Source organism: Sarcophilus harrisii, chromosome 4 (assembly GCF_902635505.1).
Source record: "Sarcophilus harrisii chromosome 4, mSarHar1.11, whole genome shotgun sequence".
Taxonomy (NCBI): Eukaryota; Metazoa; Chordata; class Mammalia; order Dasyuromorphia; family Dasyuridae; genus Sarcophilus; species Sarcophilus harrisii.
In genome coordinates, this window is record NC_045429.1 from 161,469,698 (window position 1) to 161,752,550 (window position 282,853).

At 34.5% G+C, this 282,853-nt stretch overlaps 1 protein-coding gene, 1 long non-coding RNA gene and 1 pseudogene across 4 annotated transcripts; 1 reads left to right on the forward strand and 2 right to left on the reverse strand.

The window, feature by feature from the left end:
• The first annotated feature begins 9,213 nt into the window (after positions 1 to 9,213).
• On the forward strand, positions 9,214 to 165,389 carry SGK1 (serum/glucocorticoid regulated kinase 1). Of its 3 annotated transcripts, XM_031964235.1 has the most exons (14): positions 9,214 to 9,765; positions 61,904 to 62,110; positions 116,177 to 116,252; positions 159,778 to 159,853; positions 160,265 to 160,340; positions 160,730 to 160,834; positions 160,931 to 161,014; positions 161,124 to 161,255; positions 161,530 to 161,642; positions 161,943 to 162,066; positions 162,468 to 162,563; positions 162,989 to 163,144; positions 163,278 to 163,367; positions 164,156 to 165,389. In XM_031964235.1, exons 1-14 carry the CDS (start codon positions 9,697 to 9,699, stop codon positions 164,321 to 164,323), a joined length of 1,572 nt encoding a protein of 523 aa, XP_031820095.1. In that variant the 5' UTR covers positions 9,214 to 9,696; the 3' UTR covers positions 164,324 to 165,389. The 3 variants fall into 3 exon arrangements, with proteins under 3 accessions (XP_031820095.1, XP_003769516.1, XP_003769513.1); XM_003769468.4 differs by lacking the exons at positions 9,214 to 9,765; positions 61,904 to 62,110; positions 116,177 to 116,252 and adding an exon at positions 157,947 to 158,160; XM_003769465.4 differs by lacking the exons at positions 9,214 to 9,765; positions 61,904 to 62,110; positions 116,177 to 116,252 and adding an exon at positions 159,343 to 159,652.
• LOC105750483 lies at positions 128,196 to 129,664 on the reverse strand (annotated as a pseudogene).
• Positions 157,753 to 159,129, reverse strand: LOC116423140. Its single transcript, XR_004233609.1, has 2 exons — positions 159,043 to 159,129; positions 157,753 to 157,989 (listed from the first exon to the last, which is right to left on the reverse strand). It is a non-coding gene; the product is annotated as an uncharacterized LOC116423140 (long non-coding RNA).
• Positions 165,390 to 282,853: the final 117,464 nt, after the last annotated feature.

The window sequence follows — 282,853 nt, forward strand, 5'->3', positions numbered from 1 at the left end:
GAATTCAAATCCAACTCACTAGTTATATGACCTTAGAAAAGTCATTTAACCTATCTGACCCTATTTCCTAAAGTATAAAATGTATATAAAAACAGTATCTCCCTCACAAGGTTGTTGTGAGGTTCAAGTAAAATAATATTTGCAAAATGCTTAGCACAGTACTTGATACATAGAAGGTTTTATATAAATGCTTATTCATCCATACATATATTGAAACATAAATATGAACACATGTACTATTTGTACAGGAGTGGTAATTGAAGCCAAGGTAATTGGTAATATCATTATGAGTTAGAATGTAGATAAAAGTAGTAAAAAGGGGCCAATGAAAGAAGCTTAAGAGATACCCATACAAATAAAGTAGTAGAAGAAGAAAAGGGACCAATGAAAGAAGCTTAAGAGAAACCCATACAAATAAAGTAGAAGAAGAAAGCAAAGAAAATATTAATAAAAGTTTAAGTAGAAAAATAGGAGAGAATGAATCATAAAAAAGAAAAGATTATCAGTGAAGGGGGGGGGGTGATCAATCTTCAGATACCGAAAAAGGGTAAAAGAAAATGGGGAATGAGAAAAGCTTGCTGGATTTACATATGTTGAGGGAAAATCAGATCATGGAATAAACTGTTCAGTTTGGCCATTTTTTTCTTCCAGTATCAATCACCTTAGTCTAATCAATGACACTCGATATGTATTGAGTAAGAAGATGATTATAGAAATACATAAATATGTTCCCTCCCAGTCCATTTGTTCTTGGATATGGACACATTCGGGGATGAGACAAGCTGGAAAAAACCTTCAGTCCCATCTATCAATTAGAAGATATTGAATCTGATCTGAAGGGTCAAGGTCAAAAAGAAGGGTAGAAAGGATTATATCTTCTGAAAAGCTGGTAAAACCCATTATTTTCCTGAGATTTGATTTCATTTCTCAAAAGCATTCACAGTACAATCCCTATTCATCATCTACCCAATGTACAAGATTCTTCATTCTATAGACTCTCAAGTGCCCGCTGACATTCAAAGAACACTGCAGGATTCCATCCTATTCATTCACACTGCAGCCAAGTGTGAGAGTATGTATAACGGTCCTCTATCAACAGGATTTACACAGCTGCTGACAAAGTCCTGCTGGCTTGTGAAAGCATCGCATGAGGAGAGAGGGGTAACTAAGAAAGGAACATAAGTAGAAAAATCAAAGGAATGTAATTTATCTTGTTTTTTTAATACATATGTATGCAAACACATATATATGTTCTTGTGTGTATATATGTGTTTTTACTCACTTAACAAGACCTCTACCAAAGGGATATAAATAGATAGATAGATAAATCTAACCTGATTATGAAATGAAATTATGTCTAAAACATTATCACTGATCTTCAAATGATAGTCATTAATAAGTCAATTTCAATTCCTAGTGTTAATTCTAAAACATTACTTTCATAAGAAAGACAGAATTTTTTATACAACCTATTCAATTCAATAAATATTTATTAAGCACACACTATAAGGCAGGTACTATAGTAAGTGCTGAGAGACAAAGACAAAAATAAAAAGTGTTCCTATTCTTAAGGAGCTTAGAGTCCACCTATGTTCTGGCATAGGGAAGATGCTATATTAATAGTTTCTTTTTGACTGTAGATACATAGAAGATACTTTAGATGAGATGTGTAGTACAAACGTGTATTAATCTATACATGACTATACTTATGTATGAGGGTAGAAAGTTGGGTAGAAATGTGGAGCAAACACAAACAAAAATGTTCTATCAATTGCTTGGATTTTTCTTAGATTACAAAACTGAATTCAATAACTTCCTCTAAACAATTTTCAGCTAGCAGAGATAGCTTTGTTGCTCTGGCCAGAATCACATCCACAGAAGAATGGAATGCCTTACTTGTGGCACAAATACAATTATTAAGTAGAGTTTGTTCAGAAGAATGCAAAAATTCATTTTTATTTATTTATATCTGACTGAACAATGATTTTTCTCAGCACTCACATTCCACATATGAAATCATTGTATAAATAAATTTTTGACACCAGTATGTAAAAGGTGGGCAGGAAGAAGATAAACAGAAAAGAGAAAATGTGAATATATATAAATGGGACTAAAAGAGAAATGGAAGAAACATGAATAGATTCTCAAAGTATATTTTGAAAAAAAATGAGTGTATGTATGTAAAGCATACTAGACATATGCCCTAAAGAGATCAAAAACAGAAGGAAAAGACCCATATGTACAAAATATTTAGAGCATCATTTTTTGTTGTAACAAAAAACAAGAAGCAAAATAGTTACTCATAAACTGAGAAATAGATCCATATATATATATATATGTATACATACATACATATATACATATATATAAAATGGAATATTATTGTGCTCTAAGAAATAATAAAAAATAGATCCAGAAAAACCCAAAAAAACTCATATGAACCAATACACTATGAAATAAACAAAATCTAGAGAAAAACACAGAGAAAAAATCCAAAGAAAAACACTTTCAAAGACTACAAAATTGTTATCAGTTCAGAAACTAATCATAACTTCAAAAGAATGATGATAAAGCATGTAGTCTACCTCTTAGCTAATATGCATTTCAATCATAGCTAACTAATATATTTAAATAAGAAATAAATGATATGATTTATTTTATTTTAGTTATCTGTATAGGAGAAGATTTTTATTCTGGGAGGGGTAAGTAGATGATAGAGGAAGGGAGGAAGGGAGGGAGGAAGAAGTATCAATAAAGCATTAAAGCAAATCCCCAAAAGGAAAAATTCACAAATTAACAAATGAGGGGGAAATTTTACTCTTATTGTTAAATGTTAAGATGATAGGAAGAAAAAAAATGAAAGCAAGGAGAGAAGACAGAACATTAGAATGTTAAAAATATAATCAGTTTTGAAGTCTGGTGGTGATTTTCTCTCTGCAACAAGTATTTTCTTTAAGAAATTATGAGCATCCATTCCCTCTATTGTAGATCTTTCTGTTCTTATGCAATTTTTTCTTGTCTTCTTGATGAGAAGAAGCACACTATTTTAAATTTCATAGACTGCATTTTAGTTCTATTACATTTCCTTTGAAATATTGATTAATAAAATAAAGGAAAACCAAAGAAGGCTGAAAATGGAGTCAGAGAGGAGCTGTATTTGAATCCTACATCTGTTACTAACTAATTCTGCAGCCTTTAGTCTCTTTGGAACCTCTGCTAAACCAAAGGGTAATAATAGATTACTTTTATAGTCACTTCTAGTTCTTAATTTATAATTGTATTTTGTAAAGCTATGGATTGTTTAAAATCCTTTAAAAACAAGATGTGGTTTTTTTCACAGAAAAAAATATAATCTGTGATTGGCTTTTTGACAGAGTTGTAGTGGAACTGGACTGAAATGAAATGAACTGGACTGAAAATGAAAAGTTTGGGATTCAATTCCCAGTTCCCACACATGAGTTGATAAACTTTGGATAAATCAATTCAACCCCCCAAATTTGTTTCTTGTCTATAAAATGGGTACGATAATATCTATCATGTAAGGTTATTATGAGGATTAAATGAATTGATTAATGATTGAAAATAAACAAAATAAAATTGAGGGCTTATTATGGGCCAAGATACTATGATATATCCTGGAATATACATGTGAAAATTGGGACAATTTCCTGCCCTTGAGAAACTTATATTGTAATATAAGGAAAAGTGATGACCAATCAGGGATGTTCTAGATTGAGAAGTCACAGAAGTGATAAATGGAGGCATAGGGAAATGGATTAGATTCCTTTCCAAGAATGGTACCGTTGATTTGATTAGTATAAATAAAAAATAAGATCCGGAAAGTGGGGGAGGGAGGTGGAAAGGAGGGTTAATGAAGAGTATGGTACAAACTTGGAACAGTATGAAAATAACCAGACTATAACCTAGATATGATGAACTTCCACTAATTGGGAGAACATGGTTCCAGCAGGAGCCAGAATACCTAGTTCAGGGGTGAGCCAGTGGCAGTAGCATGCCAGGAAAATCATCTTTATGAACTAGTGATCTATATAATATATCTTTTGAACTTTAAGTGGCTCTAAAAATTTAGGCTATTACTGTTGTTTTGAATCCCTCATTTAAGTATATCAATAGTACAGTAACCAGAGATGTCAACATGAGATGGAGGCCCAGGGACTAAAGTAGAAAGTACATGTCCTAGCAGGTGGTTTAATTGTATTTTTTCCTTGAGGATCATTTTTCACTAAATGGTTATTCTATTGTTTATTGTCTATTGATTTCTTCTGTTTACTCATGAAATTGTTGTTGAGATAAATCTATTCATGTCACTCAATAAAGACACTTTTAACCTATTTATGGCAGTTTATTCTCAAAATCATTATAGATATTATTATATCTGTGTAGAATTCTAAAACCTTATATTTATAGAGGTTCCTGTGCCTTACACAGCACTTTCATGTTGTTGGGTTTTTTTTTTTTTCATTCAAGTCAAAGTCTATAGGTTGAATAAGCAGCACAGTGGATAAAGTGTAGGATTTCAGACAGGAAGATATAAATTCAAGTTCTTTTTCTGATTTGGAGCAATTCTCTTAGGAAAGGATTCTTAACATGAGGTCTGTGAACATTTATAATAAATGTATTATATTTATTGTACAGGGCTTGGACAGAGTATTAATGTAATTTTAAACTATCAAACTTAAACTTCATTAGGACTTTTGCATTTTGTTGTGCATTTAAGAGAATTATTCTGCAAAGCAGCCCATAAGTTTCACCAAACTGCCAAGAGTCCATAAAACAAAAAAATTTATATGTGTTTTAGTGTATCCCCTGACTTAGAGTATCTTAATATTAATGTTTACATTGAACCTTATCGACTACAAAATACTTTACACCTATTAATCTCATTTGATCCTCACAACAAACTCTATGACAGTGGTTCTCAAAGTATGGTCTAGAGAATCCTGGGCATCTCTGAAACCCTTTTAGAGGGTCTACAAATTCAAAAATAATTTTTATTTCCAATATGGTAAATGTCTATAAATATAACCCAGATAAACAAAAATGCTTTGGAGAGATCCTCAATAATTTTTAATAGGATAAAGATACTGAAAACAAAAGTTTGAGAACCACTGCATGAGATAAGTAATACTGGTATTATTGGCACCATTTTACATTTGAGACTCAAAACTAGGTCTCAGACAGTTTAAATACCTAAGGCCACAAAAATAATAGTAGAAGAAGAAACCTGAAATTCTGGCTCTTGAATTCTAATATAAGTTTCCCTCCTTAAAGTTTAAATGCACCCACAATTTCATATGCAGAATTCATTTGAACTTTATGTATGTGTGGGAATATATGCTTGTGTATGTGTTGATACACATATATATACAGACATATGCATATATATATACACACATACAGAGAATACTTCAAAAATTAAAAATTTTAGGGCAATTTTGAGTTTTAAAAGCCTAAAATTACATTGAGATTTTTGAGATACCTTATACAGAATATTAATGTAATTTTAAACTATTAAGCTTAAAACTATGGAACTCCCTGTATAAAATGTTATGTAATTATGTTATAATTACTAATTAAAATGTTCTCTTCTTTCTTTCTTCCTTCCTTTGTAGGGGGAAAATATATATTCAGAATATAGCATATACCATTGATTGATATGATGGTTAATTACGTTGAACACTTTTGTTCTAGCTTTCTTTCTTTGTCAGCTTTTTTTCCCCCCTTTTATATGGGATAACTCTCTGGGTAGTAGAGGCAAGGGGGCAGATATTTAGAAATAAAGAGATGTTTTAAAACGATATCAAAACATTTTCAAATATGTATGTGTACCTTCCTACAGATATATTTAATCTTTTTTTTTTAATTTACATCTCATCTGCCTTACACTCAGGTTCACATCCAAATCCATATTTGAAAAGGAGAGTATTTACATTTTTTTAAAGGACAAAAAGAAGAAGAAAAAAGTGGTACTTCAAACTGAAAACACAGCATTCAAGAGATCTCATCACACATTGGGGTTTTCCCTTAGAATGAGGTGAAACACCAAGGTTACAGTTTCATAGAAATTACTCTGTAATCTTAAAGGGGAACCAGAATGATTGTTGACCTTCAGAGTGGAGGGTCAGGCTCATTCATCCTCAATAGGGCTCTCAAGCTGGAGGGGAAATATTATGGGAGTTTCATTTCAGCTGGCTGGGACTCCCAGTGGAATGTGATGCTTTCTGAAATGGCAAGGTTCTGCAGTTACTGATGGCAGCCTGAGGAAAGGGTGTATCTCTTTCAGCAGTCTGCCAGAGGCAATAGGCCCAGCTCCTTAGTGCCAGTCATCATTACATGAATGCACCCAGGGACAAGCATCCAGGCTGCAGGTTTGTGAAAACAGAAGTATGAGTAGAAGCAATGATGTCACCTTTTTTCTAACTGATACAGTACAAACAATTGACCCATCTTTTCAATTAGTCCACCTTGTCTACAAGCTAGAGCTTTTAAAGCAGTAATATTACATATTCCAGGAAAATCATATGCCATGTGAGCCTGCTTCAAAAGGAGATCTGGGCTGGATGGTGCAGAGAGAATGAAATGACTGAATAAGAATCAGGAGATATAAATTCTAATCTCGTTTCTATTGATAGCTAGCCAGATTTCTTCAAGCAAATAACATAACCTCCTTGGGCCTTGGGTTTGTTTTTTTGTTTTTGTTTTTGTTTTTAGCTGTAAACAAGATAGTTACATTGGATCAGAGGTTCTTAGCCTGCAGTCCATGGACTTTTAAAAATAAATTTGATTACTATATTTCAACATAATTGGTTTTCTTTGTCATAAATGGCTTCCTTCAAGTCTCAGCTAAAATCCCATCTTCTGTAAGAAGTCTGTCTGGATCCTCCTTAATGTTAGTGCCTACCCCATGATTATTTCCCATTTATCCTGTATTTATCTTGTTTGTATATGATTGTTTACATGTTATCTTCCCCCATTAGACTGTGAACCCTTAAGAGCAGGGACTGTTTCTGCCTTATATCCCCAATTATTAGCAAAGTATCTGACACATAGTAGATACTTAATAGATTTTTATTGACTTGATTTATTTTTATACATTTTAAAAACATTATTCTGTAAGGAATTCAGAGGTTTCATTATATAGCCAAGAGATTCATAAAGGAGGAAGGAAATAAGCATTTATGAAATGTTTACATGCTAAGTTTTGGGGTTTTTTTTGTTTACAAATATTATCCCATATTACAAAAAAAGAATAAGAAGCTCTATACCACATAATCCCTACGATCACTTCCTTTTCTAAACCTTCTAAAAACTTGTCCCTTTCCATTTCTTACTTTATGGAGAACCTCTTGACTTAAAAGTCATTTCAATGCAAAACATAGATTTTACAAAGAACCTAATTTCCCCCAATTAACAATGTAATAAATGACTCTCTTATCTGATTAACTCCACAAAGTCACTAGAACATCCATTAGTGCATGGAGGGTTTGATTTATAAAATGTGCTGCCTTCAATTCAACTCAACAAACTCCACTGAGAGCAAGTAACAGTTCCTCCAGAAAATTCAAACTACTGAATGAAAAGCATGGTCCAGTGAAATGAATATTGTCTAGAACTATAGAACCTGGGTGCAAATGCTGCCTTGGTTTATTTGCTACTTGTAAAACTTTGAGCAAGTAACTTAATTATTTATTTTATATTCCTACTCTAGGATGAAATGTATTATGGTATAATGGATCAAGAGTTGTTTTTGAAGCCAGGAAGAGCTGAATTCAAATTCTACCTCTGACACATACAGGCACTCTAACTTGGGAAAGTTAATTAACCTCCCAATTCCATAGATAGCCTTCTGAAATAATAAATTGCAGACTAAGTATCAACTTGAGGTATTGGCCTCCTATATCAGAGAAATACAGATCCAATTCCTAATCCCTACTTTACAATGTCCCAAAATAGGGTTATGTATCCTATGGGCAAGCTCTGCATTTTGGATGAATTTATGCAAGTTTGCACATTTTCTGCCTTTTGACCATGAGGTAATGAGGTAGTACAAAGTTGTCAGGTGATTTGCTGAAAGTCACCCACTGTGGCAGAGCTTCGACCTGATGCTAAATAACTGTGACTTAGTCTTTCAAACTATGGTACATACAATTCTCATTTTGGAACCATAAAATGTTTGTTTTTTTATTCCAAAGAAAATATTCTAGGGTATTGTCAAAATCTAGTAGGAAAAATGGACAGATTAAATTATGTGACTGTATATTTCTATTTCAACCATTTGATGTATAAAGAATAATGTAGGTAAGGAAGTTTTATTTCTATTTTTACTTAACTAGAACCATTTAATTATTTTTAATGTCCTTTCCCATCAGTCCAAAGAAGAGTGATAATTCCTTTTTAAGATTTGAGGCCTTTGAATAAACAATAAGATTTATATACAAGGCATTTTTGTCTCCTTTAGTGAAAACACAAACCTATCTTATGTTCTTATTATGACAAGACAAGAGGAAGGAAGATAAAAAGGATATTTTGTCACCTTATGGAGAAAAATTGGCAATTGGAATTACATGAGATTAAACATCTTTCTTAACCTGATGAAATCTCTTGGGTAGTTTTATTGCCTTTCTCTCTCCATTTGGACACCTTCATGAAATAAATGAAATTATATTTTCATTCAAAAGGCGTTTACTCAGGAAAATAGAAGATTTAGAAGATCATGAAATGAAAGTCTCTTGCATTTCATAAGTGAGAGCAATTTTTTTTTTTTTTTTTGGTATTTGACTCAAATGGTCCAAACAACAAAAAAGAGGGGAGGGAAATGGAGTGGGGAAACTATTTTTGTATTCATCCCAAAGGAAGCACGCTGCTTTTTGGTTAATTCAGTGTCTGTAGCTTTAGCTAACCTTGCTCAGTTATTCATGAACTCTTATTTCTTTCTACTTCTCTCTCTCATGTGTCTTCTCTGTCTCTCGTTCTTTGTCTCTTTCTTCTCATTCTCCTCTTTCTTCTCTCTTTTCTTTCAATCTCCTATCTTATTCTCCCTTCCCTTCTTCTCTTCCTTTCCCTTCCTCCCCCCTTCCCCCTCCCTATATCCTCCCTCCGCCCTCTCTCCTTCCTGTTCTCTTTCTTGCTCCCTCTCTCAGCTGCTTAACTACATCTCCCACTGGAACTCGGCACAATCAAAAACAGCTCTCCTCTCCAACAGCGGCAAGGCACATCACCTGAAGAGCAACTAACTGAAAAGCCAGACGCTAGAGAGGAAGGGTTTGCAGCCAGGTAAAGCAGGAGGGAGCTAGTCTCTCCCGTGCTCCTATTTGGATTAAGGGGGGAAAAACAGCCTGGCATCCTTCGGCGCCAGCTCCTATTACCCTGAGAATTGCTGCATATGGTCTGTGGGCTGCCACAAGGGTCGTGTGGCACTTGTGCTTATGAATTCGAGGAATGATTAAAAGAAAAAGCATCTACCCTATGGTAAACGAAAGCTGGAAAAGGTCTCTGCAGTAGCTGGTGCAGCAGAATGAATGAGTGAAGGAAGAACTCACTGCCTGAAATCTGATTGTGCTTCTTCCACCCCACTCTCCTCGTTTAACTGTCTCCAGAAGGGATACTGAGGAAAACAGATGCACTAAGCAAGTGCCGCACACTGGACCTATAACTGTGTACTCTCCATTGTGGAAAATGGTAAACAAAGACATGAATGGATTCCCAGTCAAGAAATGCTCAGCCTTTCAATTTTTTAAGAAGAGGGTAAGGATTGATCTTGCTCGTATTCCCCCCCCCCTTTTGTTTCTTTCTTTTCTTGAAATGCGTTTTTTTATGCCGAACTGAAAAAGGAATATTGCTCTGGTAACAAATCTTCTCCCATAAAGTGTTGTGTGAACGACTAGTGAATGAGCAGAGAAATAAGATCAGATAGTACCTGCCTAGGATGCAGTTTCGGGGTGGAAAAGGAGAAGAGAGGATCGGGGATGAGATGATACGTGTTGGGGGTGGGGGAGGTGAAGAGAGGGAGATGGGCAGTAATTACCAGAAGCAGGGTTGACTATGAAATGATAAATTCTCCATCAAAACCACAGTATCTGTACCTATGAAAAATATAATTGGACCAACTACTATTATACCTTTGGCTTTAGTTAGGGACTCTTGAAGTACCTCATTCTTTCCCCTTAGACAGTCTGACTATCTGTGTCTCTTTCTTTCTGTCTCTCAGTTTCTCTGTAGGTATCTCTGTCTCTCTCTTTCTCTCTCTCTCCTCTCTCCCTCCCTCTCTTTCCCCTTTTTCTCCCCTCTCCATGTTTGAAGGATTCAACTTTCTTACGCCTTTCATTCACTTAGTCTAGAGTACTGCATTATCAGCCTCATTCATCAGGAGAGATATCTCTTGGGTCCCCAAATCATTCATCCTGCAGTGGGGCTGTATCTCTTGCCACAGCACCAATTCATGGGAGAAGATATAATTCAGAACTGAGGCAGTAAAGGGCAAGCATGACCTCAATCAGAAATATTGGAGGCCATTCTTCAAGAGCTCTCTTTGAATTCCCCTCTGTTCTGGTTGGGCTAATTTAGTACCATTGACATTGGGTTTTTATTTTTTTGAAAGAAAGCAGCAGGGATCTGGATTTGACTAATAGCTTAGTGCTTATTATACATTAATGCATTTTTTTTTTAAACTGCATGCCAGAATGTCCAAAACATTTCACTGTGCTACATGGGTTGGGAATGGGCAGAAAAAGGGAAATAACCAGCTTCCTTTCTGTTTGACGATAAAATCATGCCATTGTACAGGCAGCATAGGTGGTCTGCATAAACCTGCATATTAATGTCCAAGTAGGAGGTAAGCAGAGTGGGTTTGTTAAGTGGTCCAGTGACATCAGAAACTCCTTAATGAAGAGGCTTTCTTAAGGAATGACAGCCTGCCCCCACCTCCCTTCCATCCTGTTTAATACCCTGGGGCAGCCCCATCAAAATTATTTTGTTCATTCATTCTTTCTGTCCTCCATTCATGTGCTCTCGGTGAGATGCCAGGAACAGAAATGCAGTCACTCACTTCATTTAACCCGCCAGCACAACACAATGAAAGGCAAGTCGGCTGAATTATGAGCAGGGACGAACAAACTCCCTGCACCAGAGAAGTAAGCTGGAAAAATACAAGCAGCTTGTCAGGCAAAGATGAGAGGGTTGAAGAGCTTTTTTTTTTTTTTTTTTTTTTTTTTTTTTGCCAGACTGATTTATTTCTCATTACTGAAGTCTCATAGTTCCAAAAGGTCCTAGGGGCAAAAATAAATGCATAGAAAAATATGATTTCCCTGTTAGGAGATGCTTTTGCAAAAGCAGAGGCAATAAATGCCAGGTGATACTTGTTACCAGGACTGTGACTGATCCAGGGGAAAATCTAGTCACTACAACTAAATGGATCTTTATTGTGTCTCTTTGCATACCTCTTTCCACTAAAACAAAAAAATAAAAATCTCTCTTTGAAAGATGATGGTGGGCATATGTCAGCAGTCAATGAACAATATGCTAATGAAACCATCCTAGTACTTCCTTCAATGATTCTTTTATCCCATCAAGTTTTATTTTATTGGAATTTTTTTGGGGGGGAGGGGTAATTGTTATATTTTTGCTTTAATACTTTTTAAAAAGCAAGTATCCTTATTCAACCATGCCATTGCAAAATGGTTTGGGCTTTTGAAAAAGTTGCCTTTCATGTATATTGCAAAGGAAATGTGCTCATTGAAATACTAATTAACCATCTGCTGCCCTTCTGCTAAAAACCACAATCTACCAATTGTACCCATTTGGTGCTGTAGCAATCCTTGATTTTTTTTAAACAAGAGCAAGGAAACATACCTACCTCTTATTTGCGATGGATAAAGGATGTGAATGGAAACTAAACAAATTACACCAAGATGACTAGCTATGTGTTGCATCTGCCTACTGATATGTACTTATCAGATTGCTTCAAGTATATTCAGGGTACTAAACACTTTCCCATCCTATTTCCATCCTTCATCTGTTCACCCAAAGATTGCTATATCTAGGTAGTTACAGTTTTCAATTAAGAAGTTGAGTTCCTTGATTTTTCAGTAACATCATGCCCTAAGTCCTATATTTTCAAATTGATTTCAATATATGATCAAAGATAGCTGTAAAATAGGGAAAAAAATCTTGGAGATCATTTAGTCCAAGGCTTCTTTATACCATGGACCCCAACGCATATACCATGAAGTCTATGTATATCACTTCTTAAAATATTGTTTTCAAATAAACAGATTACAAAGAAAACCAATTCTGCTAAAATAATTATCAAAATACTTTTTTAAAAAAGTAAGTTCATGGGTACCCAGTTAGGAATCTCTGTATTCTATTTTTCATTTAACAAATGAAGAATGGAAGCCCCAAGATATTAGATTTCTTACCTAAGGTTATCCAGTTCACAAAGTATCATCAGAATCGGAATTAAAGTTCTTCAACACCAAATTTCCCATTCTATCCTATTAGTGTATTGCCCTGCCTTGTGGCTTTGGGTTTTACTAGAATAATCCTTTTATTTTTGAATTCTATGGTTGAGATTCCAGCCATAACTGCATATTTCATTTTTTAATCTAGTTGGACAATATTATAAAATGAATCTTTGTTTGGTGCCCACAGAAAATTCTGAATACATCCTGAATGAAAACCTAAAGGATTTTACTAGACTTGATAAAAAAAAAATTAACTTTTGACCAATGTATGGATGTTATTGTTTTAACTGTTCAAATCACTGAAAGAACTGGGCAAAGTAGAACAGTGGCTTAAAGAAGCTTCTTTCCCCAAAAAAAGTTGTAGTTCACCTCCAATTACTTTACCTCTGTAGTCTAAAACCTTTCTTAGCAAATAAAACACTTGATAGTAATTCTAGAAAAATGGTTATCTTATTAGACTTGCGAGTACCATCTCGTTGGAAAATAGGTGATATGGCATAATATGGTTAAAAAAAAAGTGTTATCCCTAGAGATCATCGAAGATATCTGGATTTAAATTTTGCTTCTGACCTCTGAAACTTACTAGCTGAATGACCTGGGACAAGTTCCTTAATGTCTTTAACTTCAGTTTCTTTCTCTGGGGATAATTTCACTTGAATTAATGACAACAGCAACAACCACAATAAAAATAGCTTATAGAAAAGTCAAAGAACCAAGTTTTGAATTTTGGTTTTCTAATACAAGAAGTTAGATGGTCCAGTGGTTAGACTTCTGAGTCTGTCATTAGAAAGACTTGAGTTCAAAAATGGCCTCAGTTTTTACATGTGTGATTCTAGGCAAGTCACTTAACCTTTTTATCTCAGTGTTCTCATTTGTCAAATGAGTTGGAAAAGAAAATAACAAACCACTCCAGTATCTTTGCCAAGAAAACTCCAAATGGGTTGCAAAGAGTATGACATGATTGAATAATTGATCTACACCATTACCAGCATATGTGATCCCTTATTCTCAGGGATAAGCTTTCTCATTTGTAAAATCACACTAGACAGGTGATCTCTAAGGACTCTTCTAAGTATGACTATGATGGAATTAGAGTCTTAAAAGAAAAACAAAATATGTCTTGGCCAAAAGAACCATGAATTTTCAGAAGAGAATAAGAGATACAAATAAAATAAGTAATAAAGAAAGGATTTTAAGATTATGCAAAGTGATCTAAAACATGATCTTATTTGACCCTCACAGCAACCATGAGAGGTAGGTGCTACTATTATTCCCATTTTACAGATTGTGAACCTGAGGCAGACAAAGATCTAAGTGCTTTGTCCAGAGTCATACAAATAAGTAAGTGTTGAACATCAAATTTGAATTCAGGTCTCTAAGATTAGCATTGTGAGTAAAGCATTATAGAAACCTAAACTATTACCAATACTGCCACCTAATTAAGATTTGAAATTGTTGTTCTTTCAGCTTCTAAATGAAAGTATCATTAGATTTATTTACTTTCCCTTTCCCCTGCAGAGTTCTTTAGGAGTAAAAATTAAGGTATATGGATATAGGGTTTTTGGAGTTGTAAGATTTAGGTTCAAAAGTCAACTTTTCTTCTTAAGGAAATATCATCTTGAGAATAGGGACGTTTTATTTTTATATTTGTATTTCCAATATCTAGCACATAACAAGTGTTTAATAAGTGGATGCTTAATTAATCACTGATGCTGTGACAACCAATAGGGTCTCTATAAGGGGTCAAATTCCTATTCAAAGGGAATGCTATCTCTAGAGTTCTAAAGCCTTTAGGAACTCTGGAGAGAAAATTTATAATGATCCTATCAGAGATATTCCATTTTTCATGTGGTGAAGAAAAACAATAGAGAATACCCCAAAAGAGGCAAAAGACCAAATAAAGATGCCAAAATATTCATAAGTACTTTCATGGTAGTAAAAAAGCTACCCAGGTGCCTATTGTCCAAAGAATGGCTAAGCAAATTGAAGTACAGAAATATAATGGAATATCACTGAGCCATAAGAAATATGGAAAGATTTACCTGAACTGATACAGAGCAAAATAAACAGAACAAAGAGAAATATATGCATATATATTAGCATATATATATATATATATATATATACCCATTCACTTATACATATACATACAATGACCACTATAAGGTAAACAAACACATCAGAATTTAGACTAATTACAAGGACCAATCTTATCTGCCAAGGACTGCTAATGACTCATACTTTTCACTCTCGGTAGAATTGTAATGGATTCTAGGTGTGGAGTATTCATTGTTAATTTTTTTTCCCTTTGCTATGAAAGGAGAATCTATTGAGGGAAGATTGTTATTAGGAAAAAAAAAAGACAAACATTATAAAACAAAACAAAAATCAAAAAATGGAAGGAGAGAGAGAGAGAGAGAGAGAGAGAGAGAGAGAGAGAGAGAGAGAGAGAGAGAGAGAGAGAGAGAAAGAGAAAGAGAGAGATCGATCCTGAATGAATATGGGGAAGATCTACTTTGGTCATCAAACAAACCAGGTTGTCTATCATTAATTCTCTTCCCTGGACCTTCCCCTTTCACAATCTCTGCTCTTCTAGGTAGCAGAGAATTCTACTGATCATTAATATGGTCCCCTCTAAAGAAGAAGTTTGGTTTGTCCCAGAAGGATTTTAACATTATTAAAGGGACTAATGAGCTACATATCCACTGAATTTATTATCCATTCTGGTTGTATGTAAATTTGGCATTGATGAAAAATAATTCATTGTGGAATTGAAATATAAGATCTCATGATCTTTCAGATGTTAACAAGAAATCAATTTCAATCTCACAGTTTATTTCACTGACAGAATTTGTAATCTTAGGTCTTCTATTGTACTTCTCTTAATGGGACAACTAGGATATGTCAGTGATTGACTTGACCATTTTCTTTTCAGTCAGCATCTCTCACTGCCTGTGCTGGTTTATGCCATCTGTGTTGTTTACCCTCCCACCCAGAATCCTAAAAATACTTCTTTCCATTTCTTCTTGCTCATTGTTTTCATGTGAGCTCAGAAAAAAGCAAATAAAAAAGAAACATTTGGGGCTCTAAGATCGTTTTCAGTTTTGTCACTGATTAAGAGTTAGACCAGGGGGTCACTCCAGGGAAGGAGATGACTTGATTTATAGTGTTGAGGGATAGAGAGGGGAGGGCAAAATGAAGGGGGCTAGTTTCTCAAACAACTTCCAAATGTGAGGTTTTGAAACATTGGCAGGTAATCTCTTTTATGCTTCTAAGTGTAGGAGACCATGCTTAGGAACGGTTATAAGTGAAAATCAGAGTTGTAATCGGGCTTTTTTTCTAAAAGCCTTCCTGTAAAGAACAGGTGCTAATATATTGCTATTACATGAACATTAGTGAATACTAACATGCCAGACCAGCCAAGATTTTTGTGATGTAGTGAAAAATGAATTTGGAGTCAAGAAAGATCCAAGTTCAATTCCATCTCAGATACTTAATAAAGAAGTTACAACTTCTATATGCTCAATTTCCTCATTGTAAATTAGAGATAAAAATAATACTTGTCTCCCAGAATCAATGTGAGTATCCATTGAGATAATATTTGTAAAGTGCTTAACAGTGCATAATAGGCATTTAATAAATACTTCCTTCCTCCCCTTTTTCTTTGTCTCCTTTTCCTTCCTCCCTTCTTTCTTTCCTCATCTTTCCTTTTTCCTTCCTTCTCTCCTTCTTCCTTTCCTTCCATTTTCCTTTCTTCCTTTTTCCTATCCTTCCTTATTTTTATTTCCTCTTTTCTTCTTTCCTCCTTCCCTCCCTCCCTTTCTTTCTTCCTCCCTTGTCTCCCCTCCCCTTCCTCCCATCTCTCCCCCTTCCTTCTCCCCTTCTTTATTTCTTTTCATCCTTCTTTCCTCATTTATGATCCTAAGACTAAAGGATCTCTTAGATCTCTTCCCACTTTTAAGACTATGATCCAATTAAGACTGTAGATAAAATAGTCTTATTTTTATAGATGGATGAGTCAGCCCAGAATAGTACTTTCCAAGTGTAAAATGATGATGATGATGATGATGATGATGATGACAACGATGATGATGACAATAATACTGATAACATTTACATAAGGCTTTACAAATATCATCTTTTTTCACAGCTATTCTGGTAGGGATGAGGGAAGGGAGAGCTACTGTTAAACTGAGGCAGACAGAAATTAAGTGACTTTCTAGGGTCATACAGCTAGTATATATCTGAAGTTGAATTTGAATCAAATTTTTCAGACTCCAGACCTAACACTCTATCCATGGTATCTCCTTGCTGTCTCTGAATTAAAATGTAATAATTTTTAAAAAAACAGATTCCTTTGTATGTTTTATATTTAATTACTTAATATACATGTTGCTTTGTCCAAAAGGAATTAAACTCTATGAGGGCAAATAAAATTTCCATTTTGTTTTTGTATCCCTAGTGCCTAGTTCTGTACCTGGCATGTAATAGGCATTTTATGAGTGCTTGTTTTATTGAATTAAAGCTAAAGACTCTTTTATTGACAGAAATTATATTCTATGTGTGTTCAAGTTGTTTTTTTAAATGACTTGTAATAGATACAAATCACTTGCCTTCATATACATAGTTCCCACCCGATAGTATTTTTCCTATATAAAAAAAGAAGTTAAATAGCAAATGATGATAGCCAAGAAGTTAACAGATAACAATTGACTGACCTAGTTGAGCTGTACTGACATATCGGGAATCTGCCATTTCACTGGAATGTTGTTTTGTTGTCTCTAAAAAGAATTTTAGTTTTTCATTTATCAGCATGATATTCTTGTTCCCTTACACTATCCTTGGAAGGAATTTTTTTCACTCCTCTATAACTTAAAAAATATAGCTGCCCTGACACATGTACATGATTTCTAAATCAGACTGATTTTCCTGAGGAAACATGCTTTGTCTCTCTAGCTATCTATTGTGTAAATTATTGACTTAGACTTAGTCCAACTTTTGGTCTTTACCTCTTAGTCTTTGTCCTCCTCTTCTGAAATTCTCCTCCTGTAGTTTCCCCCAAGGGCAGGTTCCCAGGAAAGAGGTCAGCCTTTTTCATAAGGTATCACAGTAGTTGAAAAGAAATTAAGACCAAAAAAGCAATTCACCTCACATTGTCAATGAGGAATGAATTGATAAATGGATGAATAAACGGTTACTCAAAATATCCTAAAATATCCTAATGGTGAGGTTGGTTGGGGGCTAATGTGGATGCTTTCTTCCTGCTTCTTATTTAGTATTTGGAGTTATAGGATTGTATTCACAGTTTGTTTTCTCTAGCACCTTTGCTGGCAAACATCTCAAAATGTTTTAGAGCTATTTGCAAGAAAGGAACTGAAAATTGAGGGTGTGGATGAAGACTATAGGAAATCTTGTCCCATCATTAGCACAAGCTGCCAAAATTTGACTCTAATTACTTTCCAAAGCCTGCTGTGACATTTTTCTGTGAAGAACCTGCCTGTCTTGTGATTTAGCCTTGCTCTCACCTTGACCTCCTTTCCTTCCTGATACAACGCTCTCATACAACAGTTCTCTTGCTTAAAGAAATGAAACATCATGTGATTTTTTTTCTTCTGCATTGCTTTCCTTGGAGTAGGGGGCTGTGGGGGGCAGAACAGAGAGAGAAAGAGCCTGACTTGGAAAAGCTTTGGGGATCTTTTCTCCCTGAGCACAATGAACTCACTGTTTTCTCATCTCAACAACTTCAGGAACACCTACTGCCCACCCAGCCTTCCATCTTCTCCTCAGTCAGAGTTCAGTTAGCCTGTTCTCTTGATGCCAAACCTTGTCAGCTCAAAGCGGAACAGAAGTCAAGTGGAGAGTTTCAGTGCTTCCAGAAATAGAAGGGATGGAGAGATTCAGAACCTCACAAAGACACGTTTTAAGCATGAGCTTCCCAAAGGGCCAAAATTAAAATGTGTCAGACAAAATAGAAAATCCAAGTTAATAGCCTAAGTACTAAAAATAAGCAGGAAATCTGGCTTTCAATGTTTACTAGAAATATTTTCTTGCCCTCTGTGATTTCTCTGAGAATTGACTTAATTTCTTTTAGATCCTAGACTTCTTGGCTAATGTTCATTTAGACAAATACATTACATTACAAATGACTGATAGGGAGCAAAATTATTATAAGCAAGACATCATATAGGAAATACAGAGCACAGCTTGACAGCTTAAAATACAGTATGAGAATGTAACAAAGATACAATTAGTCAAACCTCTCATTTCATAGAACTTCTCTGAAGGGGAGATCTTACCTGGTAATGAGAATTTATAATTGTATATCGTTTCCTCCTTGATGATAAGGACAAGCTCTTATGATTCAAAGCATTCTTTAATGTGTCTTCCAAAACTATAGAGAAAGGAAAATCCCTTTTTTACATCCATTTCCAATTCTCCACTTATATCAATTTCAAGAGAGGACCCAATGATCTGAAGATACCAGTCTTTACGTTTCCTGGCACTTCCCTTGACTTTAGGTCCTTCACCTGTGGGATGAGGGATTTGGACTAGATGACCTTTAAAACTCCTTGATGTTTCCTAGATGAAGTGACAAAGCAGATTTCAGACTTGCTTTGGAAGTTGAAGAGCAGCTGCAGCAGCATCGTCATACTGGGGAAAGAGCAGAGGTTCTGGAAGTTGGAGAATGGTACATAATACCTATGAACTCTGGTCACTCAATTTTATACAACTTCTAGCATGGCGATATATATAATTCTTTGCTAGACTGAACATATGATGTGCAGGTAAATTTATTTCTCTTTGTCCAGAGGGACCACACAAAAAAAGAGAATGGGATACAGTTATCAAATTATTCTTCCCTATTTCTATGTAACATTTTATTTCTTAGTTCTGTCCAGTTTACATGTCTATGAAGTCTTAAGTTCCAAAGAAGTAAAAGGAGATAGTGGTTTGGGGAGTCCTATGTAAAGTTTCAGGAAAGTCTCAGGGAGGGCAGTTAAGCTGAAACATTGCTTGTGTGAGATCTTTCAGTATGACAGATTGAACCCGTTTTTTTGGTCCAGCTTGGTGCTTGGTAACAAACATTTGTAGTCTGAAACCCAAATCTTGACCTTTGCTTTTTATCCTTTTAAACCTTACTGTAAACTGATTTTTTTTTTACTCTGCTTCTTCTAGTCCTCAAATATGCCTCATGACTTCCTGCCTATGCATTATACAATTTTCCTTCCTCAGTTTACCTATAATGCCTTTTTCTACCCTTGGCTCCATCTATACTTAACTCAGTTACTACCTTTTTCATGAAATCTTGTGTGATTTCTAATTCTCTACTCCTTCCCAATGGAAGTGAAGTTCAGAACCTAGTAACTAAGGCCTCCATTGCAAGCAAGATACCTGAAGTAAGCAACATAAAAGGGCAAATGTCCTGAAATTATCTCTAATTCATAGTGTGGAGTTCACTTCTTAAAGAAGGAATTAAATGCAGTTGAGTGGAAAGAAGAATTAGTTACTATATGCATAGATGTGCACTTTGGGTATTTTTCCATTTTAATATTCTTTGCCACTAGGCTCAGTTTTTCTAAAGTTCTTTTATATTACTATATATTCATTATAATATATATAATTATATTAAATTTTTGTATCCTTCAAACTTCAGGGCTCTGGAACAAAGCTCAATAAGCTTTTAAAAGCACACTAAGGCTCTCCTTTTCTGTCTTATAGGAATGTTTTTAAAATTATTTTTTTTCTTAGTGTCTTTGTCTAAAGGCCTTGGTCTAATCTAAATAAGATAATTTTATCAGCTTTTAACTAACAATTCTGAAACAATTTCCTGAGTACTCTTTTGAAATCATTCTTATCAAAGCCTAACTATTCTCTAAAGGAAAAAGCCTACTCAAATTAGGAAAGACGTCTCTCTAAAACTGATGAGAGATCAAGTCTAAAAAGAATATCTGTTTAATTCAATTAATGAAAACATCTCTGAAGTTTGCTTTTGACCAAGCTGGAAGAGGGTTATTTAGAAGAAGGAGATAATTTTAGGAAAATGACTCTTTAAAGCACCTCATGCTTCAAAATTTATAATCCTTTTTGATGAATGAAGCTGTTATCTAAAATTTGAACTCCTATTTATTCTTGTTTAAGGAATTTTAGTCTTTATATTAAACTTTATAAATTATTACTAGACATGGCTTATGGCTGAGAAATTTTCAAAGGGAAACCAAAGCTCTATCTCTTTGTATTTTTCTAAGTAGAGATACTTAGAATTATTTAATGAAATAAATTTGTCCCTCTAAGATTTGAACCTGAAATATGGACTCCAGAATTTTTCTTCAATGTAAGCTATCATTGCTTTGTATCATTTCATGTAAGTCTTTTCAGGTTTATAAAAAATACTTGTTGAATGGATAATGATAGGTAATGTAATCATTTAGATTTTTAAAATATTTTACAAGTATTATCATGAGAACTCTGTAAGATATGCGTTATGGACATTATCATTATTCATAGACGTTATCACCATTTTACAAATGAGGAAACTGAGGGTCAGAGGTATTGAGTTACCCAATATCACATAATGACAAAGTCAGGTTTTTAACCTAGTTCTTTTGACTAGAGAATCCAAGATCTTTTCCCTATGCCACAGTTTCAAGAAGAAAAGGAATGTCTATTGGTTTATGCTATCCAGAGACATTTCAAAGGCCTGCATTTCTAATAGTTTAGTGTCAGAGCTTACTTTAGACATGAGGCAGCATTCTTGTTGCCTGTGAAAGCATAATATTGAAGCAGCAGGAGTGAGTATTTTGACTTGTGCATAAGACCAGCCCTGACTTGGGCTTTGTGAAAAGCAGGCAATAATTTGGTTTCTTTTGCCTGACCCAAGGTACCAGATGATATAAGAGATTGCCACCAACTTTAAATGGCCTACAATGGGAGAATTCAAGCTTCAAAAGAAAAAAGAAAATAACTGATAATCTTGTTTGTCTCCCCCACCCCCATGATCTCAGGGAAACTAGATGATGTGTCTTTCTACTGTGAAAATCTCCTATTCATGCATAGTTTTTGCCTAGGTCTACTCTAGAGAGTACATTGTGAACTGTGGAGTTTTGATTGCTATACAATCTGAAAATTGTATCTTTCTCTAGGGGACTATTGACCAAAATGTATTCTCCCCAAAAGGCTGGGAAAGTCATCTTTTTTTCTTCTGTTTTGAAGCATTGACTATTATTTGGAAGCATGCTGGTGAAGGGGAAGATTAGTGAGCTCATTTGGATCTTTCTGCTTCAGATATGCTGGATGCAGACTAAAGTATCTTTTCCTAATCATTTATTTTTGTTTTTGTTAAATAATAAGACTTCTATGAGGTATGAAAATAGCCTCAAAGTGTAAATACTGATTGTAGAATAATTGCTATTGCCAATGAGTTGGCTTTAAGCTACTATTGAAAAACAAAGAGAATTAGGACCCTAAAATGCTGTGTTCATAAAGTTTATCTCATATTTAGTCACTTTGAGAGCTATGTGGCATTCTAAGCAAATAATGGATGTGGAGAAAGAAAACAAAGAAATCCCATATTATTTTAATTCAATATTAATAATAGCTAGCATTTATGTCATGTTTTACATATATTATCTCATTTTATCTTTACAACAACCCTCTGGAGTAAGTATTATAATTATTCCCATTTTACTGATGAGGAAACAGTTTAAGTTTCTTTCTCATCATAAAACCTAGCTAGTAAAAGTCTGAAGCTGGATTTGAACTCAGATCTTTTGGATACAAATCCAACATCTTAATCTCTAGGCTAAACAAATTCATCCCAGATTTGGCACTGAAAGCACATTGACACTGTGATTTAAGATAACTAAAGGCAATCACCCTGTTGCAATTTGTGAAACATTATTGTTAACATTTTTTAAAAGATACAAATACTTCAAAAGAAGAAATTGGTGGTACAATAGTTAGAGCACTAAGCCTGGACCCTATAAGTCCTGGGTTCAAATATGGCCTCAGACACTGTCTAGGTGTAAGATCCTGAGCAAGTCACTTAACCCATCTGATTCAGTTCCCTCAAATGCAATGGAGAATAATAATATCCTCTCCCTTGCATGGCTATTGTAAGGATCAAATGAAATAATATTTCTAAAAGTGCTTACTACAGTGCCTGACACTTAGTAGGCACTACATAAATGCTTATTCCCTTCTCCCTTTTCCCCTAGAAGCTTTTAATTACAACATTTTTTTCATTATTGTTACAGATCCCAACCCCTCCACATATTAGTTTAGGTTAATGGGTTACTGTGGATCTGTTTTTAAAAATCATCTCTTAATAGCCAATTTATCTGCATATTTATCTGAGCTGATCTTCAAACGACAGGTCAAAACTCACTATTGATCCGCAGGAGAATCCTTTCCAGCTTGGGATGACCAAGTTAGCTTTGTAAATAGTTTTCAGAAAGCCAAAGTCACCTCCATACCATAATGAGGCATCAGAGGAAGAATTAAGTGGAAGGCTGATAAAAGGCCTTCCTAAATTACTGTCATAGTCTACAGGCTACATGGAGACAGTCTGTGAATCACCCATATCTTTTCAGTCAGCTTGGCTATGATTAAGAAATACTAAAGCTTACAATGCTATCTATAGACAATCTCACTCCAAAATGACTGGTAGAATTATGCCTTCCCTAGGAATCTGGCGAGTTCTACAGGTCTAATTCATGATAATAACTGATAGAATCTCTGATGTGCCTCAAGTGTAGACAATGAGAAAAGGCACTGGTAAAATGTCTTCAATTGTCATGGAAGAAAGGAAGATTCTATACATTTTTATTCCCTATACATATATCACTGAAATGAAGATTAGAAATTAGCAGACCTGGATTCTAACCTTGCTTCTGCCACTAAGTCTGTGTGATGGTGAATAATTCACATACCCTCCTTTATGGTCATTTCCAAAGCAGTAAAATGATGAGGTTGGACAAGACAATGTATAAGATCCTCTTAAGGAGTAATATTCCATGACAGAGTCCTATTTATTTTGGAGATAAGGTAATGTTTATGGAAAGAAAATAAAAGGGAAATAATGCAAAAATAGCCATAAAAGGCTACTATTCCTATTTAGTTGTATATTAAGACTTATTTATTATATAGAATTTCCTTTTGCTGTTATATCACCATTATTTACATAGTATCATAGAAAGACCACTATAAATTGATTCAAGAGACCAGAATTTGAATTCTAATTCTCCCACTTATTTCCTATGTATTCATGGGTAAGTCATTTAACTCTCCTGAATCTTCAATTTCCTCTTCTGAAAAATGGAGATAACATTTAACTCAAAGGGTTTGGGGGATGAAAGTGTTGAATAAATAAACTATTTTGCAAGTTGTTTTCCTTTTCCTTTCTGCCTCCATCTCTCCCCAAGATTCAATGGGGTCTCATCTAACACTTTGTCTCACTTTCTTTCTTTTACTAAGAATTAGGAAACTCTGGGTCTGAAATGTTATATAAAACCAAAACAACTTTGGACAATAACACCTCAACTTTGGTAAAATGATAAATGGTAAAGAAGAGAGATGGTTGCTAGTAGAGTATTTGTAGCCAATCATCACCAAGAGCTTTAATTTTCTTTAAAAAACAAACAAACAAACAAAATTCCCTCTCAGAGGGTTCAGGTCAGCTCTGTGTCCCTAACCCTTCAAGACTTTCTTATGAAAGCCAAGAGGTCAAAGTAAAGAACTCATAATGAGCCTTCCTTTCCATTCCCCATTAGCAAATACATGAGGAAGGGAAAATGTACTGTATATTTTTTCCTTCATCAAGATTCTCTGAGGATCCACTATGTTAAAGACCTATTCTGGAGCCAATGGACCATTGGCCTGTTTCTTGAGAATGGAGAGCTGCTACATTTCCCAGAGTCTATCTGTTGTGGCAACTTTTAGGAGGGACTCTATCTATCATCTCTATTCACTACTTAACCTAAGGAGATTTTTGAGGTCTGTCATGATCCTTTGGGAATGGATACGAATATGGAACAAGTAGAGGCTGAGGAAAGGGTCCCAGAGTCCCATGCAATTACTACAATGTGTGTTCCCAATCCCCCATCTCTGATAGAAATTCATCTTAGCCCTGAAAGGAAGAGCCCTATAAGTAAAAACTAGGGGAGGCGGAAGGAAAGTCATTATATTGAGTTTCTAAAAACTACTTGACCTAAGAATGAAACATTACCCATCTACAACTAGGACATTGCATTCATTAGCTATGAAGATCCAACTATCAGTTTTCCCAAGTAAATCTATATCAGATTGCATGTGAGTAAACCAAATAGAAGGATCTATATCATAGCCCTTATATTTTGTACAGCATCTAATAAGATAGTGATGCCTAATCAATTTATAATAATTCAAAACAAAACATCTTAAAGTCAAAGGATATGGGAAAAAATATTCCTGATTCAGGTCCAGTACCCTATTCTCTATAATACCCTGCAGTCCTTGACAGGTGAGCAAACTCCAAAGAAATTCATATGTTTATTCAATTAGATGCTCAATATTAAGATGGAGCTTCAGAAATGCTATTTCTTAAAATTTTTATACTTTAGTAACTTTTGAAATTGCATGTAATTTGCAATAAAATGTATTTTTTATCTCAGAATATCACTTTCTTACCCAAAGTTTTAAAAAAAAATCCTATATTGGATAGAGAAAGCCTTGAAAGAATCCTGATTCTGGTCTAATTTTATTTCATCTGTTATCACCCCAAACATGTGATTCCTATTTTCATTATTTGTTGAATATCTGCTAAGTTTGGGCATTGGAGATTTAAGAAAGCAAAAAACATTGACTACTCTATGAGAGGTTTACTATCCTGTTAAGTCAAGGGACTTAAAGAAATTTGTGATTTCATCAATATGAGGATTCCCTCTATTAGAGATAAAAATTCATCAAAGTCTCCATCCTGGGAGACTTTTGCCCATATTCTGGCCTTTTAGCTGTCATTCCTTGCTTTTGCCATATAACCAATCTACCCTCCCTTTCTGCCACACATTTCCCTGATAAAATCCTATACGGACATTTTTCTTCAAATTTCTTCATTGGTTATTTGTTGGAACATGCTTATATCTACCATGGGCCTCTTCATTGCCTTTTAGTAAAATGTTGGTATTTATGGAAGGAGCTGGCATTTCTAAATCATGTTACCATTCATATATCCTCATCTAATTCTCATTCCCTATTTAAATGTAAGCTTCTTGAGGGCAGGGACTAGCTTGTATGCTAATATTTTTATCCCCAAAACTTAGGACAGCATCTGTCACATAACAACACTTCATAAATGCTTTTGATTCATTTGTCCATGATTTAAACAATAGACATTTTGATCTCATTGGTTTTTCTTATGAAATGGTAAGACCCAGTTAGAATAAATAATAATCTTATAGTATTGACCCACAAGAAAATATAGAATAAATGTTAAATCCATAAATAAGTAAAAATAGTCAGTAAGAGCCAAAAACAAGAATATAAAATTAGCTATTGCTTGCCATCATAAATCATGTATAAGCAAGCAACCTGCTAGCTTAATACAGTGAAAAGAGTGTTAGATTTGCTGTCTGCCACTTTTGAGTCCGTATCTCAGTTCTAGCCTTTACTACTTGCTTGACTTGTGTCAAATTAAGCCCAGTTTCCTTATCTATAAAACGAGGGGGTGAAACCACATAACCTCTGAGGTTCTTTGCATGGCTGAATCCTATGATCTTTTGTTTTCCCACTTACTTCCATCAGCAACAAATTTGGTTACTATTTTAAAAAAAAAAAGCTTACTATTCTCATATTGTGGTCATTATTTTTAGAAGACAGAGCTTCAATCAAAAGCCAGCTATCAAATTGTTAGTAACTCAACGTTGGAAACTATGCAAATCACATTGAAGCTAGGTATATGTCTTCTTGACCAAAATTAAGCATGCTTTTCCATGTCTTATGCTGCCTTCCTGAATTTATCCATAATTTTCATCTGGATCCCATCAACTGAATATTTTCCACCAATGTTCAAATTATTGAGCCAGGATTCAAAATCCCAGTCCAGGAATGCGTCATAAAACTTTTGTTGCCTATAGGAGCAAAGATGATTTAACTTGTGCACTTCCAAGCTTGCTGCTTTGCTACTTTATTCTGTTTTAAGATTTCATTGCTAAAAGGGTTTTTTACATCTAGGAAATTATGTTAAATCAAATGATTGGGTTTTTTCTCTCTGTTTAAGGCAGGGGAGGGACACAGATGAATTCAATTATTGGCTTAATTCAACTTCTTGTTGAATATGTGAATGAATAGAGCATTTATTACATTTTTAATATTTACCAAAAAACCTATGCAACATGTGAGGGATACAACTAGAAAAGCAAGACAATCCCTGCTTTTGAGAAGTTCACATTCTAATTGGGAAACAATATATATGGAAGGTCTCAAATGTAAGTCAGATGGAAAAGTTCCATCCTACTCCAGAGTGCTACAGAAAAACAAATGGTAGTATTTCTTCTTTAGCATTGATAAATTCATAGAAGTTTCTGATGTTGAACCTTTGCACAGTATCAAGAACTTGGGTGGTGAGAATTTTCTCTTCTGGATCTTCAATAGATGTGGCTGTACCTGAAGGAAATTACCAGGCTGTGTAAGAGTTGTTTCCCAGGATGATGGCTGCAGGTACTGGGCTGACAGCATTGCTATTCTCAAGGCTCTTGGACTCAGAGTTCTGGGTTGTGTCCATTAGGAGAAGTTTATGATCAAGGTGATGGTGACGGTTCAATTTGCCTAACACACATTGCCTTCTGTCTATCCCTTGGGAACTTTGCTATTACAGGTAGGGCTTGCCTGACCTGCCCTGTCCATGGTAGTTGGTAGAGATGACTGGCCCCCTACTCTATGGAAAGCAGTTTTCCAGATGCTGATAATTAATAGGGCTAAGCTGGAAGCAGGATAAGTGTCTGGGGATAATTCCATTCCTAGAGCTCCTATGTTAGCAATTGATCTGCAGTTGTTGCCAATGTTAATATAAAGGTAAACCTCTTTCTTATTATGCTCCCTTAGCAGTATGCTATAGGAATTAGGCTAAAAGCTAAACTGGTAGTTTGGAGTCTTGGCTCTTGAAAACAGCTACTAGGCTATCTGCATCAATCTAAGAGAAGGTGGTGATCCAAAAAGGTGATATAAACTTGACTTATCTGACATATAAGGCCTTCTTTCACTCCCTCAAAGTACCTTGCTATGAAATAAAGGAGATGTTACCCAAAATGTTAGCTTCTAGAAGTAAATATAACCTAAATGTGGCTTGGAATATTATAGAGTACATATTTATATTTTGTGATTAGCCCTTAAGACTTTTATTTCATTAAAATTCCTTAATGGTGTGCTCTTCCTTTTGAAGATGTCTTTATAAAAAAATAGATTATCCACTGTTTCTTTATAATATTCTTTTATCCAATTAAACTTCCACTTAGATTTTTGTTGCATATAAAGTTTTTAAACGTAATTATAGTCAATATATGAGTAGTATGTCTAGTTGTCCATTCATCATTTGTCTTAATTTTATATTACTAACATTTTCTCATTTTTATAATATTATATTATATTGAAACACTGCAATTACTTCAATCTTTCCCTTTCTATTGAATGTATAACTTATTTCCATTTTTTCTTCCATTAAAAATACTGCAGGTATGAATTTTTATGCATATTTTTCTTTTTAATTTTATCCTAAAGAGATATTATGATTTATATTACTGTCTTGCACATTGTCAGATTCCTGTCCTGAAAGACTATATCAATTTACAATTCCACAAACAATGTAGCAGTGTATCCTGCTTTCTCTCAGCCCTGTAAATAGAGAATTTTTTAGCTTTTAATGATTTTTTTTTGCCAAGTTGATGAGAATGACTAGGAAGTAATTTAAAACTTTTTAATGTGCACTTAGTATAGTAAGTGATATTCAAGCGATTTAGTTAACAATATATATTTCTTCTTGTATAAATTGGTCATATTCATCAGCTATTTGTATACTGGAGACAGTATTCAGATATATACTTGGACAATGATTTCTCTAGATAGTGTTGAAGTCAAAAACTACAAAAATCTTAAGCTATATTAATAGAGAATTGTGTAAATTAAGAAAAATAATATTAATGTCATATTCTGCTCAAATCAGGTTCCATCTGAAGTATTGTCAATTCTAAATAACTGGTTTTAGGACAAGTTAGAAGGCATTAAGACAAAGATAATTAGGGCATTACGAAAGGAAGGAAGCAAGGAAGGAAATACGCATTTGTTTAGTGCCTAACATGTTCTATACTTTATTAATATTATTTCATGAGATCCTGACAACTCTGGGAGATAAGTCCTATTATTATTATTACCATTTTACAGTTGAGGAAACTAAGACACAGAATCTTATACTATGAGGATCAATTGAAGAAACTAGGATAAAAAGAGGAAAAATCCCCGTGAAAAGAAGGTTCCTCAGAGATATCACAGCCATCTATAAATATCTGAAGGATCCTTATATATAAGAGAGATTATATTGTTTCTCTTCATCCCAGAGAGTAGATCTAGGAACTATGGATAGAAGTTGCTGAAAGGAAAATTTAGGCTTGAAATAAGGGAGAATTCTCTAACAATTAGAATTCTATAGTAGTAAATCGATTGCTTCAATAAGTAGTGAATCCCCTGCTGATTGCAGAACTTCAAGCTGGAGAATAGCCTGCCAGGACTGCTAAAGAGTAGACTACTAATTCACATGTGGGCTATAAGTTCTCTTCCAACTTCGAGATTCTGTAGCAATGATATACATTTGCATCAGTTCCTTATAGATTCTGGATATCAGGCATTTACCTGATGTTTTCTAAAAACACTTTTTAATAAAACATGTTATTTCAAATATTATTATCATGTATGCTTTAATGATTAAGAAAATTAAGCATCGATAGGTCAAATAACTTCTTTATGTAGTCCAGAGGTTTTCTGCATATTTTTCTTTCCTGGATCCCCGAGGTTGTCTGTTAATCTCTCTTTCTTCCATTTTATAACATTGTTTTTAAATGAATAAAATCAGATGACAGAATTACAAAAGAAATCAATTTTATTTAATTGAAGTTATCAAAGAATTTTAAAAAAAAACAAGTTCGATGCTTCTCAGTTAAGAATATTTGCATTTTGATTGTGGAAAGCAAAAGAGTTGATAGAAACCCTTCCTTTGGATCAGTGAACTATACTGACTTTCTCATGTCTTTTCCTTCCTTTCCATGTTTGAGCAGCATCCATTTCTGCTTGTCAAGGAAGTTCATAAACCTTGTGTACCTTAATAGACGATTCCGTCAATTAATATGACCAAAAAAAAAGTAATCATGCTCCTGTGTCTGTGTATTCAGCCCCAACAATGCATAACAGTAGGATTGTAGTGGGAAAAGTCATTATATGGAAAAAGAAGTAAGGAGTTGGGAAGGGGGAGGATAGGATGTGGCAGCTGCTAGACCTTTCAAAACATTTATAGCAAAGGTACTGCCTTCTTAATTTTTTTTAGAAGCTTATTTGAAATAAAGAATCCTTCTTTAGGAAGATATTGCATCCTTATGAGAATAGCTGGTAATAATATGTTTCAGTTCCTCTCTCCCAAGGAGAAATCCCAGTAAGAGTAAAAGGAAAAAATGCTGATCACTATAAACCTTTGTCAGAAGCTAATGACTCTAAACCCTTATATGAAATTGCAATCAACAGACTTCCATAAAATTAATTGAGACTCTCAAGATTTTTAATAACTTTGAATGTTTAAATCATTTATTAGCTTATCTTTCAAGGATTTGACCACATGAAGATATTTTGCAAATTGTAAAGTTGTATGTATATCAAATATAACTTATCATTATTACATATATTGTTCTCATTATTATTAAGATTCAGCTCTGCCTTAGTATATGAGGTTTCTTAATTTGTGTGTGTGTGTGTGTGTGTGTGTGTGTCATCGACTCCCTTTGGCAATCTGTTGAATCCTATGTATCCCTTAAAAAAATAACCCTTTTAAATGTAGAAAATAAAATACTTAGGAATATAAAGAAGACCATTTATGTTGAAATGAAGATGTAATTATTCCCAGCTAAAATCATAGACCCCATGAAACCTTTTAAGTTAGGGGGTCTATGGACTCCTAGTTAAGAACTCCTGCCTCTATTAGAAATATTCTTAGGTTCCTTTAGCCAAAAAAACTTAATTATCCTATCAACTTGGTTGGAAAGTTCTCTGAATTTAACCATGTCCTGACAGAAAGATGGTGAACTCAAAGTATAGAATGAAATGTATATTTTCAAATATGGTCAACTTAAGAATTGATTTTACTTAATTATGCATGTTTATTGTAAGAGGTTTGAATTTCTTTTTCTTTTCCCCAATTTGGGGAATGTGAAGGGAGTTAGGTGAAGGAAGAAAAGAAGGTAAGAAGGTAGAAGGTGAGGAAAGAAGGGAAAGAGGTAAGGAAGGAAAGTATAGGGGGAGGAAGGGAAAGAAAAAAGAGGAAGAAAGGGAGATCAGAATCACTAGATATAAAAGCATGTGGTGAGGAGTAAGTATAAGAATAATAGAAGGGTAGAAAGGAATTAGGTTATGAAAAGCTTTGAATGCCAAAGACTTTTGTATTTGGTCCTGAAAGTTATAGGAAACCACTGTAATTTATTGAGAAGGGGGGAGAGGATGTTATGGTCAGATCTACATTTTAGGAAAATCACTTTGGTGACAAACTGTATGTTTTAGAGTTCTGTAATTTCATATACAATCTTTTTTCTATTTTATATACATATATATATCAAATAGCTGTTTTATTTTATTAAGTTCACAATAAAAATAATTTTTTAAAAAAGTCTCTAATTGGGCTGATCCTCAAATGATAGACATGCACTCATTGTTAGTCCATGAGAGAAACTTTTCCAACTTGTTTTAGAATTTGCCCAAGTTTGGACTCTTCAATAAGAGTGCTCAGGAATCCAGGGTCACCTCCACACTATGATGAGGCATCAAAAGAGGGATTAAGTAAAAGCCTGATAAAGATAAATGACTATCAGCCATTCTATTGAGTCGGGGCATTTAGTCTATTACTCATCCATATTTTTTTCAGTCAGTTTTGCTATGATTAGCAAATGCTAAAGGTGAACAGAATAACAGGTGAGAAAATGCTACAGATAGTGCCACTGGAAATAGATTCAATTAAAGAAAGGCTCTGATAAGGGAGTTGGTGAAGAGTAAATGGTAAGTGATAGGGAAACAAAGAAAGAAAAGAACATCAATAGACAACTTTAAAATATCCAGAAGAGAAGAGTAGAAGTTACTTTTTTTTAAAAAAGGGATACAGACAAGCTGAACATTTTTGTTATTATCATATTATATTCAAAATGTACTTTAAGTCTATATTTAATAGAAGTTCACAGTTTATATATAATTCTCCTTTTATGTTTTTCTTTGTATAAAATGTAAAATAGGATGAGTGGAATTGTACCACTCATAAGAATTTAAGGTGTAAACTTGAGAGCTCCTGATGGTATTTGAAAGACTATCTAACCTATAACTTTATTATTTATTGAGAGAAGAGACCAATTTTCTTGTTTTCCTCACTATCACCCCAATTCTAATTCTACTGGATTGTTCTATAGTGGATAGGACATTGGACTAGAAATTATGGGAGACTGGCATTCTATTTCTGCTTCTACTATCAATTTTCTGTGCAACCTTGTACCAATCATTTGTGATTTATTTGGTCTCAGTTTCCTCAACTATAAAACTGACAACTCATAGAATGTGATATTATTTTTAAGCAAACTCACACAGGTCAACACATTTGACTTGTTGAATGAATAGTATCATCTAAACTTTTTTTTTTCTGGTTTGAAGGATACTATTCTGTTGATCTGATCATATTTCCTTCCACTTTCAGATAACTCAGTTGCCTTCACATCAGACAAGTTTCCTAATATGCCATGGCCATTCTCACCTTTATGACTTGGTTCATGTTATCATCACCCTTGTTGGAATGTACTTCCTCTTACCCTCTATTTAGCTAAAATTTACTCATCATTCCTGGTCCAGCTCAATTCCCACTTCCTCTGTAAAGTCTTCTCTACCTCTTTTGGCTCGTGATGGTCCCATCTCAAATTCTCTGGCCCTTACCTTCATTGGTTTGGGTACATTGACTTTGGGCAGCAAGAAAACCTTGTTTTTAGTCTTGGTTCTACTGTATATTAACAATGTGACTTCTGGGTTGGTTTTTCTCTCAATAACAGTTTCCTTATCTATAATATTAGGAGCTTTGGAATCCTAAACAAGTCTCAGTGAGTGAATCCTAATCATAAAATCATGAAGACCTAAATTCAAATCCTCTTTCATAAATTTACTGTGGCTGTGTGACCCAGGAAAACTTCTACTGGGCTTTTTCCCTATCTGAAAAAGTGAGAGGATTGGACTTGATGACTTCTAAGTTTCCTTACAAAGCTAAATTCCATAATCCTATATTTTACTTAACCATTCAGTGTGCTGAACAACTAAGACTATAAATTGTCATCCAAGAAAGAAATGGTATAGAAAGAGTTCCCCATCCCTCAGAATTTTCAAGTAAAGAGAGGATGATCACATGTAATTTACAATGCAAATGAAATTTTGTTTCAAATATGGCTTGAATTAGTTTCTAAAATCTGTTCTATCTTTGAAATTCTGATATTCTGTTAGGAGTCTGCCATTTACTTCCATTATAAAAAATAAAAATTATACTTACATATTTTGACACAAAATACAAACTTCCATTATATTCCCAGTTAATCTTCTTAACATACAATCACATCCCCTTCCCAAATAATTGTTATGTGCTATATATATAGAATAGATTATGGATATATGATATATAAAATTATTGATGATATAATGCAACCTTATAGTTTGATAATTTTCCATTTGTTAAAAGAAAGAATGAGAAATGTTTTATAAGTTAATATGAATATTGTCCAGTATTTTTATCTGAATTCCCATCTTTTAAAATTCTTCAGTTTGTTTCTTCTTTCTTGTTGTTACAAAGGAATGCTTTAATATGTTAATATAGTTTAGTCTTTTCTTATTGGTCTGACATTTACTTCCTTTGACTCTTCATGCCCTCAAGCAAAAATCAGCAAGAAATGTATTAGATATATGACATGAAATTTCCTATCTTGTGGACAAGAATGCCAAGACATGATAGCAAGTGTCAAAAACAGAATCGGTAAAGGAGAGCAAGACAGTCTTTTGAGAAAGAGAGTATAAAAATAGTTCAATTCTAGGCACACACTTGTTATATTATAGGACAATGTAGTATAAAACAGCAAGCAGTTCATAAAGTTCTTTGATATTCTTCTCAGCATTGTCACATACAGCTGGCAAGAATGTGGAAAGGGCCATATGGAGTTGTACTGTGTTACTTAGTTCAGATGTCTCAGAAGGCTTCAGCAGAAAAACAACTACCCATCTCCTATTTCCTGAATAGTCAATGTTATTTGTACTGAATAGTCATAGCTCACAAGAAAACGAATAATTCAGAAGCTTCTGTACAATCTCTTTTGGTTGGTATAAAAGTACATTTTTTTCCTGTATCTCATCTACATGTTTTTTTCCTGAAAGCAAAATGACTATCCTTCCCTGGAATCAGATGGAAGTGGCAAACAGTAAAAATTCTCTCTCCAGGAGAGAGACTGGACTCTCAGCTCATTATCTTGGACTTGTCATTTGTCTTTCCATTCTCACATTTCAGTCTGACAAATCAGTTCCCGCCTATGTGTCATTAAGGAGTTATGAGGCAGTTGGTGGGAATGAAGATGACTAGGTTTGTACTAATCAGATAATTACATCTGATTTATGTTTTCAGATTTCACCACTAATAGTTTTTTAATGTCCATGTTTCCTTGAGTTTCAGTTCCATATAGCTTCTTCTTAACTCTCAAATACAATAATTCATTCAAAGTTTATTTGTAATCTTGTTCTAGAAGAGCTGTTTTCCATTGTTTTAGTACCTTGTTGAAATCATAATAAAAATAATGCCTATAAATTACCTATGTTTAACACAGAATATATTTATTCTCTTCATACTGAGCTGGGATCCCATAAAGACAAAGTTTTGAACTGGTTGAAATGCAAAAATTTCAATCAAATTAATTAGTTGTTTTGACCACATTAAAATGACAAGTTCACGTCATATGAGAATCAAGCTAACTTTAGCTGATGTTTTTTCCCCTCTATTTTTGTATCAGGAGGATGTTTTACCAGCAAGATCATAGAATTTAAATATAAAATGAACCTATAATCATCTTGTCCCACCATCTAATTTTACACAGAAGAAACTGAGCTCCACAATACACAGATACTACCAACTTTTCTGCCCTTTCTTTTTCTTTCCAGAGCCAAGTTTCTATCACTTGGGACTGTTTAACTAACCAAAGTGAGGTTTCATGGCTAAATAAAAAAACATAAACACTATATGCCAAACACGATGTGAAGACAGTCCTGCCCTAAAGGAGTTTACTTTCTAATAAGGAGAATAATACATCTAAAGAAATAATAATCAAGGAAGAATATTTTGGTTTGGAAAGTTATAAGAATGAAATGTGGAAATATTGGGGGTCTATACCACCAGAATGATGTCTGACAAGGAGATGACTTAGTAGTAAAGTACTGGATTACTGAGACAAACACCAATTAGGACCATGGGGACCCAGTGTGGGAGTTCCAGGGATAAAAGGGTTCTGATTCATGGTTTAATATCTTAGCAGCATGAAACTGAAGGCAGAGCTGAGGAGTAAAGGGAAACTTGGGTAAACCAGAGTAGAGTAAGTCTAGTATGTATCATTAGTGGATGATACCTACTAGCCAGAACGACTAAATTATGACTTTTATTTTTCTCAAACAAAGGTGATTTTTTTTTCATATCATAATAAATTTCACAAAGTTATTGAAATGTTGTTATGTCAGGTCAAACTATGAGCATCTTACAAGATATGAATTTTAGAGTAATAATTGCCTGTATTTTGATATGTCAGAGAATAAAGAATGGCTTCTCTTATCTTCCTTCTCTGCATCTTACACAGGTCAACAAACGTATGGCACTTATTTAAGAATACAGCTCAGAGCTAGAAACAACTGAGTTCTCATTATGTGTCTGACATGACTCAAAAAATGTCTAGTTGGGACCTTGGACTAATTATTTAACTTCATTGCCCTCGAGCCTTTTCTCATCTATCTAAAGAAAGCCCTCCCTGAGCTACTGTGAAAATGAAGTTATTTTGCTGCATTCCTAGAAAATGATAATATTTTGAGTGAGCACTAAATTGAAGCACTTGACCCAGTGACCAGCTTAAGTGATTAAAAGTAAGTTATTTCCATTATCAAAAGCTGAATAACTTTTGAAAACAAATTTTCATTTTTTTAATCATTTCATTCACATCCTCCTAATATTCCTTTTCTGGATCAACTTAGTTTAATGTATTTCTTATGTTCCATATAACCTTCTATATTTTTTATATTAGTTTAGATAGACCTATGATGCTCCACTTAGTCTTCTATTTCATTCATTTTCACTATGGAAAACAATAAAATTGTTCCTTTTGTCATGATGGAAGCAGTGTGGTAGGCTGGATGTGGAATCAAGGAATCAGAGCCCAGTTCTGCTATTTTTTATATAAGGAATCTTGGGCAAGTTCTTCACTTCTCTACAAGTTGGTTCCCTCATCTGCTAAACAAGGTAGAAGATTTGACCTAGCAATACCACAACTATACATATAACTCTTTTTCTCCAAAAAGAAAGAAAGAAAGAAAAGAGGATAGATCATTAAAGCATTTGTTTTAAAATATACAGAACAATAGATGTTCAGATGGAGATACAAATAACTAGGATAGCTTTGAAAGTAACATGAATTTGTTATCCTTTTTTAAAGTGTATTTTACATAATAGTTTTGAACTTTGAGGTACATTTTTTTTTATTCTATCGTAAGGAAATAACCATGTTTGCTATTTTTTCAAGTACAACATGACAAAAATTAATTTTAAATGAAAAAATAAGTTCCTTGCAACTTTAACAATCTATGATATCTGTTAAATTAAGATCCTTGAGAGCAGGGAATGTTTTTTTACCTTTCTTTTTATCTCCAGCACTTAATACAATACCTTCCACATAATAGGAACTTAATAAAAAATTGTTAACTGGCATTTCTATGAAGTAGTTATAGAATTATTTTACTTTGAGATTGGTTAGTGCAAACTTTGTTATACAAATCCTTTGTCATGCTATGAGGCTTAAAGAAAAAGTATATTGAATCTTATCCAACATACCACTTAACTTTCCAACTAAAAGACAGTCACAAAAGATAGCTGATATTTATACCTCATTTTAAAATTTGCTGTGTACTTTACATATATTGTCTCATTTAAATCTCATAACAACCCTATGAAGCTGTCACTCCAGGTATTAACAAATGAAGAAACTGAAGCTCAGAGAGAAAGATTTTAAGTGACTATACAATAGTCATATACAAAGTGACAATACAATAGTTAACTAATGAATATTAAAAGCAGAATTTGAATTTGGGTCTTCTTGACTCAAAGTCTATTAATCCAGTTTTACCTTACCAAAAAAAATGAAAAAACTGTTCAATTGTATTTGTATACCATTTACTTTCCTAGTAAAGTTATAACAGGAAACTTTGATATAAATAAGTCCCAGGCCTAAGTGTGGAAAGATAAGAGTAGAAAAATAATCTATCTATTGATCTATTAATCTCTATTGCTATCTATAGCTCTATATATCTACATGAATATATCTGTATGTATATTCATATCTGTATCTATTAATACATATATAAATATATATGTATCTATATAGAGATATATCTGTTTCTATAATAGATATATAGACATATGAATATGGATCTAGCTAAATATAGATCTATCTATAGATGCAGAAATAGATGAATATGCAGAAAGATGAGTTCTAAAGAAATGTCACAGTGGTCTGATTTATTCAAGTTCCTAAATTTCCAAAGCAAGGCTTTTTATTACACTGTCTTAGAAAGAACTTTTTTTAAAAATTTGGGGGAGCAGGGAGTGAGGGGGGCAGGAAATGTCAGACAAAAGTTTTTGGATTGGGGGGATTTTTTTGTGTGTGTGGTCAGCTGTTGTGTCATGGAAAAACCATCTGAGGTTAAAGTTTAATATAAACTGAAGTTTAAAAGGATCTTTATAGTTACTATGTGTATGATTTTACATCTGTTGTTATAGCTTTGTTTATGACAATTTTTATGAATGGTAGTTTATGAATGACAGCATGAAATGTAGTTTATTTCTTGTTTCTCTTTGTACACATCACTTTGTCTTTCTTGGCAATCAAACCTCTTCAAGGAAAACAGTAATAGCTCTTGGAACCAGTTACTCAGACACCCAGCAACCCCGATAGATAGAGGAAGAAAAGCTTTTAATTTTCCTCCAATATGACATCTGTTAGTTGATGGATGCTTTAGCTTTGTCAGAAGAGAAGCAGTTCCTGGTAGACCACCGTATTTATAAAGTCCTTCAGCTCAGGGATTCTCAGCACCTTTACTCTCCTGGTGGATTCGAATGCCTTAGATGAGGAACAGACTACTTTCCTACAACAAAATGTCTAGGAACCCCTTGGTTACATGCCAGTGTGAAAACTGAATCTCAAGATTTTATGGTTTACATATGGAAATGATTTCTGGCTTTGGTGAGCTATAATGATTTCCTGCTCTGCTCTAGACAATCTGAAAAAAGGCAGAATGTAGAAGAGCAAGCCCTATGAGGATCTAGATTCAAAACCTAGCTCAGCTACATATGTGACTTTGGACAAGCCATTTCTCTACTCTGGGCCTGTTTCTTCACCATAAAATGAAGAGATTAAAGTAAATGACTTTGGCAATCTGCCTTCAGCTCTAAATTCTGTGATTCTGTGGTTTTCATACCATTACATTAAAAGATACTAGTTTTTCCCTCTCTGGTTTCCTTGTAGACTCAATTCAAGCTTTACCTTCTACATGAGCCATTTACAGAACTGCTTCTAGTTTCTTCTCCCCCAAAACCACTTTGGATTCATTTTGAATATACTCTATACTTACTTATATAGATATGTTGTCTCACTGTTTAAGTGACAGTATATAGAGAAGTGGTCTTGAAGTCTAGAAAATCTGAGTTAAAATCCCACCTCAGGAACTTAGCTGGGTGATACTGGGGAAAGCTGCTTAATTTCTGTTTGCCTAAGTTTCATCAAAAACTGGGGATAAAATCATCTTTTTCCCAGTATCATGATGAAGATCAAATGAGATAGTATGTGTAACAAAGAGCTATAGAACATCAAAAATAAGGCACTGTGCAATAGGATTTTTTCATAATGAAAATAAAATTGATTTTTTAAAAATTAAAAAAAAAAGAGATAGTATGTGTAAAATGCTTTGCAAACCTAACATTATATAAATTTTAATTATTCTTACTAAGGAAAGAGAAGGCTTTCTGATTAACTGATTTCTTTTCTTTCCTCTTTGTTCCTATGTTCTATTTACTAGGAATGACCTTCACTAGTCTTTCACTTATATCTCTTTCATCATATTTCATTTTATCTTTGCTTATACAAATTTAATTATTCAAGGCCTAGTTTAAAGACAACTTCTAAGTCTTCCTTGATCATGCCATATAGAAAATACCTTTCTCTCCTCTGAACTGAGGTAGTTAATTGGCAATAGTATAGAACACTAGGTCTGGAGTCAAGACATAACATCAAATTTAGCCTCAGATACTATAATCTGAGTTTGCCTCGATTTCTTCAATTGTAAAATGGATATTAATAGTACCTACCTTGCAGGGGTTTTTTGTGAAGATCAAATGTAAAGCACATAGTAAGCACTATATAAATGCTTTTATCTTTCCCTTCCCTTCTTTACCAAGTACTGAGTCTTATAGCAATTTATGTAGATTTAAGTTTTAGCAGTATTTTAGGTTCCATGTAGTTGTCTATTGAGGTGCTATGTAGATAGTTGCCTTCACAAAGATTTTGGTAACAAATATATAATAGTGATGTTTATTCTTTTACTTACTGGAGGTTGGAAGAGCTTTATAATCTCTAAAGCTTCTTCCAGATCCAAGAAGATAAATTTCTAGAAATTTCACAGTAGAGCTGAGCATTGACTTGGTTATCAAAAGACTAGGTTCTCACTACAATCCTGCTAATAGCTTTGTTTTAAAGGCTTCAATTTTCTCATGTGTAAAATAGGAACCCTGGACTGGGTAATTTTTTCTAGACTTCATATTCTAAGTTCATGTTGTATCTCTTCTTTTAAACATTAAAAAAAGAAGAGGAGATGTGGATTCTATTGTATCTTTGGTTATGTTAACCCTATACTGGGGTAGACCAAGATGCTGATAATGGACTTTTTTAGCCTAAGAGATGACAGCAGTTGGAGCAATGAGAGAGTTCTTGTAAAAGCATATGGTTTATAATTTGGAATTGATTGTCTAAGAAGAGAGTTCATGGACAATTTTCCTGAGCCTTCAACCTCCTATTTAGAAGCAGGGGATTTTTGTTTCCTGGGCACCATGATTGCAAAATGGAGCTTTGCAATTGGAGATGCAAGACTGAAGGACTGAGGCAAAAAACATAGAAATGAGAATTATCTGTATAGAGTACTTGTCCACACTTCTCCATCCCCCATACACATATACTTTTGCCCTTATATCATTCTATCTGTATGTGTCTCATCTCTTTTTTAAACTCTAAGTTTTCTGAGGACAGGGTTGTTGTTTTTAATAAATCTTAGTATATCTGAAATTAGGCATAATAACTTGCTTTATGTATAGTAGGTTCTTATGAGATATTTTTGAATTAAATTAAACTAAAGTAATCCCATATTCCAAAGAAAAATTTTTTCATGAACAAACTTAAGAACGTAAGTGGTATTTTCTTCACTGATGGCGATTGAAGGCAGGAACTTCAGAACACAATGAAGGATATGGTAAGTGAATGACCAGATTTTTAAAAATGCTGTCAAAGAGTGGGATTTTAACTTCCAGAATGAGGCTTAAGATAATGAAATGACAGATTCTTGGACAACAATGAAGAATATTCAGTGTGAGTGAGGAATAATATATTTGCCTGGAAATTTAAAGATATAATCAAGAGAACTTTATATTGAAAATAGGGAGGTAGGAAGAAAATTGCCTACAAATAACCACTAGTGCAATAGTAGTAGGTATGCCATTGAAAGGATTATATCATTCAGGAGGACCAGTAATTCACAGGAGGTATTACTTAGGAAGGTAAACAAGAATTTAAAAATTTTAAAAAAAAGAATATATTAAAAATATAAAGATGGACAGAGTATTATGAGTGATTAAGTACCCTAGAGATCTTAATGTGTGGAAATGAGTTTGACTTCTCAGATATTACTGAGAACTTGATGGAATATTATTCATGATGAAAATATGGCATTGAAAGGAAATACCTTATTTAAAAATATCAGATTAGATTAAAGACAAAGGACTAGATTTTTCTATCAAGAAAATTTATTCATTCCTCTGAGAAAACCAATGTGCTAGAAAGAAAAAATATAGTGGACAGCATTTGGATGAGGATCCAAGAAGAAACAGAAGCTACATTATAGTGAAAATAACAAAACAAAATAAAATGACAACCAGCTAGAAAGTGGAAATAGAGAATGTGTTTCAAAAGCAGATTAACAAATTGGCACAAGGATAGGATAAAAATTATTATGGTAGACTTCAATATCTGTCATACTGAAGAGATATCAGACTTCTTTTGAGTTGCAGTAAGGCAAATTTAGGTTGAATGTAAAGGAGAATGTACTAGCAATCAGAGCAATCCAAAAGTGAAATTAGTCTTGAGAAGAAATCGTCTTTACTCTCTCTTTACTAAAAACAGTACAGTTGAAAATATTTGCAGAGAATTTTAACCTACAAAAGATAAAAGAAAAAAGAGGAAAGAGATGGGGGTGGAAGAAGTGTTATGCTAGACTTGACTCACCAACCAGATCTTCTTCCTAAAAAGAAACAGATTACACATACACATACACACATATATAATTTTTATTTTGTAACACATACTAATTTTTATTTAGGATATATTTAATTTTATTTAATTTTTTATTATATATAATTTTCACAGTTACGTGTAAAACATTTTTTATATTTGTTTTTAAAACTGAGTTCCAGATTCTCTCTCTTCCTCTTTCCTCTTCCCTGCCTTCCCCCCACCAAGAAGACATGTGAAGTTATGCAAAACATTTCTATGAAAATCATGCTAAAAAAAACAAAACCAAAAACAAACATTGATCTCCCCCCCCCCAAAAAAAAATCCCTAAAGAAAAAAAGGCACAATCAGTTTTTTTCTGTGGCTATGGAGAGCATTTTTTCATCATAAGTCCCTTGGAGTAGTCTTGGATCATTGTATTGCTGAGAATAGCAAAATCATTCACAGCTGATCATTCTACAACATTGCTATTACTTTGTACACAGTACATTTCACTTTGCATGAGCTAATGTTTGACTTTCCAGATTTTTCTGAGAGTATCCTGCTCATAATTTTTTATAGAACAATAATATTCCACCATATTCACATACTACAATTTATTCAACCATTTCCCAATTGATGAGCATCCCCTCAATTTTTTAATTCTTTGCCTTGAGAAAAGAGCTACTATAAATATTTGTGTACATATAGGTCCTTTTCCTTTTTTTCTTCTTCTCTTTTGTGATTTTTGCCTAGTAGTGGTATTGCTACATCACTGAGATATGCATGATTTTATAGCCTTTGGTCATAGATCATATCTTTTGATCATTTATTGATTGAGAAGCAGAAATTATTGAAATGTTAGAGTTTATCATAGGAAAGTAAAATTCAAGCTTTCTCTGATGTGCATTCTAAATTTTGATAGGACAGATTATGAAGAGTTCAGGGATAGGTCATGAAATTCTTCCAATCTGATTTATAAGGGACATAGTTTCAGGAGAAATGAAATTGAACTCAAGAATACACAAACATAGAAGATTCCCATCAGGAAAAAAAAAAAGAAGAAGAAGGGGGTTTATTTTAAAAATTCAAATAAATAACTCTCAACCAACTCAAAATTTAAAAATACATGTATAGAAGATGGATATAATGGCAAATAATGATAGATAGATACAGTAGTGTCACAATCCTGAAAGAATTTCAAGATAGCTAAAATATCAAATGAGGTAAGCCAGCTGAATGCTCAAAGCAAAAAGGGGCTTTTAAGTTATGTTGAGCACAAGAGAAGGTCAAGGACAGATGGAAAGATGGTAACAGATAATAAAGAAAATGCAAAACTACTTGCCTCTTACTACTTTCTTTACCAAAGGGAATGATATTTAAATATTGGAAGTATAGCATAAAAATGTTTGAAAGGAAATTTAACTCAAATGAGGAAATAGTAAGAGAATATTGAACAGCCTTGATTAGTTTAAGGCAGCAGGCCCAAATTAGCTGCATTAGAATAACATTATTTAGTGAACTGCTGTCAGTGATTTTTTGAGAACTAAAAAAAAAGAAATCATGGGAAATAGGAGAAATACATAAGGATTAAAGGCAATGATTTTGTCCCAACTTTCAAAAAGAAGATGTGTTCTTCAAATTATTAACCTATGACTTTAACTTGAACTTGAAAATTTTGTTGGGAGCACTTTATTAAAGAGAGAAAATGTGAGCACTTCAGAAAGGAAGAAGTGTGTATATATGTGTATGATATATGTTTAACTTCTAAGGTGGAGTAAGTTTCTTTAGGTATTGATGAGTTGCTTATCACTGGAAGATTTGAAGAGAAAACTGGATGACCATTAGTTGGAGATATTATAGAATAATTTCTTCTCAGATATATATTGGTATGGATAGTCTTTGAGCCCATTCCAACTTTGCGATTATTTAAAGAAAACATTTCTTTTAAATCATGATTATTCCTGCAAAATGCTAATTTTAGCAAACTTATTTTTCCTTCACAGAAAGAAAAGTGGCAAAGCACTAAGAATATATACAGAAAAATATGAGTAAGAAGGATATTTTTTAAATATATGTATATATTCAGAAAATTAAGATTCTTTTTGGTGGTCTTTAGCTTACTTATCTTCTCATTTGTTAATTTATTTCCAAGCACCTTTATCTACTGAAATTATAGAAATACATAATATTCAACAGAAAATATAAAAACTAAAAATAAGAAATGCATTTACTTGTTCCAAAACACATAGTATCCTTTAAAGTATCTAAGCTTAGTGACTTCAAACACACATAATTTCCATTTAAATAATTAATGAGTAGAGGTAAAGTTGTTTCTTTTCATGGTCCTAGTGGCAAGTGATTATTATTATATTGTAATTATATTTTATATTGGCTCCATAATTCAACTTAAACTGCTGAAAAATTAAAAAAAAATAATTATAGCAAGCAATTTTATGAAGAGCATATCTAGCAAAATGACTCAGAGAGAAATTCTGTGTGTGTGTGTGTGTGTTTGTGTGTGTGTTTATGTAGACATGTGTGTGTGTGTGTATATATATATATATATATATACATATATATATATATATGGGGAAGGGGGAAGAAGACAGACCTGTGATTTCACAGATATGGGAAATTTCTAGGGATCACAGCTCAGCAATTTATCAGTAACTTAACAGTCTTAGGGAGTTGCATATGATATGAGAGGTTAGGTAATTTGCTTATGATCACATAACTGGTCAGTCAGTAAGTGTATATATTAAGTTTCCACTTTGTCCCAAGCATTGTTCTAAGTTCTGGGAATACAAGGAGAGGTAAAAAACAGTCTCTGCTCTCAAAAAGCTCTCAATTTAATAGGAGATACAATATGCAAATAACTATACAAACAAGTTTATACAGAACAATTTGGAAATAAACAAAGGGAAGGCACTAGAATTCAGGGGGATTCAGGAAAGTTTCCTATTAAACGTGACTGGCATGAGAATTTCCTCGAATGGAAGTTTTGAGGCAGGAGCTCATTAACCATAAAAGGGGACTCTAGGGATGAAGGTTTCTCTAGGGTGATAGTTCTCATGGCAACTCTAATGGCTCAAAAAAGTGATGTTTCACTTTATTAGGAGAGTTTACATTCTCAGCAATCCTAAATGATACTGAAAAGTTTAGGCTGTTAAGGGAGCTGGAGAGCATGTTAGGTCTCAACTTAGGATTTAAGTTGTATCAATGAAGACATAGTGTGAAGAGCAAGGTAAATGAAAACCTTGTTTTCAATCTTAAAACACATCAGGACTATTACTTTTTTTATATATCTGTTTTAGGAATTGGCAAATTAGTAGACAGATAGAGAAGAGTGAACAGGGTAATAAAAGGACTGGAAATAATGCCAATAGATAGGGTGTCAGACTTGAAATTGAAGCCCGGGTTTTAATTCCTCCACTGGAAACTGATCAGATAACATGGGTTAAATGAGTTTAATTTCAAGGTTAAAAACCTCAGATAGAAGAATGGTCATACTTTTGACAGAAATAAGGAAGTTTGGAAGAGGGACAGATTTGGGAAGAAAAATGATTTGTACTTTGGATATATTGAGTTTGAGATGAAGCATAATCCTAATAATGAGAATAGAAGATAGTCAATAATAATGGCCAATAAATATTTATTAAGCACTTACTATGTGCCAGGCACTGTGCTAGACACTGAAGATACCAATATATAAATATCAAAAAAAAAAAAAAAAAAAAAGGGGGGGGGGAGAAGGAAGGAAGGAAGGAAGGAAGATAGGAAGATTTTTAAATTCATGGCTCCACCCAGAGAGTGGAAATAAAGTTGAGTACCAAGGCTAAAGCTGATGAGGTCTTGAAGGATGATGTTAACCCAACAATGCAACAATGAGCTTCCTGGGTCGTGGTGGATAAGCCAATCAGAGATGTTCCAAAGTAGTGCATCTAGGTGAGAAATTACATGTCATTGTGTCCTATAATGTATCTGCCATAAAATAAAATAGATCTTTCCTCTGCTTGCTATTCCTTGCTCTACACTCTTACAAAAGGCTTCTCATCTGGTCTTGTTATCTTGTTGCAAGATGTAAGCAGTAAATAATTTTTTCAGTACTTCAAGATCAAATTTGTGACTTCATTGGTGTGGGTACACCACTTACTGATGCAGATTTTAAGCTCCCATGTCTTAGCATTCCTGAATTGCTTTGTCCAAAAAAAGAAAGAAGAAAAATCAATATCTGGTAGCACATCCTCAAGACTTTATCCTCTAAATTTAGCTTAGGTGAGCAATTCTTCAGAAATCTCTTGTCTGGCCATACTTAAAGATCATAGTCTATTGGCATAGCTATCATGAATCAGGGATCGCCCCCACACTACAGTGAGTCATCAGGATAGATCTCAAAAAAAATTTTGACTTAAATAACAAGTTTTGCACAGGTTTATGGAATTAAATAGTCCTTTTTAGGCACTTTCTTTTTCAGATCTTCTAGGTTCTGACCCTTATGGTCTATCTTGCTAGTCAACTCTATTTTTCTATCTTCCAAGTCAAAGCAAAGTTAGTTCCTTTAAAACTATATCCCTTATCCCTTTTGATTTGGGAAAAGCAAAAATAGTTTCTATTTGAGTTATAAGTTCACCCCTCTTTAAATTTTGATTTCAGGCCTTGCAGCTACTTTCCCCTTTCTATTCCTCTGTCTATTGTACACATACTATTCGATTTTTCTAAGATGCTGCTTCAAAACCCTAATCTCTGTACTGGATTCGTTGACCATTTGCTATCTGTCTAAAAGCTGGAACAAGGCAGAAAATGTTTTATGTAGAAAGTAGTGCTTGACCTATACCTTAAAGAAAGGTATTCCTTAGAGAAATATAATAATTTTATGAGTTAGAAGTGGAGGGAGGATACATCCCTTTCAAAGCCATGGGCATCACAAACCCTTATTTAGAGTGATATGAAAATAAAGATTATAAATTTAGAGCTGAAAGGACCTAGTCTAAACTCTATTTTATAGATGATGAAACTGAAGTCAGAGAGGTTAGTTGACCAGTCCAACTTCACATAGATAATAAGTGACAAGAGTTAGGATTCAAACTTTTTTTTTTAACATATTCAGCATTCTTCCCATAGTGTTATTCTCCATCCACAGAAACATTGTATAGAAAAAGGGAACATGTTTCCCATTATCCCACATCCCTTTGGAATGAGAATGAGAAACCAAGAAGATGGGAAATCAAAAACATTAATGGATCCTAAGTATCAATAGAAATAGTACTGGTGAAATGGAATTATAGCCTAAATTCAGGAGGAACAAATAAAAAAAAAATCAATGTGAAATGATTTTCTGGTTAAGCTTTCTAGTATCATTTTAATCCTCCTGATCATATTGTAGAGTCACTCACCCTGTGATTATCTCTAGTGAGCCTTTGGATACTCATTACTTGCTATTGGTCTTTGAGGGACTCCTAAACAAGGCTTCCCTAAGGCATTCAAAAGAAAGTTAGATTAGTGTTCGTGCTTACTTCTAAAAATGATCCTTTGGTCAATCAACAACATTTAGTTAGTGTTCACTTAATAGAACATGCTTGTTTGAATTACCCATAAGTAGTTTCTGTGAGAATACAGCTACTTACCCAAATTTTTTGTTCTTGAAAATTCTTTCTGATTTTCCATCTACTAGGAGAGTGTTCACTTTTTCCTTTGAGTTTTTGTGCTATGTGACTGAATAACATTTAGTGTTGAATTGACAACCTGACCATTACCAAAAGCTGAGTTACAAACCCTGCAGCTATTGACATTTTGGATATATCTCCAATTCCAGAATTCCAGCATGGTGTAGTATATGGGCCACTGAACTTGAAGCCAGAAAGACTTAGATTCAAACCCAGTCTCAGATACAACCTTGTGATCCTGACAAATTATCTCGTGTCTTTGAGCTTTAGTTCCCTCTCTATATAATGAGAAATTTGGAATTGATGACTTCTAAGAATCCTTACAACTCCAGATTACAATTCCATCTGATCCTAGGTATCTATAAAATGTTCAGAGAGGAATGGCACCCCTTGATTTGCTGAGCCCTTTTTAGGGCTGCTCATTTACCTTTAGTGTTCAACTCTCACCTGTGATTCCAATAACCTGTAACACATGCAGCAGATATACTCTTATAAAACCATCTCAACAGATGGGCTAAACCAGGTTCAAGGTAACCAACAGGCTGTAAATCTATCCATGACTTAGAAGGATGCCTACCCCCAAGCATGTGAAGATTTATATTGGCAAAATAGATAGATGGAAACAATTTGTTTCAATGGTCAGGAAGGCAACAGAGGAGCACTTAGAGCTTGATGAGATATTGAAGACACTGAGATTATCAGCTGGATCCTGGTCAAAGCCAGTCACTTGACTTTTGTCTTGCCATTAGATTTAGATGGCTCTGAGAGTAAACTGATGACTTTGTATAGTTTTGTCTCACAAATGCAATTCATGAGCATTTCAAAACAATATCCTATGATGCCATTGATCTTCATAAACAAGGAGCAGTCAATAATAATATGATCTAATTGTCCAGATCCTCCCCATTTGAACCCATTGATGTATTACAATTGAATATTCTGATTTTTGAATCTCAGGATCATACATTTAGAGCTGAAAGGGATTTTAGAAATCACCAAATCCAGTCACCTCATTTTATAGTTCAGAAAGAAATAACTTTCCTAATGTCATATAAATATTGAATTTAAAAAAAAAAAGATTTGAACCCTGACTCCAAAAAATCTCTAAAGAATTAATACTGAACATTATATAGAGAGCAATGGAAAGGTTTATAACAGGTATGAGCAAGCCATAACATATAATCAATCACAACTCAAAGAACAAGAATAAAGAATGTCATAAAGAAAATATGTGATCAAAAGAGAAGATGGCAGAGTAAGAGAAGACAAGTAGAAAACTTGAGTGGTCTAGTAGTATCCTTGCAGTGACAAGCAAAGAAATCCTCCTTTCCATACGGTGAACCACCTGTGGTGAGTTTATGAAAGAACAAGAAAGTTCATGCCCCAGGATGGATAGACATGAATAGGTTATAATTTGTATGATTATATATTATATAGAAATAGCTAAGATCACAGCTCCATTTGAAGAGTATTCTTAGAGCCTAGCAAAGCCAGGAATTTTGTGTGTGTGTGCTTAGAGTTGGTGGCAGAAAGTATAGCCTGATTTGAAGGTACAGCTAAGACACTGTCTTGTGGAATATTTATCAAGGCTGCTGAAGGATAGAGAGGAGACACCAGGATAGGGTGACGGGAGGAACTTTTATAGAGTTCCTTATTTGCAACCAATGATTCTTTCTTGCTGGGGGGTAAGCTCTAATATTTCTTCAGCATGAGGACTTCAAGTCTTCTAGGCATCATCTTAATAGGTCAATTTAGGGCCTAAGTAAAGGTCATCCATCATAGGTTCCACCAGTACAATATATAGTAAGTGCTTAATAAATATTTGTGGTTAGATTTGACTTCAATTTTCCTATAAGAAAATAATTGGGAGTAGATGGAAGTATGGAGAGAGTTTAAAGAATAGAAATTCAAACTGAAGAAACTTATTATTTTCACTTCTTGTTTCCATTACTAGTCTTCTTTTTTTCTAGACTATTTCTGATAGTTGAGCACTTTTTTCCATTTTGACAAGTATATTATCCATAAACTAGAGATCAAGGTAGGGATTATTTTTGAGTGTTTGTGCTCCGCTGACAAATGGAATCCTTTATAAAAAATTCCATTGCAACAGGACCCAACAAATTAGAAACCAGAAACATCAGGGAGTAGTAATGAAATCCCATTCCAAAATGTAATCATCTTCCCTTTCATTTACTGTTTTCAACTGAATTAGCTCACTGTACTCAGTGTGAAGAAAGAACCCTTCATTCAGTCTTTATAATTGTTATCTAAATGGATTTTTTGAAACAATTATTCTTAAGATCATGAAATTATTCCAAGACCCTCCACTATTTGATTTATTTAGTGGGGAAAATGCCAGACTAAGATGATTTATGCTTAGGATACCAAGTAAGAAAGTAAAATACAATCAGAAGGAGAAAAGGGCATTTGATTATATCAGGAGAACTCTCATGAATAAAAATCGGTTCTATCAGTTGCTTATGATAGGAAAATTCTTACAGACAATAGGGTAATGTATTTACATGAACTAAATAATTCATGTCAGCCAAACACTAAAAATTCATGAAATGACCAACTGCAGAAAGAGATAGATAAGAAACACCTTGAAAAGAAGGCCAAACATTATCCATTTCCTCAATCAACAAAACAGGTAGGTTTTATAAATTTTCTCTTTTAAAAAATCTCATCCAATTTTTAAAGGCACACAAAAATTTCTAAAAGTTCAAAGAATCATACTTAATAATGCGTGGATCTAGCATAATCATAAATAGACTGTTATCTTCCTGGGTTCAAATCTGGTTGACATTGACTAGCTATGTGACTCTGCGCAAATCATTTAAACCTGGTTGTCTCAGTTTTCTTATCTGTAAGATGAGCTGGAGAAGAAAATAACAAACAAGTCTAGTATCTTTGCCAAGAAAATTCCAAGGGGGTCAAAAAAAGTTATACATAACTGAAAAACAACAGATTTTTATCCAGTCTTCTTTTCTATTTCATCAGTGTTTCCTGAATACTATTCTAGTTCCAATATTATTGCTAATAATAATTATAGAAATGATAATAAAATAGCAAACATAACATTATTATATGTTGACATAATGAGACTTTAAGGCTCACAAAGTCTTTGGATATAGTCTTTCATTTTATCCAAATAATATTTTACAGTAAATGTAATTATCTCTGTTTTACAGATGAGGAAACTGCATCACAAAAGAACTAACTTTCTAAAGATAATCAAATAGCAAGAATGGGGTAGAATACCCCAAATTATCCTTACTCATAGTTATGATTCTATCCAATATCAGGTTACATTCCTTTTGTTATTAAAAGATATCCAAATCATGTCACCTAGCCAAACAAGTAGAATATAAGTTTTGTTTCCCCAAGAAATATAGTAACTCATATATGACTGAGAATGAACAATAATCTTTCCAATTATCACTATCATCATTGGGCAATGTGACCTCTTCCAGAATCTTATTTATGTCACTATGTCTCAGGAGGATATTCTACTCTTTGTTGTTGTTGTTTACTTCTTTCAGTCATGTCCAGTTCTTGGTAACCCAATTTTTTTTTTTTTTGGCAAAGATAATTGAGTGATTTGCCATTTCCTTCCCCAGCCCATTTTAGTGAAACTGAAATAAACAGTGGTAAGTTACTTTCCCAGGATCACACAGTTAGTAAATGTCTGAAATCAGATTTGAACTTAGGAAAATGAGTCTTCCTAATTTCACATTCCATGTTCTATCCACTAAACCAGCTAGCTACCCTTACTCTTTCTTATTTTTCCTTAAATAAACTAACAAATCCTCCTTGACTTCCTAAATCTTTGTTCCAGAATTGATTTTGAACTTGACCTTTAAAAGGGAACTTCACATCTTGATTCCAGAGAGACAAGGAAGAGGAGCCATACCCATTAGAGTATACCTTCATACATACCCTGGGAATAATTCATTTTTTGCAAGAGACCACATTGCCCAGGGATAAATGTGACAATCAGACATATGGTTTCTAATTCTAGGTCATTTGAGAAGGCACAATGGATAGAATTGTGGAAACCAGTTTCCTGAAACTATTCTGCTCATCATTTCTGATAGAACAGAATACTCTGTCTGGAGTCAGGAAATTTTCTAAGTTCAAAGCTGGTTTCAGACACTTACTAGCTATGTTACCCTGGCCAAATAAGTTAACCTGGTTTGTCTTATTTTCTGTATGTGTAAAATGAGCTGGAGAAGGAAATGGCAAACATCTCCAGTATCTTTCCCAAGAAAACCCCAAAAGGATTCACCAAAAGTTGAACATTACTAAAAAGCAACTGACCTCAGTTTCTTTATTTCTTTGTGAATCATGTTTTTATTTTTAAAAATATGATTTGTCATCCAGTAAGCACTTGAGATCCACAAGTCAATCAAAATGATTATGTTAGAAAATCAACCAAAATATATATTCCTACCATGTTACTAATACACTATTCTAGGCTCATTGGAGAGCAAAAAGAATCCAGAGATACTCTTCCTGCCCTCAAGAAATCTATAGCTTAGTTAGGGAATTCAAGATACAGAGACATTAAAAAACAGAGTTAACAATTAAAAGCAGTATGAAATTATAAGGATTCTTGTGCTTTTCATGATAATTTCATTTAGACAGTATGGGCTGTATAAATTTGAGAGGGGAATAGAAAGGAAACCAAATGGATTTTCACTAAAAGAAGAAGGGGAAAAAATGAGGTGGAATCCCTTGATAAATTTTAGTTACTAGGGTCAAATAAATTGCAACCTGGGTAACTGAAATGTATATGACTAATAAGCATTAGTAGTTAGGGATTTTTGAAACCTCTTCGAGTATGAGAAAATAAAAGAAGATTAGAAAAGAGCAAAAATCTCAAGTTTTTTTTTTAAAGGAACAAAATGGAATCTGCTAACTGGGACAGTGACGGAATTTTGATTACTGGTAAACTTCTATATTATATGACAAAAGGGCGAGTGAGTGAAGATGGAGAAAAGGAAGGCACAAAGTCTCTGTATTCCATAACCAAAAACAGGTCATTCCAGACTACCCTCATGTTTCATTTTTTTTTCCTCCCACAGAGTTGCAGGACTAAAACATCAACAAATTAGTTTGTCTGTTCATACAGTTATCTAGATTTTAGTAGAGCTTTAGACAAAATTTTTCATCTTCTTATAGATGAGGTAGAGAAATATGACTTAAACTTGCATAATTTAATGGATTCTAAACCAAATAGATGACTAGACCTAAAGAAGTGTCATTAATTGTTTTATATCAATGGGGAGAATATTTCTTTAGCACAGTGACCCAAGAATTTGTATTTGATCCTGTCTTGTTTCATTGTATTCATAAGAGAGTACAACTAGATAGCAATCCTTCTAAAAAAGTATTCAGGAGGAGAATTGACAAGAAGTATCCTGTACTATAGTGAGGCAAAAAATAAAGAAAATTGATTTTTAAAAGTCATTGGATTTAGACTAAAGGTTATTACTAACTGGAAAAAACAAGTTCAATTAAATGATGACATAAAATAGACAGAGTACAAGAGATTGAGAAGTGAGGGACAGGAGAAGAAGTGAAGACAAGGACTATAAACAGCTTTTTTCCCCTAAAAGTTTGGCCAACAAAAGAAGTAGAGATTTAGAACAACTTGGAGGAATAATAAAATTAAGTGAAAATAGTTTTAAAGAGTGGGGAAGAGCTAGACACTTTCTAGACATCAGGGAAGGGGGCAGTAGATAGGATGAAATTAAAAATTAGGGGAGGAAAGTGTTCATTAGTATAAGGTTTGGGTGGGAGATGAATGATCCTAAATGAAATTTGTTGGAAGATGGATCCAAGGATACAAAGAGAATGAAGCCTTGAGAATTCCAGTGAAACTGGCAATTCTAATCAAAACAATAAACATTTATTTCAGTATCTATTATGCTATCATGTGTCAGACATTATACTAAGAACTGGAATTGCAAGAAAGCAAAATCAAACAATCTCTATTTTCAAGTAGTTCAGTCAACTAGGAGTGATGATGTTCAAACAAATAAGTGCAAACTAAGATGTATACATATTAAATAGGCCTAATCTTAAAAGGAAGGTATGGTGAGGTGAATGACCATCTATTGGTCCAAGTCTAGAATCTAGCCGAAGAAGAAGAAGAAGAAGAAGAAGAAGAAGAAGAAGAAGAAGAAGAAGAAGAAGAAGAAGAAGAAGAAGAAGAAGAAGAAGAAGAAGAAGAAGAAGAAGAAGAAGAAGAAGAAGAAGAGATTTGGATTAAAGAAATTATATCAAGGGGACTTTGGACGGTTAGCAAAAGAGAAGAGGAAGTTCACGGCAAATGGACTTTTTTCTCAGGAAAGTATAAAGCAAAATTCTGAGAGAATAAGAGAAAAATATTGTGAAAAGCTTGAGAAAGGAGAAATTTTGGCACTGCTTCTGCTCAGAAAATGATAGAGAGTAACTTATAGAAGAATAAAAGGATTGCCTTACTAAAGTGAGAGTCCACTTGAAATTAATATAAATTTGTAAAGGATTCACTAGGCACAAGTATCTGGCTTCTCATAGCAGTTTTCAGTTGAATGTGATTAGTAATGGAAGAGGAAGAAAGTAAGGGTCATCCAGGATATAGTTGGCAAAATAGAGAATAATTTGACTGAATTGATTAACTATAAGATAACAATTGGAAAAGTTGACTAATAGAGTTATGAGAATCAAAGCAAATGAAATGATTTGTAAATAAAGAGTTTAGTTTTAAAGCTCTGAGTTTGTGTGAATTGTCTCTGTCAGACATATTTTCTTCTATGTTACCAGACTGAATGCTTTGGCTGAATGTTACATTTAATTTGGTCAACCAGTTTAACTTTGTTGCTTACTGACCTAGCCAATTGTCTGGGCATCATATAGCCATAGAATTCTCTGAAACAAAGTTGCAGATTGGATAGGATGCTAAGAGTCATAAATACTAACAGACTAGATAAATGAGCTACATGCACAGAAGGTGTGACTTGTATAGCAACGTACAGGATGAGTTAATGAATGAGTAAATAGAGAACATTGCACTGAGCTAGTTGATAGTGTTATTAGTTAAACCAAAGCTTCTTAAACTGTGACTCACAATCCCATATGGGATCATGTAACTGAATGTGGGGGATCATAAAATTATGATTTATTATCAGTAAATGTTCGATTTGTATACCTATTTTATATTTCTGTATACCTGAGGTCACATAAAAATTTCTCAGGTGAAAAAAGGTCACAAGTGGAAAAAAATTTAAAAGCTTTGAAATAAACCACTTTAAATTGGAAGTAATACCTATTTCCTCCTTTGAAATAGGCCAAGTCACAAGTAGAAAAATCCTGGAAGTTGAGAAATTTCATTAATCAAATCTGGCAATATTCCATTCTAATGGATTATTGGGATTAGACATCATACTTTTGTGTATATTTTTGATAAGGAAATAAACAAAAACTAGAACAAACCAGACAACAAAGAACTCAGCTTATTTTGAAGTTCAAGATTTTATACACACACACACACGTGCACACACACACATATATAGTATGTATATGTACCTATATAATATGTTTGCATATGTATGTATTTATGTTTCTAGGGAAAGAGAACAACATGTTTTCTAGTGGAGAGCTAGAAGTGTATAGTGACAATATAAAGTAATAGATAGAATGTTAAGCTTGGAATTCTACTGTCAACCCAAGATTAGGTGGATTCAAATCAGTTTGAAGAGTAAAATGCTGGTTGTCATTGGATGTTTTATGTCAGTGGACTTTGTTGTGCAGTAATGATTAGAGTGCTGTACTTGGAATCAGGAACACCTGACTTGGAAGATGGCTTCAGGCTTTCACTAATTTGGTGATCTAGGGAAGTCAATTACCTGGTCAGCTGTATTTTCTTCATCTGTAAAATGGGGATAATAACAGCACTTATTTTGAGAGCTGTTGAGAGGATCAAGAGAAATCTATCTAGAGTACTTTGCAGATCTTAAAGCACTATCATGATTATTATGATGATACTTCATCTTTAGGTTATGATTCTTTGAATGATGGTATACTTATCAAAATGGGTGAAATAAAGCTTTCAGGTAGATGAAAGGGATTAGGAAAAGACTCAAAAGGCTAAAAAAAAAAGGACCCAAATTAAATGAGATTTATTTTAAAAGTGGAGAGGCAGTATGAGAACTAGCTTTGAAGCCAAGAAGCCATGGGTTCAAGAATTGTCTATAATAAACATGAGGGCAATTAGGTGGCATAGTGGGTGGAGTATTGGGCCTGGCATCAGGAAGATGAGTCTTCCTGAGTTCAAATCTGTCCTCAGACAGATTGTGTGATCCTAGGTAAGTCATTTACACCTGTTTACTTCAGTTTTGCTAAAATGGGCTGGAGAAGGAAATGGCAAACTACTCCAGTGTCTTTGCCAAGAAAACCCTAAATGGAGTCACAAAAAGTCAAATGTAATTTAAAATGACTGAACAACAACAAGAACAAACAGCAGTTATGTAACCCTGAGCAAGCCACAACTTACCAATGCTCTAGATAAAAAAATTCAAAGGGAGTGCTGGCCTAGTAAATGGAGTTTCCTTACCTGGAATTCCCCTACAGTGCCAAGCTAATGAAATCACAGTTCCCTAATACTACAGTAAACACAGACACAAACTAATCTAAAAGCAAGATGCATTGTTTTGGAAGGTCAAGAGTTTTCTATTTTAAAGGTCCTCAAGTGAAGGCAGACTGATTACTTGATGAAAATGTTATAAAGTAGAATTTTGTATAGGTTTTTTTGTTGGAGTAGATGAAGATATGTCCTACTTCTGACACTTATTAGCTGTTATGACCCTAGTCCAATCACTTACTTTATATGTGTCTCAGTCACCTTCCAAGAAATTATTTACCAGTTGCATTCCCCTATCAAGAGAACCCCAGGCTGTAATGGGCCAGAACTCTATACTTGAAACAAGAATTCTCACAAGGTGTTAACTCAGTGGAATTGATAATACAATGGTTATCTAGTTTAGCATAGTGATTAATAGTTCTCTAGTTCAGTACATGTACTTAGCATTTAATATAGTTCTACAAGATTCACACCTATGGTGATGTGATTATAATAGAATATATAAGAACCAACAAGGACTGGATGAGAGACAGTCACTTCATCTCACACCACCGTAGTGGTTGGCTTATCTTCCTACATTTCCTCCACTGAGACCAAGGCCTGTCTGAAGGGCATCCAGAAAGCTAGCACAAACATTATACCAGACTGTGAAAATCATGTTAAAATAAGATTCAAACTTGTACCCTGAACCCTATAAAGGTATAGTTGAACTAACATTACTCATCATCCTGGCTAATTTTTAGGGCTAATTTATCATACTATTTTTGAGAGAATAGATTTATTTAAACCTCAAAATAGGAAGGAACCCTTTGGAATGTGCCATATAAAGATCAGCTATAATAAGTATTTATAGGAGGCAGTCATTCAAGCAGAGTTTGAATAAGCTCTGATTGGGATAACGTAGAGTGTTTTCCTACATGAGGTAAAAGATTAAGCTAGAAGGCATCTGAGCTTCCTTCCAACTCTGAGACTATAATTGTATGTCTCATCTCCTATGTTTGGATCAAATAAGCTTACAAAGTACCTTGCAAATCTTAAAGCACTATATAACAGCTGCTATCATTATTGTTGTTGTTGCTATGTTTTTGTACATACCAGCATCAATCAAGAGCACAAACACCATCTTATTTATTCTCTAGGAGTAGGAAAAAGGCCAGAGTTGGCACATGCAAACACAATTTCAAAAGGAATCAGCAAGGCAGCTGATCCCATATTCCAGTTAGAACCTTGCAATATCAGGTGGTCTTCACACAGGTATCTCTAGCTAAGTACTTTTGTATTTCAACCAAACATGGCCAATTGACATTCTAAGACTCAGAGGAAGTTTGTATTTTCATCCCCTCTGCAGTTTTAAAGGATACTTTCTACAAACCAAAGGCCAGAGATTTGACATTGATTCACTATCTAACAGGATTGATGAACAGCACATTATAAAGCACATCATTAATCAGAAATAGGGGAGGATGTTGAGTCAAAGTTATTGCCTCATTGAGTAAAAAGGATAAAATTAATGTTAATGTGAGGATTTGGGTCAAAAGAGAGAGTATTTCAAGATGACCAAGCTCAAATAAAAGGAATGGGTAATATGACCATTGCAAAGTTAATTACTACTTAACATGAGTCTTCTTTGGAGAACAAAGTTATTTTGAAATTGTGAAAATTCTCCTTGAAACAATTTTGTTAGATAGGAAGGGAGAAGCCATTGTTGTCTTCATTTTGCAGAAGACATAAAGTGGATTAACTCATCCTATTCAAGGTTAAATAGGGAGCTAGTGATGGATCTAGGTAGGAACACTTTTCTCTTTGTAAGTTAAACAGTTCTGCACTACTTGGAATATATGAAGACTACCTCTATTTCTCAGCACACAAACTTACTTGTAAAATTATTGGCAAAATGTGTGATGTTTCCACAAATTTAACTGGAAAATAATAAACTGTGATACATAAGAAGTATGAGCATAGCACCTACATAAGTATTTCATAAGGAGCCTACAAGTGATTTTTTTTCTCCCTTGACATTTCCCATTGGTGTAGGAATGATGAAGATGTTACTCGAATTTCAAGTCCAAGTTTGAAAGGCTGTTAGTTGTAAAATGTCAGGGAGGAAAAATCAGCTTTTTTGTTCCTAGTTTGAGAATATATTCCCTCAGAGTTATTATTCACTCTGTGTAATGCCATCTTGGTCAGAAAGAATGAAGAGCCCAAATGCAAGTATTTATTTAGAGTCTTCACTTACTCTAAGACAATATTTTATATATGAAGAGACAATAATTCAATAATTATAATGCTGGACTCAGAGAAGAATAGCCCCAACTCTGTTTGCTATTGGTGTTATACAGGTCAACATCACCAATTTGGGTCTTAGTCTGAAAAATGAGAGATTGAATTAAGTGATCACTGAGTATTCAATAAGAAAATTCTGTGAAAATACCTATTGCTTATATGATAGAAATCTTTATCTTAAGAAGACCTATTCTGTAATTCGTTGACTCCACCTGAGTCAGTTTTCCATTCCTTCCCCAATCCCTACCCCTGTAAAGAAATTGCATTAGATTATTTAGTATTTTTTAATGACATAAAAATCTAATGAGAGCCTGATTTTCTATGTGATTTTTGCTCTTACTACATCTAGTCTTGACCAGATACTAAGTAGAGAGAATGATATAAAAAGTAGAGTGGTGAAAGAAATCATGGAATTTTTGTGTCCCTTGGCAGGAAGTTAAGGTAGGGGGATATAACTTTTTCCCCCAATTTTTACCTAAATCATTTTGCCTGTTCATACCAATCATAACTCCTAAGAAAGGTCAAATTCAGCAATCTGATCATTTTATCATAAGATAAAGTTGCAAAATAAAGCAGCAAATTTAGTCAGTATAAAAATAATAATAATAAGTTTTACTTGTCAACATAGCAAAATTTGAAATCAGGTCAGACTACAAATTCACTTGAATACAAATCTATTTAAAATCTGTTCTTAACAAGCTTAGAATCAAGCCTTCTTGGCAAAATATATGTATTGAAAGTCAGCCAGAGTAAAAAGATTAATTTCATAATATAAGGCTAGAAACTAAATAGAAACAATTACCAAACTTAAAGCCAAAACCCCACTGAATAAGAATAATGAAAAACAGATTTTCTGCCTGTAATGTAATTTAAGAATTTTTTTTTTCAAGTTTGATCAAAAACATTTGCTGCTAACATCAGGAAAACTGATTGCCCACAATTCCAGCTTTTTGAGCACTTAATTCAGAATGCCACTGACAAAGCACAGAAATACTAAGTATGCATAGATTTGCCTATGAGCAAATATCAATATTTAAGGCAAATACTTTAGAGTAACAGTGATTTCATGACTTAGCTAACAAGTCCTAGAGAGTTTTCTAAAAGTAAAGTGACTTGCCCAGGATCATACAGCTTGGGTCAGATGAGGCTATTAAAAGAAAATAGATTTAAAGAGGGAAGGAAACTTGGAGGGGTCATTTAGTTCAGTTTTGGCTCCTAGCCAAGTACATGCTGATGAATGTTTAACAACTGGCAAGGATGAGGGATGCTATGAAAGGAATGTATGCAGGACACCCTCTTAAGCTTAATATGCATTATTAACATTTTGTTCATCACTTTCCTAAGTTTATACAACCCACAAAACAATAAATCAAGTCCCGATTTGTAGGATTTGCCCATTTTTAAGGTGTAAATGTTCATACTGAAAATTTAATGATTGCCTCCCAGCAATCAGTTCAAGCTGGTTCAAGTTCAAGTTCAAATTCAAACACATCCTTCTATCTACCTGTCCAAGCTAACTCTAACAGAAAAAATTAGGATGCTTTCAATTTCTCTCTGAAAAAAAGAGATTATAATAAGAAGCAAAAGTCATGAAGAGCCATGACACCCAATAAAGAAATATGAACTTCTTACTTTCTTCAAAAATCTTGAAAAAAATTGTTGATTATCATTTATATAACTACTTCCAAGTCTAATTCTTATAACAAGGAATAAAATTAGATAAGAGGGGAAAAAAAACAGTTCAGCAAAATAAAAGGTAAACCAAATCTGATAGGATCAGCAGTGTTTCATACTAGTAGCCATCCGTCCCCCATTACCCCCTTATATTATTTTATTGAAATGAATTTATCTTATTTCTTATGTATATATGAATGGTAAACTCATCATTTTTTACTTATACTGAAAGTGCTGAATGGGGATAATAAAAGACATTTCTTTTCATAGTGAATTTGGCAAATGGAAAAATTTAGTGAAAGCTAGGGATACAAAAACTGAAAAAGGTTGGGGAAGCCCTTTATCATGCCATGTGATCTCTTATATAAATGGGTAAATGATTGCAGGTAAGTCAGTTTCCTTATCTTACCACTTTCCTCTTTGGGTTATTTTAAAGAATGTGCCACAAACATTTAAATTTGTAAAGAGAAACTGTATGTCTCAGTAAATAAATCATAGAACATAGCCATGAAAACATGGGTTTGAATTGTGCCTCAAATGCTAGCAGAGTAACCCTTTCAAATCACTAAATCTCTCTGATTCTCAGTTTGTCAATCTATAAAATAAGATAATACTACTTGTATCATAAGATTTGTGGGATAAATCAGATGCAGAGCTTCTTAAATATATTCCCCTCTAAATAGGGTCATCTTTTTTTTTTTTTTTTTTTTTTTTTTTTGCCCAGAAAATTTTTATGTGACCCCAGGCATATTAGTATATAAAATAGATATACAAATTAAACATTTGCTGATTATAAATTATCATTTCAAGACCCCCCCACATTCAGTTATGAAACTCTATATGAGATTATGAACTAGAGTTTAAAAAGCTAGGAATAATGTATGTAAAATTATTTGTAAACCTTTTAACTTTATAGCAATGTAAGCTATTAAAGCACTATATAAAAGTGACTTATGGTCTATGTTATGTGCCAGGCACTGGGCTAAATATTTTACAATTATTATTTCATTTGACTCTCATGACAACCTCTTTTTACAGATGAGGAACCTGCAAAAGAAGATAAGTGACTTGCCTGGAGTCATACAACTAGTTTGAAGCTGGATTTCTGACTCCAGTGTTCTGTCCACTTAGTGTAAATTATTTTTTGACTTTACAAAATTACTACAGGAAATGTCAAAATCTACTTTGACTATTAATTTTGAAACACTTCTTTTAAAAAATAATATTCTATTTTCCCCACTCTGATATAAAGATAATTTTAGCATTCATTTTTTTAAAAAATTTGGACTTCCAAATTTTTTTCCTTCCTCTGTTCCTTCCCCTATTTCCTCCTCTCTTCTCCCTAAGACAGTAAGGAAATTGATATCAGTTATATAGATGCAATCATGTAAAACATTTTTCCATATTGATCATGTTGTAAAAGAAGAAATTTACCAAAAGAAAAACAACCACAAAAACAAAAGTGAAAAATCACATTCTTTAATCTGTATTCAAAATCCATCAGTCCTAACATTTCTGAGGCTGCTTAGAAAGATCCTGCGAACAACTGTGTCTTTGTACTACTAATTGTCCTCAGACCTTACATTATCTCTAAATGTAGGAAAAGGAAATGGTGATGCACTAACATGAAGAAATGTATTTGAGAGCACTTCTTAGCCCAAAGATGTTTCTATAAAAGTAACATTTGTTCCATGAAAAATGTTCTTTCCAACATTTTACTGATAACACTGGCTTAAAAAGTGGGGTCAATGTTTTCCTATCATATCCTGCACACAGCTTAGCCTAATGGAGTGTTAGTTTGGAGTAAAAAACGGAGTTCAGATTATACCTTTAATTCTCACATGCTGGGCAGCACTAAGCAAGTCGCTTAACTTGCCTTCTGAAAACTAGTAGTAATTGAGAGACTAGTTCTTTATTTACAGATCCTGGAAAAAATCACAGATCCTTCATTTATTTTCCTGAAGCCAATCTGATTTTCTTAAGTCATTCTACAATAGTCTTAAAAAGCCTATAAACTGACTTTTCTTTTCATTTATATCATTCATTGATCCACTATCGTCTCAGGATTCTTCAAGGTAGGCCAAATATATTAACACTTTGTTGTATATTTTGTAGGTACGAAGATGGATTAAAAGCCCAATGGTCAGTGTGGAAAAGAGCGCCAACCTGAAGTACACAGGACCCTCGGTGATGCACAGACATCAGGGGGAAACTGAATTTGAGCCTTCACTGTGTCAGACATGCTTGGGTGATCATACTTTCCGAAGAGAGATTCTCTCTCAAGAGGAGTCTTGTTCCTGGGAAAGCCACCCAAGTAGTGAAGTAAGTTACCAATGTCTCCAAGATCATGTCTTTTGAAGGGCTCCTAGGGCATTATTTTATCTATTCGAAGTCATTTTCACAATAATGGTTTATTTCATATGTTTACACATTTGTAGTTCCTAGGGATGGAAGGGACAGGAGGAAAGAAGCCAGACTGTATTTGTTAGCCTTATGTTCTCTCTACTAGTTCACATTTTCACATTGATTTGATCCAAAATACAAGCACTCAACAAAATTTTCTCTATAAGGCCACCCTTTTTCCTTTGTCTTTCACTCATTTCCCTAGCATAATTTTATTTTGAAAACAATTTTTGTCATTCTAGTAATATTAGTCAGTCAAGTGCACATGCACCATTTAAAATCCTTGTAGCTTAGAATTTGAGAGAGTTGGACAAACTTTATCTGCCCAAACTGACACATTTATGGTCTCTAGAGGAGAATGGATTTACTTCATTACAATTGTGTATGATTTCTAAGAAAGTTGTTTTTCAAGATAATGGATACAGGAAACACAGATAGTTATATTAAAAACAGATTCCAAGATCTCACAAGAATTTTTTTTCTTTGAGCTCAATTTAACCCATATTTTTTCCTGAAGTACCTAGGAGAAATATGACTTTCCTAAATTTTCTAAAAATTATTTAAAACTGTTATAGTAAATGATATTTATGTATGATAATAATTTATTTTTAAAACAAATAAAATATTAAGATAAAAGGTATGGTAAAGTTTACTTAATTTCAAATGTTCTTCAGAAAAATTCCAAGTTGATACCCCACAGGGACACAAATTTTGATGCTTGCTAATATGACAATATGTTTTTTTTTTCGAAAAGAAAAAATAAAAATAAAAAACCTAATTGTAATTGTAACTAAGGGAAGGGAGAAGAGGAAGATGAGGAAAAATTTATTTATGTTGTCCATAACCATTGATGTCTTTTATTAATATATATGTCAGCAGTATCATTAATTCATTAACGTTTTCTAGAATCACTGAATTACAGAACTAAAAGGATTATCAGAGGTCATGTAGTCAAATCTCCAGACATATCATGAATCCCATTTTACATCACTGATAAATGGCCTTCCTGCTTTTACTTTAAAACTTTTAATTATCTGGGACTCACTATCCCATAAGATAATATATTTTTATTTTTGGTAGGGGACAGAGGGATAAGGTAGTTTCAATTGTTAGAAAATTATTCCTAGATTGAGCCAAAATTTGAGTCTTTAACTTTTATTCATTGGTACTAATTCTACTGGGTAGAAATATTGGGATATGGAGTATGAAAATATAAGCAAAACAAGTTTGGTTCCTCTGCTACATTTATTTGAAAATAAGCACTATGACTGATGCTGAGTGAAGTAAGCAAAACCAAGAGAACATTGTATATAGTAACAGCAAGACTGTGCGATGATCACCTATGATGGACTTCTCAGCAATACATTGAACCAAGACAAAAGATAGACTTATGGAGACTTATTGTGGTTTGAAGCATGCTATTTTTTATAATGCTTTTTATTATCAAAACATATGCATGGATAATTTGACGACATTGACCCTTTCCTAGCCTTATGTTTCAAATTTTCTCTTCCTTCCCCCCATCCCCTCCCCTAGATGCAAGCAATTCAATATATGTTAAACATGTTAAAATATATGTTAAATCCAATATGTATAAACATATTTATACAATTCTCTTGCTGCACAAGAGAAATCAGATCAAAAAAAAAGTAAATGAGTTGAAAATAAAATACAAGTGAACAACATCAAAAAGAGTGAAAATGTTATGCTGTGATCCACATTCAGTTTCCCCTCTTTCTGGATGCAGATGGCTCTCTCCATCACAAGATCATTGGAACTGGCATCAATCATCTCATTGTTGGAAAGAGTCACTTTCATCAGAATTGATTGTCATATAATATTAATGTTGCCATGTATAAGGATCTCCTGGTTCTGCTCATTTCACTTAGAATCAAATCATGTAAGTCTCTCCAGGTCTCTCTGAAATCATCCTCCTTTTCTTACTTTTCTTACAGAACAACGGTATCCCATAACATATAACTTATTCAGCCATTCACTAACTGATGGGCATCCATTCAGTTTCCAGTTTCTTGCTACTACAAAAAGGGCTGCCACAAACATTTTTGCACATGTGGGTCCCTTTTTCTCTTTTAAGATCTCTTTGGGATATAGGCCCAATAGAAACCAAACACTGCTGAGTCAAAGAGTATGCACAGTTTGATAACTTTTTGAGCATAGTTCCAAATTATGAAGCATACTATTTTAACCTTTTTTTTTAGTTGTTTGCTTTCTCTTTCTCATGGTTTTTCTCTTTTGTTTTGATTTGTTTTTCTCAACATGACTAATATGGAAATATTTTTTCAATGATTGTGTGTATAAACAATATCATATTGCTTGCTGTTTTGAGGAGGGGGGAAAGAGAAAAATTTGGAACTTAAAATCTTACAAAGATTAATGCTGAAACTATCTTTACATATAAGTAGAAAAATAAAATACTATTGAGAGAATAATAGAAAAAAAAAGAAAGCAATAAGCATCATGTTCTCCACTAATTCTTTTCTCCTTCAGCTTGAACATTTCCAATCCCTTTAATTAATTGTTCTTTGGCATATTCTTAGGTTTTCACAACACCTGGTAACCCTCTTCCAAAAGTATTCAGGCTTGTCAATATTCTTCCTATAATGAGAAACCAATATTTCAAATGTAGTCTAACTAGGAGAGAATACAGTGGCACCCCCTTTCCTTGCAGTTACTATCAAATGATCAATGCTATCTATGATCACATGGACTTTTTGAGCCACTGCTATATATTGCTGAACCATAGTGAGTTTATTGTCTGCTAACCTATTATACTTAACTGCTCAAAATCTATTTTCCCCAATTTTCTTAGCATTTTTATTTAAAGTTTTGAGTTCCAAATTTTATCCCTCCTTTCTTTCCTTTCCCCCTCCTTGAGATAGTAGTTATACATGTGCAATTATGTAAAACATTTCCATATTAGTCATTTTGTATAAGAAGACTTGAATAAAAAAAAAGAAAATGAAAAATAACATCCTTTCAGTATATACTCAAACAATATCAATTCTTGCTCTAGAGGAAGATAGTATGCTTCATTATAAATCCTCTGGAATTGTCTTGGCTGTTCGTAGCAATACAATGATCTAAGTCATTCATAGTTCTTCATTAAATAATATTGCTGTATCTGTGTACAACATTCTCCTGATTCTGCTCACTTAACTTTATATCAGTTCATGTAAATCTTTCCACATTTTTCTAAAATCATCCTGCTTGTCATCTTTTATTCCTTTATAATCATATTCCACAGTTTGTTTACCCATTCCCCAATTGATGAGCATCCCTTTGATTTCCAATTCTTAGCTACCACAAAAAGAGCTGCTATGAATTTTTTTGTACAAATAGCTCCTTCCTCCTCCCTTTTTTATGCTTTTGTGATAAGACCTAGCAGTGGTATTGCTAGATCAATTATTTCCACATCCTCTCTAACATTTTCCCTTTTCATCATATTAGCCAATCTGATAGATATGAGGTAGCACCTCAGAGTTGTTTTAATTGGTATTTCTTTAAGCAATAGTGATTTAGAGCATTCATTTTTTCCCCATCCAATCTTTCTTATTTTGTATTTTGTAATAGTTCCCCCCCAAAAAATCCAAGTATATGACTTTATATTTCTTTTCATTAAATTTCATCTTATTAGCTTTATCTCGCTCTTCCTTCCAAACTGTTCATTTATTTTTTGGATCAGTTTTCTCTCTTAGCTTCATGTCCTCCAAAAATCTGATAAGCAATACATTCTATGCCTTCATCTAAATCGTTGATAATTATGTTCAACCAAAATAAAGTAGAAAATTAAACTTTGGAGCTCTTCCTTAGACTAGTTAATGATTCTACAAGCATTTATTGGGGAAACAACTATGTGTTAAAACACTGTGTTGGGTATTTGGAACATAAAGACAAAAAAGAGATGGTCTCTGCCCTAACAAAGTTTATATTCTAATAAGTGCCACAAAAAAGTAATTAGAAAACACAAGCAAAGTCAATACAAAGATAAGCTTGTATAGGCAGGGTCACTAGAGTTGACTCTTAAAGAAATCTACACATTCTGAAAGGTAGGAATGGGGTTGGAGAACAACCTGTACAAAGGTATGGAGCAGAGAAGTGAACTATTGTGTAAAAGGAAGAACAAGGAGGCTGTTTTTGTGTATTCTAGAATATAGAATGCATGAAGAATAGTAATGTACATAATTCTACAGAGTTGTTAAGGCATTTTTCAGTCATGTCTCTTTGTGAATCTATTTGGAGTTTATTGGCAAAGATACTGGAGTGGTTTGCCATTTCCTTCCCCATTTCAGTTTCTAGATGAAGAAACTAAGACAAATGAGGTTAATTAAGTGCCTTGCCCAGTGTACCACCTCTAGGAAGCATCCAAAGGCATATTACAGCTCAGGAAGATAAGTCTTCCTGACTGCAGGCCCCAGCACACCAACACCTAGTTGCCCCATAGCACAACATAAACAATGTTAAATTTCTAAATAAATATGCCGTCCATAAGGATCTATTTCTATTTGAGTTTCACACCCCTGTCCATCCAATGCTTCTTACTTCCTCAAAGAGTATGTAGTGTATTAGTCAGGTAAGATGTCAGTATTTTTTATATATATTTTAACATATAAACATATATTTTAACATATTTAACATGTATTGGATTACCTGCCATCTAAGGGAAAGAAAAATTTGGAACAGAAAGCTTTGCAAGGATCAGTGTTGAAAAAGTACCCATGAGTATGTTTTGTAAATAAAAAGCTTTAATTAAAAAAAATAAAGTCCCTAATCCACATTAAAAAAGATGTCAATATTTTCAATACACATTCATCCTATGTTTTTAAAATGAGAATAATATTTGCCAGCCTCTAGTTCTAAGGAAGTTGTCTCATTCAGCACATTTACTTAGAGATACAACTTTGCCAATTGTAGTTTTAGATTTTTAAATATATGTGTATATATATATATATATATATACACACATACATATATATTTCATATATACTAGATAACTTGAACTTATTGAAGAGACTTTGAAAGTCTGGGAAAGGCCTCCTGTAAAAGAAGAGTCAAATTTAAATTTAAATGATTGTGGTGTACATGGAGAGAAGTGGACAAATGAAAGATATATTATGGGAGTGGAAATGGAAATACTTGGCAACTGATTGTATGAATGATGAGGGAGAAATAAAGAGCCAAAAATAATTCCTAGATAATAAACTGGGTGACTAGAAGAATGATGGCACCCATGACAGGAACAGAAAAGTTAAGAAGATCAGTGGGCTTAGGGGGTGAAATGGTATTTTTGGAAATGGTGTTTGCAATTCCTGAGACATCTGGACAAAAATGTCCATTAGGCAACTACAGATGTGTAAATGGATCTCAGATGACAGAAGAAGGCTAGATATGTAGATTTAGGAGTCATCTGCAAGAAGAAGACAGTTAAATTCATGAATTTTGATGAAATTTCAGAGTGTTGAGAGAAAATAAGAGAGCTCAGGGAATACTACAACATACCCAGAGGTATGCTGGAGCCAGCTTGTTAGCATCTCTCAAGCTGATTGTTAAAATTTCTATTGAGCACTTATACCTCAGAAAATAGCAGATGCTACAAATCAGGGCTTGATTTATTGTTTTGTTGATTATCTAGATTTATGAAAATGATTGAGAAAATGTTAATAATGTATATAAAAGTGTATCACATATATATGCAGATGTAGATATACATAGCCAGAAGAGAGGAGTGGAAAAAGATATTTTTTGCCCCTGTTCATCATAAACTCCAAATGGATTTATAAGATGATTCCCCTCTTTTATAATCATGTTCAGTTACCTTCCCTTGCTCCTATCTATTCTAGACATATATTTTTTAAATTGTGAAGTTTGCTGATATGCAATCACATCAGTCTCCTTTCTAAAAAGAATTAATCCCAGACTACTTTGGTAAGCATACAGTTCATGGGCCTTCATCTGGGACTTTTGAAAGTCCTCCTTCTCCCTATGAAGTATGCACATGCTCAGTAGCATATTAAGAGGACAAAGATAGCCTCCCCAAAGATGAATTGACTGGTTTAGATCAAGTCTTGGCACTTCCTAAAGCAGAGACTCTTAATCTGAGGTGTATGAATTTTAAAAGATAGAGAAATAGATAGATAGATGGATGGGTACACATAAATAACTATATTTGAATATAAATGGTTTCTTTTATATTATTATAAATTTTATTTTATATATTTTAAAACATTTACTTAATGCATCTAAAAAATTTTCTGAGAAGTGGTCTATAAATTTCACCAAATGCAAAGCAATCCATTTCATTAAAAAAGGGTTAAGAACTGTTTTAGATTTAACACATAAGATATTAATAAGTATTGAAACTATACCTTAGCCTTTCACTGGTTAAAAATAATTAATTAAATAGGTTGGCAATATGGTTACAGTAAGTTATAGGTTAATTGAGACCTGTTAAATTCCTTCGTTTTTTAAGTTTGAATAAATAAATATGTTAATTTTAGGAAAAAAAATTTTTAAAGGACTCCCATTTTAAAGAATGAGTTTCAGTGACTAGTTTTGCCTCCAAGATGACTTGATTGGCCAGCACCCTTGGAAAGACAAACTCATCAAAATAAGCGCTTCTCTCTGCTGGCCTATAATATAAAACTTGAAGACTATTCTCATTTTTTCTCCCTTTTCCTTATTTGGAGGACTGACCAGAGGTTAGGAGAGAGGACCTTAAACTGGACAGTCAGTGCATGATAAATCTATTACATTTTTTAAATGTTTGCTATTTTCTTGAGGCAAAATCACATAAAAGTGTGGTGTGCTCACCTAGAGTTTGAGCATCTCTAAGAAGAGTGAGTTTTATTAGGTCAATAAATAGCAGAAATAAGTGAGATCCCCAATTAGTGTGAATAACAAATCCTGTGTAGTGGTTGTATTATTTCAATTTGCCTATTTGAAGTTATAATTACATGTTAATTCATTCCAACCCACTGTAACTATGTAATGAATTTTAATGTTTCTACCTGTTTGTAAACATAAAATAATAGCAAAGATAGTTAAAATGTTTTTTTCCTGATTCAAGTTTATTACAAAGTAATTGTCATAGAAAGCAAAATCTTTTTAAATTAAAAAAATTCCTCATAATCATACCTAAAGATGTCTATATTGCTGAAAATGTCTTTATTGTCATTTAAAACATTTTAGCAACAATGAAATTTCTTCTTTTTCTTTAAATCTTCACATGTGCTGACAAGTACAGAGAGCTTTATCCACACCTCTTTGAATTTGCATGCTTACATCCTCACACAATAAACCAAGTATATTTGATGGTATTTGTGGTTGTATTTAAAATCAGTAATGCTTTAAATGTTTTATAGTTATCCTGTAAATATTTTTCAATAGTTGAGCTAAAATGCATAATTTGAAAATGAGTTTTCAAAAATAGATTTAGTCACCCATGTTTTCTTATTTGACAAAGAACTGCAAGTAATCGATGAGCCTCTCAGAGTTGAAAGATTTCAAAACTAACAAAAATTGATTTTAAAATTTCCTTCTGCATTACCTCCCAATAAAAGTTAGACATTATTAAAGACTTTAATTCCCACTGAGCTTTTTTTTTTAATTTCTTAAAAATGTAAGTTCTAGAAGGTGTCATTTTCAAGAAGTATATTTTATTGACATTAAAAATTTGTTGATCAATTTTAACCATCTTCTTTGATTATTTTTCTTGGAAAATCAGGATTATTTGACTATCATGTCCTCATCTGCTCTGGCCACCTCTCTGGTAATTTTAATATTGTGTAATTGAAATTCAATTTTAAAGTTATCAAACCAACCAGTGCTTACAGTAAAAGTTTCTTCCCTATCTACTTCATTTTCCTTTTCTTTCAATGCCTTAAATAAACTATAACCTTTTGTTTAAAAAGCTACTCTGGTTAAAAAAAAAAAAAGAAGAAGAAGAAATACATTTTTTTATTAGTCTTCAATCAATACCACAATACTATAATTGGGTTTGCCATTTAACGCTTATGGTAGTTTGCGATCACAAAAATCTGAGGCAACTTTGCCTTTTCCTTTCATTTTGTATGCACGTTTTATAATATTCCATGCCACAGATTCAGGCATTTCTCATAGAATAAATAAATGCATCATATTTTAGAGTTAGTATAATCATATTCACGCCATTAATCTGCATAAAATTTTTTTGCAGTGTAATAGTAAAACTCTTCTTTTTTTCACTGGCACTATTTCCACCTTCATTTTCTTTCTTTTGTTCATTTTCTTAAGGGTTCTTGAAAATATTTTTAAACAATTTTAGTGCTATGATACACATCAGCATACCATGTCCACAGGCCATTTTAGGCAAGTGATGACAGATGACATAGTGAAGTATTAAAATCCTCTCCTTGTTCATATACTTTATATTAGTTCAATTTTTACTCCCATTAAATGCAACCTAGTGTTATTTCATAATTAGCATGAAATTGAATTTCACATTTTTTTTGAATGCACATTAATCTCAACCTAGCTGTATCCTGGAAAAGCATATAAAACCTACACATGCATGAACAAAGTAACCTTAGAGGTATTTCTTTGTACATGTACTAATAAAAAAGGTCACCTCCAGAAGATGTGCTTCCAAAAGTCCCAAATAAAAGCTTACTAATGTATAAGTTCATCAAGTTGACTTGACAGACCTCTTAAACTTTTACCACTAGCAACCCCTTTTCACCTGAGAAATTTTTACATGATCCATGATTATATAGGTATAAAAAATAGGTACAAAACCTAAAGAATTTATTTTAAAACAATTATTTGGTACAATTTTGCCATTTATTAAAAACAAAAGAAAATTTGCATACTCAATGAGTTGGGTATGCTTGTTTATTTTTACATAAAGAATTAAATCTTGGCTGAATATTTGCAAGATTTAGATCATTCAGAAACCTACAGTTGCCAAATATATTGTGACCCCCCCCCCCACTGTTAGTGACTTCATGTGGGTTCATAACCCATATCTGATGACCTCCCCTCACTTCCTTTATGTATTTCTTTTTTTCTTCATTACAGATAATTGCAGATTTGTTCCTAGAATTTCTTTGAAAGCTTCCCATCTCCCTCAACTTTCTTTAGGAAGATATCAAACTGATTCCCTGTCTCATCTAATGTCTTTTTAACACTATGTTCAGTGATCCCTTCTTTGATAATGATACGTTAATCACTGCCTTCCAAGCTCTTCATCTTCACTAAATAGAAATTTCTCTGTTGGTCAGAATCAGGTCTTCTTATCACTGCCTCTACCTTCTAAAATGTGAATTACTAGTGAGACAAATGGGTCAAATGATCTGCTTTAAGGAGAGACAAACAACAGATGTCAGGATGATTAAAGTTTTCCAACTATGACAATACTCTTCTCTGACAGCTTTTTCAACTGAATTAAGAATGCATCATCTATTTTCTCCACCTGCTCTGGTGGCCTTTATGATTCACACTATATTATTGCCTATGTCACTCTTGATCCTAGGACAAATATTCTCCACCAGGCTTTCCTGCCTCACATTCATAAATATGGTACATCATAAAAGCCACTTCTCTGCCTATTTAAATTATTTAATATGTTTTGTTTGGAAAGACTGAATACTTAATATATTTGGCCTCCAGAATGAAAATAAGATATAATGTACTCAGATATTTACTCTGGTGCATTTAGTGTATGTGTATACTCAAAGATTCGACAATCAAAATCACAAATTGTATACCTGACTTTCCAAATTGGTCTGCTTCTGGGCAGATCAATAACTGCTCTTTGTCTCAATTTTTCTATCTCCCAAAATGGAGATAATTAATGCTAGTCACCCAGCTTTCTGACAAGAAATGATGTATAGTTTCCCAATGTGTCATGATACAATTTTTAGCAAATCCAAAACTCCTTGATCATTCTGGGCTAGGAATAAGAAGCCTTGAATACTAATCCCAGCTTTGTCCACAACTGGCTTTGTGATTTAGGCCAAGTTGTTTTACTTGGCTTCAATTTTCTCATCTGTTAAAAAAAATTAGTTTAAATTAGATAATCTTGATAGTGTCTTTCAGTTCTAACATCATTATCTAAATTCTGTGGTTTAAAACATGAGCATAAGTCCTTCATTTAACCTGCCAATATGAAATATAAATGATGAAATGGATAAATGAATGAATAAAAGGGATTTATTAAACATCTACCATGTGTCAAGTACTGTGCTAAGTTGAGAAAATACAAATACAAAAGCAAAAAAAAGATTCCTTCCTTAAAAAAACTTACATTTCTAATAAGGGAATTCAACAGACATAGGGGAGTGGTGGCCACATTGAGTAACTTTGGTCCAGAAAATTACAAGGATAATAAGAGGATGCAGAGACAAATACACACACACACACACACACACACATACACACACACACCCTAATCAGGAACAATAGCAAAATTGATGATAATTTATGGTTCCAGAATTGGGGGATTGAGAAGGGAAGAAAAGAAGAGAAAGGATGGTTAGGAGTGATTAGAGAGAAAGAAGTGAAGTGAAGCATGTATGGAATTTTCATGAAATACCAGAAGAAATTACCAATCAGAAGATGAAGGTCCCAGGGTAAAATCTCCTCTAAGTATGATCTAATATATGGACTTATGAGTGGTTGAAGAGTTAGTTTTAGGAATAATGGGTGGAGAAAAGGAAAAGATGAGAATATTTTATTTAAAAACAAGATAGTTTCAAACCAGGAATCAAAAAAAGAAAAGAAAAAACCACCACTTTCATACATACATTTTCTCAAAGTAATAGCTAATATGCATGGATGCATACTTCCAGTGATGAGCACCAAAAGTAAAATAACACCATGTGAGAACATTGGTAGTAACTAAATGCTGCTATTAACAAATGTAATTTTCTTTCTAAGAGTGAGGAAAGAAAGATGACAATGATGAAAGCAAGCAGTTTATTATTGAATAGCATATACCAAAGTAACCAATTATCCAGTTTCAGACACTTATTAGCTGTAAAACTCTGGGTAGACCACTTAAGTACTATCTGCTTCAGTTTCCATTTTTGCAAAATAAGAATAATAATAGCACCTACTTCAAGGTAATTGAGAGGATCAAATGAGAATATTTATAAAGTGTTTTGCTAACTTTTATATAAATGCAAGTTGCTATTGTTGTTGTTGTTAACCCTACAAACATCTCCAGGGACTTCGGAGGTTCAAAGGCAATGTGGTTCCTTCACTAATAGAAGATGATAAATGTTCATGATTACCACCATTTCCAATATATGTAAAGCACTTAGCACGTGCCTTGCACAGAGTAGATGCTTAATAAATGCTATTTCCTTTCCCCTAACCTCATTTCTATCACTTTCCAATCATTTTAGTCATAGATTATAGCATTTTAAATTTTAGAGCTGGGTGGGATCTCATAGATTAGTTAGTTCCATCTCCTTTTTTTTTTTTAAACTAATGAGGAAACTGAGGTTATAACTTCCCAAAGTCCCACAGTTATTCAACAGCCAAGCCACTGACTCCCAATGGTGCGATATGGATTTAGAGTCAGGAGACCTGGTCTCTCTACTTATTATCCATGTCCTTCAACTCCACATACAATATTCCTTTCATTGCACCGAGTCAATTATGCATAAGATGGGAAAAGCAGGATGACTGGGTGTAAGATACAAAGCATCTGTGACCCTTTGGAAAGAGCTTCCTGACATCCAGTTATAAGTCAGAAGCTCCAATTTGGCCACGTTGGTCTAAACCCAGACATCCTCATCAAGACTGTTCCCTAGCTCAGGCCACTTCATCATCAAACAGACAGGCAAATGGAGAGAAACATGTGGATTTGGCACCACTCTTGAATGCAACTGCCCCAAGGAGGCAATTACCATGAAAAAAAGATAAATGCTTTAAAATGAACAATTCTTTCATTTGCCTTCATTAGCAAAAAATTAAAATTAAAATTAAAAAAAAATTAAAAGGAAGCATTAAAGACTAAGAGTGCTGTAAACCATCCTGCCTATAAATCACCCATGAATTCCAAAGCCAGGGGAGGAAAAAGTCTCACAACTGATTCTCATTAGGTTTGCACTTTCATATGGGATAGATTTGGCTGAGGGAGGGTTTCTTCAGACATTTTCTGTCTGTCTTTCTATTGAAGACAGCTTGGAAGGTGCTGAGTCAGCAGCCAGAGGCTGGAGCCAGAGGCAATGCATGCTATTTTGAAGACCTACTTAAGTAATAGAGTCCCTTGGATGGAGCCACCCTACATGGAGAAGTTACTAACATGATTTCTGCACACAGATGAATTAACACTGACTTTGATGTGACTGCATAGAAGGTCATTGTCTCCTACCCCAGTACAAAATTAAAAAGTGCTTTTAATATAGCAAGTCCTCCGAGATGAGGATTAACCCACACCCCTTTTAGTGTGTCCTTAGAAGAGCAGTCTCTTTTATTCTATCTAAACTCAGATTGATAGCTTTTATATTTTTCCTCTTCAAAAATAGTTTTGTTTTTGGGTTTTTTTTTTTTTTTTTTTTTTTTTTTTTGGCCACCTGGGAAACTTTGGTAGTAAAATGGTCAGCTGGAGAAAATCTTTTCCATCCTGGCTCCTTCCAACACTGTCTTGAGTTTTTTTCTGATCTTTTCTAGGAAGATACTATAAAAATATACTTTAATCAGCCAGATGACTACAGCGATTTCTGGCTTCTTTCAATTAACATCATAAATATGTGTTTTATGAAGGCTTATGGGGCTAGGTTGGAAAATAAAAGTATACAGTCTCAAATTTCTCTGTTGTCCCACTTACTTGCTTTTCTACAATGATATATTATGGTATCTGGAGTGTCTGGGTCTTTACTCATGTTAATTTCACCCTCTTCCAAATTTTTTCATTAATCAATCCAAGTGAGAGCTCTTGCAAAATAATTCAGAGGATTAATGCACTAACAGGCATATTCATGGTAGAAGGAGTTGAAGGGTGTCAGTGAGTCCAGTGAGTTTTTGTTTTTAATTTTTACAAGGCTCTATTTTTCTTTTCTCTCTAACTAGATGTATCATAATGAAATGAAAAGAACACTGAACATAGGGCCAAAATATTAAGATTCTAGTTCTACACTCATCAGTTGTATGACTTTGGATAATTCATTTTACTCATTGAGCTCTATGTATAAGTCTATAATATGAGAGAGGTAAATCCCTGGCTATTTCAATAAGTTGCTATGAGACAAAAAAATGATTTGTCCATGGTCACATAGCTAATGGATTTCCAAAGCAAAATCTGAATCCAGGTCCCCTCTACTCTAAATTAGGCCCTCTATCCAGTACTCTGCTGCCTTTCTCAAATAAGATAAGATATCGAATGATGATTTGAAAAAGTAAATATATTATGTTTATATATATATGTGTGTGTCATATAATGTATGACATTATATATCAATATATGTTTTAGAAATATTGGGTATACTTTTTAATAATTATCTAATTATCCTCTAGTTGTATTATCAGTCACTGTATATGTGGTAGTGATAGCAGTGTTTGGCAATGAAGACCCTATGGAATAAGAGTACCATATACCATATAAGTGTTTCCAATATTAAAAAAATACCATTTGGAAAATGATTTATTTTAACAAGTGATAAGGATGATTATATAAACAGTCACTTTTCCTTGATGTATCAAATGTCAATGCAGACTATAAATAAGAATATAAATGTATATAATTACATAGATATCATGTCTATTAAGATCTGTATTATCTCTTAATGATTTATTAAATATACTTATTTACTCTAGTTCCTAAATAAACAGTATAGTATGGTAGCATAATACAGTGAAAAGAAAACTGGGTTTATAATTAAGAAGTCCTAACTTTGGATTCCACCTCTAACATTTACTGTATCTTGAACAATTTATTACAAATTTATAAACTGGGATCCCTGACTCAAGGAGCGTATATCAAGTCAGCTAAATTATCTAAGCCTTGGTTTCTTTATCTATATAATGAAGGGGTTGAGATAAATGATCTTTGAGATCCCTCCTCACTCTACATCTGGGGGCCTAAAACAAATGTCATGACTTTGGTTGCATGGTTCATCAGAAAGGCAATATCTATGCCACTTTAATGTTACCTGACTAAGCACCTCCTTATCAATTCTCCTCACCAACAAATGTTACTTCAGGGTTTTTATATGCTAGGTATACGCCCACTACATGAGTAATTTTTGTGTAAGAAGGTAAGAACCTCTGATGTTGCCAAAAACTTCTTTATGTGGCGTGCATGCCAAGGAGATTCCTTTTGTTTTCCCTGAGTTTGTCTATTATCCTAAATTGTTATATGCTGCTCTTGTGGTTTCCAGAATCCAGACACCAGTACCTGGAATTGCTATCTCTTCTTGTGAGCAGATGATGATGATACAAGGAGACTGAGAGGCACTTGCTGTTCTCTGACTTCCCTACTGAGAGACTGTTGCTTTGTCTTTCCTCTTCCCTCTGCCTACAATTTATTTTCCCATCCACAAGCAACACTTATGTCAGTAAAGGCTGCTTTGCAACTCCTTCAGATGTTCACAGCTGTGGAGGCTCTTGGAGAATTGACCTGCCCCTTACAGTGCACTTAGACATGGCCCTTAACAATTCCCTGTTTTTTGTTTTAAACATGATTCCCCCTGCCTCCACAGCATGGTCAGTAAGTTTCTACATGCGAGGGAGTGCAAACAGCACTATAGCAGGTGTTGAATCTTGTGAAATGTCAAGGAGGCAAACTTTCACATACCACAATTTATTCATCCATTCTCCAATTGATGGGCATCTACTCAGTTTCCAGTTTCTGGCCACTACAAAAAGGGCTGCCACAAACATTCTTTCATATACAGGTCCCTTTCCCTTCTTTAAGATTTCTTTGGGATATAAGCCCAGTAGTAACACTGCTGGATCAAAGGGTATGCACAGTTTGATAACTTTCTGAGCGTAGTTCCAAATTGCTCTCCAGAATGGCTGGATGTATTCACAATTCCACCAACAATGTATTAGTGTCCCTGTTTTGAGGCAAACTTTCAAATGGAGAAGAGGACTATAGGCATTTAAGTCTCTCATCAGTCTCCTGGCTCAGCCCTTTGATGTATTGGCCCATTTAATTACGCCAACTACCAGGTCTCTTCTTCCTTTCCTTCCCTGTGGTTATTGATGGAACTCTGGGAGCATCCTATTCATGAAAAACTCTCAAACGCTGCTGGTTCTTCTTGCCCCACATTGGGCACCACTACATTACAAGTCAAACAAGTGTAGTAGAAAAAAGACTAGACTTGGAGTCAAGTAAAGATATGAGCTCTTATCTTGCCTTTAACATTTATTTACCATGTGCTCTGGATCTCAATTTCATCTGCAAGATGGAGTTAATAATGCCAGCTGTACTTTCCCCTCAAGTTTGTGATGAAGAACAAGTGAGATAATAAATAGAAGATATCTTAAAACTTTAAAGAGTTATATAAATGTCAGCTAACATATTAGTGTTTCTTATTCTCAGGGACTCATGGCCAGCAAACATACCCCTTTAGATTCCTTTTCTCATGATTACAGCTATAATCAATAAAGTCAAAAGATCCTTGTAGGTATTCCCAAGAGAAATTTTCTTCCTTTAAAATGAAAGGGAAATCAACTGTTATTAATAACTTTGGTTTATTTAGTTTGATTATAAAATTAGACTCCCTCCTTTAGAAAGAGCTAGCCCTAAAAGCTAAGCCAAACTAAAATAGTCTCTTAAGTCTAGATTACCTATAGATTGAGTCAATAGATAGAGAATACTTTATCATTTAGTATCATATGATTTAGGAGAATAAATTAACCATCATATTATGAAGTTTTTCTTTTTCTTCATTTGTTCATTTCTTTGTTTATTTTTTTGGCGAGGCAATTAGGGATAAGTGACTTGCCCAGGGTCACAGAGCTAGTAAGTGTTAAGTGTCTGAGGTCAAATTTGAACTCAGATCCTCCTGACTTCAAAGCCAATACGCTATTCACTGTACCATCTAGCTGCCTCTATAAGGGTTTTCAAAAGGTTAAATCCCACTTGGAGAAGAAAGGGATTGGTTGACCAAAGGCTAAGCAGAAAGCAAGGTTAACAGAAGCCAAATTCCCCTTTCTGGAAGCTGAAAAAAGGTTAACGAGAGTTTGTTAGACCCCCCCCCCATTTTTTCTTTAGTTAGAGTCTAAGTTGGGCTCTGAACTTTGCTAAAGAAGATGAGGGGTGACTGCTAACCATTGACTAGAAATTCCTCTTTCCCAACATGCTTTCTGGTTACAAAAGGTACCACCTGAAGAAAAAAAAAAGTTTGAGAGAAGCTAATTTTTGCTTCTCCAATTGAATTATGTTCAAAATAAATTTCTATAATTTTTCTAACTCTTCTTTTTTGTTGTAAAAATAATCTCTGTCAATCATTCCTTGTCTCTGACTTCTGAGGTGACCTGATTTAATATGCAACTGCTAATTTTGCAAATTTAATCATAGATGGCTTAATAACTTTGTCCTTGGTTTCTTTTTTATTTCAGATAATCAATTTTAATAAAACCTTAAAGGTCTTAGCCAGACTAGAACCACTATAAGCACATATACATGAGCCAAAATAATTTATATGTGATCATTCACTTGACCAAACGATTCCTTTAAAGTAGCAAATTCTGCTAGAGCATTTAAAACTATTGTTCAGTCCACAAAAAGTCATTTTGTATACAGTATTTCAAGAACATACCCAATAAGGAAAGGAGGCTATGTTATATTAAGCAAGTTCAAGATAGCTAGATTTCAGGGAATCTGCAAATATGGTTGGGAAAAAAAAGGCATCTTATTTTCCCTATCCTCTAAAGGATATTTAGCAGTTCCCTCAATTATAAATGTAGGCAATGAACCATTCCTAATAAGCAGTTCTTATGACTTTGTCATCAATAGAAATTATATGCATTTTCATATTTCATTACAGCTATTAGAGATAACTCAAAATATCACTTATACTCATCACTATTTTTAATTACATTTAAATTACTCTAGTCATAAGATAGATTACATCACAAATTTGTTTTTCTAATATTTTGATACCTGTAGTTCAATGTAATTGATTTCCTTTTCCCTTTATATTTTACTTAATGTACTGGAAAACTTTAATCTGAATAATCCCAACAGCAAAGAGGTCCATAGTTTAAAAAAAAAAAAAAAATTAGAGACCACTGATGGAAAGCAATCAAACTGAACTTGGTTCCATTTTATTATACCTCATTCATTGAGTTAATTCATTATCTTTCCCCCCAAGCTGTCCACTCTTCCTAACTTCCCTAGAACTTGTTGAAAGCACCACAATCTCCTCAGTCTCTCTGACTAAAAACAAAGGTGTCATCTTGTGATTCTGACTCTTTCCCTCCATCTCCAATATTGCCAAGCCTGTTGATTTACCTACCCATATCACTTTTTAATGCTCCCTTTTATTCTCTACCACCCTGAACCAGGCCTTTATCACCTTACTTCTTAGTCTCCTGACTTCAAGTCTTTCCCTGCTCTAGTCTGTTTTCTGACTCAAAGTGATCTTACACAGATTTCTGGCCAAGTCAATAAACTATAATGGCTTCCTTTTACCTCCAGAATAAAATTTTTAAAAAATCTTCTGTTTAGCCCCTTTCTACCTTTCCACTATTTTCATACTTCACTCCTTTCCTTGGCTGTCTCTTATGCCTGAAATATTCTCTGTGCTCATCACTACTCTTAATCTCTCCAGTTTCCTTCAAGCCTCAACTAAAACACCACCTACTACAGGAATCCTTTCCTAGTCCCTCTGAATTCTAGTGCCTTCCCTTTGAGATACTGTCATTAGAGTGTGAGTTCCTTGTTAGCAGGAGCTATTTTTGTCTTTCTTACTATCCCCACAGCTTAACACAGTGCCTGGCACATAGATGCTTAATTCATACTAATTGACTTAAGTTACTCTGTGAATTAAAACTGAGGCATGGTCTACTCACTATGTAGTAAGGAAACTGCTACCCAGATAAAGTTTTTATGGTTAAAACCATAGGCTGGAGAAACAGAAGTATTGGACTAAAAGGAACCAGAAACATTTATTTAATTGATCACATTGTCCCCTCCCATGGGAAAGTCATTTTCCTTCTCTGAAATGTCATTTCTTCATTTAAAATTAACAGATTTTACTAAAACAGGGAGTTCTTGACCTTTTTGTATCATAGATCTCTTCGGCATCCTGGTGAAACATATGACCTCTTCTCAGAATATTATATTAAAATTATTTTATGATGCTAAATTTCTTTTAGGAGTTAATAAAAAATAAACATATATATACATATATATATTTCCCATCCAAGTAAAAGACAACCTTGAATTTTATTCAGTGACCCACAAGAGTCTATGGATTCCCACTTAGAACCTTTTGGACTAGATGCTTTTTAAAGATTCCATTCAACTCTAACATTTTATGTTCTGGGATTTTTTTTTCAGTTGTGACAAATCCTGGGTCTTTTTTATCTTTATGAACCAATAAATGAACTAAATTGTTTCTATTTTTTATCGAAGCAGGCTCAACCTGCCGTGACTATTTTTATTACAAATCTGATCATTTCCAGAATAAGCACTCTATTCCCTAAGTGCAGCTTGGCTCTATCCAATGGAACGAGGCACATTAGACTTCTCTTCTTGACCCTGAGCATGAAACCATTGGTATAGCACCATATTAAAATTTCCTTTGAGACCAAGGAAATTATACCCACATATTTGCTCCTCTAATTAATTTTAGCACATCTCCTGAAACTTCTATCAACTTTAATAGCCAGGACTCTCCTCTGTGAATCCACAATAGCTACTTGCAATTCAGTCTTCTCCATTGTCCTTAATTGGCATTTCCCAGAATTAGCCTTCTAAATTGAATTAAAAATTTGCATTTTAGTTAGATTTCTATTCAAGTAAAGAGGAAAAAACTGAATGCTTCTGACTAAGTTATTTGAAGGACAGAAAAGTCCCTTCCTCCTCAAATAATATTAGAATGTGGATTGTGAATTCCAGTATCTTAGAAAGAAAAAATGTTCCAGTTGGTGATGACACAAAGAAAAATGAAATTGATAACATCCACCATGTTCTTTAGCATCTTGGGAAGAGAATTATAAAAATCAACAACCTAGGAAGATTTCTAAGGCAGCCTGACAGACATATCAGAATACACCTAGTAAAAGGGGCCCAACAACACAACTTAATCTCAAGGTGATGAGAAGCCTACTAGACCCTAGGTCCAAATCTTCCACTTCCTTTCAACTTATTTACACCTGAAATTTTGGACCCTGTAAAAATGCAAATATTCCCTCAGCTACGAAGTAGCCCTTCATAGTGAAAAGAATACCTGGTGTAGCTAGATGGTACAGTGGATAGAGTATTGGCCCTAGAATCAGGGGACCTGAGTTCAAATCCAGTCTCAGACATTTACTAGTTGTATGACCCTCAGCTAGTCATTTAACTCCAATTGCCCCCTCCCTCCCCCCAAAAAAAAAGGTAGGGGAGAGAGAGAAAAAAAAAAGAAAGAGAGGAGGCAGAGAGAGAGAGAGGGAGAAAGGAGAGAGAGAACTCAATATAGGAGTCAGGAAGACTTCCTGAGCCATTCAGTATCTGTGAGATCCTATGTAAATTATTCAACCACTCTGACCTTCTGTTTCCTCATCTGTAAAATTAGGGACTAAGGTCCCATTCCAACTTTAAGTCAGTGATCCTATGATTTCTTTTTTGGTTACTAAAGAAACATGAGCTACTACTTTCCAACTTGTCCATATTCTTTCAATGCTATTCTGCAGAAGTATTTCCCTTAACAAAGAAACTAAAGGACACAACATCGAGAGAATACTGGTAAAGAATCATGATAAATCATCTTGGTGCATCACTTAATTCTCAGGGCTAACCTGAAACAAAATTGCAAAGAAAGGTTTTTTTTCTTACATATAAAATCAAATAAATTTGGTATTTAAAGCTCCTACATTTCTGGATCCTACCTGTTTCTAGCATTCTTAGATATTACTTCTTTTCATGTATTATATGGTCCAACCATATTGTCCTACCTCTGCATGTTAAAATCGATTACTTTCTTCATAACTCTGCTTAAATGTCACCTTCTGGAGGAAGCCCTTTCCAGTTTCCCCAACTGCCAAAACCTTCCCTGCTAAGGTTTTTGTTGTTCAATCTTATTCGGTCATGTCCAACTCTTCATTAACCCATTTGAGGCTTTCTTGGCAGAAATACTGGAGTGTTTTGCCATTTTCTTCTCAAGTTTTATGGATGAGGAAATAGAGGGAAACAAGATTAACTAACTTGCCCAGGATTATACACTTAATAAGTGTCTGAAGGTGGATTTGAACTCATGTCATGACTCAGGACCTGATGTTCCATCTACTTAGCCCCCTAGCTGCCCCTTCCATCTACTCTGTATGTATCTTGTATGAATTAGTGTACATGTTGTCTCTCACTAAATCTATTTGTCAGAGGAGAAGGCAGCTAGGAGAAGAAGCAAACTCCACCCTCATCTTACCTCCCTTCCCTTTCTTCCCAGAGTAGTTTACTACATCTCATTCCTAATTTTTCCCCAAAAAAATAGGCAACCAATAAATAAATAAATAAATAAAAGTTAATTTTTAAAAAGTTACAGAATCTTAGTTTATGACATTTCAGAGACTAAGTCCAATGTTCATTTGATTAAGAATTTTCTCTGAAATGACCAGCATGTATGCAGTCATCTTGATTGGGGTGAAACTGTATTCCCTTTAATCTGTAAAATAATCACTCTGAAATTGTGTCCCTTTTGATTTGGGGTCTTCCAGACTCTAGAGAGTCTAGGAGAAGGCATATTTTCCATACTGGGCCTTTTCTAAGGCAAATCACTTCCCCATTACAGGAAATTTCAAATTCTGGGAAAAAGCCTTCAAAGTGATTTTCATTCAAGTGGGAGATCTTGGTCCAATATTGAGTGGCTTGAAACTCCAAGATAAGTATCTAGGCCTGGGGGCATTGGCTCTCTTTTCAATTGGGAGCTTTAACCACAGACTTCTATAAAGGACAATTCTAAACTCCATTATCTTTGCAGAAGTCCGAAGTAGAATTATGCTTTTAGCAAGGGATCTCTCCCTTTGGCACAGCTGCCTAAAAGGACACCTGCCTGCTCTGAAGACATTCTCTTTTCAGTGCCAATAAACTTCCCTTTTGCCATCTAAACTTTTTGGGTTCATGAATTCTTTCACATTGTGCCTGTACCTCCAACCAAAGAAGAGGATTCCTACAACTCTCTGCACTGCCACTTGAACAGCATCAATCTAATCTTTCGTTGAGGTCTAAAGGGGAAATGAATCTTCTACCTGCAAAAGTAGTCCATTCTATTTCTAGATATCACTAATTTTTTGGAAACTTTTCTTAATATTCCTTACATCTTCTATAAGTTTAATGGCCCTGATTCCTTCCATCAATCCTCATAGCATATGACCTTCACCATTTTGGTCACCTGTCTCTACCACTTGTCAGCTTATAAATGTTCTTACTAAAACGTTCCAATTTGAATATAATGTTCTACATCAGGGATTCTTAACCTTTTAACAGATTGTAGATCCCTTTAGCAATCTGGTCAAAAACCTATGGTCTCCTTCTCAAAATAATATTTTAAAATACTTGAAGGAAATGCTAAATTTCAGCCAGAAATTAGAAAAAATTCAAATGCATTCCCCCCCTCCCTAATCCAAGTTTACAGAATACTTGAAATCTATCATCATCCAAGAATTCCTTGATTAAGAACTGATTTTCTAGATGCACTAAGATAAGTGTTGCACTCTATTATTCTTTTCTTAATAAGATTAAATTAGGATGGAGGTTAATTGGTCTAACCATTCTGGCAAACAATTTAAACTAACATCCTTAGGAAATAACAGGTAGAAATAAAAGTTCCATATATACTAACATTTACAATGATGCTATTTATATTTAAAGAACTAAATACAAAATAGATTCTTATTAATTAAGGAATAGCTAAGCAAACTGCTATATAATGAAATACTATACATTTATTATTACATAATAAATCATTAATATGAGGAATTCAGAGAAATGAGAAAACCTATATATATGAACTGATGAAGAATAAAGTAAGCAGAACCAAAAATAATATATACATTGGCTAGATCACTGTAGATAAAAATAGCAACCAAGTAAAACTAAATATATATTTAATCCTAGGAAAGAGATAAGGAAATACATTCACTTGCTTCTATCACTGGACAGTCAGGGAACCATAAGTGTAGAATGTTGTATATGCTATAAGACACAGTCAATATTTTGATTGATTTTGCTTAACTACTTTTTTTTTTTGTTACAAAAGAAAGTTCACTGGGTGAGGCAGAGAAAAAGGATAAATAAAGGCACCAATAATTAAAAAAAAAAAAATAACAGCATTTTCAGCTATAACATATTGTTAGGCCATATCAAATTTACAGTTCATAAATATTCCATATCCTTTTCATATGAATTGCTCTCCAGTACTGTCTTCACTTATTATATTTGTACATTTGATTTTTAACCTGTTTTTAACTTTACATTTACAGATTTCTCACATTTCATTTTATTTGTGTCTCCTATTGAGATCATTTTAGATCTGTTATGCAACAGGTTAGCAACTCTCTCAGCTTTGTGTTATCTGCAAATTAGGTAAACATGCCATTTATATCTTTATAAAACTACTAATGAAAATGTTAAACAACTCAAGGTCAAACACAGATACCCCTCATTCCAAACCCCACTACATTCCTCTCTTCAAATTTGTTAACAAGTTATAAATGACTAGTCTTTGAGTATGATCATTTAACCAATTCTGAAACAACTGTGTTATCATCTGGTCCACATCCCCATTCTGTGCAAAGAATTTAATTTTCACATACAAGCAACCAAGGCAAACTATATCCTCATCATATCCCTGACCAACCAGTTTTGTAGCCCTTTCAATAAAAGAAATGGGGTTAGTCTAGAATGACTTGTTCTGGATGAAGCCCTGATGAATGTTTATGGTGACTGCTTCCATTTCTTGTTGTTCATAAATCATTTGTTTAATAACACATTCTAGAATTTTGTAAGAACTATAGTCTCTGACCTATAGTTTTGCTGATTCCTATATCTTTTGTTTTTTGAAAATTGGTATATTTTTCCTTCTCCAATCCCACATTATTTGTTCTATCCTCCATTACTTTTCAAAAATGGCTCAACAATAGCATCTGCCTTTTTTTTTTCAGTATTCTAGGATATCTAGTTCATCTAAGCCTACTTTAATGACTTGAACTCATCAAAATACTCTCATTGTCTTCTAATTTATCTTTAGATTTAGCTATATATTCATTTGTAATTCCTATTCTCTATTTTGTTAGTCCAAAAAGCATCATCCTTTCAAAGGAAACAGAAGCAAAATGAAAATTTACTAGTTCTTCTTTCTCTCCATCATGTTACTGTCTTACCTCACCTAAGCAGTAATTCAGTCCTTCCTTTGATCTTTCTCCTTTGGACAATAATTAGTTCTGAAACATATATCATCCCTGGCTAATTCTTCATCCAGGTCAATCATTATAGCATGCAACATTTTGCTGTGAATTCATTGTGTATACATATATTATATTCACTCCTAGAACATGGTTTTCTGAGGAACTTTTCTTCCTCCCCATGTCTTTGTCTTCCTGAGTTTCATACTGCTTTTCATGGATCCAAAACAGACTATTGGGTCTATATATGTATATCTAGCAGGCAGATGTTAAAATAGAGGGATATCTATGTTACTGAGTAGAGAAAGGAAATCAAGCCCACATCGTTTATGCGGCATGGAGCCTGCTCTATGACAATTCCATGAAGTAGAATAGTAAACATATTACTCCAATTTTACATATGACCAAACTGAGAATCAAAATTGTTACATGATTACATTTACTTGGTACATGATTATGGCAAGTCATGTAATAATTTGCCATAATCATGTACCAAGTAAATGTTAGAACATATATTTGAACCCAGTTTTCCTGAATTCAAGTAGCTTATTAACACCTTTGCTGCTAAAAAGACTCATAAATTTATATGTGTTCCTCAATCCTTTTTTTTTTTTAGCTGAAAAAATAACCGGTTTCTTTTCATACATTTCTTCACAGAGCATGATCTGATTGAGCAAAATTGTAATATCTGGTCTCCTTGATAATTTTTTTGTTTATGAATAAATGAACAGACAAAATATTTATTAAACACATTATATTTAAAGGGAAAAGTAAACAGTCCCTCCTTTTAAGTAGCTCACATTCTAATGAAAGAGGCAACAGATTTGGAAAATTTCAAAAGTGACTTAAATGGAAAAGTCTTAAGGTTGTTTGATCATAGCATCAAAACGGAAAACCATATCTCTTTGTTAATGTCATTTCCACTGATAAAATAATGTTAGTTTCTGATGCTGAACCATTTGATGGTGCCAAGGACTTTGGTAGCAAGAACTTTCTTTCTTTTCTGGATCTTCAGTAGTTGTGAATATAGCACCTTTAGGGGCAGTTGCCAGGCAACGTCTCTATGAAGGTTGCCACCCAGAATATTGACTGTGAGCCCTGGACTTGTAGCATTGCTATTTCCAAGACCCTTGGGTTATCTCCATCAGGATCTGAGGGGAGATAGTGGTCAAGATGTTGATGATGGTTTGACTTGCCTTGCACATGCCAGGAAATATGGGTCTCTGCCTCAGTGTACTATATTGCTTAGCTAGGCTGGATTACCTTCTCAATGAGTTTACAATTAGTTGGATATTGGTCAGTATGGCTAGCCTTCTCATATACAGAAGCCTTTTCCACAAATAATTGTTGAGGGGGTCAATTAGGTGGCACAATGGATAGAGCACCAGCCCTAAGGTCAAGAGGACCTGAGTTCAAATATGGCCTCAGACACTTAACACTTCCTAGTTGTGTGATCTGGGCAAGTCACTTGATCTCAACTGCCTCATCAAAATAAATAAATTAATAGTTGCTGAGAGAGCTGCAATGGAAGTACAAAAGTAAGATCAATGGTGCAAGCAGGAGTGACTGCTGCCAGTCCTAGCACTAGTACTTATCTGAATGTTAATGGCAGCTGGTCAACAGTTGTTGCTGGTGTTAATAAAGAAAGTGGTCCTCTTCTGCTATTATCTCTCTTCAATGATAGCTGAGGGGGCTGGATTTGAAGCAGGTCTGGTAAAGTTTTTTTGGAGGGGTGGGAGTGTGCATTGCTATTTCCAAGATTCTTATATTCAGGATCCTAGGATGTCTTCCACAGGGTCTGAGAGAAGATGGGGAGGGGTTGTAGTTTGACTTATTTGGCAGATACTTTTTCCTGTCTCTCCCTTGAATGATGAACTGCTTTAAAGAGAGTATTAATAATTCTACAAAGCAAAGTGATTGACAGCCTGATGTGGTTTGAGAGGTTCTGAAAAGACCTAGAATCTTTCTCACTCCAAATCTTTCCCCCAATCCTGTCAGCAATACTCAAAATTCCATCACCAAAGATTCATTTTGGAGATTAAAAAAACACAAACATTAGATACTCTCGAAATATAGGCATTTTAAGTTGTTATCAGATAGGTATATATCTAGAAATATCTATATGTATGGGTATTAGTGTGAATTAGTTTGTTAGATTTTTTTTTCAGGAAACAGCTTACTAAAAACAAATTTTGATAGAGGAATTGGAGAAATGAAAGTTCTAAATGTCCGGAGGACAGATGGTAGAGGACCTTAGGTTAAGAAGGATATTAAAAAGGAGTTGGTTGGAGGGGGGAGGGGGATTGGTGGATAGATGCTAAAAGATGCCCAGGGAGAGGAAGTATTTTAAAGAGGATGTCCATCAATACAATCTAAAACCAAATCTCTCTCTCTCTCCTCTGTGTGTGTGTCTCTCTGTCTCTGTCTCTCTCTGTCTGTCTGTCTCTCATACACATACACACACACACACACACACACATACACACACACACACACATTTATTTATTTTAATAGGAAGAAGCTATGGACAGATTTTATCTGCTTTTATCATTTAGCCTAGGGATAACCCTGATGATCAGCATTATTTAGGGACTATGAATATCAAAAGTGAACCTGGAAGTTGGAAAACCAAAAAGGCCAAAAGATGATATATTTAAAAAGTAAGAGGTTTGAACATGTTGAACTCTATTGTTACTCATTTTGATCAAAAGTATTAACAGAAATAACAGCATTGTTTGAATCTTACTACTCACACACAATATAATAGATATGATCTCATATTATAGGCATGACTTCCATTTTGTGTTCAAGTTCTTATAATGTAATCAAGTATTTAGATAATAAATAGAATTCTTTAGAGACAATGTCAAAGGCAATAATCCTCCCCTCTCTATTGGCACCAAAGAGATCTAAAGAGGAGCAAAGGTGAGAGACAAACATGGAGTTCTAGGTATAAATAATAATCCTTTATATAAAAAAAGACATTAGCCAGCTGTCATTAGAGACATGAAATTTTTCCAGTAGTGGTACTGAATTTCTACTGTACTATCTACACTATACTCTTTCACTCAATCCTTTTATCAGCAATGAAGCCAATTAAAAAAAAAAAAAAGAAGAAGAAGAACTGGCATGGGTTTCAGCTAAGGTTTAGCCAACTGGCTTATACTGGGAATGAACCCATGACTTGGACTCATAACCAATGTCCTGTTTGATGGAGCTAATCAGCCTCATGCATCACAGTAAGAAAATAAGGGAAAGCTATACAAGAAGTAGCTTTAATAAATGTTTTTTTTAGACAGAATGGCAAAGTTCTGATTTTCTTCCTAATGAAAATCACAGCAGCTGTGAAAAATCAGTTGTGAATCCAAGAGACAAGGAGGTCAGAAGGCTTCATTTCAAGGATTAAATCTGAAGGCTTGATGTGCTTTCATGGTGTCTTGTGATGGATTGGTAATGGCTATTATGGGTGATGATATTTATTCAAACAAGTCCAAAATACTACACATGAAAGGATTTTAAAGCAAAAATGGCAGAGTAAATTTGTAAATGCATAGGCTGAAATTATCTATAATTTTGGTGACTGGCATAAATTGTATAGAATGTGGCTGGCTCTGGTTTTCATTTCCATTGTAAGAACAGCTTGTAAATCAATTCTATGACTCATAGGTCCCAATCATGATGCATCAGTCACCTGCTTTCTAAATCAATCAAATGCATTTCTATCCCAAAACAAATTGCTATGTTATTAACCTCAGCCATTAAAATCATTCTTTAGCACTCAACACATGGCATACTAGTTCCCATACAATGGATAAGGGAACCCATTCCAATTTTTTTTTTCACCTATACCATGCACTTAATACAATACTTTACATTTAGCATTTGAAATAAATGCTTTAACAGATGTCATATATTTTATCATTTTAAGCTGTATATAAATTGGTAATCAAAAACATCACAGCCCCTTTAATTTTGCTCCAAGGCCACATGACTCATAGCAGTATGATGCTCAGACCTTATTTGGGGCCCAGCCTAGCCACATTCTTTTACCTCAGAGCTGTCTTAAGTAGTTGTGGCTCCCCACAATCACAGCATATCTAGTAATAGAGGTGTCTGAAAAGAAAAAGGATTCCCTACTGTTTGGGAGAGACTATTGAGAACGTATTCTTTCATCTATTCTCTAATCCTAGTATTTCCAAAACAAAAATTGTATGCCTCATCTTTGTATCCTAGGAAAGTCTCCTGGGACTTTGTAAAATAGGAAACAAGGTTTCACTGAGCATCTTAAGAAGACTTTTAAGTCTTTCAGACTGTTTAATAAATACAACTGTAGCCTTGAAATAAATACTAGCCCCTGTGCCCAAGGCCTAAAAGAAACAAAGGTAAGTTTACCAAACAAAAATCAAGTAGAAATGCTCAAAGATTAGCTCCCTGATTTGTGTTCAGAATTATGTGCGAAAAGTACTGCTAAAGTCATAGTTTTGAATTGTCTCAGCTCTGTCAGTTACTAGCTGGATAAAATGAACAAAAATATTCAATCTCTCTAACTCTGTATTCCTATTTTTAAAATGGAGATAGAGAGCAGTATAGTAAATGGAATAATAGTAGTAAATAGTGTCCTTAGAATCAGGAAAATCCATGCTGTTACTCACAAATGAAAAATTGACTGCAATAATGTAATCTTGACTGATACAATATATTTTCCTTACTTCTATCTCTTGGAATACTTGATTTTTTTTAATGACAGTGCAATTTTCAATTTTTCTCACCCCACCCCAATCTCTTCAATTACTTATAATCTCTCTTCCAAAATTACCTTGGATTTACTTTGTATATATTTTGTCTGTGCTTATGAAACACTGTTTACTCTGGTTTCCACTGCCTGAAAGGCAAGTTATATTTCAGCCCTTCCTCAGAGTTCTCCAGTAGCTCCAGTTTGGGGGGTTGGGGGAGTTTAGGCTCTGTCAAAGGCTGCAGTCCCAACCAATGATGCTCCCCAATTGTAAGGGTAGGTCTCCTGTACCCAGTTCTATTTGGCACTAACAGTAAGATTAGCTTTATTTACTTCAAAAGATACAAATATGTGAATTTATTCTCTAACATGAGAGACATAATTCCTCTCTCAACCCTCTTGCACCTCCTCAATCTGAGGAAAGGGGAAAAGATTAGCTTTCATGACAAGTTACATAAAGCACCCCATTCCAAGTCTAACCTCCCTTCCCGAACCATCTCAAGTTCCAACTTCCCTGTAGTCCCAGGAGCTTTGCTGACTGACTGTCAGCCTTCACCTTCCCACCTTCAGTTTTGGCTCCAACACTACCCATGGTGTCATTCTGGTCTAAAAGTGAACACCAGAAACTGAGAAGGACAAACTACATTAAGTTTAATGTATAATAATATATATAATATAATATACATAATAATATAATATATTTATATTATTTATACATATAGTATATAATTTATATATAATAAATATCATTTATAAAATTATCATAATATAATAATAATAATTACAATAGTATACCTCTCCAGGTCTATTTCTCCATGCTGGGGTAATATGGGAGGGTCATAGTGGGGAGTTTTCCCCTTCTGGTTCATTTTATGGTACTGGCATTATGGGTGAATTGTGAACTTCACCCTCTGGATAAATCTGGCCAGAGCAAGCCACCAGAAAGTGAGACTATCTCAGTTTTAAAGACAGCCAAGCTTTGCCATACCAGTTCACACAGTAAGAGAGCAAGAATACCCCCATCTTGGGACATGCCCAACACTTTTGGAGTGCCTTATTATTAGGCACATTGTAAAGGCTTCACAATATCAATAAAAGAACATATTATCTTCCCCATTAAAATGAAAGCTCCTTGAGGGCAGCAACTCTCATTTTTTAATTTATTTCCCCAATGTGTAATACAGTACCTGGCTCATAGTAAGTGCTTCATTGGTGCTATTGAATGATTAACCTAATTTTTAACACCTTAGGTGCTGATCTCCATTGGCAGAGAAGGTTGCCTCATAGTGAATTCTCTATACCAATGAAATAAAAAATGTAATCTTTTAAAAAGTGGGGGAGGAGAAACAATCATACTTCTACTACCTTACAGGGATGTTATAATAAAAGAAGCTTCGTAAGTCTGTGAGATGCAGCACTTTATAATAGTTGAAGGACAAAACCTGGGATTAAGAATAACTGTATTCAAGTCCTACCTTTGATATTAGCTATGTGATTATGGGTAACTAAAATAAATGTTCTTGACCTCAGTTTCCTGATCTAAAAAATGTAAGAAGGTTGACTAAATGGCCTTTAAGATTTCTTACAGATCTAAATTTATGATTCTGTGACCTTAAGTGACACAGAACTATCCAATGTTATGAGTTAATATATACAGGAAGCACTTTACAAATATTATAGGACTATATAAATACTAGCTATTATTGTGATGGAGTTCAGTAGTTTCAGTTATATCCAAATCTTTGTGACATCATTTTGGGTTTTCTTGGCAAAAATACTTGAGTGGTTTGCCATTTCCTTCTCCAGATCATTTTACAGAAAAGGAAACTGAGGCAAACAAGGTTAAGCTACCCAGAGTCGCATAGCTATTGTCTAAAGCCAGATTTAAACTCAGCAAAATGTGACTCTATCAAGTCAACCACCTTTGTGATAGAAGATTATTACTATACTTATCATAAATTATCATTTCTATTTTCTTATTTAGTGGAAAAGAAATATTAACAAATAATATAGGTCCAATATACATAATATAAATAATATAATTTTTTTAAAATAAGCTTTGTTGTTTTTCAACCTTTTTTTTGGCAAATAGAATCGCTGGGCTTCTGAAACGATATCTTTAGATAAACCTGAGTCCCAGATTGGAAAACCTATTCTAAAGTTCTTCCAGCTTACTTGCCTTTAGGGGATCCATAGAGCCAAACCCTCCAAAAATGAAGATTTCCTTTTCTTAAGTGCCTCTTATTTGCAAAGTTTTTCTTTCCTTTCCTCCCCCGTTCCCTGAATAAATTAAAGTATCTTTTCATGGTAACCTCCTATGTCTATACAGCAAATATCTCAATAGACAATTTGGACTTTATAATCTTGAAAAATAGTCTCTTCTTTACAATCTGTATGAGAAAATACTTTAAATGTGCTCAGTGTAGTCCAAGGAGACTCTGGGACTTAACTATTAGTGATGACATAGCAAACATTGATGACCACTCCATGATTATTGCTATAGTTTGGAACTTCCTTGGTCTTGTTTTTAATACAGTAAAAAGGACTTTATCATTTTTCTTGGTTTGATGTTATTTCATCTTACTTATTAGGCTAAAATTTACAATCCAATATCTATACCACACCTGTGAAGCATCCATCTAGATAGTTGTTTTTAGTTGATTTGCATAGATAGTATGTAGACTGACAGATTGAGTACTGAAGTACTTATGTCCTAGGTTAAGTATTGAAAATACAAACACAGGCTTAAAAAAAGAAAAAAAAAAAAAAGACTAAGCCTTCCCTCAAGGAACTTACGTTGTCTTCCATTCCAATGAGAGCAGAAAAAGTAAAAAAAAAGATAGTCTGGAAGCATAAACAAGAAAAGAGTGAGAATGGCTGGCTTGGATACTTTCTCAAATGTACATTCCAGGAAGGAATTCACCAATGAGAGCAGTAAACTACAGGGGCAGAGACATTTTCCAAGATGAGAAGACTACTAGGTAGAGATGAAGAAGTAAGTCTAGATGGTCTGGAGAAGAACCCACTGGAAAGAACCTCAGAGATAATTTTGCTCAAGCCTTCATTTTTCATATGAGGTAACTGAGGTAAATAACTTATTGGCCAACAATCACAAAGGAAGTAAGGAGTAGAGTCAATATTTAAATCCATGTCTTCTGACTCCAGATGTAGTAGTTTGTAAACAGAGATTTTGTCTTCCTAAAGAAGATCCAAACATTTCAATGAATTGGCGACTGGTCGTCTAGTTAAACTGATTAGAAAGCACTACTGAACTTCATTTCTTAAAATAGAGACTGTAATTTAAAAAGAGGTCTCCACTAGCATTTTCCCAAAGGCTGAGACTTGGCATATAAATGGCCTCTGGTGTATTTTTGTAATTAGCATTTAATTTGAATATACCTACATAGGGCAGTCTTGGGTAATTTGCAGGTGAAAACTTAATTTCCTGGATTCCCTACAGACCAATGTGTCTAGATTGCTATTTTCTCTAGTCTTTTTCATCATCCCATCATTACTGACTCCCCACTCCATATGCCAAAGAGTATAGAAGAGAAATAGGGAAATAACCCTACAACAGTAAGGAATACCCCAGCCCTTTCCAAGAACATTGAGAACCAAATATTTGATGGCTACTTTGAATATTGAATTATTTGAATATTTTCTTCCATAGCAGTTTGAAAAATAAGGTTATTGACAAAAAAGAAGGATGAGGGAAAACATTAGAATTTCCTATAACCCTCTATTTAAATCTGGACCCAGTCTTGTCATCATGTAACTCAGTTTATTCATGCCAAAATGTGATTTCATGTTTTGAAGGCCAAAAGGATAACTTAAAATATTCTAAAGGTATGTTTCATCTAAGACACTCTCTGAAATCAGTATCTGGAAATTTTAATATGAATTGGAAACATATTCATTGAATTCTTTGGGTGAATCCAAGTATTCTGATTAATGGGAAAATGTCTGCTTTGCACTAATATACATTCTCAACAATTTATAGAATACTAGACCTAAATGTGATTCTTTTGTCCCCAGCTGATGTGTTCTTAATGAGTTTTATTGCATAAGTGACATCACTATAGATATTTGATTAATCTGGATTGTTTCTAAAATGCCATCTAATTCTCCAAACCAGTCTTATGTTGGAGTTTTGAAATAGATCCCCAGAAGCTTCATAATGTTCTTATTTCTTTCTAAGAATATATTTTAAACTTTGGTAAATGGCATCCCATTATTAATAATATAGAAAGAAAAATAAAAAATAAATCAAACCTATATAGGCCTTCTCTATGAATGGTCTAACTCATTTCCCTAATTTGGTTCCATTATTTTGTTTATATTTTATTGTTTATTGTGTATTTTGTTTATTTGTTAGGAGAGAAGTTAGGAGAGAACTGTTATCTTCAGAGAATCTAGTCCTAGGGAAAACCCATTCTAGATATTTCAAAATTATTCATATAAAAAGCAACAATTACATTATTCAGTCTAATACCTTTCAAGACTATTACACTATTATGAGTGTAGTAGTAAGGTAGCTGTCACCTTGTTTCATATTGCTCACTGGTGTCCTCCCAGATCTCAGTCAGAAAGAACTTCCTTGCAATGTGTTTTATAGCTATTCTAGCCTCAGTTTAAAATAAAGAACAGGTAGCTTCTCATGGGCATAATATTGTGAGGAAGAGAGGGAATGAGCTATGGATTTATACTGTTCAGTAAAAATTTAATTTATAATCAAAGTATAATGCTATCAGGGCTGCGAGATGACAGTGGGTAGAGTATAGGGCCCAGATCAAGAAGACTTATTTTCCTAAGTTGATATCTAGCCTCAGACACCAATTGTGTGATGATGGGTAAGTCACTTAATTCTGTTTGCCTCTCTTTCCTCATCTGCAAAATAAACTGGAGAAGAAAATGGCAAACCAGCATCTTTGACAAGAAAAGTCCAAATGGGATCACCAAGAGTTGGATGTGAATAATGAATAAACAATAACAACATCAACAAAAAATACCATCAGATCTCAAAGTGGCTACTGCCTAGAAAACTCCATTAAGATTTTGACCAGTAGTTATTTTATTTCTCATAAATGTTTTGATGCTATAGCCCAGAGCTATAAAGAGCATTTTTTGATATAGAGAAAAAGCTGCACAAACTTTACCTAAGGAAATAAGCACAAAATAGGATCCTAAATCAACTTTTTAAAAAAGAATATTAAAGTTAATGATGGAACAAAGAGAGAACCTGAGATACTGAACCTCATAGACAGGGAACCCAGAAAACCTTGGCTTGAAGACCAAGTAAGCTATATGGTAGAAGAAAAGGGGGGGAAAAATAGAGAATAGGAAGAAATTCATCTCCTAAGTAGCTAAAGGTGGGAGTGGGAGAAAGGAAGGAAGCTTGTCATCTGGTAATTTCTGATTTTAATTACTTATTCTTGTTATCAGACATGCTGAATTCACTTCTTTCTAAAACCTTAGGTTTATAAGTGCTATTAGTATCTTTTAAGTTTTAGTGCCCTGAGATAAATCCTGAATATTCTGCCCTAGTTATTGCCATGCTATGGACCTAGAAACATTTCTTCAGAGACTTGCCTCTATCACATTTAAACTAATCACCAAGTAAATAGCTGTACTTACATATAATTAAAATAACCTATTTATTAATTTAATGAGGTAAGGGATGAAGAAAACAAGTATATTTTGTTGTTTTGGAGTTTTGCAGATAAACATTCACACATTTAGCAGACTTTTTTTTTCATTTACATCATTGTAAACAAAGCTTTAATTCAGGCTGCTGGGGCTACATGCATGTCTTTGTACTTTTGTTCCACCTAAACTTGGATACCTATCATATCCTTACTATGAGTCTGTCCTAAGCTGAGCAGAGTTTGTAGCTAACAATTACAAAGAAAATAGAAGCAGGGCAATAGCCAATAATCAAGAAACCACTTTGAGTCCCTTGTTCCTTAGATTAAGTACTTTAAATACATATTTTAATGCTATGCTTCTCTGTTTCCAATGGATCTATCAAGATTCTTGACTGGGCATAGAAGGACCTGAACTGGAATCCTGCTTAATTCATTCACTACCTCTGGGACTCTGGACAAGCCTCTTTATCCTTCTAGCACTGTTTTCTTCTCTGTAAAATGGGAATAATAACTGTAACTACCTCATAGGATTGCTGTAAGGACTAAAGGAAATAATATGTGTAAAGTATTTTACAAACTTTAAACTATGTGCCAATTATTATTGTTGCTGTTACTATTGTCATCTTTATTTTAAATATCAGTGACTAATATATTCCTACTGAACTATCACAGATCCATTTGGAACTTTAACCATGCTAAAGAACTGAATTGTCCTGGAAATAAACAAACACAATTTTCACTCAAACTAATCAGAGAGAGGGAAGTACCTTGGTCTCTGTTAGCCAGAATGAAACGTAGTTATTATTTTTTTTAAAAAGTTCTAAAAGCAGTCTCTTTAACATATATATATAAATATAGGGCCCATTATAGGGCTATAAAACACAATTGAAATTATTTCAGGGATCATTGTTAAGGATGGAAGAGCTACTATGTTGGACCAGAACCATGTCTAATTTAATATTACATTCTGTTCCTAAGAGCAATTGTAACAGATATGCCATGGTAAAGTATAAATTTCTTCCTTGACAGTTTTCAATGCTAGACTTATTTTGTCTCAGAAGGCAATCAGTGGATAAATATGTAATAATTACCTATTATGTGCCAGGTACTGTAATAAGCACTAGGATTTTTTTTAAAGTCAAAATGTAATTTCTGCTCTCAAGGAATTTACAATCTAATGTGGAGAGAACATTCAAATTATTAACATTCAAATAGGCCATACATAGGAAACATGGAAATAATCAACAGAGGGGAAAGCACTAAAATTAAGGGTAGTTTCCCAGTCTCACATGCTTACTGCTGAAATTGGGATTTTGTCAGGGACTTGAAGGAACTCAGGAAGCAAAGATGAGAAGGGAGAGAATTCCAGGCATGGGAGACAACCAATGAAAATGGAGGAACAGTAAGTTACATTGTCATTGGATCCCAGAGAAAATGGGAGGGGTCGGAGCTTTTAAATATAAGGTGTAAAAGAGCTATAAAGATAGCAGTTTAAAGTTATGAAGGGCTTTGAACATAAAATAGAGGTAATCAGTATAATAGAGCTTATTGAATTGTGGGCCATGGTTATACCTGTGCTTTAAAAAGATCACATTGACAGATGAATAAAGAATGGACTAGACCAGCTAGCAGGCTATTGCAATAGTCTAGAAATCATATGATGAAGGCCCAAAACAGTTTGGTAGTTGTGTCAGAGGAGAGAAGGGGGTATATCCAAGATATATTAGGAAATTAAAATAGTTAATCTTGGCAACAGATTGAATATGTGTGAGAATAAATGAGAAATTGAGGATGACACCCAGTTTTCAATCTTGGACAAATGGGACGGTGGTGATATCCTCCACAATAGAGTAATTTTGAAGAGAGAAGCAGTTAGGGAAAAGATAATGAGTTCCCTTGTGTACATGTTGAGTTTAAGATGTCCACTGGACATCCAATTTGAGATGTTGGAAAGGTAACTGGAGATGTAAGACTGGAGGTCAACAAAAAGGTTAGGGCTGGATTGGTAGATTTGAAAATCATCAATATAAAGATAATAAATAAATGCATAGGAAATGGTAAAATCATCAAGTGAAGCAGTAAGAAAGGAGAAGAGAATGGAGTTCAGGACAGAATCTGGGAGGATACCTAAAATTAGTAGGTATGATCTAAATTAAGATCCAACAATAAAGACTGGGAAAAAGTACTCAAATAGATAAGAGCAGAATCAGGAGAGAGTCTTCATAATCTAGAGAGTATCAAGAAGAAAGTAGTTGACAATGTCAAGGATCGAGACAGATGAGGATTGAGAAAAAGCTATTAGATACAACTAGATTGCACAGTGGATATAGCACTGACCATGAAGTTAGAAGGACCTGAGTTCAAATTTGGCCTCAGTCACTTAATACTTACATGCTGTATGATCCTGGGCAAATCACTTAACCCCAATTGCATCAGCAAAAAAAAAGAAAGAAAGAAAGAATAGAGAGAGGAGAGGGGGAAGAAGAAAAAGAAAAGGAGAGAGAGGAAAGGGGAAGACCAGGAGAGGAGGAGACAGAGGGGGGAAGAAAGAGAGAGTGAGGGAGGGGAGAGAAAGAAAGAGAGGGAGAGAAGGGAGAGAGAGGTAGGGGAAAGAAGAGTGGGGGGGGGAGGGAAAGCTTGAGAGAGGGGGAAAGGGAGCATAGAGCATGATCAGATAAGGTAAAGTTTCTGAACACAGAAATGGTGCATTTGTGCATGATGCTAAGATCAAGAGTATGATCATCTTTGTATGTAGCCATGTATGAGTTTCTTGCTCATGAAATTCAAATAGAAGCTAGACAACTGCTTGTTATGAATGGGGTATATTAGAGGGCCAATGAAATCCCTTTTCATTCTCAAATTCTATGATTCTGTGAATTAGTCCATACCCATATTAGATCATAGAATCTTAGCTCTAGAGCTGGAAGAGACCTCAAAAGTCGTTTAATCCAATGCTTTCATTTTGAAGGACATTGAAGACCAGAGAATTAAATGGTTTGCCCAAGAAAAATATTTTTGGTTAATCCATTTCAATATCCTTAGATACTTTTCATATGTAACTATTTTATCCTGAGTAGCTCATGCCATGCTAACTGTTCATATACCAATATTAAGAATAACAAGTTATCAGGAAGCCTATTCTATTTCCAGTCCCCTCCCCTTCAAGCAAACACATTCAATGCCTTTTTCCTTTGCATGGGAAACTTTCACCAAATTTCCTTTGTGCCAGTTGGCCAACCCCCATAGGCCTCAAAGCCCATGAGATCACTTAGATTCCAGATGCTTTGATACTGTAGATCTCTGCTTAATATAATTGAAACTCTCCCCTTCTCTTACTGTTTTGTAAACAGTCTTTCAGCCAATAAATTGTGCTCCATGGCATCCTTCTTCAAGCTCTCTCTAAGAATTTTCTACTTCATTTTCTGATCTTGCTGATAGACTTAATACAGATTTTAAAACTTTCTAGTCTGCATGAAATGACCATAAAGAGTTAAAATCTTGTTGATAAAATAATGTATTCTAAAAATCCCATTAGACTATTAGCAAATAAGATGCATGATGTTTATCTTGAGTAATGGAATTCCCAGATCCCAGAATTCCTCACTGTCATCTATCATAGCACAGTGAACTTGTTCTGTATCCAATTACATTCTCTCCTATTGTTAGTCAATCCATTGCATTTTGATATCTGAAAAAAAATTATACTAATTTGCTCCAGATTTGAGACAAACTCTTCTTAAAGAAACCTGTATTATTTTTCCAGTTGTGCTAATTAGAAAGCATTGATTATTTCATGCTGGTGAATGAAGAACATCTTTTACTACATGAAAGCTTTTGCCAAATTTTAGCTTACTTTTATTGATACCTTTTATTTTTATTTCACATTCATTTTGGAATATAAACTTTCCTCCTCACCTATACAATGTTATTCTTTGTAACAAAGAATAAATGTTTTAAAGGAGAAGATAATGGAAACTATTCAGCAAAACCAAAAAACATAATAACAGATTTTACAAGTATTTGTGATATTCTACATATGTACCTCATCTTTTGTAGGAAGATTTTACAGGACTCAAAATAAATCTGCTGAATTTGGGGAAAAGCATGAAATTTTCAACTTTAAAAATATACAAATCAGTTTTTTTTACCTTATTCTTCATTTTTCTAAATTCCAATATGGTCTAAATTTCTGACAGATGGTCACAGACTGCCCCAAATCCCCTTTCTTTATATAGCATTAAGTATAATTGATACCACAATAGAGGTTATATGGTCCTATCTGACCCCTGTCATCTGTAGATATTATTTAGTCCAAATATCTTCCAGCTCCAAAATTGTTTGAATTTCTAAGTCTTGATGGTCACTTTGGTGATATGTAAATCCTGTTTGTACGTTTTGAAAGAATTCAGGTGGAACAAGATTTTTTAAAAACCCAACAACTTTTTAACATGTTTTTCAAATGTAGGAAGTGAAAAACTAGTCAAAGGTTTATATCCCCAGATGATACATTATATTTTCCAAGAAATGTCTATAAGATTTTATAACCCTTACCATTTCAAAGAGAAGTTTACTTCCTTATGATCTTTTAGGTGGCTAGATGATACAGTGGATACAATGGCAGGAAAACCTGAGTTCAAATACAGTCTCAGACATTTACCAGCTGTATGATTTGGGGCAAATAACTTAACAATGTTTGCCTCAGTGTCTCATTTATAAAATAAGCTTGAGAAAGAAGTGGCACACCACTCCCATATCTTTACTAAGAATACCCCAAATGGGATAACAGAGTCATACAGCACTGAAAATAAACAAGTAGTCTTTTAATAAAGATTTTTTATGAATGCTAAATTTGAGGTGACCAATTTTCTCATGAAATGATTTGTCTTGTCACTTTTGAATACACAATAAAACTGCCATCATTATCATCATTGTTATCATCATCATTGTCATTATCTTTCCAATGGGAAGGACATCTACTTTTGAGTTATTAATATAGGGAACCATAAATGTGAGGACTTCCTATACCAAAACAACTTTACCTGCAATTTAGAGTCTCTGGGATATGAGTGGTGTTACTCAGATATTAAGTGACATGTTCATGGAATTCTGTGTCAGAGGAAAAACTGAGGAAGAACTGGAACCCAAAGCTTCCTACCTTTAAAGCCAGATCATATTGACCATTGCCTCTCTATAGTAATAATAGGTGACATTTATATAACACTTTAAGGTTTACAAGGGGATTTACAAACATTATTTAACCTGAGCTTCTCAAAAACCTTAAAGAAAGAACTATTATTTTGCCATTTTTTTTTAATATAAAGGAACTTTCATTCATGGATTGTTAATGGCTTGCAATAATTCATCATCACTTAGTGACCATCTTCCTGGTGATGAACCCTCAATATTTAGTTATGCTCATCTTCAGAAAATAAATACAGTGTGTTACTGAAACTATTTTTCAAACCTTTCCACCATGAGAAGATCCATTACTTTCAATGACATTGATTCTGAGAACTAGAACAGGTATTTAGAGATTCTGTATGTACACATAACATAATGATGTCTCTATAGGAGGTGCTTAGTAAATGCTCACTGAATGAATAGATTAATTAATTAATTCCCTTGTATGGAATTAATTGTTCATACTTAAAGGCATGGCTTCTTTTTAAACTCCTTTGTCATTTAAAACATCCTAATGGGATATATTGGATTTCTATTCAATATCTCTAGGTATATACAAATCCAGTATTAAGCATGAAAGGAATCATCTTTAGTTCAATTTTATAATCACAGGACAATTACTACTACAATTATAGTTAATTCATGACCATTCTAGCCCATAGTGTCTCCTACAGTGAAGGAGTTGAATGAAAATAGCCAATTAAAAGCAGAATCCCCTTAGCAACCAGAAGTGAATACCCTTCTAAGCATTTGAAAGGGAAGAATTGGGTTCAACAAATAAATAAAAGCTCCATTTACAACTGGAATAAGCATCTTATAATCTGAAACAAATGACAAAATATTTCGCCTATTTGACTTGCTCTAGAGCTTTTCCTAAGGAAAGGTCACTGTTTAATCACACTTTAAGTCACCTTTCTAAGACTAATGGGTAAAATAGGAAAAAATAGATTATGGTAGCAACTTTAGAAAGTAGATGTATAGAACAATGTGTAACATGCTTTGGAGCTCACTAACATATTAAGGTTTTAAATTCTCTCTCTCTGCAATCCTTCCTAAAAAATCCCTTCCTCCACCACTCATTTTGGAAGCAAACCTGCTAGTACTAAACCTCCATTGCTACACATTAAAATATACATAAATAAAATGGGGAATAATTAAATCATTGGAATATAGCAGTATAGTAGTGTGCAAAGTAACCACTAGTTTGGGAATCAAAAGATCTTGGTTCAAATCTCAACTCTGTTATTCTAACAGACAAATCCCTTAACCTCCCCATATCATTTTGAGTTTCCTCATTTATAAAATAAGAGTTAGAGTAGATAACCCACCAAATTCCCTTCCAGTTCTGTAACTAAGAAACTACTCATTAGTATGTTAGACTTGGAACCAGGAAACCTAGATTCAAATCTTTTACCATTTGCAAAAAAGTTGATATTATCTATAGTATCTTCCTAAACAGATTGTTTTAAAGCTCAAATGATATAAACAACATAAAGCATAGTTGTATTTAATAGGAAGCCATCTTGCCCTTTGAAGCATCCATCTTTCCTGCCTTCTCTGACAAAGTTGCATTGGTCACTGAGTTCTTGTAGATTCTCTGGCTTCAAAAAGTCACTCTAAAAGAAATTCAAAGACTTAGGATTGAAAGAGACTTCCAAAGTTCACTTAGTTCACTTCTGTAGCCTCAGGCAAGAAGACCACACAGAATCTATTTTATTTCTCAAGTCTCTAGAGAAACAGATTCCACAACCTCCCTGAGCAGCAATTTTAATGTTTAACAGTCTTTACTCGCTTTCTTGGTTTTAACCAAATCCCTCAAGCCATTTTCTCTTGGTCCATCCTTATTACATTTGGTCAATAGTCCCTCCCCGCTCCCCAAAAAAGAATGTAATTAAGTCATCACTCATCTTTCTCTTTGTACTCAATAATAATAGTTCATTTTACCTTTCCTCATTGATCTTCTTTTCCAATACTTAAATCATCTTACCATTTTGGGCTTCTTTTTAAAGCATTTCCAAATTCTTAATGTTCTTCTCTGGAGCCCACAGTTTTAGCATACCTCTGCTATTAAGTATTCAATTAGAACTGACTAATAATTGCTCCATATTTTCCTCTTGTAATGCCTTATAGTGACATATTAAAGTGTGTGTGTGTTTCTTTTTTAAACTATGTTGCTATGTTGATGATTTGAATCAGCCTGTTGTCTTGCTCTTAAAAAAAAAATTGCACATTGCATTCTCATCTTATATTTTTGTATACTACCATCCCTCTCCAGCCACACCCCAAAATATACTATAAACATCCTGCCAATTTTCAAATATGGATATGTATATATAGGAGCACTGAGCTGAGATATAAGAACTTTCAAACTGACTTTTTTTTTTTTTTTTTTTTTTTTAAGAAATCATAGCACCAATTAAAATAGCTATAGTTCCTCCCCCTGTTTTCGACAAAAATAATGCTTATATAGGCTCCATTTCCTCTCTATTTAATTCTGGCAGAATTTTCCATTTTTCTTGTTTTTCCAGCAAAATTCTGGCAGAGGGGGATCTGAAAAAAAAGCTGTATAATACCAAGACAAAAAGTGAGCCAATTTAATTTGGCATCTGCTTGATTAGAAATGAATCTGGAGCTGTATGAGTGTTCCTGGCTATTTCTACATGAATGCTATTTAAATCCTAGGTCTTTTTGCAAGTAGAATAAAAAATGATTACAACACATGAAGTCTGCAATTTGTAATTCATTAATTTCTCTGAAGGCCTCTGCTCCAGAAAGGCAATAACCAAGAGTAAACTTATCTAGCATATGTTGTATGCTACATGGTGTCCAGTTACTGTGTCCAGAAGATTTTGAGTCCCACAGAGTGTGTTGTTCTGGCAAGTAGACTTTCATTGCCTTTTAGCAGGAGAAACATCATTTTAAAAATTCACTTAACCACTGGAATTTAGAAAAAACTCATTTTGGTCCTTCAAGAGTGTCCTCCAAAAACAAAGGAAGCAAAGCAGCTATGTGACACAGAGGATTGGAGTGAGGAGAATTTGAATTCAAATATGGCCTCAGACACCTACTATCTACTAGCAATGTGACCCTAGACAAGTCACTTAATCCCAATTGCTAAAAAAAAAGGAAGCTTTGGAGCCCCCTTTCCCCTCTGACTAGATTGTTACTTCATGGTTTTATACTTTTAAAGGGAGCCTCTGTTTAACGATTCTCAAGAATGATTCAAGATCTACTATATTTGAAGACGGAATAGAGCATGTGTTAGTCTTAAATCATTTGTTATTCTGTATTATTTTAAGTCATGGGGCTAGTGATGATTTCAACTCAAATCTTTCTAACTGCAAAGTCTATATATCAACTACACTATTCTGCCCCTCATTTAAATTTAAAAAGGACTACTAATAACTTAGATGATTAGTCAAATCATCCTTGTACTCTTTTGGAAATGAAATTCAAAGGACAACACATAGATATGAAATGCTACAAATTTAAGGACATTTCTGTGATGACCTAGTTTCCTTCATAGGATGGAGAGAGGAACTCAAACTCTATTATCTCAATACTCAATGTTCTATATGAAGAACTAGGAGTGGCACTTAACAATATTAAGTCAGGAAGGATAATTGGGCCTGGACAAAATTTACATAAAAAGAGAAGAGATGGACCAGATATTTGGAAAGACATGCATTTCTGGACATGATTAATATTATTATTATTAATGAAATAATATTAATAATTTGACTGCATATTTATTACAAGGATTTTATTTTTCTCTTTTTTTCAGTAGTAGAGGAATATGTGGAGAGAAAATAAATGTTTAATTAAGTTTTAAATGTTTAATTAATAAAATGCTTATTGTAAAATATAAATATGTGCACACATATATATGCATATATATAAATGTATGTACACATTTGTATAAACATGTACACACATATACGTATATATTGCCTATGCTGGAAATAATACAACTTAAAAAAAAAAACTCTTAGCAATTGATTTTCAAAATAATTCAAAAATAGGAACTTTTCAAAGGAATAGAAAAGATTTTCCCTTACTTGCTTCTTAACTCTCTTAATCCTGTCTTTCAAACTCAACAAGTATCTTTCTTAAAACTTTTACTAATGATCTCTATTTCCCAAATCTGATAGTCTTTTCTTAATCTTCTTCCTTTTGAACGATTCTATAGATTTTGGTATTGTCAGTCACCCTCTCCACTCTTTCTCTCCAGCTTTTCATGGCATTCATTATTCTCTTTGATTTTACTCCTATTACTATTGTTACTCAACCCCCATAAAAAATACACCTCATATTCTCCTTCTGAGCTTCCCTTTATTTGTTGATAACACCACCATTTCTCTGGTTGCTGAAATTTGCATCTTGATGTTATCCCTGATTCCTTATTCTCTCTTACCCTATAAATCCAAATCTTGTCACCTCTAACTCTGCACCATCTTTTGTAGATGTCCCCTTCTTTCTCCTCACACTGCTTCAAGTCCTCATTATCTCTTCTCTGAATTATTGCAATAGCATCCTAATTGGCCATCTACTTCAAGTCTCTTCTCATTCCAATCTGTCTTCTACACAGCTGCTAAAGTGGCTTTCCTGAAGTACATGTCTAGCCATATTACTACTCTATTGAAAAAGTTACAATGATTGCTTTGGAGTAGAATATAAACTCCTTCGTTTGGCTTTTGAAGCTCTTCATATTCTGGTCTTAACCTACCTTTTCATTCTTGCTGCACATTACTTGCCTTTCACACTGTATAGTCCAGCCAAATTGTTCTTTTTCTTCTTCATACATAATGCTTTTACACTGACTATCCCTCAAGCCTGGAATGCACTCTCTCATTTTCTTCCCCTAAATAATTAGAAATTCCTTTTCTCCTCAAAATTTATTTGAAACTTTACCTTCTCCATGAAAATTTTGCCAATCTTCACAGATACCACTGCCCATCCCACTTTTACTGCTATCAATAGATAACATATCCACACCAAAGAGATCACAAATACAATAAAAAATTGAGAAAATATCATTATACTTGCTGATTTATTTGTTTGAAGGAAAGATAGATGGACAGACAGACCGACAGACAGACAGAAAGATGCATTCTCTCTGCTTGGCTTTGCTTCATTTAGGTATCATAACAGAATATGAATCAGATTTTCCACTGATTTGGGAACTAAGGGCTAACTCTTTGATAGTTACATAAATAGCTATGCATGAAACTATTACCCTTCAGCTTTCCTCAGCATGTCACCAATTTTCTGCAAGGTTAAAGCCTGTTGATTATTACCCAATTATACATCAAATTTTATTATAATCTGAACTGGCTCCACCCTTGCACAAATAAATATATGCATCATTTGAGAATAAGACTTTTTTAAGGAAATATTAAGCTCAGGAAGAGTGTTTATAAGGATTCCAAATAAACCTTCTCTCTGGCCTCTTCCTTTGCCTTCTCCATGATTCCCTGTGCCTTCTAGGATAAGCAAATGAATATAAACTTGAAGTTATCCATTTATAAAAGAGAACCTCCAATCATAGTAGTTTTCTTAATTCTAAATGTTTTGGAAGGGATCATCTTAAGATGTCTGCTTTTCTAGGTTCCTCTCAATGTTCAATATTCATTTTGCTTCTCTTTCTCTACCTCTCTCTCAATGAAAATTTTCTTCAAATTGGAAAGAGTGGAACAATCATGAATAATTGAGAAGACAGCAAGAGAGCATCTACCTTCTTTAAATAAAGTCAAATCACTGGGTTGAATTTCTTTCCCTTCAGAGAAAGTATTTGAAGATAATATTACCAAATCATTGTTTTTAATTTTTGATGAAGCATAGAGCACAAGACAGATACCAGAATCTTATCCCAGTTAAAAAAAGCAAAACCAATTCTGAAAACTGAAAAACTGTTGATCTTGATGTCAATCCCCAGAAAAATTTAAAGATGATTTATTAACTAGCCAGCAGTCTGATAGCAATTACTAGAAGATAATAAGAGTTGATTAGTTATGCTAAACTAACTTAATTTTCATTTTTGATAAGATTACTAAATCAAGGGAGTGGATTTCAACAAGATATTTCCCTTAGTCTCTCATTAAATGATATTGTATAAACTGAGAAAACATCTTCACAGTTAAAGGTTCTGCTAAAGGCCTCATTTCCAAAATATATAGAGAATTGACTCTAATTTATAAGAAATCAAGCCATTCTCCAATTTATAAATGGTCAAAGGATATGAACAGACAATTTTCAGATGATGAAATTGAAACTATTTCCACTCATATGAGTGTTCCAAATCACGATTGATCAGAGAAATGCAAATTATGACAACTCTGAGATACACCTGTGAGAGATACACACTTGTCAGACTGGCTAAGATGACAGGAAAAATAATGATGAATATTGGAGGGGATACAGGAAAACTGGGACACTGATGCATTGTTGGTGGAGATGTGAACAAATCCAACCATTCTGGAGAGTAATCTGGAATTATGCCCAAAAAGTTATCAAACTGTGCATACCCTTTGATCCAGCAGTGCTACTGCTGGGCTTATACCCCAAAGAGATACTAAAGAAGGGAAAGGGACCTGTATGTGCCAAAATGTTTGTGGCAGCCCCCTTTGTAGTGGCTAGAAACTGGAAAATGAATGGATGCCTATCAATTGGAGAATAAATTGTGGTATATGCATGCTTCTCTCCAAGAAGCTTAGAAAGACTTACATGAACTGATGCTGAGTGAAATGAATGAGCAGAACCAGGAGATCATTATATACTTCAACAACAATACTATGTGAGTATGTATTCTGATGGAAGTGGATTTCTTAGACAAAGAGAAGATCTAACTCAGTTCCAATTGATCAATGATGGACAGAAGCAGCTACACCCAAAGAAAGAACACTGGGAAATAAATGTAAACTGTTTGCATTTTTGTTTTTCTTCCTGGGTTATTTTTACCTTCTGAATCCAATTCTTCTTGTGCAACAAGAGAACTGTTTGGTTCTGTACACATATATTGTATCTAGGATATACTATGATATATTTAACATATATAGGACTGCTTGCCATCTGAGGGAGGAGGTGGAGGGAGGGAGGGGAAAAGTCTGAAGAGAAGTAAGTGCAAGGGATAATGTTGTAAAAAATTACCCAGGCATGAGTTCTGTCAATAAAAAGTTATAACTATTTTTTTAAAAAATGACATTGTGTACAAGCCAGAAAAATATGGTATTTGTTTGTATATGAAGTTGGTTATTGAATGTTTGGACTCTGCCAAGGACCTAAGAGACAGCTAGATAGGTGCAGTGGATAGAGCATTGGGCCTGGAGTCAGGAAGATTCATCTTTCTGAATTCAGATCTGGCCTCAGATACTTACTAATTGTACAATTCTGGACAAGTCACTTTCCCCTGTTTGCCTCATGTTCTTCATCGATAAAATGATCTAGAGAAGAAAATGGCAAACCACGCCAATATCTCTGCCAAGAAAACCCCACATGGGGTCACGAAGAGTCAGACATGACTGAAAAATGACTCAACAACAAAAATGAAGACATTTCAAATGATGGAGAATTTGACTAGGATTCCTGGACAAGGAATAGGAAAATGGATTCTTTGTTCACATAGAGAGAAGAGATAATATAGCTTTTCCTTATCACTGAGTTGTCTCAGAATTTGTGTGTGTGTGTGTGTGTGTGTGTGTGTGTGTGTGTGTGAAGACTATTGTTAGGAGCTAGAGTGGGGAAATGACCACAACATAAAATCTGGCTTTTCCTCAGAAGAAATCACAAAGCTTGATCTTCCTTGAGGACATTTAAGAAGGATTTCTTGAGTTTTTGTTTTGCTTTGCTTTTTGTAGTGTTGATTGAACAAAAAGAAAATGTATCCATTTACAAAATACTTATTACAACTCCCAAAGTTTTATACAGTTTTAATCTCAAATATTTATTGATGACCTGTGCTGTATTAGAACTATGCTCTGATGGATAAAATGGACATAGAAGATCCATATCTTCCTGTCCACATCTCTGCCCTAAAGAGCCTATAACTTTATTGGAGAGATAAGACCAATACACATAATTTGTATTTGGTTTGGGTCTAAAATTTTATCAGCATGAAGACTTCACATACATTTCCAGCTCCTTCACAGCACATAGTATTAGAAAGTTGTTTGGTACACTAAAATGGTAAATTGCTTGCCAAAAGTCATGAAGTAAGTATATGTCAAAAACAGGACTTGAACTCATATCTTCTCAACTGAAAGACTAGTCCTTCATTTGTACATTCTTTTTGTAATGAAGACAGCATAAACTAAATTGTATAATATAGAATATAAGTGCTATAGTTCAAAGATGAAAGACATTAATGTAGTCCAAGTAATGAGGGAAAACTTCCTAGAGGAGGCAGGATTTGTAAGTATTACATAAATTTGAGAAGGATATTTGGATTCATGTTTGTTTATGAGATTGTTGGCCGGGGGTGGGGTGGGGGGAGGGTTTCCCAGAATTCTTTTTGAGAAGACCAGAGTTTTTATGCTTATTACTTTACAGAAATTATGCATTTAAATGACCGGCAGAGATTAGAACCTATAACTCTTAAAATTCATTGTTCCACATAAAACAGGATGCTTTCATATTTTTCTTTGTGAGCCAACCCTCAGAAATGCAAAGATCTGCTGGAAAACAGAATCACTATAAATGTACAATTTACTTTGCTAAAAAAAAAAAAAAAGAAAGAAAAAAAGAAAAAAAAAGAAAAAAGAAAAAAGAAAGAAAGAAAAGCTATCCAGTCTCAGAATGAAAATTTACTAGCACTGCCAGTCATCATAAAAAATGCTCATGCAAAGAAAATACTTTATTTCTGTCAGGTATCCTTTTTACATGTGTTTCATATCAGACATTAAGGAAGGTCAACTAAAATTAAAGAAAACATTTGCCAGATCTGGAGTCCTCCAGCACATCTGGGATCCTCTGTAAAAATTAAGTCAACATCCTGGACTCTCAGAATGGCCAACTTATTAAATGATTTTGCAGGAACTATTGCTTTTGTAAGCCCTAAGGCAAGCCAAAATCTAGAATAAGCTTTTAGAACTCTGGACCAATTAATAGAGTGTTGTCCCATTGTATGAAGAAAACAGTAAGCATTTAATGTAGATATGACATTAAAAAATTAAAAAATTAGATCATTCCTTTCAACCAGAATTGCTGGCCACTAGAGATAAAGAGATAAAAATGAAACAAACTGTGCCCTTAGAGAACTTACATTCTACTGGAAGAATTACACAGCATGGAGATAGAACCTAAACTAAATTGCAGTGAGATACAGAGTCACATTAACTAAACTTTCTTTTTTTTAACAAGGAAATAAATTTTAAATTAGGCAAATATGTCCATAATCTCATATCCATTTTTTTTAGTTTTCTCTTGATCTATAAGACTTTTTTGTAAATATCTATGGGCAGAAAAGCTAAGTGACACTTCTGCTCTTGTGCTAATTAAAAACACCTGCTATTTTTTTTTAAGTCCTGAATTGGAAATACTTTTCGAACCCAGACCTGGTCTAGCAATAATCACATATGATTTGTTTCTTTCACCTACACCCACATTTTCCCCAAGTTTCATAAGACCCAAATCACTCCCCTTAGACAGATGTTCATCTGAATAGGGTATCTTAGATTAGTTGAAGGAAAACACAATGTGAGGGAGAAGTATATATTATACAAAATTATACAGGGTTACTATGTCTGTTGAGTTGAAGGTGTGCTTATATAGATAAACAAGATTAAAGTGTGGTGGGGTTTTTTGGACTATTTTTCAGGTAGAATTTCACATTGGAATACAATTGGACCTGAAAGTGAATATAATAATAATAACCCATATTGATATAATACTTAAGATTCAGATCATAGATTTTGAGCTGGAAGGAATCTTTGTAAGAGAGACGTCTCCTCACTATCATCTTTTGCTTGAACTATTAGAATATCCTTTAGGATGGTCTCAAGTCAACTCCCACTCTTTATTCTTCTTGACCTTTCTGCCTTCTTTGACAGTCAGTCCTTGTATTCTCTTTTTACGAGGTTCCTGTAACACTGTTCTCTCCTGGTTTTTCTTCTACCTGTCAGATCAGTCTTTCTTAGTCAACTTTGCTGGACTATCATCCAAGTTCTTTCACCTAACTATGGGTGCTCCCCAGGGCTCTGACCTGAACCTTCTTATTTTATCCTTCTATTCTGTTTTGCTTGACCTCATCAACTCCCATGGCTCAGTGGATAGAGTGCCAGACCCAAAGTTAAGAAGACTCCTCTTCTTGGCTTCAAATCTGGTTTCAAACACTTAAGAGCTGTGTGTCCCTGGGCAATTCACTTAACTCTGCCTCAGGTTTTTTATCTGTAAAATGAGTTAGAGAAGGAAATGGCAAACCATGTCAGTATCTTTGCCAAGGAAACCCCAAATGGGGTCATGAAGTTAGACACTGATGAAAATAAGGGAACAAAAATATAGAAGACTCTAAGGTCTATTTATCTAGTTTATCCTCTTTCCTAACTTCTAATCTTGCATTTTCATTTGCTATTAGATATCTTGAACTGGTTTTCCCCAAAAAATGTTTAAATCAGCATGTCTAAAACTGAAGTCATCATCTTTTTCCCAAGACTCTCCCCTCTTTAACTTTATTATTACTAACAAGAGTACGATCATCCTCCCAGTCAAGTCACCCAGGCTTGAAACCTAAATGTCATCCTCAACTCCTCTTTCTCATTCACTCCCCCCCACCCAAAACATATACACACATTCACATCTAATCTGTTAAATCTTGTCAAATTTATTTTCATGTTTCTGGTATAGACCCCCTTCTCTCCTCTCATATAGTTGCCTCCTTGATTCAGGCCCTCATCATCTCATGCTTAGACTTTGTCACTTAAAGCCCTTTACAATCTGACATTACCCTAATTTACCAATCTTCCCATACTTTACTAACCTCTCTATTTTATTATTCAGTGACACAGGCCTCCAGCATAATACGTCATCTCCAGACTGTTCCTTTTCACTATCTTCTGTCCCCTATGCCAGAAATGTCCTTCCTCCTCATCTCTACAGTCTGACTAACTGACTTCTTTAAGTCTCATTTCAAATCTTGCCTTTAGCAAAAGAACTTTCCTGGTTCACTTCATTACTAGTGTCTGCCCTCTGAAATTATCTCCAATTTATCTTACTCCCTCCAGTATATCTTGTTTGTGCAAAGTTATTGGCTTGTTGTCTCTCTTACTAGAATACAAGCTCCCTCGTATCAATGACTGGTTTTGTCTTTCTTTGTATACCCACAGCTTAGCCCAGGAGCTACCAGATAATAAGGGCTTAATAAATACTTGTTGACTTGACTAATTGATCTCCCTATCTACTGTCTGTTTGCTCCAATCTATCCCTTCCATAGCTATCGAAGTTATTTCCCTAAAACACAAGCCTGACCATGTTCCTCTCCTGACTTTAAGACAAAAATTAAATCATGGCATTTGAAACCCTTTACAGTCTGACTCCAATATACATTTCCAAGCTAACAGCATAATCGTTCTTCTTCAGTTGTATCAAACTTGTATTCTTGCTAGTATGGGTGCCTGACCTTGCAGTTTCCACCTTTGTCTCTGCCTCTACACAAACTATCTTTAGTGTCTGAGATATTTTTCCTTCTTACCTTTACCTCTTAGAAGTCCCAGATTCCCACAAATCTCAGCTTAAATCCCATCTGCTTCAAAATATCTTTACTGATTCTTCCAATGGCTTTTTCCAAATCACTGTGTATTTTCCTTCCATTTTATCCTATATTTACATTTCTGTGAACATGTTGCTTCCTTTATAAATATGTAACTTTTTTAGAGACAGAAGCTGTCCTACTTTGAATTTTGTAGCACTAGTGCCTAGCACCGTGCCCAGCATATCTATTAATTGATAGCACTCATATGTATATAGCATTGAAATTTTACAAAGTATATACATGATTTCATTAACTCTTGTGAGGTAAATACATTAATTATCTCTGTTTTTAAAATGAAGCATTAGTAAAGTTACTTGTGACTAATAAGACAGAATTTGAGTCCAGCTCCAGTATTTTACATATTTTCCCTCCCAGTTCCCCACCCCAGAAGATAGTAGCCTGTCTGCCTAATTCATAATGCCTTTATCCTGCAGAATATTAAGAATTTGGAAAAAGTAAACAAATATCTATAGTTCGACTGAATAAGCTTCAAATTTAACATTGAAACTTATCCAATTGTTCTGCTTAGCAATAACAGAAAAATGGAGATTGGATGGGGAAAAAAAAGAAAAAGAAAATAACATAAATAATAAAATTGTAAAAAGAAATATATCAATTAACAGGCATTTTATTTAGCACCTACATGTCTCTTAATTTTACTCCTTATTATTATCATTTCCTCTGGGGCCAAACCTGAGTCTGCCACACTTTATATTTACACCATGTGTTGAAAGCATTATGCAATTGAGAAAGGATAAATAATTAGTTCAAAACCATATCAAAAATTATTGGCAATGCCTAGGATGACAGAACAGTGACCTTTAACACTACTCTAATCTCTAGGCCAAATTTCTGTTATCCTTGTTTAGACTGAGAGCTGAATAAGAATACAGATGGCCAAAAATAGCCAAGCGAACCATGTAGCTTTGGGAACCTTCCCTGAAGAAACAAATGGGATCCACTTTGTTAAGTCTGATTGTTCCCCTACCATGAGGAAGTTTGCAGTGGACTGATGCAGCTAGGAAGAACTACTCTCCCAGAATGGGAGAGGAAGAGGGAAGGATGGCCATGTGAACAATCTTAGCCACTTTTCTACTAAATGAACACTACTAGTGAGCAGGACACATCAGAGGCAGAACAGGCACTGACATAACTATTATACCAATTGCCTAAAGGCCACTAGAATTCTTGCTGTGGTGACATTTGCTCAGAGTATTCCAAAATGGTATAATGCAAAGGTTGTTAAATTTGGAGTTAGATAACCTGGATTCAAATTCAGCTATGTAACTAATAACCTATATTGCTTCTGGATAGTTATATCTCTCTTGGTTTCTTTATTTGTAAAAATGGGGACTAGAGGAATCAGACCAGGATGTCCTCTAATAAGTTTCCATTCACCTCCAAATATATGTTCTTTTGATCTCCTTTTCTAAAAGTCATGGAAGCTAGCAGTGAGTCAATAAGCACTTATTGTGTTCCAGAAAGTATACTAAGCATTAGGGATACAAAGACAAAAAAAAATCTTTGATCTTAAAGAGCTCACTGCTAATGGGAGACAATGGAAATAACTGCACAAATAAAATGTATAAAGGATAAATTGTAAATAATAAACAGAGGGAGGATACTTAAGTATTAAGGGAGATCAGGAAAATAGTCTTGTAGAAGGTTGAATTGGGAACGAAAATTGAAGGAAGTCAGGAAGCAGAGATGAAGAGGGAGAGAATTCCAGGCCTGGGAGATGATTATATTGAAAATGCTTGATGTCAGGAGAGGAAGCCTCTTGTTCAAGGAACAAAGAAGCCAATGTCACTGGCCCACAGAGTATGTGACAGTGATGTGCAGGAAGACTAAAAAGGTAGGAGGCCAATTGTGACAAGCTTTGAATGCTAAACAGGAAATTTTATTTTTGATCCAAGAGGCATGAGAGTTTATTAATATTAATGATGGCAGGGCAGGAAGCAACATGGTCAAATCTCCACTTTAGGAAGATTTGTTTGACAATTAAATAGAGGATGGTTTGGAGTAGGAAGAAACTTGTTAAAATACTGAAAGGGTGCCAGGGTGATATCAGTGGGAGAGGAGAAAAAGACATTATATATGAGAGATATTAGGGGAATAAAGTAGACAGACCTTGGCAATAGATTGGAAATGAAAGGTGAGAAAAATGAGTCAAAGATTCCACCTAGATTTTTAGTCTTAGGGACTAGTTAGAATAGTGCTGTCCTAGAAAATAATAAAAAAAAAAAATTCAGAAATGAGAAGAGTTTGAGAGGAAAAATAATTATTTTAGTTTTAGCATGTTGAGTTTTAAGATATCTTTTGGATATCCAGTTTCAGATGTCTAATAGGCAGTAGGAGATTAGGAGAGAAGGGAAGGCTGGATAAGAAGATCTGAGGATCTACAGCATATAGATGATAACTACATCCATCTGATTTAATGAGATTTCTAAGTGAAATCATCTACAAAGGGAAAACAAGGGAGAAAAGGACCAAGGGCAGAACTCTTGAGGAGAACCACCTTTAGCATAATTTGAATAATTGCAAAGAAAACTAAGGAGTGATCAGATAGATAGGTTTAGAACCAGTTTTGAGGGGCAGCTAGATGGAGCAGCCGATAGGGCACCAGCTCTGAATTCAGGAAGACCTGCGTTCAAATATGATCTCAGACACTTAACACTTTCTAGCTGTGTGATCCTGGGCAAGTCACTTAACCCCAATTGCCTAAAGCGAAAAGAAAAGAAAAGAAAAGAGCCAGTATAGAGTAGCAAGCCTTATAGAAACTTAAAGAGGAGAGGGAATCAAGAAGAAAATGGTTAGTCTCCTATTTTGCACACCTACTTTTCCTCCAGGAATGGGAAGAAGTACACCAGCTGATACTTTTGGAAGAGACCAGTGCTGGAGAGATCAGGGATTGTCTTCAAGCATAGACTGCTTCGGAATAATTCTCAAGAGGTCTCTATCCTCCAGAGACTTCAAGAGATATAGGAGGCAGTGATAATCACCACTGGACTTTCATATAAACTTTTGTAAATGTAGGACTGTTGAATTTGATTTAGTATGGCATCTCAGCAATCCAGGCATCTGAAACATCACAGTCAGTATCACATTGTGTTGTTCTTCCTTGTGTTTTATAGATGAAAGAGCCGAGTATTAAAGCTGACATCCTGAATAAGCCTGACCCAAGAACTTTCTGGAATAACGATGACTCAGGTACTAATGGAAAATCACATTCTGGGCACACACAGAGATGTATTCTATCAGCAGTCCCATGAATGTTGGGGGCAGGGAGGGAGGGAGAGCCAAAGCAGGTGCTTGTGATTGTCATCTTAAATAGTATTATGTAAGAAGATTATATCCTTTTCTAAATCCAGGCAGACTGAAAATTTAAGACAACTGAAGCAAAATCATACTTTGGGCATTGGTCCAAGATGTTAGTGTTTGTTGGTAAAGTCAGTTTTATAGTGGATGAGATTAATCGTCTCATAATGTACAGTAATTCTCTAATCTATATTTCTTACCACAATATTACAAAATACCTAATCTAAATTTCAGAGCATAGTTTTTTAGAAAATCTCTCACTTGAAATCCTATTGATCCATCAGACAATAAGAAAAATGAAAACAGAAGAAGGTGGTTTCCTAGACTATACACTCAGAGAAGAAATCATTCCTATCCTCTCATTGTTTATGTTCAGGTCTCTTGCCTTCTTAGGTACACAGACTATTCATCAAATAAGTCAATAACATTAGGTCCACAAATATTTAAAATACATTTATGGTTATTTTCTGAGAAACGGAAATCTGATAGTGGTTATTCACATCCATATTAGAAACAGAGTCAACACTCTAAAGGTAGGAAATATATATTTTCCCAAGGCATTATTTCATCTAGAAATAATTGAACGGCAGTAATATGAAAAGAAAATGGACCCAAGATTCAAATGGAACCATGGACCAGAATAGACATGGCTCTGCTTTGTCATGACCAACCTACTTGAAATACTAGTAGCTAAACAAATATAGACAGGCAGTGGGTCTGTGCAAAAAGACTAGAAATTGCATGTCATTTTGTGTAAGCAAAAGGCAATCTATTTAATGTGTGCTTTCAGCTCTCTAGTGACACATCTCATGAATGTTTTAAAATAATTGTTAATCAGCTGTAGTTGTGACCTATTTCCACTGAAACTGAAATGACAAAGGAGGATGACTCTAATCATATTTTGCTAATTGAACTTCTTATAAACAAGTTAACATCTAAACACATAAATGGGAGCCAAAGGAAAGCAGAATGAGAAGCAGGTGGGAGAAGGTGCAAAGAGGCACCTAAAGTGGGAGGGCATGAATCTTTAAGCAAAGACTGGATGACCACTTGTTTGGTATATTGTAGAGGGAATTTATGCTCTAATATTGTTTGAAATAGATAAGATCTAGGATCTCTTCCAAATCTATGATTTGGAAATTATCAAATATCACATTGAGCTTAGTCTATATCTTACATGATTGATAACATTTGCCATCATATTTCTAAAATGACAGCTTCATAATTTCTAGACATCTAAGTGCTGCTTTGTTTGACAGAAGTAGTCATTCACCCCCAAAATAAAATGATTAAATTGTAGTAAAAAGAGAAAATTAAATTTTAGGCATATTTTTCTTTTGCACTAAAAACTGTCTAAAGCACTAATGATTAGTCTATTCCAGAAAAACAATTTTCTTGACACTACTGTAAAAATGTTCAATAGTTGAAATTCTTATGATCCCAAGATATAATTCTATTATTATCAAATTATTCCTTTATGTTAGCCCCTACCGAATCTGATCAGGAACCAGAAGAAAAAGAAATTAAAAGAATTCCTCAGTCACAATGAATATAGGAGAACATTACTATGTGTTTTGAGACGAACTTGGGTTTTTTTTTTTTAACAGTTTATACTTTTAATTATGTTTAATTTTTAAAAAGCAATCCTATTTATCAGGTTCTAGATATTACATATACTTGTCCCCAAATGACAAAAATATACCAGAAAGTAGGTGAATATCTTTTAAAAATATCCTGGAAAAGCTATACTCTACTCACTTCCCATATGGAATTTCTTTTACTTAAACATTTTTAATGTCATCTTCATTATCACCATATCCCTTTCCCCTATTCCTACCAACAGTTGTTATTCAGTCATTTTCAGTTGTGACCAACTCTTCATGCCCCATTTGTGATTTTCTTGGCAAAGATAGTGGAGCATTTTGCCATTTCCTTCTCCAGCTCTTTTTTACACACGAGGAAATTGAGATGAACAAGGTTCTGTGACTTGCTTAGGAGTATGTAAGGCCAGAATGAACTCAAATAGACTCATCTTTCTGACTGGAGGCCCAGTACTCTATCCACTATACCAGCTAACTACTTCCTACCAAGAGAACTATCCCTTATTAAAAACAAACAAACAAACAAAACAACAACAGATGGGGGGATGAGGGGGAGGAAGCAATTCAGCAAAATTAATGGTGTCATTTACCAAGTCCAAGAGTTTTTGCAGCATTCTATGCCTATAAACCTAATTTTTTTCAGGGCCAGGTTTGCTCATTATTATGATAAATATTTGGTGTTTTTGTTGTTGTTCTTTCCATTTACATTGCTGTTGAATATATTGTTTTCCTGGTTCTGCTTATTTCACTTTGCAGTAGTTCATGTGGTCATCATATTCATCGCTTGTTTTAGCATGGTAGTTTTTCAATATATCCATATGTTATAACTTATTTAGCTACTTCTCAATCACCTCACAAATGTTTTAAAATAATTGTAAATCAGCTGTAGCTATGACCCATTTCCACTCAAACTGAAATGACAAAGGAGAGTGACTCTTATCATATTTTGTTCATTGAGCTTCTTATAAACAACTTAACATCTAGACACATATATGAATATTTTAACATATGTGTGTTTGATTTCTTTGAAATCAAATGTTTCCAGCAGTGGGAATTCTTGATTCAAAACATATGCAGATTTTAATCACTTTCTTACCATATTTAAAAATTGCTTTCCAAAATGATTGGACCAATTCACAACTCCAACTACAGTATAATTGTGGGTCTATTTTTCCATAACTCCTAGTAAGGGCTATTCTAATAACATATTCAAGCATCATCCAGCCAATGCAAGTAGTATTCTGAGGGAATTCCTGCTTTCTGTAGATCAGAAATATGTTCCCTTCTGTAGAATTAAATTTAGCACATATTCTCTGAGCAAGATATAATGGAATTGTTGCTGTAAGATTTCCTTGGCAAAGATACTAGAATGGTTTATCATTTTCTTCTCTAGCTTATTTTATAGATGAGGAAATTGAGAGAGTTGAGTGACCTGTCCAGAATCACACAACTAGTATATGTCTGAGATCACATTTGAACTCAGATCTTTCTGGTTCCAGGCCTGGTGATCTATTTCTCTCAATCAAAAATTTCAAGGCTCCTTCCTTATAGAAACAACTAAAATCTAGGCATAACTGGCACATAACTGGATCAAAATTCAAATAATATGAACACTTCAAATAATGAATTGGGACCTAGCTGTAAAATGTGTTGTTAGAATACATCATTAGTAAGATAGAGTTTTTGGTTAAGTATGTTCATACTCCACACATATCCTTTGGGTCATCCTCAGATTTAATTCATGGAGAGTATGATAATTTCATGACTCAGAAGAATGAAGCAACACTCAAAAAATATTATTAATAGTTTCTAGCAATGAAAAAGAACAAAAATACACATATATCTGGTGGCTGGCTTAAAGAAATTTGGAACCTAGCAAAGTAAACTGATATAGTTATAGAATGTTTGCAGTCACGGGTTCATTAGAATAAGAATAAGAATAAAATCAAAGATAGTACTATTATTAGGACTCACAACCCTTTTGTTCAATTTAGCAAAGATGTATTAAGCTTTTCCTATATTCATGACATTATGCTAGGACCTGGAGATATAAGACAAAAAAGAAACTAGTCATAGCTCAAAGAGCTTACCTTTCTCTTTCTCTGTCTCTCTCTACCTCTCTCTTTCTCTCTCTCTCTCTCTGTCTTTGTCACTATCTTTCTCTCTGTCTGCCTTTCTCTCTCTGTCTCTCTTTCTCTTTCTGTCTCTCTCTCTGTGTCTCTGTCTCTTGTCTATCTCTCTTTCTCTCTCTCTCTCTCTCTCTCTCTCTCTTTCTCTCTCTTACTCTCTCTCTATCTCTCTCTCAGTAGGGGTAGTAGAGAGAAAATTATAAAATAATTCTATAAAGTGAAGTTTAAGAAAAAAAATTTTCCCCATGATTTTAAGCATATAGGGTAGGATAAATGGTGTTTGAAGAGGGAGATGCCTCTTAGAGTTTTATCATGTGAGCCCTAATAAATGTTATTTGGCCCTTAAAATTTTGTTTGTGTTGTCCCATCATTATCCACTCCACAATGATACTAGTACATTCCTGGTACCCAAAGAAATTATGAATTAAAGGAAAAACCTGAAATTCAACATGGGAATAATATTGAGAATATGGTGATAGTAAATGTTTAGGCGATAGAAAGAAAAAGTAGAATTTCAAGGTAAAAGACCTCAGTTAAAGTCCTGTTTCTAAATTTAGGATCACAGGACTACAAATTTAGAAGTGAAAAGTCCCATTTTAGTCATAGAATCTAACTCTTCATTTTATAGAAGAGGAAACTCAGGGAAAATGACATGAAATGATTTGCTCAATGTCTCATAGCTAGGAAATATCAAAGGTAGAATTTAAATCCAGGCTTTTTTCCTTCTGATTCCAAGACAAACAAAATTTTCCCATACTATTCTCCCCTCACAGCATTATTCAAAAAACAAATTATTGATTCTGGAGTTTCATTTTTATATTTTATATTTTATATTTACTGTTTTGTAACTTTTTAATTGTGGGACACAATAATAATTTTAGCTAGTCAATATTTTGATGGTTAATACAAATTATATATTCTAATGAATCACTGACTGCAAAAATAGCTATAAACATGAGTTTCAGATATTAATTATAAGTCATATGACAGTCATAACTAGTTTTTAAAAAATTAATTTCCCTGAAGAACCTACTGACCCTTCTCTCAAAACCAGAATGGAATTTCATAAATTTAGACAATTCAGCTCATACTCTAAATATGGTAGACTATCTTTTCTCTTATCATTTCACCCATACTAACATTTTTCCCCAAACCATTCAATTTCTCCTTCTTTTGTTAAGTGCCAACTTTTGCTAAAGTGACTTTGCTGTTGTCTTTTTGTAACATGCAAATTACTGTCCTGAAAAGGGCCTTCTTTATGAAGACAGTCTTTTTGTCATTGGGTGCACTCCATTATTTTAATTCTTTTCACATTCTCAAGAAATAATTAGAATAAAATTATGCCACCATTTTCTTTGTATAATGTGTTCAGGTGAGTGGAATATTTCCAGGTGTACTCCCCTCCACAGTCTGCAAAGTACATTTTGCTCATTTAATCTTCTATGCAGTTATTTGAAGCAGTTAAATAGGGCTATTATTTGGAGTTAAATCATGATAGACCCATGGATTGAAGAGACTCATCTCTTTGTTAGGATGGGAACAATGACTGAATACAGGTAGTTCAGACAAGAAACCCAAGAAGGTTGAACTGGGTTGAAATATAATGAGATTTTAGAGCAACTCAGATCTGGTGACATTATGGGGACTAGAACCTTTAGTTGGCATAAGAGGTGAGAAATCAGTGAACGTTTTCTTTCTCCTCTAAGTTCTGGCATTTATGTGGAAATGGGAGAGAGAAGGGGAGGAGAGAGTTGAGAGAAAACTATAACTATTCACTTAGTATTTACTCCCCAACTTGTTTAATTGAACTGATAGGGAACAAAGATGGTTAGTGACTTTGCTGAGGTAAACAATGTCCATTTTTATACATTCTAGAGGTTGGCCTGGAAGTTTCTACTCTTGCTTTGTTCTATTTGCTACATCTCTGTATCTTTTGGTATCTCTGTGCACTCCTCCAGTATCTTAGTTTTATCTTTGTAACCTCAACTATTGTTTTTTACATACCTTTGTTTTTCTAGAAGTGATATTACCTTGATTCTTAACAGACAGATAAATTGTCATTTCAATGTAGGATGAGTTTCTCCACCCCGGTACTGCCAGATAGGTCACTTTTCTCGAATAGATTTGAATAAGTTAAGCAATAATAAATAGTCAGTTTGCTATGTAAACCAATTGGGTTGTACTTGGGCATTTATTTCAAGTACTGCTAGACTGGAAAATAACATTTCAGCTTGCAGTTTACCCTTTGCCCTTTCACATGAATCCTCCCTTTCAATGACTGATGATAATTTTTTTGTGGTTGGATAGATTTCAAGCTGAAAGGATCTGGTCCAAATTTCTTTTTCAACTGAGGAAACGGTCCTTAGAGGTTAACTGATATGCTCAAGGTCACATAGGTAGCAATTAATAGAAGCAGGATTTGAGCCCATACCATGATTTCCTCTCACTTTTGAATCTTCCAGATTTCTGTGTAAGGCAGTGAGAGTACTTCTTCAAAAGCTGCAGGTCTGCTGAGGCTAAAAGATGGAGATATTGACAAGACACATTCCTTATCAATATATGTGCTATTTCCCCACATTTGCTTTTCCGAACCTTGCCATTTTTCCTCAAACTTCCCATCATTCCCCATTCCTCCACTCTCTCAGATTATTTTTTTTTTTTGAGGATAAAGGTAGAACAAAGTCAACCTATCACACTAAATATGTGAGATGGTTCTATATAATGAATCCTAGTCACCTTCCATCTTTTGCAGCAGTGAAGAAAAAAAATAAAAACAAAACCAACTATATGAAGTAGGAGGAGGAAGATGAATAGAAGAAAGGAGGAGGAGGAGGAGAAAGAGAAGGAAGAAGAAGAGAACAATCACCACTACCACCACTAAAATCTTAGCTCCTTTTTTATTCCCTACAACTGGCTTCCTAGCAGATCACAAAGAAGACCCTCCATTTTTTCAGTTCCAGGAATTTTTTCTGGCTTTCTTCCATGCTTGAAATGCTCTCCTCCTAGACTCCAAATATTCATCTCCCTAGTTTTACTTCACTTACATCAATTCATACAGTTACCCCAAACTTCTTTGAAATCTTCTTATCATTTCTAGAGCCCAGAAATATTCAATTGCAATCAAGCATCACAACCTTTTTAACTATTCTCTAATTTGATTTTGTTAAGCACCTACTTTTCTCAAGGCACTGAAATATTATCTTCCTTTTTCCTTCTTAAAATGCATGGCAATTTTTATATTTAGGAGAAAAAGTCATTGTGTTACCAAAAGAGCAAAATGGCTAAACACTCTCCTTTTTACATGGAAACTTTCTACCTGGAAAATTTTCTATCCATGTGTTCATGCTAGAATTGAGCTCTTAAAAGTTTTTTAACTTTCATTCTCAGATTCTGAATTATTTTCAGCCTGAATTCCTAGAATCACCAAAAAAAATTTTTTTTCAAGTGGAATAGCTATATTGCTCAGAGCAAATACTGTTTGCCACCTTATTTGAAAAATAGTAGGGTATCACAGAGGTCAATATAACTTTACACCATTCATGGTGGCAAAGGCACCATACTTCAGAAAGCTTCAGAAGCTTCAGAAAGGACAAAGAGCCAACCCATCACCCTAAATAAGTGAGATGATTCTATGTTCTGAATCCTTTCCTCTCACAGAGTATGTTCCTCTCACAGCAGTAAAAAGCCTATGCAAAACCAAACCAAACCAAACAAAAGAAACCTAGCCCCTTTGAGGCAACTTTAGATTAGAACTACTATAAACCTCAACAGAATCTGTTACTAAAATTTTCACTCAGCACATTTATGTGGAGTCCTATTCATTGCTGCTCAAATGATGTACTAAAACCATCATAGAAATATTTCTATTGCTTCATGCACAAATTGTTTCAGATAGACCCATGTGAGAAGCCAAAGAGGTGATTTGAATGACACACTTGCAATAATAGGTGAAAGGGAAGGAAAAGGGAAGGAAGGGAGGGAATGAAGGAAGATGGAAGGAAAGGAGGGAGGGAATGGAGAAAGGGAAGGGAGGGAGGGAGAAAAGTAAAGGAAGAGAGAGAGGGAGGGAGGGAGAAAATGAGAGAGAGGAAAGAAGAAAGGAAGAGGGAGGAAGGAAAGAAGAATATATTAATGTGCAAGGAGAAGAAGAGGAGCACTCTTTCACCCTCTCACTAGGTGAATCATACTAAAGGCTTAATTCATGTCTTGTAACATATTAATCCTGACAAATATTATAATATAGTTCAAGATATTGTTGTCATTTAATAAGGCCATCTTCTGTATTCAAACTATCACTTCTTTCCCGAAGGAAAAGGTTTTTGTTAATTCTTTATTTCCCTAACTCTCTTTTCATTTCCAATTTCGAATGGAAAAAGAAATGGCTCAATCAGCACTCTCTTTCCCCAGCATTATTTCTTTGTAATAACTAAACTCTTGATGTTCAAATCTATGAGGTAGAAGTTTGTCTTGAAAGTTCTATCACCTCCCCCAACCCCTTCCAACTTTCCCTGCTCTTAATTCCTTCTCCCTTCACATCAGTAGCTGGTACTTTGTGTCCTAGACTTCTCAGATTGCCTCAGAGAAACCCAGAAACCTCCAGTATAGAAATAGATCTGCCTTTCTCCAGTGGAATTTACAGATTCTACATTTTCCTCTGTGATGACTTGCCTTTTCTAAATCCCCTTCCTTCAGGGTCTACCCCCTAATTTCTAAGAAGATTTTTAATGTGTTAAATTGGTAATGGCTTTTAAAGTGCTGTCTCATCAGGGGTAACTCTTAACCCAAGAGAATGAATCATTAATGTTAGAATGGAGGCAGGTCTATAGGATAATATCTTTAGAGAGCAGAAGAGAGGGCTGGGTAGAGGAAAAAAGAATTTCCAGTGACCTTTGAATCATACCTTGCAGGCAGCTGATGTCTACCACACTTATTAAGGGAGTGGAGATATTTTACATTTAATCTGTATAATAATTCCAGAGGACAGAATTGGCATGAAAGATATTATATAATTGTATCAGTTATTTGGAAACAGATTTATATTCAGTTAAAGAAGTAACTTCCTCTCAAATACACCTGTCCCAAAACAAAATAGCCTGCTCAGGAAATAGTGAATTTCTCTGGTGCAGTCCTTCTCAAAGAATGAGCTACAAAATTCTGACTACTATCTTACTATAGATAAAAGAAAACTTGGAAGTTATTGTAAGTTATGTAACATGAATTTTACTTATCTAGCATATGTAACAATATTTTATTTGCAAAAAAACCAAAACATACTTATAATTGAGCACTAATCTCAGAACTTGAATTTACAAAGAATGTAAAGGGATATAAGGTGGTTTGCTGAGAAAAAAGGGATAAGGGAGTATAAGAGGCCCAAAAAGAAAAGATTTAGAACAATCATTGTACAGAATATGACAGTCATGGAAGAATAGAAGAATTGTTGTGAGAAATGATATTGAAATCATTAAGTTGAATTCATAGTGGAGTCTGACTAGATAACCTCCTCTGGTGGTATATGAGAAGTAGAGCAGGTAGAAAGAACCTAAGATTAGAATTTGGCAGGGCATGAGTGATGATAAGACGAAGGAGCAAAAGATTTAAGAATAAAGAAGAGAGTGAACTGATTACCATGGGGCTAAGACTATAAAGGGAGAAAAAAGAGATTAGGCCAGGGCTGATAGGTTGGAAACACAATCTAAGGATGGAGGTTTGTGATAAATTAATAGATATTAAGAGGGATGAAGTAGAGAGCAAGAAGCAAAGAAAGAAGATTATGGACAGACATGAGAATTTGAGAGCTATGCACTGTGGATCACTAATGGGTAATGGAAAATCAAGAATATGCACATCTCTGTGTGGCTAAGTTGAGATAAAATGAGAGGTCATCAGAGCTGAAGAAATTAATGAAAACTGAAGCCAGGGTTTTTGAGAAGATACCAACATGTATATTGAAGTCCCAAAGTATGATAGCAAAAGTAGGGAAGACAAAGAGAAAAGGACAAAGGAGAGAGAATGACCTGGGTAGAGGACCTCAATCAGGCTTTAGATATGATTTAGACAAATAAAATCAATATTTCATGGAAAAAGAGGAGAGGTACCTAAGTGATGGCAAAATAGTGAAGGTCTGAAAATTTCCATAAAGATGAAATTGTGATTTCATTATTCAAAAGTTAAGGGAGAGAATAAGGAGAATTACTGATCTATCTCATAGTCAAGGAGGAACTGTTTGATGGGATAGAAATGATAGGCATGTTTTTTTGGGGAAAGTAACTATTCAACATTAGAACTCATGATTGCAAAAAAGTATAAAGCCAGAAAAAGTCTGCCATGTACCTAATATGTTATTTTTTTCTGAATTTTTCCTAGTAGTATTATATTTTTCCAATATACATAAAGATAGTTTTTAATATTCATTTTTGTAACATTTGGATACCAAATATTTTTCCCTCTTTCCCTGCCTTCCCCCCAGTCCAAGACAGCAAGCAATCTGACATAGGTTATACATGTACAATCATTTTAAACATATTTCTTTATTACTCATGTGGACCCATATTTTAGGAGAACAAACTTTGAAGAGTTCAGAGAAAAGGTGTCATTACATAACCCCCAAGTCATAATAATTCACCCCCATAATTCATTAAAGACAGTCTCATTCTTTAATAACAAGTCCTTGAAAATCTAAGGAGTTGAGTATATAGTTTATCAATTTCTTCTTTCTATGCCTTTACTCCTCTTATCAGGGAAGATAGGACAAAATACTTGCATATAGTAAATTATGTTTTAACTGGACATGTTCCCTAGGCTTCTCGACAGTGAACTATGGGCTATACGCTAGGAGGACAGAGTACCAGTAGTATCCCAGAAGCTCAGCAATATATCTAATTTGAGTAAAGAGTCATTCTAGTCTTATTCCCTTCACATTTTATAGCACACATGTTATAGAGGTCAAAAGGTAAAATGAAGTTGAGTAAATGACTATTACTAATCTATGAGTATTGAGTCTACTTTTTTTAATTGATGCATGAAGTTAATCTTTTGTCCTAAAATATCTGTGCAATTAGAGAGAATGGTGATAAATACTTTGGGAATATAAAGATTTTAAAAATGCCACCATTCTTAAGCAAGGTTTGTAGAGAAAAAATATATAATTTCATATGACTGTATGGATTATGAGAGGATCCAAGTTCAAATCTTGAGAGTTATTCTTATTTGAGGCAAAATATCAGTTCAAAACTCCCCTATTAACAAAGTCAGATGTCCTCACTTAGAGTCTGTTGTATTTGCCAAAGTTGAACAAATTTTACTATTTTGATACTAGTGTTTGTCTGAGAGCTAGATTTGGTCCACTGTTATACTTAAACCTGGATTAACAATATATCTGGATAAGAAATGGACATGTATCACAGTACAATCATATTAAAGCCATAAACATCATTTTTCTATTCTAACCATTAGGACAAAAGAGGAATATCAACCAAAATATCCCCCATATGTCAGTTGGTGGAACATTTTTCCTAGTCATTTAATCCCTAGATATGAAGGGGACTCCATTGCTCATATTTATATATTTTTAGTTTCATTGAAACTTGTTCCTTAAGGCATAACTCATAAGCTCAAAAGAAACATCTTGACTATTTAAGAGTATTCTAAAGTAACAGGAGTAACAACAATTAAATATTTTACACAAAAGAAACATACTTTCTGCTTCATCGGAAATGGTTTTTGTATCAGGACAACAGATACAAAGCTGATTTCCAAGAGTTTTCTGGACATATAACAGAAATAATCATTACCACCACAAAAGAGACTCAAATCAACATAAGCAAACCAAAAGCTTCAGGATTGGGAGCCAAGATGACCATGATGAAATGCACAAGATCTAAAAGATAGTTCATAAAGATCTGAAAATACATATAATACTTCATTTATTCCAACTCAATTATATTTTCTTGCAGTAACTATGTCAGTCAAATCGAAGACCCCAAAACTAAGTCCAATAGCAATTATCCCTGCAAACAGCAACTTGACAGAGATTAAAGGTACAGGCTTTGGACTCATCTCTATGTACCCTTTAGTAGGATAAGACTCAATTAGGAAATTGTACATTCCAGTTGCAAAAAAAGCTTCAAGTCCTTCTTTAGGTACTACCACTAGGGATGATTTCTTACTTTGAGTTAATCTAGTATAGATGTCTTCAAAGGAAGAATGCATGAAAACAGAGACCATGAGAAGGTCAAACAGACCATCTGGGTTATTACAGAGATGAAACCTGTTTAAATAAAGCCATACTTTTCTCGGTCTCATGGTTTTCACTGGTATTAGTGAAATCACTAATACCAGTGATGGCTAAGGCTGCCACAGAAAGACTGAGTGCTGAGCCACTCAGACCCTGAAGGTAAGCATAGTCACTAGTGATGTGATCAAAGCACAGGACAATCATATAAAGGAAAAAAAGAGCCATCAGCAAGAAACATTGGTTGGCTGAGTATAAAAGGCATCCCTCATGGAAAGTATGGAAAGGCTGTGTGGGAAAACAGCCAGGCTCTTTTTCATTCTCAAACTCATACTTAGGATCTTTTTTACTTATCAATGGTCTCCCTCCTGGGCTTTTGACTCAATATTTTTTTGTGTGTGTGTAAATTCAATTGTTTCAGTTCTTTATCTGACTTTGGAGAAGCTTTCAAAGCCAGAACTGGGATTTCTGGCAAATTTTCCAGAATAAGAAATACTGAATTTACATGGAGAACAAATTCCATCCAGAGACGAACCCATAGCTAATCATTGAAGAACTTAATATCATTATCTGACCAATAGCCATGGAAGTCAAAATATTAGTTAAATGGACAATTCTTCACATTATAATATGCATACCTGCTAATTTGCTTTTGTACCCCCCCCCCACCTGCAACAACAACAATTTAGTCTCTGAATTGTGATCCCTTACAGTGCTGGTCAAATTTGCAATATATGTGATATAATAACCCAGATATAATAGGAAGTAAGAACCCATTCAGTGTCAGGAGGTCAGAAGATTAGCTTTATGTTAAATAACCATAATTGGTATTATGGCTGAAACATTCTGTATAAGCAAATAAGTCTGGCCCACTTTAAACCTTACATTCTTCTCTATCTAATCTCCAATGATGGCTCCCAGGATCAAAACAGAGCTTGCCACCATGAGTTCATAAACTTCAATTAAGAGCATAGAATTCAACTAGAAGCACAAATACTCCAAAATGTCACATCTGGTCTCTCCAAGTGGATAGAAAGTGATCAAGGTAGAGAAGAAATTTTGCAGAGGTAACATAGTCTTTAAAGGATCAACAGCATCCTTCATGAGTGTTTTGGTCATTTTTGTGGATCATGATACCAAGGCCCCTTGTTGAGTTTTCTTTGTACTTTGCTGTAACTGCCACTACTGATGTTTTGATGTTTTTGTCATTAGCTGGAATGCAAATATCTGAGACTTCACCGCCAAAAAGCAAGGGAACAAAACAAAAACAATGTTCTAGAAAACTTAAAATTTAAAGGCAATCTGGATTTCTCTTTGTTTTCTTTCCAAACTTAGCTGTCATAGCTGAAATTGGAAAGCTGTAGTTTTATGGCTTTAGGAGTGAAGGGTAGGCAGGCTTTGAATGGCTTTTTTGGGTGGGTGGGGGCCTTCGTGGAGGTTCCCAACTGCTGAGACAGTCCTCCCTTTGTTTTTTAATTCTCTCTAAAGTTTCTGTTAAAACCTAAATTCAACAAAACTGACTTCAACTGTTAATCTTGTGTTTGCCATAAGCCAAATTTCACATTCACTTAAAATTCATAGTCGCCTTTTTTCATATATCAGAAAAACTTTTTAAAGTTTTTTTTTTTAATCTTTGCATCTCTTCCCCCATGCAATTTAACAGATCCATTTCTGTTCCAATCATTCTCTTTGTATCTCTCTTTCCTCAGAAGTTTCATGGTAAATATTATAGTGTTTCTGGACATTTCTCCTTTGCTAATATACCAAAAGCAGATGGAATGTAGCATTATAAGCTCAGGAAGTTAATTATCTCACTTTAACTACTTTCTCTCCCATTTTTATCCATTCATATGCTGGAGTAATGAGGCATATCAAAATTCTGGTGGATTTTAATTGCAACTAATAATGAGCATTTACCATGAGTGATAATTTAGTGATAGTGATCATTAAAATTAAATCCAAATATACTTTTCTTCAGTTAAATATGTTGAAAGTTTCAATTTTTCAGTTGCCAAGAACAGCATCTCAGGATATACAATCTTTATTCTTTAAGAGTTTGACACAACTTAAGCTAGAGAGAATTGTACAGTTTATCTACTCTTTATTTTGAAAGCTGAGACAAACAGGGCTCAGAGAATTTGTGATTTACCAAGCTTATGAAATTAGTAAATGACTATAGGAGGAAGAGTACCTCCCAGAGTCCTTGGCCTTTTAAGACAAAGTAGGCTGGTTCTTTTCTTTAAACCCTACAAAAACCATCACATAGTCTTAATTAGTTCAATTCTTCTGAATCTATATTGTGACTTTCAAGGAGCCCTTCAGTTGCTATTGCTAAGTAAATTTCTTTTTGTTAACCATCAGATCTTACTCTTGTGGTTCTTTTCTTTACTGTATTAAGCCTCAAAGATCAGGAAATTGACCTCAGTCAGGCCTGTCTTACAATAGTAACAAGAATTTAAACACAGGCAATATCACGTCAAGACCAGCATTTCTTCTTCTGAATAGTACTGCTTTCAAGATTTTCAAATCAATAATTAGGGAGAAGTTTTTCCTTCCTATTCATCTAATCCTTCGTGCCAAAAATATTTTTATTGGATTGAAAGCAAAGCATGTAAAAAAAAGTTTGAAACTTTATATTTATCAACAAGCATTTATTGGGTACCATAATACTATGGAGGTGTTATGGGCTCACTTATTTTAATTGGCCCTTCATGCCACCCCAATTATCTTCTTTATTTAAGTCGGTTTTCTATTTTTTTAAAAATCATTTAGTGGCATTGTTATTGTTATTATTTTGAAGTTCATGTAACTTGAATTCTCTGTCTAGAAGGTTTTAAAAAAAAAGTTTTTTTTAAAAAAAGCAACAATTAGGAGATTATCTGCCTAACAATTCAGTGTAAAGCGGGGAAAAGTGGATAACAGATAAAATCATGTGGCAGGGTTACATTCAGTTCTAGGTCTCTACAATGCTTAGGGGGGGAAATTAGTTTGTAAGTTTTTATACCAATCCTAAACACTAAAAGTACCTGATGGATGTAAGTGCATAGGTGTGTGTGTGTGTGTGTGTGTGTGTGTGTGTGTGTGTGTGTATGTGTGTAAAAGTATTATTTTCTTAAGTAGAATATTACAAAGAACTACTTTGGTGGCAAGACCATAGCTCCAGGTAGATAGATTCCCAAATAACAAGAGAATCTGGACATTTTGGATACAGAGGATAAGGTATCTTTTTGTTATTAAAGATCACTGTCCGTTAGAAAATTATTTCATCAAGGACTATTTACAAAAAGCAACAACTTTTTTTTTTTTCATAAAAAAGATATGTTCAAATTAAATGTTTTACAAAATAAGAATAAGAAACATTAAGCTTTATTCAATTAAGTTGCTCAATTCTTTGTTTTCAAAGAGGACTAATGACATCATAGGATGATGTCTTGACTTGCCAGTGAATTGGACCAAGTCATCGCCTCACTTTCTCTCCCACAATCATTGAAGTCCAATGGCAAGACAAAGGTCAAGACAACTGGCAATTCAATGAGCATGCCATGTATAAAATCATCAGCTTTACTCCCTTCTCCATCAAGTTCAGTGATAAAATAAAGATCAAGACCACTGGAGATGGCCCAGGATATAGTGGGTATCATTGGTCTTTCTAAATTAAAGTCTTTCCCAGGTCTCAGTTATGGTTTAAATATACTTTAGTAATTATATTGCAATAAAATTATTCTTTCAACAGGAAGAAAAATATGCAGATTAACAAATGGCATGTGGAAAGTACTGTTTAATAGTAGTGAATATTTATATTATACTTTAAGGTTTGCAAAGCACTTTATTTAAGATTTCTTTTTGCTCTTTAGAACTTTGAAGTTTGTGTAATTCAACCCTCTTATCTTACGGATAAGGAAATAATCTCTAGAGAGTAAGGGACTTCTTCACTCCCACATCTGGGGAGCAGAAGAGACAGAAAATAAGTCTTGACTCCCAGTCCAATGTTCTGATCATTCAACTTTATGATTATATATCATGAGTGAATAAACATAAATTTAATTTAATATATAAATATACTGACTATATAAGACTATATACTATATATGCAACATATATAGTTTTCTTATATGTAGCTACTTACTAGAAAATATATGCATATATTCATATATTTTTTCATAGATAGCACTGTAGAACAGAGCAATATAACTGGATAATTTGTGCACATAAAACAAGGTCTTCATTAATATTTTTCCATTCATGGTAACTTAAATATCATTCATTCATGACTTGAAAATTGGTTTTTCTAATTATTAGTTCGACCTCAATAGCAATTTCATAATCATTGAGATCTAGCTATTATGTGCAGATAATGTTTGAAAGGGACATGAAGTAAAAGGTGTTTATGTTAAATTTCAATTAAGACTATCTAAGCTAAAATAAATCATTGAAAAAACATCATAGTTGCAAGATCTAGAAATAAACATTCCTCTGAAATTGCCCTTTCATCATTTTAGATGCCTCAGCCTGGCCAGAAAGGTCAAAAGTTTTGTGAATACTATTTGAATTAAAAAAGGAAAGCTATACTGGTATTTTCCTATAAACCAAACTACTCTACAATCTTTTAAGAGGAGGATTTTTTCAGATAGTTTTATTTGTATCCACAATAGAATATAGCTTCTTCATTACTATCAACCAGTAGTAACCAGAAAGCATTTGAGAAGAAGTTCTGTAATTTCCTTTCAGTTAAGGGGAGCTAAGTTGTGCAATAATTTAAGCTTTTTATCTGGAGTCAAGAAGATCTGAATTTGAATTTGATCTCAGACATTTACCAGCTGTGTGATCCTGGAGTGGTCACAACCTATATTTCCACAACTATAAAATAGTTAATAGCATCTATCTGATAGGCTTATTTGAAGGATCAAATGAGATAATATTTGTAAAGTTGTGCCTAGTGGGTGCTTTATAAGTACTTGTTCCCTATGTCCCTTCCCCTTCTCCCCAATTGCACTGAAATAATAAACTCCTAGGATTGGAAAAGTTCTTCTTAGCTAAGTCAATTCCTCTGACTTTGTTTATTTTTTTGAGATAGTTGGAGTCTGGTACAACCCAATCTTTTACCCTTTTCTTTACTGTCTCCAGAAAAGAAAATTTCACTGTTTTCCTTTATAAAATGTTCTAGTACCTAGTGAATGAATAGAGTATAGTCACTTTCTCTTTAGTATAATGGTTATTTCCCCACCCATTCTGTCACTCAGAAGTCTGGGATTTGATTCCACAATGGGGAGAAGCTTTATATTTGGGGCAGGCCTGGGTCAGCAAGACTCATCTCTCCAAGCTCAGATCTGACCTCAGACATGTGATCTGGGCAAATCACTTAACCCTGTTTGCCTCCATTTCCTCATTTGAGCTGGAGGGGGAAATGGCAAACCACTCCAATGTCTTTGCCAGGAAAACTCCAGATATCGTTACAAAGAATCAAATGAAAAATAAAACAGAATGAAGAATGACTTGGCTGTTCTCTGAAAATCTGGAAAAATGCATAAAGTAGGTAAAAACTAGAAAACAAAAAGCAACACCTGCTTGTTTCACAATGGAGTCATAAGATTGTAGATTTACAGTTAAAAGAGTTGAAAGATCATCTAGTTCCCTATTTACAGATGAGGAAACTGAGGATCAAAGACAGGGAATGACTTGTTTTCAATCACATAGGTCATATTTCACTCCTTATATGATCTCCTCAATGAGCATATTCCTTACCTTGGGGCAGGTCATAACCCAATCCTGCCTTCCCATTCATATTTTTTTACCCCTTTTCTTCCAAAGATCTTTCACCTCTCTAGATTTTTGTTTTGTTTTGTTTTTTAAAGTCAGAGATACCAGTGCAGCACTAGCACTCAAAACTGTCAGAAAAAAAAAAAAAGATTTCATTGACTGACTCATTTGAAAATTACCTGTATTTCTCTGAACAGCAATCACCTTAATGGACTGGGAAAAAATGCCTATTTTCTCCCTTTTTAGGCCCTTGAAAATGAATGTCTTACTGTAATCCTTCTAATGAGTTGATTCTCTGTCTATCCAAATGCTGCTACTATCATAATATAGTAGAATGATGTCTTTAGAAAATACCACATCCTTAAGGGGGAAAAAAAAATGGAACCTGATAATTTCCCAATCTGTTTTAAGCAAAAGAGGAGAACGGAATTGTAGTGTTCACATTATCCCAGGTGGATAGACTGAATCAGTTTGTAGTATAGATCATTTATATTAATTTCCTATATAATTTTTCTGTTTAAACTATTTTTTTTCAATTTATAAGCATTTTTCTCTCCTTTTAATCTACCTTCCCCCAGTGAAAAAGAAAAAAAGAAAAATGAAACCTTTGTAAAAAAAAAAAAATATATATATATATATATTACATAGTTTTTCAAAGGCAACTTTGGGGAAACATAACCTATTATATAATCTTAATTCTTTCATTTTGGGGGGTAAGTACAAGGTTCCTACTGGGATTATTAGTTTTAGCTAGAATAGGGAAAAAGGAAACTTTTGAATTTTAAGCCATTAAATTCCCAGAACTAATGTTATCAGTAGGATAATAATAGAGCAAATTAGAAATGTTATTCCAATTCCATAAAACATGAGACAGCTAGATACAAATTTTATATGAAGTACAAGAAAAGATATCTTTTGTTTTATAAAAAACTGGCAAGAGAAATCAATTTCTGTCATTAAACAGTATTATTCTGTAAGTGTTAGGGGAAATTGGGGCCTAAAATAGGAATTGACTATTGTAAAAAATTTTAAGTGAAACTATTATATTCCAATCTTTACTGCAGAGAAAGTTGCTTCTTTGTTACATAAGCAGGTGTAACATGCACAGGATATATAGTTCAGTGTATCATATAAGCTATGGGGTATTCTTTATGTTTATGAATTATGGAAAGAACAGTCTCTTCTAGCACATCCATTTTTCACAGCTAGTGAATACTGCCATTGTCACTTTCCACATGTATAATGTCACTAAATATATACATTTATCTTTAAAGGGTACACACCTGTTGGTCAGAGTACTACCTTTATTTAAACCATAATAAGTTAATATTTCAAAGCATGTTGTTTCATCTCAACGACCCCTCTCCATGATGAAAATTCTTCTCCATGTTTCCCTATAAATACTCCATAAATGAGCTGTCATTTATCATCTTGAAGCCTTTCCTTTAAGCCTTTTGGCATCCTGTAGGTACAAATAGAGTTTTCAGATTTTCCATCTGTTATCACTCACTTTCCAAATGTGATCAACTTTTCTCTCTCCCTCCCTCCCTCTCCCCTTCTCTCTGCTCCCCTTCTCTCTCCTTCTCTGTCTTTCCTCTTCTCTCTCTGCCTCTCTCTTTCCCTCCTCCTCCTCCTTCCCTCCATTTTGTCTATCCTTTCACTTAGACAATGTAGTAATTGAGAAAGGGAAATATCTTTTCCCTTTATATCTCCAACACAAAATAAGCATTTAATAATACATGATGACTAACTGCTGAGGAAGAAGGGAAGATTGTAAAAAAGGAAGAGGCCAAAGGATAAAAAACAAACTTCATTTATTCTCTTGTTTATTTTCTGAGGGGTGGCTTTGACCATTCTTTAGACAAAATAGATGTCAGCATTTTTGCAGATAGATAGAATAGGCATCTGAATTTTTGTTCTAATGACAGTATAAAAGGCCTTCAAGCCTAATTGGTTTCTAAAAGATCAACCTGAAATAATGCATAGGTTAAAAATCTCACCTGTAGATGTGCCTGTTATATAGTTCTAGATTCGCTTTATCCCAAAGCTCTTTCTCCCTCACTTTGCAACATTTTCCTCCTTGTTTTAGGCTTTCCTTTCTGTGTTTTCACCTTTTTCACTCTCATATTAGTGCAGAATCTTGATAAGATAACTTTAGTCTTGGGGGGGAAAAAGAATTTGAAGAGTGTGTGGGTGTCTTAAGTGATTCAAGTATTTTGTATTGAGTCCTTTTCCACTAAAGAAGTGAGACACTAACCTCACCAATGCACATATATCTCCTTCAGATTGGGCTCCTCAGAGGAATGTTTGGAACCATGAACTTTTAGAGCTTACAGTGTACTAGAATTAAGTGATACTCTACACTAATCACATGATTTTTTTTGGTAGATGAGGATACTGACGCCTTGAGAATGATGGGCAATTGATTTGCCCACATTATACATGTTATTTTTTAATTATATTAAGTCATTGGTGTTACCCCAGAGAAAATATAGATTATTGTTTGTGTGTGTATAAGCACTTTTATTTTAAAGAGAATCTATAATTTCATTCATTAATTCATTTGTCCTAGATTCTTATTATTGAACTGTTCAAGAAGCTAAGCAGAAAACATTCAATATTTGTTTGCCTTTAAGAAAATATTACACACATGAAAATATATAATCATAAGAACTAGAAAGGATTACAGACTAAGTAGTCTATATTTTATGTGTTTTGCATTCAATTACTTTTTACTATAAGGTTAAATTAATAAATTTATTTTCAAATAGAATTTAGAAAATATTAATATGTGTATATTAAATAAATTTTATTATTATTATTTTAAACTAAATTACACTTTTAAAAAAGTAATCCCTAAGGCTAATTTATGAAAAAGGCAATTTTTCTTATATCCTTCATTTTAATAAATCTCTTAAACATTTATTTAAATAGTGTCTATTATGTACCAAACATTGTATTAAGCACTGAAGATGATAAAAGAGCAAAAGTCAGTCCCTGCTCTCAAGGAGTTTATAGTCTAATGGGGGAGAAAACCTGCAAACAATTTTATATAAAGAGCAAGACATGTATAATATGAATGTTGATGAATATATTGTATTCTTGGAAATTAGAGATTTGTTTTGGGGGAAAGGAAGTGTAGTAGAGATTACTTCATATCAACAAGCATTTTTAAGTCCTTATGTATTGCCAAGTCAAGTGTTATAGGTTGGGAGTACAAATAGAAGCAAAAAGTAGATACTTCTTGCCCTCCTAGCGTTTACTTTATAATCCTAATTAGAAAGGGGGTTGGGAGGAAGGGAAACACACAAAAAAGAAGCAGAGAAATACATCTGTAACTAGGAGCAGAGTTTGTAGAGAAATAAAGGAATAGAGGCTACTTCCATGAAGTATATATTCTACATATTCTACTTCTATATTCTAATTTTCCTGCTGTATATATTAATAATTATTTTATATGTATGGGCATCAGTTTTTATCAGCAATGTAGTCTGTGTCAAGTTATTGCCATTCTTCTAAACTTACATGGAATAACATCATGAGTCCAGAGTTGGAAGGTATCTCAGAGGCCATGTATTTATTCCGTGTATTTCTCCTTTTTACAACTAAAACCCAAATTGGTTAGAGGACTTTCCTAAAATCACACGAGTAATCTGGGATTTTAATCCTTGTCCTGACTCAATTCCTTACCAAAACAATTTGAAATTTTTTTTTAAACCTTATCTGGAGTAGGTACTTAATGACTATTTATTGACTGACGGTAGCATTGAAATCAAAAAGAGATCTGTGTTGTTTAGTCTTGAAGAGAAAAAAAATCAAATGAAGATTAATTGACTTCTTTTAAATTAATGTTATTTTTGTAATCTTTGTTTTGCTTTCCAGTTGAGAAAACTGAATGTTTAGGAAGAGATTAAGTGATTTCCTAAAGGCTAGATGATCTTGAGAAAATTCCCCATTCTCTCCAGGCCTCAGTTTCCTGAGAAAAAGAGAAAGGGAGATTAGATAATTTTTGTGTCTCAACTCTCCTCCTAATTGGGAACCAGGTCTTTTGACATACTTGTCTCCACTTCAGGGAGCCCACGCGCCCCTACCCCACAATGCCTCACCTATTTTCTGTTTGTGTATATGTATATATGTGTTTTTTAACAAGCTCCTCCCCAAGATGAGGATGTAGGAGGAAAGATTATAGTAGTTACCAAGACCATCAAGTCATTGTTCCTGCAATTTGTACTCTGGCTTTACAGGAAATAGCCCCTAAGGGTGTCCTAAACTTCTGTTGTTTTGCATGAGGAGACTTAATTATAAGGTCAGAGAAGATGTTTTAGGGGAGATTGTGCTAGGAAGATGTGCTAGAGATGTGCTAGGAAAAATAAAGCTTTCTGATCTCCCTTAACTTGAAACAGACTTCCATCAACAATTTACATTCTTTATTTATTGTTCTGTTTGCACAGATTTCATTTCTGCAAACAAAACTGGAGAGAAACAATGTAGATTGTATCCTGTCTTTTTAAAAAAAAAATGAGCTCTTATTGATGTCTTTTTTTTTAATCATTGTATTTATTCTAAGTATCCCTCCACACTGCAAAGGGTCAAACCCTATAATGAATAGGATCATTTTTTTTTTTTGAGAGGAAAAAAAAGATCAGACCAACTCATCAATACATTGAAAAAGTCCAAAAACATGTGTAATCTATAACGCTTGTGGACCTCCCATGATGGGAGGGGTAAAGCAAGGAAAAGGGGAATTCTTTTATATTTCTTTATTCCAGTCGTGTAAATTCTGTTTGTATATGTTTAAAACTAAAATGTATTCTCCGGTGTCCGTCACCAATGGAAGAAAAATCCTAGATACCATGCTACCCAAACCACAGAAGCAACTGATAGTTAAAAGACTTTCTCTGTGATAAAACAAATCCCTCTATATGGAAAAGCAAAAAGCAGGAGAGTAGCTAAGAAGAAATATCCTTCTATCCTTTTCCCAATGCCTTCCCATCCCTCACCTCTACTTGATATTCTGCCACTGGAAATCCATTTACAAAACTTCAGTCTGCTAGGTTTTCAAAGGCTTTTTGATATCACTCATGTACTTAAAAAAAGGATTCTTTTCCCCATATGCCCAATAAGTAATCCTCCAGTCTTGATTAGGGGAATTGGAGTGTCAATGTAACTCAGCAGGTATCCTCTTAGAGAAAGCTTTAATTGTTACAAACTTCTCACCAGTCAAAACTATATTTGCTACTATGAAACTTTCACTATACACTCTTTGTTCTGCCCACTGGGATCAAGCAGAAAGGAATTAGTCCCTTTTTGTTTGTGTTTCCTGCTCTAAGGTTAAGAAACCTTTAAAAATAAACAAATAAATCACAAACTCCCTCAGGTACAGTTTAAAGATCGATAATGTTATCTTACTTTAGTAAATTAGTTAATCCCATCAATTGCTTTTAAGCAGGGTATTTGTTACTGAAAAAAACTATAAATGACTATTGAAAAGTGAAAGGCAAGCAACAAACAATTCCTAATTGTTAGGAACTATTCATTCTTAACAATTAAAAGCTGCTCCTAATCATTTGTGAAGTAGTGGATTCTCTCTCTAGTTTTTGTTTTTGTTTTTTAAAACGTCTAGATGAGATTTTAGCAGGACTGTGGAAGAAAGGAATCTTTTTTCCTGGATTTAGATAACATTAGATGGCCCAGGAAAGAGCTCTAAAGAAAGAAGGCTGGAAGGTAAAAAAGCAAATACATCAATAAAATAAAATAAAATAATTCCTAGCTTTGCTCAGTAGCTTGTATTATAAATTCCTTGAAAGTGGGACCAATTTCCTTTTTCTTTTTGTATTTCTAGAAGGCACTTAATATTAAACCGCATGAAGGTTTATCTGTACAAAAGAGCTTCCTCTGCAGTAATTGAGAGGGGGAGGGGTCAATGGGGGGCGGATTAAGAGAGAAAATGTGTATAGTAGGAAATTCTTTGAGCTCTAAACCTGTTTCAGATACTATTTTTTGTCTTCTTATCCAGGTATCTTCCACTATGCCTCTCATAAAATAGTCGTTCATCTTTTAATGAGTTTGTTGACTTGAATTTGGTTATTAATTTAAAAAATAATTATTAAAAATGCCTTGGAAGCTTTGGTGCCGTGTAAAAAGTCCTGGGTTTGTAGTTAGAGCAAATGGGTTCAAATCTTGACTCTAGTTGCCAATGTGAACTTGGCCAAATCATGTAACTTCTCAATATCTATCTCACTTTCCTTACTTACAAAATGGGGAACAAGAATTAAATGAGCTTTGATCTCTTAAGTCTAAGATTCTATGATCCTTAGACCATTTCAATAATCTGTCAAAAGAACATCCATTACATGCCTAGAGGCACTTAGGATACACAGAAAAATAGGGCAGTCCTTGTGCAAACTACTTACAGGATAAATTGGAAATAACTAAGAGAAGGAAGTTATTAGAGATAAGAGAAAATTTGAAGGTAGCTGGGTAAGCCAGGAGTTAAATATGAGGAGTGAGAGCATTCCAGGCATGGAGAACATTCATGAAAATGTCCATTTAAATAATGTTTTAAAGTTCATAGATCAGATTGTAGATTAAAGCTGAGAGGTTTAGGTCATTTAGTTCAATCCAGTTTTAGGAATTAAATTACTAACTTAATTCCTTGAGGTTTATATCACAAAGTGATACAAGGTTAAAGCTTCAACCTCCAAATTCCTTGTTCCCCTCAATGCAATTCTATATTTTTATACATATTGGTCTTTTTTGCCTCAAATCTAACTATGTTATTCCTCTGCTCAATAAACTTCTATGACTCACTATTAACTCTAGAAATGAGTACAAACTCCTCTATGAGAGCATCTTACAACCTTATTACACATTACATCTTGCTGTTCCTCATACCCAGGCAAATGAAAGAGTCTAACTGACTTGCTTAAAAAGAACTAATTGTTAAATTTTCTATGTGAGCATTTAAACTTCTAAAATGAGGGCAGTATAAATCAGGGCTTTATTTATCTTTTTGTTTAACTGCCTAGATATAAGATAGTATTAGTAATTCACTTTGCCACTTATAAGTATATATATATATATATTGCCTCTCCATTCCAGGCCTGGTTGTTAAACATTTAGCAACACACCCCTGTGTTCATTTATATTGCTTTATAAACTGTGCTTGATCTCAGCTGGAATGACGTAAAAGACCTCAGGGATTGAATTTATCTCTAGACTGAAGGTTTGGAGAACAGAGGCAAATGATACTAATAATACTTGGCATTTATGTAGTGGTTTAAGATTTGAAATGTATTTTACATCCATTATCTCATTTAAGCCTCATAAAACCTCTGCTCACACCTCTTATCTCTGTGCATTTATACAGATTGTCCCCCCAAATTTGCCATGCACTCCTTCCCAATTGGGATAAAACTGAATCCCTCATATCTGTCAAAAATCATTTCAAACACCTCATCCTTTATGAGATCATCTCATGATATACACAGAGTAATTAGTTCCTCTTGGCCTAAAATTACCTCATTTTAATTTGATATGTATTTTGTATATTTGCTTTTATTCACTTACATGAGGTCTCCCCCATAGAATGTAAACTCCTTAAGAATAAAGATTGTCATCATTTTTGCTTTTTTCATCCCTTGGCATACAACTACTTTAAAAATACACATTGATTCGTTAGTTGAAGAAACTTAGATTCTGTGACAAATTCAAAATTAATAAGACAATCCCCACATTTACTATGTGCTAGGCACTGTGTTAAGTCCTAAGTTCTCATTCTCTCTCTCTCTCTCTCTCTCTCTCTCTCTCTCTCTCTCTCTCTGTTTCTCCCTGTTCCTGTCTCTCTGTCTCTCTCCTCCCTCCCTCTCCTTCAAAGAATTTACATTCAGAAAGAGAGTTGATGTTCTTCAGTCCTTTCAGTCATATTTGACTCTTGGTGTGGTTTGCCATCTCCTTCTACATTTAATAGGGAGACAACATATATAAATCCGAACATATAGAATAAATACAGAATAGAGTCAAGGGGGCTTCTGAGAAGATGCAAACAGCTCAAGTTGCTAGGAAACACCTTCTAGGAGGTAGAAAACTTTAATTATCTCTTAAAGGAAGTAAAGGAAGCTAAGAAGTAGAGAAGAGGAGGATTCTGGGGATTGGGAGTGGGGAATAGCTAGTATAAACACAAGGAGATGAAAGCAGAATAACTGAATGACATAATCTGGGGAAGTAGAATATATTGGCCAGGTAGGGAAAAGGTCAGATGGTGAAGTGTTTTAAATGGCAAAGGAATTTGTTTTTGATGTGGTAATACCAATGAGGGGCTGGAGTTACTGAGCACAAGAGGGATATTGCTAGACTTACACTTTTAAAAAATCACAATGATAGCTGAAAGGAGGATGAATTAGAGATGAAGGAGCTATCTGAAGCTGGAAGGCTAGGAAATTATTGTTAATAGTCCAAGTGAGAGACTGTTATGGGCCTAACTCTGAATCTGAATCAAAGGATTTTTACAAGGTATTAAGTGGAATTGATGAGACAATGGTTATCTAGTTTAGCATGGTGCTTAATAGTTCTCTAAGTTCAATATGATTGAATTAATCTTATAACAAATAATGGTTTCTTTGTGATATAATGATTGTTTTATACTCAGTGTAGAGCATATAAAATGGGAGCCTCAGCTAGATTCCTAGAGAGGCAGAGAAGGCAAGAGAACTGGAGGCAGGAGCTTAAGCTCTCAGAGGGAAGGAGAGAGAAATTCATTTCTACTTTCGGTCAGGCTCCTGGTGGCAGGCTCTCCTCCTATATTTCTCCACTGAGACCAAGGTAGTTCTCAAAGGCTCTCCAGAGAGCCTCCCAGCCCCAGGAAGGAGATAAAAAAGAATCTGGACTTTAACATCTGGCTGTTCTTATGGTGATTACTGAACTAAAATGAAGGCTGCTCACAGAGACCCCAAGAAAACCTTACCAGAGAACATTACAAGAGACAATGAAACTAAAACTGGAGTGGAAGCTATATGAGTAGAAAGAAATCAACCTATATGAGAGATGTAGAGAAACTATAAGATTTGGTAATTGATTGCATATATAAGGTAAGAGAGAAGAGTTGAAAATGAACCTGGGTGAGTAACAATAATATGGAAATTCAGAAGAGGGAAGAGTTTAAAGGAAAAAATGATATATTCTATATTGGAATTGTTTAATTCAAAATACTTATAAGACTCTAGTTTGAAATGTCCAATATTCATTTGGACACTAAATCTCAGGAGAAGAAGCCAGAACTGCATTTTAAAAAAAAAGAAAAAAAGAAAGAAAGTTGTGGGAATCATATGCATAGAGGTGATAATTGAACATCTGGGAGTTGATAAGATCATCAAGTGAGAAAGGGTGAAAAGAAGAGAAAAAAGTCCAGAACTAAGTCTTGGGAGATATCCACAATTAGTTGTGACAAAAATGAAGAACTAACAAAAAAGATTGGGAAAAAAAAAAAAAAAAGGTCAGTTAATAGAAACCAAGAGAAAAATGTAAATATATATATATATATATATATATATATATATATATATATATATATATATATAAAGAATATATATTATTGAAAACTATTATTCATAATCTCATTTTTCAATGTATATATATATATATATATATAAAGATGTAATAGCCAGGAAAAGGGGGTAATCAAAAGATAGGCCATTAAATTTAGCTATTAGAAGAAAATTGGGACAGATTCAGGATGGTGAAGTAGCAGGCAGCAGTACAGGCAAGTCCCCTACACAAAATTCTTTTAAATAGACCTAGAAAATGCATCAGACTGAATCCTGGTGGCAAAATTCAGGAAAAAATTTTGAGTTATTTGTCCAGCCGAAGGCAGCACAGAGAGACAGACAGATAAGCTTATAGGAAGTGGGAATAGAGTCAAGCCAAAAGCATTCTGTATATAGAACACCCCAGTGAGCAGAGAAAGGTTGTCTACCAGTGTAAGAGGAGGTCCCAGATCTCTATACTTAGTCATCCCCATTTTCATGTTAAGGCATTATAACAGGAATAGGTACTAACTGGAACATGTCTTGCCTAGTGCTTAATTCTGGAATACAGATCCAGAATAATGGAGTAGGGGACTGCATCAGGGATGACACACATAGAGGAAAACTCTATGTAGTTTATTGAGAAAGGAGGAATTTCGGAATCAAATATCATTAGTGTGGTTCAAACCATAGAAAGAGAGCAGGGTCTCATTCCCAGCATCTTACTTGACTTGTAGAGATAATGAAGGCAAGAATCCCAGATGAAAGGGTAAGCCTTCAATTTGATCTTTCCGAACTATCAGAGCTTTCCATTTGGTTAATACTGTTTCTCAGGATAAAACACAGATTAAAAACTTGCAGAACTCAGACCAGCAGGGCAACAATCAGACTTTGCCCTACATCAGACTACTTTGGGAACATTGAAAGCTTTTGAGTCCCCATACTTTCCCCAAGATCTTAAAATAACACAAGACCCATACTATAAGAAAACAACAACAGGACAAGCCTAATCCTTCCCTCCAGAAGGGAAGCAGAGAAGATTTGCAATCCAAGAATAATTTGCCCATCAAACTCTTTTTAATGCTAAGGACAGAAATGGGGAGGGTGGAGGTTGCATTCTTGATGAAAAGAGCAAAGCTGCATAAAAACTTTGAAGTTCTACCATAGAATTTAAGAGAAATCTAAAAAGATAAACAATGAACAATGATAAGGAACTAAAGGATAAACTGCTTATATTCAAACATAGAGAAATGATAAAGCATGTATCTCCTAAGAGGGGAAGGGGAAGGTGGTCATAAAGAGAATATAGTTAGATAAGAATTAAGTTCTTAAATTGGAACAAGAGGTTTGGCAATTGTTAAAGCTGTAAAGTTACCCATGCATATAACCTGGAAATAAAAGGCTATTAAATAAATAAATAAATAAAAGAATTAAGTTCTTAAGTAGTTCTGTTATTTCTAGATCTTAAGAGAGGAAAGGGAAGAGCAAGAAACTAAGGGCTGTGGAGAGAAAAAGGAAGTTTAGAGATATTTATTCCACATAACCAGATTGTGCAACTAAACATCCATACACAAAAGGAGAAGGCAGTGGGAGAAGTAGCTGACACTTTAACCTCACTTCCATCAGAACTGGTTAAAGAATGAAAGAATACATGCATATATAGACGCATACAAGGTTCAGTTCAGAAATACATTTCATTCAACATTCAAATAAGAAGGGAAAGGAGAAGGGGAAATTAGAGGGACAGTAGGTTATGGGAGGAATTAGTCCTAAGCAAAGCAATCACTAAGGAACTATATACAAAAACATTTATAGCACTTTCTGCAGTGGCAAATAAAGGATAGCAATCAATTGGGGTGAATGATTGAACAATGGTATATAATGGATTTATAAATGTGATGAAATAATACTGTACTGTAAGAAATTATGAAGATTATTTCAAAGAAACCTTGGAGCACTGTTGTGAATATTATATATTATATATAGATATATACACATATGTTTGCACATGGCCAATGTGGAAATTTGTTTTGATTGATTATATGTTTGTAACAAATTTTTTGTTTCTTTAGTTCTCATTTTGCGGGGAAAGAGAGGAGCTGAGGAGGCAAGTGAGAAGGCAGATTTTTATTAACTATGATTTTAAAAGTTAGAGATCTTGGTAACTTTGGAGAGACCAGTTTCAGCTGAATGCTGAGGTCAGAAACCAGGTTGCAGAGGATTTCAAAGACTGATGGGAAAGTAAGTAATGGTAGCTATTATAAGTGGCCTTTTTAAGGAGGTTAGCTGAAAAGAGAGGATGAGATACAGGATTATAGTTGACAAGCATGGATGGATTTAGGGAGAGATTTTTAAGGGTGAGTTTGGCTTGGGCATGTTTGTTGGTCCGTTAGAAACTAGAGCCAATAACACAGCAATATTGAAGAGAAAAATTAAAGAGTACAGAGTGCGGTTGATGGCAGGGGCAATCTGCTAAAGAATAGGGAAATAAGTGGGATCTAAGGTACATTTAGAAGACTTGGCCTTGGCAAGTAGAAGAACTTCAAGAAAGGGAAGGAAGAAATCCCTCACTGGGATGTGAGGGAACTCTTGGAAATTGTCTTCAATATTTTTAGTAACACATGAGTTGAGGTTGTTAGCAGAGAAGTTTAGGGGAAAGTGTAGCATGGGAAACTAAAGGAAAGAAGAAAACATTTGGGACAACTTTTATACTGAGAGGGATAAAGTGAAAGCCTGATTAAAATTAGCTAGTACAAATTTAAAGTGGTCCTAGCCAACATGGTTTCGTGATTTCCCCCAATTCTATTCATCAACATATGAGGACTATTTTTTAAATAATAGCTTTTTATTTTCAAAATACATGCAAAGATAATTTTCAACATTCACCCTTACAAAACGTTGTGTTCCAAAGTTTTTCTCCCTCCCTTTCCCCACTCCTTCCCCTAGATAGCAAGCAATCAAATATATGTTAAACATGTGCAATTCTTTTAGACATATTTTCACAGTTATCATGCTGCACAATAAAAATCAGATCAAAAAGAAAAAAAAATGAGAAAAAAAAACAAAATGCAAGCAAACCACAACAAAAAAACAAAAGAGAAAATACTATGTTGGGATCCACCTTCAGTCCCCACAGTCTTTGTAGATGCAGATGACTCTTTCCATCACAAGTTTATTGGAATTGGCCTGAATTACTTCATTGTTGAAAAGAGGCACATCCATCAGAATTGATCATTGCATAATTTTATTGTTGCTGTGTACAATGTTCTCTTGGTTCTACTAACTTCACTTAGCATCAGTTCATGCAAGTCTCTCCAGGCTTTTCTGAAATCATCTTGCTGAAAGTTTCTTATAAAACAATAATATTCCATAACATTTATATACCATAACATATTTAGCCATTTTCCAACTGATGGACATTTACTCAGTTTCCAGGTCCTTGCCACTACAAAAGGACTACTACAAATATTTTTGCACATGTGAGTTCCTTTCCCTCCTTTATGATCTCTTTGGAATATAGGCCCAATAGAGACACTGCTAGATCAAAGAGTATGCACAGTTTGATAGCCCTTTGGGCATAGTTCCATATTGCTTATTGATTCCATATTATTCCATATTGATATAAAAATTTCCCCCCAGTTTTCTACTTCCCTTATAATCTTGTCTGCATTGGTTTTGTTCGTACAAAAATTTTTAAACTCAATATAATCAAAATTATCCATTTTGCATTTCATCATGTACTGTAGTTCTTCTTTGGCCACAAATTCCTTCCTTCTTCATGAATCTGAGAGGTAGAGTATACTTTGCTCTTCTAATTTCTTTATAGTATCACTCCTTACGTCTAAATGACAAACTCATTTTGACCTTTTCTTGGTATAGGGTATTAGATGTTGGTCAATGTCTAGTTTCTGCCATACCATTTTTCAGTTTTCCCAGCAATTTTTGTCAAATAGCGAGTTCCTTATCCCAGGAGCTGGGGGCTTTGGGTTTATCAAATTCTAGATTACTGTAGTCATTTACTATTGTGACTTGTGAACCTAACCTATTCCTCTGATCAACTACTCTATTTCTTAGCTAGTGCGAAATGGTTTTGATAACCGCTGCTTTATAATATAGTTTTACATCTAGGCTAGGCCACCTTCATTTGCATTTTTTTCATTAATTCCCTTGAAATTTTTTATCTTTTGCTATTTCAGATAAATTTTGCTATTGTTTATTCTAGCTCTATAAAATGATTTTTTTTTTGGCAGTTTGATTGATATGGCAATAAGTAGATTAATTTAGATAGAATTGTCTTTATTATTATTTTAGCTTGGCCTAATTATTTAGATCCAACTTTATTTGTGTGGAAAAGGTTTTGTAATTGTGTTCATATAGTTCCTGACTTTATCTTGGCCAGTAGACTCCCAAATAGTTTAGATTATCTACAGTTATTTTAAAATGGAATTTGTCTTTGTATCTCTTGCTGCTGGACTTTGTTGGTAACATAGAGAAATGCTGATGGTTTATATGGATTTATTTTGTATCCTACAACTTTGCTTCTAGTAGTTTTTTAGTTGATTCTCTAGGATTCTCTAAGTATACTATCATATCATCTGCAAAAAGTGATAATGTTATTTCCTAATTATCTACTCTAATTCCTTTTATTTCTTTTTCTTTTCTTATTGCTAAAGCTAACATTTCTTTGTTTTTGTTTTTGTTTTTTCATTAAAGCTTTTTATTTACAAAACATGAGTAATTTTTCAACATTGATCCTTGCAAAACCTTCTGTTCCACATTTTCCCTTCCTTCCCCCAACCCCTGTCCCCTAGATGGTAGGTAGTCCAATACATGTTAAATATGTTACAATATATATTAAATTCAATATATGTACACTTAGTTATACAGTTATCTTGCTGTACACACACAAAAAAAATTGGATCAAGAAGGAAAAAAAAAACTGAGAATGGAAACAAAATGCAAGCAAACAACAACAGAAATAGTGAGAATGTTATATTATGCTCCACAGTCCTCTCTCTGGGTGTAGATGGCTCTCTTCATCATAGAACAATTGGAACTGGCTTGAATCATCTCATTGTTGAAAAGAGCCACATAATCAGAATTGATCATCATATAGTCTTGTTGTTGCCATATAAAATGATCTCCTGGTCCTGCTCATCTCACTTAGCATCAGTTCATGTAAGTCTAAAGCTAACATTTCTAATAACAATATTGAATAGTAATGGTGATAGTGGACAATCTTGTTTCATCCCTGATTTTATTGGGAATGGTTCTAGTATATCCCTATTACATCTAATGCTTGTTGATGGTTTTAAATAGATGCTACTCATCATTTTAAGGAAAATTCTATTTATTCCTATGCTCTCTAGTGTTTTTAATAGGTGTTAGATTTTGTCAAATTTTTTTTTTTGCATCTATTAAGATAATCGTATGATTTCTGTTTGTCGATTGCATATGAATACTATTGAAAGAATAGGAAGATAGAAATAATCCAGGTTTAAGATTGACAAAGTATGAAAGATGATAGATGAAGAGAACAAGATTCAAGTATAAAAGATTGTGTATAGTTAAAGTGGTTCACCAAAGAGCTAAAATTGGAAAGAGAGAACAGTGTAATCAGAAGAAGGATGATAGATTTGGATAATACTGAGAGATAAAAAGATTGGAGGTCATAGTGAGAACAAGAATTATATTTAGGAAAAGTAATACAAGATGACAAGATAAAAAGATGATCAGATTAAGAAAATCCAGAGTTGTTTCATGTGAAAGAATAGTGTGGGTGATGTCCAAATCAAAGGCACAAATATTCCCTGTAAGAAATCAAAGTTTAGTGGAAAGGTAGGTAATTAAAATTGAATAGATTTAGGAACTGAGAAGTTGGTATATTTAAGGAAACATTAACATATATTGAAGGCCCTTAGAATGAAGGAAAGAAATGGGATGCAGAAAATTGCAAACCAGAAGATAATGGCTACTAGAATCTGGAATGAGTGATCACTTTTTTTTGAGGCAATTGGGATTAATCTGAGGTAATATTTGAACTCAGGTCCTCTTGAATTCAGGGCCAGCATTCTATCCATAGCACCATCTAGCTGTCCCTGAGTAATAAATTTAGATCGAATGAAGTTCAAAAAGGAAATTTGTGTGATGAGAAGAAACAAAAAGTCTGGAAGAAACAATGAGGGAAATTGGAGTATGTGTACAGGCAGAGTTAATTTGAAAGTGAAGTTTGCTGATGAAGATAGCTGATTAGAAGTTTCAAGTTCCATGATTTGTTTTGCCATAATCCTCAATTACTTGCCCTGCCCTGTTGTGAATTGAGGCAAATCTCTTAGTGTTCATCCCCTGGATCAGTTTCCAATTGGGAAGCTTAATGAGAAGAGGAAGCAGGAGGCAGTTTGTCCCAATCTGAAAGCCCCCAATACTGGGTCAGGAACCCCTCTTTCGAGAAGCTAAGTCCAGTTAGAAGTTCAAATTTGTATATAACCTCTATCCCTGATGCTGATTAGTGCTTATAGTAGTCACTGGCTCCAGCTACACTGCACTTCATCCTCAAGCCATCTATAAAACCATCTTGCTGCTTTTCCAGTACTATCCTCCTTTCCAGATTTGGAATCAACTCTGTCATTTCTGGAAAGATTGTAGCAATCGATATCCATTCATGATCTCCATAAATTTCCAACCCAAAATATTCCTTCCTAGTCATCTCTCCATGATGATGAGGAGTCAGCATTTACATAATGCTATAAGAGTCAAAAAGTACTTACATATGGTATCTCATTTGATTCTCAAAACAGACCCCTGAAGTAGATGCTATTATTATGTCCATTTTACAGATGAAGAAACTGAGTTTGAAAGGTTAAATTATTTGCCCAGGGTCACACAGCTAGTAAAGAGAGGAAAAGTGATTTGCACAGGTCACACATCTAGTAAATATCTGAAGTAAGATTTACCAGGACATCCTAACTCTAAGGTCAGCTCTATGTACTGTACCACTCAGTTGCTGTAAGACTGTAACCTTTTTGAGGGCAGGAACTATCTTTACTTTTTAAATTTGTAGCCCCAGGGTTTATAATGTTTAAGTATTTAATACTTTTTTTTTCATTTATCCATCATTCCAAAATGACTTATATACTTCTACCCTGTGAAATAAGCATAGTCACAATCACTCTAATTCACTATGCCAAGAAAACTTTAAAAAATCTCATTAATTATTCAGATTTAAGTCTACCTGAAAATATTTTGGGATTACATCCAAAGTGGCCATAAGTAGAATTTTTTTTTCTTTCAATTTCATCTGTGATCTTATCTTTGAGCTACTTTTTCCAAGATTATAGATCTAAGCCTACTTAGGATCGTTCATCTGTACAATTCTTGCTTGGGTCCTTCCGTAAATCCTCCATAGAGTTCAGACTAGAGGCCCTCTTTTAATTTGCTCTGGGTACAAGAGATGCATTTAGAGCTCTAAGTCTTACTCTTACCACGTGACAATTCTCCTTTCTAACAAGCTCCTTAGAGAAGATAGGCCACAAACACAGCAACATCCCATTTGGATAGCAAAACCAGTCAATTCCTCTGACAGGGCAGAGTCAGCTAAACAAAAGTATCTTCTATCCACCTTCAAAATGTTACTTGCCTAAAATGAGGAGGAGTGGGAATTATATTTGTTTATGGGCTCTGATGAGCCTTTGGAGTCTTAGGAATTTTGAATGATCTGGGAAACAAAGAATAATCCATAAACTCTATCCATATTCAACATTGAAGGCTTATGTGAAGGTTGGGGACCTTATTATTCACAATTGGGAAAACAATACTTGAACCATATCTAAACTTTATTTGGGATTCCTGTGGAGACAAACTCTGGATTAGAACTAGAGATAAAGAGAGAAGCTGATTCTTTTGAGTTCAGCCCTCAAGCTGTGAGCCAAACATATTTTGAGCTAGTATAGTATAAGCTACATATTCATTTGTCTTATATTTACTTAACAGTATACACACACACACACTACTGCTAAAGTAAACTATAAATCCCTTGAAGACAGGAACTGACTTTTTTTTCTTTTCAACCCAAATTCATGGCACAATGCCCAGCCCATCTTAAGTACATACTAAATGCTTGTTGATTGACTATTGACCTACCCAAAAGTTATAACTAGCACACAGGTCAACAGTATGAAGAGAAGGGGGCAAAAGGGAAAAAGAAAAAAGCATTTATATAGTACTTATTATGTGTTAATCAGCTTTATAGATAGATTCCATGGGGTAGGAGAGGGGAGAGAGGAAGAAGAGACTCCACTAGAAAGGATGCCATCCTGCTATAGGACAAAAAACTGCTGTCAGGGAGAGCAGGGAAAGGGCTCAGTTTCTCTTTTAACTAAGAATTTTTGCTAACTAAATGCATACAAACTCTATCTCTTTTTTTAATCTTCTGAAGAAGAGTATAGGTGCTATAGGCAAACAACTCTAAAATTGTGAGTTTTGGCATAAAATTTACTTTGAAACTATAGTTCTTTCCCTTCAGACTTCTTTTTATTGGAGTCCAAGAGGACTCCAAAAGTTTGGGGTTCCAGACTGCTATTGAAAGGTGTCTCAAAAGAATTTGCAGGCTTGGACCCATCTCAAAGTCAAGGGGCAAAGTTTATAATAATAATTGTAATGCCAATTAAAGAGGGCTAAGTTCCAAAAGAAGTTAGCAAAGAACCAGAGGCAAGAAGATAACTTTATAGGAAAAATGGAAACTGGGTGCTTCATGTCACTGATCTGTTAATTTTATGACTTAGAGGTGGAGTTGAGGAGTGGTCTGGTTCTGACTTTGCGCACAGGTGCAGTGCCCATAATTCTCTGGACAGAGGTATGTTTTTAGGCCTGAAACATCACTAGGTCAAGTGGTAGACACCCAACTTTATTCTACACCTGAGTCAACTTTAAGCATCTCATTATTATTGCGCATTGGTCTCAGAAACTCTATTATCACTGACCAACAGAATTATCTGACAGCCAACAATATTTGCATCCATAGCATCCTGGTCATATAGAGTCAGCTGGGACAGGATTACCTAGGGGAAGAAATATATAATTTCTAACTACATCACTCTCAAGGGACTTGAGTGCTTCAGGGACACTGCCATATTTTCCCTAGAAGCTGCACCACATCATTTTCTCAATCATATTTACTGGGTTTCTTTTATGTATCTTCTCTGCTTAAGTGACTGTTGAGACCACATTGTACCCTACACGTGCCCAGCATGTGTTAGTCCATTGACCTTTGGGTCACCTGTTATTTTAATTCTTTAGACATGACATTCTATAATTTGTAGCTATGGAACAATTTCATTAGAAGAACATTGGTGTAAAAGACCTTTTTTTTGCATGTCAGGGAACAATTTGGGATTTTTGGAAGTACAGTTTTCCAAGCGTATTCTAGTCAGCTCCCTTTTTTCTTTTCAATTTTGGACCCTGTTCACTCTGTCTTCAGTGCCTATACAAGATTAGTGGACTAATTCAATAGGCTACTTATTTCACTGCATGTCATAGTCCAAATAATAGTCATTTTTCATTCACTTGATTTTTCTTGTGAAGATTGCTAAGGCAATTCCTTTTTTAGTGGTTGTGAATCTCATTAGAGAAGCTCTGTTCATGGGGCTTGATGGGAATAGGACCATGTCATCAACAAACAAAAGCAATTAGACGTATTCACCATCCATAGAAAATCCCTCTTCCATGTGAACTTGTACACAAAGTATATTCTTCTTGGGTGGTTATTTGGCAAGTATAAATTTCCTTGCTTTAAATCTTGCTTGAAATCTAAGCATATCTGGGCCTATATTTAACATGGAATCTTTTGTGATCTTAACAAACTCTCAGCAATTCACATATTAGAAATAATGTATTTTTATGCATCTTAATAACTTAGCCATAAATGCTCTTCCTCAAGTCAATTACCTTGCCACATTTTAATTTTCTTCATTATTTCTTTCTATAATGGTACAAATATATAATAATAACCAGTACAACACTTAAATGTGTTCTAAGGATATTTACTTAACCATATCATCTTTGTTACTGACTTGTCCTTAGTTATCCAGGATAAGCTGATTTGTTAAGTTGCTTTAACATGATCTATATTGATTATATCTATAGTGATTGTTGAACTGGGATCTTTCCAAAGGAATGTGGTTAAGCCCTATTGCCTTCCTGTCCTAAACAAAGCAGGAAATTTCCAGTACAAAGTGAAGTCTTTGAGAAGGTATGCAGTTCTCTTATTCACTTTTTGCCAGACTAACATCTCTTTGGCAGAGCCTTTCTAGGAAATATAACACCTTTGCCCCTGCACTCTCAAGTCAATCCTTCCCATTTCTCCCCAGTACTCATTGATTTCTACCTTGAGGGTTCCAGCCCTCTCTCAGTGACCAACACACTATTATCATCTCCCTATTGCCTTTTCCCAAGTATCTGAAGTAAATTGTCCAGAGAAGAGGTTGCCTACGGCCATCAGGGATTATTCTTTCCAACTGTGCCCCAACTGAATTTACCCTGGGCACTAGAACTTCCTATTTATGACTGCTTTTTATTGCCACTTTTTCCCCTTTGACTAGTAAAAAGAAGTTCAACTGGGGAGTTTTGAAGGAATACAGTAATATAAGGTATTGATCCTGATCTCATGGAGTTTGCTATTTAATATGGGAATTCCTGTTTCCCTCAGTTGTTGGTGTTATCTCCTTTCCCCCATACCTATTATTTAATTTGTAGATATCTTGTCTTTATGAATATGCTGTATCCTCCAGTAGAATATAAAGCCAGGGACTGCCTCACTTTTGTATTGGTTTCCCCAGTATTTGGCACGTAGTCTACCAAGAAGCAAGGACTCACTAAGAGCTTATTGATTGAATGGAACTTAGAATTTACAGCCTACAAAGTTGTCGGAAGAGTTTTATCCTTTATTGTGAGGGAAAATAAACTGTGTTTGCATTGGGGAAGGAAAAAAAATTCTAAGTTAACAAAAACACAATAGAAAAGATTCCTCCAAGCATTTGTTCTAACTTTATTCAGTGGCAGATCACTATCATTTGGGTTTTTTGAATTCCTCTCTACAACAAGCTGATTTTTATCCGAAAGGTACAGGGATATGAGTGATATATGTGAGGCAGACAAGGCATTCTTTAAAGCCACTGCCTATTTTCTTTGCAGGACAGAAGGTCTAGCGTGAGCGAACCTTTGAAAGTAACTGCGTTTGCCGGGAGGAGGGGGAAATAGCACTAAGAACAGCTAAAAGATTATAGAGCTATATCCCTTACGGAGAGTAAGAGCGCCCTCTAGGATTCATTTGGCAAATACGTTTGTTGAATCAAAACCGGTCATATCTCGGAGGGATTAAGACGAAAAGAGCTCCATAAGTAGAGTACTTCCTAGTCTTACAATGCAACTGTATCAGGAGAAAAGGACTGGGGTAGAGAAGGGAAGGAAATATAGGCTTAGCAGTTAAAATGCAGATACAAAACCAACCCAAAGTCTACACAATAGACACACGCGTGCCCACGAGATTCAGGCGGCTGTCTCCATACTCCAACCACTTCCCTCCCCGTTCCCTCCACCCCTCAACATACACATACACACACTCTCACCAGCAGCAACTCCAGCCATTAGGCATCTGTCATTTTCCGGTTCGGAAGGGTTTAATAGGCTGCGGGACAGGACTGGGGGGCGCCTGCTCCACCCCTCAGGTATCCGGTTGAAAGAAAAACCAGTGTCAACAACTTGGACTCCCTCTGTTAAGAGATAAGTGTTGCCAGCCCATCCGTCTCCAGCTTTGGAACTTTAAAAAGGGAATGAGGCAGGGGACAAATCCATCAAACTTTCTTTTTCTGTCCCAGCCACAAAGAAACACAGCCTGTGTGTCCCCTCCCCCACCTGCAGCATCTCTTGAAAGTACTTTAACCTCGATCCCCCCAACCCTCACCCATCCCCCTTAACACACACACACACACACACACACACACACACACCACTCCACTGTGATCCTTTGAGAGAGTAGAGAATACACCATGTGTCTATGTTTTGAATTCTTTCTAGGCTGATTTATGATGGTAATTAGAACCAAGAGTGTCATTTCTTGCATGTTTTGCAGGAGTGTAATAAGCCTGGTACGTCGATGACTCTAATTTCAGGGTGATGTTATAATGAGGGAGGGAGTACAGGAGGAATGGCCCAGTGTTGAACTTTGCAGCCTGCTCCTTCTCCCGTATGCAAATTGCCTTTAAATATGGGGTTCATAAACAGGGCAAAGAATTGAACCTCTTCCTGTCTTATGGCTCTAGAGCCATAGAAGTCTGGAGGAAGGAGTCTTCTCTAGCCAAACCAGCAGCTCAATCCCAAACTACCAGAAAACAAATTCCTCATCCCGCATCCCCCTTACATTCTGGTTCCTGGAAAAGAATGAAAGACGAAACAGTCAAATCTCCTTTAAAAGGTTAGTCTGCTTTTCGTACTCTACCTTTGGTATGGTCCCTCTCCCTCTGTCTCTGGGAAAAGAAAACCATTTTCCATGTGGTTGGTTATCTGGGGATTTTACTAGTTGTTGATGGGGGGAGTAGGAGAGGAGATGTATGGGGGAAAATTTGTGACTGAAGTTCATTGGAGGCAACAAAAGCATTTTTATTAAAGACAAAAGAAGAGGTTGATATTTGAATGAGGCTAGAACAAAATTTACTCTTTAGAGTATGACAATAAGGGAAGATGGAGCTGGGGATATTGAGTCCTGGTTGATTATGTGGAAGGGGAAGGAAAGACATTCTATGTATGACTCTAGTATGGAGGCTTAAGGAGTTTAAAAGTATGAAAAGTCAAAAGGTAAGGTGATTTGAGTTCTGTAAGCCCATGCGTGTTGAAACAAATTTCAGGCAGTAGGTATCTTTGTTGTTGTTTCTTTTCATAGGGCAGATTCAATCCATTTCCCAAGCCTGAGCTTCCAGGAGAGGTAAATTCAGGTGATTCTCTACTCTCCTCCCTCTCCTATTTTAATGGAGTTGACAATAATTTAGTAAGCAGACCAGACTAGAGATCATATTAGGACAAATGAGGTGCTAAAGAAGTTCATTCCCAGCATAAGAAAAGGGGAGGAGGGGAGGCAGGGGGAAAAAAACCCCAAACCTTTCTTAACATTCTATTCCTGGTTTGACAGCTGATGTTTAGGAGTCTGTCAAACCCTGCATACAACTCAAAATTGGCTTCTGGTGGAGGGGTCACTGTAGGGCAATCTCTCCTGCCTGAACCAACAAGCCATTCAGCAAACAGATAGCATGGAAACATAAGATCATTAGCATCTTTTAGATTCTTCTCTTCCTCCTCCCTTCTCCCCCTCCTCCCCCCCAGCTTTATGTTTTCCCAGTGGCCAACCAGTGTGCTGACTGGCTTTTTCCATTCACTGTACTTAGGTTGCTTACAAACCATTCCTAAATCTTAACAGGTTAGGTTAGCAGCAGGCAAACCTGCAGCATCTGTGCTTTGCAGAGCATTAAATTTCCCTAGTGCACCTTTCTTCTACCCTCCCCCTCCGGGATGAGAAGGAGTAAGCCACCCAGCTCTTCTATTAATATGCATTGAGCACTCTTCGAAGAAAGGACATCTAAGAGATGAAAAAAAAAATTGTAAACTAATAAGAAAGCACCTGTCCCCTTCTCTCAAAGTAGTTGAGATCATTTTGGTACGGATAGTGGCGAGGTAAGTAATCCCAAGCAAGTTTGATTTTATTGTAGGGTGCTTGGGAGCACATAAAAGCAAAGTATTGATTTGTAACCCGCAGCGCCCTGATTGGCCTGGAGATCTCAAGCAGGGTTAGGATAGGATAGCCTCAAAATTACATTTTTTATAATATGCCACCTCTTCACGTGTCCTTGGCATGGTCAACAATTTAAAAAAAAAAAAAAAAGCAAGAAAAGAAATGATATGCTCACGGACAGAATGTTCCCAGTGGCTTCTGGGGGGGAGGGGGGAAGTGAAATGCAGATTGTGCTTTTTTTTTTTTTTCCTTTGCAGACGAATTTTATTTCCGCCCCCTCCCCTACACATTCCTGACCTCTCCCTCCCCCTTCCTCCTTTCTTTCCTTCCTTCCTCCCTTCCTCCTCTTCCAAGTTCTGGGATTTTTCAGTCCCAAGTTTGGCCCAAAGCACAAAAAAGGCGTTTTCGGAAGCCGACTCGGGCCGGGGCTGTGCGGGTGCACAAGGGCCATTTGTTTGTTTTGGGACTTGGGGCAGGAAATCTTGCTCTCTCTGAGTCACGGCGGCTCCTTCAAGGAAACGTCAGAGTTTGCTTATCACTCGGGGCTGCTGTGCGCTGAGCCGGCTGCTGTTCTTTGCTGCCGCCGCTCCTGCTGTTGCTGCAGCTGTTTCTGCCTGCCAGGGAACCAGAGTGGTTAGTGTTGAGCCCGCCGGGGGCAGGAGGATCCATGGGAGAGATGCAGGGAGCACTGACCAGGGCCCGGCTAGAGTCTTTGCTTAAGCCTCGCCACAAAAAGAGAGCTGAGGCTCAGAAAAGGAGCGAGTCTTTCCTGCTGACCGGACTTGGTAAGGGACCCACTGCCGGCGTCTGGGGTTGGGACTTCAGCTTGTCCTTTTTCCTTCTTTGCCCACTAGTTGCTTCGCTGCTGACTAAATTGAAATTTTGCCAGGACCCGATACTTGGGCAAGGAAGCAAGGGTCCAAGCGGGCATTTGGCTAAAATCTCAGTCCTTCTTGACCCGGCTCCTGTCCTGAAGTATTGGGCGGAGAATGCCTTTTTAGGTGTTGACCTAAGGTTAGGGAAGAACGGGGGTGGAGGAGAGACTCGGAAAATGCATTAAACTCTCCTGCCTCCTCTCATTTTTAGTATGGACTTGAGGTTTCCTCAGTGTGGGTATTCCTGGTATGTAAATCCCTTTCTGTGAGTGCAAGATCAGCAACTAGTCTGTAGTTGGTCGAGTTGCCTGAGGAAACTGAATTTAAGTGACTTGCTTCTTTAATAAATCTGTAATATGTCAGGGAAAGGCGTTAAATCCGTCCCTTCTTGTTTCTAAATTCAACGGTAAATTGACATGCCAGGTTGCTCGAGCTCCAGGAGTCTCGAAAGGCACATAGCTCCCTGTGTGAGTGTGCGTACAGTAATAATTGAATGTTTAAAAAGATAGGGTCTCTAGGAGCTGTAGCAACGCAGAAGTTGCTGGAGAACCTGAATTGAGTTGGGAAAAAAAAAAATAAGGCTACATGAATAAAAGCTCAGTGAACTACCACTTCACGAGTATAAAGTGCCTATGATGCTTCAACTCTGATTTCCTTTTGGAGCTAGTGGAATAAATGAAAGATGGAAAATTACCCCAGTCCAGCCCTCCTTTCCTCCTCCCGCCCCTTCCTTGCGGTCCGGTTTTCGCCTCCTCCTCCGGAGAGCGGGGGGAGCAGATAAGCCTTAACCACCTAGTACAGTTGTGCCTTCCGGGCAGTATTCTTGAGCTTTTGTCCCCGAGCGTCTTCCTTTCTTTCCGGGTTCTGGTTCTGCTCGCAGCACCCAGCTACCTTGCGCCTTTAGCGAATGGTGAAGAGATGCAGCACTCTGGTTCTGTTCTCTCTGCTCTAGCTCTGAGCCCTGCCGTGGCTGCTACCCAGTCCTCGGCTTCCTTAACCTAGACCCTCTTGCTTGCGCCCCGGGAGTTGACCCGACTAGGGGGAGGGGGCAGACTTTAAAGACTTAGGGCCGGGCGCCAGCTGGACGCACTGGGCAGGGTTCCGCGCGCCCGCCTAGGTAACTGAGCCGAGGCCGGCCGCTCGGCCTCTCCCTCATTGTTCGTGATGGCTCCGCCCCTTCCCGGGTGGAGCTGTCTATATAAGAGCCTCTGGGGAGGGAGCTGAGCAGAAGTACTTTAAGTGGTGCCCAGACTTAGGCTTGGGTACTCAGCTTCGGACTTACTCATTCAGCGGTTGGTTTCCTCTGCTCCTTAACCGCGAGCCGAGATGACGGTGAAAACCGATGCTTCTGGAGCTACGCTCACTTATTCAAAAATGAGGGGCATGGTAGCAATCCTTATTGGTGAGTGTTAGAGAAATGAATTGTTTTATTCTAGGTTTGATGAGCATTAGGTAGTTGTATTTTAAAATTGTCTATCGTGTATTTTAAAATCTTATTGAAATGCCTTTTTCTCCTCTATTTTGCAGCTTTCATGAAACAGAGGAGGATGGGGCTGAATGATTTTATTCAGAAGATTGCCAGCAACTCATATACTTGCAAACAGTAAGTATTTGCAGCTTGGAGAAATTAAATTTAACGGGCTCTACTGAAGCTTTTCTGGAAGTAATAGAAAAAAAACAAAACAAAACCTTGCAGTCTCTAGACAACCTACAGACTTCCTGTAAAAGGAAGGTTTTTGTTCTTTTTAAATGTAATGTTTATTTAAAAGTTTTATTTTCAATACTCCAATATTTGGGATTAACTTTTAACAGTTATATAATTCAGGACTTGTCTCTAAATCCAAAACATATAATGTAATTAAAGAATTTACTCTTTTAAATCTGGAAATGTAGTTGGGTATTTTCCATTTAAGTTATTTCATAATCTTAGAAAATACTAAGCCATTCACTTTAGTGTATGAAGTGTGCCGCCTAGTGGCGTTTCTAATTTTTTTTTAACTTTTGCCCCCTACAGCCCTGAAGTTCAATCTATTTTGAAAATGTCTCAACCTCAAGAACCTGAGCTTATGAATGCCAATCCTTCTCCTCCGGTAAGCATTTTTATTTATGATGTATGTTCAGGAGAAAATTATAAATGAGTCAGGAATAGAGTCCTCCTACATTAATGTTTAAAAATAGCATTTCTGGAAATTAGCCTAGAGACAAGAATGCCTCATTAGTTCATCCCATAACAAGGTGATAATATTGAATCTGTGGTCTTAAAAAAAAAAAAAATTGAGGCATTTTAAGACTTTGGGTTCTTATGCCTTTGCTGAAATTTCCTTTGGATAGATTAATAAGGACTTTGAATTTAAGATTAGCTTTCTGGTCACCCTGATTTAGTTCAATTTTGCTGATTCCATTTTGTTTTAAAGAATAGAATGTTTTAAGAAATATCAAACATGTTTTGAAATTTGTTTGTTTTTCTTTTTTCCCCTAGCCCAGTCCTTCCCAACAGATCAACCTTGGCCCATCATCCAATCCCCATGCGAAGCCATCAGACTTTCATTTCTTGAAAGTAATTGGAAAAGGCAGTTTTGGAAAGGTAAATTTTGCCTATTTACATCAATAGTGGCTCTTTTTGAGGGATGGGGTAAGGCTTTTAAAACATGGTACAAAGTTTTCTACTTTCTAATTTCAGGTTCTCCTTGCAAGACACAAGGCAGAAGAGCAATTCTATGCTGTCAAAGTTCTTCAGAAAAAAGCAATTCTGAAAAAGAAAGAGGTACAGTTAACTTTTTTTTTTCCTTAGAGGTGGAGGTGCCATCATATACTGACATTCTTTGTACCTTTAAGAACATCACCGTTAAATATTATCTTTTTTTTTTCCCTAGGAAAAACACATCATGTCAGAGCGGAATGTCCTTCTAAAGAATGTCAAACATCCTTTCCTAGTTGGACTGCATTTCTCCTTCCAGACTGCAGACAAACTCTACTTTGTCCTAGACTACATCAATGGTGGAGAGGTGAGTAATAAAGAGATCTCCTTTAGAAAGAGAGAGTGGAGTTTGTATATACAATATACAGTCTCATTTGGGGGAAAATTTTTAAAAGATAATTGAGGGGAGAAATTAGCCAAGATTAGTATCCCCCTTCAATCTGGCATATTTCAAACCTAGTGTATCATTAGGACATTTCCTGCCATTGTCCTCCTTGGCCATAGATGTCAAATCTGATTAAATGCATTGTTAACAGGCTTTGTCAGCCGGCGCCTAACTGTGTTTTCTCTGTCTCCTACAGTTGTTTTATCATCTCCAGAGAGAGCGATGCTTCCTGGAACCCCGGGCTCGATTTTATGCTGCTGAAATTGCCAGTGCCCTGGGTTACCTGCACTCCCTGAATATTGTTTATAGGTAAGGAAGATGCTCTTTATGCTCATACTATACCATGTGGTCTTTCTTAAGAATAAATTGCGCTATGGATATAAATAATAGATGACCTTTACATAATATGACTGTAATGAGGCCCCCTAAATCTTGCATTAACTTCTTAATTATTGGGGGGTGGGGGAAACAGTATTTTCTTAAGAACTTCTAAAGTGTGCATTTATGTTTTGCTTTTTTATCATAATTATGAATTTTAAATACCATATGATTTTATTATGAAACAAAACTAAAGCATGTTTGTCTCTCCATTTTATTTTATTTTTTTAGGGATTTAAAGCCAGAGAATATTTTACTAGATTCCCAAGGGCATATTGTCCTGACAGACTTTGGACTCTGTAAAGAAAACATTGAACACAATGGCACTACATCCACCTTCTGCGGCACTCCTGAGGTAGGTGTAGTCTTGATTATAAACTCTTATTTTAGGCCCTTCTTCCTGAGAAATATCAAATTACAGGGGAATATACTTACCACAGGTGTTTTTCCTTATTCTACTTATGGCACACCTGAGAGGGATTGGTATTTCAATAAACATGTGGGAATTAGACAAATCTTTTTTATCCTCAAAAGAGAATATTGGTAAAAAATTAAGTTTATTTAAGCCACTGGAAGGATCAGTGAAATTATAGTCTAATTCATAGCTGCACAGGGCAGAGGCAGCAGTAAAGGAACAGAAATGTTGATCTATTTTTTTTTTTTTTAAGTATTTTCCATTTAATACTGAGAACTTTTTCTATGTCTTTTCCCGGGACATCAGTTTAAAATCTTTCTTCTTCTTTTTTTTTTAAACAGTATCTTGCCCCTGAAGTGCTTCACAAGCAGCCTTATGACAGAACAGTTGATTGGTGGTGCCTGGGAGCTGTCTTATATGAAATGCTCTATGGTCTGGTAAGTAGCTATTAAAAAATATAAAAGACCTTGAAGAGACCTTATTTTCCCCATCTTTCCCACTCTGGCAAGTGCTCTACTTAAATTAATCTATGCAAACACACTTCAGTCTGCCAAGAATATCTGCCTTTATCTGGAAGGTCACTAGAGGCTGATAGCATACAGTGGTAAATTGGCCGTGTGTTTCACAGAATTTTGCTGCTTTTGATTGCCTTTAACTTTTTTTTTTTGATGAATCTCTTATTTTAAATAGCCTAAATTTTTCTTTACTTTCTTCCCTTTGAGCACTGCCTCAAGTAGATGGCCTTTTAATTTTTTATTCAGTTAACAGCTCACATTTTGACTACCCCCCCTGTATTTTAAGTATTATATTGAACCCCACAACACTTTGAATTAAATATATTCCTTTTTTTTCCCCCTTGTAGCCTCCTTTTTATAGTCGAAACACAGCTGAGATGTATGACAACATTTTGAACAAGCCACTCCAGTTGAAGCCAAATATTACAAATTCTGCAAGACACCTTCTTGAGGGTCTACTCCAGAAAGATAGGACAAAAAGGCTTGGTGCCAAGGATGACTTTGTAAGTAAAAATATTGCAGTTTCTATGGAGCTTGGGGGGTGGGAAAATGCTTGGGAAGAACACTAAATACTGGACCATTCCATCTTGATTGAGTTAGGCTTGTCTAAATAAATCTTGTGTTTCTTCTCAACAGATGGAGATTAAGAATCATATCTTCTTCTCCCTTATTAACTGGGATGATCTCATTAATAAGAAGATTACTCCCCCTTTTAACCCAAATGTGGTAAGTATCACTTCTAAGTATAGTTAGTCCCCCAAAGGACATTTCTTTCTTTAGCCTGAGCTTGGTCAAAGGGAACCAGTATGACTCGAAAGGACTTAAAATAGTTTTTCTAACTAGAAAATGGGATAAACTTTGATCAAAGGAAGTGGTTCTTTCCCTTCCATTCCTTCCCCATATTCATTCACTGTTAGTCACATAGTAACCTGCAAAATGGTCAAGAGAGCAATCTATATCTTTACCATTTTAGAACAAAAGCAGTGGCCTTATAGCTTTGGCAAGTCATTTGACCCATGCCTCTTGGGCAGTAACAGCTTTACTTAAACCTGCCTTGTAATCATCTCTAAAATGTGAAAGAATATTAAGCACAATCCATCTGTCTGGAGCTAATTTCAGAAATGATTAGTTGAAACAGATTACAGATGTAGAGCTAGAAGAAACTTTAAAGGTCATTAATCTAGTTCTTGCTTTAAAGAAAAAAATAAATTTAGAGTATAGACATTTGAAATGACTTGCCAAAAGGACCCTCAGGTTTTAAGTGGAAGGGGCAGGATTTGTCCTTGGGATCCATGTTCAGCGTATTTTCCCTTGCTTCTTAGGAGTTTTTAATAGTCTTTGTGCTCAGGACTACCAAGTCCAAGATGACCAAGGACAACATAATAAAATACCTAACGTGTCCAAATTAGGCCCAGGTTCTAAATTTCCAACAAATGCATGAATGACTTTTAATGTCCTTGAGGTCTTCCATTGCCTTAAACCTAACTCATTGTGTTTCACTTTACTTTCACTAGAGCGGACCCAGTGATCTTCGGCATTTTGATCCTGAGTTTACAGAAGAACCTGTTCCAAACTCCATTGGCAAATCCCCAGATAGCATCCTGATCACTGCCAGCGTCAAGGAAGCTGCAGAAGCCTTCCTGGGTTTCTCCTATGCACCACCTGTGGATTCTTTCCTCTGAACATTCTTGGACTGATTTTGAGAGAGAAGTTCTGAGATGGTTTTTTTTGTGTGTATTTCATTTAGTTTAGCCCTTTAGCTGAACTGCCAGCTGACCAGACATCTTTAAAAAAAAAATTTGCACATCTCTGGAAGCTTGGCACCTGTTATTTCAACTACACTGTTGACTGAAAGCTTTTGAAGAGCACATACTCCTCCTTTCAGTGAACTCACAAGCTTTTTGTTTTCTTATTCTCCCCCTCCAAAGTGGTGCTATCTTTTTGAAACAAGTGTGATATTGCTATCATGGATAGCCAGTTTTTGTAGGAAAGAAGATGGAGTTTGGAAAACAATCTTGTGAAGATCTGTTTGGGCTATGATAATAGACTTTATGAAATGTGCCTTTATCTGATAAGGTCCTTGTTGGCTCCAAAGCTTTTTCTTTTTTTATTTCAGAATGTTTCAACTTTTAATCTTGTTTTTTCCCCCCTTGTGGGTTTACTATGTGAACAATGGTGTATATGTGTGCGGTATCTTACTACAGATGGATTTAGTTATAAGCATCAATGTGACACTTGCAGGGCACTACAATGTGGGACATTGTTTGATTCTTCCATATTTGGAAGATAAATTTATGTGTAGATTTGTTTCTTTTTTGTAAGATATATATATATATAGTTAATAACTAAAATTTATTGAAAATGGTCTTGCAATGACTTGGACCCAGATGCTTGAAGAAAGCATTGCTGCTACAAATATTTCTATTTTTAGAAAGGGTTTTTATGGACCAATGCCCCAGTTGCAGTCGGTCAAAGCTGTTGGTTTGTTTCATTGTTTGTTTTAAAATGTCACCTGTAAAATGGGCATTATTTATGGTTTTTGTTGTATGTATTGTATAAAGAAAAGGTCTGTACAATGTGTTATGACACTAGTTGTATATTTAAACTTACAGACTTACATGTAATGTATACCATCATTGTAATGTACCGTGATTAACATGGTTATACTATGTACAACCCTTTCCCTCTGCCACACAACTTTTTGTGTGTGGGCAATTGGTTTGCAGTAAAATCTTTAAAAATATATAATCTGTGTTGTGTATGTATTTTATAATGTTTCTTCAAAGTCTTCATAGTGGACTGATTATAAATTGAGTTAAATGTGATCTTGCTAGCCCCATATACTGTTGGCAGGAAGGGTCTCAAGGAGTATTATGTGAAAGAAGAAAATTGAAAGATTGAGTATAGACCAGCCACTCTTAGCTATTCCTGGCTCCCTCATACATTTATTTGTAGCAGACCTTCCTCTTTGGGTGGGGGTAGAGTTCCACAAGTATTTATTCCTCAGTATTCCTTCTTATTTGTCCTGTTTTTGGTTTTTTTTGTTTTGGTTTTGGTTTTTTTTTTTTAACCTTAGTCAAGGTGTGGCTCATGTCCTTGGCCTTAAGTAACATGCAATTACAACAGATGCAATTTGCAAAGGATGAAAACCTTCAGTTACTGGTTGGAAATGTGAAATTTGTAATAACCTAGAGTAAGAAGTCAGTGATTTTAGTTATAAACAGTGCCAAATAAAGGGAGTAAGAAAGGGATTGGGACAGGTATAAAACAATGAAAGACCACAGGAATACATAAACACATAAACGACAACATAAAATGTAAAGATTGCTTACCACCTGAATGAGTACTTGAGGTGGCTGAATGAATATTTATTTATGAAAATGGGATGCAAAGGAGTAAGGGTGGGGACATTTGAAAATGGAAATATTCCCAGAAATTTGAGCTGGAAAGACTTCTTATTTCTTCACCCACTTAAGGGAAGGGTCACACCCAAACTTAATTCTAGTACTAGCTTGAGAAAGGTACCTCCCCAATTATTAGATAAATACCTGGGTGAGACTGAATTCTCTTGTAGAAAAAATATATTTCATGTATACATGTGAAAGATAAAAGACCAGTGTCATTTCTCATACTACCTCAAATCTAAAGTTTCTCATCAATATACAGAAGAGTTTGGCCTAGGAAGTAATGTCTGGGGAACCTGGCCAGAGGATGAAACCAAAGTTGGTTGTGGAATCATATCTGACTCTCTGTTGACCCATTTGAGGTTTTCTTAGCAAAGATACTGAATTAGCTTGCCATTGCTTTCTCCAGGACATTTTACAGATGAGGAAACCAAGGCAAAAAGAATCACACAAGTACTAAGTATTGGAGCCATATTTGAACTCAGGAAAATGAGTCTTCCTGCCACTAGGCCTAGAATTCTACCTACTATGTCACCCAGCTGCCTGGAGGGAACCAGATTAGAATGTAATTACAAGTCAATATGTACAGATTAGTGGCAGTTATTTATGGGTTTGACATTATTGAAGTAGATGACTTCCAAGATTGCTTTCAATTGAAAAGGTGAATCTGTCAATTTTACTGTGTTTATTTCTTTTCCTCTTTCTAACAATTGAAATTGAAGCCGTTAAAAAGATAAAAAGATACCTTTTTGTCTCCTTTTGTCTTTATATCACTTCATTTCTAAATCTCTCTCTCCTTCCATTCTTGGTTATCTTTCATAACAAGATATTAGTCCAATCATCTAGTCTAAGCTAGGTTTCCTTCCTTCTATGGTGAGGTGAGAAAAGTTATTGTCTTGGATAATCTTCAACCTACTTTTTCTCCAAATTCAACATCTGCTAATTTTTTGGCAATAAATACAGACTGAAATGTGTTCCCTCTGACCAGAGGATGGGTACTAGTATAAACTAGTGTAAAGTCAAGGGAGAATCAGAAGAGGGGGGAAAAAAAAGCCTTGGTTAAGAATTTAGGAACCAGGTTTTGTTCTAGGCTGTAGGATATTGAAGGTCAGGTAAGGAGAGTAGGTGATTGATTACCCATGTTATCATGTGAAGGATATACAAAAGTCTTCACCTATCAGCCCTTGAGCTCCAAGAAGAGTACCCTCCCAGGCCCTGCTACAATGTTCTATTCCCAGCAGGTATATACAGTCAAATGTTAAGTGTGTTGACCTGATAAGCTGATATTCCATAGTTAGAGATTCATTCTTTTGATAGAGATTTGACTTTTGTTAAAATGAAAATATTCTATCACTGAACTTATCTAAATTGAGCTCTCCACTGTTAACATATTTTGAATTAGCTTCTCAAGTTCTTTTCAGTATCTTAGCTAAGAAAATTATTCTGATGGCTATAATAGGTGAAATTTGATAAGAGATTGGAGGGTGAAGAGGAAAAAACCAGAGCTGGGACTAGAGGGATCACTCACTAGCTTCTATGTGGTGCTGAGCAGGGTACTTCAATGAGGCCGTTCAGAGGATAGAAAATTTTTATAATTTTGCCTATATAATAGTTCCCTTACTGGTAAATGCTGAGGAAGGAGTCAAAAGATCATTTCCTACTCTTGAATTACAACTAGAGGCAGCTAACACCTGAACTTAGGATGACCTGAGTTTGAATTTGATATCAGATACTGGCAATGAGAGCTGAGACAACTCATTTAGCCTATTTGCCTCAGTTTCACCATCTGTAAAATGGGGATAATAATGGCCTCTACCTCCCAGGCTTATTATAAGAATCAAATGAGATAATATTTACAAAACTCTTTGCAAACTTTAAAATGCTATGAATACATAAATATATAAATGTAAAATGTATATATGCATGTATGTGTATGATATCTAGCCCACTTCCATAAACAATGATAAGTAGCCCAGTCTCTAGTGAAGTGGTCTCTCCAACCCTCTGGCACTCATCCGGCTCCCCTTAGAGACAGAGTGATTTTGCCATTACGCTAAAGGATTATTCAGCTGCAAGGCCAAATTATCTTAATAGACCATTTCCCATTTACCCATGTATTCTAACTCTCCAACTAGGTAAATATACTCTGGACTTCTATCTGATCAGAACATTTCCAGGTCATCTTTTGTTTTTAAAAATAATTAATCAACATACATTGTACAATGTCCAGGTGCTCTGCACTACTATACAGCCTTCCTTCCCATTCACCAAAAAACTGAAAAAGGAAACTTTTGGATTAAAGGAGGTAAAGAAGATGACCTCTGAGATTTTTTTCTGCTCTGGGCTACTTTAGTTTTATGACTCTTGTCTTACTGGATATCTCCACTTGTCACAGAGGTTAAAAAAACAGATATTCTGCTATTAGTGTTTATCTAAACTAACTAGAAATGGAGGGATTTTATTTTTTTCTTTAAACCCAAGATTATCAAAGGTTTTTCCCCTTGTATGAATCTCATTAAATGATTGCTGATTTTTTTTAAAAAAGTGATTTTAGGAAAATAATGACAGAAATTTCTTTGGTTGCATAGAACAAAGGAATGACTCTGGAACTTTAGAAGCTTCAACAAGCATTTACTAATTGCCTTATTCTTTGCTACAATGGATAGCTATTTATGAGCCCAAATCTGGCCTCAGTCAGGTTAGCTGTGTGACCCTGAGTCCGTCACTTAATTCTACCTGCCTCAGTTTCCTATATGTAAAATAAACTAGAAAAGGCAATGCTAATCTCTCCAGTATTTTTTTTTTCAAGAAAACCCCAAATGGGGTCATAAAGAGACATGACTTAAAAACAGTAACCCTAATCTGCATATGTTAAGGTGATCTGTCCACACCTAATTTATATACCTAATTTCCTCCCTAAATGCCTCATTGTCACTCAGAGATCCATAAAACCTCTTTCTTCTGTGTTTATTCATCATCACAAGTAACATCCTCCTCCTTTTCTTCTCTGTGTCTGTTTCTCTCTGTGTCTCATCTCTGTCTCTGCTCTCTGCTTCTGCCTCTGTCTCTGTCTTTTTGCCTCTCTTTTTTTGTCTCTCTCAAGCTGAATATAGTGCGTGCTGAAGTCACCTTAAATCATCTTAAAAACCAGTTGTGAAATTTTCAGTATGAGCATTTGTATCTTGGACAATGGTGCAAATCAAGGTTTGATTTCTTAAGTGACTTGAGTGTGGCTGCCCTACCAATCTGGCCCTATTTCTGTGAGTTTGGACTGCTTTCATGCTTTGCCTTGAGCCTACCCTGGCTTGTCTTTATATTGTTAGAGTTTGTGTAGTCTTCTTGTGCAGTTCTGGACTTTTATGGAAGTTTATTTTTTATTTCTTTTTGGTTTTCTTTATCATTATTCTTTCTAAGGCATTATTTTTAGCCTTACTGGGAATTCGCTAAGGATTCTGGGCTCCTTTAGATCCTAAAGAGACACCATCTTAGCCAGAAGTAAAAACATTAGATTGTTAAATAATAATTGACATTTATACAGCATTTTAATAGTGACAGAGAAAATGTTGATGATGGAGATTAAACTGCCACATTTTTTTTCCCCTTCGGTATTAAACCTCTGGATACACTCCACCCAATGTACAGTACCAGACACCAAGACAGAACCATAAAACAGGAATGAAGGTACAGATTGTTCATTTAAAACATAACTCTATTTACATATACCTACAGTAATGAACTCCTCTGGAACTGTAGACAAAATGTCACCAAGAAAAACCTTCCCAGATGGCAGACCAAGAGGGGGCGGGGTCACAGTGCTTTGGGTGGGGCTTTTTCTTATCTTAAGTACAACTTAGGGCAGAAGAGAACAGATGGTTGATTTTGATATGACATACATAAGAAAAGAGCAATTTTAAGCTTTAATAGCTAAAACTTATAGACTAATTTGTACCTTTTAACCCTATCTTGATTTGCTACACCTTATCCACTCTCAGTAATTTAACAAGGTTGGCAGGACCTTCCAAAAGGGCTTCCTAAGAGCTAACCCAAAGTATTCAAGGTAAGATTTCTGTTCTGCTTTAAAAGATCTCCAGAGATATGTTAAAATATCTACCATAGGAGCTAAGGTAATAAAATAATAATAATAATAAAACCTTCTAAAGTATTTTTTTGTTTTTTAATGGATCTTTTGTTATGACAACTTCATATCTAAATATACCCTTCCACCTTCGACTCCCCATGAAGCCATTCTTTGTAACAGCAACAACAAATTAAAAGAAAAAAGTTCTGCAAAATTAACACATATCAACCAAGTCTGACAATGTGTTTTATATTCTATACTTCTGTAAAGATGGAGGTAAGATTTTCTCATTTTTTTCTCCTGGAGCTCTTTGGTCATTATAATTACAATCTTTAGTTTTTATTATTTATTGTTCTTTCAATCTGCATTGTTGTATCCATTGTGTATATTGTTTTCCTGGTAGCTGAGTGAATAGAACTCTGGGCCTGGATAAGTCCCTTTAACATGTGTCTGCCTTCATTTCCTCGACAATAAATAAGGATAATAGCAATACCTACCTCACAGAATTATTTTAAGTTTCAGATGAGATAAAATTTGTACCATGCTTAGCAAAGTGTCTGCCACAAGAAAGTACTTAATAAATGCTTGTTCCTTTTCCTCTGCTTTTCCTGGGTTCTGCTTACTTTACTCTGCATCAATTCATATGTTTTCATATGCTTTTCTGAGTTCTTATTTCATATAGCACAGTCATAATTATATTTTCTTCCCTTCTGTCCCACACCACACACAGACAGACACACACACACATACACACACACACACACAGACACACACACATCCATCCACACAAATGATATGGGAGATATAGGAAACTGATTTTTTTAAAAATCCCTCACCAACAAAAAAGCAGCACAGCATAGTAGATAGAGAGCCAGCTTCAAAATTAAGACAATTTTAGGTAAAGTCCTATCTCTGACTATATGTCTCATTATATGTGACTGCATGAGCCTACACAAAGAACTTAATAAACTTCTCGGGTTCTTGGGTGACTTTCAAAAATTAAAAGTTGCAGAAATATTGTAGATCTGCTTTGGTGAAAGTAGTTCTTTACATCAATTGAATTATTAGCCAGGCAAAAACAAACCCCGAGTAAAACAAACTACACTGACAACCTGAAACAACAGAACAATTAATGAATAGCATCTATTGGGCAACCATGATGCAGACCATGTATGTGGGATGGAATATGTATATGTATTCTTTTTATCTTAAAACCTATATAAATTGAAACAATTGGCTGTGAGTCAAGAATTTTAAAGACCTTAAATTATTTTGGATATGTGAATTTCAAATTATTTATTTATTATCATTTATAATTATCCAAGGGAAAAAAAAAGGAGGTATTTTCAATTTAAGAAGCAATATTTGAACAACTGATATTGCAAGATCCTGTTTGAAGACCAGGAACTACAAAGACAAAAAGAAAAAAAAATGTTTTCTTAAATTTTTCTCAGGTTATAGTTGCTTTTCACCAGTAACTTTATTACATTTTCTGTAATGAGATCAAAGGCACACATAAAACATTACCTTATAAATATCTTGCTATTTCTGCAAAACCTCCCCATCTGTAAAATGAAGAAGTTGGATTAGATGGTCTGGAAGGTGCCTTCCAGCTCTAGCATTCTGAGTAATCAGGTGATAACCCATCCTGATTAGTGTCTCCAAATTGCCACCTTATACACTGAAATCCCATATTCTGCTTCAGCTATTCTGTTCCACGCCTAAGGCATGTCTCCGTCCCCCTACAATGGAATGCTAATACTTTCCTACTTCTCTCTCAGCCGCCCAACTCGGAACAACTGACTCCTCAGTCGTTTCCAAAATTCAGAAGCTATGTAAAATCCAGGTCTTTGTCCTTTCCTTTGCTCCTTCTCTATCAGTTATTAAATAAGAGAAACTGATAACTTGTCTCATTTGGAGGTAGAGATGAGGAGAAAGAGAGATTCGTACAATTGAAGAAAAAAAAAAAAACTGCTGATATGATTAGGTTTTAAATTACAATTTGCTAAGGGATAACCAAAAGTGCTATTTTTCTAGTCCACTGTCAGGCTGAAATGGGCAATTGGGTGCTATTATAAAATAAGTCAATATTTATTAAGGATGTACTATGTGTCAAGCACTTTGTTAAGCCCTGGGAATAGAGTGGGGGAGACAGCTGCTATTGTCAAGAAACTTACCCTCTAAAGGGGGACACAACATGCAAACAATTATGTAAAAAAAAGAAAATAAATTGAAGATGATCTTAGAAGGAAACCTCTAGAACTGAAAGTAATCAGACATTTTTTTCCTTGCAGAAAATGGGATTTTTGCTGAGACTTGAAGTAACCCAGAAAAGTTAAGAGTCATAGATGAACACAGAAAACATTATAGGGGATAATCAATAAAAATGCCTAAAGTGAAAAATGGAAATCTTGTTAGAGAAACAGCAAGGAGGCCATTGTCACTGGATAAGAAGAGTTTTACAAGATAAACCGAGGAGTTTGTGTTTGATCCTTAAGATAATACCAAACTACTGGAATTTATTGACATAAAGTTGTGACGTGGATAGATCTACATTTTAGGATGATCACTTGAGTGAAGAAGGATAGACAGAAATAGAGGCAGAGAAGACCAGTCTGTAATGCAGGAGTAAGATGATGAGGGTGTGTATGGGGGGGGGGGGGCAGCAATTTTAGAAAAGAGAAGGGTGCTCCTGTAAGAGATGTCATACAATTGAAAGGACTTAACAACAGATGGGATATGAAGGGGAGAGTGAGGAGTTATGGATGACACCTAGGTTTCAAACCTAGATGACTGGGAAGATGGAAATCCTCTCACCATAAACAGGAATATGTGGTAGAGGGGAGAGTGCAGGGGAATAGATAATGAATATTGTTGGACCTGGAGTTAAGAAAACTTGTGTTTCAACCTGCCTTGGGCATTTGTTATTTTGTTACTCTGGAGAGGTTGCTTAACTTCTCAGCCCCAATTTCTGCATTTGTAAAATAGAAGTGATATTAGCAACTACTTCACTGGGTTGTAGTAAGAATCAAGCGTGATAATCTTGGTAAAATTCTTTATAAATCTTAATATCCTAAATCTTGATATAAAAATGGTAGCTATTTATATAATATATATGCATATATATGTATATGTTTATTTGTTTGCATATATATATATATATATATAGTGTATGTGTGTTAAAAGTAGTATTTGTTCATACTAATTTCAGCCAGTTTCAAAAGTTTTATATATATATATGTAATGTGTGTGTGTGTTAGAAGTAGTATTTGGTCATACTAATTTCAGTCAGTTTCAAAAGTTTTACCTTTCTAATTTCAGTTGATTTTGTATTTACCTGAGCCTAACAGGTAACCCTGTAAGCCAGCAACAGGCAAGAAAGAGGCAAGAACCAGGAGTTTGTCAGCAGATCAGCTTTGGAGTATTTTCATCTCTATAAAGGAAAATGGGCCAGCCAACTCACAATCTAAAATGACTTGACATATTTTTATTTCTTTTAAAAAAAATTTTGGGGGGTTTTGAATACATTTTGTCTTGATACAACAGATGTTTCCAAGCAAACCCACAAATAACTTCTGACACATGACACTTCCGAACAACCACCACATAACCTCCCCTAAGAAGTACATTCCCTGTAAAAGTTATCAGTTATCAACTGCTAACAGAAAGAATTCATGTATCTTTAATTTTTTACAGTATGGTAGTAATATTTACTTTTATATATATATATGACCAATTTTGTTGCCTTTACAATGACTTTACTTACATTGCTGTCGCCTTTCTGCCTATTTATCTATTGGCTCTGCTTTCTTCCTTCTGCATCCCTTATACTAGTTTTCTTATGTTTTTCTAAGTTTTAATATTTATTATTTATGCTCCAGTCACATTTACTTGTATTCATATATTGTAGTGAATTCAGGCATTCTCCAATCATTGGGAACAAATTGTATTTTTAATTTTTAAGCCCAAATGTTTAAGCTATGAAAAATTTTGCACACATGGAGCTCTCCCTCCTCACCCCATAGTCCCAGTAGTGGGATGTCCAGGTCAAAAAATATGAACAATTTAGTAACTTTTCTTGCATAATTCTCAATTGCTTTCCACAACAATTGAACCAAAGCCCAGTTCTGCCACCACTGAACTAAGGGTCTTCTGCTTTTGTGTGTGCATATTTTCCAAAGGAAGGATTCAAGATAAGGACCAGGCAATAGGCTTGTTTTGATGACCCTTTGAGATCTGTCATGAGTTATATAGTAAACAGAGGCAGGTGAGGGTGAGGGTGGAGAGACTGGAATGCAGGTGGGTTGTTACACCACTAGGATGACACTGAGCTGGAGAGTCCTTGGAGACCTTTATGACCTAGACTCAAATCAACTCTTTTCTCTGGTCGCCTGGCTTTCCCTGAAGGCTCAAAATACAATAATGTCCTCTCCCACTCAAGCAAGAAATATTTGTGCATGCTTTCAGTGATAGCCAGCAGCTCAGGGAGCACTGGATAGACTCTTCTAAAACAATATTCCCACCCCTGGGCCTGACCTTCAATCTAAGAAGCTCTTTAATTATCTCCAAAGTCAATAAACCTCTTCAGACAAAACAAGGAAAATTTTAAAGAGATGCACAATACAGAACACAGGTGAGGAATTAGTAAAGCAAATCTACAAAGAGAACTTCACTTGACTGGCAATCAAAGTTCTAGGAGATGAAAGCATTCGCCCTAGAGGTGGGCTGTTAACACCATTAGGATGACACTGAGTTGGAGAGAACTCGGAGACCTTTAAGGTCTAAATTTAAATCAACTCTTTCCTCTGGGTAAACCATTGTGAAAGTTGACTGCTGAACTTGGAGTTGGTAAGACCTAGGATTCAAATTCCCACTGCAGGTGCTTTCTAACTATGTTACTCTGAGCAAGTCACCCTTTATAGCTGCATAGCACATTAATTTTAAAGGTTTGTTTTTAGTAATTTTAATTAAAAAAAAAGAAATGCATTTTATTTTGCTTCTCTTTTTTTTTTTACTGGTTTGATTTGATTTTTTTTCTTGTGCAGCATGATAATTGTATAATTATGTATTCATATATTGGATTTAACATATATTTCTACCATGTTTAACATATATTGGACTATTTGCCATCTAGGGGAGAATATGGGGGAAGGGGGGGGAGGGAAATTGGAACACAAGGTTTTGTAAGGGCTAATGTTGAAAAATTGTCCATGCATATGTTTTGAAAAGTAAAAAGCTTTAATTAAAAAAAAAAAGAAAGAGAAAAGTACTTCTTTCTTTCCTTGAAGTGGTAGGGGATCTGTTGCTCTATGTCCTTCCTTCCAAAAGAGTACCATGATATCAGGGAGATGGTGCTATGGCATAAAAATAATCTGTATTTAAGTCAGGGCTGTGCAAAGTCACTAACCTCATTTTCCCCTCCAGAGCCACATGGGTCCAGTGGCCAGACATAGATAAGGACAACTGGAGATGGCCCTGGATGCAGTGGGAGACCTTGGCCTTTTAAGCTAAAGTCTTTAAAAAGTCTCAGTTTGACTGATACAAACACCCACTCCTTAATTAAGGCTAAATAAGAACTGAGACAAAGAATGACCTCTTTTACCCAGACACAAAATAATTTTAACTTTAAATAAAGAAGAGTACTCTTTTTTTTTTTTCTTGGAGTGATAGGGGATAACAATTGTGAAATGTTACTATTTGCTAAGAGACTCAGCTATATGTAGGTTGTTTTTGTTGCTGATTTGATTATTTTTATTTTTGTTACAAAGGGAAGGCTTTGGATAGGAGTAGAGATGGGGGAGGGAGAGGGGATTATGTGGTAATCTCTAAAACGTTAAAAACAAAGGCACCAAGAGTTCATTTTATTAAAAAAAAAAAAAGTATGAGGCTATCTACATACTCTCCATCTATTTCAGATACAGACCCAGCATTCTTTTTACTCATTTTCCTGCTGTCAGCAGGGTCAAATATAAAACTTTCCTTCGCTGGAAACTACCAGGCTAAAAATTGGTTACCTCAATCCACCCTCTTCTCACTAGATGCAGGGCAGGGGCTGGCCTGCTACTGTTACTATTCAGGCCTATCTACAGTCAGCCTTGGCTCCTGAAGGTGGCTGGCTGTCCTAAAACATATCTCAAAGCATAAATCTTCTATTTAAAAGGAGGGAGCTTTTCCCAACTGCTAAATCCCTCAGAGGTTAAGTTGGGGTTGTTCTTTCTTTATCTTGTCAATATTATTGCAATGACTGATAGTAAAAATCTTCTAGCATATGAAGGCTTTCCTCCCCCCCAAGCTATTTATTTTTTCTGTAGTTTACAGAAAATATACCATCTTGAGCTCAGATTTTTAAAAAAAATGAACCTTCTGTGAAAAAGTTACCAAATGAGGAAATCTTCATTCTATTTTGCCAATGTTACTTTGTAAATTATTTTTCTAAAGGCTGTCTGCACCTAAATTTTGTCAACATAAGAAGCTTCCAATAAAGGGACTCCCTCTAATAAGAGCAGCAACTGATTTGCAACACAATTTTAAAGAGTTGTTTGGGCCACAATGAGGTCAGGTGACCAGCTTGAGTTATATGAGATGTATGTATCTGAGGAGGACTTGTACCTAAGCTTCTTTGGTTCCGAGGCTAGTTCTCTATTTTATGCTCTCTCCAAGATCAGTATTAAGGATATCCAATCCAGTTCCAAAAGCATTTATTAAACACCTACTATATACAAGGCTCTCTGCTAAAGGGTGAGAATGCAAAGGTAAATGAAAAACCTATACTTAAGAAGTCTAATTAAAAAAAGAAAAGCAACACAAAATCGGAGACATTTACTTAGCATTTTAAGATTTTTAAAAAATCATTTACCTACCTTATCTTACTCTGTAAGTAAAATAAGTATTCTTTGATATTGGTGCTTTTTTTTAATCCCCATTTTTCAGATTGAAAAAAAAAAAACTAGGTGAGGAGGGATTGTGAGTTGCAGGGGGTCACACAGCCAAGAGAAAAAAATAGAGAAAAATCTGGGGCCTGAGAATAAATTATGGCTATTTAACTTTTGTTATTATTCATATATATTTAGGTAATTCAGATATTTCAGTTATTCAAATAAAACCTATTTGACTTTGTCCTGAACTATTTATTACAATACTTTTTCTTATGTTGACTTAAAACAGAATTTTTTTTTTTTTTAGGGGATGTGCATTATTTTTGGTCATTGTTATTTTCTTCTCCCCTTCTGTCTCCTTCCCTTGAGATGGAGATGTCTTATTTCTGAATTTTCTGAGAAAATAAACATTTAAAAGAAACAAAAAAAGAAAATATACGTTTCATCCACTAGATTTCTCACTGGCAACAGAAATTTGGATTGTGGTACTATTATCATATCCATATATTCATTCCCCTAACACAGATTGATTGAGCATCTACTATGTACAGGAATTGTAGGTTATATAAAGTAATAGAAGCCATATTTCTCATGGGGTTGACCATGGTGGGAGTAAGGATAGGTAGCAATTATAATATATATGCAAAATTAAGTGGTAATATGAATTTTCATGATAATGCAATAAATTTTGAGACTGAGGAACCATTTCATCTCATTCAACCCACTAATTTCTTTATTTTTTTTTTAAATAAAAGCTTTTTATTTTTTCACCCCCTTCTTTTCCAAATACATCCTTCCTTCTTCATCTCCCTAGAGTTATCTCTTATGACAAAGAATAAAGGGGGAGGGGAGGAAAGCAGTTCAGTAGAACTAACCAATAAATTAACTTGGTCTGACATTATATTCAATGGTCAGTAGTCTTCCACCTCCACAAACAAGGGGGAAGGTAAATCTTCTTATCTTTTCTTGAGAGCCAGCTTATCAACCCAATCATTTGATAAATAAAGATATAATTGTCTAGACAATTAAAATGATTGATCCAAGGCTACACTCAGGGCAAAGTTAGACCCTACATCCCAGGACTTTTCAACTATTAGTCCCTTGAAATTATTTGTTTAAGGAACAAGAGAGTCACATAGATAATAAGGATTATTAAATTCAAAGGAGGAAGAGAGCACTGTGTGGTTGGAGAGAACATGCCATTTGAAAAAGAAAATATATATTTAAAAGGTGTGTAAGAATTAATTAGGGGGAAAAGGCAGAACAGGAAGAACAAAAAAAATGTTATTCCAAGAAAGAACAATTCCAGTGCAAGAATGAGTATGGCATTGAGGTATGGTAAGAACGGACACTAGAACAATATTCTGGGAAGAACTGCATTGGATCTGTACTCCAGGAAAGAATGCATTAGTTTTCAAATCCTGCCTATGATATTCATTAAGTGACTATAGGTACTCACTTAACATCTGTGGGCCTATTTCTTCATTTGTAAAGTGGGTTTGATAACAACTACCTGACTTCCTTATAAGAGATCATGTCTTTCAAATACTTTGCAACCCATAAAGGAATATTTAAATGTTAACACTTATAAGAGAAGGTTTGGAGGACCTAGAGGAAAGGGGCTTCTATGAATACAGCAATGCATTATTTTAGGCTCCCTCACAGGGGAATTGCTTCTATAAAATAAATATTTCCTTGAAACTTGTTTTTTTTTTTTTTTTTTTTTTTTTTTTTTTTTTTTTTATTAGTGGATTCTAATTTTATTTATTTATTTATTTATTTTTAATTTAATAGCCTTTTATTTACAGGATATATACATGGGTAACTTTACAGCATTAACAATTGCCAAACCTCTTGTTCCAATTTTTCACCTCTTACCCCCCCCCCACCCCCTCCCCTAAATGGCAGGATGACCAGTAGATGTTAAATATATTAAAATATAACTTAGATACACAATAAGTATACATGACCAAAACATTATTTTGCTGTACAAAAAGAATCAGACTCTGAATTATTGTACAATTAGCTTGTGAAGGAAATCAAAAATGCAGGTGTGCATAAATATAGGGATTGGGAATTCAATGTAATGGTTTTTAGTCATCTCCCAGAGTTCTTTTTCTGGGTATAGCTAGTTCAGTTCATTACTGCTCCATTAGAAATGATTTGGTTGATCTCGTTGCTGAGGATGGCCTGATCCATCAGAACTGGTCATCATCTAGTATTGTTGTTGAAGTATATAATGATCTCCTGGTCCTGCTCATTTCACTCAGCATCAGTTCGTGTAAGTCTCTCCAGGCCTTTCTGAAATCATCCTGTTGGTCATTTCTTACAGAACAGTAATATTCCATAATTTTCATATACCACAATTTATTCAGCCATTCTCCAACTGATGGACATCCATTCAGCTTGAAACTTGTTTTAAAAAGTTTCAAAATACAGGACTCTAACTTTTGTCATTATAAGCCATATTATAATTAATTATCAAAAAGCAAATAGCTTCATTAAAGCCAACATAATAATTAAAGCTGTCATTCACACAACACTTAATAGTCTATAACTTTCTCTCTCTCTCTCTTTCTCTCTCTGTCTCTCTGCCTCTCTATCTCTCTCTGTCTCTCTCTGTGTCTCTCTGTTTCTCTGTCTCTGTCTCTCTGTTTCTCTCTTTCTCTCTGTCTCTCTGTCTCTGTCTCTGTCTCTCTGTTTCTCTCTCTGTCTCTGTTTTTCTGTCTCTGTCTCTCTCTCTTTCTCTCTCTGTCTCTGTTTTTCTGTCTCTGTCTCTCTCTCTTTCTCTCTCTGTCTCTCTGTCTCTCTCTCTCTCTGTCTCTGTCTGTGTCTCTCTGTCTCGCTGTCTCTCTGTCTCTCTGTCTCTCTGTCTCTCTGTCTCTCTGTCTCTCTCTCTCTCTCTCTGTCTCTCTCTGTCTCTCTTTCTCTCTCTCTCTTCCCCTCACCCCGGTCTCTGTGTTTGTCTGTACTTACTTACTTATCTACCTACCTACCTACCTACCTACCTACCTACCTAATTTTTTCTCATCTGATTCTTGAAGCAGAAGTCTTGTTATCCTCATTTTTTCCTATGAGGAAACTGAGGCTCCCAAGTTTGGTGATGTTAGCTAGTAAATACCTAAGGATTTGAATATAGGTCTTTCTAATTCTTAAGTTTTTCAGTGTATTAAGTCCCCTCCCATATTCAATGGTGATGAAAATGAAAACAATGATAATAACAAACTCAACTTCTATCAATTTAAAAAACTGTTTCTCCAAGACACTAGTGCAGTTAATTTTCCTCATTTCATAAATAAGTAGCGCCACTTAGTGGCTAAATTTGAGGATGGCATTCTCACCTGTCTATATATGCTTTCTTTTCTACTGAGAACAGGGAGCCCATAAGACTTCTTTCTGGCTGCCATGACAAATCTGATAAATTGTCTCACAAGTAGATTTGAGAGAGAGAGGAAGAGGAAAAGGAGACTTTTTTCTCATTTAAGTAACTGAAATTAACATATTCCATCTGTAATAGTGGATGTATTTGCTAGACAAATGATGGTAAAGAGATAAAATAGATTGTGCTCACAGAGCCAGTTTTCAAATCAAGAAAATAATAACTTTTCTGTGAAACTTAGATATAAATAAACCTAACAGCTTGATTTTTATGGATTACAATGACTATGGTACTCTAGGCAAATACAATGTAACAAATACAATGTAATCCATAAAAATCAAGATGTTAGGTTTATTTATAAATATAATAAAAATGTAATGATCTCATTTTCCATTTCATTTGAGAATAAATTCCCTGTCTCCTTTTACATATTTCATTAAATAAGTCTGGATCAAATAAAGCCTGAAATGCTTTGTGGGCTTCAATTTTTGTTTCATTGAATATATTTCATGTGAATATATATTCACATATACAATTCACACTTACAGAGTATATGATGATTACAAAGTGTTTTCACATATATTGTTTATAATATCCTTCCAAGATCTTTTTAAAAGTGTTCAGTCCAGTCTACTTAGAGGAAATTCCAGGAAATTTGTGTTCAAGTAGAGATGGTTCAGTTACTAGCTCTATGCATATTACTTCCAAATCTACATATCCAATTTTCATCTCTCTTCTGCACTCCATTTAAAAAATTACAATTGCTTGATGGATATTTTCAAATCAGCTTCAAATCAAATTCAGTATCTTCAAAACAGAACTTGTTCATTTTCTTTCCCAATGTATTTTTTCTCCAGACTTCCCTGTTTTCACATCTTTCTAAATAACTAAGTTTGAAAATTTGAAGTCATCCTTGACTCTACCACATCTCTCATTGAATTAGTAATATTGATAAGGTTTGGCAACCAATTGTACATAAGGATATTGATCACCAACTCTCCTCATATAGCTTATATATATATATATATATAGATATATAGATATATATATACCAATGCATATAGCTCTTATATTTGTCACTTCTCTTTAAGCATATAACCCCTATTATAGTTCAGATACTCATCATTTCCTTGCCTGTTCCATTACAATATTTACTTTTCTTTTGCTTTTCTATTTGCTTTTCTTTCCTCCAGTTTCCCTCTCCAATCCATCCTCCATCCAACTGCCAAATTAATGTTCATAAAACACAGATCTGTCACCAGTCAATAAAAAAAAAATCTTCAAGAGCTACCTATCTCTAGAAAAAATACAAACTGAGTCTGTTCTTTAAAATTCTGTACAACGTACCTATACCTACCTTTCTAGTCTTATCTAATATTACATCTTTTCACATTGTCCCCATTCTAATTAGACATGCCTGATGAAGTTTTCCTCTGCTTTATATTTCATCTCCTGCTTCCATATCTTTGCCTAAATGATCTCTCATAGTTGGGCAAGTTTTTTCCAAATGGCAACTATTTCTACATTTGTGTGAAAACTGCTTATGATTACTGCTGATAGCTTGGGCCCTATGGCTGGTTCTGGACATTTCTGCCTGTAAATAGATCTAGAGCAACTGTCTAATGATGATCTTTGCTAGTGAACTCATGTCTAATGTCTGCTTCATTTCACAGGGAACTGGAGTAGCTAAATAACTCTCTTACTATTATCAACAAAGAATTAATGAAAAGAATCTGTTAACTTATACTCCTCCTATCTGTTCTCCAACCTGAACCCTAGAGCAAATATCTTCTTTAGGCAATTGGTAAGTGATATGAATGACTTTGGATTTGAAACTTTTCTTTCTGGTCACTTGTGACCTCTTTCCTTTTGATCCTCCCCTCTTCTCTTTCTCTTATAAGACAATGGATTGAATATTTGATTTAAAGTCAGGAAGACCTCCATTCCAACCCTACCTCAGATACTTACTAGGGATGTGACATAGGTGAAGTCTCTGTACCTCTCAGCTTGTTTCTTCATTTGTAAAATGGGAATTATAATAGCATTTGCCTCACTGATGAGGTTGAGGATTAAGTGAGAAAATAGAGATAAAGTGCCTTGTAAATCTTTAAATATTAGATGAATCATCATCATCATCATCATCATCATCATCATCATCATCATCCTAACAGCTGAGCCAGGGTTCTTTTCACTATCCCTTGATGTCTTTTTAAGTCCTTGTGTCCTATGGATAGCAAATTCCCACTTTTTCTTCTCTAATTTCCCATGATTCAGAATCACCAATCCAAAATCTGAAGATCTAGGGATTCTAGAAGAACATTGGACTCTTCCCTGGGCACTTGGCCAGGACAAGATGATCTCTCATGGTTGGACAAAGTTTTTCCAAATGGCAACTATTTCTGCATTTGTGTGAAAACTACTTATGGTTACTGCTGACAACTTGGGCGCTATGGCTGGTCTGGGCATTTCTGCCTGTAAATAGGTGTAGAGCAACTGTCTAATGATGATCTTTGCCAGTAAACTCATGTCCAAGAATTCTATTTTCATAACCTTTAGGAGAGGACACAGACAGAGATGTGGGGGCAAGAGAAAGGTTCAGTGTGAAAAGGCACAGCTGATGTGGGAGGCTGCCCAGAGGCAGCCCACACAGCTGTGCTCATCAGAATGGCAGCCAGTTGATCTGTCTCAGGGATCAGGTGTTATTTTAAGCAGGAAGAGAGGCTGGGGAAATTGCTGTATCACTGTGGCTAGCTGTCAATTTGCCCAGTCATGGCACTTGTCTGAATAGGGTTGGTCCCTGAATCTTTTATCTGGCTCCTTTTCCTTTCACAAGTCACCCTCCTCTCTTAGAAAGTTAAACATTTGTAAGAAGTCTAACTGCATTGTATTAGGAAACTAAGACATCTACCCCATTTGGGAGGGGGGTTTCTATTAAAGAATGAAAGACCCTTATTTAGCTAGCTTAATGACTGGAAAAAGTTTTCTCAAGTGACACACTTCAAGTAAGGCTTTTCTAAGAACAGAAACAAGATTCTCCTTGAAGCCCTGCTCATGCCAGAGAGCTTTGCAACTACTTGACACTGTCCTCCACCCTTCACCCATACTTTGAGAATGCTACAGAACTTCTCAATGTAGAATAAAATGTACCCACAAGAGGATGACCAGTGAGTGGTCTTGAGAGAACATCATATATCAAGGACATTTAACTATGGGAATAATATTGACACAAATGCAAGCTATTATGTTGCTTTAAAAAAAGAGAGATCAACTTTTCAAAGTTCTCATCTCCACTACTTTTAGAGATCACTGGGTCATTGACCAGAGGTGGAAGGGATCTCAGAGGCCAATTAGATTTTTCATGTTACAAATGAAGCAACCAAGGCCCCAAGAAGGTTAGTGACTTTTCTAAGTTTGCCCACATTAAAAAAAAAAAAAAAAAAAAAAACAATGCTGAGAAGATCCACTGACTCAAGAGGCAGTGACCTTTTCATTGTATCATAGGAAATATATTTCTATTTGACAGACAAGCAAACTGAGACACACAGAGAGGTTAACCAACTTGATTCCTTTTGTGTAAAATGAGGACAGGCTTCCATGATCCCATCCCAATAATTCAATCTCAAAAATATTCTATGTCTAAGTCCCAAAGTTAAAAGCGTGGTCTTTTGATTCTAGGTCCCATGCCCTTTTCACTGGACTACAACAGAATAAAAAAATTAGTTTTCCCTTAATATCTAGGCCAAGTTGGCAGTATAAGTAAGTCATGCCCTATCACACTAGATGTCTCAGTCTTCAATGAAATCTTTGAGACAATTGTCCTATTCAATCTACAGGGAGAGGAGATGTATCAAATAGCTAGAAATACTGCTTAAATTACAATGCTACATGCTATCCAATCATGCTAACCCTCAGAAGGAACAACTGAATCCAAACATTCCCCTTGGACCAAAAATGCTTTCCTTGATCACCAGGGCCATTCTGTAGAACTTACAACTACAACAAAAAGTATTTTATGTAAATGCTTAATAAAAAAAATCATCTCATTTAGCAGCTAGTGCCTAATGCCTGCTTCATTTCACAGGGGGAGCTGGAGTAGTTAAATAACTCTCTTACTATTATCAACAAAGAATCCATGAAAAAAATCTATTACCCTATACTCCTCTTATCTATTCTCCAACCTAAACTCTAGAGCAAATATCTTCATTAGGCTTTTGGTAAGTGACTTTTCTTTAACTACTTTGGAGAGTAGAGCCTATGATCTGAAACTTTTCTTTCTGGTCACTTGTGAATGAATGAAAGTTTTTTTTTATAAGAGATAAAAAATTTTCCCCTGAAAGTTTTCTCCTTTTCTTTTTATTCTATGTTTTCTTAACTCATGAAATGCAAACTGTTTCCCTATTCCATATCTATATTATTCAATAGGCCTGGAAGCCACAACTGGGCTGGCAATACTCTGACATCACCAGATCCTGAATCATAATTTCTCAGATGACTTTACAACTGAGTTGACATTAGCCAGTGAAATGTGAAGAATGAAAAGGCCCCCAGAAGAATGCCCTTGCCCACAATGCTAAAATGTTATTAATCAGGATTTAGTTTAAAATGAGGAGAGAAATCATCACTACTCGTTTGCCAGCTGAGAGCATATATCTCCTATATCTCTATCTTCTAAAGAAAGACACTATGAGTTTCCAAATTCAAAATCCCATCATTGCCTAAGAATGAATAGATATGAGTTTAAAGAACCAGTCCTACTACTGACTAGCTGAACCAAGCAGTCAATAAACATTAAATAATATTAGACAAGTTTTAGTTCTGTTCAACAAATACTAAGATGGATTACATATAAGGTACTATACTAGATGTTGGAAATATAAAGAGAAGGAAACAAATAAAAAGCATAAGTCACAAACTAATAGTTCCTTGACATGTCTCGGTTTCTTCATCTGTATAATGGGCATGAAAATATCTTCCCTGGTTATATCTTAAGGTTGTTAAAAGGATCAAGAGGGATAACATATGTGAACATACTTTGAAAAATTATAAAGATATCATGAGGCTAGTATAATTCATTGTTAGTATGGCATTTTTCATTGTAATATTTTATACTTTAGTACCTTAATGAATTTACAGTGTCATTAATATGAATATGAGACACAGCCCATCTATACCTTCCTAAGATTTTTGTCCATGTCTTCCAAGAAATTTTCCACAAGAGGGCCAGCTAACAAATTGTGGGGCTCTCTTTAGCTCTCTGGTTATTAATGGATACAAATGGAGAATTCAGATTTTCCATTGGTCATCCTTAATTCTCCATAAGTGATCAGCCAAATTTCTTTTCTGATAATCGATCTTTACAATTTCATCATTTCTACTATTTTTTCCAAATAATTTTTTGTTGGAAAGACTTTGAAGGCTACTTATGACTGTAATATGCCTCTCTGATGACCTTTAACTTGAATTTTTTTGGATACTTTGCTCTTCTGTGGTTCACAGCTATACATAATTACTGTAACAATATTGCAATTAAAAAGATGAGCTTTTGTTTTAAGGATTAGTCTGGTGCCACTTAAGGCATTGCACATAGGCAGTTCAGTTACTCTCATTCTAGTGTTTAATTCTGGGATCTGCTCATTGGTCTTCTCCAGTGTTTAAATGAGATATGCTTCTGCTATCTCAACTGTATGAATTGTTCGTTCAAATAATGATATAAAAGATTGAACAACAGATGTTTTTTACCCACTTGATATTCTCATGTTCCATAGAATGAACTTGAGTTATAGATCTTGCCTAGGAGTCTCTGCTGTGTTTTGGGGTTACTTGCAATCAGCACATTATTATCCACAAGTAGGAATACCTGGAAGACTTTATCATTTTTCAGAGAATCCTTCTTGTACTTGGACTGTGAACTAAATATCTTCCATGTCTATATAAAACACCTTTTACAAGAACATATCTCCCTAATTTGCACCTTGTTTCATTTTTAATAATCATTGAGCAGTTATCTTAGTTGTTATATCTCTCCAAGAATCCCATTTTAAAATGTTCATTGGAGACAGTTTATTGAAGGAGAGCCTTTAAAGTGGCATTTTCTATGCTGAATCAAATCCTTTTTTTATAGCCATCAAAAAAAAAATAAGCAGAGTAGAATGGTATATTCTCTACATTCATTTAAATCATTTTTGTTACTGTAAAGATGTGATCTGTTATAGAATATTGCTTGCAAATTTAGCAGCTAATACTTTCTCACAATTTCATCAAATGTGCCTTTTGAATGAATACATAATTCTCATAAGTTTTTTGCAGCTATGGAAAAGTAAATATACTTAGTTGGTAATCATTAATATTTTCTCAGTCACTTCATTTTAATAAATTGATGAATAAAAAATTTAGATACTTGTTCTGTGACCAGACATCATAATCCCTGGGGATCCAAATACAGAAGTAAAAGCAGTCCCTTCTCTTAAGGAATTTATATTCTAACAGTAGGAGGCAACAAATATAAGATAGTGGTGGCCCCAGAGAGATAATTTGCTTTGGAAACCCACAAGGATAGTGAATAGAATTATAGGGAAATTCATGAGCATATCTTTTCTGGTAGTAATTTGATTATGGATTGAGATTCAGAATAAAGAACAAGCCAGTTAGAGAAAAGATGGCTGGGAATTGACTTGGAACATGACTAGGGCCAGGCTTGGTTGTAGGAGGTGATGGAACCAACAATAAGGATAACAGCATGAAATAGATAAAAAGTTGATGAGATGGTAGCCTGGAAATGAAATGGCGTCTCAATTGGATTTGCCTTTCACTGCATTCTGATGCTTAGATAGGCAATAGTACTCAAAATCTTCAACTGTTTTCCTTCTGTAAGATTTTAAAAAGATATTCTTATTCTATCTTAGTATCATCTTTGTCTACTACATTTCTCTTAGGCAGTTAAATTGTGTTTGTTGTATTTTTTGGTCCCCTTCTTTAGTCAAGTGATTTATATTGGTTAAAATTTCTTAAGAAATCATGAAAGTATAATTAATATCTATCCTTTTGTCCATTTCATGTTTTAAATTATCAAGCATTTGTTTAAAAAGTCCAAGTGGAAAGTAAATAAAAAGACCATTAAAGCAAGTTGAATTCTTAATAATGTCTAACAAAAGTCCTGGAGTGGAGGTAATGAAGCAATACCCCCTTCCTCAGAGCAAAGAGATGGGAGACTACTAGGACATAATATTGTATGCATTGACAGACAAGGTTTCGTACTTCATTCTTTATGATCAAATTTGTTGTTAACCATGTCTATCACCTATGTCCTCTCTTCTTAAGGAGAATTAATATTCAAAATGCAGAGATATGAAGTTTGTCTGTAGTATACAAGTCTTGACTTCTCTCATTTCTTGCCCTAAACTATTTTCCAGTATATTTTTTCATTATTTTTATCTACATTGACCTTGCATTGAAGTCATCAAATATTAAAAAAAAATACTTATTCAATTTGAAGGGTCTTTTTGTGGAATTTTTCTACTTTCTCATCCTCTGCAGTAGTCATAGGGAGGAATGAAGAAAGAAAGGAAGGAAGAAAATAAACATTTATTAAGTACCTGCTAAGTGCCAGATATAGTGCAAATTGCTTTACAAATATTATATTATTTAATCCTCATAACCCTTCGAGGTAGATTCTATTATCATCCCTATTTTACAGTTGAGGAAAAGGAGGTAAACAGAAATTAAGTGCTTTGTTTAGGGTCATACAGCTAATGAGTATCTGAGACTGGTGTACTCAAGTCTTTCTGACTCCAAGCTTAGTGAGTGTTCCTTCCATTGTGCCAACTAGTAAGTATTCTAGAAATTGTGTCATACTCAATATCTTTTACTCTCTTTTCTGCTACCTTTTCAATGATTTTTCAGTGGTATGGCTTTAATAATTCTTACTGAATTGTTAGTTTTCAATGTTCCAGTTGCCTGCAAAAAAATATAGCACTAACTGACAGCTATGTTGGCATTTTTGCATAATTAGACCAAATCAATTGTTACAAAGATCTAAGAAAGACTCCCTCACATTTCAAAGAAAAAGGCAGACTAACAGCTCAAGACCAGGAAATCCAGCAGATCTGAAAAACATAATTTAATAGTTATAACTACTGTTACTTTGGCATATGAAGGAATATGTTCATTTTTAGCTTGAATCTGCAATTTTGAGATCTTTTTACCTTTTGTTTTTTTTTAATTTGCTATATTACCATAGTGTATGTAGAAGGAGAAATACAAGCCACTTTGTATTTTGATTTGTTTCCTCAGTTGCCATGGCCCAAAAATTCATCACCTAGTGGCCAGCCCACTAGAGATCAACTTCTTCCTTCTTAGCTAGGCTGGTCCTTGGAAAAGAGACAAGAGTCTGTGCTGGGATTATACTCAATGACTTTCTAGCTAAACAAAGAAAAATAAAAATTCAATCAAATTTATATTAAACATATATAGATATGTATATTTATCATATAAATGTGTACTAGAGATGGGGGGAAGATATCTCTTGGTTTTTTCTAATTGAATGTTACCATTGATTTCTGTTGAGAATTGTAATTTCCTTGCTTTATGATCCTGCAGTATGAGGTCTCAAAAACTAACAGCAGATTATACAGTTCAGCAGCTGGTGTAACCCTAAGTTTTCTTGATTAGGGTTGAGAAATTCTCTGGGAAAATTCTCATCAATTTCATTTCAGACCAATGCCAGAGCATCTACCAGGGTGGTCCAGGTCCCATCCCTGAATTCTATACATCCTTTGTCCTGCCTCTCCCTTCTCCCCATTTCTGAGCTGTCAGTAAGTAAGATTGTGTGGAAGAATTTCCTGATGGGGTAAGTTAGTGAAGCCATGAGTGAATTCCAAGGGTAGGGCACAGGGGCTTTAAAAATAGACTGTGTTCTCATTTGCCTTAAATAGTTTGAAGCCATTGAACTATGGGCAAAGAATCCAGGCCACTTTTGAACTATCTTCTTCATCCAGCCCATGCCTATCTTGGCAATGCTAGTCATATGTCTGATTATGTCACTTCCTGATTTCTCAATAAACTTCAGTGGATCGCTATTACCTTCAGGATCAAATATAAAATCTTCTGTTTGGTTCTTAAATCCCTTAATACAAGGCTCTTTCTTCTCTTTCCAATTGTCTTATTCTTTATTTTTCTTCATGGACTCTTAAGATATAGAGATACTGTCCTTGATTTTCTTCCCACAGAGCACAACATATCTAAATTCCTGCTTTTTCATTTGTGGTCCTCCATGTTTAAATTGCTTAAACAAAAGGTAAAAAGATCTCAAAATTGCAGATTCAAGCTAAAAATGAACATATTCCTTCATATGCCAAAGTAACAGTAGTTATAACTATTAAATTATGTTTTTCAGATCTGCTGGATTTCCTGGTCTTGAGCTGTTAGTCTGCCTTTTTCTTTGAAATGTGAGGGAGTCTTTCTTAGATCTTTGTAACAATTGATTTGGTCTAAGGTTTGGTCTAGAAGGCATGCTTCTCTTTTGGCTTCCTTCAGGACTTCAATCAAATCCTACTTTCTGCAAGAAGCCTTTCTTGGGGGCAGTTAGGTGGAACAGTAGATAGAGCACTGGTCCTAGAGTAGGAGGACCTAAATTCAATCCCGCCTCAGACATTTACTAGACCTGGGCAAGATATTTTAACCCTTATTATTTCCTCTCCCTCCAAAAAAGAAAGAAAGAGATGAGATTTTTCTTGGTTTTTCCTCACTGCTAGTGACTTTACTGAGATTCCTTTTACCCCCATTTACACTGTATGTATTGCACACACACACACACACACACACACACACACACACTGTTTATACATCAACTCTCCAATTAGAATGTGTGTTCCCCTAAGACAGAAATCTTTCTTTGTATTCCAATACTTACCACAGGGCCTGGAAAATACTAAGTGCTTAATAAAGCTTTTTGATTTACTGAGATTATGTGCTGGTGTATAGAAGTGTCTTGGTATCTATAATCTATCTTCCTTCCTCCTTCTCTCTCTTTCTCTTTTTTCTCTTGTTTTTTCCTTCCTTCCTTCCTTCCTTCCTTCCTTCCTTCCTTCCTTCCTTCCTTCCTTCCTTCTTTCTTTCCTTCCTTCTTTCCTCTCTTCTTTTCTCCCTCCCTCTCTCCCTTCCTCTCTCACTCTCTCTTTTTCTCTCTCTCTCTTTCTTTTGTTCTGTTAATAGTACTTTCTCCCAATTATATATAAATATAGTTTTCAACATTCTTTTTTTTAAATTAAAGCTTTTTATTTTCAAAATATATACATGGATAATTTTCAATATTCACCCTTACAAAATCTTGTGTATAAGTTATTTTTTCCCCTCCCTTCCCTCCATACCCTCTTCTAGAAGGCATGTGCAATTCTTCAGTATATATTTCTACAAATATCATGCCATACAAAAAAATCAGATCAAAACGGAAAAAATGAGAAAGAAAATAAAATACAAGCAAACAACAACAAAAAGAGTGAAAATGCTTTTTTCACAAAATCCACACTCAGTTCCCACAGTCTTCTCTGGACTCAGATGATTCTCTTCATCATATGACGATGGGAACTGTGTCTGAATAATCTTATTCAACATTCATTTTTGTAAGATTTTGAGTTCCAATTTTTTTCTCCCTCCCTCTTCTCCTCTCTCCCCAAGACAACAAGCAATCTGATATAGGCTATACATATTAAACACATTTCCATATTAATCATGTTGTGAAAAAAGAATCATAACAAAAGGGAAATATCATGAAAAATAAAAACCAAAAAAATTTATAAAGTGGAAATATTATGTTTCCATCTTCATTCAGACTCCACAGTTCTTTCTCTGGATGCAAATGGCATTTTCCATCCCAAGTCTTGAAAATGTCTTGGATCAGTGTATTAATGAGATGAACCAAGCCTATTATAGTTGATCATCACACAATGTTGCTGTCACTATGTAAAATATTCTCCTGGTTCTTCTCACATCACCCAACACCCATTCATCTAAGTCTTTCTTGGTAACTTTCTTGATAAAGGGTTTAGAAGAGAACAAATTTTCAATGATGTATGAGTGCCACCTAGTGTCTGAATTATGCCTTGCACATATAATACCCTGTATATTAGAGACAGAAAAAAAGCTAAATATGCAATGTCCAAAATTTATCACCGGAACAAGGAGCCTCAGGATTGGCAGGGTACCCTCCATTTTGCAATAAATGCATGCACTGTAGTGGTTTGACACCTCAGAAAGGAAGCAGTTTTGATCACCCATCAGTCTGGTGTGGTGGAAAGGACACTGGATTTGGAAGACCAGACTTGACCTGCAATGTCACTACTCACACTTACTAGCTTTGGGCAAGTCCCCCAAAGTATCTGTGCTCATTTTTTTCTCTTCAGGAAAATTTATGTAATAAGCCCTCATAGAGATTATGAAGATAATAATAATAAATATTATTTTTATATATAATATATATAATTTATATATAACATAAATAATAAAAATATATAATTAACAAATCTTTATCCGTGTCACTGTTTAACTTGAGTTGTAATCGGATAGATGTTGATACACTCTCCTCCTTCAATGTTTGCCAGTTCTGTGATTCTGGGCAAGTCACTTATTTCCTTTGCCTCAGTTTATTCATCTGTGAAATGCAGATAATAATAACACCTAATTCATAGGGTTGTTGCAAGGATCGAATGAGATAATTTGCAGAAAATACTTTGGAAACTTTAAAGTGTTGTCTACAAAATGAGTTACTGTTATTGTCCCAAACTATTGTTTTGCTGGCCTGTGTCTGAATAAGCATTCTTGGCAACCCTCACATCCAGCATCAAGCTCTATGCTGACTTCTCCTGGCAAGAAACAGTTAAAGACAGGTTTTAGGTGCTTTGGGGAGTCAGTACTGACAGATTTAGAACTTAGCAAGGGACAGAAGTGTAGCAAAACAGTCTCACATCTGTATCCTCTGAGGGAATTCATGATGGTCAGCAATTCCTCCCCACTGTGACTGATATTTCTGCCTTAGCTATATAGCCTCTGTCCCATTCCATTTTATTCTGTGAAATGCATCCGACTGGGCAGCAATATTTGTCTTTGTTTTTTATCTATTTGCTAACATCATGTTTTCTAATAAGCCTCTGTAGATTATTTTGATGTGCCTGTTTAAATGGAAGGAACAAAACCAGTGATTTTTCTCTGAGGCCAGCTTCAATCTAAGCACTTAAAAATATAGGTGTCACAAATGACCTAATTTTGCTTTTCTTTACCTTTCAAAAATATCAAGGGTTTTATTTTTGGCCCGTCTGTATTCTTGGAAATAAACATTTTTGTTATATAACAAATTTGTTGTCTATTCTGAGCTTGGTAGCAAAATTGAGTTGAAATAATCAGGAAGAATGTTATTAACTCAATTAAATTTTACATGGGAAATATTTCCGGTCTATTATTTCTATGAATAGTATAAAGTACTATCTAAGTTATGTTTTTCCTAAAGTAATAAGTACTATGTAAATGTGGAGTAGAATTACTTTTAGAAGAAAAGTCAATGTTACTATTAGTTATATTTTATAGATAAGAAAATGGAGAAGGTAAATGTCTTATCCAGAGCTATTTAACATATAATTTACAGAGCAGAACTTTAAGTCTTTCTGACTTCCTCTATATCTTTCTGGACAGCTAAGTTAATTAAAATCTAAGCTCAGACCCCGAGCAATTCATTTAACCTTGTTTGCTTCAGAAAAGGAAATGACAATCTACTCAAGTATGTTTGCCAAGAAAATGGGGTCACGAAATGTTGGACATAACTAAAGTTGGACATGAATGAAATTACTCAACCTCAACAACTCTCTACTCTACCCATAAGGTCAATTCTCCTTCCCCTTGTGGCACAGCTGCCCCACCCATTATGAGCTCACTGATAAATAGGTTTGAATGAAATGTTAATAATAAGGATATAAGTTTGATGCTCATGTGGATCAGTTAGTTTTCCTAAGTTTTGTGGCCACAGATTGGACCTTAACCTTATCCAGTTGTCTTATCCTTGGTTATATGAAAGATTGGTTACAAAGGAGAATAGATCAGAAAATAAATTGATTTTTGCCATGGGAACAATGCAAACTACTATAAAGCACATACATATATACTTATATATACACACATATGCACATACATACACATACATACACTAACACAAGGCATATATAAGGAGATCAGTGATAGCAGGAAGTGATGCATATGTGTTAGTATATTTCAAGCAGTACTTTTTTGTAGAAAAATGGTATTATGGCATAGCAAATATGGAGTTGGGTCCAAAATAGGAAGAAGTGGAATAAATCTCACTTCTGCTATTGTGTAATTGGATAAGTCACAGCCTCCTAGCATGCTAGCCAACTCTCAAAGATTATAAATTGCAGAGAAAATGCTGACTTGCTTGGGTAGAGGAAGTTTCCTTACCTGAAAGATTTAAAGTTTTGGCTCTGCAAATTATATACTGAATAGCTTTGGATAAGACTTTTAAATTTAAATTTGAAAGACATTTAAAATTTCCATTTTCTCAGCTATACAGTAGAATTGATAGTAATACTGACCTCTTCTAAAAATGATTCTATTCCACATTTACATAGTACTTCTCACTTTAGGAAAAAAGACATAACTTAGCACTTTTGCACTATTCATAGAAAAAAAACGAATTGGGAATGTTTCCCATGTAAAATTTAAGTGAGTAAATAACATTCTTCCCAAGTCTAGTCCTTCTTCCTAATATTTTATAGTCACAAAGAATAGGAAACAAAATATATGTCCATTAGTTGCAGAATGGCTGAACAAATTGTGTATGAATGTAATGAATATTATTGAGTGAGCTGAAGGAAATAATATAAAAAGTTCTAAGAAACATATGAAGACCTATATGAATTGATGAAAAGTGAAATGAACAGAAATAGAACAATTTACTCTATGACCACAAAACGTAAAAGAAAACAACTTTGAAAGATTTTAGAACTGATCAAAGCAGTGGTCAATTGTGACTACAAATTGTGACTAGTAACAAAATTGTGACTAAAGATGAAGCATGATGACACTCCTCCCCTATCTAGACAGAAGTGATGGACTGAAGATGTGCCATATATAATAATATAACCTTAGATATGACTAATGTATCAATTTGTTTTATTCAACTATATTTATTTGTTTCAAAGGTAGGTTTTTGTGAGGGAGGAAGATAGTGGATAATGATAGAAATAAAAATAAGAGAGTAGTAATTAGATTTTTTATAAAATCTACTGAAGAAATTATCAGATAGATAAGATGTGTATACATGTATTATTTAAATGTGTAAGTTTGACTCACAGTTGGCATGAATATATATATATACACATATATATGAATATATAATATATATATATTGAAGAAGTGACAGAAGAAAGTGACTTATATATATATATATATATAATTTGAGCCTTGGCCCACCTTTGGGAAGGAGAAAAAGAGTCAAAGACTATGTATGGTTGCATCCCTGCCTGCCAGTGGAAGAGAGACAGACAATATCCAGGACAGTTAATTTTGGACAATCTCAAATCTTTAAGAGGAGTATCAAGCTAGAATTATGCCTAATTGCCATCTATCATATATTTCTGGTCAAGGGATTCAAGTGTGGGTTCATAAAGAAAGGTGCTTCCTTAATCATTCTTAATTTTTAAAATAGATTTTTAGTTTTATTAAATAATAAGTTTATAAAGTTGTACCATAGCAGTAACTCTTTGGGAAACCATGAAATTCATGCTGATATCATAACAGTTTTCTTCAACTATTTATAAATATTGATCTGGAGTATGGGAAAGAGGACAGGTCAGTTCACTGAATATAACTCAACTTTCAACAGGGTCTGGTTAAAATAGAACATCCTAGTTCATATCAGTCCTTCTTATACCACAACTTTAAATGGCATGACCATGGTCAGGATAGTCGCTGTCCAACTGTATTTAAAGATGGGAGCTCTATAAATTTCCATTTTTATTATCATTGTTGCCCTCCTATACCTATTCCTCACTTATCCATTGATAATAAAACAGATCTGGGAAGGGCACATATAACTATATCCAAAAAAAGTTAGGGTAAAGTTTCAAAAACAAGTGAAGACAGAGGAAGAGCATGTGGATTCAACTCCAGAAAAGTGCTACAAGATTGGGAATCAGAATAGGAGGAAGAAGCAGGGTTTTATGGCATTTGACTTCTGTAGCAGTCCAGCAGGATGAAACTGAAAAAGGATCTTTCAAATAACAAGAATATCTGAATATAATGATATCAATACGATACCCAATTCTATTATGTCTTCCACACTGGAGAATTCCCTTGCAACTGAGATCAGATCTTCTTCCGGCAGCCAAGCTTTCTAAAGGTATCCCCTGTCAAAGAGTGTCCCTCAGGGTGTTTTAGTTATTCTTAAAACTTTTTTGCTTTAGGAATTACTTAGCTCTTTTAGTTTTCTGATTAGAGAGCAGATAGATGACCAGAATTATTATTAGAGAGGACACTTCAGGAGATTGTCAGATCCTTAGCTACTGCTGGGAATTCCACTGTGGGCTTCAATCCCAGCAGTTTTTTCACTCAGTGGTTTCTGATAGCAGAGTCTGGCCAAAGACATCCTTGAGAAAGCACTACATCAATAAATTATTTCGGAACTTGACCATTATTTTTATTATTATTATCATTCTGAACCTAAGTACACACACACAAAAAGAACATTTCTCTCTATATGGAAGAAATAAAAAAAACAAACAAACCACAAACCCAAAGCTATAGATCACACTTAAAACCATGACTTTGCATTTTCATGTAGCTTATTATTTTATACGTTACTTTCAAAATTGTCCTGCTTGACTGTGTTTTCTTCTCAATCTCCATTTGTTCTCTTCTATGAATTTTAAAAAATGTTTCAAAAGTCTTTCCTCCTTCCTTTCCCTTCCTTCCCCCTCCCTTCCTCTTTTTCTCCTTCTGTCCCTTCCTCCCTTCCTCCTCTCTTTGTCTGTCTGTCTCTCTCTCAACATTACTTTTGTTACCTCCCCCTCCCATTACTGCTTAATCCAAATCCCACCACTCCTTATTAAAAATAGGTAAAAACATAAGAAATAAGAACAGTCAATAAAACATCTAAATAGGCACCATGAACAAAAACAATTTTTGTTTCTTTTTGCAATTTGAGTCCATCAGCCCTCCATGAGAAAATGAGTAGTTTGCTTCATCAAAAGTTTTCTGGAGACATGACTGGTCATTTCTTTGATTAGGGATCTTAAGTCTTTCCAAGGAGCTTTTTTTCACAATGTCATTGTGATTATATTACATGTTTCTCCTAGTTTTGGTCATTCTACTCTGTGAGTTCATACTGCCTAGGATTCAGTGAAATGTCTCTTGTGTAATTTTTTATGGCATAATACCATTCCATAACATTAATATACCCCAATTTATGTAGCCATTCACCAGTTGATGAATATCTCATTTAGATTCCATTTCTTTTCTTTTTCTTTAATGATTCTTCCCTGTTTTAAGATCTGCAAGTTTGTTTTGCTTGCAATTATTTCTTTTCTTGTATTATTGTTCATCCTAACTATGTTTCTTTCTCCCTGTCCTTCATTTTTTCCCTGTTCAATTTGATGTTTTTCTAAAGCAAACTGTGTACATATATGAGTTTTCAAACCTCCTTTGCCCAGTTCAGATAAGAGTGAGTTTCATCTGATGTTCATTTCCCCTACTTCTTGCTCCATGTTTATTTATTCTTCTCATGATCCAGTTATGAGGAATATCAATTTCTATCTTTTTCCTTCTTTCCATATGGTATGTTGTTTTTACTTTTCCTTGTCTTTCTCTTCTTAAAAATTTCAGAAGAAAGCTAATATAGCCAGAACTCTTCTGTTTTTCTTATTTAAGTCCATCAGTCCCCTTTGAAGACATTAAAGTTCTGAGGGGAAAATTTTTCTGTTTTCCCTAATAGAATGTTAGTGTTGAATCATTATATAGTGTTTTCCACTTATTCAAATGAATATACTTTTCTAGGTTTTTCTTGATTCTTATGTTTACATTTTAAAATTTTTATTTAGCTCTAATCTTTTCATCAGATATTCTTGCTTGAAAGTTCTCTTATCTCAATAAAAAAAAGTCCATTTTTTTGCCTTATAAGATTACATTCAGCTTTTTAAGGTTAAATTATTCTTTTAAATTTCTTTTATAAATATAGGTTGACTTCTTTCCTGGACCTTAAGATTTTTTTTTATTAATAGCTTTTTATTTACAAGTTATATGCATGGGTAATTTTTTTTTATTAATAGCTTTTTATTTACAAGTTATATGCATGGGTAATTTTACAGCATTGGCAATTGCCAAACCTTTTGTTCCAATTTTTCCCCTCCTTCCCACTACCCCCTCCTAGATGACAGGATGACCAATACATGTTAAATATGTTAAAGTATAAATTAAATACAAAATAAGTATACATGTCCAAACCATTATTTTGCTGTACAAAAAGAATAGGATTCTGAAATAGTGTACAATTAGCCTGTAAGGAAATAAAAAACGCAGGTGGACAAAAATATAGGGACTGGGAATTCTATGTAATGGTTCTTAGTCATCTCCCAGAGTTCTTTCTCTGGGCGTAGCTGGTTCAGTTCATTACTGCTCCATTGAAACTGATTTGGTTCATCTCATTGCTGATGATGGCCAGGTCCATCAGAATTGATCATCATATAATATTGTTGTTGTAGTATATAATGATCTCCTGGTCCTGCTCATTTCACTCAGCATCAGTTCATGTAAGTCTCTCCAGGCCTTTCTGAAATCATCCTGTTGGTCATTTCTTACCAAACAATAATATTCCATGATATTCATATACCACAATTTATTCAGCCATTCTCCAATTGATGGGCATCCATTCATTCTCCAGTTTCTGGACACTACAAAGAGGGCTGCCACAAACATTCTTGCACATACAGGTCCCTTTTCCTTCTTTAGTATCTCTTTGGGATATAAGCCCAGTAGTAACACTGCTGGATCAAAGGGTATGCACAGTTTAATAACTTTTTGAGCATGGTTCCAAATTGCTCTCCAAGACTTACATGAACCCAGCGAAAGAACTCTGGGAGATGACTAAGAACCATTACATTGAATTCCCAATCCCTATATTTTTGTCCGCCTGCATTTTTGATTTCCTTCACAGGCTAATTGTACAATATTTCAGAGTCCGATTCTTTTTGTACAGCAAAATAACGGTTTGGTCATGTAAACATATTGTGTATCTAATTTATATTTTAATATATTTAACATCTACTGGTCATCCTGCCATCTGGGGGAGAGGATGGGGGGAAGGAGGAGAAAAATTGGAATAAGAGGTTTGGCAATTTTCAGGGCTGTAAAGTTACCCATACATATAACCTGTAAATAAAAGGCTATTAAAATTAAAAAAACAAAAAAACAAAACAAAACAAAAACAACAACAACAACAAAAAAAACAAATTGCTCTCCAGAATGCACCTTAAGATTTTAAAGAATTTCCTGGGGAATTGAAGAATCAAATGACACGTTCAGGATCACATGACAGTATGTCAGTCACTCACATATTCTTGACTTAAAAGCTATTAGTACCTATACTCCTTCCTAAATAAAATCTATTAAAAGGGGAAATTACTTGGATCATGGATGCTCTTGTATCTTTGTATTAACATAAGTCATTGAGAATCATTTGTCCATAGAGAAGTTTCATCAGATCATGGACATATGAGCATCTGACACTGTATTGTATTTGTATATTAGTATACATAGGAAAATATAATTTTTAAAAATACAAATATATATATGCACAGATTGTTTATAGATACAAAAGTTCTTCTTACTAAGAATATAGCATCTTTTAAAGAGCTTTATGGCAAGTAGAAAAAAAGAGAAGCCTTTCCTATTACTTTTAGCATACAAACAAGATCAGGAAAAAGTTTAAAATGCTGGAGGTCTAAAATATTGAAAAAAGATAGCGCTTAGGCCCCTAGTTCAATCCAACATGAGTATATTTCTGGCTATACTATGCATATGTTATGATGGTTTTATTTTTGCTTATATTGTTTAAACGATTATGGGGAAATTGAGAGATAAATAACTGTAAAACAGACATATTTTAAAAAGAAAAAAGAAAACTAGATTTGAAAGAGTAAGTCTTCATTGCTATTGATATTATGCCATTTTTAAAACTGCTTCCATCATTTTTAGAAATATAGGATTTGGAGATTATTAAAGGAAAAACTATCTTTAGACTAAGTTTAAAAGTATCTTCTGTATATTTAGCTTTATCATGAATTTACATCTTGATTCTTTCTATTTTCTTTCTTTTTTTTAGAGAGATGAAGAAACCTTCAAAAAGAAAACAAAACATATTCAATTCAATATGATTCAGCCTGTGTAATATGGAATACTACAGAGAATTAAATGCCAAACATATCTCAATTTCTTGCTACCAATACCAGTAATCTTGAAGTGTGTTAGGTTGGAAGGGAAGAAGAAGTTTTAATAAATGGGAGAATCAGAAAACAAAGTGAGAATGAAGAATGAAAAATGAGAATGAGAAAAGAATGAGAAAATGTGAAATGAAGAATTGACCATCTAGATTAGTCTAATTGGTGTTCATGGGGCCTTTCTAAGGTTTCTGGGCTAATAGATTTGACACAAGTTCTTTTGTTATTCCATTGAGTATACTTTTAACTAATTTTTGTGCTAATTTGTTTCTTAGTTTCTTAGATGAGATCCAAATAAGCACTCTATATATAGCCATTCGGAATCTAGTCTTTGGTCCAATTCGCCTTATACTCTTGTGAAGCATGTGTTTCAGTAAGTATGGCTGCGATAGTTTTCAGAATAGCTAGAAAAAAATCATTTATTGGATTGCATAGTACACAGGAGCAGGAAAGGATCAATAATTTAAAACACAATTTGTTAACAAGGTAATCAGAAAATATATTTCCATTTCAGTTATACTCACTTCTAATAGGTAAACCATTTAATTCATCCATTCCAGTTTATATACCAATGTCCCTATAAAAAAGTGCATACATGTCCTTTCCCAGGAACTATTATAACTCTATATCTATTTATACACACATGCATACATATATATACACATATGCAGTGTCATATGGGGACAGTCAATTATTGATCTAAATTCTCAAGCTAATCTTCTCATGGTTTTTTAAGAGAAAAATGAAAATTCACAGGAGAGTTTTGAATAATTTGGATATATGACAAAAGTAGGGAAAGAAATTTTCTTAGCATTCTTACTACCACTTTCAAGTAAATGACTGTTCTGCTTGGAATGATTTTAGCAGCAGAGATCCAATGATTATTTTACAATTATGGTGGCCATTTAAGAGTTGTGAAACTAATGAATTTGAAGAACAATGTCTTGTTCTTCATATAAAATAAATTACTTCATCTACTAGAAATCTAAAGGTTTTTGTTTGTTTATTTGTTTTTTGCTGAGGCAATTGGGGTTAAATGACTTGCCCAGAGTCACACAACTAGAAAGTATTAAGTGTTTGAGGCAGGATTTGAATTCAGGTCCTCCTAATTTTAGGGCCTGTGCTCTATCCACTGTGCCATTTAGCTACCCCTTCCCTAAAGGCTTATTTCTAATGATTAGTTTTTCGAACCTTACAATTGGAAGAGGACTTACAGAGCATTTAATTCAACTTCTTAACTTTATAGATGAGGAAAGTGACATCTTACTGCCCCTTACTTTCCTTATATTTAAAGTGAGGAGGGTTGGACTTAAGTAGTTCTCAGCTTTAAATCTATGATCTTTGAATAAATAGATCGGACTTTTTCCTTTCTTACTGTTGATGCAGAAGACACCCCAACAAAATTAGGGTCCCAAGGTTGATATCACAGGTCTGGCAAAAGAATTTGCAAACTCAGTTTGTCTCTAAATTAAGGGGCAAAGATTCATTATGCTTTTGACTTCAAGGGAATTTATTTTCTTCTTTTTTAAATTTTATTTTATTATATTTTTGCTTAATTTTATTTATTTTTATTTTTTTTCCTGAGGGAATTTAGCAAAGAATCAGGAGCACTAAGATAATTTTATAGGAAAAAGATCAGGTTCTTCAAGTCAGGAGGCTAATTTTATGTTTTAGAGGTAAAATTGAGAAGTGGTAGGGGTGAAGTTGAACCAATTATTGAATTCTTTGATTTAGAGGTAGAGTTGTACCCCATTATTGAATTCTCAGAAGCTTTGTTATTACTGACCAATAGATTGTTATCTGACAGCCAGTATTTTTTGGTGACACTCCCAAAGCTGGGTAGCCTTAGGGTTATTGCTACATTCTCCCTAGGAGCTAACCATATCATTACCCTCCTTGCAATAAAATAGGTGGCATGGAATAACCAACATTTAATATTTTTACATTTATCTGGTTGCTTTACCATATTTTTCCTTCTTTAACGAAGAATTTCTGGATTCATAATTAAGAAAGTTAACTTTTGCTGATCTTGACTTGCATTTGGTAAGCATTCAACAAATATTTGGTGATTGTGTTGTGCTACAGTTCTCTTTTATCATCCTGATCCTAATTATCCTGACTCAGTTTCCCTAAATTGTCCTGCCTCGGTTTTCCTGGACTGTTCTGCCTCAGTTTCTACTCCTCCCTCCTAATCATGATGATCCAGATAAGGAGAAAGACCTTCTATCTTAGACATCATCAGAATGTTAGATGACTCTCCCCATTCTGTAATTCCAATTATCAGATGTCTCCATGCCCCCACTTCACCCTATCAGAACTGGATTGTTAGTCCTGTGTTCCCAATCTCAGCACCCTGACTCTGCCCCTGCCTCAGTCTACCCCCTGTGTCTGAGCCATGTGTATATAGGTCATTGAGAACTCATATCGTTTGCTGGATTCTTGGAGACAAGAGTCTCATTCAGCCCTGGGACCAAACCAGATAACAATCAACAAATCAGATAACAATCTATTGGTCAGTAATAACAAAGCTTCTGAGAATTCAATAATGGGGTACAACTCTACCTCTAAATCACAGATCCATCTGGTCCCAGTAAATCTCTCCCTTTCAAATAAAATATTAAATACTTTCCAATCCCTATCTTGCCTCAGTTTCTCCAGCATTACATTTTGGAGGCTTCCCACCGAGATATTAGAAAATGAGCAGGATTAGAGAATAGAGACCTTCGGGTCTCCGCCTTCAGCCTCAGGGCAGCTGGAGATCTGAGTTCTTGGCCTGAAGAAGCTGGCCCCCTGGACTTTTTTTTTTCCAGAGTCTCTGGGAAAGAGAATAATTTTTAGCCACAACCATGCCTGAAGTCTGATGGTGGACACTCTATTTAGGCCATAAGAGACTAAATCTGGATGTTTTAGAATATAATCTGATCTGTTTACCTGTTCTGTCTGTCTGTGCTAGCATCTGGATTCTCAGAATAATAAAATGCTGATAGGCATTAAATTCTGAGAAGGGTATCAACAGGATGTTGCATGATCCCCTCTGGTTTGGGTGTCTTTTAAGACACATCTGGTCTGATCTGATTCTGAGCCCCTTTTTGGGCTCTCTCTGGTCATATGTGTTAAATATTTTGTTTGAAATTGTGATTGTGCAGTCTGTGTGATTCGTGTTCTGTGTGACTTGTCTGTTTGTTATGTTGGTTAAAAGCTCTGCTAAAGTTTTAAGAACAATGATTAAGAATTGGTTATTTCAATGTTGCAACTGTACTTAGTTTAAAAATTGCTTGTGTTTCGAACTCCTTAATCTGTTGTACTGATCTGTAAGTAAGAACAGAAAAATTTTGGCTAATTTGGAACTTAGGCTGGAGAAAACATTTGATTAGAAATTTTAGGATGATTTTGAAATTGTGGGAAATAATTTTACTGTTGCCTTTGCATGCCAGATTTGTTCTGAGTATTCTTTTGGACAGCTTTAAAATAGTAGGAAATAATTTTACTGTTGCCTATGCGGGCTAGGTTTAGTTATCTTTGAGTATAAGATAAGAAAAATGGCTTGTTAAAGAGAAGTTATGTTAACTTGCCTGAAAGGAGTCATGTGTCTCTAAGTAGGTAAAGTATGTTACTTTCTGAAACACAATGGGTAATTTGTTATGCTATATTATAACATTATAAGTTATGCTTTAAATCTAGCTCTGCTGGACATGTGAATAAAGGTGATTTATTAAGGATTGATTTATAGGAGTAATTAAAGGTTTGGATGATTTTTGGGAGTAAGAGAAAGTATTGGGAAGGTATTTGGGAGGAGATAAAGAAGTTGGGTGGGGTAGGAGAAATGGGCTCCCCTTTCCTCCCCCCTGCCTCTTTGGAGGTGGAGTGGGGGGAAAGGTGACCACATGGAATTCCTCCCCTCCTCTTCCCACCTCCCCCCAATTGAGTTCTAGCAGCTTTCTGCAGAGGGTTGGATTTTGGCAAATGATTTCAAGGCATAGACCCGCTTTTAAGTTAATTGACTGAATATTTGTTTCTTTTCATATATAATGATTTCCTTGGTTAAGGAATATGGTCATAAATGTGATCTATAATTTGGTAGGGCTATTTCTAAAAGTTTAATTGACATTTTTAAGAATATTTCAGATTCTTTTATGTGGAATTGGGTATTCTGTATAAGTTTAATTGATTGTATTCTGATGTTATGCCCATCATTTAAAGGGCTTCTGAAAATAATAGTTTTTCTTTGTCCTTTTGAAAATGTTTCTGTTAAATATGAAAGATAATTTGTGAACTTACTAAGACAAATTTCTTATTGTTATCAATATAAGGTTATGGTATTTCTAAAAGTTTAATATTTTTTGAGAACCTCTTGGATTCTTTTATGTGGTATTAGAATATTCTGTATAGACTATTCTATCTAAGTTTTAATTGATTGTATTGGATCATCCTGAGGTCATTTAAAGAGCCTCTGGAAATAAGTTTTTTTTCTTTTTGTCCTTTTAAAAATGTTTCTGTTATGGACAATATGCAATTTGGAATATTTGTCTATGTTTTGGGTATTTTAAAAGCAAAATGATTTGTATGTATAATGTTCACTTGTGAAATATCTACTTAGATATGAAAGAAATGAACTTATTGAGAAATTCTTACTGTAATAAATATAAAAGTAGGGTAAATGTCTGTTTAGGATTTATCTGAAACTTTGGTTAATGGGATTTGTTATTGGAAGTAAAAAATTTCTTGGGCTTGTAGTTAATGCTATTTGGGAATTTTAAAGCTCCACCCTCTGACAGTTAGTGGGACAATTAACTGGAGTACAAATGAATTAAAGCTATTTTATCCTGTTTTGCTGAAAGTTGAGTTTTAACTGCTTATGTTATGTTATAGTTGGGTTCCTGCATTTTTTTCTTCTGTGACTGACTTCTATCATCAGAGCAATGTCAATAGAAACTGTTAATGCAATTCAATTATGTCATACCTTGCTATTTCCAACCTGTTTATATGTAATCATTATATCCTAAATGCTTGGGCAAATAGGTATTTAGTCTGATCATCTATCTGTTACTGCATATTGTATCTATGATATTCATGTTTTTTTTAAGTTTCTAAATAATGAAAGGACAATTAGCACAATGAGACCTAACTGCTATTTATGGGAACTATAGCTGACAGCCTTTTGCCTGTGAGACAAGCATCTCTTCACATAGGGAGCTGCTGGCCAATCTATTTTGGCCTCTCCACTTCTTGTGGCAGTCATTGTGGACCAGTCTTTCTATCTCAGACTGTTCTAACCTTTATTTGTTAGATTTGTGGGGGTTTTTGTTATTGTTCTAGATTTTGGTCAAATTATAGATTATTGAACCATTTCTGAGACATGGATCGGCCCATCTGAAGCTTTGGTAGCAGGCAGCACACCACATGTATCCCCTGTATGAACTGATGGTCTCCGCCAGTGCCCAGCCTGAAACAGTTTTGAATGAGGCTTCATCCCTTACCCTGATGGACTGATATGGGGGAATTTAGGAGTCCTGATTGGATCATCTATTACTATGTGTTTAAGATTTGGGGTGGATTTGTTAGAACTGTGTAACTATTGTTGTTATGTTTGAGGAATTTTTAGGAAACTTTTGATTCACTCTTGGGATTTATATCTGGGATGGTTATCTGATAATTCCTTTCCGTGAGAAAAAAAAAAGAAAGGAAGAGATAGGAAATGGGGGAAACTGGTGTATTTTTCTAGAAATCCTTTAAACAGTCCTTTTTGTTTTTACTCCTTGCTTAAAATTACTGGACTATAATTTGCTGGCTATCCTTTAACTTTGAAATCCCTTATTCTTCTGGAATTGCCCTGGCAGACTCAGTTTGGGGGGGTATTTTTTAGAAACAACCAGAAATCAGACACCTATCTTGGGACTGGCAGTCTCTCTGCTCTGTTTCTCCATTGCTGTTACCCTAGTTCCTTAATTAGTAATTCAGCATTCTCAAAGGATACCAAACTGTATCATGCCTCTAAGAGTTCAGGGTTGCCTGCCTTGGTCAAATTGCATAATTTGCTCAGAAATCTGGATCCTACAATGATGGACAGAAGCAGCTACACCCAAAGAAAGAACACTGGGAAATGAATGAAAACTCACATTGTTTGCTGGATTCTTGGAGATGATAGTCTCATTCAGCCCTGGGAACCAAACCATGGATCCAATTGGTCCCAGTAAATCTTTCCCTTTCAAATAAAATATTAAATACTCTCTAATCTCTATCTTGCCTCAGTTTCTCCAGCATTACAATTGACTGACAAACTCAAAATACTTGAGTGCCTCAAAAAAAAAAAAAAAAGAAATCTGTTGTTGCGATAAAATAAATGCCTCTTGTAAACAAGGAAATTATAGAAAATTAAAAATAAATGTAGAGAACTTTAGAGACCATCTAGTCCAACACTCTAATTTTTCAGATGAGGAAACTGAGACCTGTGTGAGGACAGCTAATTAGTAGAAGAGAACTTGAATTTCCTGATTTCCACTTTAGGTTTTTTTCCCCTTCTATTAGGGCTAATCCTAACCATTCTATGTCAGCCTATTTTATAGGAGTAAAACACCTCCATATAGGGATTTCTGGAAAAAACTGTTTCTCCACTGTGTTTCAAATGTTAGAGGATAGGAGAGTTGAGTTAAATTACATTTTCCGACCAGAAGCAAACTCTAGCACTTTTATTCTTTGCATGTACATGCATGACTATCTGTATATACAAGAGTTTCTTAGAAGTTCAGCCAAACCCTTGAAGAGCAGATTTTTTTTCAAGAGAACAGGCTCAAAATTGGCCATAAGATAAGTCATGCTTTCTTTCCTTTCTCTTTCTCCCTATTTTGCTTCCTCAAATAATTACAATGACCATAAATTCCAGAGCATACACATAGAAGTGGAAGTCACAGAAAACAGCTTCCCATCCCAACTGATTGCTACCTTGGAACTCAAGGTGGTATTTTAATCACACATTAGAGAAGAGGCTATTCCTAGACAAAAAAAGAGAATGAAAGCAGGGAAGTTGTCTGGAGCTGCCATACGACAACCCTAATCTGGATGCAGTATGTGTGTGTATGCATGTATACACACACACAAATATATATACATACATATATGTGTATATGTATGTTTGTATGTAGATATAGATACTTAGAATTCATTTATGGATATGGATTGTGAATATGTATATATGTGTTTATATATACATATATATACAAATGTATATTTTCATAGATCTCATTTCAATATGCATATTTTATGAATTGCTTTTCCCTGCCTCCCTAGTATATATGCTAATTTACCACATAATCACTCATTTTGAAAAAGATCGATGTTCTCCAATATAGAAATTAAATAGGTAAAAGAAAATTCTAGGGTTCTTTACTTTAAAACTCCTGGAATTCATAGAAATTCGATCTTATCCAAATGAATAAGTTGTAAGTGACCCTAATTGACCATTCTATCACATTATTTCTGATAAATTTTGATTTAATAAGACATCTTAAGAAAATCTGTATATTCATACATGCTTGATATCAAAATGACAAATGAAGATGATTATGGTGAATGAATTTCTAACATTTCTTCATCCACCTCTGGAAAACACTTCTGACTGTCAGGATTTTCTCCACCAGATCAGGGCAGTTTTCTCATCCTGGAATTTCACTCTGTCTTTGCAACTTTCTTATCCTGAACATTCATTCCATGTCTGGTGCTTTTCCTCTGATTGATTCTTTCAGAATCTCTAGTGTATTCCTTTATTCCACTATCAATTCTGCTTGTCCTTCTTTACTATGGCCAATAAAACTATGCTAGATTAGGGATTCAAACCAAAACTATGGTATGTATAGCATAATATTCATTCAATTTATTTTTTCTGGTATTTTTATTCAAAAGATCACAAAGAAGTAAACCAAATGGCCTAATTCTGTCTTTTGCACCAAAGAAATAAGACTTAGTTTTCCTACATAATTAGTGATAAATTGAGACATGAATCCTAGAACACTCTTAATCTTTTTTCCCCCATTACTTCTTGTCCCATTTTTTTTTTTTAGTTCTAAGAATAATGTTCCATTATCCTTCCCAAATTTAAAATACTGAGCTTTACAGATTTAGACAACTATCCACAATCTCTTTATTCTGTAATCCCTTTTACAGAAAGGCATGAATAAAAAGAAAGCTCTAACCAATTTGTTCTCAGATTCACATAAAGAATTCACAAATGGTATATACAGTCTGGGAAATAAAATCAGAACTCATGAGAAAGAAATCTCCAGTAAAAATGGGTTTGGGAACAACCTCTTTTCTGAATTGTTTTGTTCCTGAAAGATTCCACGGATATAATTAAATAGACTAGTGAAAAGAAACACCAGAAATTCTCTTTCTTTTGATTGCAATACCTGTTCTTTCAATGAACCATTACAATTGAAGATGATTGAGGTTCAGCATATAATAAGAAATATTTCAAATGTATATATTATTCTAACTAAAACACTTAAACGTTCTTTTTTTGTTGTTGTGGGTTTGGTTATTGAAACTTAGTTTGTGTCTAAATACATAAATTATTCTAAGTGGATTTGCAGCTTCTTTACTATCCACCTTTATCATTCCAGATAACTAATTTCAGTGATTTTTAGAACTGTCAGTCATCAATCCCAGTAAAAACAGGAATGTACATTGATTTTGGTAGCTAAAAGACATCATATTTAAGAAAGGAAACCCTTCCTCCACTCCCAGTAACAAATTTATGTTTCTTCCCTGCTTTAATTTAATTTAATTTAATTTCCTCACTGAATGGATGTCCATCAGTTGGAGAATGGCTGAATAAATTGTGGTATATGAATATTATGGAATATTATTGTTCTGTAAGAAATGACCAACAGGATGATTTCAGAAAGGCCTGAAGAGACTTACACGAACTGATGCTGAGTGAAATGAGCAGGACCAGGAGATCATTATATACTTCAACAACAATACTATATGAGGACAGTTCTGATGGACCTGGCCATCCTCAGCAACGAGATCAACCAAATCATTTCCAATGGAGCAGTAATGAACTGAACCAGCTATGCCCAGAGAAAGAACTCTGGGAGATGACAAAACCATTACATTGAATTCCCAATCCCTATATTTATGCCCACCTGCATTTTTGATTTCCTTCACAAGCTAATTGTACAATATTTCAGAATCTGATTCTTTTTGTACAGCAAAATAACATTTTGGTCATGTATACTTATTGTGTATCTAATTTATATTTTAAGGTATTTAACATCTACTGGTCATCCTGCCATCTGGGGGAGGGGGTGGGGGGGTAAGAGGTGAAAAACTGGAACAAGAGGTTTGGCAGTTGTTAATGCTGTAAAGTTACCCATGCATATAACCTGTAAATAAAAGGCTATTAAATTTAAAAAAATAATTTAATTTCCTCATTCTCCATTTATTATATGTCTAAGGGGTGGAGTCACAAAAGCCAAAATAGTGGGAGTGGAAATTTTTGAAATTTCTTAAATGATATGGGGTATCCTTATATGAAGGATTATGAAGCTCTTAATGGTGTCTTTTGACTGAATAAACTTTGTTATTTATAGTGACAAATCAAGATCTTATCCAAAGACAGTACCTAAGATCATAGTCTGGTAGATATACATAACCCAAAGTCTGTCCTTCAGTTTTCCTCCCAGACATTAATCCGTTATGCTTAAAGAATTGGCTGTGGAGTCAGGAGAATTTGAGCTCGAATCCAGCCTCAGACACTTATTAGCTGTGGGACCCTGGGTGAGTCAGTTAATTTTGTTTGCCTCATCTATAAAATGAGTTGGAGAAGAAAAGAAAAACACTCCAATATCTTTGCCAAGAAAGTCCCAAATGGGTCAAAAAGAGTCTGATATGATTGAAATTGCTCAACAATTACAACCTTGAAATTTGAAGGACCATTATTTGGGTCCTGATTAACTCAGATTGAATATAAATGGCAGTTTTTTCTGCTTTGGCCAGAAACCCAGAGGGTCTTCCCCTCCCAGATTCATTCATTCATTCATTCATTCATGCTTTTTGGGGACTAAGTAAAAGAGGAGATTCTTTGTCCCAATTGCTACTAGCCTTAATCACCTAATGGGTACAGCCTCAGACAAACAGACCAGTGGAAGACCTTAGCTTAAAAAGGTCAAGGTCTCCCATTTCATCTGGTCACAGGACCCAGATGGTTCTGAGGGGAAAAGCAAGGCAGGTGACTTTGCACAGCCCTCCCTTATTTAAATCCAGTTCATTTGCATGTCATGTCATCACCTTCCTGATGTTATGGTCCTCTTCAAGAATGAAGGACATACAATTTCTCTACTCCATTTAACCATCAAATTCTTAACCATCTTTTAAAACTCATTCTGTTTCCTCCCCACAAATCCTTCCTTGGTAGTCCTAGTTGGAAATAATTAATCCCTCAGATCTTATATAACAATGTTCTCATTTCTCTAATGTACTTTTTTGGAAATGATAATGATTTGTATATATGGCATATCCCTTATAAGACATTGCAGTAACATGAATGATACCTTATGGAAGCTTTTCATTTTACTCCATCCACAGGGCTTTGCATACCAGAAACTTTAATAAGTGCTTGTTGAATGGCATTGAATCAGTAACAAAATTTTTTTAGGGGAGAGGTACAAGATGTCAGCTCAAACTAAGAGAGAGATTTCACCTGATCTCACCCAAGGAAAATTCTCTCTGAATCTGATTTTCATCTTGCCTGACCTTAGAGGATCCTATTTGTCTTACTTACTGAAGAGTTGGTTTCTCCTGTTTAAGTGCCTATAGCTTCCAAAGTTTTTCTCTTTTCTCTGTAATTAACCTATTCCCTTTGAAGAATGCTCCATGAAAGACTCCATTCCCTCACATAATCCTGTAGCATTATATCAGCATTATTTCAACTAATAAGAGTCTCCTGTATAAGTAATGATTTATAAAATTCCCCAGGCTTGGAAGTTTGGCTATATGGGAAATCATAGTTATATGACAATCTAAGCAAATATGAGATTTTGTTTCAGTAAAGATCTCTCAATAAGAACCATTTACATCTTGATTAGGCAAATGAGAAAAAAATCACATATACAATATTTTACTACACATTTTTAAAAGCTACTAAGTAGCAGACCAATCTAAGTAAAAAGGAAAACTAAATTCATGACATAGAAGCAAGTGATGAGTTGAAGGAATTTCGAGTATGCACTTTAAGCCAAACTGAAGATATCTGTGCTAGACTGTGCATAGAAAAGTAGATTAAATTACTACAGTAATTTCCTGGCCCACATTGTAAAATGTGTTATTAGGTACTAATGTATTATAATCCCTTCTTATAAAAAGACAGATCTTTTAAAGTTTGTTTTTATGATATTTTAGGTCTAATACAAAATGTTCATTTCATACTATTTGTAATTCTATGGGGAAAAATTGGCTAAAAAGATGCATCTTTCATTCCAAAAAACTTCTGACTTGTAAAAATGATACTTTTTCCTAGGAGACAAGGAAAAATTGTTTCTTGCTTTTTTTACGAGAATTAGTAAACCATTCTCCAAGATAGAACCTAGTTATAAAATATTACTGTGCAACTTTGGTGACATCTACCGGTGAAAATGATGAATTGAATAAATTCATGTTCCGAACTCTATTAGCTTGCTATAGACAAGAATTCTTGGTTTAAAGTAAATAAAGCACCCTCTTGCATTTATTAGCTTTGTTTCCCCAGGGAAATCACTAACTCTCTATAAGTTAGTCTTGGTCAAGTTCTAAGACTAGGAATTATTTACTAGGTAGATATTCCCTGACTGATGAAAACACAGATAGTATCAATATTCATTTAAATAATTTAATTAAAATGATTTATTGATCACCTAAGTGCAAATTATAGTATTAGTATAGGAGAGAATTTTTAGATATGTTCTATCTAGCTCCTCAAGGAGCTAACATTTTAATAAGGGAATATCAATAGATAAATGTTTACTCTCAAGATACTTTCAGAATAGATGGAAGGTAACCTTAACTTTGCCAGTTGTCCCTATTAGATAGGTTAGATGGGCATTGTGCTAAATTAGGAATACAAATAGAAAAAAGAAGCTATTCTCAAAGGGCTTACATTCTCGTGGGAGAAGGCAAAACATAAAAAGGAACCCCAAATATGGAGAAAGATATGCATATGGAGCCAAGGTGTAGATATATAGCTCAGGGAATTGTGAGCTGGTCTGCTTGAAGAGAACATGGATAGCATTCTTTTGGGGGATTCCTCAAATAAAGATTCAAGGAGAAACTCACTAAACTGAGGAGGCCAAAGAGATGGACACATGAGAAAAGGGCCATTGGGATAGAGTTGTTATATGAGATAATTAAGTAATGATGCAAGATAGTACATGATTAAAGGAAGGGTAATAAGTGTTTTGAGAGTACTATAAGAATAGTGAGCAATAGGGTGGAATAGGGAGATTGGGATCAAATTGTAGGTTTCCTGAGGTAAAGGAAGTCAGTCTGAAGAGTATGACTTTATACTGAGGTCATTTGAAATTATTTGAACAAGAAAAAAGATAAGGAGAATAGTATTTTCAGATAATTAATATTGTGGCTTCATGTAGACTATATTGGAGGAGAGGAAAACTAAAGGTAGGGATACTCGGTAGGAAGCTATTCTTATAATCCATGGGCTGGATATTGCTTCAGAGATTGAAGTAGTTCCAATTTTAGAATGGAGTTCTATCAGATTTATCTGTAGGGACATAAGCAGGAGGATAACAGCTATTTGCTAAATGAGTGAAATAATAGTAATAATAATAATGAGGAGGTAGAAGATGACTAGCATTTATATAGTGCTTCAAAGTTTACAGAGCACTTTACAAATATATTTTATCCTCACTGTAACCTTGGGAAGTAAGTACTATAATAATGTCCATTTTACAGATGAGGAAACTAAGATAGATAGAGATTAAATGACTTTCTTAGGGCCACAACTGCAAGTAAGTGACTAAGAAAGAATTTGAACTCAAATTTTCCTGACTTCAGGTCTAACCTTGGTCCACTTTGCCATCTAACTAGGTAAGAATTGAAGATAAGACCTTTTGTAATTAGTCAATACCAGGCATTCATGTGTTCCTATGAATATAGTTCAATACAAAATGGGAATACAATTTCAAGTGATCTTAAAAGTTAAAGTGTTTATATCTCTGAATGTGAAATGAAATGAGTTTTTATTCAGATAAAGGAGGAAGAAGCTATGTCTGTTATCTATTATTAAAAGTCTCAGAACCATAGAAAATTCTCATTTTTATTAAAGAGAAAAACCAACATAGCATTATTCATTATGTTAAAATTCATGTGATGTAGTAGTTAGCTTTGTATTCAAATTTGTTTATTAAAATAGGCTACATGATCTCCAAGTCTCTCTTAACTTTAAATTTATAGGGCTATGATGTGTATTAAGGGTGAAGGGGAGAAAGAAAAGAAAAATTTCTCTTGACCTTGCTACTCTCCTAAATTGTGAAAAGAAAAGAGGACATAAAATCCATAGATCTGTGTTTGAATTCCTAATTCTAATTTTTTTATTAGTTCTAATATTTACCAGTTATGTAAATGGTGGGAGAAACCACTCTATAATTTTGAACTTCAATTTCCTCATTTATAAAATGGGGATAATAAAACTTTATAAACTTTTCTAAATCAGAGATGCTCCTCAGGTTCACTATCACTGAATTTAAATAAGAAAGACGACTTACCTTCCAGAATCTCTTTAAAATGTAGCTAATTAAAGAAAACTACAATTTACCAGGTCGTATAATTATCATCATCATCATTACAAAAAAGGGTATTGGTTAGTGTTCTTTGTAGCAGGGAAATTTGTCAAATTATTCTAGCATAAAAATAAAAGGTTTGAGATCTTTATCAGAGAAAAATTTCCCCCAGTCAATTATTTCACATTTAATCTAACTTTATTAGATTAGTTTATTTAAAAACTTAAATTTTACATAATAAAATCTAACCATTTTATCTTCTTTGATTTCTATTTCTTCTTTAGTCATATATTTCCTCCATTCATAAACTGGAGAAATAATTTTTTCCATGTTTCTTCAGTTTGTTTATATCTAGGTCACATATCCATTTAGAGCTTAATTTTCATAATGTATGAATTGATTATTAATTTATGAAACTATGAAACAGAACCTGATATGCTTTTTGGGTTCTTTGGGTACTCACTGGGGAAAAACCATAATTGGCAATGGGAAATGGTACAGCAGTCACCCTTTAATTAAACATAGAGTATATGGCGGTGAAAATCCTATAAAGACAGAAATAAGTATGTCAGAAGGCTGTACCCAGATAGGATAAAGGGGAAAAGATAAACAGATAATAATATTTACATAACCATGGATTAAAATTGGGAACACTATGCAACATGGATCCAAAAGAAAAGGAATAATAATAGGAAGGTAGGAGTTTGACATCTCATTTTAATAGATTTTTTTTGTTTTTTTTAATAAGTTTTTTTCTATCAGTACCACTTTGAGATTAATTCATTAATATATTTAAATCATCTCAAAGTAATCAATAAAACTTCAAAAGCATCATCTCAAAGTTATCAGCACCTTTTTGATCTGATGGTCTGCAACTGTGGAGGTTTGGAATTTGTCTGAAATTTATATCATAGGATCAGAAACCTGACAAGCAGTGTCCAGATGCTGATTTAACACATAGTGCTAGGATATGAATTTTGATTAATATATGATACAATTTATAAAATATGCTCCTTTAATCTTTGGGGGGATTTGGACATGACTTCTAGGTTTCTCTTTGCTATCTTATTTCCTACTATTGCTCTTTATATTGATGGCTTATAACTTTTTTTTAATTTTGCTCTCATAGTAATTTTAAAGCAGCCTAGTGACTCAGTGGACAGAGTGCTGGATGTGGAGTCAGGAAGACTCATCTTCCTGAGTTCAAATCTGACCTCAGACACTTACTAGTTGTATGATCCTGGGCAAATCACGGAATTCTGTTTCCCTTAGTTTTTCATCTATAAAATGAACTGGAGAAGAAAACAGTAAATCATTCTAGTATCTTAGTCAAGAAAACCTCAAGTTGGATCACGAAGAGTTGGATGTGACTGGAAAAAAAGAGGGGGGGGCATTTGCCAAGACTTCCCTCTTCTTCCCTCCTCATCTCATATCATTCAAATGTCTTTTGTCACTATTTGTTTTCTCCTTTACCCTTGTTTCACATAAAGAAATGACCTTTTTCCTTCTTCAAGAAAATTACTTTATATGAACAAGTAATCTTATTCCCTATCATCTTCAGCAGATTGTGTCTTCTATCATCTCCACTCACTAATTTTGAATGTCTCTTCAGCAGTAGGCTGTTTCCTCATTCCTCCTCAATGCCTGCAAGCACTCTCATGCTTCCTCTGTCTTAAAAACAAATTCTCACTTAATCCAGTCATTCCCTCTAACTACTATCCTAGATCTCTCCTTCCTTTCCTCAATAAACTCCTTGAAAAAAGTTTTTACATTGATGCCCCCACTTTCTTTCCTTTCATTTTTTCTAAACTCTACAGTCTAGCTTCTGACCTCATAATTCAGCAAAATCCTCTCTCAAGTTATCAGTCATCTCTCAATTGCTAAATCTAATGAAGTTTTCTCGTCATTGTTATAGACAACTTTGCAACTCTGACAGTCAATTATGCTCTTCTCCTTGAAACTCTCTCTTGTCTAGATTTTTTTGTGACACTGATTTTCCCTGCTTCATTTTCTACTGTTGTGCCACAGTTCTCTTTTATTATCCTGACTCAGTTTCTCTAAATTCTCCTGCCTCAGTTTCCCTGAATTGTTCTGCCTCAGTTCCCAATTGTTCTGGTCAATCCTGTAATACTACCCCTCCCTCCTGATCATGATGATCCAGATAAGGAGAAAGATCTTCTATCTTAGACATCATCAGAATGTTGGGTGCCTCTCCCCATTCTGTAATCCCAATTTATCAGATGTCCCCCATGTCTCCCCCTACCCTGTCAGAACCAGATCCATAGTCCTGTTCCCACTGTCAGCACCCTCACTCTGCCCCTGCTTCTGTCTACCTTCTGTATCTGAGCCACCTGTATATAAATATATATATATATATATATATATATATATATATATATATGTCATTAAGAACTCACATTGTTAGCTGGATTCTTGGAAATGATAGTTTCATTCAGCCCTGGAAACAAACCACAGATCTATTTGGACCCAGTAAATCTCTATCTTTTAAATAAAATATTAAATATTCTCTAATTTCTATCTGCCTCAGTTTCTCTGGCATTACACTACCTGTATAATTGCTTTTTTTTCATTCCCCTTTAATGGATCTTTATGTATTTGACTTGATCTCATCAACTTCCATGGATTTGATCATTCTCTCTATTTATATGTTCTTGGATCTATTTATCTATTCAATTGCTTATTGGATATCTCAAAATGAATATTCTGTAGACATCTTAAACTCAACATGTCTAAGTCTGAACTCATTAACTTTTCCTTCCACACTTTACAATCTCCTTATTATTATTAAGGTCCTATCATTTTCCCAATGACCCAGACTCATATCCTAGGTTATCATTCTTGACTATTTATTCTTTTTCACCATCACTCTCAGAAATAATCAATCTGTTGCCAAGTCCTGTTGATTTTATTTTCACATTTCTTACATATTCGCCCTTTTCTCCTCTAAAACTGCTATACCCCTTTGTCCAATTTTATGCCAGGACATTCCTGTTTTTCTTAAAGCCTTTCCCATTACCCTTTAATTCTAGAGCCTTCCCTCTGAAAATAACTCCAATTTGCCCTCTATATACTTTGTATGTACATAGTTGTTTGCATGCTCTTTCACTCATTAAAATGTGAACTCTTTGAAGGAGGGACCATGTTTTTGTCTCTTTTTTTCAAATTCTTGGCACTTAGCAAAGTTACTGGTACACAGCAGGCCCTTAAAAATGCTTGTTGACTATTCAATGACTTTGCAAAGAGATGGTAAAAATGATAAATATTAAGCTTGGTTGTTGCCTGGGGGAAAACTTAGTTGAAATGTGATAGAAATGATTCCACCTGGTTTTTTTCAATATTATTAATTCATTAATTGAGTAACTAAGTGTGATCTACAGTTTTATAAAACTATACATATATACGTGTGTATAGTCTTATAAAATTCATCAAAGTCACACACATTAAGTAAATTTATATAGATATATATCAAAATCACAAAACATTAAGTAAAATATATATATATTATATACATTCTATATGTATATAACACACATATTATATATATGTATGTGTGTATGTATATATATACATATATATATATATATACATACATATACACACATCTCTCTAAGTCCTTTCAGGCTTTTTCACCCTGTTAAAGGCTCTTTTTCTTTCTAGAAATACTTATAGACACTAATGTAACAGTCTATTTTTTTACAGGCATAATATTCTTGATAAATGTTTTTTAACCTTCTTTCCCCCATGTTGGTAATCTTGGTACCATCTTGGTAATCTGTTGAATCTTGATTGAGTTAACTTTAGATCTTTCTGTTGTTATTTGAATAATTTGTAATTTTGAGATTGTTGTGTTTTATGATTTGCAACTGTTTAACATCAACAGAAGTCTAAGAAAAAGGTTCATATTTTAGTAGTGGATGAAACCAGTCTAGAACCCATTTGAAGGAGTGTGCTATAAATGACCTCAACTGACCTCAATAGGTCAGAAGCCCATTTTTAAAAACACCATCAAGAAAAGAAAAATCACAAATCAGAGAAGAAAAAACAACTCTGACCAATGTTTTCATTTCTGGTTAAGAAAATATATTTGCCATGCTGATCTTGATTCTTATTTTTAATATAACTCCCACTCTTCAATAAGAAATTGATTCCCTGTGTCATTAATATTTTGAATGTAAGGAAATGACTGGAACCTGGTCACTGCAGGGTGAACTGATAAAAATCAATTTCATTAGGCTTCAAACTTGAGCATTTGCTCTTCACTCTATATGCCCACCAAAATACTGTCATCATATAAAGCTAATCCTTAACATATAAGGCCTTTCCTCATTTCTGAAGTATATAGAGAATTGACTCTAGTTTATAAGAAATCAAGCCATTCTCCAATTGATAAATGGTTAAAGGATATGAACAGGCAATTTTCAGATGATGAAATTGAAACTATTACCACTCATATGAAAGGGTGTTCCAAATCACTATTGATCAGAGAAATGCAAATTAAGACAATTCTAAGATACCACTACATTGAGAAATGGGGAAATAAGACAATACTCATGAGATGAACAGTGAATAGCAGTGCTGTAATGATGGTATAGTGAATAGCTCTAGGGAATCAGGAAGGACTGAGTTCAAATCTAAATTCAGATATTGAGTAGCTGTGTGCCTGGGACAACTCACTAAACCTCTACTCAGTTTCCTCACTATAAAATGGGAATAATAGCCCTTATTTTCCAGGATTGTTGTGAGGATCAAATGAAGCAGTATTTGTAAAAGGCTTAGCAAATAAATGCCTGTCATCTAATAGATTCTAATACTTGGTTCCTTCCTTCCTTCCTTTAAGTGGCAGAGAAAATAGTCCAGCCACAGATTCAGGCTTGCTAGAAAGAAGGCCTCTTTGTGGAGAGAAGGAAAAAGTGTGTCCTGTGAGAGACTTAACAAAGGGATAAGACTGGAAAATAACTTGAGGGTCATCTGGCAGAGGATTAAAAATCTAGAAAATGGAACAATTAAAAGAGCAAGCAGGAAACTGAATTTCCCTGATGAGAAAACATGCTCAATCAGATATCAGTTCTTTGGAGAAATGCCCCATTTACACTACGCTATTCTGTTTCTGTTTAAAACAAACAAACAAAAAAAAAAACCCTCTTAAGGTTGGTACTTAGTAGGCCTTTAAAAAAAAAAGTTGTGTTTATTGATTGATTTTTGAATGATGAAAGTTCTGAAAGTGAAGAAATTGTTTATTAACTAGGAATACTTATTGTTTAACAGTTGTGAAGTAGAGCCAAATACGTGACTATAGAGAAATATGTAATACTGATCTTTTCCTAGTATTGTCCTGTTTATCAACAATTATTTTTGAATGCTTTTTATTTGGAAGATATTATTTTAGATAATGGATACAAAGAAATACAAGAAGTACCATAACACAAGAAATTTACAATCTAGTTGGGGAAAGAGGATATAATAATAACTAAATATATGATAATAATAAAATGAAAATATATTTAAATTTTAAAATATTATATGCTATAATAAATATATTATATGTATTCTATATAATTATGCACATAATTTTATACAAATATGTTTATTGTATATTATATTCATAATACATCAAATATACTTATGAAATATTTAAATATTGAACAAATTTAAATATTAACAAATAATGATAAATATATTTTATAATAAAAACTATATATGGAAATGTAAGATATTCAAAGCATCTTAATATCACAATTTGATCCTCCAAGACTCTGCTGTTATTGTTATCCTCATTTTATAGATGTAGAAATGAAGGCTTCAAGAGTAGCTTTGAGTCATAGAGCTATTAAGTGTTTGACTAGTTTTTCTGACTCCATTTCTAGGACTTTACCTATTATGCCATCCAATTGCTGTTATGTCCAAGAAGGCAGGGAATTTTAAATTACTTAGTCATTAAATTTCTTAATTGGAAGAAATCTTTGAAATGATTAGTTCAACATTTTTATTTTTCAGATAAGAAAACTGAGGCTCACTTGCCTAAGAACTATCATGTAATCACAGTAATCACAGTAAATATCATGAACCCACCAGAAACATGAAGACACATGTCATGAATCCAAAAGAATTTCACCTATAAGGTATTTAATATACATTTGTAGAATTGAATTAAAAGAAAAGATAAGCATATATAGATTTATAAGGTAAGAGTCAAATGAATGGTATGAACAATAAATGCTAGAAGAAGAAGTCATTCTAGGCTGTGTGACTTGAGAAAGCTTCACTCAAAATCTTACAAAAATGAATGTTGAAAACTATCTTTATAGGTAATTGGAAAAATAAAATATTATTGAGGAAAAAAAATCCAGTTGCAAGATTTCACATTTATCATTGCAAACAAGTACTCCAAAGCCTCTTTCAGGCCTTTCCTCACCACATCTGTATATGAAAAATGACCATGAATATAGTTAGATATTTTTGGGAAAATCAAATTAATTCTGATTTTATTTTGAAACTTATTCTATTCTGCATCATCCTTCGATATATTAAAATAGCCTGAGTCCTGTTTCTTTGTTTTTTTTTAATTTAAATTTAGAACTTCAGCTTTCTTCTCTGAGTTAAGTTGTCCTCTAAATCACTTCATACAAGAAATATATTGCCTCTACATATTTTATTGCCCACATATGCTTAAGGAAGTCTATTATCTCTGCAAACGTGGTTATTTTTTATGAAAGTCTGAGCTGTTATCACTGTGACTCTTACTAACTATGCAAGTTTCTATAACTTTCCATAGCAACAAGATGGAAAGAAAGGTTATTGCTAGCCCTGCATTCATGACTCCCATCTAGATTTTGTAACCAATCATTATTTTATGCTTCCTGATCTTTGTTCTCTTGTACTCCCCCAAACAAAAAGAAGGCTAATAAGCCCAACCCACTGGTTTTTTTTTTTTTTTTTTGAATGACTGGTTAGTCAAGAGACTCCCTTTTTTGTCATATTATCAATAAATGGTCATGCTACCAATAAATTGAATGTGCTTGGAACTTTGTGCTTCAAATTTAAATTTTAATTGCAACATTTAGAAGAGACATTGAGCTTAGCTTATCTCAGCACTTTTTCTCCACCTACTCACCTCTATGGGAAAATTAAATAAGTTGAGTTTTTGAAGACTGGGTATCTCCCAAATTCTCAACCATTTGGTATTTGTTATTAGATAACCACTAAATTACCTGGTTTATCATTTAACCTTCAGAGATTAAAGTCATAAAGAATGTTTACCATGAGGAAAACTCAAATCCCTAAACCAGGGAAAGGAATTTATAGAAATAACTAAATCTAAGAGTATTATTTAGGTGAGAGAATCCTACTCTTTTCTCTAAAGACCTTGGCATCTAATAAGATGAAAATTATATCTTATAGGATAATGCAATTAAATTGATTCAGAACTTTACTGTATGGTCAGACTCAAAGAGTAATTGTTTATGGTTCAATGTCAATATGAAAAGATTCTCCAAGAGTCAGTGGAATACCTCCTGTTTTGTACAATGTTCTACTATTTAACAGTTTTATTAATGAGTTGGTATAGTCAGAGATGACATGTACATTAAATTTGTGGATGAAACAGAATTGGAAGAGGTAGCTAATATATTCTATTAAAGAATCTGAATCCAAAAAATATCTTAACAGGCTGGGGCATTGGGTTGAATTGAATAAGATGGCACCCAAATAAAACTTGGAACTCAGGAAGACCTGAGTTCAAATACTGCTTAATATACATATACTAGATGTGTAATTCTAGACAAGTCATTTAACTTTTCTGTGTCTTTATACCTAGTTTTATCTAGATGAGACATCTCTCATCATTAAAAAATCATTTCATAATTATAAGGTACGAAAAGAATGAATAAATGGGAGTTATTTTGAAAAGAATCTGGAGGTTTTAGTGAATTATAAGGTTAATATTACATGGTTTCCAAAAAAGTATTAAAAGAGGCATAGCTTCCATGAACAGGGAGATGATGATCCCACTAAACTCTACTCTCATCTGACCTCCTCTGAAAGATTGTATTCAGTTTTGGGGTGCCATAGTTTATGAAGAATGTGGATAAGCTGGAGAATACCTGGAAGAAGGATGCTATGCTGTTGCCCAGGGAATAGAACTAAGAGCAAAACATGGAAATTGAAGAGAGGCAAATATAAGCCAGATCCACAATTATAGCTGTTTAAAATTGAAATATTGGTTTCCCACCCTTCTTTGGAGCTATTCAATGATGGGATGATTACTTATTGGCCATATTGTGTTGGGTTTTCTTTCATGTGTGAGTTGAACCATTACTATTGACCTTTATTATCGCCCTATACAAAGTTTTTTTGTTCCTAATTGTTTGCATGTTATGTCTCCATTAGACTGTGAACTCCTCAAAGAGAAGAACTTTCTTTGTCTTTTCCTTTATTCTTAGCACTTAACATGGTGCTTAACATGTAGTAGACACTTCAGAAATGTCTAATAACTGACTAGATAGAATTTGAGGTTCCTTATGATTCTCAAATGTTGTGATTCTAGGAGTGAGCAACCTCTGTGTTGGAGATGACAGACTTCAGGAGCCAAGATTTGAAGAACACCAAGAATAATTTGAAAACTAAAAGAACATGAAACCTCCTAGTCTTTCCTTGGCTGACCCAGGAACTAAAAGGAAAGAAGCCTTGATCAATGGAGGATCTGGCACATGTCATAAGAGTTACGCAGCTGCTAGGGGAGACTACCAGACCATCCACTGGAGAGTATGAGAGCTGGAGAATGCTGGTTCACTAAGAGTGACATATTAGTGTCATTGGACAATACCAATAACATTGTAATATTGGAGATGTGAGTGATACCTTTATTAACTGCTTTTATTCTGTTGTTGAGTGTTTAAATCATGTCCAGCTTTTGATGACCCCATTTGGGGTTTTCTTGGCAAAGTTATTGGACTGGTTTACCATTTCCTTCTTCAATCCATTTTACAGATGTGGAAACTGAGGCAAACAGAATTAAGTGACTTGCCCAGAATCCTAAAGCTAGTAAACATCTAAGATCAAATTTGAACTTAGAATTTTTGACTCCAGGCAAGGCATTCTGTGCTACCCAGCTGCCCCAGGCCTTTATATCCTCCTTCCCAAAATCACCTCATATTTATTTTTATATATTATCTGTATTACTCATTCATTTATTCATTCATCTATGTTTATTTATCTATTTTTCTGTATATGTCTATCTATCTCTCTACCTGTTACCTACATTGGTAAAATATAAGGTCCTTATGCAGGACTAATTCATTTTTGTATTTCCAGTGTTTAGCTCAATGCTTAGCACACGGGAGTTACATAATTAGTAATAATTCTGCTCCCTACATGAGAACCTTTCCACATGTGTGCCCTGGACATCTCTATACCCCATGTTCACCTGTTTTTCTTTTTTATGTTGAACGTATTTATTGTAAAATATACCCTAGGTTTATGGGATAATGTTTTGTTGCTTCTTCTCCCGAAATGCTTTTTACTTTCACCTAATTATCTTCAGGAAGCAGCTAAGTGGCACAGTGGATAGAGCATGGAACTTGAAATCAGGAAGATCTGAGTTCAGATCCTTTCTCATATGCGTATAGTAGCTATCTGACCATAGGCAAGTCATTTGATCTCTCTCTGCCTTAATGTAAAGTCTGTAAAATTGAGATAATAATAGCACCTGTCTCACAATATTGTTAGGATGCTCAATGGAGATAACATTTGTAAAATGTTTTGAAAACCTTATGTCCTGTGAACGAATCCAACCATTTTGGAGAGTAGTTTGGAACTATGCTCAAAAAGTTATCAAACTGTGTATACCCTTTGATCCAGCAGTGTTACTACTGGGATTATATCCCAAAGAGATTATAAAGAAGGGAAAGGGACCTGTATGTGCACGAATGTTTGTGGCAGCCCTTTTTGTAGTGGCTAGAAACTGGAAACTGAATGGATGTCCATCAGTTGGAGAATGGCTGAATAAATTGTGGTATATGAAAATTATGGAATATTACTGTTCTGTAAGAAATGACCAACAGGATGATTTCAGAAAGGCCTGGAGAGACTTACACGAACTGATGCTGAGTGAAATGAGCAGGACCAGGAGATCATTATATACTTCAACAACAATACTAGATGATGACCAGTTCTGATGGATCAGGCCATCCTCAGCAACGAGATCAACCAAATCATTTCTAATGGCAGTAATGAACTGAACTAGCTATGCCCAGAAAAAGAACTCTGGGAGATGACTAAAAACCATTACATTGAATTCCCAATCCCTATATTTATGCACACATGAATTTTTGATTTCCTTCACAAGCTAATTGTACAATAATTCAGAGTCTGATTCTTTTTGTACAGCAAAATAATGTTTTGGTCATGTATACTTATTGTGTATCTAAGTTATATTTTAATATATTTAACATCTACTGGTCATCCTGCCATCTAGGGGAGGGGGTGGGGGGGCTAAGAGGTGAAAAATTGGAACAAGAGGTTTGGCAATTGTTAATCCTGTAAAGTTACCCATGTATATATCCTGTAAATAAAAGGCTATTAAATAATAAAAAAAAAAAAGAAAGAAAACCTTATGTCCTCTGGCTATTAAAACTTCTCCTAAGAACTGCTTTGGCTGCATCCCATAAATTTTGATATGTTGTCTCATTATTGTCATTCTCTTGGATGAAATTATCAATTGTATTTAAGATTTGTTTTTTGATCCACTTACTCTTTAGGATTAGATTATTTTATTTCCAATTAATTTTTGTTCTATTTTTCCCCTGGCCTCTTATTTAATGTAATTTTTATTGTATCATGACCTGAAAAATGCATTTATTATTTCTGCCTTTCTGTATTTGATGTTTAAGTTTTTATGCCCTAATACATGATCAGTTTTTGTATAGATTCCATGTACTGCCAAGAAAAAATATATTCCCTTCTACCTTCATTCAATTTCCTCTAAAGGTTTATCATACCTAACTTTTCTAAAATTCTGTTTATCTCTTTAACTTCTTTCTTATTTATTTTGTGGTTCAATTTATCTAGTTCTGAGAGAGAAAGGTTGAGATCCCCTACTAATATAGTTTTTCTGTCTAATTCTTCTTGCAGCTCTCAACTTCTCCTCTAGGAATTTGGATGCTATACCACTTGGTGTATATATATTTAGTATTGATATTACTTCATTATCTATGGGACTCTTTAGCAAGATGTAGTTTCCTTCCTTATATCTTTCAATTAGATCTATTTTTGCTTTTGCTTGATCTGAGATCAGGATTGCTACCCCTGCTTTTTTTTTTTTTAAATTTCAGCTGAAGCGCAATAGATTCTGCTCCAGCCTTTTATCTTTATTCTGTATGTATCACTTTGTTTTATTTGTGTTTCTTGTAAACACCATATTGTAGAATTCTGGCTTTTAATCTAGTCTGCTATCCACTTCCCTTCTATGGGAGAGTTTATCTCATTCACATTCACAGTTAAAATGACTAATTTTGTATTTCCTGCCATCTTATTTACCCCAAGTTATTCTTTTCTCTTTTTTTTCTTCCCTAGTATTTTATTTCTGATCACCACTTCCCTCAAACAACCCTCCTCTTTTACAACCCCTGCCCCTTTCTTATACCTTTTCTCTTCAACTTCTGTTCTCCCTTCTATAGCCTCATTCTTTCCTTTTCCCTTTTCCCTCCTACTTCTTTATAAATTAAGACAAGTTTCTCTGTGAATATGTCTAATATTCTCCTTTTGAACCAAATCTGATGAAAAATTCACACAATGCTCATCCCTCCTCCTTCTTTCCCTCAATTGAAATAGGTCTTTTTTGCCTCTTCATGAGATGCAATTCACTTCATTTTCACTCCATCTTCCTCTTCTTCCAATACAATTCCCTTTCCATCTCTAATTTCTTTTTTTATATCATTGCAATAAAATCAAATTATGCCTGAATTCTGTATATGAAGATCAAATTTTCTATTTTGCTCTTTTCTTTTCATCAGAAATAGATGAAATTCACCTATTTCACTGAATGTTCATCTTCTTCCTTGAAAGATAATGCTGAGTTTTTCTGGATAGTTGATTCTTGGCTGCAATCCAAGTTCCTTTAACTTTCAGAATATCAGATTCCAGGCCCTTTGATCCTTTACGGTGGAAACTGCTAGGTCCTAGATAATCCTGATTGTGGCTCCTTGATATTTGAATTGTTTCTTTTTAGCTGCTTGCAGTATTTTCTCCTTGATCTGATAATTCTGAAATTTAATTATGATATTTTGGGGTCTCTTTCAGGAATTCAGTGAATTCTTTCAATGGCTATTTTATTCTCTAGTTCTAGGACATCAGGGAAATTTTCCTTCATGATTTCCTGAAAGATGCTCTTTTTTAAATCATAGTTTTCAAGTAGTCCAGGAATTATTAGATTGTCTCTCCTGGATCTATTTCCAGGTCAGTTGTTTTTCCAATGAGATATTTTATATTTTCTCCTTTTTAAAATTTTTTTTGTTTTGTTTGACTGATTCTTTACATGTCATTGAGTCATTTGTTTCCGTTTGTTCAATTCTAATTTTAGTGAATTTTTTTTTCAGATAGCTTTTTTATTTCTTTTGCATTTGGTCAATTGAACTTTTAAATGACTGGTTTTGTTTAATGGATTTTTTCTCATTTCATAAATACTGTTTTTCAACAAGTTTGTTTCTTTTTCAAATCCATTTTGTAAGGAGTTACATGCTTTTCCCATTTAGTCAAGTCTGTTTTGTAAGGAGTTACATGATTTTCCATTTCACTAAATCTATTTTTTAAGGAGTTTTCTTCAGAAAATTTCTGTTTTCCCTTTTCCAAACTCTCTTGCAAACTTCTCATTTCCTTTCCTCATTTTTCTTCTAACTTTCTTTTAAGATTTTTTTTTAATTCTTCCAAGAGAGTCTGGTGAGATGGGAAGCAACTAATATCACCCTTTGGGGCATCATCTGTAGATGATTTGTTTTTAGTATCCCCAGGGTTTGAGATCTGTTTTCTGTCTCCACAAAAGCTATCTATGGTCAGAGTTCTTGCTTTTTTGTTCAATTTTTTTAATGAGCAATTTTTACTGAGGTCTACTGTTTAGGACAAAAGGCAGGTTGTCTCAACCTTCTTCTACAGGGAACAGGCTTTATGCTGCCCCGGGCTGGTGTTGTTGACTTCTTTGGGCCAATGTTGTTGACTTTTGGTGCTGTGTTGATGTAGCCAAATCCTGCATTATTTTCGGGTTCAAAGGCTCACTATTTGCCTTTTGTATTTGTTTTGGATATTCACAACAAATCTGCTGATCCATTGGTTTCTAAACCAGGACAGAGTAGACAAAGCTGCTGTGTTTTGGCTAAGAGCCTCTTGGTAAATTCCCCAATATGGATGCTACACTGCCCTGAGTCCCTGCACAGCTTACACTAATCTGCCTTCTCCCATGCCTGATCAAAACAGACCTTTTCTGAAATTCTTCCAAAATATCTTCTGCTAGAAATTTGTTACACTCCAAATATTTGTGGGTTTTTTCACTCCAAAGCCAGTTTAGAGGCTTGATCAGATGTTGATCAAAGGGATCCCAGAAAGAGCTCAGATAAAGACCTGCCAATTCTCTGCCATCTTGCTTCTATCTTCCCTCTGGCTCACTATTAAAGATGAATACATCAATAAAAGACCATACATTAGTTTTTAGTAAATGCAGGCCCGCAAAATATCTTTACCTAAGTGGCAGAAAGATGATTATAGCAGGCATCTAGGTAGTAGAAAAACTGCTGAAATTAGAAGATGCAGATTCAAATCTTATATCCAATACTCACCATCTGTGTGACTCTGGGCAAATCACTTAACCATGCTCATATTCAGTTTCATTATTTGTTAAATGAGAATAATAAGAGCAGCTAATTTACAAGTTTGTTATGAAAACCCAAAGGAAAACATATGTAAATCATTTTGCAAACCTTAAAAGTATTCAGAAAATGTTATTACAATCATGGTTATTACAGTTGTTATATGATTATTAGCTATTCTTAGTAATAATCCTCCTGCAAGTTATCACTAATGGTTCAGTGTCCTGATTAAATTTTATTGTATTAGATTCTTCTGTGTTCTAATCTATCAATACCTTTTCATATCCTAATTCTGCCATGGAGTGTATATCTCTGAAAATTTAATAAACATGTCATTTATGCCTTTTGCCAAGTTATTGATAAAAATAATTTAAAAGCATGGAATCAACACTGCTTCTAGGGCATTTTGTTGAAGACCTCTGTCAAATTGACATCAAATCATAAACAATCTCTGAGTACAGCCATTCAACCAGTTTCTAGTCCATCTAATTGTCTTGTTATCTAGTCCATATTTCCCCATGTTTTCTATGATAGCATGAAATAAGTTATCTTTTTTGCTAGAATGTAATTAAATTACATCTTTAGATTTCCCCCACTTGCCAGTATAATAACCCTGCCAAAGTTTTTTAAAAAAGAAAGAAAATAAGAATAGTCTAATGTGGGGAGAGAAGTAGGAGTCAGGGAAGGGTTTGTTCTGGAGACCAGATCAATTAAGTTCTTCCCATCCACCTGAAAGTTTAAGTGTGAGGAGCAAATTGTTGCTGTTGTTCAGTTGTGTCCAACTCTTTACGACCCCAATGAACCATAGCACATTAGGTCCTGCTGTCCTTTACTATTTCTTTAAGTCCATCCAAATTAATGTTCATTGTTTCCATGACACTGTCTATCCATCTCATCCTCTCCCACCCTCTTTTCCTTTTGCCTTAAATCTTTCCCAACATCAGGGTCTTTTCCAATGAGTCCTTTCTTCTCTTTATGTGACCAAAGTACTTAAACTTCAGGTTCAGTATTTGACTTTTTAGTGAATAGTCTGAATTAATTTCTTATGGATTGAATGATTTGTATCTCCTTGCTATCCAAGGGGATCTTAAAAGTTTTCTCCATCACCATGATTCAAATTTATCAATTCTGTGGTGCTCAACTTTTCTTATAGTCTAACTCTCACAGCCATACATTACCAAAAGAAAAACCATACCTGTGACTATATGGATACTTGTCAACAGTTGATATCTGTTTTTTTTTTTTTTTTTAGTATGCTGACCAGATTTGCCTTAGCTTTCTTTCCAAGGAGAAAATATCTTTGGATTTCATGGCTGTTGTTGCTGTTTACAGTGATCTTGAGCCTAAGGATGCAAAATTTGACAATTTTTTCATTTCTTCTCACTCTATTTGCCAGGAAATGATGAAGTCAGCAGACTATACAATTAAAAAAAAACATTTAATGACATGGGATAGTAAGAAAAGTATCAATATAAAATTTCCCCACAAACTCGCAACTCATTTTTCTACAAATACATGTAACACTAGTGTAATGATGTACTATCCTCATGATTATAAAGGTAGCAAGTAATATCCAGGATTTAAGTGCAGGATCTTTCTATTGCATGATGTTCTATGATTTTTAAAAATTTTGTTTATTCAGAATCCTTTTTACTCATGTATAATAGTGTCCATGCATCAGAAAACAAAAGAAAAACTATTTAAATGCTTTCTTAAAAGTCTCTTTTTTTGTTATTCCAATATTATATTGGTCATTTAGGGGTCTCTTGAAAGCACACAACAGTGCATAATGACCTTAATTAAAATTTCATGGATACTAAAGTTAATATTCCAATTTATTCATCATTAATGAAAACATATGACACAGTGCAACCTTATTAACTGTTGTCTCTGATGAGATAGATTGCTGAACTTAAATAAAAACATAGCTTTTCGTTGAGTTTCATGATACAGTAACTCATGAAGAAATTCTAAATTCAGGCTACATATGCTTTTTTTTTTTTTTTTTACCAATGATAATGGAATTTAAAGTAAATCAAGCTTGTAAGCAATATGAGAAAAATTCTCTCCTCTAACAAAAGATCCAGGGGCACCAGTGATGATGTTTGATACAAATTTCAAACTTATCTCATTTTATAATAAAAATTAAAGTGATATCTGTTGTTAGTGATTATCATTATCATCATCATTATTAAACAATAACTGAATTTCAAACTACAAAATCTTCAAGCTGTACAAGAGAAACAGGGATATTTTTGTGTGACAAACTATAATCTTTTTTCCAGGCCTCACATTCTAAGACAGAGATGAAGAAGGAACCTTCTCAATATTTTGAAAATTAATATATAATTAATTATGCATAAGAACTAAAGACCAAATTGCATTAAAATCATTTTTTCTTCCTTCCCATATATGCTATAACCAATATCTACCAGGCAACTTAATCTCAGCCACTCTTGCAACATGGATTAGGCTCACTTTTTTGTTTTTTGTTTTTCTAAAAAGTAACAAAATTTAGACTTGATTGGCCTGGGAGGGATATAAGGTTTAAGCTGAATCTCCCTTGAAGCAGCATCCTAATAGTTTCTGGCTGTGTTTGTAATGTTCTCTCGAAAATGTAATGTTCTCTCTCTTGGGGTCTCTGGAGGCAGCCTTCGTTTCAGTTCAGTAATCACCACAAGTGCAGCAAAAATCCTTTATTGTATCTTTCAAAGTCTTGTCTCCTTTCCTGGGGCCAGGTTAGCTTTCTTAGAGTCCTATCTCTCTCCTTAGTTCCCAGAGCTTGAGCTCCTGCCTGACTTCTCTGGCTTCTGAATCTCCCTGAATCCAAAGGTTTGTGCTTCAGTCTCCAGCCACCACAAAGGTGGACGATGGAATAATTCTGTCTCAACCTCCGAGAGCTTCTAGTGCACTTGTTTACTCTGGCCCTGAAAGCTTCTAACTTATATGCACTACACTGAATATAAACCATTCCTTATATCACTAGGAAACCAAGTTGTCTCCTCAATTCCACTTAGTTCTGGCCCATAACATCTCTTTGTAGGATTAAATCAATCATACTGAATCATGCTATTGTCTCTATCAATTCAACTGACTTAGTACCTTATAAGAATCTTTTGTTTCAAGTTCAGATTTCTGGCCCATAACATGTGTTGATGCGGCTTCCTGGTCAGCCAACAAGAGGTCCAACCCCATCAGATCAGGTCCCTCAGACTTGTTCAATTTCTTTTTTCTAAAATTAAACTATTTAAGTAATTTGTTTCCTCCTCTATTAATCTGGACAACTTATATTTTGGCAAATATTCATCCGTTTCACTTAGAGTATCATATTTACCAGCATATAGATGAGCAAAATAGTTCTTAATTATTTTTTCAATTTCCTTTTCATTGATGGAAAGTTCACCCTTTTCATTTTTGATACTAATAATTTGAGTTTCTTATTTCCTTTTTCTGATCAAATTAATTAAAGGTTTATCTAGTTTTGTTTATTAGTTCAATATTTTTTACTTTAAATTTTATTAATCTTCCCATTTATTTTAAGACTTTCAAATTTGGTATTTACTGGGGAGTTTTTTATTTGTTCTTTGTCTAGCTTTTTTATTTGTATGCCCAATTCATTGATCTTCTCTCTATTTTATGCAAGTAAGCATCTAGAAATATAAATCTTCCCTTAAGAACTGCTTTGACTGCATCCCATAAACTTTGGTTTGTTGTTTCATTATTACCATTCTCTTGGATGAAATTATCAATTGTGTCTATGATTTTTTGTTTCACTCACTTATTTTTAAGATCAGATTATTTAGTTTCCAATTAATTTTTGGTCTATTTTCCCTTGGCTATTTATTACATGTGATTCTTTTTGCATCATGATCTGAAAAATATGAATTTATTATTTCTGTCTTTCTGCATTTAATTTTGAAGGTTTTATGCCCTGATATATAGTTAATTTTTGTATAGGTTCCATGAACTGCCAAGAAAAAAGTATATTCCTTTCTGTCTCCATTCAATTTTCTCCAAAGATCTATCACATCTAACTTTTGTAAAATTCTATGTACTTCCTTATTCTTTCTTAATTATTTTGTGGTTCTATTTATTTATTTCTGAGAGAGTAAGGTTGAGATCCCCCACTAGTATAATTTTGTTGTCTATTTCTTCTTGCATCTCCCTTGACTTCAGAGAATTTGGATGCTGTACCACTTGGTGCATATATGTTTAGTATTGATATTACTTCATTATCTATGATACACTTTAGCAAGATATAGCTTTCTCCCTTATGTCTTTTAATTAGATCTATTTTTGCTTTTTCTTGATCTGAGATTAAGATTACTACCCTTGCTTTTTTTTTTTTTTTTTTACTTCAGCCTAAGCATAATAGATTCTGCTCCAGCTTTTTACCTTTATATACCATTGTGCTTTAAATGTGTTTCTTATAAACAAAATATTGTAGAATTTTGGTTTTTAATCTAGTCTGCTATCCACTTCCATTTTATGGAAGTGTTCATCCCATTCTCATTCACAGTTAAAATGACTAATTCTGTATTTCCTGCCATCTTATTTATGCTATTCTCTGTCCTTTCCCTCTTTCCTTCCTCCCTAGTATTTTTCTTCTGACCATCACTTCAAACAGCCCTCCCCCTTTCTTATACCTTTCCTCTCTACTACTTTTGTTTTCCCTTCTATTAGTCTCCCTCTTTCCTTTTCCTTTCCCTCTCCCACTTCCCTATAAGGTGAAATAAGATTCTCTATGAAGCCAAATATGTCTGATATTCTCTCTTTGAGCGAAATCTGATAAGAGTAAGATTCACACAATGTTCATCCCCCTCTCTTCTTTCTCTCAATTAAAATAGGTCTTCTTTGCCTCTTCATGAGATATAATTTCCGTCATTTTACCTCCATTTTCTTCTTTTTCCAGTAAAATGCCCTTTGCACCTTTAGTTTCTTTTTTTATATTATTACAATAAAATCAAATTATACCTGTATTCTCTAAATAAACCCATAACAGAAATATAGTTCTCAAGAGTTCTTTCCTTTTTACCTTTTTATGCTTCTCTTGAGTTCTATTTTTGAAGATCAAATTTTTTTGTTCAGCTTTGGTCTTTTTATCAGAAACAAATGAAATTCATCTGTACCATTGAATGTCCATCTTCTTCCCTGAAAGATAGTACTCAATTTTGATGAATAGTTGATTCTTGGCTGCAATCCAAGTTCCTTTGCCTTTCAGAATATCAAAATTTAGGCCCTTAGATCCTTTAAGGTGGAAGCTGCTAGGTCCGGATAATCCTGATTGTGGCTCCTTGATATTTGAAGTGTTTCTTTCTGGCTGCTTGCAGTATTTTATTCTTGATTTAAGAATGCTGACATTTAGCTATGATGTTCCTTGGAGTTTTCATTTTGAAATTAAAAAAAATTTTGAATTAAAAAATTTTTGTACAAACAAAACCGATGCAGCTAAGAGATAATATTAGAAGGGAATCAGAAAATTGGGGAAAATTTTTGCAGCCAGTGTTTCTGATAAAGGCCTGTTTCTAAAATATATAAAGAATTGACTTGGATTTATAAGAATACAAATCATTCCCCAAGTGATAAATGATCAAAGGGTATAAATGGACTATTTTGCAAATGAAGACAACTCTGAGGTACTACCTTATTTTTCTCAGATTGCTTAAGATGACCGGAAAAAATGATGATGAATGTTGGAGGAGATGTGGGAAAACTGGGACATTGATGAATTGTGGGTGGAGTTGTTAAATGATCCAGCCATTCTGGAGAGCAATTTGGAACTATGCCCAAAGGGCTACCAAACTGTGTATACCCTTTAATATGTGATTACCTTAAATGAAATTTTTAAATTTAAGGTAATCAAAAGAATCCATTTTATATTTCATAATGTTCTCTAATTCTTCTTTGGCTATAAATTTTTTAGCATCATGTCTTAATTTGTGCACAGTCATCAGCTTCACTCTTTCCTCTACTATCTTTGAAATCCAGTCAAAAGTCAAGACAACTGGAGATATAGGGAGATATAGACAGTGAAATGGGCTTAAGATAGGATGGATGCCCTGGTTAAAAGTCCAGAAATCTGCCTCTCTCTGTCCCTGTATCTGGTTGTTGTTCCTGAGAAGATATTCAGGGATCAGGTGCCAGGGAAATCTTTCAGATGGTCAATCAATGGGCCAGTTTCTGACACTCTAATTTTCCTTATCAATCATAAAGGCATTGTGATTAGGAAAGCATGCTGATATTACATTAATGTACTAGGTAAATTTTGCTAAACCAGTTATAATCAGGAGAGCATTCCTTGCTTAATGAAGCTGACTAAACCAGTTATATAAGAACTTCCTAGTACATAGCAGGTCAATCAGTGGTCAAATATGGAGTCACTTCAGTCAAAAAGAGGCTGGCTATAATTCAGTCCTCATACCCTTTCAGTGCCTCATTATATCCTAACATTGATTCTACACTCAGGACAATATTCTGAGTCAGACCCTCTCCTAATCCCATGTGTATATTCTATTTACCATATTCTTTAACCTCAAGCTTTCAAAGACTAGATCTGCTTGGACAATGTGATGAACCTAAAAATGCTAGGCAAGGGTAGACATTTCCCCTTGATGCTAAGAAACTTATTTAAGAGTTATTTTCCCTTTATATCACTTCTTTGTTTCACTGAAAAGCAATCCCAAGATGAGGGAAACAATAAGGAAAATCTCTCAGTGGAAGTATTCCAACTAGGTTCTATTTGGATTTTGCAGTTCTTGGCAAACCTGATGTACACAGGAAGTTATTAGGTGTAGGAACAAATTCTAGCTGAGATGATATTTTAAAGTCAGGCATTAACTCCCTGGATCTACAAATTGGCTCCTCTACAATTAGATAATAGTATTTGACTTAGTTGGACCCAAATCTGTCATTATCCTTCCTCCTGACTAAAATGAAATAACTTCAAAAGGAAAAGAAATTTGTATGCTTAAAATAACAATGACTGTGAGTTACATCTTGGTTTTATATAAACTACCTTATAGAGAAAATGTAGTTTGTATAAAATGAGAACAGTGAGTTTTGACTAGTCTGCATCTCACATATCTATAATAAAGACAGGAATGTGGAACCTGCCAGCTTCACTTAGTTATTTGTGCTTGCCTCTGCTTCATTTGCATGCCAATTAAAGATAACTCCAGAAGTAAAATGGCTTCATCTCTATAGCTCCTGCACAGCTTTATTTGTGGACAAAGTCCCTGAAATATCTATAGGTAAAGAGGTTCTGCACATATATACATATAATTAGACTAATGCGATACAATTTTTTTTTGTTTGATTCTCCTTCAGCAAAAAATTGGTAATTTCAACACTTATTTTCTGTTTGTAGGTGTTAATTAGGATCAGATGGCAAAGATCTTATATAAATTTCATCTTCATTTCAGGTGCAGATTTCAGAATGACTAGAACTCTGCGGCTAAATGAGATTTTCTTGTGTTGTTTGTGCTGATTCTAGAAAGAACTCAGTGAATTTGTGTTCTACGCTACCTTCCCCATACTCACTCAGTGAAGTACTGGGATCATTTATAAAGATACAGATTGATACATTTTTATCATTTAAAGAAAAAGTTGAATAGCTACTAGAATTTATATATTTGTGTCTTCTTTTGATTTATCTAGCAGGGGTCCTCAAACTAGGGTCCGCCGGCCAGAAGCAACAGCTGAGAACGTTTATCCCCCTCACCCAGGGCTATGAAGTTTCTTTATTTAAAGCCTATAAAATAAAGTTTTTGTTTTTACTATAGTCCAGCCCTTCAACAGTCTGAGGGACAGTGAACTGGCCCCCTGTTTAAAAAGTTTGAGGACCCCTGAGGACTTCTTAAACTTTTTCCACTTGTCATCACTTTTAGCCCAAGGGTTTTTTACACAACCCTGGGTATAGAAGTATATTAAATAGATATACAAATCAAGCATTTACTCATAATAAATCATAATTTTGCAAATCCCACATTTAGTTATGTGTCCCCATTTAAGGTTGTGAACTATAGGTTAAGAAGCTGGGAATCTATGGTAAATGCCTAATCATTTCTATTATCCTAAGCAATCAATATAGAGAATGTTATTAACTCAGGGTTCTTTCGAGAGAATTTCTAAAAGGCTAAAACACTGACTATTTAGATTGAGAATCCCAATGATCTTGGTCCATGAATAAGGAGTTTGAGATTACCCAGAATTCTTATTGGTGGAGCCATTTCCTGCAATTAATATATTCTCAATGAACATGTATAGAGTATTTTACAAACATTAGTTCACTTGAACTTTACAACAAGCTTGTGAGATGTTTACTACAGAAATTAGTATTACCATTTTACAAATAAAAGTTTTAAATAAATTGTCTATGATCATACAGTACATGCCAGAATCAGAGTAGGAGTATAGTTTTAGAGATGGAAGGAATCTTAGATGTCATCTAATCTAATCCTCTAACTATATGTATATATTATATATTATATTATTATTATTATATTTTATATTATATGTATACCTATATATTTAAATATAAAAACATATTAAATTATGTGTATATATATGTATATATATATATATATATATGTAAAGGCCTAGATATGTTTAGTGATTTATCCATGGTTGCACAAGTAATAAGAGGCAGAGAAAGAATTCAAAGTCAGGTACTTTAGTGTCTTTCTACCATGTCATTAACATAGTATGCTAACCTTCCTTTATACATGTATGTTGTATATGTATAAAGGTTTTTTTTTTCCTTTTAAAAACATAGACTAACAAAATAGTTAACAAAAACGGTTAAAATTGAAAGCCATCAAAGGACAAGACCCGATCCTCAGTGATCACGCTCAAACTGAGCTTCTCTTCTAGCTTCCAGCTATTTTTAAGCCTCTCTCTAACCCCATGGAAGCCTTCTCAGCTTTGGTTACATGATAGCTCAGTATCTCCATACGCACCCCAACACAATGGTGTCAATATTCTCCTCTTGTGTTGCAGTATCTTTTTCTACTGAAATGAATTTGTCTTTTATGTTTATTTGAAAGTGTATTTCATTTTGCTTGAACCAGGTGTTTTTCTGAAGTTTGCCCTACTTATCAAAATGCATAATAATGATGGTTTTAGTTCTGTTCTTCAAACAGTTTTTAGTCTTCACCATCATCCTAGTAGTTCAGAGATTTTGGGAGGGAACTTTTTTGGGGGGGAGGAAGAGTAAATGTTAAATGCTAAATTATCTATTTTTTTTCTCTCTAATGGTATTTTATTTTTCCAAATACATGCAAAGATTGTTTTTAACATTCACCTTTGCAAAACCTTGTGTTACAAATTTTTTGTCCTCTCTCCTTCCCTCCCTCAAGATAGCAAGCAATCCAGTATAGGTTAAATGTGTGCAATTCTTCTATATTACTCATTATGCTGAACAAAAAACAAAACAAAAGAAAAAACCAGTAGGAAAAAAGCAAACAACAACAAAAAGGTAAAAACACTATGTTTTGATCCATATTCAGTCTTCATAGTTTTCTCTCTGGATAAGAATGGCACTTTCCATCATAAGTCTATTGGAATTGTATTAAATTACCTCATGTTGAAAAGAGCCAAGCCATAGTTGATCATCACATAATCTTGTTGTGTACAATGTTCTCTTGGTTCTGCTCACTTCACTCAGCACTAGTTCATATAAGTCTTTACTTTCTGAAATCAGCCTGCTCGTTATTTCTTACAGAACAATAATATTCCATTACATTCATATTCTGTAACTTATTCAGCCATTCCCCAATTGAGGGACATCCGCTCAATTTTCAGTTCCTTGTCACTACAAAAAGGGCTACTACAAATATTTTTGCACATGCGCATCCTTTCCCTTTTTTATGATCTCTTTGGGATACAGACCCAGTAGAGATATTGCTGTATCAAAAGGTATGCACTATTTGATAGCCCTTTGGGCATAGTTACAAATTGTTTTCCAAAATGGCTGGAATCTTTCACAACTCCACCAACATTGCATAACTGTGTCAGCTTTTCCACATCCCCTCCAACATTCATCATTACCATTTCCTGTCATCTTGGCCATTGTCAGAGGTGTAAAATAGACCCCAGAATTGTCTTAATTTGCATTTCTCTAATTGATAGTGATTCAGAGCATTTCTCCATATGATTAAGAAATGGCTTTAATTTTGCCTAAAAATTGTTGGTTCATATCCTTTGACCAATTATCAATTGAATGGCTTGAATTTTTATAAATTTGAGTCAATTCTCTATATATTTTAGAAATGAAGCCTTTATCAGAAACAGCAGCTGTGATTTTTTTCCCCTAGCTTTCTGCTTCACTTCTAAATTTGGCTGCATTGGTTTTATTTGTACAAAGACTTTTTAATTTAATGTAAATAAAATTATCCATTTTTCATTTTATAATGTTCTCTAGTTCTTTTTTACTCTCCCTTCTTCACAGATCTGACAGTTAGATTATTCCTTGTTCTGCTAATTTGCTTATAGTATTACCCTTGATACTATCTAAATCATGGGCCCATTTCAATCTTATCTTAGCATAGTGTTAGATGTTGGCCAATGCCTAGTTTCTATCATCCTAATTTTCAGTTTTTCCCAACAATTTTTATCAAATAATGAATTCTTATCCTAGAAGATGGAGTGCTTGGGTTATCAAACACTAAATTACTATAATTATTGACTATTGTCAATAACCTATTCCTATTCCATTAACCTATTCCACAAATCCACTATACTATTTCTTAGCCAGTACCAAATGGTTTTGATCACTGGCCCTTTATTATATGGTTTTATATCTGGTAAAGCTAGGCTACCTTCCTTTGCCAAAAAATGTCAAATTATTTAAAGGAAGTTTTGGCCCTAAATATATTTCCAGTTAATATATTTTGCTCTACATTTCTGTAATTACAGATAAGTTATTTCCCTTCCCAAATATCTTCATATTATAGAATAAGAAAAGGGGGAAATATGTCTTTAAAGGCCCGTTTTCTAGGAAAAATTCTTCTGAACCTTTCTTTTTGAGATTACCTTAACAGAAAATAAATAATACATATTTTTAGAATGAAAACAAGATCTCCATGATTCCATGATTGCTATTTTGCTACAATAAATATATGACAAGCATTGGAGGGATTTATGGTATAAGACATTAGAATGACTTTACCAATAGATGGCAACATTGGCTTGGGGAAATACTGAATGAAGCATTCTCAGATATCTTTGCCACATGAATATATCTGTCAGCTTTGTATTTTTTGGAGGGGAGAATAATTTGAGAATTCCACTTATTTCCTGGGAAATTATTAGCCAAAATCACTAAAGGATTTGGGGATTTTCATTTCAATAAAAAATCAATAGGGAAAAGAGAAACAGAAGTCTATTTATCTAAATACATTTTGCCAAAGCTTTCCAGAGAATACATAAAATTATTCTTAATTTCATCAAGGTTCTAATTTCAAAAGACCTTTTGTTCTTATATATTCTCCTTCATTTCTTCTTTGTATTTGTCCTTTCCTTTCTATCATAATGAGGTTTGTCATTCCACTCAAGGATCTTTTTGTGTTTTTGTGTCATCTACTGGGTTGAATGCTCCTATGTTTGAATCATTTGCTTTATTATATCATTTATTATTATTATTATTTATATATCACATATCATATAATATATATATATATATATATAAATAAATACTAATAAATAAATAAAACAAAATCATCAAAACAAAATTTAATTAAAATGGTAATTGTAATTTAATAATTTTATTGTCAATATTATATTATCCAATATTGATGTGGATTTATCACATTTCTTTCTATACATCTGACAGCTACCCTACTGATTTGCTGAACTTTGCAGTGGCCCCAAGCTACCTGCATCTTCTCATTTTTCAACAAGGATGTGGACTGGATGTTGTATTTGTCCCAGCTCTTTGGAAATCTGGAAAGACGTGATCTTTCCCTGAATGTGGGAGGATACATTGGAATGCCTCTTATTTTGGAAGTCATAAAGTAAAGCCAAACAAGCTGAGGCACTTGCAACACTAGGCTATTTTTAAAAATATAACATATTTATTAAAGGTCTTTGTAGAATGAATTCCCAGATTACCTAACCTGATGGCCTTCTGCATCCCCTATCATGTGGATAAATATAGCTTCCTGTAATTGGCTGCAAAGCCAGAAGAATCTGAGTTTTTAAAACTGATTGGAACAACTTCTCTCTTTCTTGCTCCCTTTTTCCTGTGCCCTTTTTCCTGCTACACTCAGTGGATAAAGATCACAGTTCACTTACTGCAGAGGTGATATGACTTAGTCTGTAAGAGTGGAAGGGCTTTCTTCCTTGCTTTCCCTTTTTTATTTTGGCTCTAAGAATAGAAATGGTGTTTTTATTTGCTTTCTTCATCCCTCTTGGTGTTATGTCAGTGATCTCCTCTGGACCCAGACCTCAGAGCCAGGGCTCTAAGAAAATTGTAGAAGTTATACAGCCTGATGAACAAACTGATTTTGGAAAGGTCTAGGAAGATTTACACGAACTGATGCTGAGCGAAACAAGCAGAACTGGGATACATTGTACACAATAACAGCAAGAATGTACAACGATCAACTATGAAAGATTTAATTTTTAGTAGTTCAGTGATCCAAAGCAATCCCAATAGACTTTGGACAGAAAATGCCATCTGCATCCAGAAAAAGAACTATGTGAACTGAGTGTAAATCAACACATTTTATGGTCACTTCTTTTTTCTGTTTTTTTTTTTTTTTTTAATTCTCCTATGGTTTTTTCCTTTTGCTCTAATTTTTCTCCTCCTACATGATTTATAAACAATGTGTATTAAAAATAAATCAATTAAAAAATAAATAATGTGATAAGAAAAAAAAAGAAGTTATACAGGCAGGCAGAGAAGTTTGAAGAAGCCAAGATACCTGGAAGTGGGCTAGAAGCAGGTTTTGGACTCTGAATTAGGAGTTGGATTTGGAAGATTTCTATAAGAAATGAATTAAACTGAAAAACTAATTCTCTTCCCTCTTTCCAGAGTCCAAGGTAGTACAAAGAGGAGGAAGATTAAGCTCCACACAGTGTTGGGCTGGAAGAGATAAGTTTATATATTTGTGATTATCTCTTTCAAAGTAAATATTTTGCAAAAGCTAATTCAAATGTTAAGTAGCCAAATGGAGCTAGGATGCAAGATCTCCCTTTCACTTGGGAGAATATCATTAGTGAGGACTGGAGCCAATGGCAGATAATCTACATACTTCCCAATCTCTTAAGAGTATAGGAGGATCTTGGAGGGAAAGGGAAATATCACATCCCTGGCATTTCAGGCAAGTAGATTTCAGTGAACCAGCTTTACATATTTTTAAGTTGCTTTTTCATTAACAAGCATCTATTTTATCTTGTCCTATTTTCAAATGCAACCCTTTCCCCTCCCCAGTTATACACTAGGATGGGAAAGGGAACACCCTTGTAATGGGTTTGCATAGTCGAGCAGTAGAAATTCAATAGTTGTGGCCAGAGATTGATTCTCTATCTTTATCTTGAGATCATCCTCTTTGTCAGAGGTGGGTAGCATGGTGCATCATCAGTTGCCTGGAATCATAGTTGGTCACTAAGTTGATGAGAGCTCAGATATCTTTATAATGTCATCAAAATATAAATTTCATTCCTAGTTCTGTTCCCTTTAATCTGGATCAGTTTAAAAGTCTTTTCCATTTGCTGTTTATGGTATAATACTGTTCATTATATTAATATACCATGATTTGTTCATTTTTCTATCTAAAGAGCACCCCTTAATTTCTAGTGCTTTGTCACTATAAAAAGGTCTGTTAGCAATATTTTTAAATGTATAGTTCCTTTTTTTCTTCTTCCTTTGATCTTTTTTGGGGTATAGGTCTATTAGTGGCATCACAGAGGCAATTCACTGTATTAAAAGAAAAATCTTATGATACAATAATGGAACTATAACCTTTTTTATTTATAAATATTTTGTCTAGAAGTAAAGTGAAATTGGACATGATCCTCTAAATTTTTTTTATTTAAGGGAATTTGGGGTTAGAGACTTCTGGAAACCTCAAATTCTCAATCCATTTAAAGTAAAAATTTTCACTGGAAGCAGTAACAGTTGGATTTATGCTTTGATTTATGTTTTCCAAAGATCATTGCAATGGAATTGTTCCTAAACAGAAGCAGAAATGAAGATCTTTATGTAACTTCATCCTAAAGGATAGAACAGTTAGCATTTTTAGCTTATCCATCGAAAAGGAAAAGCAAAAGGAAATTGATTTTTTTTTCCAGTTGGAAGAATCTTCAACAAGAACCATCATTAACAATTTCAGTGGCCAAATATTACCACTACCTAGAGAAAACAACAAGAATTATGCCTTAGTGCCTGGTATGGGGACAATTTTTAATAAGTGCCTGTTGGTTGATTCAAATTATCTGATATAAAAATGACATAAGAAGACGTTATGGCAAGTTAATTGAGCAATAAGGAGGATTAGATACTATAATATCTTAGAGTAGTAGTTTTCAAAGTGGGGTTTGCAAAACAATTCTTGGTAAGTAGGAACGAGTATGAGAAGGGAGATCTGCACAGCTGTTCCACGTACTAGCAGCTGCCACCTGCTTCTGTTGCTCTGCTTTCCCCATCTGTGCCCAGTGGGAGAATGTGCTTGATGGTCAACCACAGGCTCTCCTCCCTTAGGTATACTTCATGAATACCTTTGTTTCTGAGCCCTCCTGAGCCTTCTATTACAGCAGTGTATATATCCCTGGCCTGGACTCCAAAAGGGTCCAGGATACAAAGGAAATCGATTCTACTTTTCTGGGTCCCAATGACTTTCCAAGGCCCTACAGGGAGAATGAGGGGGATGAGGGCTTCCTGAGCTTCTTATTCCACCTATGGGACACACAGGGGAACTTAGCTACAAGGAAGATCAGCAGATCTCTTCTTGGGTGTGGGAAGCTTTCCATGATCTCACCTTCAATGCTGTGTGTGCTTCCCATGGACTTATCTCTACCCTGAAAGAGTAAAAGTAAATATTTTCTAGATTCCCTGTGAGGTCCAGATTGCTATGAGATAGGTACTGCATTTGCCTTATTGCCTTGACAACTAACTTGTTAGTAAGTTCCCCACTTACTAACCTTTAGGAAGATAAGGGAAACTTGCCTTAGCCATGTAGGGGCTCCAACAATAAATACCATTCCAGTACCTGTACTTCAGAGGAAGATGTAAAGTGTGCTTCATAATCCATGACAGACTGGTGACATATCATGCAGAATCCTGGTCCAGAAGAATCCTCCATTGGCTTAAGAAGCCTCACTGGTCTGGAAAAGGAGAAATGTTTTCTGCACATGTGGCTCTTATTGCCTTGACAACTAACTTGTTAGTAAGTTCCCCACTTACTCACCATTAGGAATAAGGGAAGCTTGCCTTAGCCATGTAGGGGATCCAACAGGGAGAGCCAGAACAAAGCAAAGACAAAAGGAGCAGCAACAGCAGGTAGCAAATGAGAGAAGCAAAAAAACTCCTGTTAAGTGGGCCTGGGGCTTAAAAATGCCAAGGACAGAAGTTTTTCATATCTGCAACTCTGATCCCCGAAGCTTCCTCAGCTCATTCTGAAACTTTTTTCACTTAGAAATCCTTTTTGCCTGATAAATTTTTGTGACCCTATACACATATCAAATAAGTATACAAATCAAACATTTACTGATAATTAATCATATTTTTGTGACTACCACATTCAGTTATGAGATACCCATATGGGATTATGAGCCACGGTTTAAGAAGCTGGACATCAGACAGCTTAGAAGAAAAGGAAGAATGCCATTCATCACAAGGAAATGAGGATCTGTGTCTTTCATTTTACACTGGTGATGCTCCTTTCTTCTCACCTGAAATAGTCATCCTCTGCATGCATCTTAGACAGGCTGCCAGAGACTACCCCACTTCCCTACCTCCATCAAGGAAGATGGGAATTTAAGAGCAGAATTTCAAAAAGCTTTTGTATATTAAATGGACAATATTAAAAAATGATTAAATAAGTATAGTCAAAATGCATTTCTTAAATTTGAAACTAAGAATGTTTGTGGGGTATCTTTCAGCTATGATAATTATAACTAAGCACCAAGTATTTACATTTATCAGGGCAGGTGAGTGAAACAGTGGACAAAATGCCTGACCTGAAGTGAGGAAGAACTGAGTTCAAATTTGGCCTCAGAGAAATGCAAATAAAAACAACTCTGAAATTAGATTGGCTAAGATGACAGGAAAAGATTATCATACATGTTGGAGGAGATATGGGGAAACTGAGAGACTAATGCATTGTTGGTGGAATTGTGAACTGAGCCAGCCAGTCGTTTTGGAACTATGCCCAAAGGTTTATCAAACTGTGCGTACCCTTTGATCCAACAGTGTCAATACTTGATCTGTATCCCAAAGAGATCATAAAAGAGGGAAAAAAGATCCACATTTGCAAAAAATGTTTGTAGCAACTCTTTTTGTGATGGCAAGGAATTGGGAAAGTTAAAGGATGCCCATCAATTTGAAAATGGCTGAATAAGTCATGGTATATAAATGTAATGAAGTATTATTGTTCTATAAGAAATGATGAGCAGGATGATTTCAGAAAAGCCTGGAAAAATTTACGAGACTGAAGCTGAGTGAAGTAAGTAGAACCAGGACAACACTCTACGCAGTAATAAGATTATGTGATAATCATGATAGATTTAGCTCTTCTCAGCAACACTTTGATCCAAGACAATTCTAATAGATGAGATGAAAAAATGCTTTCTGCATCCAGAGAGAGAACTGTGGAGATTGAATGCAGAATGCTATTTTCACTTTTTTATTTGTTTGTTTGCTTTTTCTTTCTTGTAGTTTTTCTCTTTTGTTATAATTTTTCTTTCACAATTTTCTTTCAACATTTTCCTAATATGGAAATATTTAAAATGATTATATATGTATAATCTATATCAATTTGCTTGTTGCCTTGCGAAAAATGGGGGTAAGGGATGGAGGGAAAATATTTGGAATTCAAAATCTTACAAAAATAAATGATGAAAACTACTTTACATGTAATTGGAAAAGTAAAATATTATTGGGAAGTAAAAAAAAAGTTGGTATCAGACACTTATTAGCAGTGTGACTCTGGACAAATTACTTAACTCTCTTTACCTTAGTTTACTCAAGTGTAAAATGACATGGAAAAAGAAATGGCAAATTACTCCAGTATTTTTTCCAAAAAGACCCCAGATGGGATCACAAAGAATCAGATGCAGATAAACAACAATTCAACTGTTTTGAATCTATAGGTAGACCTTTAAAATGTATATCATAAAGTGTCAAGTTTTTTTTTAAAGAAACACATTCAATGATATTATATCATAAAGTGTTAAGTCAAGGTTTTTTTTTTTTTTTTAAGAAAAATTCACTCACATTGATTTCCCTAAAGTATTATTTTAATAACACTTTAGCAAGGGCAGAAAGTAAATAAGTAATTTAATAATTATTAATTAATAAAACAAACCTTATTTTAAAAATTCATCTAGGGACAGTTAGTTGATGCAGTAGATAGCTCACTCACTGGATCTGGAATCAGGAAGAACTAAATTCAAATGCAACATCATTAGCTATGTGATACTGGTCAAGTCATTTAATCTCTGCCTCAATCCTCTCAACTAAGAAGAGGATCATAATAGCATCTATCTCCCAGGGTTGTTTTGAAATGGTATTTGTAAGGCACTCAGCACATAGTAAGAGCTATATAATGTCAGCTGTTGTTATCTTTTTCTCATATATTTAAATCCCATTTTGTTCATGATCTACATAATATATTAGTATAGTGGTATATCCATGACTTTTTAAAACTAATTTTATTAATTCCAAAGCTGTTCTGAACAGAACCTCCTTCTGCTTTGTTTCCATTTATGTATCTGAGCTCCCATTCTCCTATTTCCATTCTATATGATGATAGTATGTTGAACATATTTTTTTTACTCTAAATTTTCCTGCATGGACCAAAGCTCCAATAACAACTGATTACCCCAAGGTCCCATGCAAGTTATAGTCTGACCTTGAATTGTATAATTTTATAATTGAGAGACCTTAGAGATCAACTAGTCAAAACTCTGTTTTACAAATGAAGAAAGGAGGGCCAAAGGCATTCTGGGAAAGTGTATGGTGGGGCATAGCCTATATGCTAAAAAAAAAAAAAAAAAAAAAAAAAAAAAAAAAAAAAAAAAGCTAAACATAAATATATACTTGCTTAACTGTAGCCTGTTTGGAGGAAGGGAACAAAAGAGTAAAATAATTATTAATTAATAAGAATAAATCATTTGAAGGGCAGTGGAGAACGGGGAAAGAAAGCGGAGAAAGGGAGAGAAAAACAACAGAGAACAGAAGAAAACCTACCAGGACGCAAAGAATAGATGAACAATTTCTGAATACAATGTGTTCTATTATTACATATGGTTTCTTGAAATGGAAATTTATTTTATGCTTTGAATCCTCTCATGTTCTACTGTGCACATGATAATTCATTCCCCCCTCCCCCAGTTTCTATTTAAGTTTTAATTTTTTTTTTTTTTTTAAGCAAACTACTCGGGGCAGTTAGATGGCACAGTGGATAGAGCACTAGTCCTGAAGTCAGGAGGACCTGAGTTCAAATGTGACTTCAGACACTCAACATTTCCTACCTGTGTGACCCTGGGCAAGTCACTTAACCACAATTGCCTCAGCAAAATAAATAAATGAACAAATAAATAAAAATAAAGCAAACTATTTGAGGTTTTTCTTGGTATTTTAAAATCTTACAGGAAAGTAAAAATAATCCTAAAAATGATTTAATAGCTTTGTTATTGAATATCTGGACTTCTTTCTTTACTTTTCCTCCGAAGCCTTCACTCTGGAAGATCGTTCAGTACTTCTAGCCCCTTTCTCTGACTGGTCATAGAACCTTCATTATACACGGAAAGTACTCAGGCCAGCTGTGTTAATCTTTTCAGGCTCTCCTGGCATTCTCTCCCCTAATCCCTGCTTTTCATTTCCCTTTTATATGTTGTCTTTCTTCATTAGAATGGGAGCTTTTAGAGTCAGACCCAGTCCTTAGAACAGTGCTTGTTACACATATAAATGCTTGTTGATTTGAGCTGATTCAATTAGTTTGGAAGATTGTCTCATTACTTGAGACTTGAACTGCCCTGTATTTGTAATGCCGGAGAAACTGAGGCAAGATAGAGATTAGAGAGTTTTAATATTTTATTATTGGAGAGCTTAATTGATTGGACAGGACTCTGGTCTCAACGTATTCAGTGGTGAATGTGAGAGTCCCAGGTCTTTTTATAGGACTTTAGTAAGAAAAGAAACAAAGGCAGGAGCAAAGAGCGGCAAGTTTCAGGGATGGACCATAAAATCGGTTCTAATAGGATGGGGGGGAGGGGAAACAACAAATTCTTAATAACTAGGAGGCCAGAGTCAGGATGTCTGAACAAAGAGAAGTAAATACGTCAATTAGGTACCTGAGATAGTCTTATCTTTTGGAATGTATCCTAATGGACAGGAAAAAAAAGATAGGGGTTGCAAACTAACTCAAGGCAATGGAGATATAATTCAAGGAAACTAATGCAGGGAAACTGAGGTAGAACAATTCAAGGAGACTGTGGCATAACATATTCTCAAAGGGAATGAAGCAGGGGGGACATCATTCAAACAAGTTGGAGGAAAATTCATTCCCCTGGTTTAAGCTACATATTGAAAATAGGCAAATGTTATTTTATAAAAGGTCTTACTTCTTTTTTCTTGGCAAGATACTTCATTTTTCCCACTGAGTTTTCTCATATATAGACATATACATATATAGGAGTTGAGCTCAATATTTGTTAAAAAAAAATGAGAATGCCTACAGAGCTGTAAAGATTCAATAGTCCAAATAGGTATTGTGCTGATTCTACAGAAAACCTGACTTTGTTTTGGCCTTTAAATGCTAAACTACAGTTACTTCCTGCTGTTGCTTGTCTCAAGTCTCCCCAGTAATGAGATTTTAAACAGTGAACAAGTTTAGACATGTAAAATTACATTTAAAAATGGAGTAGGTTTTGTTGCTATATTATAGATACTTAAATTGTTAATACAGCATGAAAGATTTATCTGGAGGAGAGAGGGTTTTTATTAAATAGGTATTAGTGAATACTTATATAAAAATTCCCAGTTAATGAGACAGAATAGTAAATCCCGACTAATCTTTCTAAATGGACAATAGAGAACACGGTTTGGAGTATGGAGTAAGTACCCCCACTTATTTAGGAAGGAAATTAGGGAGCAATAGCTTTCTTCACAATAATCCTATAAAGTAGACATTGCAAATGCTATTCTTTTACAGATGAATAAACTAAGATTCAGGGAAGTTAAAGGATTTAGCTAAGTTCATACCAATAAATGTCAAAGGCAAGATTCAAGTTCCTTTCTACTGTATTACCACCAAGGAAATGAGTATATGCAAATTTTCATTTGCACAATTATAGAAAGAAAAGAGAACTGACTTGGCTATAGTTCATGTTAGAACAAGAACAACAACAGCAACACCCCAGGATTTTAGTTGATCAAAAGTTAAATGTAAATCTAAAATGTGACAAAACTTCTAAGACAAGGAATTTTGGCCCGCTTTAATAGAGATACAATATCAAGATCAAGAAAGGGGATTGTCCCATTGTACAGATCCAGTCAGATAATATCTGCTGCATTGTTTTTGCTTGTGAATGATGCATGTTAAGGTAGGCTCTGACCAAATGGATAGCAGCAGGGCCTTTGAGGTAGATGTAAATAAAGCACATGGTACCAGAAAGGCTAGAAGGAACTGACTAGGAAAATCTAAATAAGAGAAGACAAAGTTAATGGGAGACAATAGCTGAATTCAAATATTTGACGGTGTTTTCAAAGAGTAGCAGACCTGTTTTTAGTTCTTCCCAAGCATAGAGTTAAGAACAAGGGCAGAAGGTATAATGAAGCTATATTTTGCAACACTTAGAACCATCAACTGACATTATGGATGCTTTATTAAGTATGGCCTCCTTGTTATTGGGAGTATTTATAATTGTATTGCTTTACACACATCATGTCATTTGATAGTCACAATATCTCTGTGAGGTAATACTACAGCTATTAGTTATTGTCATTTTACAGACAAGGAGTCTTAAGAAACTTGTCAATAGCCATACAGGTAACCTGGGCAAGCCTGGGCTTGGATAGTTTAGAAAGCTTGGAGCTACCTTTGAGGGAGCATATCCAAATTGTTTAAAATGGAAGTTTCTTCTCCTACCACGAGAGTGGGGAGAGCTTCTTTGGCTGCCCACTTCTGTAACACGGATGAACTCGGCTGTTCTTTCTTTCCAGCTGTGCTCTTTCCTATTCTCTCTATTTGTCACTCTCTTTTCAGCAATTTTTATGTGCTGTGCCCAACAAGGATTCCATGAACTAAACTGAGAAAGAAAAAAGATTTCCTTTCCTCTGCTCTCATTACCTCTTTGAGCAAAGGGCCTAAGAATATTTCTATTGTGTTGTTTGTCCTTCTCAATTTCAGTTGCAGAGGTGATTCCCATGGAATCCAGGTGTTTGGGCCTTGGATCACAGACTGCAGGTATGGTAGTACAGCAAGCCAGTCCATCTTGGAAAATCTGAAAAGCCAGGATGCCAGAAACTCAAGACCGAGACAGATTTTGGACTTGGAACCAGAACTGTGCCCTGTGGGAACCAAGCTGATTTAGGAACATAATCCTCTTCTCCTCCCCAGAAACCAGAGTGGTACAAGGGTTAGGAAGAAGGATTATGCCTGCCACATGTTGGGAGAATAAATTTGTATATTTGTGATTATGCCTTCTGGAATAAATATTCCTTTGTAAAGGGTCTTGTGTTACATAGGCAACCTGAACAGGCTTCAAAGGTCCCCTGAGGGCATAACTCTTTGTTACACAAACTGAGTATGCCCAAATTAACTGGGTTATTACTGGGTTAGTAAGTGTCAGAATTAGTATTTGAAGCCAAATTCCTTCTTTTTCCAAGCCCCATATTCTTTCTACTATTACTACTGCTTCACAGCAGAAGCTAGTTTACCACCTGTCATTTATAGTATAGCAGAAACTTATGAATTGAAAAAGCAACCAGATTAAATGATTTTTAATTTTCCTTCCAGGAGCAGCTAAGTGATATAGTGCATGGAATGTGGAGCCTGGAGTCGGGAAGACTGCTCTTTATGATTTCAAATATGACTTCCAAATATTATTAACTATGTGACCTTATGCAAGTCATTTAACCCTATTTGCCTCAGTTTCCTCATATATACAATGAGCTAGAGAAGGAAATGGAAAACCACTTCAGTATCTTTGCCAAGAAAACCCCAACTGAGGTCATGAAAAGTTGGATATGACTTAAAAATTTCCCTTCCAACTGTAGGATTCTGGGATACTATGTAGATAGGCCTAATGGGGAATGGGGATTGACATGAGTCAGTCATTTTACAAGCTTGAACAGAGAGGTATGATTGTAGGAAGATTAAGTCATTTTCAGGGAGAGCAAGTATACTTTTCTGGATGGAAATATTTGGCATTTTACTCAGAATATGCCATCAAGATAATAAAATTGCCTCATTATTTTGTAGGTCATCTCTACTTATACGCATTAATACCAAGACCAAAAGATGTCAGTGTTATGCCACAGTTCTCTTTTATTGGCCTGACTCAGTTTCCCTAATTGTCCTGACCCAGTCCTGCCTCAGTTTCCCTAAGTGTTCTGTCTCAGTTTATAATTGTTCTGCCCAACCATCCCTCCGTCCTAATCATGATGATCCAGACGGAGAAAGACCTTCTTTCTATCTTAGGCATCATCAGAATGTTAGGTGCCTCTCCCCATTCTATAATCCCAATTATCAGATTCTCCCATGCCTCCCCTCACCCTGTCAGAACCGGATTGTTAGTCCCGTGTTCCCGCTCTCAGGATCTTGACTCTGCCCCTGCCTCAGTCTACCCCCTGAGTCTGAGCCACATGTATATATGTCATTGAGAACTCACATTGTTTACTGGGTTCTTGGAGACGATAGTCTCATTCAGCCCTGGGACCAAACCATGGATCCATTTGTTCCCAGTAAATCTCTTTCTTTCAAATAAAATATTAAATAATCTCTAATCTCTATCTTGCCTCAGTTTCTCCAGCATTACAGTTAGAAGTCTGAGTACCCAATAGATTCAGTGGTATAACAAATGCAGCTGCAGGTGGAAATTAGGGTAGTTTGGCCTCAGTCCAGAATACCCATTAACAATGGGATGAACCCAGAAAGTGATATGTATAAGTCCATTTCAATGGAACCCAGACTTTAAAAATTAATATAATAATTTTTTCTTTGCAAGATGGAGGACATTATGAGTTTCTGAAGGCTGATCAATAATTAGTCAATAACATCATCTCAGAATACCAGAATCTACATATTTCCCCCCAATGCTAATTTGGAAGAGGGATGGAAAGATGTTTGTGAACTACTAAATATTGAATAGAAGAGGTGTTCAAAATGTAGAAGGGATTAATTAACACATTCCCAGGAGAGAAGAAAGTAAAGAAAGCTTATGTATATTCCGTGGGATTCTAATGAATTTGATCACATTTCTGTTGTACCCTGCTACTTTTGTTGTTTTTTTGAACTACTTAAAGGCATTGGTATATCTGTATAATCCCATTATATTTAGACATCAGAAAATCATGAGGAAATGCTTTATATTTTAGGGTCTGTATGTCTGAGTCCTTAGTGATGTCCAGGGATGGGCTGAAGTCCATATATGATAAAAAAAGAAAAGAATTGGGGCACTAATGTAGTATAATGTAGCTGAGAGACTAGCAATCATCTTTTAAAAATTACACCTGCATTGTGGAACTGCCTATTTTATTCCATAAAATAAATCAGATTTTTAAAAGAATACATATCCATGAAGGGCTAACATAATTTGGTTCATGGACAAGATGGTATGGTTCCTACTATGTTCCTATCACTATACTCTCAGACCACTGCCCACATAGAAGTGAGGAAGTAAGCTACAGATTCCCTCTGTTGTAGTCATCTTGTCCACAACTACCATAGAGCAGGTAAAAAGGGAATTGGATTCTGAATCAGAACTGACCAATATAAGATTTGCTTTTTTACAATAGGTATCATTTCATGTCTCATTAAATAGAAGAGACTAGGAAAATCTCTGAGGCATTTTCCAGTTGTATATCTATGTAGCTGAAGAAACTGAAGCTATTTAGCCAAGAGAAGATATCCTAGCTCTATTCCAGTATTTGAAGGGCTGTCATGTTTTGCTTGGTTTCTGAGGGAAGAACTAGGGTCAATGGGTGGAAGTCACAAGAAGACACATTTTGGCTAACTGTGGACATCTCATTGGAGGGACATTTCCTTATTGGAGGGATCCAAGCAGAGACTGGGAGATCATTTGTCAGGAAGTTTGGAGAAGGAATTCCTGTTTATGTATAAATTGGACTTGGAGGGCCCTTTTAACTTTGAGAGTTTGTCATCCGGTGATTCTGTCTTGAACTTTCATCCTATAGGCCTCTGGGGACTATGCATTTTCCTTTTGCTCTTTCCAAATATAAACCAAAATTGCAAATATCTACTTTAATGTAACTTAAGCTTGCCAGGAAAAATATAAATCAGGAAAATTCAGTTGTAAAATTACTGTGGCAGATTTCCCTTACCTATCTTGTACATAAAAGTTTGATTCAGTGTCATACAAAAAAAAAAAAAAGTAGATGGGCCATAATTAAGGAAACCTTATGGGAAATGAAGATAGGCCATGATATATTAAATTTCATTTTTTCTGCCTAAAAGTCATTTATTAAAAGAATTCTGAATCATTGAACCAATGAAATTGATTTCTTTCCTGTTGAAATATAACCACAAGGAACAGTCTCTTGTTTAGAGAATTAGTGAGTCAGAAACTTCTAAATTCAGGACTTCTAGATTTAGCTTGTGATCAAGAAAGTATGAATGTCCTTGAGTTTGAGATTTGATGGTTTTATGTCTTTTTTTAATAGCTGAGCTGAACCTGTCATTTTATGGAATTTCAAGCAAGAGATGATGTGAAACCACAAATTCTGGTAAATTAGGAAAAATTTCTGGCAAAATTAAAATGAGAAAATCTAATGAAATTTCTAGTAAAATATAGTTTATCATGCAATTTATCCACATTGGAACTTTTGATATATTTTTCCAGAGTTTGTTGTTAAAATGAAACTCACAATCAGGCAAACTGTTCCCAGAACTGAATTTCATTCTGCTTTGTGGAGTTGTACATCACATTCCCTTCCACTATGTTACCAGAATGAACTTCCCTGAACTCCAAAGGTCAGTTTCCAGACTACCCCATGCATGTTACATTCCTTTTATTTTATTGTTGTTTTAAAACCTGAAATACCACATTTAGTATAATGGAACATCACATCTTAATCATCTGCATAAGACAAAGAAAAAAATGCCTATAATAGAAATAACTGAAAATGGAGATACTTGAATAATTCCTTGTGTATCAAAAACTTCCCCTTGTGATTCATGTCCTCCAAACCCAACAGGTTTTAGTACATTCTAGCCCTAGTTTTTTTGTCTTGTGAGATTAATCAGGGAGTAGGTTGGGTAGACTGGGGGAGGAGGGAATAAAAGCAGGGAGGAGATAACTAATTCTCAATTGTATGTGGAAAACATTTCATCCTCAGATGGTTGCATTGCAGGCTTCGGGGTGAATTCCTTCCCCCTGGCATCAGTTGCTTTGTGCTCAGGAAATATAAACTAATGCTGTTGTTGTTTAGTCATCCAGTCGTGTCCAACTTTGCATGACCCTGTTTGGGGTTTTCTTGGCAGAGATACTAAAATGGTTTGCCATTTCCTTCTCCAAATCATTTTACAGATGTGGAACTGAGGCAAACAGAATTAAATGACTTACCCAGAATCACACAGCTGGTTAGTGTCTGAGGTAAAATTTGAACTTGGGTCTTTCTGATTCTAGGTCCATCCTGGGACTGATATCCAGTGCACTTCCTAGTTGCCCCTGACTAATTTACCTTTAGGCTAAGCCAGATATACTTATTATCTCCCTCTCTTATCACATAATGCACTCCAAAACTTAATACACATTATATTACTCATACTTTAAAGAATATTGGTTTTGGAGCAAGAAACCCTACATTTAAATCTCAGCTTTTGTGAGCTTTTGAGCCTCAGTTTTTTTCTTCTGTAAAGTGGGAAGCTGGCTAAGATGAGTTCTGAAGTTCCTTCCAGTTATAGATCCTTATGAAGCTATGATCTACCATTTTGCATTATGTATATCACTGTTCCCTTTAATTTTTGTGGTCTTTGGGTCCTTGGGGAAGATAGGGAACTATTGTAATGTTTATCTGGAGATTCCCTTCCTCCCCATTTTGGTACTTCCTTCTCCCTTTCACTATTCTTTTCCCTATAATGAATTAAGGGTCCTCCTTCCTTCCTTTGCACATAGTAGGATGCTTAAGTGTATGCTTGCTGATTTGCATTTCCCTGACTGACCAGGACCCAAGATTACCACTACTTAGGCCTCTGTATACATCTCTTCTCTTTAATCAAAACTTTTCTAATCTGTGTTCCATTCCCTTGGGTCTGCCTAGATGACAGACTAGTTAATTTAGTAAACTAATCAGATTTATGACTTTAAGGATTGATAATAACCTTTTGGTCACTCCAACAATCTACATTTTGCCTTTGGCCTCTGTAGTGGTTCTGGTGATAGTACTCTTTTTTTATAGGGGACAAAGAACAGAGGAAAGATTATGTCTGAATATCATGTGTTATATGTCCCAAGGTAGGTCTTTATATTTGTTTATTTTTTTAACTGTGAAACTTGCAGTATAGAAAGATATTCCCAAAGGGAGACACTTGAACAGTGACTCAGCAGCCTGAAACTCACTGTCAGGGAGAAAATATAAGGACCGCGTCAGGATAACTTTTTGAATTAACATCCCTGAAAACCAGCAAGGCAAAGTGAGGCACTGTAAGAGGAACCACCAGAGGGTGCAAGTTTTGAAAAGGAAGAGAATCGCCGCCATTGTGATGAAGAAACCTGGAAGAGTCAGGTGCACTGAAGAGAGAGATGGTGTATTAAACAGCCTCCTGAGGGAAGAGAACCCAGGTGTCAACTTAAGGCCAAAGGGAAGAAAAGCCAACTTTAAAATCAGGAGAGATAGCTGTTGCCACCAATTAATGGAACTACTTCAAATCAACAGGGACACAGAATTCTGGTCAAAAGCAAAAGAAATGGAGCTTTCAGAAGGCCAGAGCCCAAGAACTGCAAGAAAAGGGGTGAGCTAGGAATGCCAAGATGATGCAGAGAGCCTGGAGCCTAAAGAGGGATTCTTAGAAGGGCCCAAGTGAGGCAGGTCTTTCTCATTCAAGGAAGTAGGTACAGTATCTTAATCTTTATGACCAGAAAACAGAAGGTCTCTTGGCAGGTATCTCTTAAAGATAGAGAATTCTGGACAGGGAACTGAGGGCAAAATTAGCAGAATCTAGAAGGGACAAACACCTATAGCTTTGCCATAATTAATCCATTTGCCAGAAATTGAGAGTTGAAATAAAACCTAGGTCAGAGAATGGAATATGGCTATCTTGGAGAACAAACATCAAAAGAAGAATTTAAATTAGAGGAAAGACAGAATTAGGAAAGAATAACTCTAGGCACCAGAATAGAGTCAGGATTAATTAAAAATTTATTTATTACTATTAGTAATTATCACCATTATTATAACTGCTTGTTTATTTTATGAATAATTATCATATTATTAATATTAATTTTTATTATTTATTGTCAGTAATAATAATTATTTTAATTGCTTTGTTCTAAATCCATTAAAAAACAAACTAAAGAAAGTGACTAGAATCTTTCAGGAAACAGGAAAAGATGCCTATACCATCTCTTTCAGGTAAGTTGAATTATTCAAACCTAGAAATCAGATTCAAGAATTTAGAACTAGAAGGGATCTTAGGTCAAGGATGTTTCATCTTTTTTTTTGTTTCACTGGTCTCTTTCACAATAAAATAAAGGCCATGGACTTCTTTCAGGATATTGCTTTCAAATACATAACTTAAAATATATAGATTGCAAAGGAAACCAATAATATTGAAATAGTTATCAAAATAAAACAAGTCACATATTTCAAGATAAAAATCCCTGACCTAAATGAAAACAAAAGCCCCTAAGATTTGAGGAACTAGGGACCAGGGCCTGGTATATTGTTTTTTACATAGTAGGTGCTTCATAAATCTATTAAATTGAACTGAATAGAATGATATTGAATGGAAATCAAATCAAGAAAGAGATCATAGCAAGTGGAAATCAGAAGAATGTGCTAGAAAATTTATGAATGTATGGATAAGTAAATGGTAAATTTTATAGTACACTGTGGTGTTTTTGTGTTTCAGGACTATTAGAGAAGTATTTGGGGTAACAATGCTTTAGGAGGCATTTTCAAAAGCTTTTCATTATCAGGCAGGCTATAAAGATGACAAATAAGAATCGACTAGTTTAGAATATGACCTCATTCCTTAGCTGCAAAAGAATAAGGTAATAGAAAAATGGTTCAGTAGAGAGAGCACTGAAGTCTGGAGTTCAATTCTGGCCACAAATGCAACTGAACAAAAATAGAATGGAAAAACCAATTTTCATCATCATCTGATTTCAGTGATAAAGCTTATCCTATGTGGCTCTCTTCAACAATGAGATGATTCAAACCAGTTCCAAATGTTGAGAGAGCTCATTTCCCAAATTCCTTTTCTATCTATTAATTTTCAGAAAAAATCTTAAATCTCTTAAATAATTCTCTCAAGATTCCCTCCCCAAATTAAATCTCTCTAGAGTTGTTAGCTTCAAATACTTCAATACAATTATCCCTTCTACATAGTGAGGTTTAAGGCTTTGACACCATCATGAAAATCTGCATAAAATTGTTTGGCTTTCTCTTTGTACAAGAGAAGAAGTTTGAATTATTATCGAATTAAAAATAAAATACGTTGATTATACAATCATTACACAATTATATAATTATACAGTATTACTTTTAATGCATTTCTGAGTTTCCAAACTTCCTTTCTGAGTCATCTCCTGATCTTCATGTGCTATCTAAGACTTATGAAAAACTCCTCCAAAATTCCCATTTAATTTCTTATACTGATATACTATGATATACCAAAATCTTGATGAGTAAAAGTCACAATGTAGAAGGGATAATTCTTAAAAAATGAATCCATTATCTCATCAGTATGGGTGCCAATACTTTCATGTGGGTACAATTCTTTTCAAAAGAATAGGCCACAACTCATTGATGCCTTCCCATCCAGTATGACTTTATTAGATGCATAGTTTCCCATAAATCTTCCACAGGAAATTTATCCAACATGATGGAGACTGCTCAAAAGATCTTTTAATATCAAATATATTTTGGTGATGCATTCAGGGTTTTTGTTAATTATTCTTTACTCCTGCTGTGTGACTAACTATCTTTATTTTCTGGCCATAAAACTCTGGCATGAAATCTTTTCTGCCATTTTTTTTGTACAATTCTTTATTGATATAGTGGGGCTGTAAGATTAGACTCTTTTTTTAGCAGTAGAGATCCATAAATGTGTGTGTTTTAGAAGATAAGAATAATACTTTTCAGATATTGTCAGGCACAAACACCCCAAATTTCTATCCCTCAGGCTGATACATGTAACTTGTTACCTTATTTATTCATTCACATCAGGTTCAAAGGCAATTAAAAGTTATTTTAGAATTGATTACATTGAGCACAGCTTCCTTGCCTCAGAGATAGCCATCTTAAGGAAATAAATGACTAGATTATGGTGTTAATGTCTGTGGAGGAGTTAGAGCAGATGGTTAGATGTAATTCTGACTGTGACCTTTCTCACAGCTGATATCTGGCCATGCTGGCATTTTATCAAACCAGAGGATGAACAATTCCTATCACCTTGTGGGCTGTTTTTTTTTTTTTCTTTTTTGACATTTTGTTTTCTAAATTACATGTCAAACAATTTTTAACATTCAGTAAAAAATATTATGACTTCCAAATTTTATTCCTTCCTCCTTCCTCTCCCCTCTTCCCGAGATGGTAAACAATCTACTATAAGTTATATGTGTGCAATCATGTAAAACATTTCCATAATAGTCAAAAGACTCAAAGGAAGGAAGGAAGAGAAGGAAGAAAGAAGGGAGGAAGGGAGAGAGAGACAAAGAGAGACAGAGACACAGAGAAAAAGAAGTGGTATATTTCAGTATGTATTCAGATAACATCAGTTCTTTTTTTAGGAGGTGGATACATTTTCCTCATGAGTCCTTGGGATTGTCTTGGATCACTGTGTTGATGAAAATAGTCAAGTCATTCACAAATGCTGTTACTGTATACAAGGTCCCTTTACTTTGTTATCGGTTAGTGTAAGTCTTCCCAGGTTTTTCTGAAATCATCCTGTTTGTCTTTTCTTATAGCACAATAATATTCCATTACAATCATATACCACAACTTGTTTGGCCGTTCCATTCTCCAATTTATGGGTATGACCTCAATTTTCATTTCTTATCCACCATAAAGAATGAAATGTTCTTTCCCCTATTAAAAAAATCTCTTTGAGATACAAACTTAGCAGTGATGTTCCTAGATTAGAGGGTATGTACACTTTTATAGCCTTTGGGGCATATAAATTCCAAATTATTCTCCAGAATGGCTGGATCAGTTCACAACTCCACCAACAGTGCATTACTGAACCAATTTTCTGTGGACTGGTTTTTTTATCTTGGGTCATCAAAAAACTGCTATATCAATGGCCCAAACCTTAGATCCCTATATTAGTTAAGTCTTGAGGATAATTTTAATGCCATTTTTGGAAAAGAAAAACTCTACAATCCGTGGCAGATATTGCTTTTACCACAAGGGGATATATTCTGATATTTCCTCATTAATTACAAAAAGTGAAAAAATGTTTCCTTAAATAATTTATTCTGGGCCACCAACTAGGTTGATAAATACTAGAGAAACATCTTTTTTATAACTTTTCTCTCACTTTCAAACCTCAGTCTCACAGGCTTGGACAAACATCAATATTACTGGCTATATAATTTCTTAACAGTAATATATAATGTAAAGATATTTAAAGATTTTGACAAGGTATCAGTTGCAAATTTCATAGTTGACTATAATTACAACTGCTGATTCCTCTACAAATACTAAAACCACAATCCATATTTTTTCTTTTAATAGAATTTATTTTTTTCAAATGCATGCAAAGATAGTTTTCAGTATTCACCTTAGCAAAATCTTGTGTTCCAAATTTTTCTCCCTCTCTTCCTCCTCCCTTCCTAAGACAGCAAGTAATCCAATATAAGTTAGACATATATAATTCTTCTAAACATATTTACCTATTTCAAAAGGGAAAAAACAAAAAAAGATAAAAAATAATCAAAGAACAACAAAAAAGGTAAAAATACTATGTATTGAATCATCACATTGTTGAAAAGAGCCAAGTCCATCACAATTGATCATTACATAATCTTATTGTTACTGTGTATAGTGTTCTCAGTTTTGCTCACGTCACTTAAAATCAGGTCATGTAAGTCTTTCCAAACTTTTCTGAAATCAACTTGCTCATCATTCCTTCCTTCCTTCCTTCTTTCCTTCCTTTCTTCCTTCTTTCTTTCTCTCTCCCTCTTTCTTTCTTTCTTTATTTCTTTCTCTCCTTCTTTCTTTCTTTCTTTCTTTCTTTCTTTCTTTCTTTCTTTCTTTCTTTCTTTCTTTCTTTCTTTCTTTCTTCCTTCCTTCCTTCCTTCCTTCCTTCCTTCCTTCTTTCTCTCCCTCTTTCTTTCTTTCTCTCCTTCTTTCTTTCTTTCTTTCTCTCCTTCTTTCTTTCTTTCTTTCTTTTTAGATTTAATTTTCTGTTTAGATTTAATTTTCTTTGTGTGAAGTGTTTTGCAATTATGTTCATATAGTTCCTTTTTTATATAGTTCATGTAGTTTTTCTATATGAAGAATTTTCTTTAAATTCATTTCTATCAAAGTATCTCCAGAATTCTCAGCATGTCTTTACCACAAAATGTCTCAACAACAGGTTGCCTTCTCTTAAGTTGTCTGTTCAGACAATTATATTCATAATCTCTCAAAGATTCCTACTCTGTGATAGTTAACTTTGGTGTCTCCAAGTCTCCTCTGGAAAGAAGATTTTTTTGTTTTTTCTTAATCCTTACATGGACTTCTCAAAGGTGATAACTTATTAACTCAATCTCTCACAATTTTTTTCTACCATAATAGTTAAACTGTTAACCAAGCATGGTAGTTAAACCTAATACTCTCTTTTTTTTAATTGAAGCTTTTTATTTTCAAAATATATGCAAGGATAAATTTTCAACACTGACCCTTGCAAAACCTTGTATTCCAAGTCTTTCCCTCCTTCCACCCACCCCTTTCTTTAGATGGCAAGTATATATTAAACAGTAAAATATATGTCAATCGAATATAGATATATATCTTAATACAATTATCTTACTGCATAAGAAAAATCAGATCAAAAAGGAAGAAAATAAAATTCAAGCAAACAGCAAAAGAAGTGAAAATGCTATGTTGTGATCCACACTCAGGTCCCACAGTCTTCTCTCTGGGTGTAAATGGCTCTCATCATCACAAGATCATTGAAACTGGCCTGAATCATCTCATTGTTGAGAAGAGCCACATCCATCAGAATTGATCATCATATAATCTTGCTGTTGCCATAACCCTCTTTTTTGTAATTATATGGTAACGATATCCAAGTTTCTGTGAATGATTCTATTTAAAGTGGAATTACATTTCTCAATTAAAGTCAGAATCAAATATTTATTAAGTGCCTATTATATGTTCCTGGCACATTTGTAATATACTGCAACCTTTTCATGTCCACCATATACCTTTTTATTGCCCTTTGGATGGTAAAAAAATTATTTTTTCTTTTTTTTATTATTATAGCTTTTTATTGACAAACACATGCATGGATAATTTTTCAACATTGACCCTTGCAAACACTTCTGTTCCAACTTTTCCCTACCTTCCCTCCACCCCCTGCTCTAGATGACAGGCAGTCTCATGTATGTTAAATATGTTAAAATATATCTTAAATACAATATATGTGTACATATTTATACAGTTGTTTTGTTGCACAAGGAAAATTGGATTTAGAAAACAAAAATGTAAGTAGCCCACATTCATTTCCCAGTGTTCTTTCACTGGGTGTAGCTGGTTCTGTTCATCACTGATCAATTGGAACTGAAATGGATCCTCTCATTGCTGAAGATAGCACTTCCAATGGTAAAAAAAATTTAGAAAGATTCCAGTATATTAGGTAGAAACTCTATTGAGGAATTATGGGAGGAAAAGAACAAACCCATTCTGGAAGGGTTAGTATCTGTTCCAAAGGTGTTATAGGATCATAGATGTGGAACTGGAAGGATTCTTACTGACCAACTCATCCAATTTCCTCATTTTGCTTTCTAGTATTGATGAAATCAGCCTTACATAACATAGAAGAACCAGGGCCATCTCCAGCCTTCCTGATCTATTCCTGGTCTCTGGATCCAGATGGTTGTAGAGAAGAAAGTGAGAGAGGTGACCTTGCATAACTCTCCTTCACTCAAAACCAATTTACTTGCATATCATAGCATCACCTTCCTGATGTCATGGTTGTCTTCAAAATGAAGGTTGAACAAAAACAACAAAAAACTTAACATATAGTAAGGTTGTGCTATGACCGATTAGATCCTTATTGATAGGATTTCTGTTTTAATTAGGAACTAGGAACTTGATTTTGAAGGAATTGTAATATTTGAACCCCAAAATGAGTGTTGTTCTTCATATCCAGAATTAGCTCCTGACTATATTATAGGATATCTTACATAGAAAAGACACAGCAATTAATAATAATATTAACTTAATATTAGTAATGGTAAATTTGGGGGCCACAATAGAATGGATCAACCTTGATATCAAGAGATTTATATATTGTTCTTCAATTCAAACATGCCAAAGACACCAATTATTTGTATATATCTGATTTGTTTCCTTTAGTCCTGGGACCTGAATCTGTTTCAGTGCCACTCAGGTTAAAAATAACCTCAGAAACTTGTTTAGCTAGGCATAAGCCAAGCAGGACCAAAGAAGTCAGTGGCCTTATTTGTCAGGGTTCTTTATTGCGTACAGTTTTAACTCTAAATTGGTCTCAGAATCCCAGAAATTTTTTTTAAAAGAGTTCTTGCCAGTTAGGATTTTCTCTGATAACCTCCAGGCCTGGAGCATCTCATTTGAAATGTTGAATCCTAACTTTGGTGAGAAAAGAAAAGAGCTGAGTCAGCTTAGAATTAGGAGAACAAATTGTAAGAAGTCTTACTTTAGGCCTAGTCTACATGTCTAAGGACATTTTTATCACTGTGTTTTTAACAGTTCAGTTAAATTAGACCAAAATGTGGTAGAAAAAGTTGACTATCATTTTGAAAAAAAAAAAAAAAGAACTCTAGATATAGAATCAAACTGGATGTCAGTGAAGATTAATGAAAAAAGCATTAAAGATATTTCTCTTTTCTCTAGTGGGTCTCTGTAAAGTTTGCTGTATGGTATGCCATTGGTATTGAAGTTGCATCATGTTCTACGTGATTGAGTCAATTTGATGCTGGGCTGAGTCAAGTAGGTTGTTCTGTTTTGTGCAGCTGTTATTGGATTGTCCCTGGCAAATCAATCTGTCAACAGGCAGTTACTACTAGATTTAGAATTATAAAGGATTGTAGTGGTCATTTAGATTGATTAGATCCTAATCCATTCTCACTTTATAGAAGGGAAACTGAAACCAAGAGAGCTAAAATTATTTGGATTCAATTTATTTATTTATTTTTTTGCTTCAGGTTAATTATTTGCTTCAGGTTGATTAATTAATTAGTAGTGGAGCCTGGATTTTAAGCTTCTGACTACAAATTCTGTACTTCTCCCATTGCACCACTATCTTCCTAAAATCATCAGTCACTCCCTATATCTCACAGAATATGAGACAGTCTTGCTTCTGGCTCCAGTTATAATTCTTGATTAATTTCCTTCTACTTCCTTCTAGTCATTCTACTTTCAAGTCAAATTTCCCTACTTAGCTATTCCACTATTTCACTCTGCTCTTTTTCAGCCTCCATGTATTTCCATATGTCATTGCCCAAACTGTTTCTGAATTTCTGCCTTCTGAAATTCTCTTACTTCAAGGCTCAGTCCAGCTGCCAGTTCTTACAAGAAGTTTTCCTTGATTTTTGCCAACTAAAAGTCATCCATCTTTTCTTAAATTTATTAGAGGAGTTTTTCTGGATCTCTTCTTTACATATTCTATCTGCCTCTTCCCATCAGTTCTTCCAGATTGTAAACTCATTATGGATAGGGATTGGGTTTTAATTTGTTTTTTATATCTAATACCTAGCATAGTGTTATCTACATATTATGGGCACTTAAATCTTTAGTTTTGCTAAATCCAATTGATGTTTTCAAGCAATAAATTTGTCTTCAGTAACACTATCCCTAAAATTTAAGTTTGAAGAACTAATAGAATTCATTTTTTTCCTGATTATATAATTGCTTAGATATGCACCAACTCATTTCTACTGGGGATGAGAAAAGAATGGAAAAAAAAAGGTTTTGGTGACATATAAATAAATAATGACGAGTATGCCAGCCAACTTACATGTACTTTCTGCCAATATAAGCATAATGTACAAACACACCCACAAAATGCATGGAGGTAGCCAGAGATGCCTTTGAATGGTGCTGTTATAATAAGGTTCAACTATATCTTTTAAAAAAATTAGATTTTGACACACCCCCCAAGTTGCTTCTGAGTTTGTATTTTGAGGGAAAGAACCACAAGCAGTCCATCCCCAGCTATTACCCACTGATCCTTCCCTGTTATTCCACTTTAATTAGAAGGGATAAGGTCTAAAAAAAAGAGGTAACCCTTATTTTGTCTAGACAAAATCATTGTTAGAAGGGTAAAGTCCAGGAATTCCAGAATTTAGAGCCCTTCAATTAAAATGGTCCCTTACTCTTACCTGTTTTCAAGATGAAAACTTAGAAATTCTTTGAAAAAAGTGTCTCATGTAATTTCATAGACTGTTATGTGTGATCTACAGGGGGAAAATGGAGTTCTTTAAAATAGAAACAAGTTATTTCCAAATTAACATTTGAAATTGCATCTGAAAAAAAACCTCAACAGTTTCCAGTGCAATCCTCATGGTTTGTGGAGCTGTTTTTAATATGCTGGGCAGTCCCTATCCATCTTTACTATAGTCCCCAAATATTTTAGCTGGAGCGTAGCATCAGGTACATGATCCTTTCTAGACAACAGGTCAGGAAGCTCCCAAGCAACAAGTCAAAGTTTCTTTTTTAAAAAAATTATTTTATTTTTAACTTATGGTATGAAACAAGGATTTCTTGTTTTTTTAAAAAGATGATTGTACATGAAACTGAAAATCTATTATTTATAATCTGTTATTCCTTTTAAATATCTATATATATATATGTTTAAAATATAGAGGTTTCTTTCTTGTTTATTTTATGATTAGATTTATCTAGTTTGGAGAGGGGGAGGCTGAGTTCCCCTTTTGCTATATATTTCCTCCTACAACTCATTTAACTTCTCCAAAACTTTAGATGCTAAACCATTAATATATATGTTTAGTATCAATATTGCTTTATTGTCTGTGATACTTTTTTTTTTTTTTTTAGCAAAATACAGATTTTTTTTTTCTTGTCTCTTTTAATTAGATCTATTTTTGCTTTTGTTTTGTTTTAAATCTGGGTTGTGACTGATTTTTTTTTTAACTTCATTGAATGTATACCATATTCTTCTCTAGCCTTTTACTCCATGTATAACTCTGCTTCAAATGTGTTTCTTGAAAACAACATATTGTAGGATTCTGGCTTTTAATCCACTCTACTATTCACTTTCACTTTATGGGATTCATATTCACATTTATGACTACTAATTGTGTATTTGTTTCCATCCTATTCCCCCCTCCCTTTTTATACTTTTCTTTCTCTTTTCACTCTGTTCTTCCTTACCAGTGTTTTGTTTCTGATCACCAGCTCCTCCAAACTGCCCTCCCTTCATTTAATCCCCCCCTTTTCTTCCCCTTTCATGTCCTACTTCCCCATGGGGTAAAATAAATTTCTCTCTTGCACTGAGTATGTATGCTAACCTCCTCCCCATCTTTATTTCCCCTCTACTATAATACATCTTTCAGGCCTCTTCATATGATATAATTTATCTTATTCTATTTTCCCTTTCCTCTTCTCCCAGTGCATTCTTTTTTTAACTCTTTTATTTTTTTCTCATCACATTAAAGTCAACATACCCTCTGTGTAACTATACTCCTAACTGCCCTAAGAGAAATGTAATTCTTAAGTTACAAGTATCATTTTCTTAAAAGTAGGGATTTTGAATATCATGTTGTTATTGATTTTCCTTTCCTGTTTACATTTTCATGCTTCTCTTGAGTCTTGAATTTGAAGATGAAATTTTCTGTTCAGCTCTGTTCTTTTCATCATAAAAATTTGAGTCCCCTATATCATTGAACATACATTTTCCCCCTAAAAGAATATGTTCATTTTTTTCTGGGTAGTTGATTCTCAGTTGCAATCCAAGATCTTTTGCCTTCCATAATCTCATATTCCAAGTCCTCTGATTCTTTAATGTAGAAGCTACTATATTCTATGATCCTGACTATGACACCTTGATATTTGAATTTTTTTCTGGCTGCTTGAATTATTTTCTGCTTGACCTAATAATTCTGGAGTTTGGCTACAATATTCATTGGAGTTTTCATTTTGGGATCTTTTTCTTCTTTCATTGACTATTTTACCCTCTGGTTCTATCAGGAAAGTTTTTCCTTAATGATTTCATGTAAGATGCTACCCAGGCTCTTTTTTTATTGAGGCATTTAGGTAGTTCAATAATTCTTAAATTATCTTTTCGGGATCTATTTTCCAGATCAGTTGTTTTTTTTTTTTCAAGAAGGCACTTTACATTTTATTCTATTTTTTCATTCTTTTGATTATGTTTGATTCTTGGTATCTCATATAATCATTAACTTCTATTTATCCAATTCTAGTTTTTAAGGAATTATTTTCTTCATTTAGCTTTTGTACCTCATTTTCCATTTGGTCTCTTTATAAATGATTTATTTTCTTCAGTGATTTTTTTTCCTTTTTGCCAATTCTAATTTTAAAGTTTTCTTCAGACAATTTTTATGCTTCCTTTTCCAAGTTGTTGACTCTTCCCCTCCATAATTCTTCTGCATAACTTTCATTTCTTTTCCAAAATTTTCTTCTACCTCTCTTATTTGAGTTTTAAAATACATTTTGAACTCTTCCAAGAGGACTTTTTTTCAGCTTGGGACTAATTCATATTCCCCTTTGAGGTTTCACATGTAGGCATTTTGATAGTGTTGTCTTCCTTCCCTGTTGCCATTGTGGCTTGGCAGTTTTCTGTTTCTTCTTCATCTTTTAGCCTATTTCATCACTTTTAAAGTTGAGCTCTGTACCTGGGACAAAGAGGATACTGTCTCAAGCTTCTTGCACAGGGGAGTCAGGGATCTCATTACTGGCTTTCTGTGCTGGGGCATCTGGAGCTGATGACTTGCCCACTATGCTAGGTTGCCTTGCCTAGTTGTGTCTGTTGTGTCCTGGGGTCCAGGACTGTCAGTTTCCCTGCTGTATTGGGGCTGGAGGTCTCACAATTACTTTGCTTAGGTACTGCTCTCTTAAGCCAGAGCTATAGAGAATCCATTGTTGATATGTGCTGTGGTTCAGAGCCTTCCACAGTCTCACCTGAATACTGCCTGCACTGGGCTATGTGTCCCTGAAATTCTTCCAATTTATCTTGGGCAGGAAAATTGTTTCACTCTGTCTTTTTGTGGATGCTGTCACTCCAGAATTCTTTTAGAGATTTGATTTAAATTTGTTTCTGAGGGAAACTGGGAACAGCTTAGCAACTTCTCTCTACCATCTTGCTCTAATCCCAAGTATAGAAGTTACAAATGAATGGGGAGATCTATCTGGGAAGAGCAAAGGGATTGAATATGTTGGTTTTTGTGAGAAAGACACAGACTATTTTTAGTCATCATAGAGGTTAGAAACAGAATAAATAAGCTTCATTTTAAGTTGGAGAGAGTTCACTTACACCTCATAAGAGGTGTGTAATGACTTCTTGGCCATAAAATTGCCTTGGAGTACTCATCTCTAATAGTTTTAGAAATAGAATAGAAATTGTTTTGTCTGTGATTATGTAGGTGTTCTTTGATTTGAAGATCAGAAAACTAGGTGAATACTTGATCTATTGGATTTATAAAATCAATTTGGGAGCCAAAGCTCAGTAGGAAAAATTCTATAAAAAAGAAGTGAAATGGAATTGTTTTAGACTTAAACCTATGGGAAGTAAACACAGAAGTCTGCTTTATCTTTGTATCTCCTCCCAGTGCCTAGTATAGAAATTGGAATATTTGTACAATGAACCTATGTTTCATTGATATAAGAGAAATTCTTCATGAATAAAGATGTATCTACCAAAGCAGATTAGTCTCATTTGCAACAGTAATCTTAGAAAGCTACTTAGACCATTGAAAGATTAATTCAGTTTCCCAAGGTCACAGAGTGAATATATGATACAAGAAGCACTGAGACTTAGGTCTTTGTGACTCTAAGACCAATCTTCTAAACCCTATGCAATATTGCTTTGTACATATTGGGTACTTATTGGATGGTGTATTGTATTACCGTTAGGACAAGCTTTTCTTTCTATTGTTTCTTTTCACCTCCCCCTGTTTATAATATGAAAGATTCATAGGATCATAGATTTAGAGTTAGAGGAAACTTCAGGAGCCACCACATACAACCTTATTTTCCTATTTCATTTTTCGGATTCTGAAACTAAGGCCCAGAGAAAATTACCAAGCAAACAGTGAAGGTTCTCAAATATTCTTAATAATATTCCTAGTCATGGTACAGGAACCTGGCAACTCTTTTACTTAAAGAGCCTAACTGTGCCCTTGTAATTTGATGCTAGCTGTGGAGCAAACATAGAAATGTAGTTAGGCAATCATGGAGACCCTGGTTCCCAGGGATACTGTTTGCTGCTTGAGTTAATGCCCAGCTAAAGAAACTTGAAATAGTCTTTAAAAATTGCTTTAAACAGCTCGTTGGAATCCATGGAATCTTTACTAGAAAAAAGATTTATTGAGATATATTTAGATTTGGTGAAAACATAGGGGAAATTGTTTTTGGGATAAAGATATCTCCTAAATTAATGTCCAGGTATCTACTAGCAGTCAGGTACAAAGTAATCTCAATCTATTCAAATAGCTTCAGCCCAGAATTAAAAAACAAAATACAATACAATCTGAATCAGATGAAAATAGCTGTTACAAAGCCCATATATTCCACTTTCAAGGAAATTAAAGGAGCTAAAACTCTGACTAGAAATGACTGCATCAAATACAAGGAATGATAAGAGAATGAGATCTTCACTTGGAATGCAGCTGCTAGGGAGAAAGAAGTATGTCTATGCAGCATGAGGTCTTGCCTAGTCTCCAATTTCAGACACTACCTATATGACCATGGGCAAGTCAGCTAACCCTGTTTATCTGAATTTCCTTACCTACAAAATGAACTGGAGAAAGAAACATCAAATTACTCCAGCATCTTTGCAAGAAAATCCTAAATGGAATCACAAAAAGATACAATTGAAGAAAGACTGAATGATTCCAGAGAGGAAATGTATATGTGTGTGTACATGTGTATATTATGTATATATCTATCCAAATCTATCTATCTATCTATCTATATCTAAACATAAAGTAAAATTTCTTACTATATGTAGTTATTTTGCTAACATGATTTTTTTTTCTGAGTAGGATTTGGATATAAAATTAGACTGAAATCTGTTTGAAAAGCATGAAAAGTATATATATATATGTATGTGTGTATACATCTGTATATTATGTGTATGTCTATCCAAATCTATCTATCTATCTATATCTAAACATAAAGTAAGATTTCTTACTATATATAGTTATTTTGCTAACATGATTTTTTTTTCTGAGTAGGATTTGTATATATAATTAGACTAAAATCTGTTTGAAAAGCTTTCCACTTATTTCAAGAAGGAGGTCATTTTTTAACTAGACAAAGAATAGAAGCAGTAAATCTTGTTGCTCAAAGAAGGGGATCATTGTAGTCTAGACTTAGTTTCTTAATGGATGGACTATAGCAAATTTTTATTTCACAAAATTTATACTATCAAAAGTCCTTATTTCTTTAAAAGATAATACACTACTCTGATGTCCTTTGTCTTTACAGAACTGTCATTTGCTCTTCCTAGGTGAACCTTTTCTTGTGACAAAGAAAAAAAATGAAGAAAAAAATATATGAAACAGAAATTTTGTCTGGCTATTTTACCTTCAAAGAAGAATGGAAATCTCAAATATCATTTCATTTTATCCTCACTGCTTCTCTGGGAGGTAAGTACAATTATTATTCCCATTTTACAATTGAAAACAAAACTTAAGTTTTTTTACCTGAGGTTCATAGTTAATAAGTATTTGAGGTCAAATTTGAACTCAGGACTTCTTGACTCTAGGCCCAGCTCTGTGCCACCTTCTCCCTTGAGAGAGAAGGCTCTCTTTATTATTTTATCACCAGGATTTTCATTGATCCATCTTTCCATTACTCAGAGTTCCATTTCCTTTTAGTGATTTTAAAATTTGCATTCTTGCAATCTTTGTGTATATTGTTCTCCTGGTTCTTCTTATTTTGCTTGGCATCAGTTCATCCAAATCTTCTGACATGGTCCTAATTTTTAAAAACCTATAAATCTAAAAACCAAAAAGATATTAGTTCCATCTATCCTATTCTCTCTCACAACCAACTCCCTCCTTGTCTTCAGCGTCTGATTCTTATCTCCTGTGGGTTGTTTCCTGAATTGCCACAAGTTTGCCTAGGGTGGAACAGCAGAGAATTCTGATATTTTACTAGGCAGCTGATATGTATGCTCTCACCGGGATGAATTCTGATGAAGTCAAAGAACAGTTTTATGTAGAGCTGGAGACCTTATCATCAATGTTCCAAAAGAGGACAACCTTATAATTCTGGACAACTTTAATGCTAGAATAGGTTCAAACTACCAAAATGGCAGGGTGTCTTTGGGAGAAATGGAGCTGGAAATAGCAAAAGTAATAGTTTCTTACTCCTGAAGACTTGGGCATCTCATGGCTTCTCATCACCAATATAGTCCTTTATTTACCAAAATGCAATAAAACTTCATGGATACATCCTTGAAGCAAACATTAGTGTTCAATAGACAATGTGATTTGAAGGAGAAGAGGCAGACAGTCTGTGAGAATGACAAAAGTAATGTGGCATAGAATGTTGAACTGTTCATAGATTTATCCTCTCCTAGCTGAAAATTCACATTCAACAAAAGCAGTGACCCCAAGATAAAAAGACTACTAGAAAAATTAATGTCAACAGATTAGAAGGCTTCTCTGAAAGGGAACAGTTTGTTGCTAATTTAGAGAAATTGTTGAGCCAACACACAGTTGGCAACAGTAGAGTGGAAAAGGACTGGTTAGCTTTCAGAGATTTGTTGTACACAGTAACAAGATTATGTGATGATCAACTGTGATGGACTTGGCTGTTTTCAACAATGAGGTGATTTAGGTCAATCCCAATAGACTTGCGATGGGGAGAGCCATCTGTATCTAGAAAGGAGACTATGGGGACTGAATGTGTATCACAACATAGTATTTTCATCTTTTTGTTGCTTGTTTGCTTGCTTCTTTTTTCTTTTTCCTTTTTTTTTTCTTTCTGATCTGATTTTTCTTGTGCGCATGATAAATGTTTAGAAGAATTGCACATGTTTAACCTATATTGGATTGTAGCTGTCTAGAGAAGGGGAAAGATGGGAAGGAGGGAGAAAAATTAGGAACATAGGTTTGCAGGGATGAATGTTGAAAACTATCTTTGCATGTATTTTGAAAAATTAAAAAAAAACTATTATAAAAAAGAAAGGGCTATCATGAGGTTGCTATTTTGAATGGTAACTTAAAGTACATTTGTGACCTTTAAAATGCTATAGAAATGTGAATTATTTTATAAATGTATCTTTACTATATCTTCTTAGTTACCTATTGCTATAGTATATAAATGTTTTACTTGATAATTCATAATTATATGAATAATGGGAAAGGAAGAAAGAGATTATTGAAAGAGAGAAGAACTAATGTGAAATAATTTTGAATAGAAGGAAATGAGGAAAATAATTTAGAGCAATGACTGTCAAAGTGGCTTGTTTTTTTGTACAGAGAGCTAAGAATGTTTGATTTTTTTCCTTTAAAATATTGTTGCATTAAGTTCACAGACCATACAAAAACAGGTCTATTCCTTGGTGTAGAAGATTAGACATCCACTAAATTTAATGACTAAAACAGGAAATAGATACTCGACTTTCCACTTCAGTGACTCCTTTTCCTTGGACACATCATTTTTTTTCCCCTTTCAATTTAGTAGATCAGAGACTACACTCATAAATGTGTTCCCTTAAATTACTTAATTAATTACCTAGTAAATGCAAACTTGACAATTTAGTAGATAAAATTTATCATAGAAATTATTCTGCAAAAAAAATAATAAATGATCTTTGCACATTTGTACTCAATATTTTTTTGAGGGAACCTTTTACTTCAACCACTAATCATTTATATCCAAAGAGTTCATTCTTTCTTAGGAAAGTAGTAATCCTCATTAGGTTTTGGAAAGAACATTTTATTTGTTTACTTATAAATTTTTGTTAAGTTGATTTAAAAAGTCCTGTTTTGGAAACACTAAGGTCATTTCTGCTGACTTTTTTATAAATATTAAGAAAGCATTTTTCTCATTATCTTGATTTGATGCCTCCTGAATGAAAAAGTAAAATGAATTATTAAGATTTGCAATGTTATTTTTAAAAACTATATTATTATCATAGGATTAACCAATTTCTAACCTACCCTCACTTCCCTCCTCCTGAGAAAGCCCCAAAAATTTTCCCTAAAGAGGTTAGTTAATCGAAGTTTCCCTTGAGTTTGTCTTGACAAAGTAGAAAGGAGATCCTTCAAAGGAAGTGATGAAAGAAAAATTGAATGGTTTTAGGAAAATGATTCTCTAGGGTATATAAAAAGTTAATTTGCATTTTGGGTTTTTTTGGGATCAATCAAATTGTTAGCTGAACTCTGAACCTTTAATCAATCATGACTGTAGAATTTTACCTATTATTTGAAAATATTGCATATCATAATCCTGAACTGGCTTTTGTTAGAGAGACGCTTAAAGGCATAGAGGAACTGTCCATTTTTTGATATCTCTATTTCTCTAAACATATCTTTAGATATGTTTAGAATTACTGTAATTTAATAAAATTGTTTTTAGAGGATGTACCTAAAAGGCAGAGTTATCCAAAATTATAATCTCTTCCTGCTAACTACATCACTCCCATCCTCAACCCCCAAAAATCCTTTGATCAATAAACTAATTGCCCAAGTATTAATTGAGTAACTACTATGTGCCAGTGCACTGTTAGATATTTGAATGCAAATACAAACAAAACCAGATCCCTTTCTTAAGGAAATTGCATGGAATTAACATGTATATATATGAATATATCTGCACATATGTATGTATGTATATACACACATACATATCCTATGAGAGCCCTTCAAGTTCTTAAAAATAATTATCACATTCCCTGAATTTTCTTTTTTCCATACTAAATATATCTAATATCTTCAAATGATTCTCAGTATGTTATGAACTCAAGGATCTTCACTATCTTGATTACCTTTCTCTGGATACTTTCCAGCTTAATATTTTCCTAATTTTTTTTTTTGATTTCATGGTCAATTTATAGATTTATTCTTTCTCTCTTATTATAGATTCATAATTCTGTGTATGTCTTATATATCCTATATAAAATGTGTGTCTATATATATGTATATTAAGTAACTACATATATATCATATCTATGCACATATATGTATATGTATCATTGTACATATAGGTATATATAATTATTATGTATGCAATACATGTATTATATACCTATATATTATAGTACATATAGAAATGTATGTAATTATAAATTTATGCATTATATGTAGATATGCTTATATTACATACATAAATACAATGCATATATGTATCTATATATGTGTGTATAATTCATGTTCACAAATATCTATATATTTGCACATGCATATAAGTTTATATGAACTAGATACACAGTATGTGTAAATATGTGATATGCAAACACACATGTACAAGTACACATAAATGCATAAGCCCATGTATACACAGGTACATATAGGTATGTATATGTATTCCCTGTCTTTGGAAAGAGGACTCCCTGACCCTGTCTTCATTTTTAAAAGAAAGAACTGTGGGAAGAGTAGCCTCAAGAGCCAAAACAACAGGAAAAAAGGGACTAGAGGACAAATTGTGAAACCAGGCAATTGGCCAAGAGATAAATCATGATAACTTATCAGACGATCTATACTGATCCTATGTTGAGACACAAAGACCAAAGCCAGGCAACTGTAACTCTAAGGCAGTGGAACTCATCCAAGGAACAAATCCAGGGAACCCTCTTAACTTCTTCCTTCCCAAGGAAAGCCATTTATTTCTGCTTCTGTTTAGCCATGTGGATAACTTTATCAATTCAGATCTCATTTACCTAGTATAAAATTCCATTGGCTTGTTGAAATGCTAAGCTATATGTATATATAATTCAAAGCTTACAAATAGAAAGAAGATAAGTTAGAAAACTGTTTGTTTTTTTTTAGCCAAAAGAGAGCAAAAACTTGATCAGTGAGAGCTGAATGTAAAGTTAGTACTGCCAGGGAAAGGGATTGTGTGTGTGTGTGTGTGTGTGTGTGTGTGTGTGTACAAGCATGAGTGTGTGTGTGGGGGGTGAATGGTACTAGATTATACATTCTTGGCTTATAATTTAGGGATTCAGATATTACTAGAAATAAAGAACAAGGTAGTGATCGTGGCAAGCTATGAGGAACTAACTGTGAACAAGCCAAATTTAACTTTGGAATCATCATCAGGCAATTATTTTTAGAGGTCTAGGTTTAAAATAAAAATTTCTCTCTTGTAAAAGTAAAAATTAAAGAAATGTATTCATCCTGCCCCACCTACACCCACACCCAGACCCCTTCCATACTTAATTTCCTTTGTATATGATTTGTGTGTGTATATGTGTATGCATGCACAACACATATAAAACAAAATTAAAAAAATAAACTTAGTAGAATCAGTTATTAACAGCTAACGAGCCCAAGAAAGTTTATATGCAGAAGTTGTGCTTGAGCTGAAACCAGATTACAAAAGGTGGCAATAACAAAGGAGAACATCATAGCCAATGTAACAAAACAGATAGATGGTGTAAATGTCATGTGCGAGGAGCAGCAAAGAAGCAAGTTAGCTATAACGCTGTTGTAATCTCCCATACTATTTTGCCTTTTAGAAATGTTTAAGAAACATAAATCATTCTAAAAAGTTATAATAACCATAGTAACTCAAAACAACTTTTCCATAATTGTGGTAAAATCAAGTTTTGACCATACCAAGAATCAAAAGCAATGAATTTTTACTATGAAGAATACTTTCAAAATGATTTAGTCTCCTAACCAGAGTGGAAGGGAATAATATAAAAAAAATGAAAAAGCAGGAGAGAGAACTTGATATGTCAAAAAGAGCAGTTTACGTTTGATCTTAGAGTTAATGGAGAGCAATCAGACTGAATTGTTAGTCATAGGTTTTAGGAAAATTATTTTGGCTGGTTGATTGTCTTACATTCTCACAAAGAACCCAAATGACCTCACTATTTTGGGGTCAAAGTATAGTGTATTTGACTGTGACCAATCAGACTAATACAGGCTTGGAAGGCTCTGCCATCAGTCTGGCACAAAGAGCCCATATCTCACATTTGTATATCTCACATTTCCTCTGAGCTACTGCAATTATGCTTTGCTCATACAGAACAGCACCATGCTGGGTGGTCCTTTGCTAGCATCTCCCGTATCTTACAATTGCTTTTCAAGTTCTTCAGAGAGATCTTAAAAGTCTCCTTCTAACTCTTCTTCTGACTACCCATACGAACATTTGCCTTTCATGAGTTCTTTGGAAGATAGTCTTTTATTCTTAGGTCATAATAGTCTTATGTACATTTGGCATTTGAGCAATGTGACCAGCCCTTTGGATTTGTGCTCTCTGTAGTAGTTTGAATTCTTGGCAGATTAGCTTAAGAAAGGACCTCAGTGTCCAGTACTTTATCTTGCTAGGTGACCTACAGAATCTTCCAAGACAATTTAGGAAAATCACTTTGGCAGCAAAATGAAGGATAAATTGGAGAGGGAAAACATGAGGCAGATAGGTAAATTTGGCAGTTGACATAATAACGTAGACAAAAATGATAAGAGCATGAACTGAGATGTTGACTGAGTGAAGAGAGATAACAATGTTTCTTGATGAATTAATTAGACTTTCTACTCTGCTATGAATTCTTATTTTTTGAAAAATATTTCTGGGAAGATTTCTGGCTTTTGGCAGAAATTGGGGTTAAGTGACTTGCTCAGGGTCACACAGCTAATAAATGTTGTGTCTGAGGCCAGATTTGAAGTCAGGTCCTCCTCACTCCAGGATCAGTACTCTGTTCATTGTACCATCTAGCTGTGCTACCTACTCCCCCCTCCCCCCTCAGAAGTTTTCTCATATTATTTCCTTAAATACCAAACTCTTGCCAGTCTTTTTAATCCATCATGTTTTTTGACTTCTATGATACTTATTATGTTACACATTTTATTTTCAAAGTTGACCATTTTAGAGTTTATTAAACATATTTATTCTTTCAATGTTGTTATTATTTGGTTTTAAAGCAGTCAAATTATTTTAAGGCTCTATAATTTTTAGGTCACTTTATTTTTCTGGAGAGTTTCTTTATCCCACCTCTGATGCTGATTACCTGTGTGATAGTAGATGCTTACTTACATTTCCTGGACCTCAGTTTCCTCATATGTAAAATATGTAGGTTGGACTAAATAGTCTCTTTGGTCCCTTCAAGCTTTATATTTATGTTCCTGTGTGCTGAACTGCCTGTTCTTCTATTTGTCTGTTGGTTTTTTTTTTCTTTTTGATCTCTGATTTCTACTTTAATTCTTATTTTTATTTCTTCATTTAACTATTTCATTTTTCTTCTGAAATAATTTGCAATTTTTTGCCAATGATTCATTGTATTTTCTCGAGGGCCCATCAAATTTATTGCCATACATACCTTTTTCATCAGGGAATTTTGAGTAACAGCTCTATTATATCATTAATTCATAGATTTAGAGCTGGAAGGGACCTTAGAGACTCTCTAGTCTACCTCTCCCTGTTACATCCCCTTCTTCACTGTCTTTTTTTGTGCTGATTGCTTATTTACTTTTAATCAATTTTAGTGTAATTTTATCCAAAATAGGGGATGGACCAATATCTATTTTTTTCTTGGTATTTATACCTTCCATGCTCTTGTTTTCCAAATCATTTTCCTGTTCACTGCCCAAGTCTTTCTACTGACAAATTCAATACTTTAGTGACATGAATGTGAAGGTCTGGTTTAATCACTGATGCATATCATTTCCAAGAAGAGACAATCTTCCTTTTGTATTCTTATGGAAGTCCTTTTTATTCTCTACAGTCATACCTTATCATTCCTCTTTCCTATCCATAGTTTCCTATTTTGTTTTTTAATTTATGGTATTGGATGAGTTAACTATTTTCCCCAATTAAAGAGTTTAGGGAATCAAAATTATTCAAAATCATTTTGGACTACTGGTATGGGAGAACTTTTACGGGTCAGCTTGGTCAGTCCACAAATTAGTATTTATTATGTGCCCGCTGTCTTACAGCCACTGTGCTAAGAGCTATGGGATATAAAGAAAGGTAAGACAGTTTTTGATCTCAAGGAGCTCAAAACCTCATAGGAATGACAACAAACAAACAAACACATACAAATAAGATATGTACAGGGTAAATTCTCAAAGGAAAAATACTAAGATTTAAGGGGAATAGAGAAGACTTTTTGAAGAAAATATTTGAAGCTGAGGCTTGAAAGAAAGGTAGGAGGTGGAGATAAAGAGATATATTATTCCAGGCATGGGAGACCCACCATAAGAATACTTAGTCAAGAGATAGAGTGTTGTGTTTGAGAAATAGCAACATCAGTATTATTGGATAGAAGAGTATAGGAAGGAGAAAAGTATAGTGTGAAAAGCCTGGAAAGGCAGGAAGGATTCAGGTTTAGGTTTTAAAAGCCAAAGTATTTACTTTTTATTTTGGAGGCAATAAGAAGCCACTGGAATTTATTGAATGGGGGTATGTATGAGGTAATCAAACCTGTGTTTTAGGGTGATCAATTTGACAGATAACTGGAGGCTGAACTAGAATAGGGAAAGAATTGAGGAAGGTCAACCAATATGCTATTACAATAATACAAGAGTGAAACGATGAGGGCCTACACAAGGGTGTATCAGTCAGGTAAGAGAAAGGGGGACATATTTGAGGATATTACAAAAGGTCGGAGTTTAGGATGAATAAAGAAATTGTTTTTGAACATGCTGAATTTAAGAAATCTCACAAAAAATCCAGTTTAAAATCTAATAGATAATTAGAAGCACAAGGTTATAAAGGCCAGGAGTAAGGTTAAGACAAGACAAGTAGATCTGGTAGGTATTTGCTTAGAGATGATAATTAAAACCAAATTTCTCCAAGTGAAATTGTAAAAAAGAATAGTGGGCCCAGGACAGAGCTTTAGGGGACCCCCATGGTTAGTGGTCATGATGAATAAAAATCCACAAAAAGAGAAAGAGAAGAAACGATCAGTTTGGTAGGAAGTAAACCAGAAGAGAGCAGTGGCAAAAACAAAACAAAACAAAACAAAACAAAACAAAACAAAACAAAAAAACCTAGCTAGAAGAGAATATCAAGGTGTATGGGTGAGAGAAGTCAAGAAGATTAAGAAAAGACTATTAGATTTAATAATTTAAGAGCTCATTAGCAACTCTGAAGACACAACTCAAATAAATAATACTGGGGAAAATTTCAGGAATTAGGGTAGATGCTGCCAATCAAGGCTCAGAAGTAGATATGGATTGACATTATGGAGAACAAAACTATCCTTTAATTAAGGTGGGAACTATGTAGCTGTGATTTAAAATGTAATGTTTTTTCATTTTATAGATGAATAAGCTGAAGAGAAGTTCGCAGATTTTTCCAAAGTTATAAAACTAGGAAATAATGGAGACAAAATGATAGGTTTTGACTCCATCAATATTTTTTCCCATAACACTTGACTATCCTTCAGATTATAGGCAATTTATTTAAAAAATTCTATAACACAATACATTTCTTAATGATCACAGAGTTAACTATAATCCAACTGGTTGATATCCTTTTATTTTAACACATTGCAGTTGCATTTAGACAGAATGTTCTTTCATTTTACTTTGAAATTTAGAGATGAATCTAGCACTTTGAGATTGTTCCTGGGGATCCAGTAATATTTAGGTTCAAATCTGTTGAGTCTCTTCTGACCAACAGATACTCTAAAAAAATTTGTGTATCTGGGACAATTCAAGGAAATATAAAGAATTTTATATCTGGACCAAACAGAAACCAAACCACTGCTCCATATCCAGCTCTCCCCAACTTGTCCTCCTGTCATACTCACCCATTACTTACAGGATACACAGCCTGTGCCTTAAATGCACATCTTTATTATCTCTGGCATTTAGAATCCCTTATTTCTTTCAAAACTCAGCTCAAGCTCCACTTTTTTTATTATAGCTTTTTATTCACAAGATATATGCATAGGTAATTTTTTAGCATTGAAAATTGCAAAACCTTTTGTTTCAATTTTTCCCCTCCTTCCCCCTACCATCTGGTAGGGAGCACCCCCCACAGCATAGCAGAGCTTTCTGCAGATGCTCAGTTGTTTCTTCCCACCTTTCTGAGTCCGACGGTTCTCCTCGCCCCGGAAGATGCCCGGGGAGAGCAGCCCGGTGGCTGAGCCGCATTCTGCGCCCTCGCCTTTGGCCATGGCCGAGATCCGAGACGAGCTGGGGTGGCTGGGTGCGCGCTGGGCTTTGAATGAAACGCAGAAAGCAGCATCCCCAGATGACAGGTAGACCAATACGTGTTAAATATGTTAAAGTATATGTTAAATACAACATATGTATAATGTCCATACAATTATTTTGCTGAACAAAAAGAATCGGACTTTGAAATAATGTACTATTAGCCTGTGAAGGAAATAAAAAATGCAGGTGGACAAAAAATACAGGGATTGGGAATTCTATGTGGTGGTTCACACTCATTTCCCTGAGTTCTTTCACTGAGTGTAGCTGGTTCAATTAATTACCGTTCTGTTGGAACTGATTTGTTTCATCTCATTGTCGGAGAGAGCGACGTCCATCAGAATTGATCATCATATAGTATTGTTGTTGAAGTATATAATGATCTCCTGGTTCTGCTCATTTCACTCAGCATCAGTTCATGTAAGTCTCTCCAGGCCTTTCTGAAATCATCCTGCTGGTCATTTCTTACAGAACAATAATATTCCATAATATTCATATACCACAAGTTATTCAGCCATTCTCCAATTGATGGGCATCCATTCATTTTCCAGCTTCTAGCCACTACAAACAGGGTTTCCACAAACATTTTGGCACATACAGGTCCCTTTCCCTTCTTTAGTATCTCTTTGGGGTATAAGCCCAGTAGTATCACTGCTGGATCAAAGGGTATGCACAGTTTGATAACTCATTGAGCATAGTTCCAAATGGTCAAGATTTACTTTTCTTTCATCTTTTCTGATCTTTTAAGCTATTTATTCCCATTCCCCCAAGTTACCCTCTATTCATTGTATGTATATTTATATATGTACATATTATCTTTGCTACAATACAATGCTAGTATGTTCCCAATACCTTGTTCCATGCCAGATACATAATAAGCATTTAACAAATGCTTAATGACACTCTGGCTGAGCTCAAAGAATTTCTAAAATTATTGTAAATTTCCTTTCTACTACATAAGTTAGAATCTAAGATGGTAGGCCAAGAGGTATTGTGATAAGCTATAGGTACAGCAAATTTTTCCAAGATAAATAAAAATATATGTCCATGTTTAGTACTCTGGGGGGGATAATTCTTGTATGTCTACATAGGGAACTAAAAGGTAAACTCTTTTGGGGGGGGCAATTTGTGGTTGCAAGAGGTGATTTGTGAAATTACCCAATTTAATGAATGAACAGTGATGAATTTGGATGGGCCCTAATCCTTAAATGAAATATAACATTTCTATTATTTATGAAAGTAGACAACAACCAATATTCTGAGAAGTGGTTTCATAGGCTTTACTAGACTATTATTGTATTTTTATGACACACAAAAAAGTTAAGAATCCCTGCTATACAGGGTATGAAAATACCCTTTGGTGCCTTCTGGAAAATGCAATTAAGTGATAGGAATTACCAAAATAAACTGAAGGATGAATTCTTGTCAGAGGAGCTATCCTTCTGTGATGGCCTATAAAAGGTATCTTCATTAATACAAATGTTTTCCTTTTTTACTTTTTTTTTTCTCAGTAGAGAGGTCCTGAGAGTGTGATGCAGAACATCTGCCTATCCTCCCTTCCATCTCTATAAAGAACTATTAAGGTGTTAAGGGAGAGAGTTCTGGCACAGGTAGCCATATGTTTATCCACATGGCTCAAAAGAGGATTTTATAGTTTTATTCCTGAACACTTGTCTCCTGGTTAAAAAAGGAAATTTCCTAGGAATTATGAAAATAGAAACTAGATTCCTAGACATAGATGGGGTTTTTCTGGGCAGTGCCAACTTTGTGAATTGCCTCACTGGTAATTGCAGGTTCAAGATTCATGAAATTTGATCTTCTATCTTGTGAAGGGAGAGTTTTCCAAGAGGTACCAGACTTAGATATTGCTTTATGGGTAACCTCAAATCAGGGACTAAGAGCACCCAACCTACCCTTTAGAGGAAGGGACTTATCTGAATAGCATATTTCCTGAACAAACATGCTTCTTGGAAAGAGAAGAGGAACACACACACACACACACACACACACACACACACACACACGGCTCCTCATGCTGAACAGAGCAATTGCATGAGACCAAAAGCAATGAAAATAAACAAGCAAGGGACTTGGGACTTTATATCCTGCTATTACAGTGAGTAATTTGTATAGTGAAGGGGATCATTCACCTAGCATTCCCAGGTATGATTCTATTTCAGTGGGCTGTCCAAATGAAAATTTGGCCTTATAAGTAATATTTGGGGGAAATTGTGTAAGATGATGTGAGAAAAAGAGTTAGGAAAAGTGCATTAATTATTTATATGTTAATTATTGTGTGTTTTCTGCCTTTGTTTATGGACAAGACATTCTTTTGTGTGTTTTTTTAAAATACTTTGTGGGGCGAAATAAAAGCTGTTCTATACCCAATACATATTTCCTAACAAAATAATCAATAAAAGCTGTTCTGTACCCAATGTGCATTTTTTAGGATCATAGACCTGGAGCTGAAAAGAACACCAAAAGCTGTGGAGTTCAGTCTCCTCATTTTGCAGTTGAAGAAATTAAGGCTTAAAAAGTTTAAGTGAATTGCCCCCAAATAGCCCAGGAGTAAGCATCAGACACAGGATTTGAGCCCAAAGATTCTGACTTCAGGACTCTTCACTGAACTACATATCTGCTACCTTGAGTTTTTGTATGGACCTTTTATTCATACCTGTGGAGACCTGTTGTGGTGGTTGTGGTTTTGGGTGTTGTTCAGTTATGTCCAACTCTCATTTGGGGTTTTCTTGACAGAGATACCAGAGTGGTTTGCCATTTCCTGAGGCAAACTCATTGAGTTTGCTAAATTTACTGAGGCAAAAAAGGTTAAATGACTTGTTCAAGATCACACAGTTGGTCTGTGTCTGAGGCTAGAGACCTAGGAAAGAGAAATATTCTGAAATTTCCAGGGTAAACTCTGGCTGGGGATGGGTTACAAACATGTAAACCATAAAAGGTACTTGTTTCCCTACATGCAGAAAAGGGATCCTTCTGACCTTATATATGTCAGAGAATGACTGAAACATCTTGAGAATTTCATAGTTAGCAATGATTATTATCTCCTAACCCCTTCTCTCCATTTCAATTTTAATCTTAGCCTTTTTATTGTACTAGATAGAGGCAATGTGACAAAACAGAAAGAACATTGAATTAGAAGTTGAGAGACCTGTTTCTATGTCATGAATCTTCTTTTGACTATGTGACCTAAAGCAGTTACACAATCTCTTTAGACTTCGTAGTCTTCCTCTATAAAATTGGGATAATAATACTTACACAACTTAACCTCACAAGAGTGTTGTAAGGATCAAGTGAAACCTTATAAAAGTGCTTTGTAAACAATTGTTAGATACATACCAACCTCTTCTTGTTCTATAAGAAGGAATATAGATCTTGGAATCATAGTTTTAGAAGTGGAAGAGATCTTAGGGGTTATAATCTAGCCTGCTCATTTTACAAGTGTGGAAACTGAGGCCCAGAGTATTCAAATGACTTGCCAAAGATCACAGGCATTAAGTGATAGACAAGGTCCAAACTTGGGTTTTCTCCTAAACACAGCATTGTTTTCCATAGTACCATGATGCCTCCAGAGAATACTTTCTTGGAACATATTTCATAACAATTTATCTCAAAAGAATTTGGAACTACTCAAGAGATTCAAATATCTAAGAAACAAATCTCATGAAAAAAATTACTGACTTTTTCTCCCCTTATTTTCAGCCTTTTTTTAAATCATCATACTACATAAGTTAGGACTAAGTGGATTCAAGGCCCTGAACTGTGTGTTTTTAATTTGGTTTAAAGTGAATTACATTTTCCTTTATATTCTATCTCATCTTTCATCCATCATACCAGGGGCATTACCAATAGTAATTTTTTGACCTTTTCATCCTGATTTCCCTCTACATAAACTGGATGTAACTAGATACAAATGGATTGTATTTCTTGGTTTTAATCTGACATCAAAATACTATCTGAGTTTTTTTTTTTTTTTTTTTTTTTTTTTTTTTTTTTTATTCCTCTAGAATCCTTGTGCTTTCTGAGTACTCCTGCTCCTGGACTTC

Coding starts and splice junctions, on each gene's coding strand:
- SGK1 (XM_031964235.1), top strand. CDS start 9,697: ATGGTAAACAAAGACATGAATGGATTCCCAGTCAAGAAATGCTCAGCC. Junction 159,854..160,264: donor AACTCATATACTTGCAAACA/GTAAGTATTTGC, acceptor TGCCCCCTACAG/CCCTGAAGTTCAATCTATTT. Junction 161,256..161,529: donor ACTACATCAATGGTGGAGAG/GTGAGTAATAAA, acceptor TGTCTCCTACAG/TTGTTTTATCATCTCCAGAG.